At 42.5% G+C, this 288358-nt stretch overlaps 2 protein-coding genes and 1 pseudogene across 15 annotated transcripts; 2 read left to right on the top strand and 1 right to left on the bottom strand.

Moving 5' to 3' along the window:
• Positions 1 to 54511: 54511 nt before the first annotated feature.
• tnrc6c1 (trinucleotide repeat containing adaptor 6C1) lies at positions 54512 to 228489 on the top strand. Of its 14 annotated transcripts, none has more exons than XM_070857623.1 (25): positions 54512 to 54744; positions 55045 to 55092; positions 101682 to 101781; positions 101896 to 101917; positions 135906 to 136241; positions 160700 to 163339; positions 164542 to 164628; positions 171950 to 172156; positions 181272 to 181459; positions 181578 to 181658; positions 183602 to 183659; positions 191092 to 191258; positions 194136 to 194309; positions 196493 to 196633; positions 197911 to 198030; positions 200090 to 200173; positions 203095 to 203317; positions 205072 to 205239; positions 205935 to 206126; positions 208560 to 208709; positions 209992 to 210108; positions 218925 to 219125; positions 224912 to 224982; positions 226579 to 226718; positions 228065 to 228489. In XM_070857623.1, the coding sequence occupies exons 1-25, from the start codon at positions 54740 to 54742 to the stop codon at positions 228423 to 228425; spliced, it is 6081 nt and encodes a 2026-aa protein (XP_070713724.1). In that variant the 5' UTR covers positions 54512 to 54739; the 3' UTR covers positions 228426 to 228489. The 14 variants fall into 14 exon arrangements, with proteins under 14 accessions (XP_070713724.1, XP_070713726.1, XP_070713725.1 ...); XM_070857625.1 differs by having other exon boundaries at positions 194160 to 194309; XM_070857624.1 differs by having other exon boundaries at positions 191113 to 191258.
• A 19576-nt stretch (positions 228490 to 248065) lies between these two features.
• LOC139226215 (spermatogenesis-associated protein 24-like) lies at positions 248066 to 248629 on the top strand (annotated as a pseudogene).
• Positions 248630 to 261718: 13089 nt separating this feature from the next.
• rasd4 (rasd family member 4) lies at positions 261719 to 263121 on the bottom strand. The gene has a single exon (XM_070858194.1). It carries the CDS (start codon positions 262904 to 262906, stop codon positions 262280 to 262282), a length of 627 nt encoding a protein of 208 aa, XP_070714295.1. The 5' UTR covers positions 262907 to 263121; the 3' UTR covers positions 261719 to 262279.
• Positions 263122 to 288358: the final 25237 nt, after the last annotated feature.

Consider the following 288358-nt stretch of genomic DNA (forward strand, 5'->3'; position numbering starts at 1 on the left):
CCTCCACAACCTGGAGGAGGTGCTACGCAGACTGGACCGGGTAGGGCTGAGACTTAAAAAGGCGAATTGCGTCTTCCTAGCTCCAGAGGTAGCAGACGGGATCAGCCCTACTGCGTCCAAGACGGAAGCGATCCAGAGAGCACCCAGACCCCGTAACACGACGGAGCTGCATTTGTTCCTGGGGCTCCTGAACTATTTTGGTAACTTTCTTCCCAAATTGAGCACGCTGCTAGAGCTGCTACGTGTTCCTACGCAAAGGTCGCGAATGGGTCTGGGGGGGACAGCCAGGAAAGGGCTTTTAATAGAGCACGCAATTTGTTATGTTCCAACACTCTGTTACCACTATACGACCCATGTAAGAAACTTGTGTTAACGTGCGATGCGTCGTCCTATGGTGTCGGGTGTGTGTTGCAGCATGTCAATGTCAAGGGTCAGCTACAGCCGGTAGCTTATGCCTCCAGGAGTCTGTCCCAGGCAGAAAGGGGTTACAGGATGGTAGAAAAGGAGGCGCTCGCATGTGTGTATGCTGTAAAGAAAATGCACCAGTACCTGTTTGGCAGGAAATTTGAGCTAGAGACAGATCACATACCCCTAACGTCCCTTTTGGCCGACAACAAGGCCATAAATGTAAACACATCAGCCCGCATACAGAGGTGGGCACTCACGTTAGCCGCCTGTGACTATACAATTCAGCACAGACCGGGCACCGAAAACTGCGCCGATGCACTCAGCAGGCTCCCACTAGCCACCACTGAGGGGGCTACTGAGCATGCTGCTGAGATGGTCATGGCTGTTGAAGCTTTCGGAAGCGAAGGCTCACCCGTGACAGCCTGTCAGATTAAAGTCTGGACAAATAGAGACCCGCTATTGTCTCTAGTCAAGAAATGTGTCTTGAATGGGGACTGGGCAGCCACATACAGGGCATGCCCTGAGGAATTTAAACCATTTCACAGGCGCAGGGATGAACTCTCGATTCAGGCCGATTGCCTACTGTGGGGAAACCGCGTAGTCGTGCCCCAGATGGGCAGAGAGGTGTTCATCAGAGAACTCCACAATGAGCACCCAGGCATCGTCATGATGAAAGCAATTGCCAGGTCACACGTTTGGTGGCCAGGGATAGACGCAGATCTGGAACTTTGTGTTCGCAGGTGCAACATGTGTGCCTAGCTGGGCAATGCACCCAGGGAAGCCCCCCTTAGCCCCTGGCCATTGCCCGCCAAGCCTTGGTCACGCATCCATGTGGACTACACAGGTCCTTTCATGGGAAAAATGTTTTTGGTTGTAGTAGACGCCTACTCCAAATGGATCGAGTGTGTCATTTGAAATTCAAGTACAGCCTCTGCGACGGTAGAAAGTATACGGGCAATGTTCGCCGCCCACGGTCTACCGGACGTCTTGGTCAGCGACAATGGCCCGTGCTTCACAAGCACTGAATTCCAGGACTTCATGGCAGGCAATGGAATTAACCATGTCAGAATGGCACCGTTCAAGCCGGCCTCAAACGGCCAGGCAGAACGAGCAGTGCCGATAATCAAACAGGGGATGCTCAGAATCCAAGGGGGTTCCCTACAAACCCACTTATCACGCCTCCTGTTGGCCTATAGATCCCGACCACACTCGCTCACAGGGGTTCCACCCGCAGAGCTGCTAATGAAAAGGCGCTCAAAACCCGGCTATCCCTTATACACCCCACCATGAAAGAAATTGACGAGAGCAGGCGCCAGCCACAATATGACTACCATGACAGGAATGCGAGGACACGATGTATTGATGTAAATGATTCTGTTTTTGTCCTCAACTACGCTGCAGGGCCCAAATGGCTCGCGCAGGCACTGTGATTGCCAAAGAGGGAAATAGGATTCTGGTAGTTAAACTTACCAATGGTCAAATCTGCCGCAAACACGTGGATCAAACAAAAAGGAGGTTCAGCAACTCCATAGAAGAAGCAGAGGAAGAACACAATGTAGAGTTCATTCCACCACAAGTGACCGAACACCGGAACCAAAGGGAGGAGAGCCCAATCACTGTGGGCAGTCTGGATAGGCCTGAGGCACCGCAAACAGCAGACACTCAGGCCAGCGCCCAACAACCGGAGCCCCAACTCAGGTTCTACAAGAGAGCATAAACCACCAGAGAGACTCAACCTGTGATCCCAATAAGACTTTGGGGGGAGGTGATGTCATGTATTCAGCCAACATTGTAACCCATGTATAATCTGACCTAAGTTGTACACTGTGAGAACAATGACCACTAGGTGGGAGACACTCCTAACCTGGACCTTCAGGTATAAAAGGGGAAGCTCCACCCACCTTCATCACTTAAGTGCTAAGGAATAAAGGAAGGTCACAGACTGACCTCTCAAGCATGGGCCTCATGTGCATTTATACTGTGTAGAAATGGACGTATCAAGCACCCTTTTCAATGCCTCTATATTCTTTTTATAATATGGCGAACAGAACAGTAGTGGTCTAACCAAGGTTCCATATAGGTTTCGCATAACCTCTCTATTTTTCAATTCTATCTCTCCAGAAATAAACCCTAGTGCTTGTTTGTTTTTTCATCATCATCATAGGCAGTCTCTTGGAATCGAGGAAGACTTGCTTCCATTCTTAAAATGAGTTCTTAGGTGGCTTAGCAGTCCAATTCAAGAGCCACTGTCCCTGTCACAGGTGGGACAGATAGTCATTGAGGGTAAGGGAGGGTGGGACAGGTTTGCCGCATGCTCTTTCCGCTGCCTGTACTTGATTTCTGCATGCTTTCGGCAATGAGACTCGAGGCGCTCAGTGCCCTCCCGTTTGCACTTTCTCCACTTAGGGTGATCTTTGGCCAGGGACTCCCAGGTGTCAGTGGGGATGTTGCACTTTATCAGGGAGGCTTTGAGGGTGTCCTTGTAACGTTTCCTCTGACCACCTTTGGCTCATTTGCCGTGAAGGAGTTCCATGTAGAGCGCTTGCTTTGGGAGTCTTGTGTCCAGCATGCAGACAATGGGGCCAGCGCAGCGGAGCTGATCAAGTGTGGTCAGTGTGGGTTTTTTTACGCCTTATTAACCTGCATCGCTACTTTTAGTGATTTATGTTTTGACTCTACAGCGTGCATAGGTTCCCCGCCTGTAAAGCAGTGTGACTGACTGTTATGTCTGTAATGCACTTATGAATGACTCCATGAGGCAATGTGTTGTATTCAAACTGTAGTGACCTTGGTCCTTTATCGTAACTCCACTGTGAGGCACAAGCATGGGGGCAGCCTTTTATACTGGGCCCTGCACACCTATGCAGGTGACCCTCAAGTCTCCCACCGCAGTGCCCTCTGGTGGACAGCCTCTACCACAGGGGCAGGAAACCCTGGTCTCCACCAGTTGCACCCTCTGGTGGTGCCAGCACAGTATATACACAGTGTAAACCTTATTGACAGTACATCAGGTAACATCTCCATCTTATACAACTATACAGTGACTACACAGAGAGTATATCTATAGTCTGCATATATAACATGACTCTCCCCCAAGTCCTTTGTGCCGATTACCTTTGCACTATGTGCTATGGCTTAGCTCTCCCCAGACTTAAGTGCCAATAGCCCTTGCACCTTGGCTGTGCTTTGGCTTAGCTCTCTCCCTGTTAACCCCCAAGTCCTTTTGCCAAAACGTTGGGTAGTGGTTACCAGTTTGGATGGTTCGATGATGCAGTGGAGGTTCCAGTGGGTTCTGCGTGTGATCCAGGTATGTGTCCATGGCCACATATATTCAATTCCACCCACCCCCCCAACAGCGAGATCATGCAGCAGGCCCATTACATTAACATACAGGATCAGACACAGTGCAATTACAAAGAAAGGAAGTTACAGTTTGTATCGTGACACCTTGGTTCAGTGACTTCCATTCGTTATGTTTTGCGGTCGTGCGCCAGGATTGGGTAGATTGCATTCATGGCTCAGTCATGGTAAGTACTGAAGTAGCAGTACAGGTATGCGAGGACACAGGTTCCAGAGCAACCGGATGGGGTCCTAGTCGTCTGATAGCGGCGCTCCGCCCCCTGCTAACGGAGTGGGCTTGATTCACTCACCTAGCCAGGACTCGGCCTTTGCCATTGCCTAGTGGTGGGCAGAGCCACAGATGTGTGTGGCCTCCCTGTCCTCCTTTGAGGACTGCAGAATCTTCTGCCTGCTCTCTAACGGTGCTGGGAACCTGGCTGTTCCAGGTCACGTCTGGGGAACTAGTTGGTTCTGATCTTTCAATCCCGGACATGGCCGAGGTAACGACTAAGTCTTGGGGCTGCGCCGTCTCTACCCAGCTGGTGGGCAACGGCGGCTGACTGCGCGTATTGGCGCCGTTTTCGTTTCCAGGTCTGTGGCGAATAGTGTCATCGGGTGCCTGCAGCGTGGGATAGACCTGGGGCAGGGTGTAAGGATCAGTGCCTTCACCCTCCTGAGGTCGCTGGCCTATAACTTGTGGGGACACCTGGGGCAGAGCATCAGAATCAGTGCCTTTACCCTCCTGAATTCGCTTGCTTGGAACTTTTGGGGACAATCTATTCCCGACATCTCGCAACAACATTTTGTTCTTTACATTAGGACTGGTACCTGTGATGTCCTTACACACGACTATAAATTCACACGAGGCACATTCTGCAGACAAGGTCACTCTGTGACCTGAACCTTTATTCACAGGACCAAGAAGTGATGACCCTGCGTGGGACCTCCCTTTATATACCTGGATGACCAGGTGAGATGTGTCTTCCACAAGTTCACCCCCTGTGGTCAAGGTGTGCATTTCTTAGATGTAAACAGTATGCAGTGTTGTTATGAAGGTTACAGTTACATGAAGGTTACATACATGACATCACCTCCCCCCCCCCCCCCCCAACATCTTATGGGGTCAAAGATTAAGTCTTTCAGGCGGTCGACGCTCTCTCGTGGAGCGCCGCAGTTGGGGCTCTGGTTGTTGAGCCTTGGCATGAGTCTCTGTCACCTGTGGTGATTCCGACTTGTCCGGGCTGGCCGCAGAGACTGTGCATGCTGCTGAATGTTCTTGTTGCTCGTTCACTGGCGGTGGTGTGGGCGACATCTCATGATCTTCCTCAGGTTCCTCAGTGTCCATGCTGAACCTTTTTTTACTTGGTCCAGATGCTTGCGGCATATCTGTCCATTGTTAAGTCTGACCACTATGACCCTATTCCCCTCTTTGCCAATTACAGTACCCTCAAGCCACTTGGGCTCCAAAGCGTGATTAAGAACGATTACAGGGTCATCGATTTCTATACATCTCCCCTTTGAGTTATGGTCATGGCACTCATTTTGGGACTGGTGCCTGCCCTCAACAATGTCTGACAGGACAGGATGAATGAGGGACAGCCGAGTTTTAAGTGTTCGCTTCATTAGTAGTTCCGCGGGCAGGACTCCCGTGAGGGAATGCGGTCGGGACCTATAGGCCAGCAGGGGGCGCGATAGGCAGCATTGAAGGGAGGGACCTTGAATCCAGAGCATGCCCTGTTTTGTGATTTGGACCGCACGTTCCGCCTAGCCATTGGAAGCCGGCTTGAACGGTGCCGTCCTGACATGTTTGATGCCATTACTTGACAAGAACTCCCGGAATTCATAGCTAGTGAAACACGGGCCGTTGTCGCTAACCAGGATGTCCGGCAAGCCGTGGGTCGCAAAAACCGCACGCAGACTCTCCACAGTGGTGGATGTCGTGCACGAATTAAAAATGATGCACTCGATCCATTTCGAGTATGCATCAACAACAATGAGGAACATTTTTCCCATGAACGGGCCTGCGTAGTCTACATGAATACGTGACCATGGCCTGGTGGGCCAGGGCCACGGGCTAAGTGGGGCCTCCCTGGGGGCATTGCCCAGCTGGGCACATGTCGTGCACCTGCGAACACAGTGTTCCAAGTCTGAGTCAATTCCCAGCCACCATACATGTGACCGGGCAATGGCCTTCATTAGCACGATGCCTGGGTGCTCGCTGTGGAGTTCCCTGATGAATGCTTCCCTTCCATTTTGGGGCATGACTACCCGGCTGCCCCATAGCAGGCAGTCAGCTTGGAAGGAGAACTCATCTATCCGTCTGTGAAACGGTCTGACCTCCTCGGGCCATGCTCCGTGTGCGGGCGCCCAAGCCCCAGTCAGGACACATTTCTTAATCAAGGATAGGAGGGGATCTCTGTTGGTCCAGATTTTGATCTGGCGGGCTGTGATGGGGGAGCCTGCACTGTCAAAGGCATCGACTGCCATGACCATCTCAGCGCTTTGCTCCGCTGCCCCCTCAGTGGTGGCCAGTGGAAGCCTGCTACACGCGTCAGTGCAATTTTCGGTGCCTGGCTGGTGCCATATGTGTAGTCATACGCAGCCAGCGTGAGAGCCCATCGCTGTATGTGAGCTGACGGATTGGCATTGACAGCTTTGCTGTCGGACAACAGGGATGTTAACGGCTTGTGGTCCGTTTCTGACTCAAATCTTCTGCCAAAAAGGTATTGCTGCATCTTTTTCACCCCATAGACACATGCGAGTGCTTCCTTTTCAACCATCCCATATCCCCGTTCTGCTTGGGAGAGCGACCTGGATGCATAAGCCACAGGTTGCAGTTGGTCTCATCATTACTCTGCTGCAACACGGATCCAACCCCATAGAATGATGCATCACATGTCAAAACCAATTTCTTACAGGGGTTGTACAGAGTCAACAGCTTATTAGAACAAAGCAGGTTCTGCGCCGGATTGAAAGCCCGTTCCTGACAGTCCCCCCAAAACCTTACGCAGGAATGAACGCAACTCCGATGTGTTGCCGGGCCTGGGCACACGACGAATCGCCTCAGTTTTGGATTCAGTCGGCTGGATCCCGTCTGCGGCAACCCTCCTGCCCAAAAACTCGACCTCTGGGGCCAAAAACACACACTTGGACTTCTTTAGTCGCAGACCTACCCAGTCCAGTCGGCGTAGCACCTCCTCCAGGTTGTGGAGGTGTTCCTCGGTGCCTCGACCCGTGATAAGGATGTCGTCCTGAAATACGATTGTTCCAGGGATGGATTTGAGCAGACTTTCCATGTTCCTTTGAAAGATAGCGGCTGCTGAACGAATGCAGCACCTGTTGTAGACAAACAGCCCCTTGTGCGTGGTGATGGTGGTCAGTAGCTTGGATTCTTCGGCCAGTTCCTGGGTCATGTAGACTGAAGTGAGGTCCAACTTGGTGAACAGCTTGCCACCTGCCAGCGTGGCAAAGAGATCCTCCGTTCTCGGAAGCGGGTATTGGTCTTGACGTGACACTCGGTTGATAGTGGCCTTGTAGTCGCCACAACCGAGCCATCCGTTTTTAGGACAGGGACGATGGGGCTTGCCCAGTCGCTGAATTCAACGGGCGAAATTATGCCCTCTCTTAGCAACCTGTCCAACTCACTCTCAATTTTCTCCCGCATCATATACGGCACAGCTCTGGCTTTGTGGTGCACTGGTCTGGCATCCGTGGTGATGCGTATCACTACTTTGGTACTTTTGAAAGTCGCGACACCAGGTTGAAATAGTGACACAAATTTCTGTAGGACCTGTGAGCATGAACTTGGCTCCACAAATGAAATGGCGTGCACATCCCCCCATTTCCAGTTCATCTGGCTTAGCCAGCTCCTCCCCAAAAGCACGGGACCATTTCCCGGGACAATCCAGAGTGGCAGCCGGTTCTCTGATCCATTATGTGTGACCACCAACATTGCACTGCCTAGCACTGGGATGATCTCTTTGGTGTACGTCCGTAGTTGCGTGTCAATGCGTTCTAGTTTGGGTCTGCTAGCTCTGAGTGGCCATAGTTTCTCGAATTGTTGGACACTCATAAGTGACTGGCTGGCCCCTGTGTCCAGCTTCATGCGTAACGAGATGCCTTTTAATAGGACTTTCATCATCATAGGTGGTGTTTTGGTATATGAGCTGTGGATGTTTGCCACATGAACCCGCTGAACGTCCGCGTCCATTGCTTTGTCCCAAGCATCAACCTGCCTTGCAGACCCCTCTTCCGGTTCATCTGCCTCGTAAATTAGCCTCGCTGCGGGCTTCCTGCACATTCTGGTGAAATGTCCACTGAAGTTACAATTTCTACAGATAAATTGTTGAAACCTACAGGTTTTTGCAGCATGTCTTGCCCCTGCACCTCCAGCATGAGCTGAGATTGTTCTGAACAAAAGGGCTATTACCAGGCATTCCTCTCTGATTGTCTCTTTGATTACTCTTGAGCACTCTGTTTGTGGGTGTTAGTGGCCCCATCCCGGGAAGCATGGTCCACCATGATGGCGAAAATGTCTGTTCAACCTGCCATTGTCTCTGTTGAGGACCCACCCTAGAGTCTGTTGCTGCCTGGTTGGTGTTGAATTGCCCTTGCCTGCCTGCGGGGTTCTGAGTCGCGTTTACTGCATCTCCAAGCCAGTCCTTTGTGACAAAGCTCTGCTGGACCCTCTCAACGAAATCTTCCCAGTCCTCACCAACACATTACCGTTCCTCTGTGCTACCGGTGGCCATTCTCGTGAGTCGTTGATTCCCGTTTCTCGTCGTCAAATGTGATGTCCTTATACACTACTATAAATTCACACGAGGCACATTCTGCAGACAAGGTCACTCTGTGACCTGAACCTTTATTCACAGGACCAAGAAGTGATGACCCTGCGTGGGACCTCCCTTTAAATACCTGGATGACCAGGTGAGGAGTGTCTCCCACAAGTTCACCCCCTATGGTCAAGGTGTGCATTTCTTAGGTGTATACAGTATGCAGTGTTGTTATGAAGGTTACAGTTACATGAAGGTTACATACATGACAGTAACGACATCTCGCAACAACATTTTGTTCACAATCTTAATCGGTTCATTTCACTGATTGCCGTGCATACAATGTCTCTTTAAGTTCAGTTGGTTGCAGGTCTCCTTTAAGAGAACCTTGCTGGCTTTACCCCAATCAAATCCTTTGTTAGTCACCACGTGTTGGTCCCTCACGTGATATGGCCGCGGTCATTTTTTTTTTCAGCTACGCTGCACCTCGCTGCAGCAGGGATGCCATCTTGCCTCTGTTCTCGAGGTAAACTGCCTTGATCCTCCTCCCACGATTCTGCCACAAAAGCTGGAAGAGTGCCTGTGAATTCAATCTTACCCCCCCCCCACAGGAGTCTTGCCACTGAAACCGGGAAGGTACTTTTAGGTCGTTCCGGTCGGATCATTGCCATGCAGTCGTGATGGATGGTCTGTGCCTCAGGTGCTGTGCTGGTCTGTTCTCTGGTGCCTGGCCCAAGCGAAGATGAGGTTTTGCTCTGCCTCTGAGCACGGGGGATATCGATTGCTGGAGTGAAGAGGTCTTCCCATTTCCACTGGATCTTCCCCATCCACCTTCTACCGAGTAACGTAGGACCATCACCTGCAACAATCCACAGAGGTACCTTTTGCACCACGCCATTATGGATTACACTTACATCCGCACTACCAAGGACTGGGATTGGCTCGTTTGTGTCGGTGCGCAACTTTTCCTGTACTGGAACCAGCTCGGGTTATTTTTCGTTCCATAGCCTCTCAAAGGGATCCTGGTTCATCACTGACTGGCTCGCTCCCGTGTCCACTTCCATGAAGACTGGAACGCCATTTATCTCGACTTCCATCTTCACTGGAGGACAACCGGTGATGCAGGTATACATTCCATACACTTCTTCTTGGGGCTGAGCTGCCTCTCTGGTCAAATCATCATACTCCCCGCTGGATTCAAAGTCATCTACCGACTCCTCTGCTAGACGGTGAGTCGTATTTTTTTTACACATACGCTGGAGGTGGCCCTTCGTGTTACAGGCTTTGCATACATACTCGGCAAACCGACACTGGTGAGCCCTATGGTTTCCTCTGCAACGCCAGCATGGTGTTACTCGATTAACACCCCTCGGCGGACTCTGAGTTCTGGAACCCTGAGGTCTGTGCTCTCTGCCCTGGGCAGAGCCACATTCTAGTCTTGCCTGTGAAAGGCACCATTCTGTGTACAGTACTTGCCGGGTTTGAGTCCACAGGATGAATAGTTTGCTGCAGGTCGAGGTCACGAACGCCTGACTGATGATGATGGCTTTCTGCAAGTTGACTGTGGTGCCAGCAGATAACAACTTGTGAAGGAGGCCTTCGTGGCCAATTCCCACAATGAAGATGTCTCGCAATGCTTCGTCGAGGTGCGTGCCGAAATCACACAGGGCCGCAAGTCTCCTGAGGTCGGCAGCATATTTTGCATTCTCCTGGCCCTCAGGTCTGCGGTGAGTGTAGAATCTGTGCCTGGCCGTGAGAATGCTCTGTTTTGGTTTTAGTTGGTCGCGAATTAGTTCAGTCAGCTCATCGTATGTCTTATCCTTGGCCTTCATGGGTGCCAGCAAATCCCTGACGAGGCGGTAAACCTCGGGCCCACAACTGGTCAGCAGTATAGCCTTGCGCTTCTCTGCCAATGTGTCTGTCTCCCCTGCCAGGTCGTTTGCCACGAAATATTGCTCGAGTCTTTCCGTGAAGGCATCCCAAACATCACCCTCTGCGAAGTCTTTTACTGTGCCAAAGGTAGCCATAATCGTGTGAAATTCTGTATTCTCGTCGCCAGTTGTTATGTCTGTAATGCACTTCTGAATGACTCCACGAGGCAATGTGTTGTACTCAAACTGTAGTGACCTTGGTCCTTTATTTATAACTCCACCGTGAGGCACGAACATGGTGGGCATCCTTTTATACTGCGCCCTACACACCTATGCAGGTGACCCTCAGGTCTTCCACCGCAGTGCCCTCTGGTGGACAGCCTCTGCCACAGGGGCAGGAAACCCCGGTCTCCACCAGTTGCATCCTCTCGTGGTGCCAGCATAGTATATACACAGTGTAAATCTTATTGACAGTACATCAGGTAAACAAGTCTCCATCTTATGCAACTATACAGTGACTACACAGAGAGTATATCTATAGTCTGCATATATAACACTGACAAGCTTGGCTTCTAGTTGGGTGGGGAGCACTCTGGAGGAGGCCGCAGCTACAGAGTAATTCGCCTGCCGCTGCTAGTGGAGTGCGGGGGATGGGAGGGGATCTGATTCCCGACCCTGGAATGGGGGATCCAATCCTTGACCCTGAGGGGGCGGAGTTTGGAGGGCCAGGGGGAGGCACTTACCTTCTCCCTGAAGCTGTCCTCGATTCCCTTCAGCTACAGAGTTTCTTCCTGAGGCCTTGGAAACCCAATCGGCCAGGGTTAAATCAGAGACTGCCTGCCTCATTAAAATATTTAATTGGCCAGCCCGCCTTCCTTTAATCGAAGGGGAGGGGCGTTGAAGTGCATCAGCGCTACATGGAACATCTGCATAGCCCTTCCCTCAGTGCCTTGGTAACCGCCCCCAAAGGAAGTGGAGTGCGTGAGATTGCGCTCCGCTTCCGTTGAGGGGCGGGACTTCTGTGCCTGGCCCCAGATGGTTACCGTCCCCAAATGGGGCGCAGGGCAATTTCGCCCCATATATTCCTGTATGTAGTTTTAATCTTTGTTATTAAAAAATATTAATTTGTGGAATGTGGGCATCACTGGCAAAGCTGGCAATTACTGCCCATCTCTGGTTGCCACAATTAAGTGGCTTACTCGGCCCCTCAAATGGCAATTGATTCAATCATTCTGGTGTGGGACTGGAGTCGCATATCGGCCAGACTGGGTAAGAATGACAGATTTCTTTCCCTAAAGAAAATCAATGATTCAGTTGGGTTTTTACAACTAGCTTCATGGTCACTTTTTCTGATACCAACTTTTTATTTCCAGGTTCTCAAACTGCCAAGATGGGATTTGAACTCACATCCTCTAGATTAGTCCAGACCTCTGGATATTCCAGTGACAAAACCATGACATTGCCATACCCGCAATTGGGTTAACACTTGTGTGAAAATAAACATGGTGCACAATTCTGGTGATGATAAAAGCAAGCGCAGAAAGCCCTCACTTATTTCAAGTGGGAGCTTGCAAATGAAATGGAAATGATACAGAAGGGCATAATACAACAACAACTTGCATTTATATAGTGCCTTTAACATAGTAAAATGTTCCATAATGTCTTGCTCATCATTCTTTTGTTCCAATGCTGGGCGTATGCCAATTTGCAAGAACACCCATTAAAAGATGTTCTACATTACTAAGCTGCGCCTTTGGATCTTAATTTCCTTAAAGGGGCAGCCAGCAACTTCCATTTTTAATTTAAATGTTATTTTTTGCAGTAAGTTTCAAGCTTCCTTGTGTACACGTCATGGAGATTTTTAAGCTCAGTTTGCATTTCCTTTTACACACAATGGATACTGTCTTCAGAATACAAATCTATATTTATTATTTGGAAGAAGATAAGGAGGAATTTTTAAATGCCAGGAAAACAAAGCTACATTTCAGGGAGGGCTCCTGTCCACCATTACCCTGCAAACTGAATATATCAACCACAGTGCAATTATCACAAACTTGCAGGGAGCAATACATGCAATGACTCAGATTCATTTGGCAGTTAAGGCCCAGTTGTGGTTCGTGTTCCGGGGGGACCTCCAGTCAGACCTGAAGGGAAACATAGCATTGCCAGTGAAGGCCACAGCAGCCGTGATCATTTTTGCCTCGGGCATTTTCCAGGCTGCCAGCAGGAACATCAGCAACAACAGTCAGTCTGCAGTGTGCAGGTGCATCAAGCAGATGCCTTGTTTGCAAGAGTAAGCAATCACATTCTTTTCCCATGGGTAACATAGAACAACAGGAGAGAGCTGTACGATTTTTCCAAATGGCAAGATTCCCTTGCTCCTGCAAACAGGAGTGGCCCATACATGACCTGCAAGGGCTTCTGCTTAATTAGTGTTCAGCTTGTGCATGACCATCCACACAGGATAATGCCGGTAAATACACAAACTCCGACAGCAGCCACAATGCCTTTAATTTACGGTAACCCACCATGCCCCCGTTATTTGCTGATAACCAAAAGCGTCAAAAGTTGAATCCATAGAAACTTGCTAAAGCATTGAATCATGATCCTTCTGTAGCATAGAAACATAGAAAATAGGTGCAGGAATAGGCCATTCGAGCCTGCACTGCCATTCAATATCATGGCTGATCATTCCCTCAGTACCCCTTTCCTGCTTTCTCTCCATAGCCCTTGATCTCTTTAGCCGTAAGGGCCATATCTAACTCCCTCTTGAATATATCCAATGAACTGCCATCAACAATTCTCTGCAGCAGGGAATTCCACAGGTTAACAACTCTCTGAGTGAAGAAGTTTCTCCTCATCTCAGACCTAAATGGCCTAGCCCTTATCCTAAGCCTATGTCCCCTGGTTCTGGACTTCCCCAACATCGGGAACATTCTTCCCGCATCTAATCTGTCCAGTCCCGTCAGAATCTTATACGTTTCTATGAGATCCCCTCTCGTCCTTCTAAACTCCAGTGAATAAAGGCCCAGTTGATCCAGTCTCTCCTCATATGTCAGTCCAGCCATCCCTGGAATCAGTCTGGTGAACCTTCGCTGCACTCCCTCAATAGCAAGAACGTCCTTCCTCAGATTGGGTGACCAAAAATGAACACAATATTCCAGGTGAGGCCTCACCAAGGCCCTGTACAACTGCAGTAAGACCTCCCTGCTCTTATACTCAAATCCCCTAGCTATGAAAGCCAACATACCATTTGCCTTCTTCGCCGCCTGCTGTACCTGCATGCCAACTTTCAATGACTGATGAACCATGACGCCCAGGTCTCATTGCACCTCCCCTTTTCCTAATCTGCCGCCATTCAGATAATATTCTGCCTTCGTGTTTTTGCCCCCAAAATGGATAACCTCACATTTATCCACATTATACTGCATCTGCCATGCATTTGCCCACTCACCTAACCTGTCCAAGTCACCCTGCAGCCTCTTAGCGTCCTCCTCACAGCTACACCGCCACCCAGTTTAATGTCATCTGCAAACTTGGAGATATTACACTCAATTCCTTCATCTAAATCGTTAATGTAAAGAGCTGGGGTCCCAGCACTGAGCCCTGCGGCATGCCACTAGTCACTGCCTGCCATTCTGAAAAGGACCCATTTATCCCGACTGTCTGCTTCCTGTCTGCTAACCAGTTCTCTATCCACGTCAGTACATTACCCCCAATACCATGTGCTTTGATTTTGCACATGGATCTCTTGTGCGGGACCTTGTCAAAAGCCTTTTGAAAGTCCAAATACACCACAGCCACTGGTTCTCCCTTGTCCACTCTGCTAGTTACATCCTCAAAAAAGTCCAGAAGATTTGTCAAGCATGATTTCCCTTTCATAAATCCATGCTGACTTGGACCGATCCTGACACTGCTTTCCAAATGCGCTGCTATTTCATCCTTAATGATTGATTCCAACATTTTCCCCACTACTGATGTCAGGCTAACCGGTCTATAATTACCTGTTTTCTCTCTCCCTCCTTTTTAAAAAAGTGGTGTTACATTAGCTACCCTCCAGTCCATAGGAACTGATTCAGAGTCGATAGACTGTTGGAAAATGATCACCATGCATCACTATTTCTAGGGCCACTTCCTTAAGTACTCTGGGATGCAGACCATCAGGCCCCAGGGATTTATCGGCCTTCAATCCCATCAATTTCCCTAACACAATTTCTCACCTAATAAGGATATCCTTCAGTTTCCTCCTTCTCACTAGACCCTCGGTCCCCTAGTACATCCAGAAGGTTATTTGTGTCTTCCTTCGTGAAGACAAAATCAAAGTATTTGTTCAATTGGTCTGCCATTTCTTTGTTACCCATTATAAATTCACCTGAATCCGACTGCAAGGGATCTATGTTTGTCTTCACTAATCTTTTTCTCTTCACATATTTATAGAAGCTTTTGCAGTCAGCTTTTATGTTCCCTGCAAGCTTCCTCTTGTACTCTATTTCCCCCCTCTTCATTAAACCCTTAGTCCTCCTTTGTTAAATTCTAAATTTCTCCCAGTCCTCAGGTTTGTTGCTTTTTCTAGCCAATTTATATGCCTCTTCCTTAGTTTTAACACTATCCTTAATTTCCCTTGTTAGGCACAGTTGAGCCACCTTCCCTGTTTTATTTTTACTCCAGACAGGGATGTACAATTGCTGAAGTTCATCCATGTGATCTTTAAATGTTTGCCATTGCTTATCCACCGTCAACCCTTTTAGTATCCTTTGCCAGTCTAGTCTAGCCAATTCACGCCTCATACCGTCAAATTTAACTTTTCTTAAGTTCAGGACCCTAGTTTCCGAATTAACTGTGTCACTCTCCATCTTAATGAAGAATTCTACCATATTATGGTCACTTCCCCAAGGAGCCTCGCACAACAAGATTGCTAATTAGACTCATTACACATCACCCAGTCTAGGATGGCCAGCTCTCTAGTTGGTTCCTCGACATAACCATCTGTAATACTCTCCAGGAAATCCTCCTCCACCGCATTGCTACCAGTTTGGTTAGCCCAATCAATGTGTAGATTAAAGTCGCCCATGATAACTGCTGTACCTTTATTGCACCCATCCCTTATTTCTTTGATGCTGTCCCCAACCTCACTACTACTGTTTGGTGGTCTGTACACAACTCCCACTAGCGTTTTCTGCCCTTTGGTATTCCACAGCTCCACCCATACCGATTCCACATCGTCCAGGCTGATGTCCCTCCTTACTATTGCATTAATTTCCTCTTTAACCAGCTACGCCATCCCGCCTCCTGTCTATCCTTCCTGAATGTTGAATACCCCTGGATGTTGAGTTCCCAGCCTTGGTCACCCTGGAGCCATGTCTCCGTGATGCCTATGACATCATATCCGTTAACTGCTATCTGCGCAGTTAATTCATCCACCTTATTCCGAATACTCCTCGCATTGAGGCACAGAGCCTTCAGGCTTGTCTTTTTAACACACTTTGCTCCTTTAGAATTTTGCTGTAATGTGGCCCTTTTTGTTTTTTGCCTTGGGTTTCTCTGCCCTCCACTTTTACTATTATTCTTTCTATATTTTGCTTCTACATCCCTTTTATTTCCCTCTGTCTCCCTGCATAGGTTCCCATCCCCCTGCCATGTTAGTTTAACTCCTCCCCAACAGCACTAGCAAACACTCCCCCTTGGACATTGGTTCCGGTCCTGCCCAGGTGCAGACCGTCCGGTTTGTACTGGTCCCACCTCCCCCAGAACCGGTTCTAATGTCCCAGGAATTTGAATCCCTCCCTGCTGCACCATTCCTCAAGCCCCGTATTCATCTGAGCTATCCTGCGATTCCTACTCTGACTAGCACATGGCACTGGTAGCAATCCTGAGATTACGACTTTTGAGGTCCTACTTTTTAATTTAGCTCCTAGCTCCCTAAATTCCTCTTGTAGGACCTCATTTGTGGAGCACAGGTGAAAGGAGGTACATTCCTCTACCAGAACCATCATTGAACACATTATAAGCATGTCCAAGCAACAATTCTGATGCCTTGATAGGTCGGGGGCATCCTCTGGTACAACCCAGCTTCCAAAGTAATCACAGTCTTCTACATTTTTCCTAGCTTCACTATTCAACTAGGTATCTGTTATGTCTATAAAGTACTTATGATTGACTCCATGAGGCAATGTGTTGTACTCAAACTGTAGTGACCTTGAGTGCTCCACAAGCATGGTGTGCAGCCTTTTATACAGGGCCCTGCCACCAAGGCAAGAAACCCCCAGTCTCCACCCATTGCATCCTTTAGTGGTGCCAGCATGTATGTACACAGTGTAAACCTTATTGATAGTACATCAGGTAAACAAGTCTCCATCTTATGCAATCACGCAGTGACTACACGTAGAGTACATCCATAATCTACATATACAACCTCACTCTTCTCCAAGTCCTTTGTGCCAATTATCTTTGCATTATGTGCTCTGGCTTAGCTCTCCCCAGAGTTAAGTACCAATAGCCCTTGCACCTTGGCTCTGCTTTGGCTTGGCTCTCTCCCTATTAACCCCCAAGTCCTTTTGCCACAACGTTGGGTAGTGCTTATCCGATAGGATGGTTCGATAATGCAGTGGAGGTTCCAGTGGATTCTGGGTGTGATCCATGTGTGTGTCCATGGCTACATACATACATTCCACCTCCCACCGCCCCCCCCACCCAGCGAGCTGATGCAGCTGGCCTGTTGCACTGCGTCTGACCCTGTATGTTAATGTAAGTACAAAGAAAGGAAGAAAACATTTTTTTTTTAACAGTTTGTACCATGACACCTTGGTTCAGTGAATTATATTCGTTACGTTTTACGGTCGTGCGCCAGGATTGGGTAGATCGCATTCATGGTTCAGTCATGGTCAGTACTGAGGTAGCAGTATAGGTGTGTGAGGACACCAGTTCCAGAACAACTGGACGGGGTCCTAGTCGGCTAATGGCGGCGCTGCGCCCCCTGCTAATGGGGTGGGCTTGGTTCGCTCACCTTGCCAGGACTCAGGGTCTTGCCGTTGCCTTGTGGTGGGCAGAGCCACAGATGTTTGTGGCCTCCCTGTCCTCCTTTAAGGGCTGCAGAGTCTTCTCCCTGCTCTCTCACGGTGTTGGGAACCTGGCTATTCCGTTTGGGGAACTCGTTGGTTCTGACCTTTCGCTCCCGGACATTGCCGAGGTAGCGACTGGGTCTAGGGGCTGCGCCGTCTCCACCCGGGGGGTGGGCAACGGTGGCCGACTGCACATATTGGCGCCGTTTCCGTTTCCAGGTCTGTGGCGAATGGTGCCATCGGGTGCCTATAGTGTGGGATAGACCTGGGGTAGGGTGTCAGGATCAGTGCTTTCACCCTCATGAGGTCGCTGGCCTATAACTTGTGGGGACACCTGGGGCAGGGCATCAGGATCAATGCCTTTAGCCTCTCGAATTCACTCGCTTGCTTCTCTTGGAGACACTCTATTCCTGACATCTCGCAACAGCATTTTGTTCTTTACAGTACCGACATCTCGCAACATCTTGTTCACAATCTTAATCGGTTTGTTACATTGATTGCCATGCATACAATGTCTCTTTAAATTCAGTTGGTTGCAGGGCTCCTTTAAGAGAACGCTGCTGGCTTTACCCCAATCAAATCCTTTGTTGGACACCATATGTTGGTCCCTCAGCATTGCACCTCGTGATATTGCCGTAGCCATCTTTTTTTCAGCTACGCTGCCCCTCGCTGCAGCAAGAACACCATCTTGCCTAGATCCTGAGGTTGACTGCCTTGATCCTTCTCTCCCGCGATTCTGCCACAAACGCTGGAAGGGTAACTGTGAATTCAATCTTCCTCCCCAGGAGTCCTGCTACTGGAGCTGGGAATGTATTTTTAGATCATTCCGGTCGGATCATTGTCACGCAGTCATGATGGATGGTCTGTGCCTCAGGTGCTGCGCTGGTCTGTTCTCTGGTGCCTGGCCCAAGTGAAGATGAGGTTTTGCTCTGCCTCTGAGCATGGGGGACATCGATTGCTGGAGTGAAGAGGTCTTCCCATTTCCACTGGATCTTCCCCATCCACCTTCTTCCGAGTAGCGTTGGACCATCATCTGCAATAATCCACAGAGGTAAAACTTGTGGTGCACCACGCCATTATGGATTACACTTAGCTCCGCACTACCAAGGACTGGGATCGGCTCCTTGGTGTAGGTGCACAACTTTTCCTGCACTGGAATCAACTCGGGTCATTTTTTGTTCCATAGCCTCTCAAAGGCATCCTGGCTCATCACTGACTAGCTCACTCCCATGCCCACTTCCATGAAGACTGGAACACCGTTTATTTCGACTTCCATCTTCACTGGAGGACAATCGGTGGTGCAGGTATACATACCATACACTTCTTGGGGCTGAGCTGCCTCTCTGGCCAAATCATCATATTCCCCGCTGGATTCAAAGTCATCTACCAACTCCTCTGCTAGACAGTGAGTCATATTGCTTTTACACATGCGCTGGGGGTGCCCTTCGTGTTACAGGCTTTGCATACATACTCAGCAAACCGACACTGGTGAGCCCTGTGGTTTCCTCCGCAACGCCAGCTTGGTGCTACTCGATTAGCTCCACTCGGCGGACTCTGAGTTCTGGAACCCTGAGGTCTGTGCTTCCTGTCGTGGGCAGAGCCACGTTCTACAGTCTTGCCTGTGAAAGGCACCATTTTGTGTACAGTACTTGCCGGGTTTGAGTCCACAGGATGAATGATTTGCTTGGTGATGCAGGTAGAGCTCATGAACGCCTGACTGATGCCGATGGCTTTCTGCAGGTTGACTGTGGTATCAGCAGATAATAGCTTGTGAAGGAGGCCATTTCCTATAATGAAGATGTCTCCCAATGCTTCGGTGAGGTGCGTGCCGTAAGTCTCCTGAGGTCAGCAGCATATTTTGCAATCTCCTGGCCCTCAGGTCTGCGGTGAGTGTAGAATCTGTGCCAGGCCGTGAGGATGCTCTCTTTTGGTTTAAGTTGGTCGCGAATTAGTTCAGTCAGCTCATTGTATGTCTTATCCTTCGCCTTCGTGGGTACCAGCAAGTCCCTGGCGAGGCGGTAGACCTCGGGTCCACAACTGGTCAGTAGTATAGCCTTGCGCTTCTCCACCAATGTGTCCGTCTCCCCTGCCAGGTCGTTTGCCACAAAATATTACTTGAACCTTTCCATGAAGGCATCCCAATCATCATCCTCTGCAAAGTCTTTTAGTGTGCCAAAAGGTAGCCATAATTGCGTGAAAGTCCTTATTCTGATCACCAGTTGTTATGTCTATAATGTACTTATGAATGACTCCACGAGACAATGTGTTGTACTCAAACTGTAGTGACCTTGGTCCTTTATTCCAAACTCCAGAGTGGTTCACAAGCATGGTGTGCAGCCTTTTATACAGGGCCCTGCCATCAGGGCAGGAAACTCTCTGCCTCCACCAGTTGCACCCTCTAGTGGTGCCAGCATGTATGTACACAGTGTAAACCTTATTGATGGTAAGCCAGTCTCCATCTTATACAATCACACAGTGACTACACATAGAGTACATCCATAGTCTGCATATACAACAATACCCATGTCCATTAGCCAAAGCAAGAACTCTCTGAAGTGCAACTACAAACACCTTTGGCCATTGCAAGAGCCATTGGGCAGTTTCCTGTACAGGAGACTTTTTCTTAATCATCTTTTTTACAGTCTGGAATAAATCATCATTCTCAACATTTGCACTGCCATCCCACTTAACTGCCAACCAGCCACTCCTCTTTTCTGCATTAGTCTCTTTTATAGCCATATAAATGAAACTGTCTGCACACGTTGCAACTCCAGTGCCACCATATTTTATTATTCAAAATGTATGTCTCTCTGTATCTGGTGCCTGTTGCCACTGTGGTTTCCGTATGGTCTGTGTGTAACATGTTACACCACCTAATCTTGTGTTTCTTGCTGTAGCCCCTGTGGCTGAACCCTTTGAGGCAGCTGACAGCTGTGTATTTGTGAGAGCCAAAGAGCAGGTGAAACTACTCCAAAAAATATTTTAAGAAATCAAAAACACATCATTCAAAATGGAAAACGATGGCGTGAACAGGTATGATGCAAAGTACATTAAGATTAATTTTCTTTTGGCTGTAGGAAAATTGGGGTTCCACTTATGTCTGAAATTCAGCCCAACCTCACAGACACTATACGGCCTCGATTTCAGCCCGCCTCTCCCCCCGGACAGTAGAACGTCGGGTTTGGGGGTGGGGCTTAAAATATTTCGATTGAGTAACCCGATACCATTCCCGCCCGTTTAAAATTTAACAAACAGAAATCAGGCCATCGATGAGGTTCCTGTAAAACGGCAGCAGGGGGCCTAATTGACATTCAAAAGTCACAGCCTGGTGACATCATTATGATTTAAATTTGACAGTGAAGGGAGGGGGCGGGCACAAAATGAGATTCCCAGCGGCAGGCCTGAGGTGGGAGGTGCCAACTGGCTACAGTAAGTGTTATATATGTAAACCTGTAAATACCTTGTTTAACCACCAGAGGGCTCATCCCCTGGAGTCCCAAGGGATCCCACAATCCCTTGGGAGCACCTGTACTTAAGGAGGCCTCACAGGCTGAAGAGGCACTCTGGAGTCCTGTAATAAAGGACTATGGTCACACCTTACTTTGAGCTCACAGTGTCTGGTCAGACTTTTTATTTAATACATAACAACTAGCGACGAGATACAGATGACGAACCCCACCGCAACGATGCAGAGAACAGTGGGCATCCTGGAGAAATTTTCGGAGGGAGATGATTGGGAAACCTTCATGGAGCGACTGACCAATACTTCATGGCCAACGAGCTGGAAGGAGAAGCGAACGCTGCCAAACGAAGGGCGATCCTCCTCACCGTTTGTGGTGCACCAATGTTTGGCCTCATGAAAAATCTGCTTGCTCCAGCAAAACCCACAGAGAAATCATATGATGATTTGTGCACACTGGTCTGGGAGCATCTAAACCAGAAGGAAAGCGTTATGATGACGAGGTACCGGTTCTACACGTACAAGAGGTCTGAAGGCCAGGAAGTGATGAGCTATGTCGCCGAGCTAAGACGCCTTGCAGGACATTGCGAATTTGAAGGACATTTGGAGCACATGCTCAGGGACTTCTTTGCACTTGGCATTGGCCATGAAGGAATACTTCGCAAACTTTTGACTGTAGTGACCCAACCTTGAGTAAAGCCATAGCGATAGCCCAGGCGTTCATCGCCACCAGTGACAATACCAAACAAATCTCTCAGCACACGAGTGCTGCTACAAGTGCTGTGAACAAAGTAATGTTGTTTTCGAATCATAACACACAGGGCAGGTCTCACATGCCTGCAGCTGCACGTCAGCAAATGTCTGAGTCCACCATCAAGGGTGGAGAATGCAAGGCCATTAACATCTTGTTGGCGCTGCAGGGGTGATCATCATTTCCATTCATGTCGCTTCAAAGGATACGTTTGCAAGGGCTGTGGAACAATGGGACAGCTCCAACGTATGTGCAGGCGAGATGCAAACCTTGCTAATCCTGCAAACAACCATGTTGCAGAGGAGGACAGATCCACGGTGGATCACGATGAACCAGAGCCTCAGACCGAGGAGGCAAAGGTATATGGGGTGCACACATTTACCACAAAATATCCCCCGATAATGCTGAAGGTTGAATTAAATGGACTCCTGGTGTCAATGGAGCTGGACACAGGTGCAAGCCAGTCCATTATGAGTAAAAGACTTTTGATAAATTGTGGTGCAGCAAGGCCTCAAGGCCAGTCCGGACTCCCATTCGTGCTAAACTGAGAATATACACTAAGGAACTGATTCCCATAATCGGCAGTGCTACCGTAAAGGTCTCCTACGATGGAGCGGTGCACAAGTTACCACTCTAGGTGGTGCCGGGCGATGGCCCCACGCAGCTCGGCAGGAGCTGGCTGGGGAAGATACGCTGGAACTGGGACGACGCCGAGCACTCTCGTCTGTCGATGACACTTCATGTGCCCAGGTCCTAAACAAGTTCCCCTCGCTGTTTGAAGCAGGCATCGGGAAGTTCCAAGGAGCAAAAGTGCAGATGCACCTGATTCCGGGGGCGCGATCCATCCATCACAAGGAGGGAGCGGTACCGTACATGATGAGAGAGAGGGTGGAGATCGAGCTGGACCGGCTGCATCATTTCGCCGATCATATTCAACGAGTGGGCCCGTCCGATTGTTCCGGCCCTCAAGGAAGGCGGCACCGTCAGAATCTGTGGTGATTACAAAGTAACTATCAATCGTTTCTCCCTGCAGGATCAATACCCACTACCAAAGGCATGACCTATTTGCGATGCTGGCGGGAGGAAAAATGTTCATGAAGCTGGACTTGACCTCGGCCTACATGACGCAGGAGCTGGAGGAATCATCGAAGGGTCTCACCTGTATCAAAACGTACAAAGGCCTCTTCATTTACAACAGGTGTCCATTTGGGATTTGATCAGCCGCGGTGATATTCCAGAGAAACATGGAAAGCTTACTGAAGTCGGTCCCGCGCACGGTGGTCTTCCAGGACGACATCTTGGTTACAGATCGGGACACAGTCAAGCATCTGCAGAACCTGAAGGAGGTTCTTAGTCAGCTTAATTGCATGGGGCTCAGGTTAAAATGCTCTAAGTGCATTTTACTGGCACCTGAAGTAGAGTTCCTGGGGAGAAGAATCGCGGCGGACGGCATCAGGCCCACCGATTCGAAGACAGAGGCAATGAAGAACGCACCGAGACCACAGAATGTGACGGAGCTGCGGTCGTTTCCAGGACTCCTGAACTACTTTGATAACTTCTTACCGGGTCTTAGCACACCGTTAGAACCACTGCACTCTTTACTGCATAAAGGAGATGAATGGGTATGGGGTAAAAGCTAGAAAACTGTTATGCTTGTTGTATCCTTACACACTACAGCAAATCAACACGAGGCACATACTGGAGACATACTCTGTGACCTGTACCTTTATTCACAGGACCAAGGAGTGATGACCCTGCGTGGGACCTCCCTTTATACACCTGGATGACCAGGTGAGGAGTGTCTCCCACAAGTTCACCCCCTGTGGTCAAGGTGTGCATTTCTCAGGTGTATACAGTGTACAGTGTTGTTACATAAAGGTTACAGTTATGTGAAGGTTACAAACATGACAATGCTCAAACAAATTGCTTGTGTTGTATGATCCATGTAAGCGTTTGGTACTAGCAGGTGATGCGTCGTCATACGGTGTTGGGTGTGTATTGCAACAAGCTAATGAATCTGGGAAATTGCAGCCGGTTGCTTATGCATCCAGAAGTCTGTCTAAGGCTGAGAGAGCCTACAGCATGATTGAAAAAGAAGCATTAGCGTGTGTTTATGGGGTAAAGAAAATGTATCAATATCTGTTTGGGCTCAAATTTGAATTGGAAACCGATCATAAGCCACTGATACCCTTCTTTTCTGAAAGCAAGGGGATAAATACGAATGCATTGGCCCGCATCCAGAGATGGGCGCTCACATTGTCCGCATACAACTACACCATCCGCCACAGGCCAGGCATAGAAAACTGTGCCGATGCTCTCAGTAGGCTGCCATTGCCCACCACGGGTGGAAGCTGGCACATCCCGCAGATTTAGTTATGGCAATGGAAGCATTCAAGAGTGAGCAATCACCTGTTACTGCCCGACAGATTAGAACCTGGATGAGCCAGGACCCCTTACTGTCCTTCGTAAAAAATTGTGCGCTCCACGGAATTTGGTCTAGTGTCCCGTTAGAAATGCAGGAAGAAATAAAGCCGTACCAGCAGCGCAACAATGAAATGTCTATACAGGCAGACCTCCTTCTTTGGGGTAATCGGGTAGTGGTCCCGAAAAAGGGCAGGGACACTTTCATTAGTGATCTCCACAGCACCCACCCAGGCATTGTAATGATGAAAACGATAACCAGATCCCACATGTGATGGCCCGGTATCGATGCAGACTTAAGAGTCCTGCGGTCATAAATGTAACACATTCACAGTTAAGCAATGCACCCAGGGAGGCGGCACTATGTTTATGGTCTTGCCCTTCCAAACCATGGTCCAGGGTCCATGTAGACTATGCAGGCCTGTTCTTGGGAAAAATGTTCCTAGTGGTTGTTGATGCATACTCCAAATGGATTGAATGTGAGATAATGTCGTCAAGCATGTCCGCCTCCACCATTGAAAGCCTATGGGCCATGTTTGCCACGCACGGCCTGCCTGATGCCCTTGTGAATGACAATAGGCTGTGCTTCACCAGTGCCGAGTTCAAAGAGTTCATGACCTGTAATGGGATCAAGCATGTCACATCTGCCCTGTTTAAACCAGCGTCCAATGGTCAGGCAGAAAGAGCGGTGCAAACAATCAAGCAGAGCTTGAAGAGGATAATTGAAGGCTCACTGCAGACTCGCCTATCCCGTGTCCTGCTTAATTACCGCACAAGATCCCACTCGCTCACTGGGGTTCCCCCTGTTGAACTGCTCATGAAAAGGGCACTGAAGACAAGGCTCTCGTTCGTCCACTCTGATCTACACGAACAGGTAGAGAGTAGGCAGCTTCAACAGAATACATATCATGATTGCGCAAATGTGTCACGCAAAATCAAGATTAATGATCCTATATTTGTGTTGAACTATGGACAAGATCCCAAGTGGCTTCCCAGCATTGTCGTGGCCAAAGAGGGGAGTAGGGTGTTTCTGGTCAAACTTTCAAATGGACTCACCTACAGGAAACACTTGGACCAAACCAAACTCAGATTCACGGACTATCCAGAGCAACCCACAATAGACTCTACTTTTTTTGACCTTCCAACACACACACCAGTGGCAAATGACCCAGCGGTTGATCACAAAGCAGCTCAGCAGGTCTCACCGTGCCAGGCAGCCCAGAAAGGCCAGCTGCACAACAGCCCAGCGAGGGCCCAACAAACGGCTCACCAAAACCAGCATTTGCACCGAGACGATCAACCAGGGAAAGGAAGGCCCCAGATCGACTCACATTGTAAATAGTTACACTATTGACTTTGGGGGCGGGGGAATATTGTTATATATGTAAATCTGTAAATACCTTGTTTAACCACCAGAGGGCTCATCCCCTGGAGTCCCAAGGGATCCCACAATCCCTTGGGAGCATCTGTACTTAAGGAGGCCTCACAGGCTGGAGAGGCACTCTGGAGACCTGTATAAAGGACTACAGTCACACCTTACTTTGAGCTCACAGTATCTGGTCAGACTCTTTCTTCAATACATAACAGTAAGGGCTGAAGTTCAGCTCCTTTTAGCACTCCTTGTGGGGCTCCCCACAGGCCTCACAAGTAAGCCTTCAGTCTCTCCCAGCCCGGATGATGGCCCCATTGTTCTCTCTGCTCCTCCAGATGGCCTGATCATGACCATGTTGTTCTTGCTGCAATTGTGCATGCTCCTGCAATGCTAGGCTGACCTGCAGAGCTTGGTGGATTTGGCCAGGATATAATGAGGCCCATGCGCATTACCACAGTGGCCTCAAAAAAAAATTGAGCCCCATTGAATCTAGAGCTCAGTGCTGCTGGTGTTTGAGCCAACCTGTATGATTCTATGTTGCATGCATGCTACCTGCAAGGGACCACTGCCCAATATTACCATCAGGGAATCAGGCATCATGTTCATTCTGCATGATGCACTAAATTTTTTATGCAGTAAAAGATTGAAGCCTTGAAAAAATTGCTGAGCTCGAGACTAAATATGATGCAGTGAGATAATTTGGGTGTATATTTTGAGCATGAAGCTCACCCAAAGAAAGAGAGGAATAAATAAATTGTGACCAATGCACTTACCAATACCCATGGTAATACCAGCGGACACTTAATGCATTTGTATTACATTCCTCTATTTGCTATTTTAATATAGGCATTAACCTATTTATTTTAAATGGGCATTATGCTGCATGCACCTTGTAAAATATGTATTATGAGAGTAATAAAGAAAAACATTTCAATCAAAACCATCACTACAAAGGTGAAGGACTCTAATTTGTCCCATGTGGCAAATTTTTGATCTCAGTAGTGTCGTCAAGTGGAAGACAGTTGCTTCTGGGAAAGGAGTGGAACGTAAATTGTCCTGAAGCACTCTTGTACCCTTCCAAGTGGCCCAATGTCAAAAGCACCAAAAACTCAATTGGTTGAGGCTTGGGAGCAGATTGCCTGCTCACCCTTTCAGCTCTGGAAAGGTGCATAATATGGAGGGAGCTTAAAAAAAAGAATTAAAGTAAATGATGACAAAAAGGTCAATGGAAACTGCACTGCTTTTAATCCAGAAAGTTAAAACATTTTTTAGTTTGAGCTATGTATACAGTGCAATTTCTGTCTGCTGTTGTGTATCTGTGTGGGCTTAGGAAAGGTTTATTGTACAAAAATACCCATTAAATATAATGCATACACAATTGCAATTGACAGTTTCCCTAGTGTAAGTCATGCGGTGTGCACCTGCAAATTATCTGAACGCAACTGCATGTCTCGATTCGATTAATTTCAACAAGACAGGGGAAGGATCTGGTGAAAATAATGTAAGTCTGAAGACAAAAGCAATAGGAGATGAGCATAAAGGTCAGACGAAGGTAAGGAACAAGGGTAACATAAACGGTCAGAGAACAAATACAGTTATTACACAGAAATATAAAAGGATGTTGAAAATAAAGTAAAAGGAACTACTAATGACAAATTAAACTGCCTGTACAGTAATTTACACAAAAGTCTGAAGACAAAAGAAATCAGAGATGAGTGTAAAGGTCAGACCAAGGTATGGAACAAGGGTAACATAAACAGTCAGGGAACAAATACAGTTATTACACAGAAGTATAAAAGGACTGTTGAAAATAAAGTAGAAGGAACTACTAAAGACAAATTAAATTGCCTGTACAGCAATTTACACAGCATTCAAAATAAAACGGGAACTGGAGGGCAATAATCTGTAGCGAGGAACCAGATGTAGTTGGAATAACTGAAACACGGCTATATAAAGAAGAGGACCGGCAACTAAATATTGCAGGTTATAACATAATCAGAAAATACAGGGAACGAAGTGGGTGGGAGCTATATTAATTACCGATAACATAATGGCAATAGAAAAAAGGAACATAACTAACAGAAGTTTAGAAACAGGATCCATATGGATTGAAATAAAAGATAAGGAGCACGAAATTCATCGACATCCCACCCACCAACTGGCCAAAAATGCAACTTTGGTGAAAAAAAACACCTACATAACACCAACATACTGCTCGGCGGAAGAATCATCATTGACATACCGCTGAGCGGTATGCATACCGTCCACCGTGTAGAATCGCCTGCATCCCGCCCAAAAAGTCCGATTTTCATGGCATACCACCGGAGCTGCATACCGCCATGAAAATGTTAAGTGGGCGGGAATGGGCGGAGTGCTCAGAGCCGCCATTTTAAAATCGAGAACTGTCAGCTAAAGCAGCATCTCTGTATTTCTGAGGCGAACAGTGACTTTACAGTGCAATTTACAGTGGAAAAGGTATTTTTATTGGTCCTGAGTAAATTAGTAAGATCAAAGGCATTTTAGTTATATTTCTTTCATTGAAAAATATTCTGGAGATTTAAAAATGGGGTCTGTACGATCTCAGCCTGTATTGCTGACTACCTGCCGAATGGAGGATCCAGATGTGAGAAGGTTTATTGAGCAGAGTTATCAGGGTGTAAAGGAGGATGTCGCAGACTGATGAAGAGAAAGAGGCCTTACCCGCAAAGGATTTTCAGGGAGAAGCGCTCATACTTGGACCTGACCGATCGCCTGTCATGTATTCAACCAGCATTGTAACCCATGTATAAACTGACCTAAGTTGTACACCGTGAGAACACTGACCACTAGGTGGGAGACACTCCTAACCTGGACCTTCAGGTATAAAAGGGGAAGCTCCACCCACCTTCATCACTTGAGTGCTAAGGAATAAAGGACAGGTCACAGACTGACCTCCTCTCAAGCATGGGCCTCGTGTGCATTTATACTGTATAGGAAGGACGTAACAATGGCGACAAGAAACTAGGATTTAAACCACGCGAGCATGGCCACGAGCAGAACAGACGAGAGGTACTGTGTTAAGGAATGGTTGGGACAGAGATTCAACATTGTTAAAGCAGCACACAGTTCTCCAGGCAGACAAGGGCAGTCAGGCATGCCCCAACATGTAGTCGAACCCAGAGGGGGAGTTCGACAGAGACAATGGCAAGCTGAACAGCGATTCACGCCATTGCAAGGGACAATGCAGCCAGTAATGGGGCCATCAACATCTGTTAATGGTACACTCAAGGACAATAACAGGGGCAGTCAGGGACGATTGACTGGCAAGGGACCATTTGTTTCAAACCGCAGCTCATGCTGGAGGCGTGGAGGCACACACTCAGCCGGAGTTTGTAGAGATGAGCAAAATACCTGCAGAAATTGCAGAAATGGACACTGGGGGAAATCGCTGGAAGCTGAAGTTCAGCGAGTTCATGTGGAGTACGTATACAGTTCATACACCAGGACGCCACCGATAATGATGAAAGTGCTCCTCAATGGCATCCCAGTATCAATGGAGTTAGACACGGGTGCCAGCCAGTCCCTGATGCGTATCAAACAGTTCGAAAAGTTGTAGGCATCCAAGGCCAGGAGGCCAAAATTATCGCCAATTGACGCACAGCTACGGACTTACACAAAGCAGATCATTCTGGTGCTAGGCAGCGCCACGGTAGTCGTGACCCACAAAGATTCGGAGAACAGGTTGCCACTCTGGATTGTCCCAGGGGACGGTCCCGCACTACTGGGAGGAGTTGGCTTGCGGTCATGAACTGGAAATGGAGCGATGTCAATTTCCTCTGTGGAGCGAGTATCATGCTCACAGATCCTGGACAAATTTGACTCATTATTTCAACCCAGCATTGGCACTTTCATGGGGGCCAAGGTAGTGATTCACATAAACCCGGACGCCAGGCCAGTACACCACAAGGCCAGAGCGGTGCTGTACGTGATGCGGGAAAAGATAGAAGGCGAATTGGACTGCCTGCTGAGGGAAGGCATCATCTCGCCAGTCGAATTCAGTGACTGGGCGAGCCCGATTGTGCCAGTGCTCAAGGCGGATGGGTCGGTCAGGATATGCGATTACAAGGCCACCATCAATCGGGTATCACTCCAAGACCAGTACCCGCTACCGAGAGCGGAGGACCACTTTGCGACGCTATCCGGTGGCAAACCTTTTTCAAAATTGGACCTGACCTCAGCTTACATGACCCAGGAGCTGGCGAGTGAGTCGAAGAAGCTGACCACCATCACGACACACAAGGGGTTGTTTGAGTACAACAGATGTCCATTCGGGATTCGCTCGGCCGCCGCGATCTTCCAACGAAATATGGAAAGCCGCCTCAAGTTGATTCCAGGGACGGTGGTTTTTCAGGACGACATCCACATCACGGGTTACGATAATGAAGAACACCTCCACAACCTGGAGGAGGTGCTGCGCAGACTTTACCGGGTAGGGCTGAGACTTAAAAAGGCGAATTGCGTCTTCCTAGCTCCAGAGGTAGCAGACGGGATCAGCCCTACTGCGTCCAAGACGGAAGCGATCCAGAGAGCACCCAGACCCCGTAACATGACGGAGCTGCGTTTGTTCCTGGGGCTCCTGAACTATTTTGGTAACTTTCTTCCCAAATTGAGCATGCTGCTAGAGCTGCTACATGTTCCTACGCAAAGGTCGCGAATGGGTCTGGGGGGACAGCCAGGAAAGGGTTTTTAATAGAGCACGCAATTTGTTATGTTCCAACACTCTGTTACCACTATACGACCCATGTAAGAAACTTGTGTTAACGTGCGATGCGTCGTCCTATGGTGTCGGGTGTGTGTTGCAGCATGTCAATGTCAAGGGTCAGCTACAGCCGGTAGCTTATGCCTCCAGGAGTCTGTGCCAGGCAGAAAGGGGTTACGGGATGGTAGAAAAGGAGGCACTCGCATGTGTGTATGCTGTAAAGAAAATGCACCAGTACCTGTTTGGCAGGAAATTTGAGCTGGAGACAGATCACAAACCCCTAACGTCCCTTTTGGCCGACAACAAGGCCATAAATGCAAACGCATCGGCCCGCATACAGAGGTGGGCACTCACGTTAGCCGCCTATGACTACACAATTCGGCACAGACCGGGCACCGAAAACTGCGCCGATGCACTCAGCAGGCTCACACTAGCCACCACTGAGGGGGCTACCGAGCATGCTGCTGAGATGGTCATGGCTGTTGAAGCTTTCGGAAGCGAAGGCTCACCCGTGACAGCCCGTCAGATTAAAGTCTGGACAAATAGAGACCCGCTATTGTCTCTAGTCAAAAAATGTGTCCTGAATGGGGACTGGGCAGCCACGTACAGGGCATGCCCTGAGAAATTTGAACCATTTCACAGGCGCAAGGATGAACTCTCGATTCAGGCCGATTGCCTACTGTGGGGAAACCGCGTAGTCATGCCCCAGATGGGCAGAGAGGTGTTCATCAGAGAACTCCACAATGGGCACCGTCACGATGAAGGCAATTGCCAGGTCACACGTTTGGTGGCCAGGGATAGACGCAGATCTGGAACTTTGTGTTCGCAGGTGCAACACGTGTGCCCAGCTAGGCAATGCGCCCAGGGAAGCCCCCCTTAGCCCCTGGCCATGGCCCGCCAAGCCTTGGTCATGCATCTATGTGGACTACGCAGGTCCTTTCATGGGGAAAATGTTTTTGGTTGTAGTAGACGCCTACTCCAAATGGATCGAGTGTGACATTTTAAATTCAAGCACATCCTCTGCCACGGTAGAAAGTTGACGGGCAATGTTCGCCGCCCACGGTCTACCGAACATCTTGGTCAGCGACAATGGCCCGTGCTTCACAAGCACTGAATTCCAGGACTTCATGGCAGGCAATGGAATTAACCATGTTAGAACGGCAGCGTTCAAGCCGGCCTCAAACGACCAGGCAGAACGAGCAGTGCAGATAATCAAACAGGGGATGCTCAGAATCCAAGGGGGTTCCCTACAAACCCGCTTATCACACCTCCTGTTGGCCTATAGATCCCGACCACACTCGCTCACAGGGGTTCTACCCGCAGAGCTGCTAATGAAAAGGCGCTCAAAACCCGGTTGTCCCTTATACACCCCACCATGAAAGAAATTGTCGAGAGCAGGCGGCAGTCACAATGCGACTACCAAGACAGGAATGCGAGGGTGCGATGTATTGATGTAAATGATCCTGTTTTTGTCCTCAACTACGCTGCAGGGCCCAAATGGCTCGCAGGCACTGTGGTTGCCAAAGAGGGAAATAGGATTCTAGTCGTTAAACTTACCAATGGACAAATCTGCCACAAACATGTGGATCAAACAAAAAGGTTCAGCAACCCCATAGAAGAAGCAGAGGAAGAACACAATGTAGAGTTCATTCCACCACAAGTGACCGAACACTGGAACCAAAGGGAGGAGAGCCCAGTCACTGTGGGCAGTCTGGATAGGCCTGAGACACCGCAAACAGCAGACACTTAGGCCAGCGCCCAACAACCGGAGCCCCAACTCAGGCGCTCTACAGGAGAGCGTAAACCACCAGAGAGACTCAACCTGTGATCCCAATAAGACTTTGGGGGGGAGGTGATGTCATGTATTCAACCAGCATTGTAACCCATGTATAAACTGACCTAAGTTGTACACCGTGAGAACACTGACCACTAGGTGGGAGACACTCCTAACCTGGACCTTCAGGTATAAAAGGGGAAGCTCCACCCACCTTCATCACTTGAGTGCTAAGGAATAAAGGACAGGTCACAGACTGACCTCCTCTCAAGCATGGGCCTCGTGTGCATTTATACTGTATAGTAAGGACGTATCATCGCCAGTGTGTTCGAAGGATGCGCTTCAATGAGATTTGCCAGCTCATTAAGGCAGACCTGCAGCCCAGTACCACCAACATTAACGCACTCTCTGTCGAGATGAAGGTGACTGCAGCACTTTCCTTTAATGCATGTGGCTCTTCTCAGGCATCAGCTGGGGACATATGCTGTATTTCTCAGCATGCTACTAAACGGTGCATTCAACAGATAACGGAAGCAGAGTATGCACGCCGGATGGAATTTATAAACTTCCCAATGACCAGGGAGGCAGAGTGACAGGGCTTTGGGATTTGCAGGCATTGCCGGCTTCCCCAAGGTGCAGGGTGCTGTTGACTATACCCATATTGTCCTGCAAGCACCATTACAGGAGGCAGAGGTGTACCGAAACCGTAAGGGATTTCACTCCCTCAATGTGCAGCTCCTACGCGACCGTACACAGCGCATGATGGCAGTGAATGTCTACTTTCCAGGGAGCATCCATGATGCGTACATCTTGCGTGAGAGCACTATGTCTGACCTGTTAAAGTCTGAGCCACAAGGTAAATGCTGGATGCTGGGGGACAAAGGATACGGCCTCGCCACCTGGCTCTTGACCCCCCCTGTGGAACCCTCAGACAGAAGCCGAGCAATGATATAATAAGAGCCATATAGCCACACGTAATATTATCAAAAAGACAATTGGAGTGCTGAAGCAGTGCTTTGATGCTTGGACCACTCGGGCGGCAGGCTGCAATATCACCCTGAGCAGGTTGCTCAGTTCACAGTGGTGTGCTGCATGTTGCATAATTTAGCAATCATGCGGGGACAGGGATTGCCACAGGGGACTGCGGGACCACCTGGGGAGAGTGCAGAAGATGGAGGAGGAAGAGGAGGAAAATGAGGGGGAGAAGGATGAGGAGAAGTTTCCAGATGAACCCATGGTGCCCCCACCGCCCCACCCGCCCCAACACCACAGCAGAGGGCACTGCAGAATTGTTACGTCAGCAGCTCATAAATGAACGCTTTGCTTGAGCTGCTTTTTGGGACCCTGATGACTGTTACCCCAAAAGTTTGACACTGTACAGGAGTGCTTAAATTCAATTCAAACGTTTACGTAAAAATGTAAAAAATATACAACAATTTTAAAACGTTGTAAAACTTATAACTACAAAACAACTGTAACAACCTTAAGAAAGCTTTAACAACTTGAATAAACTTTTAAAAATCAAACATGAATTATTAAATGAACAAGTTCAAGAAAAGACCCTTTACTGTCTTTGACCACGACTTTGTGTTACACCACCCTTGGGACTATTCCCCCCCTTTCTTACTCATGCCCTTCCCTTTCCCACTGCCTCATGACCTCTCCGTGGTGTTACCAAGCCGGCGTGCATCACCGCACCCAGAGTGCTGATGCTGTCGTTGGGGGTCAGACATTGAGGCGCAATAAATGGGGCCTCAGGAGAAGCTCGTTGTTATATATGTAAACTTGTATTTACTCTGTACAGCCACCAAAGGGCTTATCCCCGGGAGTCCCAAGGGATCCCATAATCCCTTGGGAGCACAGGTATTTAAGGAGGCTTCACAGGTTGGAGAGGCACTCTGGAGACCTGCAATAAAAGACTACGGTCACGCTTTACTTTGAGCTCACAGTGTTCAGTCTGACTCTTTCTCCGTACACAACAACTGGCGACGAGATACAGATAGCCAACCCAAAGATTCAGAGAACAGTGGGCATCCTGGAGAAATTCTTGGAGGGAGATGATTGGGAAACTTTTGTGGAGCGACTCGACCAATACTTCATGGCCAACAAGCTAGATGGGGAAGAGAGCGCTGCCAAACGAAGGGCGATCCTCCTCACTGTCTGTGGGGCACCAACGTATGGCCTCATGAAGAATCTGCTCACTCCAGCGAAACTCATGGAGAAATCGTACGATGATTTGTGCACACTGTCCGAGAGCATTTGAACCCGAAGGAAAGCATTCTGATGGCGAGGTACCGGTTCTACACCTACAAAAGATCTGAAGGCCAGGAAGTGGCGAGTTATGTCACTGAGCTAAGACACCTTGCAGGACATTGCGAATTTGAAGGACATTTGGAGCACACGCTCAGAGACTTTTTCGTACTTGGCATTGGCCACGAAACCATACTTTGTAAACTTTTGACTGTAGAGACCCCAACCTTGAGTAAGGCCATAGCGATAGCCCAGGCGTTCATTGCCACCAGTGACTATATGAAACAAATCTCTCAGCACACAATTGCTGCTACAAGTATTGTGAACAAAGTGATGTTGTTTTCGAATCGTAACATACAGGGCAGGTCACACATATCTGCAGCTATATGTCCGCAGATGTCTCAGGGTCCACCGTCAAGGGTGATGAATGCAAGGCCATTAACACCTTGTTGGCGCTGCGGGGGTGATCATCGTTTCCATTCATGCTGATTCAAAGCGTACGTTTGCAAGGGTTGTGGAACAATGGGACATCTCCAACGAGTGGGCAGGCGAGCTGCAAAGCCTGTTAAACCTGCAAAACACCATGTTGCAGAGGAGGACAGAACCATAGAGGATCATGACGAACCACAGCCTCAGATCGAGGAGGCAGAAGTGCATGGGGTGCACACATTCACCACAAATTGTCCCCCGATAATGCTGAATGTTGAACTAAATGGACTCCCGGTGTCAATGGAGCTGGACACGGGCTCGAGCCAGTCCATTATGGGCAAAAAGACTTTCGAAAGGTTGCGGTGCAACAAGGCCTCAAGGCCAGTCTTAACTCCAATTCGCATGAAACTAAGAACTTACACAAAAGAACTGATTCCTGTAATCGACAGTGCTACCGTAAAGGTCTCCGACGATGGAGCGGTGCACAAGCTACCACTCTGGGTGGTACCGGGCGATGGTCCCACGCTGCTCGGCAGGAGCTGGCTGAGAAAGATACGCTGGAACTGGGACGATGTTCCAGCGCTATCGCCCACTAACGACACTTCATTCACAACAAATTTCCTTCGCTGTTCAAACCAAACATTGGGAAATTCCAAGGAGAAAAAGTGCAGATCCACCTAATTCCGGGGGCGCGACCCATCCATCTCAAGGTGAGAGCAGTACCGTACATCGAGCTAGACCGGCTGCAAAGAGATGGCATCATTTCACCGATCGAGTTCAACGAGTGGGCAAGTCCGATCGTCCCAGTCCTCAAGGGAGACGGCACCATCAGAATCTGTGGCAATTACAAAGTAACGATCAATCGTTTCTCCCTGCAGGACCAATACCCACTACCAAATACTGACGACCTCTTTGCAACCTCTTGGCGGGAGGAAAGACGTTCACGAAGCTGGATCTGACTTCAGCCTATATGACGCAGGAACTGGAGGAATCATCGAAGGCCCTCACCTGCATCAACACGCACAAAGGTCTTTTTGTTTATAACAGATGCCCGTTTGGAATCCGATCAGCGGCGGTGATATTCCAGAGAAACATGGAAAGTTTACTGAAGTCGGTCCCGCACACCGTGGTCTTCCAGGACGACATCTTGGTCACAGGTCAGAACACAGTCGAGCACTTGCAGAACCTGGAGGAGGTTCTTGGTTGACTCAACTGCGTGGGGCTCAGGTTAAAACACTCAAAGTGCGTTTTACTGGTGCTTGAAGTGGAGTTCTTGGGAAGGAGGATTGCGGCGGACGGCATCAGGCCCACCAACGCGAAGACGGAAGCAATCGAGAACACACCGAGGCCACAGAACGTGACGGAGCTGTGTTCGTTTCTGGGACTCTTGAACTACTTTGGTAACTTTTTACCGGGTCTCAGCACGCTATTAGAACTACTGCATGCCTTACTATGAAAAAGGAGCGAATGGGTTTGGGGCAAAAGCCAAGAAAATGCCTTTATAAAAGTGAGAAAATTGTTATGCTCAAACAAATTGCTTGTGTTGTATGATCCATGTAAGCGTTTGGTACTAGCATGTGATGCATCATCAAATGGCGTCGGGTGTGTATTGCAACAAGCTAATGATTTCGGGAAACTGCAACCAGTTGCTTATTGTAATGTCTGTAAGCTTGTAATGCTTGTAGCTCCACACTGTGGATGTGGACATATTGTGTACTGCAACTGTATAGTTAATCATTAAACAGAACAGGCTTTCCGGAGAGTTCCGAGAGAGCAGCCTGCATCTTAGGAAGCTGTGTATGCTGTGCTCTGTGAAGATATCACATTTGGCGACTGAGGATGAGATTTTCGGATGTTTAAAGCTTAAATTTTGTTGGTGAAGGATTCAGCCAGCCGACAGAAGACTTTGGAAGTTTCTGTCTTTGGAAAAAAAAGCTACAAAATCTGAGGTAAAAAAACAGCACATGGTGTGAACAGCTAGAGATTAAAAATGGCAGGTGTAATCGGGTATTTGGGTGAATATCGACATGACCAGGAACGTTTTAAAGCATATGTGGATCGGCTAGAAATGTATTTCACCGCAAATAACATAATCGAAGTTCCAGACAATGCAGTCCAGAACCGGGCTTTGTTGGAACGTAAGAAAGTGATTTTCTTATCAGTGGCAGGTCCGGCATTATACAAAACCCTTGTAAATCTGCTTGTGCCCGACGGGCCAAAGGACACAACGCTTAAAGAGATTTTAACAAAGCTGGAGCAGCACTATAACCCCAAACCATTAGAAATTGCTGAAAGCTATTGTTTCGGGATTTGGAATCAAAAGACGGATGAAAGTATCGTTGATTACATCATAGCATTAAAATAGCTATCGATGCACTGTAATTTTGGAAACTTTCAAAACCGAGCATTACGGGATCGTTTTGTTTGTGGGGTGAAAAATGATGCGATCAGAAGGAAGTTATTGATGACCGATGACTTAACTTTTGAGAATGCTTGTCAGACAGCGAGGTCGATGAGCATGGCTGAACAATATTCCCGAGAATTAAAATAATGATTACGGTCGTCAGTCAACCGAGGTAAATCATTTGCAGGTTCAAAGTAAAAGACGGTCATGGCCGAAAGTCTCAGAAACTGGAAATTTTACCAGAGCGTCGAAGTCATGCTATAGGTGCCTGGGACAACACATTGCTCAAGTTTGTCCATACGTGAAGGCAGAGTGTTTCTTCTGCAGAAAGACTGGGCATCTTGCGAAGGCATGCCAACTGAAGGGGAACCAGTTTTTAAAGCTATGAGTCCAGCGTTCAAAGCTATGAGTAGAAATCCAAAGAAACCTCATAGCATGGAAGAACAACAACAGGACGAGGAGATGTTAGAGTTACATGTCATCAGGAGCACGAATTTAACAGACAGCGATTTGGAAAGCATCAAAATCCACATAGATGTTGCGGGATTCAAGATACCAATGGAAATTGACACGGGTGCATCCATGAGTGTAGTACCGGAATCACTGTACCGCGACAAATTGCGTGATTTCCAAGTGGAGAAATCCAAGATTAAGCTGCGAGGCTACTTGGGAGAGAAAATTCCTGTGGTAGGCCATATCACCATACCAGTAAAATATAAAGATCAATTTCAGAACTTGCCTCTAATAGTAGTGAAAGGAGACAAGTCTGCCTTACTAGGAAGAAATTGGTTGAGCTCACTGAAGTTGGATTGGAGTAAGATTTTCTGTGTGGAAGCGAGATTTTCATCAACGGATGAGGTTATCAAGCAGTATCCGAAGGTGTTCTGCGAAACGGGCAGTCCGATCCAAGGCTTCAAGGCGAGTGTCAGGGTACTGAAGGACGCTAGATTGGTTTACTACAAGCCACGTTCCATACCATATGCACTCAAGGAGAAAGTTGAGCAAGAACTCAAAAGACTAGAGATTGTGAACATTATTTGTAAGATAGAGCAATGTAATTGGGCTACACCCATTGTTGTTGTACCTAAGTCTGATGGTAAAGTAAGATTGTGTGGTGATTATAAGGTAACCATAAACCAGGTTCTAGAGGATAATGTCCCCAATACATTGCCGAATATAGAAGATTTGTTCACAACACTGACAGGTGGTGAGATCTTCTCAAAACTGGATCTTACGAATGCCTACTTACAGCTTGAACTAGATGAGGAGTCCAAGTCATGTTTGACTATAAATACTCATCTAGGCCTATATCAGTTTAATAGGCTACCGTTTGGAGTGTCTTCCGCCCCTGCCATATTCCAAGAGGCGATGAACCAGATTTTGCAAGGTATTGAAGGGGTAGTATGTTATTTGGATGACATACTAATTGCAGCACCAAATAGGCAAATTCATAATAAAATATTGAATGAAGTCCTCAAATGGCTAGAGAAGCACAGAGTACGAGTGTCTGCTCGTAAGTGTGAGTTATTTAAAAACCCAGTGGAGTACTTAGGGTACAGAGTAGACAAAGATGGTAGACATCCAACCATAGAAAAATTGGATGCAATTAGAAATGCACCCACTCCCAGGAATGTCACTGAACTTCGTCGTTCTTGGGTCTTTTGAACTATTATGGGAAGTTCCTGCGAAATTTGGCTACAGTATTACATCCACTGAATGAACTTTTGAAAAAACAGGTCCAGTGGAAGTGGTCAAAATAATGCGAAACAGCATTCAAGGAGTGTAAAAACAAATTGGTCGAGAGCACCATGTTAGTTCACTGTGACATATCTAAGGAGATTAAACTAGCATGTGATGCCTCACCATATGGAGTTGGGGCAGTAATCTCTCATGTATTAAGTAGTGGGGAGGAGAGACCAATTGCTTTTGCTTCACGCACTCTCAGTGCCAGTGAGAAAAATTATGTGCAAATTGAAAGGGAAGCTTTGGCATTAATTTTTGGGGTCAAGAAGTTTCACAAATATTTGTATGGTCGTAAATTTACCATCGTTACGGACCATAAGCCCCTAACAGCAATCCTCCATCCAAAGTCCCCAGTTCCAACATTAGCTGCAGCCCGAATGCAGAGATCAGCTTTAATTTTGTCAGCATATACATATGATATTGAATGCAGACGATCAGCTAATCACAGTAATGCTGATGCAATGTCTAGATTGCCTTCCCCATCACAGGTTACACCCGATTGGGAAGAAGTGTTTTATTTTTCATACATTGATGAACTGCCAGTCACAGCTGAAGAGATTGGTAGAGCAACCAACCGTAACCCAGTGATGTCAAAGGTGTATGAGTATAGTGCAAATGAAAATCAAGGAAATTCCATGGAGGAAAATGTTCCTCAGGATGAGCCTCAAATGAGTGTAAAATCAACACCATGTTTGGAAGGTTCTATTCGAGAGCGAAGGTATCCTCTTCGAAACAGGAAACAAATGATAAAGTTAAATTTGTAAATATGTATAAAAATGAAAGTTATTTATGATGTTTGTTATGATGGCTTTTTCATTAAGGAGGGAGGAGTGAAATGTCTGTAAGCTTGTAATGCTTGTAGCTCCACACTGTGGATGTGGACGTATTGTGTACTGCAACTGTATAGTTAATCATTAAAAAGAACAGGCTTTCCGGAGAGTTCCGAGGGAGCAGCCTGCATCTTAGGAAGCTGTGTGTGCTGTGCTCTGTGAAGATATCACACTTATGCATCCAGGAGTCTGTCTAAGGCTGAGAGAGCCTACAGCATGATTGAGAAAGAAGCGTTTGCGTGTGTGTATGGGGTAAAGAAAATGCACCAAACCTATTTGGGCTAAAATTCAAATTGGAAACTGACCATAAGCCACTTATATCCCTGTTGTCCGAGAGTAAAGGGATGAATACCAATGCATCGGCCCGCATCCAGAGAGGGGCGCTCATGTTGTCCGCATACAACTACGCCATCCACACAGAAAACTGTGCCGATGCTCTCAGTAGGCTGCCATTACCCACCACAGGGGTGGAAATGGCGCAGCCTGCAGATCTAGCCATGGTTATGGAAGCATTTGAGAGTGAGCAATCACCTGTCACTGCCGGGCAGATCAAAACCTGGACAAGTCAGGACCCCTTATTATCTCTAGTCAAAAGCTGTGTGCTTCACAGGAGCTGGTCCAGTGTCCCAGTGGAAATGCTGAGATAAAGCTGTTCCAGCGGCGCAAAGATGAAATGTCTATACAGGCAGACTGCTTTCTGTAGGGCAATCGAGTAGTGGTCCCCAAGAAGGGCAGAGACACCTTCATCAATGACCTCCACAATACCCACCCAAGCATCGTAATGATGAAAGCGATAGCCAGATCCCACGTGAGGTGGCCTGGTATCGATGCGGACTTAAGAGTCCTGCGTTCACAGATGTAATATATGCTCGCAGTTAAGCAATGTACCCAGGGAGGCTCTGCTAAGTTTATGGTCATGGCCCTCCAAACCCGTGGCCTAGGCTACAAGTCAACTATGCAGGCCCGTTCTTGGGTAAAATGTTCCTTGTAGTTGTAGACGCGTACTCCAAGTGGATTGAATGTGAGATAATGTCGGCTAGTACGTCCGCTGCCACCACTGAAAGCCTGCGGGCCATGTTTGTCACTTACGGCTTACCCGATGTCCTGGTGAGCGTCAACAGGCCATGTTTTACCAGTGATGAGTTCAAAGAATTCATAAACCCGTAACGGGATCAAACATGTCACATCTGCCCTGTTTAAACCAGCATCCAATGGTCAGACAGAGAGAGCAGTGCAAATCATCAAGCAAGGCTTGAAGATGGTAACTGAAGGCTCACTGCAGACTCGCCTATCCCGAGTCCTGCTTAGCTACCGCACGAGACCCCACTCACTCACTGGGATCCCACCTGCTGAACTGCTCATGAAAAGAGCACTTAAGACAAGGCTCTCGTTAGTTCACCCTGATCTACATGTAGAGAGCAGGTGGCTTCAACAAAGTGCATACCATGATAGAGTAAATGTGTCACGCGAGATTGAAATCAATGATCCTGTATTTGTATTAAATTATGGACAAGGTCCCAAGTGGCCAAAGAGGGGAGCAGGATGTTTCGGGTCAAACTTTCAAATGGACTCATTCACTGGAAACACTTGGACCAAATCAAACTCAGATTCATGGACTATCCTGAGCAACTCACCTTGGACCCTACCTTTTTTGACCCCCCAACATACACACCAGTGGTAACCGGCACCACGGTTGACCACGAAGCAGAACCCATCATCCACAGCAGTCCAGCCGAGCCCAATACACCAGGCAGCCCAGCAAGACCAGCTGCACAGCAGCTCAGCGATTGCCCAACAAATGATTCAACAACACCAGCTTTCACACCGAGACGATCAACCAGGGCAAGAAGGCCCCAGATCGACTAACATTGTAAATAGTTACACTATTGACTTTGCCGGGGTGGGGGTGGGGGTGAGGGGTGGCGGGAGTGTTGTTATATGTGTAAACTTGTATTTACTCTGCACAGCCACCAGAGGGCTCATCCCCGGGAGTCCCAAGGGATCCCATAATTCCTTGGGAGCACAGGTGTTTAAGGAGGCTTCACAGGTTGGAGTGGCACTCTGGAGACCTGCACTAAAAGACTAAGGTCACACTTTACTTTGAGCTCACAGTGTTCAGTCTGATTCTTTCTCCATACACAACACTCGTGATGTGGAACTCACGGCTTCAGGGCTGGAAGATGTTGTCAGCTCCCCACCCTCAGGTGCTGTCGACCTGACTACTATGGCACGGGGGGACTCTGCACCATGTCCCGATCCCATCGATTGCCGCGTGGCTTCAACGGAATAGGCGGTTCGCTCCATCGCAGTGATCATATACGACATATTCTCCGACTGCCGCTCTGATAGAGCCGCGATGTTTGCAGCTATATTAACCATGGCCTTGAGCAGCTCTCGACCTATGTCGATGCTGGCCTGTGACAGATGCACCATGTCCTGGTACATGCCTGTCGTGCAGCAACTGACCTTTTCTGCTATGGCAAAGGCGCTGCAACACTGGGGGTACCTTGCTGCGCACCGCTTAGTCACGCAGAATCAGAGGAGCCATGGGGGAATCCCATGAATGCAGACTCCGTGGTGGAGGATGTTCCAGCTGGCCCACATGGAATTGGTGTATCCTCCTCTGTCTCTACCCCCGCTTCCACTGGCTCCAGGATCAGCAGCTCTTCCTCTTCAACATCTCTGCCAGTGGTGAAGTCGAGAGAGGGCTGTGTGACGCCAGAGCTGGAAGCAGTGGGTCTCTCGTATGGTCTCTCTGTGGAGGTGTGGTCTGAATCGTCTGAGTCTGGAAGTATAAAACATTTCAAAATGCTTCGCACCAGGGGAGGGGTCAGGGTTACATGAGTTTATAGTCATAGGCAATCCCTCAAAGCGAGGATGACTTGCTTCCACGTTAAAAAGGAATGAGTTCACAGGTGTTTCAATGAAGGACCTAATATTCCAGATCCCGAACTACATCTTGGAGGGTGGAAGATGCCTGTGCTTGTATCTTTTTTAATGTGTGGTGGCCGTTGCACACCAGCCACCACACAGGCTTGACAGAGCTAGGTCTTGGTCCAGTGGCAAGGATTAACCAAGACGACTGGCGGCCAGCTCTGCTGCACAGACCGGGCACGTGCACACATAGAGCAGTGTGGGCTGGCTCATGCTGCCCCTGGGCCCTCGCCTCTTCTGGGCCACAGATTCACGCCTCTCCTGGGCCCTGGTCACTTCCTTCTATAATCTCTTGCCGCTCCTTCGCCCCTCCTGCTGTCCCTGCCCGCACTGCAATGAGCGACCTGACTTCACAGCCGTCACCCTCCTGCAGTGGTATGCCGCCGCATGCTGCTCCCTCTGATGGCCCCGGCCTGCTGATGGTCTTGCGATTTCCGGGCCAGGCCACCGCACTGCTGCTCCCATACGAGAGTGACTTAGTCTTACTTACATGTCCACCACTGCTGCATTATTGCATTACATATCACAGACAGACAATACATATATGCATTGCGTTACATGTCCCCAACATTGCAGTACGTCACGAGGCCAACATTATAGTGCAATAAACTTACATTACATGACATGACATGACCGCAACACAGATCGGGGATTATATTCAACTTACCATCCTGTGTGATTGGGTCAGCTCCAATGCCGGCGGTGGCATGGTTGCTATCCCCAACCAGGGACAGGGCATGGATCTCTATTTCTGTCAATGGCTCTTGGGTTGTGGGTCCTCCCACTCTCCCCATATCCTATTGAATTCCTTTGTGGTGGGGGCTTTCCACGACCCCCTCTGTAATATTCTCGAGAAGGACAGGTAACTCCATCTTGTCGAAGGCGGACGCCCTCAACCTCCCGTCCTTTTCGACATTCCTGCACTTCGACTTTTTTTTTAACGTCTCCATTATATTTATGTTATAATTTTTGCTTTGTAAAATATGTCTTATTGTTCAAACTGTATAATTATTATGTCATGAATATTTTTTAACTCTGCAATTTATTAAACCAAGGAACCCTCGACTAGCTTGCTGCTCCTTCTCACTTTCTCTCCCTCGACTTCAACTCACTGCGCATGCACGGGTGACCCCTGACCCCCGAAATCGTGGGTAAAAAGCTTCTATGAAAAAAACGGGGGAACAAAATTGCGCATGCGCAGTTTATTGTCACACCGTCCATCGACAAGTCGATCTGGATCGACTAATATGTTACCTACCGCCCGCTACACACCGCTCGCATACCGCCAAAAAAAATTGACCAATTTTGTCCTCTTCAGTCTCGGCGGTATGGCAGTGGTTTGAAACGATGCACCGCCGGCATACTGCCGAGAAATGGGCGGACCTTATATATATTGACCAATTTCTGGCCCCTGGGATCAAACACATTCATAGTGGAAAGGAGGTGGACGAAGAAAAATGTAAGCAAATATGTGAAACAAGTAAAGATCATAGGGCTAGAAATTCAATTTATTTGCACCTCCCGTTAGCGCCCCCGCTATTGTTCGCGCTGCTGCTTTGTTTCTTCGTGGGGTCCTGGCCGCGATCGCGCAGACCGGCACTCTTCTTGAGTGCTGAGCTGATCGCGTGGCACCCCTTCTCCATGGTGGTCCCGGTAGGTCCCTTTTCCCCTTGCAGAACTTGATTTAGTGCTCTACTTCCTTCCGGGGGCGGTAACCCTAATCTTTTGAGAGGAACGAAACTTCTGCGCCTGGCGCTACGTTTTGCAGCTCCCAACTGTTACCACCCCCAAACGGGGTGATAATGAATTTCACCCCCATAGAATCATGGTAGATTTTAACTACCCCCAAAGAAACTGGTAAGAAGAATTAGCAAAAGTGGTACAGGAAATGTAGCTTTTACAATGTGTGCAAGACTCCTTTCTTACCCAGTGTGTAAAAAGTCCAACAAGAGAAGGAACACTAATACAAAAGCAAAATACTGCGGATGCTGGAATCTGAAATAAAAACAGAAAATGCTGGAAATCTCAGCTGGTCAGGCAGCATCTGTGGAGAGAAACTGAGTTAATGTTTGGGTCTGTGACCCTTCATCACAGAAGGAACACTGCTGGATCTAGTAATGGAAAATGGACCAGAACAAATAAGAGAAGTATGTGTAGGGGGACATCTAGGCAATAGCGGCCACAACATAATATGGTTTAAGATAAAGATTGAAAAGGACATAAGATAAAGACCAAAGTAATAAATTGGAAAAATGCTGACTTTGAAGAGGTTGAGAATATGGAACTGAGAAAATAGAAATAAGTAGAAACCCCGTTTTTTTCACAGCCAAATATAGTTTAGGCACAGTAATAAGAGGAAAATTAATCTTAATGTACTTTGGATCATACCTGTTAGCTCCACAGTTTTCCATTTTAAATAACGTGTTTTTGATTTATTAAAATATTTTTGTATTAGTTTCTCCTGCTCCTTGCTTTTCTTCTGGCTTGTATTTAGAAATGTTTTTTATTGCCTGCAGTTATGAATGCAATTTCTAAACTTGTAGCTGAGATGAGTAATGTGTTATAAATCATGCTATACATCACAACAATGATAGTTGTGTTGTAATGTATCCAGTACAGCTGATAAACTCCTAATTTTGTAAAGAATGCTTGCATAGAGAAACCACTTGTTTATTGTAACAATTAGTCGCAACAATAAATTTAATTATGACTTTCACCTGGATTAGAATTCCACCTGTTACCAATCACAAATGTTATTTTATTCCACCCCAGTGCAGTGCCGAGGGAGCGCTGCACTGTCGGAGGTGCCGTCTTTCGGATGTGATAAACCGAGGTCCCGTCAGCCCTTTCAGGTCGATGCAAAAGATCCCATGGCACTATTTCGAAGAAGAGCAGGGGAGTTATCCCCGGTGTCTGAACGATAAATATTGGCCAGATCAACATAACAAAAAGAGATTATCTGATCATTATCACATTGCAGTTTGTGAGAGTTGCTGCGCGCCAATTGGCTGCCGCATTTCCCACATTACAACAGTGATTACACTTTAAAAGTACTTAATTGGTTGTAAAGCGCTTTGAGACATCCGGTGGTCATGAAAGGTGCTATATAAATGCAAGTCCTTCTTTCTTCTTCATGAGCTCAGATGTAATTTTTGTACCAAGTAAATAGGAGTAGTCTTTAATTCACAAAGAGAACAACATGAATGTAAATATAGACATAGAAACATAGAAAATAGGTGCAGGAGTAGGCCATTCGGCCCTTCGAGCCTGCACCACCATTCAATGAGTTCATGGCTGAACATGCAATCTCAGTACCCCATTCCTGCTTTCTCGCCATACCCCTTGATTCCCCCTATTAGTAAGGACTATATCTAACTCCTTTTTGAATATATTTAGTGAATTGGCCTCAACAACTTTCTGTGGTAGAGAATTCCACAGGTTCACCACTCTCTGAGTGAAGAGGTTTCTCCTCATCTCGGTCCTAAATGGCTTACCCCTTATCCTTAGACTGTGACCCCTGGTTCTGGACTTCCCCAACATTGGGAACATTCTTCCTGCATCTAACCTGTATAAACCCGTCAGAATTTTAAACGTTTCTATGAGATCCCCTCTCATTCTTCTGAACTCCAGTGAATACAAGCCCAGTTGATCCAGTCTTTCTTGATATGTCAGTCCCGCCATCCCGGGAATCAGTCTGGTGAACCTTCGCTGCACTCCCTCAATCGCAAGAATGTCCTTCCTCAAGTTAGGAGACCAAAACTGTACACAATACTCCAGGTGTGGCCTCACCAAGGCCCTGTACAACTGTAGCAACACCTCCCTGCCCCTGTACTCAAATCCCCTCGCTATGAAGGCCAACATGCCATTTGCTTTCTTAACCGCCTGCTGTACCTGCATGCCAACCTTCAATGACTGATGTACCATGACACCCAGGTCTCATTGCACCTCCCCTTTTCCTAATCTGTCACCATTCAGATAATAGTCTGTCTCTCTGTTTTTACCACCAAAGTGGATAACCTCACATTTATCCACATTATACTTCATAGAAAATGCCATCTGCATAGAAAATGTAATAAATTGGCAGGGATTCTTAAGAAGTACTTTGCATCAGTTTTTATAAAAGAGAAAGATACTGGTGTAGGTGAATTCTGAATTGGTTAAAAGCAAGATGAGAGATATAATAATTAAAAGGAAAATATTAAAGAAGTTAGTTAAAATATAAGGAGGATAAATTTGTGGGACCTTATTGGATACATTCAAGGATCTGAGGGGAAATGGAGGAAGAAAAAAGGTAGAAATTATGGGGGCAATTTAGTAATGACTAAATATCTAGAAGAAGATAAAATAATTAAAACCGAGTTGAGAAGGAATTTCTTCTCCCAGAGGGTTGTGAATCTGTGGAATTCTCTGCCCAAGGAAGCAGTTGAGGCTAGCTCATTGAATGTATTCAAATCACAGATAGATAGATTTTTAACCAATAAGGGAATTAAGGATTACGGTGAGCGGGCGGGTAAGTGGAGCTGAGTCCACGGCCAGATCAGCCATGATCTTGTTGAATGGCGGAGCAGGCTTGAGGGGCTAGATGGCCTACTCCTGTTCCTAATTCTTATGTTCTTATGTAAGCAACACAGATTTCAGAAAGGAAGATTAGACTTGACAGAGTTCTTCGAGGAGGTGACGAACTTGGTGGAATGGGGAAATGCAGTGGATGGGGTGTACATGGACTTTCAAAAAGCTTTTGACAAGGTACTACACAGGAAACTATTAGAGAAATCTGGATTAAACAATTGGTTAGCAGGGAGGAAATACAGAGGAAGCTGCGGGCAGATACTGATAACTTTTAATAAGATGGTGGAATGGGCAAAATGGAGTAGATGAAAATCATATTGAAGTAGTCCTGATTCTTCTGATGTATTCTCAATAGAACTTACAATATTATAATATTCAACATTACAAATGCAAAGTTTATGGACATTATAGCCCAATAACAATCCTTGTGCCTCAATGGTTAGGCCTGAGGTGCACAGAATATTGATCCTTGGGCCTCAGTATTATTGATCTGTGGACGCCTAATGGGTATTCCCAGGCAGCTTGCCAGAGAAGAGAACTTGAAGATCGGACCACTGTGACGTCAGCACTGGAAAGTATTTAAAAGGGGGCAATCGGAACAGCGGGCTATCGGGAAGGGTAGGTAGGCAGCGATCAGGGCAGGTAGTGGCTGGTATCGAAGAGAATTGCAGCGCTGATCTGGGGAGGATATGGGCGGTGGCTGGCAACACTCCTATTCCTTCTGACTCCACATTCGGGGAAGTATATTTTAAACACTTACCTTGTTGGTTGTAGCCTGCAGCAGTTCCTTTCAGGACTGCCCATTAGACTGCATGTAATCTTGGATTTCCTGATCGCAGCCAACCCAATATTGCAGAGGTAGCCTACATCAATATAGCGGTCAGTGCACTTCTGGCTCGTAATGAGCATGCGATTCCAGCCTGCTATATTGAAGACTTAGACGCCCATTTAGCAGCCCGAGAAATGAGAGTGGCACCATCCAATTTCAAGGCCCATCAGTGAAAAATCAATTTCTAACTTTAGTTCAGCCTTTAAGGAAAATTGCTCATGAGACGCAAAAGCTTTCCCAAAGGAGAAGCAGGCAGCAAAGTCAGAGGCCAAGTCACCCTAGGCCACTCTTGTGCATGTCTTAGTAGCTGATTAGAGGACAATGTTGGCAGGAGCCTGGAAGCAAACAGATTCACACCCTTTGACCAGTGAGTGATGTGTGGCGTGATGGGGAAAGAATTAATGAAAGCAAAATATCATTCTTAAAACTGCTAGAAATTCAGTAATTAAAGGGTTAAAATGGCATAGCATTTCACTGTCATTTTCATTACAGATAAACTAGATTTCATTAAAAGACAAGTCCTTGCACTATAAAGCCTTTTCTCAGCAAAGTCTCTTTGAAAGGATATCAGACTTGTTTATCATCTATCTTGCGATTATGTTTCATTGCCATTTACTTGTTTTGAAGAAGTTAAATGTGTTGTGTTTAATTTAGCCCCTGTTTTAAGGTTAACAAAACAGTAGTTTCCTTTTTAAGAAACTAATTTCAGATTATAGTGTATGGTAGTGGTTTGGCATTACGATGTAATATAACAAGACTTTCATATGGCAACAGGGTCGGTAATGTAAAGGTGAAAAGAATTCATTGCAGGTAAATGCAGTTCATATGCCAATTTGCAGCTATTACAAAGCTGAATTGTTTCAACAAAAAAAGAAATATGTTCAGCAAAGTCAAATAAGGGAGCTCTTCAATGACGTATGTGCTTAGAATATAAAGAAAAGCATTTCATGCATGCCACAGTTCAGTTTTTCACAAAGGAAAAAGGGGGTTGTACAACGGCTGCTCATATTGCAAGAACATTGTCACTGACAGGGTAGCAGCATAGAAATTATTTCAGTTCTTTTCTGAGCAAGAGCTAAGGTATTATAGCTGCTGTTCCCCTAAAACATCATGGGTAGAAATGTTTAATCAGAAATAAAATGTTACTTAAAATTAAATTAATATCATGTTTAAAAGGAATTTACAGATTTTCTGCTCCTTTTTACTTTAACCAATAGCGCTGTACCAGTTACAGTTGCTGCAATAAAGGTATTATGTTTTAGTTAGCTGACTAACAGATAACAATTTATATCACAAATTGTGAGGATCATATTGATCTCTTTGTCAAGTTAGACAAGAAGAAAATGGAACGTTGTTATCGTTCAACTATAATCAGACTACGTTGTCTTAGAAAAATGGCTTCTACCCACGCCAGACCTGTGGCAGCTGATGCCCTATATGAACTATTTGTCTATTTAAAGTTCAACATTAAAATGGCTGCATTCCAAAATATTGTGCTTCTAGATCATTTTGTTGTAAAGATATTTCATTTTTTAATCGGCTACAATATTTGGCAAGCTTGTCTATGTTTACAAACAGTGCCATCGTTGTCAATCACACTGATATCATTTATGAGATGTTAGGTTCTGGCTCTATCACTGGTGGAGAAACAAAGGAACCAGCACTGCAGTGTTGACGTTGCCGTGATAAGTAGAGCTGCTGTGCTGTTTGTAGACAAAGCCACTCACTGCAAAATACTGAGCTACGATATAAAAAAATCATGCTTTGAGTTTAGTAATGAACTTTAAAGTTGAAGTTGGTTAATTATATGGTACTTCTGCTTTAAATAAAATGTCTTATTTATGCTCCCTTTCTTCAGTCTTAATACACTTTAAATTATTTCATCTGCGACGTCAGATACAATTTGTGCCAGCCCGGAATACTGAAATGCTATTGTTTGGAACATGCTTAAGGCAGTAGCGAAAACATAAACTGAAAAATGTTATTGAATTCTTCATTGATGATTGAATTTGAATACATTTAAAACTGGAATATTGACAAAACATTAAATTATAACAGCTCTGAAATTCACTAAAATGTTGAACTAAAGAATTACTTTCATTCTGAAAGATTATTTTATTAGTGAGTTCTTTAGTCAAGCTCTTATTTTGTACCATTGTATGCAGCTTGTTCCTGGAGTCTGACATGTACAGTTCATTATTTATTCATTTTTTGGACTCTAGATAGATGGAGTGTAACACTGGAACAAGAATTGTGTTCCTTTTGGAGAAAGCTTTGATGAATTTGTGCTCTACATCTATCTTGGTTTGCCAAATGACAAATACAGTGGCCTCTGGGGGTTCATGCAGCCCACCCCCATCTGAGCATTCTGCTGCTTGCATACCATTTAATGTTTGTTGCAAAGCAAGCACACAAATCCACATTTTGCAGTTATTGATTTTAGTGCTTGTTCATTAGTTGCAGAGGGAACAGAAGCTACATTGGTAATCTATAATAGATAGGGATAGTCATGTGAGAGGTGCAGGCTATCGTTCAAACATTAGAGGGCTTTATCTTATCAAATAGGCAGTAACCAACTTGTCTGCATTACATTGGCATTGCTGTGTGCCACCTCTTATTTCTGCTAGACAGTTGTTTTCTATTTATGAATGTGTTGGTCTCCGTGGAATCCCTGCAGTGTCCTCAGAAGAATTAGAAATGAGTTCAACTAATGCATTTACCCAGCACAATTGAACACAACAAACAATACCTAGCTCCTGCAAGCTACATGGTTGCCTAATTTAGAAATATTATATGGATCCAGATATCATCTAACCTTGTTCGACTGGAGAACTCCTTGAGGTTTCTTCGCTTTAATTTGTTGAAACTGAATGGTAACAGTGTAGTCATTAGTGTCAATTGGTGATATATCTGAGTAAAAATGATAAATTAATTTCAAATCAGTACATTTTTCTCTAGCTTTATCTCTTCAGGTAAGAAATATTGTGCTATATAGATACTTTATGAGACTTTTAAGTCTCAGCAAATCAGTGAAAATATGATATACAGTAACTTGCAGTTTATTTTAAGTGTGCATTCTTAGTGTTATAAATTTGCATTTTTCAATCGTAAGTTCCTTCAATTGTATTTAAAAACATTGTTTATTTAGAATGAGAATATATATACTTTTTGAAATCTGCTATTACTGATATTGAATTTTGATAATTTGAGTTTGTCTCTTCCTCCAATACAGGTGAGTTTTATTGTAGGCTTTTATTAATTAATTTTCCCATTATTCAGTCTTTCATCCTACCCTCTTTTTAGGTCTTAGTGTGTCTTGCACTATTCTGATGAAAAGGACAGACAGCTTGTCACTAACTGTGTATCAGTACCACTCTTAAAACACCTGGCAGACAATCATGCTCCATCTTTTGTTTCTTTATTGTGAGAAAGTCATTAGCTTGCATTTGATTCTTTCTACTGATGGTGTTCCCAAAATTCGTGAATTTACTGTGTGGGAATTGGAAACATGAACCACCACTCCAAGGAATAGCTAGGTGGAGCACAAATGCATTATACTACCATGCCAGAGCTGCAGCTTATTTTGAAAGTTGTCTCATGAGCTTGGAATCTGGCTTGCTTTTCTTTGCCTACATTGACATCTTCAAAACAAAAAATTAGAAGATCATGTTAAATTGCTGCTTTTTCACTTGATCCTTTTTTGTATATCTTCCCAGCGACATTTAATTACTTATTGTAAAAAGCTGAATGATTTTACCTCAGCCAGCAAATAGAATACAATGATTATTTACACAATAAAAAAGGTGTCTATATCAAGAGTTTATGATGTCCATAATTATTTTTAACATTGTGTTTAAAACATATTAAAAACGCCAATAGGTACATCTTTGAGCTAAGTTTGCAATTAGATCCAAATGAATACAAATATCTGTTTCTGTTTAAAAGTTTATTTTTTTAAATTGTTCTAAACCACTAACAATATTTTGAATCATCTTTGTATTTAAATTGACAAGTAATTGTGCCAGCAGTAGGTGGAGTTTACACACACAGGTTCTCGGAGAACAACAATCCAGATTCTAAAATTCACATTCTCAGAGAGTGTACATTAGGTCTTACCATGCTGTGCTAGCTATTCACAGTGCTGCACAGTGGCTCAATGGGAATGTAATTTTATTTGTAATTAAATATCTTCTCTCTTTCATGCAGATATCTAAAATGGTTTCCATTATAGTAAAATCCAACAAAATGTCACTAGCTCATAAAACAATCACATTTGTAAGATGCTTTTGTACATAGTACACTTTCATCTTTACACTTTTGATGGCCCGAAGCTAAAAGGAGGGACGTTATTATTAAAAAGCACTTTTTTTTAAGGTTAAGGGGGGAAAAAAGTTACCAAAGTCTATTTCATAATTTAAATAAAGCATAAAAAGTAATTAAAGCACTTTTACCAGTTAAAATACACAGCTATATATTTAATGGAGAAAGTATCTTTAAGTGTAACGATAACATAAACCACTTACTTCCATAACTATACCACATATTTATATTTAAAGTGACTTCTTTCTTTTCGGATAAATCCTCAGCAGAAGGTCTCCTCTGTACAGCCTAGAGCGACATTTCAATCAAGAAGTGAAGCAGATGCACTTCACTGATGTTAGTCAAGGGGATCCTCTGGGAAGATTGTCCACTAGCCAGCATTGATTTTAGCATACCTTGTCCACTTACAGACTGCTTGGAAGACTTAAAAAAAACAGTTACCCACTGAGATTTTATAATGAATTCAATAAATCTCAGCTGGGACAAAATTGAAAAAAATATTATTTTTCAAGCACTTTACAAATAAACTCTTGTGAAAATCAATGGTGACAAACAGACATATTCTGTGAGGATCCCCTACCTGCTCCAGGTAACTTCATTCCAAAGTCAATAAGAAAGTTGCTAGCCTGGTGGCACAGTGCAAATCAGATCTGTTGGTTCACATCTGTGACTCTCACATGGTGCATTTGTGTTGGGGGCAGGGGTGGTGATGAGCAAGAGAGCAAAAATTTACAAAGACAGTAATCTTGGGCTGTTTTGGAGCACCTTTTAGCAGTCAATTCAAGATTCTTATTAGCAGAAGGCTTGGAGGTGGTCAAGTGCTTACTCTGTCAGGGAGTAAGTCATGATATGGGTAGAGCTAAAATTAGTTTCAAAAATTTAAGTTAAGGCTCTACATTGGCACGGTGAGTTTATTCTGTGAGTGGCTGAGTCAAACAGAGCAGAAAGATTCCAGATCCTTGGCATGTGCTCAATTATTTGATCTCAGCCAGGATAGTGTAATCAGGGTGCTACAATTAGCCTCAGCACTTATGGGTTAGGGAGGGCTTAGGTTTTGGCTCCTGATCGCTATCCAGCAATCTCTGCTGAATAGTGCACACGTCTGATCATGGTGTTGAGCTTGCCTATGCTGCCCCTGCGATTGAATAGTCTGCTCACATTGACTGCCAATGTTCACATGCATAATGATCACCTTCACTGTGTGAAGTACTGGAGTATGATTAAGACCTACAGAACCATACCCAAGGAAGGAGTCAATGTCTTCCAGAGAGGAGATCAGGTTCTCTTTAAAAACTTGAATTAACAATTCAATCGAATCAAATAACTATTATCACTACTTTGTGGAGTCTTTTTGCCTAAGCTCTTGGAACATCTCATTACAGAAACTCCACTCATATTGTCTGGCACTTTGATCACAGGTTTTGCTGTAAATATCTTTTCTTTTTAAATCAACAAAGGAAATCTGCAAAATGAAATGTGTTAGTTTATTGTTTTGAAAGATAAAGTACAAAGTATTTTACAAATCCAAATGCAGGCAATCAGAGGAGAATGGAATGGAAGCTGTATTTCCGAATAATATTTACTGCTGCTGCACAGTGGAGTGCCAATTCAACTGTAATATATTTGATTTTGATTGGGTTATTTCACTAGGTCAAATTAGATAAGCTCTGTACCTATTAAGCAGATGAAGTCGAGCTGTATCAGATCGTGTACAATTGACAATTACGAGGTCATTTGTATATGTTGAGGACAGGCTTGTTTGTGGCTGGCTTTTATAGATGATTGGGCAGACCGGTTGCCGGAGCAACAAGCGAGGACGGGGAGGTGGTCACGTGACGCGGCGGTCGCTCACCGGATTGGTTGGATCTGGCAGCCGCAATGACATTTCAGGCGGGCCTCCAAGAAAGCGATCTGTTTATGAAAGTTTTATTGCGTTGTTTTTGTTGCCCCCCCAGCTGTTTACCCGTGTCATTATGGCGGTTCCCCTCCCCCTTCCTCGGTTTAGGGAATGGTCGGCAAGTCTGAAAATCCCACCTGCCTGAAGACATCTACTCTCTGCCCAGTCGAGGATTTCTTTTTTTGAGGGGCAAAAAAGTTGAGGGGGGGTTGTGTTGCGATCATGTGATGCGCTGGCACCGAAGTGATAGGTCAGAGCGGTTGCCGTGGTAACACGGAGAGGCGGGACGGTTGGGCGCGAGGAGGAAAGGGGGGGGCGGGTGTTTAGTTGTGATCACATGTCAGCCAGACAGGGTCAGAGGTCGTTTCCTCAGCGAGATTAGCCTTCTCTTGTCAGTTATAACAAAATGGCTGCTGAAGCACCGTTATCAACAATTTACTGACCGGGGGAGAGAGCGAGCGAGCGAGAGAAAGTAGCTCAACTTTTCCCTCCCCCTCCCCCCCACCCCTCTGACGTTGTTTTGTCTTGGCTGTTGGATATTTCTCCTTCTATTTGCACTTTAAATTGATGAGGTTTGTAGCTGTGTACTGTGCCGTTGCTAGGGCTGATTGTGTGTGTTCTATCTGGGGGGTGTGTGGGGGTGCGAGTGTGGGTTTGAGGTAGGCGTGCGGCGTTGTTGTTGTTGCTGCTGCTGCTTCCTTTCCCCGTGTGTTTGTGTACAACCCGCCGCCGCTTCCCGTCGCCTGAGCGATCCTGGCTGCAGCTGTCAGCCGGTGTGCGTGTCTTCAGAGTCTGGCTGTTGGACGGTCTGCCACATTGATGGGTCTTTAAAAAGGCTTTTCTTCCCCCCCCCCCCCCCCCGATCCTTTCAGAGAACCCGAGTTTAAAGCTGCCAAAGAGCCTCAGGAAGAAATTAAAAGGTAAGCAAGCTGATTGCGTTTTGCCTTTTCTTTTTAATGTTGAGAGTGGCGCACGTTAGATCTCGCAAGGCGTTAGCGATGGATTGAATTGAAGGTAATTTTTTGGAGAACTGTCAGCGCAAAGTTAAGTAAATCGGCATGAAATGGCAAAGCCTGCCGGCTGGGTTTCGGCCGGCCAGAGGGAGGAAGAGATCAGTGAGTGCATCCAGGGTTGGAGTCTTCCTTCTCCCTTCGCAAAACTGGACTTGAGAATCGCTCAGTCCATTGCGGCAAGATTTAAAATCGAGTGATTAAAAAAAGCGTTTTTCAATCCCAGTATAGTTGGATGAAATGACACCAGCAGCACCGCAATGAGATGCCGGAGCTTGTTTGCAAATTTATAAGCGACTGCAGCATGAAATTAAAGTCTGAGACATTTTGATTAAGATAGTTCACATTGGAAATGCGTTTTCTTTTCTTGTTAAAGGAATTTTCTGTGGATTCGTAGTGGTTCAGGAGTAATTGTTATTTCTGTTCTCTTGCGTGGTGCTGAGCTCAAGTGTTGACTGGTTTCTGTTGTAGTGCCAAAGCGCTGGCATTTTTGGATCGCTGCCCACGTTGTCTCGCTCTGCACGCAGCTCCATACTGTACTTTATCATCTTGATGGCTTCGGAGGTGGAATGTGCCTTTGAGAACAGCTGCGGTGTAGTGGCTTGTTACAGTCTTGAATGTCTATATTTTCTGATTTAGAATAGAATAAATGATTTAAAAATATATATACAGCGTGTTTTAATCCTTTTTGAGGGCCAAAAGGTTTTTAAGTTTCTGAAGCGTTCGTTTATTTGCTTGTAGTAATATTTGGCGCTCATAATTATGAATACAAAAACCCACAGCGAGGTCAATGTAAATGTGGGTAGGACTTGTCTATGTTCTGTACCAGAACGTTTTTGTAGGTAGTGCAGAAACATGGCATTTGTATAATGTGTTTAAATACCCATCTTCGGAATTTTTTTCGTGTGTAGGTTTTTGGAAGATTTAAAAAATCTTTTTTGTGAATCTTTGTAGCAACTTATATTTGGCAACAACGTGCATTTGGCACCAATCATTTTTACAAACGTCATAGATATTGCCCGATATGTAGGAAGTGTTCCAAAAGTGAATGCATTCCAGAGACCTCTAATTTCGCATTGAGATTTATATATTGTGTAGATTAAGTAAACCATTTTTAAAATGTCAACTTTTAGTACTTAATATCATTCCAAAAATATTGTAAATGTAGGAAGTATAGTAGATGTGTTTTGTGAAATCTGCCAAAAATCCAAATAAGCTGATACGATTTCCTGAAATAATGCCACACTTTCCTGCAGAATTATAGTAAATAATGAGAGGTTTAAGGAAGTTGGCCATTTCCCACAAATATATTTAATTAATGTTTGGTATAAGTACGGATTATACCAAACAATGGTATTTGGTATAATATTTAGGCACAGCAATCAGAAAAAGAAGGGCAAACTGTCACATTCCTTATGAAATCGAATGTTATGCCTAGAAATTGAACCCACCGGCTTGGATATACTGTAAAATGCTTTGTGTTCAAGAATTTAGTGTGGATGAAAATTATACATAAAATGTTTCCTTGCCGGATCAGTGAGCAGTTGAGCTATACAGATTAGGAATGTTCCAAGTTCAGTACCCACTCTGCACTGAGTTAACTGATCTCTTGGGTTGGTACAATATGCCTCAGCGCTCTTGGGTAATAGAAAGGAAATTTGGCCAGGGTTCCCAATTCTGATTGCGATCTGCAGGTGTAGATTTGAGGATTAGGTTCGGCTGTATGACGCGACTGGTCAAATAGCTTGACAACATTCACCGTTAAGTAATGACCAAGTAATTAAGTGAGATGCAGGAGGGTGCCTCGTGGCTATGCAACAGTAATCCAGCAAGGAGTCAATATCTAAAGAAATGAAGACATTAAAATTATACTCAGTTGGGTCATACTTACTGACATCACATTAAAAACCAACCTCTATGCTGGAGAAGGTAACTAAAAATATCGCGCCTGTCTCTCCCTTTTAATATGCCTTGAGTTTATTTTTAAAAGTATATCACCTACCAAGAATAATTCCTTTTTTTATAGGAGAACCTTGGGTCCTTGCTCAGTCCCTTTCTTTGAAGTGAGATACTTTTTATAGTGTTGGACCTTCATGAAGCACATACAGTTTTATTGAATATTTGTAGTTTCACCATCATTGTTGCATTTTGTTGGTTAGTTGTGAGCACACCAACAAAATGCCATTAGTAGCATTTTAAGAATCTATAACATCTTTGGTGGTCTATAAAACTTGGTATTTCTTAAAGAAATGGAAATTTAGTGTTTGGTATTCCTCCTCCTGTATTCTATTGACTGGCTTAAATATTCATCTTGTGATTAAGAATGTGTTGATGCCTGTTACTAAATTAATGTCCTGATCTGGCTTGAGTAATGTTAAACTCAATTTACTACCATTAATTTTAATTATTATAGATGTCAGTTCTGGGCAGGAATTCATGGATTAACTTGGAAACTAAATATTGTTAATTACAGTGCAATTAAAATACTAATTGAGAGTTAAAATGCTGTACGGCCATTGACTGGTTAATTATTGGGTTCTAGAATCCTCTTTGTACCAAAAATCTTGTCAAATTTAATAATTTTACAGGCATTCATGAATCAATATGGCTCAATATAATTACCTGAAGTTAGATAATTAAAATAATACTATTGCATCAAATGTTCTCAAAGTAAGTGCTGTGCAACATTAGCTGAACAGAAATAATGTACAGTTTGAATTAGAACTGAAAACACGTAAAATCTCTTTGTACCTATGGAAATTCAGAAGGAGCACTATAAACAAATAATTTAATAAAGACAATCTGGCCTCTAGCCATGTGTTTGTGACTTCATTGGTCTGAAACAGAACCTGAATGACAGGTGAAATGGGTACTTGGGAGTTAGTATTCACACGCATGATTTAATATTACTAATGAACCATTGTAGGTATGTGATATCTTCTGTCCAAAGTTTTTGAGGACCTTTCACTGTGAAAGTCTTGGCATTGTTGGAGGGGGATGGGAGAGTAGAGTTTTCTCCATAGATATGGGGAAAAGGTTATAGGACCAAATTATTATTCTAAATTCCATAATTTATATTCTGTACCAAACTTTTCTTTGGGGACCCTCCCTGCAAATGCAGACACCCTTGAGACCCTTGTCCTAACTTTCTAAAGATGATATATCACTGCTCAAATCAAAGAGTGCTATTGTTAAAGAAAACATGTGTTTTTATTTAATTACATATAGCGACAGATTATCAGTAAATCAACAAACGCAAAAAGAATTGAATGCAGAATTCTCTAGACATTGTGCTGGAGGTGCACAGCATCTCTAACCCCAGATCGATAGCAACATGACATTGCAAATCCTTGGAATGGCCTGAGCCTGAAAACCTAAATTGACATGAAGAAAAGGTACCATTTGATGCCATAGCTGCTCTAAACTTCCTTCTAACAGTTACTGCTTTACTATCCCACAGTCAGAAACCAGTTTATGGTAATTTTTTTTTGTTTTTAAAAAAAGTCAGTTAGTAGACCTGTTTCAGGGAATGTTTAATTCAGCTGGAGCTATACCATTATTGTAACACAGACTAATGCTATTGCCAATTAAGCTCTTGGCTAAAAAAGTAAAGTTTGCTTTCTGAGCATTATCATCCAATAGTATTTCTTGAAGTGGAACAAAGAAGCATAATTTTATAAAAATGAGAAAAAGTGAATTTTTTTTGCAGTCTTGTTTTACTCAAATCTGGTCCAATGTGTTCAGAATGCTGATTTATCTGCTGTCAAGAATGTATTGGCAATACTATTTGTGATAAAGTCTTCATTACAAAGATGGCAGTGGCACAGCTTTACTGTGAGATTATGTATTTACCCTCTAGGTCTTTTTTAATATCTTTTTATATACAGAATACACAGTGGGATACCAACTTTATTACTCTCGGGAAGCCCTACGCGCAGTAACCTGTGAGTTACTGGGTTTGTCTCACTTACATGTAATTAACTTGATATTTTACTTTACTTGCTATTTAACTATTTACAGTGCCAAATGTAATCCATATAGAAGAGGGTTTACAGCTATAATTAGTTGTCACTACAGATGGTTACACACATCTTAGGGCATTGAAAAAGCAAAATTCTTTACAACCCAGACTAGAATTAGGTTCTCCAGAATTTCTGATTTTTGTTAATTATTAAACTAGCTCATTTGTTCAGCAGATATACTGTAGCTAATTGAAAGCAGTAAATTTTCAACATGAATCTCTTAACCAGGCTATTTACTGGAAGATGTGCCTATCGCCACAAAGCTAGTGCATTATTATCATGTAGCAAACTGAAGTGATCAGAGTGAAAAATAATTTTTGATGTGAATAGCTAAGTTATAAAGAATTCTTCCTTGCAGTCTTTTGTATCAGACTTTTAAACAAAGGCCAGTTCAAGAGGTATGTAAAAGATCTCTGGGCAACTTTTTGAAGAAGAGCAAGCAGTTCTCCAGGTGTCTTGGCCAACCTTCGTCCCTCAACCAACGGCACCGAAATAGACAAACTGGTCATATCTCTTTAGTCTTCATGGGACATTGTTGTGTGCAAATTGGCTGCTGTGTTTGCCGACAAAATCAATAATGTCTGTCGTTCAAAAATGTAATTTGTTGACTTTGAAGCATTTTGGGACATCATGAGGACATGAAAGGTGCTTTGTAAATGGAAGTCTTTAAGATGTAGAGAATAACTGAGCCTGAATTAAAGTGGAATTGAGGAGCCTTGCGGCATTTTCACTCTGTGTTAATCTAGGGTTTCATTGGGGTGCAGTGAAGTTTTGTTGATATTAGGGATTCAAGAATTATATTCCAAATTCAGGGTTGCTCACTCAATTTCTCCTTGTAGAGAGTTGTATTTTCCTTGCTGGTTGCTGCCATGACTAATAAGAACATAAGAAATAGGAGCAGGAGTAGGCCATATGGCCCCTCGAGCCTGCTCCGCCACTTAATACGATCGTGGCTAATCCGATCATGGACTCAGGTCTCTGCCCGCTCTCCATAACCCCTTATTTCCTTATCGTTTAAGAAACTGTCTATTGCTGTCTTAAATTTATTCAATGTCCTAACTTGCACAGCTCTCTGAGGCAGCGAATTCCACAGATCCACAACCCTCTGAGAGAAGAAATTTCTCCTCATCTCAGAATAAGGGGCCACCCATTTAAAACTAAGATTAGGCCCTCTAGTTCTAGTCTCCCCTATTAGCGGAAACATCCTCTCTGCATCCACCTTGTCAAGACCCCTCATAATCTTATACATTTCGATAAGATCACCTCTCATTCATCTGAACTCCAATGAGTAGAGGCCCAACCTACTCAATCTTTCCTCATCGGGAATCAACCTTGTGAACCTTCTCTGAACTGCCTCCAAAGCAAGTAAATATGGAAACCAAAACTGCACGCAGTATTCCAGGTGTGGCCTCACCAATACCCTGTATAGCTGGAGCAAGACTTCCCTGCTTTTATACTCCATCCCCTTTGCAATAAAGGCCAAAATACCATTGGCCTTCCTGATCACTTGCTGTACATGCATATTATCCTTTTGTGTTTAGAAACATAGAAACATAGAAAATAGGTGCAGGAGCAGGCCATTCAGCCCTTCTAGCCTGAACCGCCATTCAATGAGTTCATGGCTGAACATGAAACTTCAGTACCCACTTCCTGCTTTCACGCCATACCCCTTGATCCCCCGAGTAGTAAGGACTTCATCTAACTCCCTTTTGAATATATTTAGTGAATTGGCCTCAACTACTTTCTGTGGTAGAGAATTCCACAGGTTCACCACTCTCTGGGTGAAGAAGTTTCTCCTTATCTCGGTCCTAAATGGCTTACCCCTTATCCTTAGACTGTGACCCCTGGTTCTGGACTTCCCCAACATTGGGAACATTCTTCCTGCATCCAACCTGTCCAAACCCGTCAGAATTTTAAACGTTTCTATGAGGTCCCCTCTCACTCTTCTGAACTCCAGTGAATACAAGCCCAGTTGATCCAATCTTTCTTGATAGGTCAGTCCCACCATCCCGGGAATCTGTCTGGTGAATCTTCGCTGCACTCCCTCAATAGCAAGAATGTCCTTCCTCAAGTTAGGAGACCAAAACTGTACACAATACTCCAGGTGTGGCCTCACCAAGGCCCTGTACAACTGTAGCAACACCTCCCTGCCCCTGTACTCAAATCCCCTCGCTATGAAGGCCAACATGCCATTTGCTTTCTTAACCGCCTGCTGTACCTGCATGCCAACCTTCAATGACTGATGTACCATGACACCCAGGTCTCGTTGCACCTTCCCTTTTCCTAATCTGTCACCATTCAGATAATAGTCTGTCTCTCTCTTTTTACCACCAAAGTGGATAACCTCACATTTATCCACATTATACTTCATCTGCCACGCATTTGCCCACTCACCTAACCTATCCAAGTCACTCTGCAGCCTTATAGCTTCCTCCTCGCAGCTCACACTGCCACCCAACTTAGTGTCATCCGCAAATTTGGAGATACTACATTTAATCCCCTCGTCTAAATCATTAATGTACAATGTAAACAGCTGGGGCCCCAGCACAGAACCCTGCGGTACCCCACTAGTCACTGCCTGCCATTCCGAAAAGTACCCATTTACTCCTACTCTTTGCTTCCTGTCTGACAACCAGTTCTCAATCCACGTCAGCACACTACCCCCAATCCCATGTGCTTTAACTTTGCACATTAATCTCCTGTGTGGGACCTTGTCGAAAGCCTTCTGAAAGTCCAAATATACCACATCAACTGGTACTCCTTTGTCCACTTTATTGGAAACATCCTCAAAAAATTCCAGAAGATTTGTCAAGCATGATTTCCCTTTCACAAATCCATGCTGACTTGGACCTATCATGTCACCATTTTCCAAATGCGCTGCTATGACATCCTTAATAATTGATTCCATCATTTTACCCACTACTGAGGTCAGGCTGACCGGTCTATAATTCCCTGCTTTCTCTCTCCCTCCTTTTTTAAAAAGTGGGGTTACATTGGCTACCCTCCACTCGATAGGAACTGATCCAGAGTCAATGGAATGTTGGAAAATGACTGTCAATGCATCCGCTATTTCCAAGGCCACCTCCTTAAGTACTCTGGGATGCAGTCCATCAGGCCCTGGGGATTTATCGGCCTTCAATCCCATCAATTTCCCCAACACAATTTCCCGACTAATAAAGATTTCCCTCAGTTCCTCCTCCTTAATAGACCCTCTGACCACTTTTATATCCGGAAGGTTGTTTGTGTCCTCCTTAGTGAATACTGAACCAAAGTACTTGTTCAATTGGTCTGCCATTTCTTTGTTTCATGCACAAGTACCCCCAGGTCCTGCTGTACTGCAGCACTTTGCAATCTTTCTCCATTTATATAATAACTTGCTCTTGATTTTTTTCTGCTAAAGTGCATGACCTCACACTTTCCAACATTATACTCCATCTGCCAAATTTCTGCCCACTCACTCAGCCTATCTATGTCCTTTTGCAGATTTTTTGTGTTCTCCTCACACATTGCTTTTCCTCCAATCTTTGTATTGTTGGGAAACCTGGCTATGTTACACTCAATCTCTTCCTACAAGTTGTTAATATAGATTTGTAAATAGTTGGGGGTCCCAGCACTGATCCCTGCGGCACCCCACTGGTTACTGATTGCCAACCCGAGAATGAACCATTTATCCCGATTCTCGGTTCTCTGTTAGTTAGTCATGCTAATATATCACCCCCAACCCTGTGAACTTTTATCTTGTGCAGTAACCTTTTATGTGGCAGCTTGTCAAATGCCTTCTGGAAGCCCAAATACATCACATCCACTGGTTCCCCTTTATCCACCCTGTTCGTTACATACTCAAAGAATATCTGGTCCTACATTGGCCACGTTATCATGATAATCCTTTAATGACTGCAATTTGAAGATGCAGAACCTTTTAAAATGTGTTTATACCTGCTTTACATAGATGCTTAATTTTTGGTGTACACGTTTATCCATAATTAGTAATGCAAAGGTAGAAAACTTGAGTGGGTATTCCTTTTTCATGCACACATTTAGCTCGACACTATGGGCTTTTTTATTGTTGATTTTTAGCAGGGATTGGGGGCATGAAAGAGTACTTATTTGAAATTTTGTCTTATAACTCTCCTGTGAAGCGCCTTGGGACATTTAACTATTTTAAAGGCGCTATAAAGTTGATGTTGTTGAAGCTTCCTCAAACTCTTGATGCATATTGCATGAAATGATCCCTTGTCCAAGTTACTCTGCTGCTGATGTTGCTGTTTCCAGATGATGCAGCCTGTGCACAAAATCTGCAATGATTCCTTTAGTGTCTCTCTTATTTTCCTCTTACTTTGATTCAAATGTGACTGCTGTAATGCTTTTGATAAATTGATAGGTTCGAGGTGGGATGGAAAGATGGAAAGTTATAGAATCGGAGCCTTGATTTAATGTCTTTAATGATTTGATTTGATTTAATTTTGAACGATAAGGGAGTCGTGGGTTATGGGGAGCAGGCAGGGAAGTGGAGTTGAGGCCAAGATCAGCCATGATCTTATTTAATGGCAGGACAGGCTTGAGGGGCCAAATGGCCTGCTCCTATTTCTTATGTTCTTATGTTAATATATCATAGAAACATAGAAAAATAGGTGCAGGAGTAGGCCATTCGGCCCTTCGATCCTGTACCGCCATTCAATAAGATCATGGCTGATTATTCCTTCAGTACCCCTTTCCTGCTTTCTCTCCATACCCCTTGATCCCCTTCACCGTAAGAGCCATATCTAACTCCCTCTTGAATATATCCAGTGAACTGGCATCAACAACTCTGCGGCAGGGAATTCCACAGGTGAGCCAACTCTGAGTGAAGAAGTTTCTCCTCATCTCAGTCCTAAATGGCCTACCCCTTATCCTAAGACTATGTCCCCTGGTTCTGGACTTCCCCAACATCGGGAACATTCTTCCTGCATCTAACCTGTCCAATCCCATCAGAATCTTATATGTTTCTATGAGATCCCCTCTCATCCTTCTAAACTTCAGTGAATAAAGGCCCAGTTGATCCAGTCTCTCCTCATATGACAGCCCAGCCATCTCTGGAATCAGTCTGGTGAACCTTCGCTGCACTCCCTCAATAACAAGAACGTCCTTCCTCAGACTAGGAGACCAAAACTGAACACAATAGTCCAGGTGAGGCCTCACTATAAGGCCCTGTACAACTGCAGTAAGACTTCCCTGCTCCTATACTCAAATCCCCTAGCTATGAAGGCCAACATACCATTTGCCTTCTTCACTGCCTGCTGTACCTGCGTGCCCACTTTCAGTGATTGATGAACCATGACACCCAGGTCTCATTGCACCTCCCCTTCTCCTAGTCTGCCATCATTCAGATAATATTCTGCCTTTGTGTTTTTGCCCCCAAAATGGATAACCTCACATTTATCCACATTATACTGCATTTGTCATGCATTTGCCCACTCACCTAACCTGTCCAACACCCTGCAGCCTCTTAGCATCCTCCTCACAGCTGACACCGCCACCCAGTTTAGTGTCATCTGCAAACTTGGAGATATTACACTCTATTCCTTCATTCAAATCGTTAATGTCTATTGTAAAGAGCTGGGGTCCCAGCACTGAGCCCTGCGGCACTCCACTAGTCACTGCCTGCCATTCTGAAAAGGACCCGTTTATCCCGACTCTCTGCTTCCTGTCTGCCAACCTGTTCCCTATCCACGTCAGTATATTACCCCCAATACCATGTGCTTTGACTTTTCACAACAATCTCTTGTGCGGTACCTTGTCAAAAGCCTTCTGGAAGTCCAAATACACCACATCCACTGGTTCTCCATTTGAAAGGTAGCCTCTCCGACGATTCAACACTTCCTCAGAACTGCACTAGATAGTGTGCTGAAGTCTTGGGGGTGTGACATGGTCCAACAAACATCTGACTCGACACTAGAGTGCTATCAGATGAGCCAAACTGAAACTTAAGGCTCATTGAGAACAATCCTGTCAGTGAGATTTATTCATTAAGTAAAATGAAGGGGATTTTTTTCATTTTTAAAGGGGGAATAAGTTCATTTTCTTACCACTTTCCCAGTATTTCTGTCCTTTGATTTAATGTGCTCTTTGTATTTATGTACAAGTTGAACCTCCCTTATCCAGAACCAACCCTCGTCCAGAACCAACTCTCGTCCAGAACCATTCTTGGCCACCGGGTGGCACTTGCGCAGAGCTCCGACATGAACAAGTTGAACTTCTTTGCTGCCGACTCCCGCAATCGTTGGCCTGACCCCGCGATCCTCCGCTCCCCCCGCCCCCCCTCCCTCCACAACAATCTCTTTGCCGCACTCCCAGCTCCAAGCCAGCCAGCCAGCCCCTATATCCACTTGCTCAGTATCTGTAACATCCAATTTAACGTGACCACCCTCATCCAGAAAAATCCCTTATCCAGAACAGGCCAGGTCCCGAGGGTGTTGGATAAGGGAGGTTCAACCTGTAGTGCCTTGTAATGTTGCAAAATGTCCCAAAGTGATTCACAGTTGGGGATTAGATTAGACCTGAGTCAGAGGAGAGGTGACCAGGTGGCAGGTTTTCAGTAGGATTTTCAGGTTGGAGCGATCAAGAGATTTAGGAAGAAAGGTCCTGAGTCTAAAGGCAAAATGGATGAAAGTTCTGCTTCCCTAATGTTAGGACACAGGGAGTTCTCAGTAGACTAGGGTTGGAAGAGCAGAGGCTGTGTTGGGGCAAGCCCATTTGAATGTATGAAGTGTAAGCTCTGGTTTAAGTCCGAGTGGTAACAGTTCCTTTATTTATGAACAAAAATGGAAGCAGTTGACCTAGTTTTCAGTTTTGTTCTGAAGATGTGGGTAGGAGACGAGCGAGATCATGTTTGTTGCCCATTTCTAGTTACCCTGAGAAAATGATGTTAGTCTGCCGCCTTAAACTACTATTGTCATTGTGGTGATGGTGCTCCCATGACGGTGTTTGGTAGGAAAATTTAGTAATTTGACTTGGGCCTAATTAGATAATGTATGAGTTTAAATCCATATGGCCAGTGGTTTGGTGACTGTTTCTCTGTGTATAGGCACACAGTAAATTCTTGCTGAGATGGAATGGTAAATGTGGTATAATCTGATTACATCATGGCCACTATTGAGATGTCAAATTTTCCACCCTTGAGTTATCTATTAATTGTTCAACTCCCATCACAGTTGATGGTGCTGTAACCATGTACATACTAATTGGTTCAGTATTATACACTGGTTTGGCTCAGTTGGTAACACTCTTTACTCTGTGTCAGAAGGTTATGCCATTGAACTCCACATCAGTATGTCAGTGTATAATCTGCAGCAGAAACGAGCATTGCTTTCAACTAATAATACCAAAATAAAACTCTATTCATTTCATTGCCATTTGTAGGATGTTGATGACACAGAATGGTTGCTATATTTGCCCACACAACAAACATTGCATTCCAAAAGTAATTCATTGTGCCATGAGGCATTTCCATGTCAAATACTGTGCATATTATTTTGGAATATAAAATTATATTCTGAAAATGAAACCCTTTATCTGCTCAGTGAATAAGCACTAATACCTATCAGATCATGAGCTTTATGACAACTCTTTACTGAGCTTAAAATGGGTTTGTGCTGTTTTATGTGCTAATTACTGGTTTAAATTTTCATGCTATGACCCACCTTTTCCTCTTCTGGAATTTATCTTGTTACAAATGAAAACAACCTCTATTATGGATCACTTCAGATTATATGGGGATTTAATGTATGAATCCAATAATTATGGGTAGAGCGACTTACTTTAGAGCCATAATTGAATAGTTAAAAACTGGAATAGTTACTGCATGAAGTATGTTCATTGCAAAAGTAATTCAGAAAAACACAGTTTGTTTTAACTTGTGTGTTTACAAAGCTAGAATCATCACTGTGTGGTCAAAATATGGACTGACAGTATGGTGGGAATTGGAGGATTTGGAAAGCGTCCTGTTTTTTTAATTTACTCTCATTCTCCCCCTCGCCCTCCCCAAAACCCTTTTGAATCATCCTGTTCTCTGGATGTGCTACAGATCTGGCACAGCTACAAGTAAAAATTAGTCCACCTGTTGGTTCAACTTCTGGTGCAAGTTTGCAGGAGAAAATGCAGCAGAAGCCCGATAAAAGCATACAATAGTCTACCATCCACCAGGAGCTTCCAATTTTCCTTAAGTTGGGCTATCGACAGGTAGACTTTATGGTCACTTTCCAGACCAAGTGACACCCAGTATTCTGCTTAAGCAACTATCCTCTTCACTGGGATGGAAAACTGCAGGACCCTTGGATAGCTCATCATTTTCCTGGCAAGCGCAATTTTTTTTAATGCCTTTTCTCTGATCGAATGCATCATTTACAGGCTTGGGTGGAGGAGATAATGGTAATTCTCACAGAAATCTTAAAATTTGCAGCACAGAAGGCACCCATTCAGTCCATTGTTCTTGTCTAGCTCTTCAACTGGAGTTGTCTACTTTAATCTTCCCTGTATCCTCTTTTATTACTTTCAAATACTCATCCAACGAGTTCCCTTTTTAAATGATAGTATTCTTCTCCTAGTTGGGAGTAGCAATAGCTGATCAAGCATTCCATGCTCTCAAAAATCCTCTCTGAAAAAATTCTGCAAATCTGCCCATTTTTTTTCCCTCCTAACTCTATGCCCCCTTGTTACCGATTCGTCAACCAGTGGAAACTATTTATCCCCCTAAACCTATTTTGAAAATTTCTATATGTTCCCCTTTTGATCTTTATCCAATAGGGGGTGATTTTTAAATTTTTCCACCCTTTTCAATTGTAACAACCCCACCACCCCCCATTTCTGATATAATTGAAGTGAATCTTCACTGTGCTCCTTCCATGGCTCTAATATTCTTCGTATAATGGAATGCGGAGAGCTACATGCAATAACCCGTCTTACATAGAATATACAGCACAGAAACAGGCCATTCGACCCAACCAGTTATGCTCCACTTGAGCCTCCTATCCTTCCTCATCTAGCTCTATTAGCATAACCCTCTATTCCCTTCTCCCTCATGTGCTTATCTAGCCTCCCCTTAAGTGCATCTATACAATTCACCTCAAGCACTCCCTGTGGTAGCGAGTTCCACATTCTCACCACTCAGGATAAAGAAGCTTCTTCTGAATTCTCTATTTGATTTCTTGATGACCATCTTCTATTGATGGCCTTTAGTTTTGCTCTTCCCCACAAGTGGAAACACTCTCCCTGTGTCTACTCTTTGTTAATTTTAAAAGACCCCTATTGGGTCACTCCTCAGCCTTCTCTTTTCAAGAGAAAATAGACCCAGCTTGTTGATCCTTTCCTCCAAGGTTATACTGATCCGGAAAGGATGAACAGGCAGGGTCTCTTTTATACAATACTCCGTCTTGTGGAAATTCAGAATAATTTACTTGATTTAAAAAAAAAAAATTATTTAGTGCTCCTATGTGTGAATCCTGAAATCCCACTTGTTTTTTTATGGCCTTTCTACTTGCATTTCCACCGTTTAAAGGTCCCTGTATCTGCATTTCCAGATCTCTCTGCTGCTCCCCTGTGCTTAGTCATAATAATTATTTAGTGGTATACTTACTTTCACTTCTATTTCCCAACATGCACTGCTTCACATTTCTCTGCATTAAACTGAATCTGTCACCTCTGTGCCCACTCTATTAACGGATGGTCTTTTGCATTCTTCTTTACAGTTTGCTTAGTCTCAATTTGGTAACCACATACTTCTCCTTTTTATGCCATTATCCAAATTATTTAATGGAAAGTTCCCAGGAAAGATTCTTTAGGCTCATTCTATCCACATCCTGTCAATCTGCAAAACATCTGTTTATCCCTACTCTACAATCTGTTCCCTAGCCACCTTTCTACCCATGCAACTACATTGACCTGGTACACACTATAATATCTCCACTCAAGTAACCTCCACAAATTCGGATTGTTGATTTAAATCGGGCTCACTTAATTTAATTTGCATAAATTGTCTTTGCGCAACAATACAAAATAGTGAACATATTATTATGCTCCTTCCTTCAGTGGCTTGTCTGCTCAACTTAAAATATGTGCTTTAATTCAGGTAGCAAATCTTTATCATTACAAATTTGTGTCTTGTCTGATCTCATGGGTACAATGATGCTTGTCAATGCTGTAAACCATCCAAGCGTCTTGTATTTAGGGCCCAATATTTAACTACAATAGTGTCATTGCGGGATGCAACCATAGGGTCTGAACTGGATATTGTGTCTTTCACAAGTGCCAACATGTATGCCTGTCCAAAGATTTTGAAGATAAACCGAGAAAATACGTGGATAAGGCAACACCAGATGCACATTAGTAAGTTGCTTTATTTCACAGACATGCAAGTGAACATACAGAGCAACAATTATGATCAGGCACACTTGATTTGATTTAATCTGTAAAAATTGTCTTTGCGCGACAAAACAAAGTAGTGAACATATTATGCTTCTACCTTCAGTGGGTTGTCTTGCCCAGCTTAAAGTAACTTCTAACTACCCTACCATCCTAAGTTTCTGAGTCTGGATAAAATCCTGCCCCAGCAAAAGTTTGACTCTGTGTGTCTCTGTCCCAATTTTATCTCCGTGTTCACAACCAAAAGATTGGCTCTATGCTCGACAACTCCTGCTTGAGTGGGATTGGGGGCTTCCCAACAAAACAGGAATAAGAAGTTTATTGATTTACCTGGGCAGGCTAATGAATTGCTTATTTGTTTCTGGTCTTTGGGGAAACCGCTTCAATCCCCAGTTCATTAGCATTTTAACTACCTTTTGTGTGTTGTAGGAACAGTGGCCTGTAAAATTGTCTGGAAGGGTTGCCTTCAAGTTTCATGTTGAAAATACCCTGTAACCTCACTGATAATGCCCTTACATTATAGAGTTCAGCTGTTGAACAGAGTGCTCAGAAGTAAATTGTTAATACAGGGTTTTAAGGGTCCCTTTGTTAAAAATAAAGCTGTAAGGTAAGGGGAGGATTGTAAAAGTGGAGCCGACCTATATGGAGAACAGTGCTTCCGTACTGACTTGTTGGGGATGATTGAGACAAAAAGGGGCAAGCCCTTCTTACACATGGGTCACTGACTTAGTAGAAGTGGCTGTCTTTCTTGGTCTCATCTAATCAGCAGATGACTTGTATTTCCTCTCTTCTTCTGCAAGAACATTTCCCCAGCAGGTGTAAGAGCTATACATAGCATCAGAATTTAGAAGCTAAATTATGGCTACACCAGCCTATTATAGGCAGGACGTCACTTAATTGTCAGTAGTCTTGAGATAGTGAAAGGTGAGAGGGAAGTCATGTGTGAAAGTTAGGTGCAGTCAGAACCAAAGTTCAAAGTTAAACAGATAGTCCTGCCATGAAGGAACTCATTGGCTCAGCAGTCCAAAAGCTAATGACTACGACTCAAGGAAAGAAGGAGATTAACTCAACCATGATGCTCGTGAGGATGAGGTTGTGCTAGCTCTGAACATTGTTAATCACACATGTAGACTTGAGTTATTTGATAGACTGGCTATTCAAAGCTATTCACTTGTCAGCTGTTTTAAGGAATTAGTCTTTGAGTAATCTCACCAATTTATAACCTCAGACTCTGGTCATTGCTATCGTTGATATTCAGCACCTGTTAGCACTGACTTATGGTGACGTGTAATGTCTGTAATACTACTTGTTTTGTTAAGTTTAACTATCCATTAATGATTTCTACTCAACTAGGTAACTGATTATAATTTTGCATGTCTATTAAGTGTTTATGTACCCAACTTTAACTAAGTTGTGCTTTCTAACCAATAAATAGTGTTTGGTGCATAAATTGTGGTCTGCCTTCTTGATGATTTGGCAAGAAAGAGTTAATTCACTCACTCGGCTGCTTGAGGGTGATCTCATCAAGAGTTAGTAAATTACTTTGTTAGTTTGGCTAGTTTACGACAATTTGGTGAACCAACTCTGGTATCATTTATCCCTAAACCTATGCTGGGAGGTAAAACTCCTCCAGATGCTTCCTTAAGGGAATTAAGGATCCGTCTAGTTCCTCGGCATATATTTGTCAGAATGTCAAAGCCAATTTTCTTAGTGCTTTATGAAACTTGTGTGAATATACTTTGATTTAATAACCTGACATTTAAATGCAACTCTTTTCCAAACCCTTTTTGTGAAAAAGATAGTCAAAAATATTGAAATGTGATGGGCACGTTATCAAATGTCTAATGTAAATCCATATGTACAATATTCACCATAATCTCTTCATCTATACAGGGCAATTTGCTCAAAAATGAAATAGTTAAACCTGGCTTGATCTTGATTATCATAGTATCATTCCAAGCGTTCACTAATTTTATCCTGTACTATAGGCTCCAGAAATTTGTTACCAACTGAGATAAGACTGACCTATAATTTCCTGACATTTTTTTAACTGGTGTTTACATTTACCATCTCCTAGTTTTTGGTACAATTCCCATTTCCATTGGAAATTATGGTTAGCGCTTCAGCTCTACCCATGCCAGTCTCCTTCGGTGTTTTGGGATCCACACTATTTGGGATTAGTTATTTTTCTATATTTAGTGCCATTAGACAAACTGGTTCTGGCTTCTTGATGGATTGATCTGCTAGCCCTGACTGTAGGAGACATTTTCTGAATCCCATATAAGCAAAATTATTGATCTAGCTGAAAGTCAGGTCTGGTGCATGACCCACTGGGTGCTCTCTTGACAACATGGCCTCTGATAGCCATTTGCTATCATTCTAGTAGTCAGTAATGATCCCGTTCTCCCCTCCAGAACCAAGTCCTGCTCACCTCCGTCCTGGCGGTCCATAAACACCTAAAATTTAGAATTCTTATCTGCGTGTTCAAATCCTTTAATAACCATACCACTCCCTATCTCTGCAACCTACTCTAGCCCTGCAACCCTTCTGGAATTCTGCATTCTTCCAACTCTAACCTCTTGTGCATTGTCCCACTCCTTTCGTTTCAGCATTGGCTGCCATGTCTTCAGCCATTAAGCCCTGAGCTCTGGAATTCCCTTGCTAAATCTCACCACCTCTCTCTTGTCCTTTAAGATCCTTCTTAAAAACGATCTTTTTAACCAGGCTTTTAGAGTCTCTTCTTAATATCTCTCTCTTTGACTGTGTCAATTTTTATCATTATCTTTCTGTGAAGCACTTTGAGATGTTTTGCTACATTAAAGGAGCTATATAAATGAAAGTTGTTCTGGAGAACCAATTCTTTTTGAAGACACATTATGGGTGAGTTTCCAAGTTGTCCTCTCTTCCAGTGTGAAGCATGTCTGCCATAGCACATAGTAGAAATTTGGATGTGCACTGCCTACAATTTTCTGACCATTATAATACAGTAGTTGGAAAATCTTGGGTAGCATGCATCTGAATTTCTGAAATGTTTCCTGGTAGGCAAGGCTTCCAGTCACAGACATGTTAGTTTACCCCCATAATATCAAATGGAACTGGCAAAAACACGACTTCAATCTTTGGAGACGTGATTCACTGCTTTCAGACGCTGTCAGTTGAGGGCTTTAGCATTAACTGTGGCTATTGAAGTCTGCCGTCATCAGTTAGTGGGTGTATCATGGGAGAATATCGAGGAGGTTCATAGAGGGGGATAAATGTTGTGACCCTTCATCCTTTAAGTTGCATTAGTATGAATCTCAACAAATTCTCATCTGAGCCATTTGAATCTTTTACGTTATTATCCTGACTCTTGTCCACGAGTTTTACATGCTGATGCATCATTTGGATGCCCATAATTGCCCTCGCATGCCTCACCATCTCATTCGTCCCAAGTTAGTTTCTGGCTTCCTTTCGGAAGCAACAGTACCAAGGTTTTGTTCACCTGAAACTTTCATAGTTTCCCTCAGTTATAATATGGTTGATATTTGTGGGGCTTTAATCTACTACAGGTACAGGATGAAAAATGTTTTTTTTTAATAGGATGTGGGCATCGCTGGCAAGGCCAGCATTTATTGCCCATCCCTAATTGCCCTCGAGAAGGTGGTGGTGAGTTGCCGCCTTGAACTGCTGCAATCCATGTGGTGAAGGTATTCCTATAGTGCTGTCGCGGAGGGAGTTCCACGATTTTGACCCAGCGACGGTGAAGGAACGGCAATATATATCCAATTCAGGATGGTGTGCAACTTGGAGGGGAACTTGCAGCTGATGGTGTTCCCATGCGGCGGCTGCCCTTGTACTTCTAGGTAGTAGAGGTCAAGGGTTTGGGAGGTGCTGTCGAAGAAGCCTTGAGTTGCTGCAGTGCATCTTGCAGATGGTACATGCTGCAGCCACGGTGCTTTGGTAATGGAGGAAGTGAATGGCACCCCATCTACCACCTTAAACAATCAAGCGGGCTGCTGTGTCTTGTATGGTGTCAAGCATCTTGAGTGTCGTTGGAGCTGTATTCATCCAGGCAAGTGGAGAGTATTCCATTACTCTCCTGACTTGTGCCTTGTAGATAGTGGAAAGGTTTTGGGGAGTCAGGAGGTGAGACATAAGTTGCAGAATACCCAGCCTCAGACCTGCTTTTATGGCCACATTATTTATATGGCTGGTCCAGTTAAGTTTCTGGTCAGTGGTGACGCCAAGGATGTTGGTGAGGAATGCGGCGATGGTAATGCCCGTGAATGTCAAGGTGCGGTGGTTAGACTCTTGCTTGTTGGAGATCGTCATTGCCTGGCACTTGTTTGGTGCGAATGTTACTTGCCACTTATCAGCCCAAGCCTGAATGTCGTCTCGGTCTTGCTGCATGTGGGCACGGACGGCATAATTATCTGGGGAGTTGCGAATGGCACTGAACATTGAGCTGTCATCAGCGAACATCCCCACTTTGATACCTCGGGAGCCTACTATCAGCAAAGGGTAGACATCGATGACGAGATCCAACACCGCCTCCAGTGTTCCAGCGCAGCCTTCGGTCGCCTGAGGAAGAGTGTTTGAAGACCAGGACCTCAAATCTGGCACCAAACTTATGGTCTGCAGGGCAGTAGTGATACCCGCCCTCCTATATGGCTGAGACGTGGACCATATACAGCAGACATCTCAAGCGCTGGAGAAGTACCACCAACGCTGCCTCCGCAAGATCCTGCTATTCCACTGGGAGAATAGACTCACCATGTTAATGTTCTCACTCATCCCCAGCATCGAAGCACTGACCACGCTCGACCAGCTCTGTTGGGCAGGCCCCATCTTCCGCATACACGACACTAGACTTCCTAAGCAAGCGCTCAACTCGGAACTCCTACATGGTAAGCGAGCCCCAGGTGGGCAGAGCAAACGTTTCAAGGACACCCTCAAAGCCTCCTTGATCAAGTGCAACATCCCCACTGATACCTGGGAATCCCTGGCCCAAGACCGTTCAAAATGGAGGAAGAGCATCTGGGAGGGCATTGAGCACCTCTAGTCTCGTCACCGAGAGCATGCAGAAATCAAGCACAGACAGCGGAAGGAGCGTGCTGCAAACCTGACTCCCCACCCACCCTTTCCTTCAACCAGTGTCTGCCCCACATGTGACAGAGACTGTAATTTCCCCATTGGACTGCACAGTCACCTGAGAACTCACTTTGAGTGGAAGCATGTCTTCCTTGGTTTCGAGGGACTGCTAGGCTGATTTATGATGGAAGGAAGGTCATTGATGAAGCAGCTGAAGATGGTTGGGCCTAGGACATTGCCTTGGGGATCTCCTGCAGCGATGTTCTGGGGCTGTGATGATTGACCACCAACCAGCACAACCATCTTCCTTTTGTGCTAGGTATGACTCCAGCCAGTGGAGAGTTTTTCCTCTGATTCCCATTGACTTCAGTTTTACTAGGGCTCCTTGATGCCACACTTGGTCAAATGCTGCCTTGATGTCAAGGGTAGTCTGGAATTCAGCTCTTTTTCCATGTTTGGCCCAAGGCTGTAATGAGATCTGGAGCCGAGTGGTCCTGGTGGAACCCAAACTGAGCATCGGTAAGCAGGTTATTGGTGAGTAAATACCGCTTGATAGCACTGTTGACAACATCTTCCATCACTTTTCTGATAATTGAGAATAGATCGATGGGCGGTAATTGACCGGATTGGATTTGTCCTTTTTGTGGACAGGGCATATCTGGGCCGTTTTCCACATTGTCGAATAGATGCCAGTGTTGTAGCGGTGCAGGAACAGCTTGGCTAGAGGCGTGGCTAGTTCTGGAGCATAAGTCTTCAACGAAGCAGTCGGGATGTTGTCAGGGTCCATAACCTTTGCTGTATCCAGTGTGCTCAGCTGTTTCTTGATATGTGGAGTGAATCGAATTGGCTGAAGACTGGCTTCTGTAATGGTGGAGACCTCTGGAGGAGGCCAATATGGATCATCCACTCGGCACTTCTGGCTGACGATGGTTGCAAACGCATCAGCCTTGTCTTTTGCACTCGTGCTGAACTCCTCCATCATTGAGGATGGGGATATTCATGGAGCCTCCTCCTTCGTTAATTGTTTAATGGATCAGCACCATTCACGGCTGGATGTGGCAGGACTGCAAAGTTTTGATCTGATCTGTTGATTGTGGGATCGCTTAGCCCTATCTATAGAATGTTGCTTCCACTGTTTAGCATGCATGTAGTCCTGTGTTGCAGCTTCTCCAGGTTGGCATCTCATTTTTAGGTATGCCTGGTGCTTCTGCTGGCATGCCCTTCTACTCTCATTATTGAACCAGGGTTGGTCCCCTGGCTTGATGGTAATGGTAGAGTGAGAGATATGCTGGGCCATGAGGTGACAGATTGTGCTGGAAAACAATTCTGCAGCTGAAGGCCCACAGCGCCTCATGGATGCTCAGTTTGTCACTTCTCATGGTTATTTTCATCTCTGATCTTAGGGAAGCAGATGTTTGTGAACTGGGTCATGCAATATATCTCATTATATTGTTTCCTGGGCAGGAGCCACCAGGGAAAGTTAACATTTGTCTCAGTAGAAGGCCAGTACATCATGCACAAGATTGCCTGGTGCAGCTACATTAAAGTTGTTACCTGGAGCAGTTTCCATACTTAAAACATTATTGCTCTCACATTTCTGCTAAGGAGGATTATCTTTTTGGCATTGTACTACTCCAAATTGGCCTGAAGATGTAGATTCTTGGAAACCTGCTTTCAGTGTTGGTGCTATGTTTACTTGTATGCAGGTTTTCAAATGTATCTATTCATAGTAATGAATCTATGTAATGCTCATTGTTTTTCTTTAAGGTAACCAAATGTTTATTTTAATATATATATCATTTTTAAAATCCTGTTTATATCTCTCTTCCTGGTTTAATGTTCCACTTTCAACACTGATTATTGTTGATTTCTCATTAGTTAGTCATGTGCATTAAAATGAGACTGGAATATTCAAGTTGTTATCTGATATTTCAGTAATGAGGAAGCAGCCAATGAGCCAGGTGATTGAGAGTCAATCTTCTTGTTGCTTCCCCAACCTGTCTGGCCATATCTTTGCCCTTTGATAATTATATGTGAAAGCTGAACTTTATTCACAGAACAAGAATCATCTGCCATTTTCTCTTTTCTACCCAGAAAAAGCTGGCCGAGCATTCCTGTTAACATTGATGGTTGAGGTGAAGATATAGATTATGAATTTCACAGACATCCTAATGCTCGACATATGTATTATATGCAGCCTTCAGATTAGAGATATCTGTAATTAACTGAATTAACCGTGAAAATTGTTCCATTGGGGAAATCTTTGACTTGTGCAATATTTAATTATCATTGCGCTACACCACTGTTCTGATGCATATAATCCTGTTCCATTTTCAGTCAATATGTGTATATTTTCCTTGCATTAATACGTTTATATGATCACATTGTAGCTTATTAAATATGCATTTCATTCTTATTTCTGTATTGCTGGAAGTTATAACGTAGTTTTACTGGATCTACAAATTTTGCAAAATGACAGAATAGTTTCTGTTTTTACTCTTCACTCTAATTTGATTTGAGAAAATTGATAGACAATGGAGTCAACATTCGGTACTGCCATTTTGGAGGCAGTGACGCCGCCTGAACGGTGATTTTACCGCCAGGTGGTTATCACCGCCTCAAACTGCCAAATTCAGTTTTACCACCCAAAGATGAGAGAGCAGCGCTAAAAGTGGCATTGCACACTCATTCTCGGACGCCAACAGAGCGGTAGTTCAGGAGGCCGACTGAAATTCCCGACGAGTTGAAAAAACTGGGGGGTTAAAAGTTTCCGGAAACTTCTCTGACCAACACCCATACTTCCCCACTGGTGCCATTAATACATAAATGCTGAAAAAATTACAGTTAACAACTTACCTTGATCTCTGGACGATACCACCCAGGATCCCCGATGTACCGACAGCTTTTCCAGGCTGTACAAACGCCTGCCGGTAAGGCCATCGTACTCGCCTAATTTCGCAGCGGTGGCGCCAATGGGGCGTTGCAATGACATCACCACGTGAGTGGTGGTAGAGTGCGCAGCAGCACCTCTTGGCGTCGCCCCCACCGGCCAACTAAATTTCTCGTGAGCTAAGGAACCTGCTCCCCGTCAGTGGTGAGTCTTTAGCCACCCATTAGCCACCCCTCTCTGGTGCGAACGGGTGGCATTGCAAACGGAATTTTGACCCCAATATCTTTCACGACTGTGGATTATTACTTACTGTGGTATTTTGTATTCTAGATCATACAGCTGCTCTGTTGACTTTTTTTTGCTGGTCATCAATGTCTATACAGAACTCTTCCTATTTCAGGTACCTAAGCCGCAATTATATACCTGCCTGCCCGATAGGAAAGGTGGACAGGCAGAGTTAAAATAGCAGTGGAGTACTTACTGCTACTTTTGAGAATTTAGAAGTGTCTGAGGCATCCATCGCAACCAGGTGAGGGCCTCATAAATATGGTAAAGTCATGGTCTTGTGATCTAATTAGGACCCTGATGTGATTTGAATGTGGATTGTGCAAGTCACACACCGTACTGAACACGCCAGTGAAACCTGGTAGCAAATAGGAGTGGGACCAGAAGTGGCCTTGGAATGCAAGTATTTTTAATTTTTGAGCTTCCTTGTGGGCCAGGAGGAGCAGGTGAGCTCGTCTTGGACCCGCAAGGAAACTGTGGGCCTTCCCTACCCTGGCTCGCCCCTCCACCGACCCCCTCCCCTGACCATTTCTCTTAGTGCTCGGGAATGTTCACTTGGGTCCCTGGCTGTGGCCTCCTGCCGTTCGCAATCCCACCAGCCACCTAGTGATTTGTGCCAGGTTAGGGCAATAGTTCGACTCGCCCTGACTCTGCATGCCACACTCTCACCCGGAGGTAAAATGAAGGCTCTCTTGTCAGCATCAAGCATTCTCAGGCCAGGTATATCACAGCCATGTCAAGCTCCTTCATACTCTGCCCTAGCAACATGCATTAGCCCAACCTCAGGAACAAGCCCATGACTTGTTTTCAATTTCACACAACAGCCGTCTGAGATTGCCAATTAGTGCCGAATTGTGCAGTTTTGTGTTGTAGGCCCATGCTCAGTGGGAACTTGATACTGGCCAAACTAATTCCGCGTCGGACCCTTGCAGCCAGCAGAGGAGACTTTAAGCCCAGCAGTTAGGGATGGCATTGAACCCAGCTGCCAGATTTGAAGGGTCAATGTCTAATCCACTGTGCCACCTCTGTTCCCTGCATGCTTTTTAAAAACCTCTTGGGCTGAATTTTATTATTCAGGAGTGCAGTGTTTGAATTAACATACAGTGCCTTGAGTTATTAATTAACCTATCCAGTGGGTCAAAGTGTCATTTTGCACTGTTGATTAAATATTTGAGGGCATTTTAATGCCTTTGCATTGACATGGTAGAATTTTATAGGCAAGCTATGTTGACATAGACTCTAGTGCTTATGAAATATTGAAGATCTATTTCCAAAATATTTGGAAGGAATACTAGGGTTGTCCATATTGGCACCAATTCTGTTTTGTTGTAGCTACTCTTAGCCCTGTCATTGTAGTCTTCCAATCCGTGCCATGATTTAATTGGGTGTCTGTTATTTGCTGGCTTTCCTCAACCAAATGCTTCCAGATCTGCAATATTGATAATCATTTATGTAATTTTAATCTTTTTTGTTCTCTTGCCCTTCCTTCTCCAACGTTTGCCTATAATCATATTCCTTCGTCATCTTCACCATGTATCCTCTCTTCCCAGCCACATGTTTATAAAAAAACTGACCAAATAATTATTTGTGGCAACAGCCATCTGGTCATGTGGTTGAAAAACAGGGAATCTCTCCTATACCATTGCCCAGTTGTTCAAAAACACAATAACTTACAACCAGCACCATTCAATCAGCTGCTTTTTAACTCCTGATCCTGCTCAGGTTCTTGTGTCTCATTATTCTGTTTAACTTGGCCCTTAAAACATAACTTAGAGCCCCAGACGCATTTGTTTGAATCTCCAACGCAAACATCATAGATACTGTCCCCTATTGTTTCCTCATGAGCTATATAATGGGCATCTGCTTTCTATAATCTAGAGGACCTAAACAGAGCAGCTTGCATATCTGCAGTCTTAATATTCTAGATACTTTGGCAAAGAGACATGTCTGTCAAAAGGCTGACTCCCCTTCCAAGTACCCAACAACAGGTTGGTGAGGGCGCGAGAGCTCTCCCTTACTGCAAATACTCTCCTTTTTGCCACAATCCACCTCACAGATTGGTCCTCTATCTTGCACCTGGGCCAGGAAAACTTCTTGCATTGCACGCCCAAGGGTTCTGAACCATGAAGAACTCCAAACAACCGATATGAATCAACATTTAAGGCTTATGGGTTAGAGTTTCCTCATATTTTGCATGCTTAACGCCCACTTAACGTCCATTTTACTGCTGAAATGACGTATAACGCCCAAATATCTCCCATTTAGCCATAAAATGGAAACTGACGGGCATTTTTCGGAAACTTATCGGCGAGCGTTACTTTCCCCATCTGCGTAACGCCGGGAAAAAATATTACCGCCGGCCCATTTTTTTTGTCATAAAGAGCACATTTGCCAAAACTAGCAGCCATGAGATCACATAGCATCACTTTCACCACATCGCGCACAATGGGCGGGCAGTATTATTGAATCTCGGCATTAATTCCGTGCGGAAAGTAACGCTGGGCGATATTATGGGCATTGATTTCTCCCATTCTGGTGATTCCGCCCCAAAAAAGTGGGCGGGCGTTATTATATTTTCCCGGCATTATGCACATGAGGAAAGTAACGCTCACTGATAAGTTTCCGAAAAATGCCTGTCAGTTTCCATTTTGTGGCCATATGGGCGTTATATGTCATTTCAGCGGTAAACTGGACGTTAAGTGGGTGTTAAGCATGCAAAAAATGAGGAAACTCTAGCCCATAAGTCTTAAATGTTGATTCATCGCTCGTCCAAAAGACCGCCCGCAAAAAGTGTTCTGAACTAAAGCCAGCGGTGTGGCTGCGATTTTTAAAATCGCAGGTCATTTCATTCAAAAGGCTGCTGTGCATCAACCTCGGGGGAGTTCGGATGTACTCTGGAGGCCATTGGAGTTGATGTGCACATCTGTACATGCATCGTGACCATACTGTGACCGATTGGAATTTAATAGGTGTCTTCGTCGGGACATTCATTGTTTGTGACCAATCAGTGGAAAACAGAGCTGTTGCAATGGGGCCTGTCCTTTCTCACCTTCTCTTGATGACCAATTACATGCTGCAGACTCGAGATGGCCAAAGGTATGCTCCACAGCATTATGTACCCAATGTAAGACGTGCCAGACTGATGAGGAGGACCAGACGTTACACCCTCCGCAAGTACAGGGAGAAGCAGTCTTACCTCGACTTGCCTGATACCACCTGACTTCGGAGACTGAGCTTCCACAGAGGTTATCACTGTGATATGCCAGCTCGTAAGGGGAGATCTGCAGCACCATCAGTACTGCACTGTCTGCGAGGTCAAAGTCACCACGGCACTATCGTTCTACGCATCGGGTTCTTTTCGGGCCTCAGCTGGCGGTCTGTCTCAGCATGCCACACATTGCTGCATTAGACAGGTCACTGTATGCACGCAGGAGGGACTTGATCAGCTTCCCTATAACCAGGGAGGCACAGAGTGAGAGGGCTCCAGGATTCTCCAGAATTGCAAACTTCCCCAAGGTGCGGGCACCTTTTCAGGATGCAGAGGTTTTCAAGAACCGCAAGGGATTCCATTCCCTGAATGTCCAACTCGTTGTTGACCACCAGAAAATTATAAGGCAGTGAATGCTCAATTTCCGGGCAGCATCTATGATGCTCACAACCTGCATGAGAGCGCTGTATCTGACTTGTTTAGACTGCGTGGCCTCCGGCATGCGAGCGCCATCGGAGCAGGCCAGGAAGCGGAAGGAGCAGCGTGACGGCCTGGCCCAGCAGTCTGCGCGGCCCCTGACCTGCGAGCACCATCGGAGCAGGCTAGGGAGCGGAAGGAGCAGCGTGGCGGCACCACTCCAGGGAGCAGCACGTGCTGCAGCAGGAGAGCAACGGCAGTGAAAAGGGACGTCACCAAGGTCCAGGTTGGTGATTGGAGCATGGGCAGGTGCAGCAGGAGTGGCGAGGTCGGGGCGAAGGAGCGGCGAGAGATTGCAGAGGGATGTGATCGGGGCCCAGGAGAGGCACGAGTTCGGGGCTCAGAAGAGGCGAGGGCCCAGGGGCAGCATGGGCCAGCCCACACTGCAATATGTGTGTGCACTAGGTCTGTGCAGCAGAGCTGGTCTCCAGTCGTCTTGGTTAATACTTGCTACTGGACCAAGACCGAGCTCTGTCAAGCCCGTGTGGTGGCTCATGTGCAACGGCCACCACGTGTTTAAAAAAATCCATGCACTGGCATCTTCCACCCTTCAAGATTTAGTCCGGACCTGGAATTTTTGGTCCATCATTGAAACACCTGTGAACTTTTTGATGTGGAAGCAAGTCATCCTCGATTTGAGGGACTGCCTATGATGATGATGACTTGTTTAACAATCAGCCACAAGGTCAATGCTGGATGCTTGATGACAAAGGATATATCCTCACCACCTGGCTGATGGACAACCCGCCCCACGTGACACCCACACCAAAGCCGAGAGACGACACGAGAGCCACCGAGCCACTTGCAGTATCGTGGAGAAAACCATTGGAGTGCTTAAGCAATGCTTTAGATGCCTGGACCACTCGGGAGGCGAGCTCCAATATCACCCTGAGCAGGTAGCTCAATTCGTGGTGGTGTGCTCCATGAGAGGAAGAGGAGAATGAGGAGGCGGACGCTGACATCGGCCCACACAATCAGGCTGACATTGAAGCCATGCTCCCGCCCCCCTGTAATCTGCATGAAGGGGCCCGTGGTGGCATGATAGCTGCAAGAGCCTTATGTCAGGAGCATATCAATGAGCACTTTGGTGTTATTTATAAGGCTGACACACTGCTGGGTGTGCAGGTCATACATCAATGGTGGGCATCACCTTGATGACAGTTAAGTTTAAGTTGATTGAAGTTAAGTGTAATTATACTCTTTAATAAGGAGTCACCAGTGTGCAATGGTGCAGCTATCTGAGCCAATGCGCAACAAGGTTTTGTTAGGTAAAAAACATTTAAATCGAACAGTGTCTGAAATCATCAGTATTTCTGTAAACTCTCTTCCCCCCCCCCCCCCCCCCGCCTCTCCTCCCCACCTCTGCCCCTTCCCCTTCCCCTCCTGACTCCAAGCTGCCTGGCCGAGCAGCCCCTCAGGCAATGCTTCATTGGTTGGGGGGGGGGGCGGGGGGAAATGACGGCCGAACCACTGTTTGGACCGATATGGGAGAGGACTGTCCCAAGGTGGGAACATGCTCCGAGCCAGAAGCAAGATGGTGCTTCTGGCTCTCGTGTGGTTGGCAATGGGGGTGCGGCACCTTTGGGTGCAGTGCTGTGCCCTGGGACTACTGGGAGCCCTCTGCCACCAGTGTTCCTGGCGACCAGCTCCAGGGCCTCCACCATCCCTTCCATGTTATATTTTATTTGTTGGAAAAAACTCGGTGCCAACTATGTTCTTGGTGCTTAGTAGGCTATTTGCTGCTGGTGGGAAAAAAAAACTTGAATCTCCCTCGTGCCTCCCACAACAGCCAAACAAGCACACACCACAGCCACACACACCTTCAGTCCCTCAGCTCCTTCCCCCTCTATCTCTATCTCTCTCTCTCTCTCTCTCCCTCCTCCTCTTCTGTGCATGTCATGATGACCTTTGACCTCCTGAGTCGCAGGAATCGAGTGTTACCATGCCAGGTAGAAGATCAGCGAGATTTAACGCTCCTGCCCATTTCATATCGCTCGTGCTAACGCCCAATTTTAAAAAACGGAGACTAGGTGCTTTGAGAATGGGAGAGAAGCAGACGATCTGAAAACCCATTTTTAGCGCCCACGCCGGAAATAACGCCCATTTTTGGGTGATATGCACAAAAGTGTAAAATCTAGCCCATAGTTTCTTTATTTTCTCCAATAGTACCATTTGAGATCCCTTCATGAGCCATGAAAGTCCATATTAATTACACTTGGAGCATCCACTCTAGTTTTCCCCCCGAAGATAATGATGCAGTAGTCCATGCTGGTCAGGTTAGGCAAGCTTAGTAAAACAGCTAGCCAAGCCTGGGCCAGGAAATAAGAGGCTGAAGCCAAGGGCTACAGAATAAAAATGTGGCTCGATACTATTTGATCAATAATGTATTAATCATTAACAGATCAATCACTACAGTTTATTATAAAATTACTTTGCAACAACTTCTTGTATATATTTTTTTAAATCTGTAAACACACATACTAAAGAAACCTCTTGTATTGTGTGTTTTCATTTACTTCATTGTTACTATGGTACAGGTTCGACTTCCGGAATCCAGAATGTTCCGATATCCGGACTCCTCCGCCTTGGCGAACCGACTTCGCACTCCCCGACTTCACGTGGCCCGACCCCGCCCCAACCTCGTGCCGCCCGACCTCGGCCTGCACGACTTCGCGTGACCTGACTTCACCCTGGCCCCCCTCCCTCCCACCTCAGCTGCCCGACCCCACCTACCTCGGGCCAGACAAGGAACTCCTCCACGGTGGCGGGCTCCCCCCGATCAGGTCCTCTTCGGCGGGACCCGCGCGAACACTCGCCGAGCACCCCACCCCCGCACCCCCCCTTTCTGACGTTCCGAAATCCGGAAATACCCGAACCTGGGCTCAGGTGTTTCCGGATTAGTGACGTCAGAAAGACGTCCAAAATCCGGCAAAATGCAAAATCCGGAACAGCCTCTGTTACGAGGGTTCTGGATTCAGGGTGCTGCACCTGTAGTGTCTTTTCAAAATTATAAAACAGCCATATTGTACCAATGCTTTATGATGCAGTTCAATGCTCAGCGCCGAGCTTACGGCACACATCCCACCGGAGGCAACTCGGCCTTTACAGTAGAGCCTGGTCTCCAATCGTCTTGGACCCCCTTGCCACTGGACCAAGACCTTGCTCTGCTAAGCCTGTGTGGTAGCCGGTGTGCAATGGCCACCCCACGGTAAAAGAACTCGTGCACAGGCATCTTCCATTGAGGAGTGAACAAAGATGGAATCATGAATGTTGCAAATGAGGAATTTTTTTGGGGGGTGGGAGGGGCGAGATGTGAGCGGGTTGTGATTTTTGAATTTATTTTAGCTCATTTAACAACGAGATTTAAAATGACTCACAGCGAAGAAGAAGAAATCACAGGTTTGCAAATATTTCTTGCTATGAACAGCTATTGACAACAAGGTCAATTTCAAGCCCTGTTTGACAAAACACTTTCTCGAACTATTTAGTCTTTCAGATTAGGGATTACATATAATTAAGATTAGTGATAGAAAGGACAAGAGCCATGTGATAAAATATATTAATAGAAATACAGAAAATGACCACTTTTTTTTGTCAACCGGTTATTTAACACACAAGACAACCTATCGTGGTGTCTCCAATTCAAGCTACTGATCACCTATATTTTTCTTCCAAAATGGAGTGCACACTCACCCTTTTAGGGACACATCCCACTTAACATATCCAGAGAGCTTAAGGATCGATCATTAGAGCCGAGGCTCAGGGAATCTAGTCTAGTCTAGCTTAAACCAGTTAAAGTAATGCATGGCATTGGTAATCTTTCCACTGAATGTTCAGTCCTATCCTTTAGGGCTCTTGTCTCCAACATTATCTGGGCACAGTCTTGGCTCAGTGGTAGCACCCCGTGCCAACCTGCCCATTAGGGCTTTAGTTTCCAACATTATCTGAATGCAGCATTGGCACAGTTGTAGCATTCTTGCCTCTGTCAGAAGGTTGTGGGTTCAAATTACTCCGCCATGACTTGAGCACATAATTTAGGCTGACTCTTCAGTGCCGTACTGAGTGAGTGCTGTAATGGCAGAAGAGCCATATTTCAGATGAGATGTTAAACCGAGGTTCTATCTGTCCTCTCAGATAGGTGTAAATGATCCCATGGCATTAAGCAAAAAGGAGTACGAGAGTTCTCCTCGTGGCACAACATTTATCCCTCGACCAACATCAATAAAAAGTTTAATTGATCATTTATCTCATTGCTGTTTGTGGGAACATGCTGTGCACAAATTGGTTGTTCCTACATTACAACAATAACTGCACTTCAAAAGTACTTGCTTGGTTGTTAAGTGCTTTGCGCTGTTCTGATATTGTGAAAGGTGCTACAAAATAAGTTTGTTCTTTAAAAGCAAGTAGGAATAATCCTTGGCACAGTGACAAGTGTACTCTCTCTGAGATTCTATTGGTGAGCAAAGTTGATTCCTTGATGTATCAACAATGTCCTGGAATACTACAGACCTGTGTAGATAGAGATAAGGAGCCCAAGTTTCCACATGATTTGCCCCTGATTTTTAGGAGCAACTGGTGGAGAACGGACTATCTTAGAATTCGCAATTCTCCACATTTTTTATTCTGCAGTTCTAGTCAGGTAGAACAGTTCTACTTTGGAACAGAATTTTTTCTTCAAAAGGGGGCGTGTCCGGCCACTGACACCTGATTTGAAAGTTTCCACAGTGAAAATGTACTCCAAACTAAAGTAGAATGGAGCAAGTGAAGATTTTTGTAGAACTGAAAAAACCTGTTCTACACATTAAAAAATCAGGCGCAGGTTACAAATTAGGCGTCCAGAACGAGGTGGGGGGGGGGAGGGAGGGAGGAAGGGAGGGAAGGGAACTCATTAAATTCTACAATCAATCCTTATTTATACTTATACAAATATTATACAAATAAATCCAACCTGAATAAACATTTATAAGCAAAGAAAAGATTAAATAAACCATCTTCCTACCTGTGAAAGTGCTTCAGCCAGGGAGAATGCTGCAGGACAGAGGAACTTCAAGCTCTGGGGAAAATAAATGGAACCTAGAAGTGAGGGACCTTTTGTTTTATTGTGCCATCACCATTGGTTTTCTCCTCCTTCTCACTTACCTCATCCATGCACCTTACAGATTTTGAGAGATCAGTTAAGTTAAACAGCTTTTATCTGGTCATCCATTAATTTTAGTCATAAAAGTAGTTTCACTACTTCAGGCATTTTATCATCGAAAACCAAGTCGATACTTGATGGAGATAGACAGGAGCCGTTATGCCTTCTGAAATGTCTGCGCTTGTCAGAATTGGGGATGGGGGGCCCATAGGTTCTGCCAACCTGCACATAAGTTCTCTGGACTTGGGTAAGTGGGATGCGTGGCTATTGACATGGGGGCAGGGGGTGGAGGGGAGAGAGGAAAGAGAATGTGCACTGCATATTGAGCAAACAGAAACCCCAAGGGTGAATGTCGATTTCTCACTTGCTTGTTTGGTTTGGAGAAAGAGATGATGCCTAGGCTGACTCAAAACCTCAATTTGCTTTCACCCAGAAACCCTGTCGGCAGCTGTGGAACCACGCCCTGCTTTATAGAACCATTGGGCCCAAGTTACCACACGCACCTAGAACGGCGCAGTCCCGAACTGGACGCCCGTTTTTCGCGCCACAAAGTGCGCCTAAAAAAATCCTCCGTATTCTCCACCTCCCTGCAGGTCCTCCGGCCCTTGGCGCGGCGCAGCGCAGCACAGCACGAGCTGTAGGGGGGCGGAGCCAGGTCCCTGCGCTGAAAACAGTGCCGGGACCTCTGCACATGCGCGCTACAGTGGGCACGCAAGTGCAGTAGCTCCAGGCGCCGAACTGTGTGGGAGGGGGCTTGAAGCACGCAGCCCCGAGCCCTGGCCGAATGGCCTCACTGGGGCTGCGTGAATAAGGCCCCTCCCACGGCCAGCTCCTGCTTCCCGCCCCCCCCCCCCCGCCTCCGGACCAGACCCGACACCCGCTCTCCCCCCTCCCCCCCCCCCCCCCCCCCGCCTCCGGACCAGACCCGACACCCACTCCTGTTCCTGCTCCCCGACTGGACCCGACCCGACCCGCGCTCCTGTTCCCGCTCCCCGACTGGACCCGACCCGCGCTCCTGTTCCCGTTCCCCGACTGGACCCGACCCGACCCGCGCTCCTGTTCCCGCTCCCCGCCCCCCCGACTGGACCCGACTCGACCCGCGCTCCCGACCCGACCCCCCCCCCCCCCCACCACTGGACCCGACCCGACTCCCGTTCCCGGACTGGATCCGACCTGACCTCTCTTCCCCCCCCCCCCTCCCTGCCTCTCTCTCCTCCCTCCCCTTCTCTCTCTCTCTCTCTCTCTCTCTCTCTCTCTCTCTCTCTCTCTCTCTCTCTCTCTCTCTCTCTCTCTCTCCCTTTCCCCCCCTCCCGACCCGACCCGAACCTCCCCAACCCAACGCCACCTACCTGTAAATCTGGTGCTGGGGACGGGCCCTGCCCGAAGTCTCAGGCCGGCCCGTTCAGCCTTCGGTCCCGAAAGGTATGCCTGAAGCACTTTCACACAGGTAGGAAGATGGTTTATTTAATCTTTTCTTTGCTTATAAATGTTTATTCAGGTTGGATTTATTTGTATAAGTATAAATAAGGATTTATTATAGAATTTAATGACTTCCCTCCCCCCCCCCCCCCCCACCTCATTCTGGACGCCTAATTTGTAACCTGCGCCTGATTTTTTAATGTGTAGAACAGGTTTTTTCAGTTCTACAAAAATCTTCACTTGCTCCATTCTACTTTAGTTTGGAGTATGTTTTCACTGTGGTAACTTTCAAATCAGGCATCAGTGGCCGGACACGCCCCCTTTTGAAGAAAAAATTCTGTTCCAAAGTAGAACTGTTCTACCTGACTAGAACTGCAGAAAAAAAAATGTGGAGAATTGCGATTTCTAAGATAGTCCGTTCTCCACCAGTTGCTCCTAAAAATCAGGCACAAATCATGTGGAAACTTGGGCCCATTGAAGCCATCATGTTTATGCTGAACTATCACACTGCCCAGCTGTCTCCATGTTTCTCTTTTTTTTGCGTCAAATACTTTTTCCCTAAAAGATACAATGGTCTGATCCGCAACTATTACCTGTGCAAAAGTATTCCAGTGGAAATAATCCTCAAATTTCTCTTTATAATTATAGTTTCCCATCCCTGGCATCATTCTAGTGGATCTCCACTATGTTTTCTGTTGCTTTAATGCTCTTTCTGGAATGGGGTGCAGAGCGCTCTAACTGTTGCCTAAGCTTTGCCTTGTACAAATTTGTCATATCATCTTTACTTCTGTACTCTACAGCTAATTTATCAAATCCAAACACTAGTTAAATGGTTTTATTTACCTGCACTTGCACTTTCAGGCAATTAAATATTTGACTATCTTCATTTACAGATATGTCTTTCCATTGAGTTTATACTCCCCACCATAATGTAATGTCATACTTTGCTATATAAAATTCCTTTACCATCTGTCTTCCAAATGTTACCACCTGTCTTCCCATTCTATTATGCATGTGTTCCTGAAGTCCTTTACTGTCATTCTCGCTGTTTGCCAGACTATCTCCATTTGTGTAACAATTTCAGGTAAGTTGCAAGGGGGAGAGATGGAGTTTGATTTAAAATGAGCAAATCTAACTATCAAGAATGGGTAATAGAAAATGCTAGATAATTCAGGCAAGTAGTGTTAAATTCACGAATGGAGTTTTCTTTGCACCAAATTCGATAGCAGTCCAATGAGGAACATTTTTTACTGAATTACCGAGCAGGAAATCTTCATGTTCTTGATAAATGCATTTTGTAATGAAAATGTTTGTTTATGACAGTAAAAATCTGAAATGTTCCTCAGAAATGCCACTGTTTTTGGCATATTGTGGATAGATGAAATTAATTTGGTCTGCACTGACCATAGAACAATACAGTCAAACCTGCCTTTGTGTTCCAATGAATCCTCAAAGATTGCTGTCCCGTAACTTTAGTGTAAAACTAGTATATTTATTGTATAATGTTTGGTTATTTGGCCTTGGTCAATGAAATACAGGGTACAGCAGTAAATGGGGGCTGACATAGTTTGCCATTGGGTAGCACTGTGCAGCCTTTTGACTTTTCAGTTCTTGGTCCTTCACATTTTACTGAAAATTATCCTTTCTGTGATGCATTCTGAACAGTTTTGGCCGGTCTCAACTTCGGCTCAGTAGGCCTCTGCAAGATGAAGCAACCCTTGGAGATCTTACTTGGAGACCATAAAGATTGCAGGTGTGGGAGGGTGGTGTTTTAACATAGTTAAGTTGCATTGTTAAAGTAGATGAAGGTTTAGGCTGATGCTGACAATAGGAGCAAGAATTGTAAAATGCCATCCAGCATATCCCTTGCTCAATGAATATGCTTTAATGGTAGATGGGAGAAATTTGAACCTTTTTTTAAAAACTTATTTCTCCTATTTAAATTGTGTACCAAACTGTACCATTCACCTATTTACTAGCCACCGTGTTTTTTTCAGTGTAAAATAATTATTTTGGCTACCAGAAACTCTCAAAAGTAAAGTTTAAAAAGATAACTTAAATGAACTTTTCATCTATATCAAACGAAATGATAAGTGAAAAGCCATTCAAAGTGGTTTGTCCTAGAAAGTTAAAGGCATTCTGTCTTTGCATAATGCAAGCGGATAACTTCTCAGTCAAATTTTACATACAGAAAATGATGATCCGGATTTTGTGGTGGTAATGAAGGCAAAACTGTCAGCGTTCGCTGTCATTACCTCTCTGAAACTGACAGCAACTTCAGGATTTAGTGCATCCAGAAATCCTGAAGTTGCAGTCTGTCATTCACTGCTCCGCCACAGGTTGCGCTGTGGAACTCCCCAGAATTGAAGTCACATACAAGGACGAAAACGTACCCTATTACGCTGTAATATTGCTGTTAAAACCTCCTGTTGAAAGAGGTGCAACTGGGTTTTAACCGATTATTGAGCAGACAGTACGTTTTCTATCACTGAAAATGAATTTTTATATTTGGAATGTCAATTTTGTTCGATTAATATGGTTAAGAATTACAAGGTTTTTGAATTATTTTTAAGTTTGATATTTCAGCTTCTACCTTAATCCTATGTGTCTGTCCCAATGTTTATTTTGCTCTCTCTAAAACTTATAAAACGTAAATTAGAATGTCTGCATTTAACTTCCTGGTTTGCTATCTGAGAATTCTTCAAAGTGATTGGCTGCTTAGCCATCTTGATGACATCACTGTTGCTGGATGCTGGAGATTCACTTGATTTAGTGCCAGATTCAAACAAAGGGCAGAAGAGCTGAAATCCAAGCCACAACGATCGCTAGATTTTTGAAGGCAGCTTTCTTTGAAGTCAGCACGAGTGCCGTCACTTCGATGCTGACTGCAACTTCCGGAATAAAATTTAGATCTCGCATAGCTGTCCAACTGTTGGTGTGACTTTTTATAGCACATGATAAGAAATACTTGAGACTTGAGTTAAATGTTTCTTTTTTTTTTAAACATCTCTCGACAACAGTACTTTGTGTATTTAAGCATTTTTAATACACATTTTAAATTGAGAACATTTTAAATTCAGGACTTTTGTATTAAAAACGCCAAACCTCAGTCCAAATTTTAATAGTGAGCGAGAGAAGCACAAGAGGACAGAAAAAAACCCAAAGAGTTAAGGGGAGAGATGCACAAGAGAATGGACAGAAACTGCAACATGAAGACATCCGAGAGCAGCAACAGGGTGATCATATTCTCCAATATCTTCATGTGCAACACCATAAGAAATTGACTGCTAATATTACATCTGTGCATAACTCCAGTCAACTTTTTCCATGATGAATTCCTGTGTCTATGGTTGGAATGGAAACTGCCTATGCAAACTTGACACACTGTAATTTATCCTCTCACCAGTGGATGTGCTTCCATTGATAAGAGGGTTTAATTATAATGTGCTAAGTTTACACACACAATTTTCATTATAAATGTAGACATAGAAATTTATATAATGGAAATCTAAAAATAAGGACATAATGTATGTTTAAGATGGTGACTGAACTAAATCTGCAACAGTGTCCGCTATGGTCAGTGAGTCGCACACTCGCCTCAGCCAGAAAATTGTAGGTTCAAGTCCCATTTCAGGGACTTGAGAACATAAATCTAGGCTGACACGCCAATGCAGTGCTGCACTGTCGGAGGGTACCATCTTTCGGATGAGACCTTAAACCGAGGCCCCGCCTGCGCTCTCAAGTGGATGTAAAAGATCCCACGGCACTATTTCGAAGAAGAACAGGGGAGTTATTCCCGGTGTCCTGACCAATATTTATCCTTGAATCAGCATAACAAAAAAACAGTTAATCTGGTCATTATCAAATTGCTGTTTATGGGAGCTTGTTGTTCGCAAATTGGCTGTAAAGCACTTCGAGATGTCCGGTGGTTGTGAAAGGTGCTATATAAATCCAAGTCTTTTTTTGCATGCCTTGATCCAATTATCCCCTGCCTTTTAAGCCAGCTTCCCATGAAGACTGCACTTAGTCTTGACTCCCCATGTGAAATGCTATGGAAGATTGACTAGTTGAAGGTAATCTTGGTTAGCATTTGAGATCAATGTCCATATACTCTCATTTATTTTTATAAATGTTGCTTGCCTGCTCCTATAGTGCTATTCCTTTACCATATGTTAAAACAAATGAAGAAAAAGCAGGAGAGAGTAAAATTTCAATTCTTTGAATATGTAGCAAGTTTTATTGGGAGACATAACATGAATGTTAAAAAAGGTAAGAAGTATTTTCACATTGTGATTGTCAAAGTACCCATTTTGAGGTGTTCAGGTTGTGAATTTCGAGACAGGCTAAGCAATTCAGTTCAAGTTGGTTGTGAGGAAACCACATTCTGTTCATGTTTCTGCATTTTACTGCAGCTCTGCTTGCAAACTTCAAATTGGTTTTCACATCACTGTTGCCCTATATCCCTTCCCTCGGACATCTTTTAACCTTGTCGCAGAAATGCAGCAGATCATGCAATAGACAATTTTGAACTTTGATTTCCCTGCTAGCCATTTACTGGAAAGGCTCTTTTTATAAGGTACATGTGTAAGGTTATATCTGAGTTATTATTGGAAGGAAATGATTATATATTTCAAGCAATGGAAATTACATAGGCACAAACCCAGAGTGGAATGTCCTACCATTGATGAATCATTCTGATTATTGCGTTAGATTGCTTGAAAGGACATTTTCTGTGTCACTACCAGGGATATTTTCTCTTTCCGACTCCCCATAACCTTGATTGTGGTTAAGGGATTGAAAAAAAATATGAGGAGCATGAATTCTGGGTTTTCATCAGAGAACAGAAGTGCAGTGAATGAGTTTTGTTTTACAGTAGTTTCTGGAATTCATCATCCACATTGTTGTCAAAGTCAACTTTTTTTTCCCCCTTCATTATTTTTTCACTTGAGGAATGGAACGCCCATACCATTAGCTATAAAAATGAAATTTAAAAATTCACATTGGGTTGGTAGTTTAAAGCTAGAAACAAGCAACCTGCTTGCCCCAGATATATACAGGTACAACATCTGGAATCCTCAGGACTAAGTCCGTGCCGGATTTTGGGTTTTTCCGATTTCAGACAAGAAAATCAATAGGTTATCTGAAATCCAGAATCCTCAACCGAATCCGTACCAGATTTTGAGCGGCGAGGTCCGAAATCTGGCAAAACCTGAAACCCGGCAAGGATTTGGTCGAGCATTCCGGAATTCAGACTAGTGATTTTCTTGTCTGAAATCCAGAGATAGTGGATGCATTGGTTGTAATCTACCAAAATTCCCTGGATTCTGGGGAGGCCACAGCTGATTGAAAAACTGCAAATGTAACATCCCTATTTAAAAAAAAAAGGAGGCAGACAGAAAACAGTTAGCCTAACATCTGTCGTTGTAAAATGCTGGAGTCCATTATTAAGGAAGCGGTAGCAGGACATTTGGAAAAGCATAATTCAGTCAAGCAGAGTCAGCATGGTTTTATGAAAGGAGAAATCATGTTTGACAAATTTGCTGGAGTTCTTTGAGGATGTAACGAGCAGGGTGGATACATAAGAAATAGGAGCAGGAGTAAGCCATACAGCCCCTCCAGCCTGCTCCTCCATTTAATATGATCATAGCTGATCCGATCATGGACTCGGGTTCACTTCCCTGCCCGCTCCCCATAACCCCTTAATCCTTTATCGGTTAAGAAACTGTCTATCTCTGTCTTAAATTTATAAAATGTCCTAGCTTCCACAGCGAATTCCACAGATTTATAAGCCTCTGAGAGAAGAAATGCCTCCTCATCTCTGTTTTAAATGGGCGGTCCCTTAGTCTAAGATCATGCCCTCTAGTTCTAGTCTCCCTCATCAGTGGAAACATCCTCTCTGCATCCACCTTGTCAAGCCGCCTCATAATTGTATATGTTTCGATAAGATCACCTCTCATTCTTCTGAATTCCAATGAGTAGAGGCCCAACCTCCTCAACCTTTCCTCATAAGTCAACCCCCTCATCTCCAGAATCAACCTAGTGAACCTTCTCTGAACTGCCTCCAAAACAAGTATATCCTTTCGTAAATATGGAAACCAAAACTGTAACATAGAAACATAGAACATAGAAAATAGGTGCAGGAGTAGGCCATTCGGCCCTTCTAGCCTGCACCGCCATTCAATGAGTTCATGGCTGAACATGCAACTTCAGTACCCCATTCCTGCTTTCTCACCATACCCCTTGATTCCCCTAGTAGTAAGGACTTCATCTAACTCCTTTTTGAATATATTTAGTGAATTGGCCTCAACAACTTTCTGTGGTAGAGAATTCCACAGGTTCACCACTCTCTGGGTGAAGAAATTCCTCCTCATCTCGGTCCTAAATGGCTTCCCCCTTATCCTTAGACTGTTTCCCCTGGTTCTGGACTTCCCCAACATTGGGAACATTCTTCCTGCATCTAACCTGTCTAACCCCGTCAGAATTTTAAACGTTTCTATGAGGTCCCCTCTCATTCTTCTGAACTTCAGTGAATACAAGCCCAGTTGATCCAGTCTTTCTTGATATGTCAGTCCCGCCATCCCGGGAATCAGTCTGGTGAACCTTCGCTGCACTCCCTCAATAGCAAGAATGTCCTTCCTCAGGTTAGGAGACCAAAACTGTACACAATACTCCAGGTGTGGCCTCACCAAGGCCCTGTACAATTGTAGCAACACCTCCCTGCCCCTGTACTCAAATCCCCTCGCTATGAAGGCCAACATGCCATTTGCTTTCTTAACCGCATGCTGTACCTGCATACCAACCTTCAATGACTGATGTACCATGACACCCAGGTCTCTTTGCACCTCCCCTTTTCCTAATCTGTCACCATTCAGATAATCGTCTGTCTCTCTGTTTTTACCACCAAAGTGGATAACCTCACATTTATCCACATTATACTTCATCTGCCATGCATTTGCCCACTCACCTAACCTATCCAAGTCGCTCTGCAGCCTCATAGCATCCTCCTCGCAGCTCACACTGCCACCCAACTTAGTGTCATCCGCAAATTTGAAGATACTACATTTAATCCCCTCGTCTAAATCATTAATGTACAGTGTAAACAGCTGGGGCCCCAGCACAGAACCTTGCGGTACCCCACTAGTCACTGCCTGCCATTCTGAAAAGTCCCCATTTACTCCTACTCTTTGCTTCCTGTCTGACAACCAGTTCTCAATCCATGTCAGCACACTACCCCCAATCCCATGTGCTTTAACTTGGCACATTAATCTCTTGTGTGGGACCTTGTCGAAAGCCTTCTGAAAGTCCAAATATACCACATCAACTGGTTCTCCCTTGTCCACTCTACTGGAAACATCCTCAAAAAATTCCAGAAGATTTGTCAAGCATGATTTCCCTTTCACAAATCCATGCTGACTTGGACCTATCATATTACCTCTTTCCAAATGCACTACTATGACATCCTTAATAATTGATTCCATTATTTTACCCACTACCGATGTCAGGCTGACCGGTCTATAATAACCTGTTTTCTCTCTCCCTTTTTAAAAAAGTGGGGTTACATTGGCTACCCTCCACTCGATAGGAACTGATCCAGAGTCAATGGAATGTTGGAAAATGACTGTCAATGCATCCACTATTTCCAAGGCCACCTCCTTAAGTACTCTGGGATGCAGTCCATCAGGCCCTGGGGATTTATCGGCCTTCAATCCCATCAATTTCCCCAACACAATTTCCCGACTAATAAGGATTTCCCTCAGTTCCTCCTCCTTACTAGACCCTCCGACCCCTTTTATATCCAGAAGGTTGTTTGTGTCCTCCTCAATGAATACTGAACCAAAGTACTTGTTCAATTGGTCCGCCATTTCTTTGTTCGCCGTTATGACTTCCCCTGATTCTGACTGCAGGGGACCTACGTTTGTCTTTACTAACCTTTTTCTCTTTACATATCTATAGAAACTTTTGCAATCCGTCTTCATGTTCCCTGCAAGCTTCTTCTCGTACTCCATTTTCCCTGCCCTAATCAAACCCTTTGTCCTCCTCTGCTGAGTTCTAAATTTCTCCCAGTCCCCGGGTTCGCTGCTATTTCTGGCCAATTTGTATGCCACTTCCTTGGCTTTAATGCTATCCCTGATTTCCCTTGATAGCCACGGTTGAGCCACCTTCCCTTTTTTATTTTTACGCCAGACAGGAATGTACAATTGTTGTAGTTCATCCATGCGGTCTCTAAATGTCTGCCATTGCCCATCCACAGTCAACCCCTTCAGTATCATTCGCCAATCTATCCTAGCCAATTCACGCCTCATACCTTCAAAGTTATCCTTCTTTAAGTTCTGGACCATGGTCTCTGAATTAACTGTTTCATTCTCCATCCTAATGCAGAATTGCACCATATTATGGTCACTCTTCCCCAAGGGGCCTCGCACAACGAGATTGCTAATTAATCCTCTCTCATTGCACAACACCCAGTCTAAGATGGCCTCCCCCCTAGTTGGTTCCTCGACATATTGGTCTAAAAAACCATCCCTTATGCAATCCAGGAAATCCTCCTCCACCGTATTGCTTCCAGTTTGGTTAACCCAATCTATGTGCATATTAAAGTCACCCATTATAACTGCTGCACCTTTATTGCACGCACCCCTAATTTCATGTTTGATGCCCTCCCCAACATCACTAGTACTGTTTGGAGGTCTGTACACAACTCCCACTAACGTTTTTTGCCCTTTGGTATTCTGCAGCTCTACCCATATAGAGTCCACATCATCCAAGCTAATGTCCTTCCGAACTATTGCCTTAATTTGCTCCTTAACCAGCAATGCTACCCCACCTCCTTTTCCTTTTATTCTATCTTTCCTGAATGTTGAATACCCCTGGATGTTGAGTTCCCAGCCCTGATCATCCTGGAGCCACGTCTCCGTAATCCCAATCACATCATATTTGTACGCAGTATTCCAAGTGTGGCCTCACCAATACCCTGTAGAACTGTAGAAAGACTTCCCTGCTTTTATACTCCATCCCCTTTGCAATAAAGGCCAAGATTCCATTGGCCTTCCTGATCACTTGCTGTTCCTGCATACAAACCTTTTGTTTTTCATGCACAAGTACCCCCTGGTCCCGCGGTACTGCAGCCCTTTGCAATTTTTCTTTATTTAAATAATAACTTGCTCTTTGATTTTTTTTCTGCCAAAGTGCATGACCTCACACTTTCCAACATTATACTCCATCTGTCAAATTTTTGCCCACTCACTTAGCCTGTCTGTGTTCTTTTGCAGATTTTTTGTATCCTCCTCATACATTGCTTTTCCTCCCATCTTTGTATCGTCAGCAAACTTGACTACGTTACACTTGATCATTTCTTCCAAGTCGTTAATATAGATTGTAAATAGTTGGGGTCTCAGCACTGATCCCTGCGGCACCCCACTAGTTACTGATTGCCAACCTGAGAATGAACCGTTTATCCCGACTCTCTGTGGATAAGGAGGAGCTGGTGGATGTGCTGTATTTAGATTTCCAGAAGGCATTCGATAAGATGTCACGTAAAAGGTTACTTTACAAGATAAAAGTTCATGAGGTTGGGGGCAATATATTAGCATGAATAGAGGATTGGCTAACTAACAGAAAACAGAGTCGGGATGAATGGGTCATTTTCCGGTTGGCAAAAAGTAACTAGTGGGGTGCCAAGCTTGCTGATGGTACAAAGATAGATGGGAAAGCAAATTGTGAGGAGGACACAAAAAATCTGCAAAGGGATATAGACAGGCTGAGTGGGCAAAATCGAAAAGCAAATTATTATTTAAATGGAGAGAAATTGCAAAGTGCTGCAGTGCAGAGGGACCTGGGGGTCTTTGTGCATGAAGCACAGTTAGTATGCAGGTACAGCAAGTAATCAGGAAGGCAAATGGAATGTTAGCCTTTATTGAAAGGGGGCATGGAGTATAATAGCAGAGAAGTCTTGCTACAATTGTACAGGGTATTGGTGAGGCCACACCGAGAGTACTGCGTATAGTTTTGGTCTCCGTATTTAGGGAAGGATATACTTTCACTGGAGGCAGTTCAGAGAATGTTCACTAGGTTGATTCCGGAGATGAGGGGGTTGACTTCTGAAGATAGGTTGAGTAGGTTGGGCCTATACTCATTGGAGTTCAAAAGGATGAGGTGATCTTATCGAAACACATAAGATAATGACGGGGCTCGACAAGGAGGATGCAGAGAGGATATTTCCACTCCGGGGAAACTAGAGCTAGGGAGCATAGTCTCAGAATAAGGTGTTGCCCATTTAGATCTGAAATGAGGAGAAATTTCTTCTGAGGGTTGTAAATCTGTGGAATTCTCTGTCCCAGAGAGCTGTGAAGGCTGGGTCTTTGAATATATTTAAGGCGGAGATAGACAGGTTTTTGAGCGATAAGGGAATAAAGGGTTATGGGGAGCGGGCAGGGAAAGTGGTTCTGAGTCCATGATCAGATCAGCCATGATATTAAATGGCGGAGCAGGCTCGAATAGCCTGCTCCTCCTATTTCTTATGTGCTTATAACCCTCGACTGAATCCGTGCCGGATTTCGCATTTTGCTGAATTTTGGTCCTCGCCGATTCACGCTGGCCTTCTGTCGCTCGCCGATTCACGCAGTTAATTATTTGCATCACTGACCCCACCAACGCCATTCTACAATTGTCTAAATGGCTGTGCCAATCGCAGTGGTATTAATTCAGCAAACTCAATTTTGCCATGGATTTTAATGGGAAGGGAGTTATGATTAGCTGTTCAACTATTTCAGCAAGGGTTTTTGTGGAATGGGCAATAGTCTGAGGAAATGATGGCATGGTGTAAGTATTGACATAAGTCACTCATCCCATAATTTCCTGGAATTACTGTACCATAACTGTCCAGAATTTGCTGGGACGTGGCATCTCGCAGCGTGCCCCGTTAGACCTTTTCCCTCACCCTTGCTCGCAAATAATTTGCGCCATAAACTGCTGGAAGTGCGAGCCGATAATGACACGGCGAGCCCAAAGGACAACTGGGACCTTGTTGAATAATTGGACTAATAGTCTGTGTCTCTTCCTCGCCACAAATTGCTGGACGATTCACACACTAATAATGGTGTGTACATTAAACTTGCTGTTATTTTGTGAGCAAATTCTGGCCCATAAATGTCATACTCTGTAGATAAGCCATTACTGTGGCACAAATGTCATCCCCATGATCTTTTGCAGGAACATTTTTTTAATATCCAGCAACCAAAACAAAAAGTACATTGTGAAGAAAGTAGAGTGCTCCAGTTTACTTGATAATTCAAATTAAACAATGTAATGCAGCAAAGTGGGAATTTTAATGCTAAAAACAATTTGAATTATCATCATTTGAATTAAATGGAGTAGTCTGCAGTAAGTTAACAAATACTGAAAACGTCAAAAAATTCATGACCTTGAGGACCTCGTAAGTTTCAAAGACCGCAGTTTGAAAACCCAAGGGTTATATTACCGTAACCTCAAGTGGAATGTTTATTGGATCACGATCTGTTACTATTTAGTCACAAAGGGTCTGAAATGTGCACCTTTTGTGCAGAGACAGCAAAATACATTTGAGTCCCTGTTTGTGTGCCTCTCTCTGCATGTGTGTCAGTGAGAGAAAATGCTAACCCTCCATAAAGAATACGATTTGGTATGTTGAGCATTAATAATAATTTTGAGTTTTGGGGATTTGAAAAACTATAGATGAATCATTGACCTGCAAAAGTCTATTGTCCTGTGGATTATGCACTTAATAGTTAAAGTATGGAATAATATTCCAAGTAATTTGCTCCTTTTAATTTTCAGTTATCCTGTATCCAACTTAATATCCATCTGTGTGTCTCAATTTAAATGGTTATCGACAAAAACGTGCCAAAAATAACAAGTCTCAATCTTCTTGAGTGATCTGTTAATTGCGTTGTATTTCCTGTCCATGTTTGTTGTCTGTTTACAAACATAACAATGAACGTCTTTGACTACAGCTCCCAGCATGTAAAGCAAACTGCTGTCAATAATGACATCGCATTGGTATAAAGGATTTATGGTTTTTTTGTTTCTCAAGAAAATACATTCACATACTTCATGAAGTTATTAGACCTATAACTGTATAATCATGCATATATTTTATGAAACAATTATATAATGAAGTGTATATTCGTATTTTTATGTCATTGTACACTTAAGTGTACATTTCCTTATACGTTTCATGAAAGTGTACATTCCTGTACATATTTTATGAAATCCCAGCATATACTGACTGCATACTGCTTCCTGGAGGCATGCATTAGCACATCCAGTCTGTTTGGTCTGACTGTGCTTGCACTGAAAATAGTGTGACGTGGGCTTGAGGCAGTTTTTCATCTTGGGTGCTTGGGATTGGGGAAAGGAGTCCTGATGGTCCTGTCAGTTGTGGTTGATGCTTCTTCTGATCAGTTTGCTGTGCTGGAGGAGGGAGGATGGAAGAGCAGCAGTATGTGTTGCATGAGTCTCCAGGAATAGACCCTCGACTGCTTGGTAATTCCCCAGCCTCAAGTGGAGGCCGCATGGAGAGGGGGTGCATCTTTTTGTGTGGGTTTTTTTAAAAAAATACTGCTGTCTTTTTTTTTTAAATTGCAGATCTTTTCAATTACTGCAAAATAGAATATTGTTGATAACACTATAATATAACTTCTTGCACATTGAAGGTTTCCTTGAGCATTTCTGTAGCAGATTACAGAAATGTTACTGAATAAAGTATGGTTAGAATTAATAGTAAATGAAACATTGGAAATGAGAATGCAGATACTTAAAGGTGTAACACATTTTGTTTTTTGTAGTCGTATAGAACAAATGACTCAGTGATCAGATAACTGATGTAGAAAATGAAAATTAATGTCAAAGGAAGCCTCATTATGCTATCTAGTTACATATAGCACAGAAACAGGGGTGTTTATGCTCCACATAAGCCTCCTCTAATTTTATATACTTCTCGCCCTACCAACATGTCTGTCTATTCCTTTCTATTACATGTACTTGTCCAGCTTCCCCTTAAATGCATCTATGCTATTCGCCTCGACCACTTCATGTGGTAGCAAGTTCCACATCCTCAGCACTCTCTTGTCTAAAGAAGTTGCTCCTGAATCCTTTATCAGATTTATTAGTGACTATCTTATATTTATGGTCCTTAGTTTTGGACTTTCCATGAGAATTTTAGACTGAAACAAAAACTTTTTCCAGTGTTGAAATAAATAACAAACTTCAAAATTGGGTCACCATGCCAGATAATTTTGAGCATTAATCAGAAGGAAAATGAATTGCCTCAATGTTGAACTGTTTGTATGTTTGTAGTGTTGAAATTTCTGGAAGTGTCTGGCAATTACAATTTTAAAAGTAACACATTACAGTTAGAACAGTGTTTTATAAAGTTAGATATGTGATATATCGATTAGTGACATTTTTAATATGTGAGCTGCAATAGTTGTAACTCTGGCACTACAACGTTTTGATTCGGGAATTCTGTTTTTCAAGTTTTGCTCTTAACTTTTTGCTTGCAAGTTTTTAAATGCTCAATTTTTCAATTTTCCAAATGTTTTTGTCTGTTTAATGAAATAGTGAGAGAGAACAAGAAACTAAAGAAGAGGACCATTTGATGGAAGAAAAGAAAAAGAAAAAGCAAGAAGAGAAGAAAAAGAAGGAAGCTGCTCAGAAAAAGGTGGGGTATTTCACATTGGTCATCTTTGCTTATACTTAATAGAAAACCTGCTTTTCTGGTGATAAGTAGTTAAATGAACCAAGTTCTATAAGCTTTTTTTGCTTTTTCTTTCAGGCTGCTGAACATAAAACCAAAGGTTAGTTATTATTTACTCCTAATTCTTCTTTTTCGAGATAAACTTGTCTGTAAACTCCATTCTGTGTCATTTTCCTCTAATCTGATCAATCATGGTGTATAACATTATCTCTGACTTTTTGAAAGTAGTAGATATATCTAATTGTCCTTTGATCAAAGGTACTTGCTCAATTAAAATGGACTATTTTCTGTTTCATTTAATGAAGAGCAATATAATGAAGGTTTTTTTATCTAAAGTTTTCCTCATTAGTTCTGTTTTCATCTCATCTGTTTTATGAAATAGTGAACCTAGTAATACCCAGTATACTACAAAACTGCTTCCTATTGAACTGGCCCACTTGTGGTTGAGTCTAATCAACAAATGTGCAATTAGTGCATAATCTCAATTGCTAAAACACATTGCTGACTTGTTTGGGCAAGCTGAGCTCTCAACCTGCGTATGGCCTACCGAAAATGGCAGACCCAACCCAAGTGCTGTGGTGGCAGCTGTTTACACTTGCTGCTGTTGGTATATTGTGCCAAGAGGCAAATCTGCTCCTAGTGGAAGTTTTGATATCTCTGAGCACTGGTATCACCTTGTTTACAGGGTTGCTTCCAAGGGCAAGACATAAATATATAGATTTCATGAAAGTGTACATTCCCATATGTATTTTATGAAATCACAGCATATCTTGACTGCATAAATGGGATATCAAATATTCAGCTTGTGTTTTTGACAGCAAAAATATAAATGTGAGGCAAAAGAACTCGAGTAAACCTCACGGGGAACAAGACTTCAAAGTGATTTATTTCAAAAGTGCATTGCTGTTCTTTGGTCTTTGCAGATCTGCACAAAACAATTTAACAGTTGACATCTATATGACCTATTTGGTGTCCCCAATACTGGCCTTGTGATTTAGAAACACTTGAAAGCATGCATAGCATTTTAACAAAAAAAATGAAGTTGGAGATAGGCCTGATGTAAAATCAGGCTTTTGTGAGCTCCAGGCAATGGATATTAATGTTGGGAATGGAATACTACTGAATTTCCCAATCTCAACCACTCAATGCAGGCATAGTACAACCCGCTACAGATCAAATCTCTCTCTTCTAATCTGATCCAATAATATGCTTTATCCCTAGCCTCAGAAAAATATGTCCTATTGCAGAAAAGAATATCATTCTCATTTCCTGCAGAGGCCGTCCTTGTGCGCTTCTGACTGAGATTCCCAATTCGTGCTAAGCTGCACAGCTTTGTGTTGTCAGCCCACAGCCATAAGAGTTTAGATGAGGCTGCCCAAAATCCTCCAATCGGGACCCCAAATTAACTGAAGAATGGTGATTTCATCCCATTTATTTGGGCTGGATTGGACCCAGGTCCAGAGGTAAACCGAACATGCAACCTAATCCACTGCACCACCTAGTCCTCAGAGTTTGTTGTTTTTAAAATTTAATGTTGCGGAATTCCAATACAAATAGGTAACTTGTGGAGCGAGAAACAGAGTTAACCTTTCAGGTCAATGGCCTTTCCTCAGAACTGGAAATGTTACAGATGTAATAAGTTTTAAGCAAGTATGGAGATCGGGAAAGGGGAGGGAAGGAAAGAACAAAAGGGAAGGTCTGTGATGGCATGGATGGTAGAAGTGACTAAATGACAAAAGGGATGATGGTGCTAGGCAAAAGGGGATGGTCATGGGACAGTAAAGAAACAAAAGATGGGTCTGGAGGACCAGTAAATGGCAGCAGCAGAATCATTACCAGCACCTGCTGTCCAAAGAAATGGGAGCAGTGGTTATGATCTAAAATTGTTGAACTCATCCGGAAGGCTTAAAGTGCTAATGGAAAGTTGAGGTGCTGTACCTCAAGCTTCTATGGAGCTTCATGTCAGAGGCAGTGGACAGAGCGGTCGGAGTGTGGCGGTAAATTAAAATGTCAAGCAACCGGAAGCTCAGGATCACAATTACAGATTGAACGGAGATGTTCAGCAAAGCAATCACCCAATATGCGCTTGGTCTCCCTATTGTAGAGGAGACCGCAACATGAGCAACAAATACAGTTTAAAGTACAAGTAAATCACTGTTTCACCTGGAAGGCGTGTTTAGGGCCTTGGAAGATGAAAAGGGAGGAAGTGAAAGAGCAGTTGTTGCATCTCCTGTGCTTGCATGGAAAGATGCCATGGGAAGGGGAGCGGGTTTTGGGGGTGATGGAAGAGTGGACCAGGATGTTGTGGATGGAACAGTCCCTTCGGAAAACTGAAAGGGGAGGGGAAGATGTGTTTGATGGCGGCATCGTGCTGGAGATAGCTGAGGATGGTGCACCCCACCAGCCTCCACATTCAACAGAAGTTGAGGACAAGGAGGACCCTATCATGGTTCTGGAAGGGAGGTGGAAGTGCAGGAAATAGGACGGACATGGTCGAGGACCTTGCTAATCATGGTGGAGAGAAATGCTCAGTTGAGGAAAAAGGAAGACTTACCGAAAGCACTGATTGGAAAGTGGCATCATCAGAACAGATGCGACAAAGATGGCGAATCTGGGAGAATGGAATAGAGTCCTTACAGGAAGCAGGGTGGGAAGAAGTATAATTAAGATAGCTGTGGGATTCAGTGGACATGCAGTAGATATTGGTTGGCAGCCTATTCCCAGAAATGAAGATCAAGAAGTTAAGCGAGGGAATAGTCTGAGATGGACCATGTGAAGACGAGGAAGGGGTGGAAATTTGAAGCAAAGTTGATAAAATTGTCTAGTTCAGGGCAAGAGCAAGAAGTGGCATCAATGAATAGTCATCAATGTACCAGAAAAAGAGGTGCGGGAGGGATGTGAATAGGACTGGAACAAAGAATGTTCCACATATCCCACACACACTTTATTTTAGTTTTGGTTTTGAATGCTTTAACTAGAAGTTGCCTTTTTTAAATATTTGTTGAGCACTGGGTATCTTCAGTTTTAAATATTTCTAAACACAGCTTATCCTTGCAGAATTCTTTTTTTATCAACATATGGCAGATTCTATAATTTAGTGTCCAGGGAGTATTTTAATTCATATTTGAATCAAGTATGAATATGTGACTATTAATGAAAAATAGGGAAAAAAAATCATACTCTTGCTACAATAAAAGGGCTTTTGTTAATGGAAGATGGATTAGTAGTTAAAAAGTTCACTTGCAAGTGAGATACTTAATAGGACTTAATTGGTTTGACATGAGGAGGCTGAGAGATGATAATTGAAATGTCCAAAGGTTCTAAACAAAACAAACATTAATCCTCCTGGGGATTAAAAAGAAGAGTTGCTGCTGGTGTTAGACAAGCTTGCCAATGAGTGCAGAGGTGATTTAAAGTAGTACACTAAATTTAAGTGAAACAAAATAGCTGCTGAATAATGCTATCTGGGCAGAGCTTACTAATGATTTTGGAAGGACAAAATAAACTTATCTGGTTAGAGGCAACCATAGAATGCATTTTGCACACGTAAGGTTGCTGTCCTTTCCAGTGGAAGAAGCTGGCTTATTTGGTTTGTGTTGAGCACAAGAGCAGTGTAAGGCCGTATATGTCACCAGATTTTTCCTACTTGGCGTCATTATGGTTCTTTCCCCAACAAAAGTCATCAATTATGATTGTTGCAAAATTAATGATTTGCCAATGATTGTTGTGAAACAATAGGTTATGAATTGTTAATTGAAGAAATGTTACCTTGTTTGTGCTGCCAGATTTACAGAATAGTGTGCCAAGTATCTGACACATAGCTATAAAAAGATAAATTAACGCTCTCTTGACTTCAATCTAGTGGAAAATCTGGGCTGTGTTCAGAGCAAAGAAATCTGTTTTTATTACTGTGGTGTCATTGGTGTTTCTTCAATGATATTGCATGTCACACATAATAGAATAGACTTACGAGATCAGCTTGAGGATTTAAAAAAAAATGATTTGCTTTTAACTTTGTATGTTATCTTGATCTCAAAAAAGTCTGGGCAGCAAACAACTCTTTTTTTTTTTCCAGTGCATTGAAACATTGAAATACTGCATTTGAATTCAGCCCATATTAATGAATGGTTTCCCTCTCTGTGAATTATTGGAAATGTTTACTAATCTTTTTGTTTTGTGTCTCCGATTCCCTTTCACTTCAATCTTTTCTTTACACCTGCATCCCTTCAGTGACCTGAATTGATAGTGTTTACCTTTCTCCTGCATAGTGCAATTTGTTAATCCCATAGCAGTTTGAGCCAACTGGTCTTTAAACAGGTCTTTATATCAATAACTGATTTCTGTACTATATTTATAATGTACGAATTAACAATTCATCTAAGTTTTACTCATGCTGACTGGCTTCTTGGCTCCTAATTGATGGTGTTTTGCAACTGACCAATGAACTTGCCATATTTCTTTTTATATTTTGTTCACTAATCCGAGCAATTTTTTTCCTTTGCGAACATCCTTGTTTGACCGTCCCTGTCTACCTTTCTGGTAATTTCAGTTAACTTAGTTGCAGTCCTTTTGTTTAAATAAATAAATGTATGAAGTATCTTGATGATGTGGATGCCATTTGAAATCTAACCTCCTAATTGTTCAGATAAGTTACACAATAAAACTCACTGGCCTAGAAATTTGGCAGGTTTGCACCCGTTTATCGCCATGGCGAAGCTGAAAAAGCAATTTAGTTTAGCACCAAACGAGCGGCCCAAAATTTAGCACCCGGGCGGAAAATTTGTCAACGGTTTTGCGATGGCGCTAAAAATTATCGCCCGCCCGTTTTTTTTGCTGTTTTTATGACTTCAATCGGCATGCAACGCTGCACGATCACCAGGGGCAGAAAATTCGCCGATATTGCCATTTTTACCGCCCGCCCAAAAACACACCCGAAAAAATAAAGTCTTACCAGGTCGGTTCCAGGGAGCACTCGGCGCTAACAGCGCCATCTTGAAAAACGAAGCAGAAGCTCAGTGCATCAAAGGATTGGAGGGAAGGTTGCATTTTACACAGTGAGCTTTGTGTGAGTTCATAGTTTATTTTTAAGGAAATTTACAAGAATGGGGGCTATAATCACTGCCATTATTCCTGGCAGCATTCTATGCAGCATCGAGCTGGAAGAAGGCTTATTCAAGAGCATTTTAAGCATAATCGAAGAGTTCGCAGGCATATGGGGAGGAAGCCTTACCCCCCCCCCAACGAGTTTACAAGGAACAGCGCTCATACCTCCAGCTGTCTGAGGCATGGTGCGTTCGATGGCTGTGCTTCCGAAAAGAGGTGGTCACGGAGATATGCCAACTGATAAAGGTGGACCTCTAGCCAACCAGTGGGAATAGGACTGCACTGCCCGTCAGGATGAAGGTGACTGCGGCACTTGCCTTCTATACCTCCGGCTCTTTTCAGGCAGCAGCCAGGGACATATGCTCCATCTCACAGTAAGCTACACATCACCGCATTCGCCAGGTGACTACTGCACTGTACGCACGCAGGATGGACTTTATAAAAAATTCCCAATGACCAAGGAGGCACAAAATGAGAGGGCTATGAGTTTTGCACGAATTGCTGGCTTCCCCAAGGTTCAGGCTGCCATTGACTGTACGCACATCGCCCTGCGAGCACCTTTAGAGGATCCAGAGGTTGACTGAAACCGAAAGGGATTCCACTCCCTGAACGTGCAGATCGTCGGCGACCATACTCAGCGCATCATGGCAGTAAATGCCCAATTTCCAGGGAGCATCCATGATGCTTTCATCTTGCTGTTCGAGTGTCAGCCACAAAGCCAGAGCTGGATTCTGGGGGACAAAGGTTACGGCCTCGCCACCTGGCTCATGACCACACCAGCCAAGCATCGCTATAATGACAGTCATATAGCCACACGCAACATCGTTGAAAAGACAATTGAAGTGCTCAAGCAATGCTTCCCATGCCTGGGACACGATGGAGGCTGCCTGCAATACTCCCTTCAGCAGGTCTCTGAGTTCATTGTGGTGTGCTGCATGCTACACAACTTAACCATCATGAGGGGATAGGATTTGCCACTGGGGACTGCAGGACCACCTCAGGAGAGAGGGGAAGGGGTGTGGCGGGGTGGGGGGTGGAGGGTGGAAGGAGGATGAGGAGCCTCGCGATGAACCCATGCAACCACCATCACCACAAGGGAAGCCTCATGGAGCTTTCACCACTGCAAAAGCCTTATGGCTGAAGCTCATTTCATCTTTTGCTTGAAGAATGAACAGCACGTTTCATCGTTGCCTGCCCACACTATCTCGCCATGTTGATTATTCCCCCTCTTATTCTGCAAATGAGACACTACTCAGGAATGGTTAAGGTGAACAAAAGAATTTATTAAACATACAGTAACTTGAATAAGATTTATTAAACATTGTAAACCTAATTTGGAAATTGGAATAACATTTATTAAGTTATAAAAGTTCACAATAATGTTTAACAAAATTGGGAAACTTTAAAAACTTTTATAAAATAGCAACAACAACAAAACAGCAAAGAAAGAACAACCCCTGCACTGAACATCTTTTACACACCCCCCCCAACCCCCCCTCCCTCACGTCATGACCGTACCCAAGGTGGTACCAAGACGTCGTGCAGCAACGTGGCCAGAGTCCTGCTGTAAAAGGGGGATAGGCAATAGAGATGCCATGTGTGGATCCCCTGGAGAAGCTCTGGGTATGGAAGGCCCGGCTTCTGAGTGGCAAGGCTATTCTTCGGCCTCACCACTCTCAGGTGATGTGGGTCTGGGTGCTGTAAGACTGGAGACTGCAGTGCCAAAGGTCGAGACCATCAATTGCGTAAGGCCATTGATCGCCTCGGTGCTTGCGGGAAAAGCACCCAAGACCGCCAGGAACTGTCAGAGAAGTTGGATGCTCTCCCTGGATAGGCCCACCATGTCTAGGTGTGCGTCTGCCTATCTGTCAGCAGACGGGCTTTGCCGACTGACCCTCCGGAGAGACAGCATATGGGATTCAACCCTGGGAGTGCATGGTTGCACGGCACTTAGAAACATAGAAACATAGAAAATGGGTGCAGGAGTCGGCCATTCGGCCCTTCTAGCCTGCACCGTCATTCAATGAGTTCATGGCTGAACATGCAACTTCAGTACCCCCTTCCTGGTTTCTTGCCATACCCCTTGATTCCCCCTAGTAGTAACGACTTCATTCTAACTCCCTCTTGAATATATTTAGTGAATTGGCCTCAACAACTTTCTGTGGTAGAGAATTCCACAGGTTCACCACTCTCTGGGTGAAGAAGTTTCTCCTCATCTCGGTCCTAAATGGCTTACCCCTTATCCTTAGACTGTGACCCCTGGTTCTGGACTTCCCCAACATTTGGAACATTCTTCCTGCATCTAACCTGTCTAAACCCATCAGAATTTTAAACGTTTCTATGAGGACCCCTCTCATTCTTCTGAACTCCAGTGAATACAAGCCCAGTTGATCCAGTCTTTCTTGATAGGTCAGTCCCACCATCACAGGAATCAGTCTGGTGAAACTTCGCTGCACTCTCTCAATAGCAAGAATGTCCTTCCTCAAGTTAGGAGACCAAAACTGCACACAATACTCCAGAGATGGCCTCACCTGTACAACTGTAGCAACACCTCCCTGCCCCTGTACTCAAATCCCCTCGCTATGAAGGCCAATATGCCATTTGCTTTCTTAACCGCCTGCTGTACCTGCATGCCAACCTTCAATGACTGATGTACCATGACACCCAGGTCTCGTTGCACCTCCCCTTTTCCTAATCTGTCACCATTCAGATAATAGTCTGTCTCTCTGTTTCTACCACCAAAGTGGATAACCTCACATTTATCCACATTATACTTCATCTGCCACGCATTTGCCCACTCACCGAACCTATCCAAGTCACTCTGCAGCCTCATAGCATCCTCCTCGCAGCTCACACTGCCACCCAACTTAGTGTCATCTGCAAATTTGAAGATACTACATTTAATCCCCTCGTCTAAATCATTAATGTACAGTGAAAACAGCTGGGGCCCCAGCACAGAACCTTGCGGTACCCCACTCGTCACGGCCTGCCATTCTGAAAAGTACCCATTTACTCCTACTCTTTGTGTCCTGTCTGACAACCAGTTCTCAATCCACGTCAGCACACTACCCCCAATCCCATGTGCTTTAACTTTGCACATTAATCTCTTGTGTGGGACCTTGTCGAAAGCCTTCTGAAAGTCCAAATATACCACATCAACTGGTTCTCCCTTGTCCACTCTACTGGAAACATCCTCAAAAAATTCCAGAAGATTTGTCAAGCATGATTTCCCTTTCACAAATCCATGCTGACTTGGACCTATCATGTCACCTCTTTCCAAATGCGCTGCTATGACATCCTTAATAATTGATTCCATCATTTTACCCACTACTGAGGTCAGGCTGACCGGTCTATAATTCCCTGTTTTCTCTCTCCCTCCTTTTTTAAAAAGTGGGGTTACATTGGCTACCCTCCACTCGATAGGAACTGATCCAGAGTCAATGGAATGTTGGAAAATGACTGTCAATACATTCGCTATTTCCAAGATCACCTCCTTAAGTACTCTTGGATGCAGTCCATCAGGCCCTGGGGATTTATCGGCCTTCAATCCCATCAATTTCCCCAACACAGTTTCCCGACTAATAAAGATTTCCCTCAGTTCCTCCTCCTTACGAGACCCTCTGACCCCTTTTATATCCGGAAGGTTGTTTGTGTCCTCCTTAGTGAATACCGAACCAAAGTACTTGTTCAATTGGTCTGCCATTTCTTTGTTCCCCGTTATGACTTCCCCTGATTTTGACTGCAGGGGACCTACGTTTGTCTTTACTAACCTTTTTCTCTTTACATATCTATAGAAACTTTTGCAATCCGTCTTCATGTTCCCTGCAAGCTTCTTCTCGTACTCCATTTTCCCTGCCCTAATCAAACCCTTTGTCCTCCCCTGCTGAGTTCTAAATTTCTCCCAGTCCCTGGGTTCGCTGCTATTTCTGGCCAATTTGTATGCCACTTCCTTGGCTTTAATACTATCCCTGATTTCCCTTGATAGCCACAGTTGAGCCACCTTCCCTTTTTTATTTTTACGCCAGACAGGTATGTACAATTGTTGTAGTTCATCCATGCGGTCTCTAAATGTCTGCCATTGCCCATTCACAGTCAACCCCTTCAGTATCATTCGCCAATCTATCCTAGCCAATTCACGCCTCATACCTTCAAAGTTACCCTTCTTTAAGTTCTGGACCATGGTCTCTGAATTAACCGTTTCATTCTCCATCCTAATGCAGAATTCCACCATATTATGGTCACTCTTCCCCAAGGGGCCTCGCACAACGAGATTGCTAATTAATCCTCTCTCATTACACAACACCCAGTCTAAGATGGCCTCCCCCCTAGTTGGTTCCTCGACATATTGGTCTCGAAAACCATCCCGTATGCACTCTAGGAAATCCTCCTCCACCGTATTGCTTCCAGTTTGGCTAGCCCAATCTATGTGCATATTAAAGTCACCCATTATAACTGCTGCACCTTTATTGCATGCACCCCTAATTTCCTGTTTGATGCCCTCCCCAACATCACTACTACTGTTTGGAGGTCTGTACACAACTCCCACTAACATTTTTTGCCCTTTGGTGTTCTGCAGCTCTACCCATATAGATTCCACATCATCCAAGCTTAATGTCTTTCCTAACTATTGCATTAATCTCCTCTTTAACCAGCAATGCTACCCCACCTCCTTTTCCTTTTATTCTATCCTTCCTGAATGTTGAATACCCCTGGATGTTGAGTTCCCAGCCCTGATCATCCTGGAGCCACGTCTCCGTAATCCCAATCACATCATATTTGTTAACATCTATTTGCACAGTTAATTCATCCACCTTATTACAGATACTCCTTGCATTAAGACACAAAGCCTTCAGGCTTGTTTTTTTAACACCCTTTGTCCTTTTAGAATTTTGCTGTACAGTGGCCCTTTTTGTTTTTCTTTGGTTTCTCTGCCCTCCACTTTTCCTCATCTCCTTTCTATCTTTTGCTTTTGTCTCCTTTTTGTTTTCCCTCTATCTCCCTGCATTGGTTCCCATCCCCCTGCCATATTAGTTTAACTCCTCCCCAACAGCACTAGCAAACACTCCCCCTAGGACATTGGTTCCGGTCCTGCCTAGGTGCAGACCGTCCGGTTTGTACTGGTCCCACCTCCCCCAGAACCGGTTCCAATGCCCCAGGAATTTGAATTGCTCTCTGCTGCACCACTGCTCAAGCCACGTATTCATCTGCGATTCCTACTCTGACTAGCACGTGGCACTGGTAGCAATCCTAAGATTACTACTTTCGAGGTCCTACTTTTTAATTTAGCTCCTATCTCCTTAAATTCATTTCGTAGGACCTCATCCCTTTTTTTACCTATGTCGTTGGTACCAATGTGCACCACGACAACTGGCTGTTCTCCCTCCCTTTTTAGAATGTCCTGCACCCGCTCCGAGACATCCTTGACCCTTGCACCAGGGAGGCAATATACCAACCTGGAGTCTCGGTTGCGGCCGCAGAAACGCCTATCTATTCCCCTCACAATTGAATCCCCTATCACTATCGCTCTCCCACTCTTTTTCCTGCCCTCCTGTGCAACAGAGCCAGCCACGGTGCCATGAACTTGGCTGCTGCTGCTCTCCCCTGATGAGTCATCTCCCTCAACAGCACTCAAAGCAGTGTATCTGTTTTGCAGGGGGATGACCACAGGGGACCCCTGCACTACCTTCCTTGTACTATTCTTCCTGCTGGTCTTCCATTCCTTAGCTGGCTGTGGATCCTTCTCCTGCGGTAAGACCAACTTGCTACACGTGCTACTCACGTTGTTCTCAGCATCGTGGATACTCCAGAGTGAATCCACCCTCAGCTCCAATTCCACAATGCGGTCAGTCAGGAGCTGGAGGCGTATACACTTCCCGCACACGTAGTTGTCAGGGACACCGGAAGTGTCCCTGAGTTCCCACATGGTACAGGAGGAGCATATCACGTGACCGAGCTCTCCTGCCATGACTTAACCCTTAGATACACTTAAATTGGCATCAACAATGTTAAAAGTTACTGACTGATATAAAAAAGAAAGAAAAAGAAAAGCTACTCACCAATCACCAGCCAATCACTTACCCCCTTGGCTGTGACATCACCTTTCTGTTTCTTTCTACTTTTTTGCACCCTCCCTGTAGCTGCACCGGCTCGCCTGTCGCTGACCCCGGACTCTCGTCTCTCCACGCACCACCCGACACCTCTCGTGGTTTTTTGTAGACCTGTCACTGACCCCGGACTTGCGTCTCTCCACGCACTTCCCGACGTCTCTTGCGGCCTTTTGTAGGCCTCTCGCCGACCCCGGACTCACGTCTCTGACTTGGACCTAGGGCCGCAGCTAAGAGGTGTCGATTGTATCGTTCTCTTTCTCCCCCCCCCCCCCCCCCCCAGGAATAGCTTCATCAGTTTCCTCCTCCTGTGGAAGTTCCTCGTCGTCAGTGTTTTTGTGGTCCCCCTCCACCACCCCCACATGATCGGCTGAGGTGGAGGCTTTCATTGACTCATTTGAAGGACCGGTGCTACTGCATTATATGTAGCCCGCAGACACTACATCATATTGCCCCAACCCTAGCCCACAGACACTACACCGCATCGCCTCAACCCAGCCTGGAGATTTTGCAGGACTGGCCCTCAGTTTCAAACAGGGGATTAGCACCCCCACCGTAGTTGATCATAGCTGCCACGCGCTCCTTCAGGTCCCTTAATGGCAGTGTCCAGGGTGGATCACCGCCTGTGCGCCACTGCTCCCGGCGGTTGGGTGACAATTTTCCTTGCAAAGATGACAATTGGAATGGTTAACCAGAGGGCCCTTCTGCTCTTGTGGCACACACAGATAGCCATCAAAGCACTTATACTATATTGTGTGCATTTAATACAATCCTCTGTTTAATGGTCCTGGTAGTTACACATGGTTCATGAGGAAGACTTCGAAGTGCAGAAACATATTTTAAGATTTAAAATTTTTTGTAAAAATTCAGCCGTGATTATCACTCAAAAGCGAGCGAAATCGCTAAAAGCCGAATTTCTAGCCCACTATCTGGATTAAATCTCAATTTAGGTTTTTAATTATCCCAGTAAACTTGAATGGCATTCTTCTGGACAGTTTTAAAAATTAGCTCTCAGGATGGCAAGGCTGCCATTATTGCTGATCCCTAGTTGCCCATAGGAGGTGTTGATGGGCCTTTTCCTTGAATCACTGCTGTCTTTGTGGTGACAGTAGTCCTACCATGATATTAGGTAGAAAATTCCAGGATGTTGACTCGGCAGCGAGGAAGAAAGGGTAAATATGTCCAACTCAGGATAGCGTGTGACTTGGACAGGAACTTTGAAGTGATGGTAATCCCACAAAATTTCTGCTTTCGTCTTCTTCATTGTAGAAGTCGCAGGGGAGGGAGGTGCTGTTGGAGAAACCTTAGTGAGTTGCTTCAGTGCATCCTGTCAAGAATGAAATAACTTGCATTCATATAGTGCCTTCAATGACGTCCCAAAACGCTTCTCAGCCAATGAAGTACTTTTTAAGTATAGTCAAGGTTGTAATGCAGATTGTACACACTGCATATGCAGTGCGCCGGTGGTTGAGGGGGTACTGATCAAATTAACTGCTCTATTATGGATGCTGTTGAGTTTTGAATGTTGTTGCTGCATCCATCCAGGTAAGTGATGGATATTCCAGCATAGCCCCAACTTGAGCCTTGTTGATGGTGGAAATTTAATTATATGCTTTTTTAAAAAAAAATCTGAAAATATTTGCATGCTGCACAGTGTGATTCAGTGAAAATGAACAAGTAATAATGGTTGGTTTGTGATGTCACATGTTAAACTAGGATACAAAATGGCAACCAGAAACCTTCATTCCATTGAAATGGTCGCGAATCAGTTATTTTACAGGCTAGCGGCAAGATGAATTAAAATTATCACATTCTCCATTTACTGTATTGGATGTTTGCAGAAGTGGTATTCAGTTAAGTGTTGGTTAATAAATTGCTCCATCATGTAATGCTTCCAAATAACGTAAAACAAATACTCGTTGTGGGGCAGTGTTAACTGACTTGCTCAGGATTTTAAGTTGTTTGTGAGAACTTTGCTATATAGTGCATTATGGGGAGAATTAGCAAATATTGCACTGTTGGCGTTTCTATTTGTAATTTCCTGAGCCTTCGATTTTGAATGACTTTCATCTATGTGCCTATCCCCTACTACAGGTGCAGTGTCCAAAATCCGGAGTTCCGGAATGATCCAGACTCGAGGACAACTCATGGCAGGGTCGTCCGGAATCCGTAAAATGTTCCGGAATCCGGACCGGACGACCCTGCCTGACCTCTGGGCTTTGCTGCTGCCCGACCTCTGGGCCTCGCCTCACCGCCGCTTGCCTGGCCGCCCTTACCTCGCGGCCTCCTTGCTGGCCCACGCGAACACCTTCTCGGCGGGGCCCGCCCAGTGTGGACTCCTCCTCAAAGGGCCCCGGATGGCACAAAGAGCTCCTCCCCCCCCACCTTTCTGATGTTCCGAAATCCGGAAATACCCGAACCTGGGCTTGGGTGTTTCCAGATTCATGACGTCAGAAAGACGTTCCAAAGTCTGAAAAAATGCAAAATCCGGAACGACTCGGTCCCGAGGGTTCCGGATTTGGGACGCTGCACCTGTACTGTCTTTGCCACTCAACTTGTACGCAAGTATGTGAACATTACCTATCTGACAAGTATTTGAAGTGCAAAGTTATTTAGCTTGCTGAATAACAATTGGAGCCAAGTGGGCTCTGACACCTTGTGGCAACGAGAGGTGACTGTTTCGTATGGATTTCTAATGCCGAAGCGAAAGGCAGGATTGTTTTGTAGTGTTGGTTGCTGTTATAGAAAGTAGTTTGTATTGTTAGATGCAGAAAGTTATTTTGTTAGAAATACACCAAATGATTCACAAGTTTTTAATAGAAGCTTGGCTGGCAATTTGCTCCCTAATTGAAGTAACAGTGCCTAGAAATATTCCAGACCTTTCTGGAATTTCTACTTGGCAGCCCTGCATCCTTGTAATTTTTAAACTGCTTTTTGGTATAATTTTAAAAGTGGTAAAGTATCAAATCTGTCATTTCCTTTTGCTTCTTCATGCCAAGACCAACAAAGCAGCTGTATTATTTTTAACTTGGGAATTGGGCAGCAGTCAGTTTTTCTAGATCTACAGTGCTTGAAGGCAGACTGTAAAATGACACCAGCTTCCACGTACCTATACGCCATTTTTTAATGAGGCCTTCTGAGGGAAGAGAACCAGAATGCTGTTTCCTGTGAGTGCTGTGTTGGCTCCCTTTTGAGATTTACACTGGGGCCTCCAACTCTGCTGAACTGACATCCCCCAGCAAGCTGCCAAAATAGCAGATAAAAGATCAGTCACAGTTACACTTGTTTCATAAATTACATAAGATGAAATTAGAAGTTTGGCTGAGTTGATCTAAATGGAACAAGACTGTAGAAGTGATCAGGATGCACTGTATTGACACTTGGCCAAACTACATGCTTTTGCGTATGCACTTAACAGCGATGGGAGGGACAGAACAGCCATTGCATGCCAGTTGCCTGAGCACTCTGATGCTTTAAGGGGGAAAAGGTCTTCAGTTGCATCTATATTTTAAAAAATCACTACGCAATTGAAGACTGATTCCTTTAAAGCATTAGAGAAAACAGTGACTGTTCTACACACTCATTTACTTCCTTTTACAGTATTTCTGCAGGAGAATAATACTGTAATGCATGATTCATGTAGAAAGTTTTTTTTATTGTGCATCCAAGTTGCTGAGATGAAGAGATAAGGTAATGAAGTCAAATAAGAGATTGTTGTCAAAACTGCACCTGCAATTTACTTTCAATCAGATCTGTTGCAGAGTTCACTTTTACCTCTCATTTCCTTGCAATGAACATGTGTTAGTTATATTTGTATGAATTGTTTTATTCAGAATACATTTTGCAGGAAATTGCCCCATTTCTAAATGTCTAAGAACCTCTTCTGGTTTTACAATTTTTAGCCAGACATGCACACAAAGTGCTGTCTTTGAATCTAGAAAAACAGGCTGACTTTTGAAGCGCTTTGTCTTTAAATCCAGGTTTACAGGGCTTAAATATGTTAATTATGTTTAAAGTAAACAGACCACACAAGTTTTGGATTTATTTTCACTCTCAAATGCGTGTGGTTGTAGAGAAGTTACTTTATTAGAATAGTAGCTTTGATTAAAAGCCTTGTTGGAGAAATGTATAAATACACAGAAGATATGCAATGGGTTGCTGTAATCTGAGGCTAATTAACTAGTGTGCATGTCATGAAGTAGTCGAAGACACCAGGGAATATCTTATTCTCCTGATGAGAATAACAGTATGCACGCGAAAGAAAAATGGATGAGTTTTTACAGTGTAGCATAGTGTGCAAAATAGTTGGGATGGATAAGTAGCATGTAAAGCATTGCATCACAATTTGCTGAAAATCAGTTTTATGCTGTACCGAAGTATACGCCATCTTTCCTTCCATCTCCAGGCAATTTATCTCCTTTATTTGTCTGACCTGAGACTTTTGAACGAAACAGACAGGCAGATGCACTGCCTTCTCTCAGGTACTTACTGATGTCCTTTATAGCTATTTGCTAGGTATTGCCCAAGTATAATTGTTTCTTTGAATTTTCCCTTCCTCCTGAACTGAGTTGTTAGAGCCCCTACTTGATTTGTCTGAAATCATACATTGAACTGAGAAGGACTCTAACCTACATCTGCTCCTGTTTCATGGTTCCAGATATTCGTCCTCTAATGTTCGGTGATACCAGCAAGTTTGAGATAGGGAGAAGGTGTTTTCATAATTAAATAAGGCATAGTTTTACCTTATTAGTTTGTGTACGATCATTTTTTATAACTTTCAGTGCAACCTGGAATCTGAAGTTGTATAATAATTGAGCTATAATGTACTTATTTAAGAAAAAAAATCAGTTGAAGATGTCAGAGTGGGGACATACAGCTGCTGTATTTTGGATTGTAAGTTAAGGTAAGTAAAGTTACTGGTCTGTAGATAATTTCAGGCACAGATTATTTACATTTTTTTTGTAATTTTTTGAGTTGAATTTAGACTAACCAGTTTCCTTCTGATTACTTACTGGAAAATTTTAGTATTTTGATTTCATAGATTTGTGGAAAGTAACTGTCATAAATTAATAACCTTGATTCATCAGCTGGTTATATCCCCATCAGAAATAGTTTTATAGATTTTGCTGCTTGTAAAGTATATGTGCGCACAAGTATAAAAGCTAATACAGTATATAAGGCAAAATCATTCATAAAATGAATAATTTGCAGTTTGAAATGGTAATTGATATCTGTACAGATTAGTGTCTAAAGCATTCCATAACACCTGCTGGGGACTCAGAGTAATTAATGCGAAAATACAAACTGTATCATAAAAGTATATCCGTTGAGAACTTCATTCATGTAATCGTGACACCAAACTTCATGTTTGCTAAAGAAGGTGGAGCTTTCACAAGGTTGCCACAGACAACAAATGGGATTGTAGTTTGTGATTTGTTTTGCTGCACAAAAGAAATGTGGTTTTCGTCCAGCTGATGAGGACAGTGGAAGACTTTGAGGCATGACCAATAACGTTGTTCTCTCAATGTTTGTGCCCAGGTCTGAGAGTTTGTTTTCGTCTTGTTTTAGGATTTGCAGTGATGCATTTTGTATTAATTGAGTTGCACTGAAAATGCTAGGGTCAGAGTTTTATGAGGGGAGTCATGGCTCTCTTAATTGTGCTGGAGTAAGGAGTAGTTTGTCGTTGGCACTTCAAAGTGAAAACAGATTCAAAAAAGTTTGTTTACTTTGCCATTGATCATAGAATCATAGAAATTTACAGCACAGAAAGGAGGCCATTCGGTCTTTGATGTGGGCACTGCATTTAGTTTTAAACACTTAAAATTGCAGAGACAGAGATATTTGAATCTTAGTTTTATAAAATTTGTATTTTTATATTAAGGATAATGCATTTATTTATTTTTATTGACTAAATGTGGCCTTTTAATTTAATTTTTTATTCTGCCCACTACTTGTTCAAAATTTACTCGTTCACCTTATCCAAAGGAAGGCATTCTTTTATCACATTCAAACTACTTCCACGTTGTCCATCATCATATCCTACTGAATGTTTTAGCACAATCCATAATCACCAGAATGGTTTTCAGCATGGCTGTTCCACTGGTGATCTTTATCTGTTACAAACCTTCAACTGTGCTCTTGAAATCTTTGGTGCATAATCGGCCATTGTTGTGGGCTTTGGAGCAACGCAAGCACTTCTGAACGAGTTGCCGCCAGTGTGCGGTGTATTTGCCCCTTCCTCTAATGAGTATTAACTTGGGCTCTTTCGGACTCTGCTCTCTTCTACTTGATTCCTTCATCATATCAATGACCTTGTCCAGTCATCATCCAATCCTATCCACTTTACATTAATCAAGTTTCTACAGATTGTATCCCTCAATGCTCATAACTTTGGGTCTTGTATTGCAGCAATGCCTAAAATACTAGATTTTGATCATCTCCATACTCTTGAAAGGAGCACTGAAACTATGAGCTAGGCCTTCAAAGATGTCGTTTCTTCATGGTTTTTCCTCTGTCTAACTATTGCCTCTTGCCATGAATGGCTGCACCCTTGGACCTTCCCCATGTATTGATAATCATGACCTTATTGTCTCTGCTGGTCTTAAGTGGGACTCTCATATGTGTTGCTAAGCTGTTTTCAAAAAGCCCAGTTTCCTCTTTGAGAAACATTGCACGTTTCCTTCCCTGAAGGGCGTTGTCGAACTTTTGGGTTTTTATGAGCTTTCAAGGCCAGTTTTACTAGTGCAAATTATAGATTTATTGAATTTATCTCTCAGCCTGCCATCGTTTGATTTCAATTCACCACCTCTGGGTGAGCTATAAAGTCTTTCATGCACTATCTTAAATACAACTTTTTTTATTTAAGCCTTGCTGTTCTCCGTACAGTACAGTAATTATGTTGGATTTTACAGCATGGAAACCGGCTATTTGGTCTAACAGGTCTGTGGTGGTCTTTATGATCGTCCTCCCACCCTACTTCATCTAACTCGAAAACAGATCCTTCTATTTATTTCTCCCTCATGTACTTAGATACTGGACTGGCAACGTACTTGTAAATTTCTGGCTGCAGGTTAGAAGAAACCAGCATAAAATAGCTACCTTTGTAGTTTTGGCACTTTGATATATTTGCATCGGATGCAACACTTCCTGTGCACAAACCTTAGTTACTGTTGCCAATATCTTTTGTCACACTTTTTATGTCAAAATTTATAATGTAAACAATTTGAAATAGAAAATGCCTATGTCAATATTGTTTTGATGTAGTTGCAGGCCTCTGGCCACTGGATGGCGGTCTGCTGGTTTCTCTGAATACTGACTGGAAATCTGAACACTGTCCAGTTGACCTTTAAATGTTTTAGTGCTGGAAGTTTTTTCAAAATAATCTTATGGCTGTCCAGTTCAGCCCTGCTACCCGCTTCCTGCCTGTTGTGGCAGCAAACCTTTAATAAAAATAATGCCTCCTTTTTTTTTTTAAAGTTTTTTTAACTGAAAGTTTTAAATGGCGGTCTTGCTGCTCCCTGATTAGTCCTTATGGTGGCCCCATTACTCGCAAGGGAAAAAAACTTGTGGTCACTATAATCTACCCTTCTCTGGCCTCCAGGTGTTGCATCCTTAAGTGTGGCTTTTGGTTGTCACTGCTGCCCCACTCCTGTGGCCTTGAACCCTACTCCTTCCGGCCACACACGTCTTAAGTATCTGTCTCATTTGACATGACTTGTTTTACATTCCATCTGGCTTCAGGTGCCCCTCTATCTTTAGCCTCCAATGTTAATTCTTCCCTCTCTCTAGCTTTGCAGTGTTAATTTCTCCCTCTCTAGCCTCCAATGTTGATCCTTTCCTCTGGCCACAAGCCCCAAACCCTGCAGTTGTTCTGCTTTAGGCCCGACTGATTTTATGGTTCCATTTGACCCCAATGTTACAAAGTCATTCGTCCTCTGTTGCTCCTGAGATATTGCATAAAACTTTCTGCCTTGCTCAAATTTTAATGCCACAGTAACCCCCTTTCCTGTAACCACTACTTCCAACCCAAAGGAAATAAGAAAGAGAGATACAGAAACAAAAGATGACAAAACTGGAACCAGAAGAGAATTTTACACATTCATTTGATTAATAATGAACTTTTCGGTTTACTTCCAGGTTAGCTGAAGATAGCAAATTCTAAGTTTATATACAACTGTGGTTTTAAACAAGTTTTCAGAGAAAATGTAAATGCAATAATTGGAATGTGATATGATTTCTGAAATATGGAAAATGTTTTTTTTAAATAACATTACTTTATAAAGAGGAACCAGTGGATGTGGTGTATTTGAATTTCCAGAAGGCATTCGATAAGGTGCCTCATAAAAGTTACTGCACAAGATGAAAGTTCACGGGGTTGGGGGTAATATATTAGCATGGATAGAGGATTGGCTGACTAACAGAAAACAGAGAGTCGAGATAAATGGGTAATTTTCTGGTTGGCAATCAGTAACTTGGCCACAGGAATCGGTGCTGGGGCCTCAACAATTTACAATCTATATTAATGACTTGGATGAAGGGACCGAGTGTAATGTAGCCAAGTTTGTTGATGATACAAAGATGAGTGGTAAAGCAAAATGTAAGGAGGTCACAAAAAATCTGCAAAGGGATATAGACATGCTAGGTGAGTGGGCAAAAGTTTGGCAAATGGAGTATAATGTGGGAAAGTGTGAGATTATGCACTTTGGCAGAAAAAATAAAAAAGCAAATTATTATTTAAATGGAGAAAAATTACAAATTGCTGCAATAAGTTGGACCTGGGCGTCCTTGTGCATGAAACACAAAGTTAGTATGCAGGTACAGCAAATAATCAGGAGGGCAAATGGAATGTTGGCCCTTATTGCAAGGCGGATAGAGTTGAAGCCCTGCTATAACTGTACAAGATACTGGTGAAGCCACACCTAGAGTACTGCGTACAGTTTTGGTCTCCTTATTTAAGGGGGGGATATACTTGCATTGGAGGCAGTTCAGAGAGGGTTCACTTGGTTGATTCCTGAGATGAAGGGGTTGACTTAAGAAGAAAGGTTGAGCAGGTTAGGCCTGTACTCATTGGACTTGAGAAGAATGAGAGGTGATCTTATTGAGACATATAAGATAATAAGGAGGCTCGACAGGGTAGATGCAGAGAGGATGTTTCCACTCATGGGGGAATCTAGAACCAGGGAGCATAGATTTTGAATTAGGGGTCACCCATTTAAAACTCAGATGAGGAGGAATTTCTTCTGAGGGTTGTAAATCTGTGGAATTCTCTGTTCCAAAGAGCTGTGGAGGCTGGGTCATTGAATATATTTAAGGTGGAGATAGACTGATTTTTGAGCGATAAGGGAGTAAAGGGTTATGGGGAGCGGGCGGGTAAGTGGAGCTGAGCTCATGATCAGATCAGCCATGATCTTATTGAATGGTGGAGCAGGCGCGAGGGGCCAAATGGCCTACTCCTGCTCCAATTTCTTGCGTTCTTATCTTGTAATAATTGCTAAAAGGACAGGGAGAAACATTTTATGACCACTATATGTATATTTTGCAAATAAAGACTTGATATTTTCAAGGTCAAAAATTGTTGTCACTCATCATTATAGTATGGTGTTTGTACAAGAAAAAGGATATTAAAACACTGGAGAAAGTGAGAAGATTTACAGGGATGTTACCAGAATTGAGAGGATGCTTCTATCAGAAAAGATTGAGCAGGCTGGGGCTCTTTTCTCATAAAAGACAAGGCTAGAAGAAGACTAGATATACATGTCTTTAAAATTATCTAGGGGTTCAATAGGGTGGATGTAGAGAAACTGTTTCAATATGTGGGTGAGTGTAGAACAAGGGGAATAAATATAAGATAACCACTAACTGATGAAATAAAGAATTTAGGAGGAATTTATTTTCACATACTGGTGAGAATGTGTATCTTGCAGGCATGTGGAGTGGATGTATTAGATAGAATTGATGCAATTAAGACAAAGCTTGATGCATCCATGAGGGAGAAATGAATTGAGGGATATGTGGTGGAGGGTGGAGGAATTGAGGTAATTAGAGTGGGAGGAGGCTCGTGTGGCGTATAAATCCTGGTATAGACCAGTTTGGACCAAATTGCCTGTTTCTGTGCTGTAAATGCTGTGTCATTATAAAGCCTGCTTAAAAACCATCAGTAACTGCATACCTACAATTGGGTGACTGTTGACCTTGCAAGAAATCAGTTGGCCAGTGTTCCTATCTGATCAAAAAAAACTAAAGCACAAGGGAAAGTTAGTTAAACATGAGGGAGAAAGGAATAGAAGGCTATGCTGCTAGAATTAGATGAAATGGGGTGGGAGGAGCCTCATATGGAACATTGGGCTCAATGTCCTGTTTCTGTGCTGTACATTCTGTGTAATTCTATGTAATTGGGAGAGACATATTGTCTATGCCAATGCATTTTATTGGATGGTTATGCAATGGAGGCCTGGGATCAGGTTATCAGTCTCTTTTCCCCCCCCACACCAATCCCTGCCCCACTACACTACGCACCCCCCACCCCTGTCCTACTACATTACACACCCCACTACGTACCCCCCCCCCCCATCCCTGCCCCACTACACGACACACCCCAGGTTAGAAAACAAATCAACCTTTTATCAAAAAAGTTTTTTTTTAAATGCATGACTTTCTATTTGCAAATGGTGAGTTTGTATACTGTATTTGTATAAAGCCATTTCTTAAATATTTCAATTGATCTGGAATTGCATTAGGACGTTGTAAATAATTAGCTTTTTCCCATTTAAAAAAAAAAATGATTATAGGCAGCAATCCAGATGATCATGTACAGCACTGAACACCTACAGGTTACTTTTGTATTGCTCCTATTAATGTAACAAAAAACCCTGAAGTGCTTCACAGTTTGTTAGATCTGAGTAGGAATAGGAAAAATTAGGGGCGTTTGCCAAAAGCTTGATGAAGGTTTTAAGGAGGTTTTTGACCATGGGAGAAAAATATAGTAAGCTATAAGGGTTAAAGGAGAAAGGAATGGGAGCAAGACAGCTCGGGTGCTGCCACCAATTGTGGAACAGAACGAGAGGTAATATGCAGCAGGCCTGAATTAGAAGAATAGAAGGTCCAATCAGGGATGTTGTGCTGGTGGAGTTGGCAGAGGTAGGGTGGAGGGATCTGTAGAGGGGGACTGGGATTTGATGACGGTTGGGGAAACCATTGGAAGTCAGCAAAGATAGTTAGGTTGACGAATGGGATTTTGTATGGATATACTGTGGAGGGTGGCATTCTGGATGATCCTGAGTTTGTAGGTTAGAGGTCACACTCAAATATTAAGAACTTCGGGCTAAAACTTCGCCGACCTTAAAACTTTTTTTGGTGAGATTTTGCCATTTTTGGTGAAAAACCAGTCGGTGTGAAATTCAGAGACGTCTTGCAGCGGCAGTTTTTAAGTACTGCTCGGGAGAGGACCGCCGTTGTGCAAGACTCGAAATATTGTTTTCGCAAAAAATTTGGCTCAGCATGCACCCGTATTTAGCGAGAAAAATACCGGCAGGTAAAGAGCTGTGTTGCAGCCCTTGGAGCAGCAGTAAGTATGAAGACCTGCAAAGAAGGTAAGTTAATGTGTTTATTAATTCTTTTTCAGCGATTCGATAGTCTTGTGAATGTTTTGTGATTCTTTATTTTTTGTGTTATGCAATTTATTTTTTGGTGTTTTCCCCCCTGAGGCCCCCCTCGCAGCGGTATCAGCCTCGGAGTAAAGTTGTAGAAAATTTGCGGTTTGCGCTACGATTTTTACCGCTGCTCAAATTGAAGCTTGAATTTTAGGCCTTGCCAAAAAACGAACTTCTAGCCCGTAGAATTTTAAGGAGGTCACCAGTATGTTGAAGAGCTTTTTACTGGTCATTCTTTTAAATTGTAGCTGCTAATTGGACAAAAAAAACTGAGGATCTGAGTGATTATTTACATCAGTCCAACTGGGGAGGGTTTAATTTCTAAATAATTGTTTTTCTTTCTCAAATCTTGTAAAACCTTCTTAAATATTTTGATGGCTCCCTTAGAGAGCTTTAATGGTAATTTCATGTTGATGAAGCTATTTTTTAACATTCTTCCCATCCTCGCCCCCAAACCAAATTATTTTTTTTTAATTCTTTTGAGAATTTGGTTGCAATTCAACTTTAAGCAATTTCACTACAACTATGCTGTAGTACTGTTGGGCTATAATTATGCCATAACTTGAATGCAGGATGATGAATGGTTAAGATAATTAGATCAGTGTCTGAGTTGAAAAGGTGCAATGAACAATTGTTCGAACAGCTTGTCCATCTGTTCAGATTTTAAAAAATCATTATTCAGTTACAGAGAGAGAGAGTTCATCGCCAGGGTAGCTGTTTGGATTAGTCTCTGGTCATCATATGATGTTCAGTCTCACTGGGAACAATTGGGGATTTGTCGGAAACTTTTTTTATTCAGCATATACATGAAATTATGATGATGCATTTTGGAATGGATTTGGACCAGAAAACAAAACATTTTTTGTTTTGCTTGATTGGCTTTAAATGGGACTTACTTGTGGCAGAAACTCTGAACAAATATTTTGTATCAGTCTTTACGGTAGAGGACACTAACAATATTCTGACAGTGGATAGTCATGGGGCTATGGGGGGGAGGAACTTCACACAATCACAATCACTAATGAGGTGGTTCTCAGTAAGATAATGGAACTAAAGGCAGATAAATCCCCTGGACCTAATGGCTTGCATCCTAGAGTCTTAAGAGAAGTAACGGCAGGGATTGTGGATACATTGGTTGTAATTTACCAAAATTCCCTGGATTCTGGGGAGGTCCGAGCAGATTGGAAAACTGCAAATGTAACACCCCTATTTAAAAAAGGCAGACAAAAAGCAGGAAACTATATCTTAACATCTGTGGTTGGGAAAATGTCGGAGTCCATTATTAAAGAAGCAGTAGCAGGACATTTGGAAAAGCAAAATTCGGTCAGGCAGAGTCGGCATGGATTTATGAAGGGGAAATCATGTTTGACAAATTTGCTGGAGTTCTTTCAGGATGTAACGAACAGGGTGGATGAAGGGGAACCGGTGGATGTGATGTATTTGGACTTCCAGAAGGCATTTGAAAAGGTGCCACATAAAAGGTTACTGCACAAGATAAAAGTAAATGGGGTTGGGGGGTAATATATTAGCATGGATAGAGGATTGGCTAACTAACAGAGAACAGAGAGTCGGAATAAATGGTTCATTCTCTGGTTGGCAACCAGTAACTAGTGGGATGCCGCAGGGATTAGTGCTGGGACCCCAACTATTTACAATCTATATTAACGACTTGGAAGAAGGGACTGAGTGTAACGTAGCCAAGTTTGCTGATGATACATACTGCTTTTCCTCCCAACTTTGTGAGGAGGACACAAAAAATCTGCAAAAGGACATAGACAGGCTAAGTGAGTGGACAAAAATGTGGCAGATGGAGTATAATGTTGGAAAGTGAGAGGTCATGCACTTTAGCAGAAAAAAAATCAAAGAGCAGGTTATTATTTAAATGGAGAGAGATTGCAAAGTGCCACAGTACAGAAGGACCTGGGGGTACTTGTGCATGAAACACAAAAGGATAGTATGCAGGTACAGCAAGTGATCAGGAAGGCCAATGGTATCTTGGCCTTTATTGCAAAGGGGATGGAGTATAAAAGCAGGGAAGTCTTGCTACAGTTATATAAGGTATCGGTGAGGCCACACCTGGAATACTGCATGCAGTTTTGGTTTCCATATTTACGAAAGGATATACTTGCTTTGGAGGCAGTTCAGAGAAGGTTCAGTGGGTTGATTTCGGGGATGAGGGGGTTGACTTATGAGGAAAGGTTCAGCAGGTTGGGCCTCTACTCATTGGAATTCAGAAGAATGAGAAGTGATCTTATCGAAACGTATAAGATTATGAGGGGACTTGACAAGGTGGATGTTTCCACTGATGGGGGAGACTAGAACTAGAGGGCATGATCTTAGAATAAAGGGGCGCCCATTTAAAACCGAGATGAGGAGAAATTTCTTCTGAGGATTGTAAATCTCGCTGCCTCAGAGAGCTGTGGAAGCTGGGACATTGAATAAATTTAAGACCGAAATAGACAGTTTCTTAAATGATAAGGGGATAAGGGGTTTTGGGGAGTGGGCGGGGAAATGGGGCCGAGTCCATGATCAGATCAGCCATGATCTTATTGAATGGCGGAGCAGGCTCGAGGGACTGTATGGTCTACTTCTGTTCCTATTTCTTATGTTCTTATGTACCCATCCATATTTGTGGCAATACAGTCTTCAAGTAACATTCGAATTGTTCAGTCTCCGTACTAAGGTGCATGTTTCCTCTATTTGACTAAATGCATCTATGCAAAATGTACTTCATTTTTGCTCTATTTCTCTATCCCTCCATCTATGGTAGTAACCTTTTTTTGGGAGGAATACAGTAATTAAGCCTGCTATGGCTGAGTGAGAGCTGCTATTAAACCTGGTAAGTGATCACTAAGCTAGATGGCTGGCTACAGCACCTCGTAAAAAAAAAAACAGGAAGGGACAGCAGAAGGCTTAAACTACCTGCATTCATTGCAAGTTTATGTTTGGTGGAAGTGAGGAGGAAAGTTAGTGTAACAATGCTACATGAGACATGTGAACTCTTGTAATTGAAGCTGACAATTAGTTTAAATTTAATTCCTGACGTTCTACCTCTCTCTTGGCTAACTAACTAGCCTAAACAAAATAGTTCAAGGCTATTTGTTGTGCAAGAACATGTACTTGAAAGCTGTTTCAGGCCACAACAGTCAAAATAGTATGTTTGTGAATGTGGGTAGGGCTAGGGCTGGTCAGTTAAATGAAAAGTGTGCATATTAAATTTGCAAAGTGTAAATAAAAAAATTCAGTAAATATTTGCAAATTTATCTTCCCAATTGGTTTATTTTGAAATTGGGGCTACTAGAAACGTTTGGTTCAGTGTTTTAAAAAATCAAAATGTCACTTCAATAATATAATTTATTTTCAATCCTTATCAAATTTGATATGGTTTTCATATATTTTTTGGAGAAATACTACGGATGAATGTATGTAGCTTTTCTCATTTGTTCAGCCTCTCATTAACTGTTGGTTAACGTGACTTTGAGGTGTCAGCCTAGATTATGGGTTCAAGTCTCTGGAGTGGGGCTTGAACCCACAACCTTCGAACTTGGAAGCGAGAGTGCTACCACTGAGCCAAGTCTGACACCTAAACTAAATAATTTCAAATCCCACCATGGCTGCTGGGGAATTTAAATTGAATTACATAAATCTGGAATTTTAAAAAGCTAGTATCAGTAATGGTGACCATGAAACTACCAGATTGTCATAAAACCCATCTCATTCACTAATGTCCTTTGATGATGATGATGATTAGGGAAGGCAATCTGCCGGCCTATATGTGACTCCAGACCCACATCAATGTGGTTGACTCTTAACTACCCTCTGAAATGGCCTAGCAAGCCACTCCTCTATTCAAGAAGGCGACTCACCACCATCTTCTCGATGGCGATTAAAGATGGGCATTAAATGCTGGCCTTGCCGGCAACGTCCACATCCCATGAATGAACGAATTTAAAAAATGCCTTTTGGAAATTTAGTTACAATGTTGTAGGATTTTCCACAGTCTACTTGGGATGCTGCTTCTTCAGTCATCGAGGAGGTTGATCAGGGGCAATCCAATTATGTATTAATGTTGGCTACTGTTTACTGCGTTGTTATACAGATAGTCCATGCCTTTGTTACCTCTAGACTTGACTACTCCAACATACTCCTGGCTAACCTCCCACATTCTCCCCTACGTAAACTTGGCACCCTGTGTCCTAACTCGCACCAACTCCTGCTCACCTATCATCACTCTGCTTGCTGATCTACATTGACTCCCGGTTAAGCAATGCCTCAATTTCAAAATTCTCTTTCCTTATGAATCCCTCCATGGCCTCGCCCTTTCCTATCTCTGTGATCTCCTTCAGCCTCACAATCCCCTGAAATGTCTGTTCTCAAATTCTGCCCTCTTGAGCATCCCTGATTATAACTGCTCAAACATTGGTGGCCATGCCTTCAGCTGCCCAGGCCTGAAGCTCTGGAGCTTCCTCTCTGCCTCTCTTTCTTTCCTCCTTTAAAATGCTCCTTAAAACCTACCTCTTTGACCAAGCTTTTGGTCATCTGCCGTAATTTCTTTTGTGGCAGATCAAATTTATTTGTTTTGTCTTATAACACTCCTGTGGAGCGCCTTGGGACGTCTTACTACGTTAAAGGTGCTAGATAAATACAAGTTGTTGGTGTTGTTGCAGTCACATTTATTCCTGATCAGTTCCATTATTTTACATAGAATGAAAGTGGGGCTAATGGGTATTCAATTGCCTGTGCTGATTTATCCCTTTTTGGATATAGGTACCATATTGGCCCGTATCCAATATATTGGTACTCCACACTGTACAGTGACTCCCATATAATGGTACCTCACAAATTACTTTCACAATCTCTTTCAACACACTGGGACAAATACCATCTGACCCCGGGGATTTGTTTCTTTTTAGCCTTTTCATCCTTTCCAGGACTTCAGTCTCATTTTATATATCTAAGTCATTGATTTTACTTTGGCTATCTCTCTTTAAGGAGAGCAAGTTCCTTTGTCAATACTTGGAGGAACTTTCATTTAAAATATTAACTATCTTGTGCTCATCCTCAGTTTTGATTCCGTTGCATCTTTTATGATTTGCATCTTTTCTCTGACTGTTCTTGCTGTTAAAATACTGATTTTTTTTTTTAATGTACTGTTTAGCCTCTGCTGCTCTCTTCTCCCCCCTCCCCCCCTTTACCCCTTTGATCATATTAATTTTTGTACAGATCCCAGGATTTGCAATATTTATTTTGACTACTTTTTGTATCCTTTTTCATTTGTTTATAAATCCATTTTGGGTCATACAAAAGCAAAATACTACAGATACTGGAAATCTGAAATAAAAACAGGAAATGCTGGAAATACTCAGCAGGTTAGACAGCATCTGTGGAGAGAGAGAGAGAATCAGAACTGGAAAAAGTAAGAGATGTAACAGGTTTTAAGCAAGCACATAAGCAGGGAAAGTAGGAGGCAAGGAAAGATCAAAAGGAGAAAGGTCTGTGATGGGGTTGGAAGACAGGAGAGATTAAATGACAAAAGGGATGATGGTGCAAGACGAAAGAAGATGGACAAGTAAAGAAACAAAAGATGGGTCTAGAGGAGGTGTAAATGGTCATGATTGTTTAGTCTTGGATTATTGTTTTTCAGCCTGTATTTATCCTGCAGGTTCAGCATTATTCCTTTAAAAAGGTTCCACTTCTCTTCGACAGAGGTTGATGAACAAATGCCACCAATTTGTTTGCTTTAGTTCCTAATTTCACTAAATTTAGCCCTTGTAAAGTTACATTCTTGGTCATGGATTTTTATGACTCCCAGGTAATAAATGTTATCATACTGTTGCTGGCCGCACCCCCCCCCCCCCCTCCCCAGGTGTGTTATGACTTCTATTTCCTGCATATCATCTGGGTCCTTTAGAAATACCAGTTCAAGATGAGCACTGCCTCTTGTTTTCTTGACATACTGGGTCATAAAACATTTGTGCATTACATTTACAATTCTGATTCTGAGACACTTGGGTTTTTCCAATTGATGTTTGGTTGATTGAAGTCCCCCATTAAAATAGCTTGCCTGTTCTCACCAACCGTTCCTATGTCTTTGCAAAACAATTTGTTCTCCTTTTGTCCTCGTGTTACCCTGGATATTTTCTCTTCAGCAGCAGGAAGGAAAGAAAAACAAATTTTCAGTGATGGCTGGTATTTCGTATGACTGGAATAGCTTATAATGGGATGTCTAGTTTGGTTAACCACTCGATGCCCCCTGAGATGCTGAGTGTAGAAATGAGGTGCCTCCCGCAATAGATCTTGGTGGGCAGATTGATGCCAGGTGTTCCATGATCTGGGACTCATGGCCACAGTTGCACTTCGGGTGTCCCTCATCTTCCACTTGTGGAGCAGGTGGCCGCTTCGTCCGTGCCCTGTGCGGATTGGGTTGAGCGCTGTCCACTGTCTTTGAGGGAGGTCGAAGCTAGGGACCTCTGCTGTTGTGTCAGTGTTGGTTCTTTATGCGTCCCACAATTCCGTCCATCTGGATAGTGGGTCGATAACCGTTGCATGAATATTGGCTGCCGTTTCCCAGAATGGCTATCATTGTTGTGCAGGAACTTGGGCCGCAGTTGGAGTGTTGTATCGTATTTTGGGCACCTTGCTATAAGAAGGAGGTAAAAGCAATGGAACATGTGCAGCATAGATTCATGGATTTTTTTTTCAAGCATGTGGGAATACAGTTTTGAAGGGACTTGAGAAATTAAAGCTCATTTCACTATAGCTGAGAATGTTAACTGGGGGCTTCATGGAGGTCTTTAGATTATGATGAGGTAAATAACCAATTGTGTTAGTGAGAAAGATGTTGATGGGGGCATTGATTTAAGATGATAAAAAGAATTGAAGGGAAGTTTAGAAAAGGTTTTGTTACACAAATGGTGGTTAGAATGTGAAATTCTTTGCCACAAGCCATTGTTGAAGCAGAGTCCGTAAATTATTTTAAAAATGAATTCGATAGTTACTTGAAGTAGAGGAATATTAAAGGTTATGGAGAGAAAATGACTTGTGTTGAGAAAAACACAGGCTCAAGCATGACCTTTTTCTATGCTGGAACATTCTAATTATTGCTAACCACTTTTGCTGATTTTAGTCAGCAAGTGGAAACAGCAGCACTTGCATCCTTGATTTTTTTTATTTTTGTGTTCATACCTGAACACAGCGGCTAACTGCCTCAGTAATAATACATTAGTCATTGACTAATTTTTACCTTGCTGTTGGCACTGTTTTCTTTCTTTGACATAATTGCAGGTTTGAAGTGGAACTATGGACTAGAAGGAATTTCTTTAAGCTATAATAAGCCACTTAGTTAAGATGAACTATAAATCAGAACTGCACTTAATAAAGCAGCTAATGCACAGCACTACTAACCTCAACAGCACAGTTGGCTTGTATGTGTACAGTACCTTCTGTATATTTGCAGGATAAGGATCCTCAGGTGTTGGATCATAAAACTGTGTGTTCCAGTGATTGGAATCCAATCAGTAGTTAATTGCTGTTTTCAAAGTAACTTGATAATTGTATATACCTGTAACAAAACCTAGCTGTTTTAAGGACATTTTTGGGTGCTCATTTTATGGTTTATGTGACCTCCAGCAATACGAACTCATCCCATCACCAGTCTTTCCATACTCCGATCAGTCATTTCCTGTGGACACAGATGTGTAGTTGCATCAATGTTTTAAAAAAAAGACTTGGATTTATATACTGCTTTATGTATTTCACTTGTGCATGCTGAAATTATTTCTAAGGGTACACCATTTCAAATCAGTTTTGATTCATGATTCTCTGCTGTTTTTTTCTTGAATTTTTAAGAAATTTCTCTCCATTCTCTTGTAGTTCTCTGTTCCTCCTCATATCTTTATCTATTTCCCTCTGATTTCCTCCGCTTGTTGATGCATCATACCTAGCTGCTCCAGATCCCGATCAACTACAATTGCAATGCAGCAAATGTATATAATTTCTAAATTTTTTAGAAAAAAAATCCCCATTTTGGCTGCCCCCAGATGCTGTTTCTTGATTATACCATTAATTTATGTGGTCTAAGTCTTAGATGATATAACAGTTGCTGTAAATTCTCCACTGTGATTGGCAGATAGGAACTGTGGCCCTATGAAATCAAACTGTTGAAGCTTTTCCTCAAAGCAGTTGAGGTCCTTTCCAGAAAAACGCCATCTAGTGGTTCTAAACACAAACTGGCAACACATGCACAAAGAGCAGGCAAATTCAGTTGAGCTTTGTGTTCTGGGCTCGAGCACTAGACTGACTGGGCTAATTTTTTGTTCTGTCAGATTAACTTTTTCCCCAAAGCAAAACATTGTAATGTTAGTACTGTATTTTTAGAAGAAAAAATTTTGCAGTTAGTTATTGTCTGACTAGCAGGTGGAAATGTAATTTATCACTTTATTTCCCCCTCTCCATTCAGGACTCTGTTTATAACTCCATGTAATTCCTATTTTAAATGTTTACTCCAGTGTTCGTGTGGTACAGAAGATTATTACCTAACCTAATGCATTAAATGCAATGGTAAATTTGTAATGTTTTAAGATTTATGGGACTCAAATTCATATAAATTTTTACTTTGTGTTCATCTTGTTTTGGAATTTCTTTTAAAAGCAGATGAAGTGCTGCACTTAAGTTAACATTTATATTATTTACAGCAGGGATCCTACTTTAGATAAGTTTGAATGTCTGTCAATTAAAATCCACTTTTTAAATTTTTTCAGCCCGATTTGGGTGGTGGGAGCACCATTTTAAATGTGGGTAACTGAACAGAATGAAGCTGAACTTTTGTGACTACTTATAAGGTAATTTGCAGGTAATCTGGAGGGATGCAGGACATGAGTGGGTTAGGAGATGCATTCCTCATTGACAAAAATAAAAAGCCTTGTTAAATACTTGTTCCTGTAGCAGGTAAAAGTAGATTAGAAACTTGTTTACAAAAATAGCATACATAGCTCCTTAAAACACCACCTAGCATTGAAAATGCAGCATTTAAACACAAGTAGCATTTTACTCAATGTTTAATAAATAGGTTTTTAGTGCATTATTGAATGGAAAAAGGTGGTTCTGTAATTGCTACATTCCTAGATTTTTGCGGTTTCTTGATTACTGTACTCTTAGCTTTCTAACCAATAGGGTTCCAGGCTCCTAGAGTATTTTGTGTAGTTCTGGTCAACCTGTGAGAAAGACATTGGAGAGGATGCAAGGCAACTAAATTGATAGCTTAGTTTAGGTGTCTGAGGTAAGAGGAGAGGCTGTAGAACTTGGGAATATTTACATTGGAGAAGAGCAGGCTTATCTTGTAGAAGTAAAGAAGATTCTAAAGGTGATAGACAAGATATGTTTGTTACACATTTCTGCAAGAAGGCACCTTAAACTAGAAGAGGAACTGTGAAAGACAGTTTAAATCTAATTACTTTGCACAGAGCGTGGTGTATTTATAGAATGAACTGCCAAGGGTGGCAATGGGGGCTCATTTGTATCAGCAAATTCAATAGAGTTGAATAAGACTAAAAGGAGAATAAGGAGAAACATTTGCTGAAGAGGTATGTGTGGTATTGTGGGATATGGTGTTTCCCAGTCATGGACCGCAGAAGCCTTTTAAAGTCCTACACAATCCACAGTTCTTTTGTAATGGTCATCTTCTGTGCTGTGAACTTCTAATGGTTGTATGTTTAGTGGGAATTAATGAAATTGCAATCAACACACTTAGGATGTTTTATCCTCAGTGACTTAACCCTTTTGGAAAAAGTAAGTGCTCATTTGGCAAGTTGTGTAACTTTGGTGATGACTGAAAATGTCAAGTTAATGGAAGGAATGTATGTCAATTTTGTATTTTATGCCCTGTCTATTGAATCAAAAATGGTTTTTATGGCTTTATTTACCTGTACTCTACTTTCAAGGAATTATGTATTTGAACTTCTAAGTCTTGGTTTAACCACACCCTTCATTGTCCTTCCTATTATTTGTGAAATGTAGTACTTCTCCACATCAAATTCTATTTGCCACCTGTATGTGTCCCCCCCTGAAGTCTTGCAGTCTCCCTCGCTGCAAACCAACCCCCTTACTTTTGTGTCAAAAGCAAATGTTGATATTGTTCCCTAGACTCCAGTTCATATAATCTCTATATACTGAGAACAAACATGGATCCATCACCTGTACCTGGAGTACTCTGCTTGTGACCTTCCTTCCATCTGAGTAACATTCATTAACTCGTAATTCATGTTTCCTGTCCAACAACTAGCTTTCTACCCATGCTTTTGCATTTGTCCTTTTGGCATAAACTTGAATTTTTGTAACCAGTCTCCTGTGAGACACGCTATTAAATGTCTTCAAACAAATCTGACTAGCATGTTTGCTGTATGCCTTTATTCACGTCTACCCAAGAACAGCAGCTATTATCAAGTTATTAATAATATAAATGCTGGAAAAACTCAGCAGGTCAGGCAGCGTCTGTAAAGAGAGGAACCAAGTTAACGTTTCAGGTCTGTGACCTTTTGTCAGAACTGGAAAATGTTAGATAGAACACGGTTTAAGGAAGTACAGAGGCAGAGAAAAGGACGAGGGAAGGAAAGGACAAAGGGGGTAGGTCTGTGATATGGAATGCAGGATTGATTTAAATGGCAAAAGGGGGGGTCAGGTAATGGGACATGTGAAGAAACAAAACCTCTCGACCCATTTTTTGTTTCTTTACTTGTCCCATTGCCACCCCCTTTTGCCGCGCACTATCATCCCTTTTAAATCCATGCCATTTAAATCACTCCTGCCTTCCATCCATCACAGACCTTCTGAATGGAAGGAACAGGGCTGATGGGCTGTATATGGCCTCTTGCTCCATGCTTTCTGTTGTGTTACTGTGTAATGTTAAATTGGCAGAAGGGAAATAGTGTTTTAATATACATATTTTATAATCATCTTGGGGGGGGAAAATCTGGAATTCTGATTCATCTATATTTGTTTCTTTAATTGATTAAAATCTGATGGATTTGCCAGCGGTATTTAATTGTAGCATATTTAAATATAATGATATGCCCTCAGGAGCTTCGAGCATGTGCAAGCTGCATTATTAAAGCTAAGACAAGTCATTAATGTGAAATTTTAGAAAAAATTAAAATGCAGAAAAATGTGAATTTTGTGTTTGTTTCTTTTTAAATTGCTATCAAATATGTGGTTTAAAATTAATTATATCTTTTGACAGTGCCAGAAACTACCAAGACCAGTCAAATCCAGCCACAGCCTGCCAATTCCTGCAACAGCACTTCCACTACCACTATTACCAACAGCAGTGGGAGCAATGGCAAGCGAGCTTCTACCAATTGTCAGCAACAGGCCTTGTCCCGTTACCCACCTCGTGAAGTGCCACCACGCTTCCGGCATCAAGAACAGAAGCAGCTATTGAAAAGGGGTCAGCCACTGCCACCTGGGACTGCCATCAGCAATAGTTTAGCACAAGGTACAGGGCAAGTGGCAGCAAACTCTTCTCAGCACAGCATTCAACAGCAGCAACTTCAACATCCCAGCAAAGGACAAACTGGTAAGAATACTCTTCAAACTGAACATATGAGAGAACAATTAAATTATTGAATTTAGTTCATTTAAACTTGGGGCTTTCAGGTGTTGATCTGCTGGTTGACAATAATATTTATTTACATTGTTTAAACATGGATTTCAAAATTTATAATTGAATTCTGGATGTGTTGTGTGTAGAACATTACATTTTGAATAGTGGTTAAAATGCATGAATGCACGGAATTAAACGCATCAGTATTTCCTTCTGCTTCCATCTCATTCTGAATGAGAGGAAAAATCAGATTGAAAATTTTAAAACAACCTAGCCAGGCCGCACAAGTTCTTCAGTTATATTAGTTACATAAGAACATAAGAAATAGGAGCAGGAGTAGGCCATATAGCCCCTCAAGCCTGCTCCGCCATTTAATACGATCATGGACTCGGGTCCACTTCCCTGCCCGCTCTCCATAACCCCTTATTCCCTTATCGTTTTAAGAAACTGTCTATTTCTGTCTTAAATTTATTTAATATCCCAGCTTCCACAGCTCTCTGAGGCAGCGAATTCCACAGTTCCACAATCCTCTGAGAGAAGAAATTTCTCCTCATCTCAGATTTAAATGGGCGGCCACTTACTATAAGATTATGCCCTCTAGTTCTAGACTCCCCTATCAGTGGAAACATCCTCTCTGCATCTACCTTCTCAAGACCCCTCATAATCTTTTATGTTTCGATAAGGTCACCTCTCATTCTTCTGAACTCCAATGAGTAAAGGCCCAACCTACTCAACCTTTCCTCATAAGTCAACCCGCTCATCTCTGGAATCAGCCTTATGAACCTTCTCTGAACTGCCTCTAAAGCAAGTATATCCTTTTGTAAATATGGAAATCAAAACTGCACGCAGTATTCCAGGTGTGCCCTCACCAATACCCTGTACAACTGTAGTAAGACTTCCCTGCTTTTATAGTTCCCTTCCCCCCCCCCCCCCCCCCCTGCAATAAAGGCCAAGATTCCTTTGGCCTTCCTGATCACTTGCTGTACCTGCTTACTATCCTTTTGTGTTTCATGCACAAGTACCCCCAGGCCCTGCTGTACTGCAGCACTTTGCAGTCTTTCTCCATTTAAATAATAACTTGCTCTTTGATTTTTTCCTGCCAAAGTGCATGACCTCACACTTTCCAACATTATACTCCATCTGCCAAATTTTTGCCCACTCACTTAGCCTGCCTTTTTGCAGATTTTTTGTATTCTCCTCACACATTGCTTTTCCTCCCACCTTTGTATCGTCAGCAAACTTGGCTCTTCCTCCAAGTCGTTAATATAGATTGTAAATAGTTGGGGTCCCAGCAATGATCCCTGCGGCACCCCACTGGTTACTGATTGCCAACCCGAGAATGAACCACTTATCCCTACTCTCTGTTTTCTGTTCATTAGCCAATCCTCTATCCATGCTAATATATTACGCCCAACCCGTGAACTTTTATCTTGTGCAGTAACCTTTTATGTGGTACCTTGTCAAATGCCTTCTGGAAGTCCAAATACACCGCATCCACTGGTTCCCCTTTATCCACCCTGTTCGTTACACCCTCAAAGAATTCTAGCAAATTTGTCAAACCTGACTTCCCCTTCATAAATCCATGCTGACTGTGCCTGACCGAAATTTGCTTTTCCAAATGTCCTGCTACTGCTTCTTTAATAATGGACTCCAACATCTTCCCAACCACAGATGTTAGACTAACTGGTCTATAGTTTCCTGCTTTTTGTCTGCCTCCTTTTTTAAATAGGGGTGTTACAGTTGATACTATATTAAGATTATTAGCTGTAATGTATTGAAATATTTGACATTTATGCTAGATCAACAGTATGAACACCTATAGAAGCTATCTGTTTCAATGAAATGAGGTCAACCTTCATATACAAACATCCTTTCATGATCTATGAATGATTTTATGAATTGAGCATGGTTCGCTCTGAGCATTCTTTCTTTCTTGTCCTTAATATTGAGAGCACAGATTACAAATGTGAATTATTCATTGTCCATTCCATACCACACTAGTTTAAAGGCACAATTTGAGTGGAAGTTAAATTTAGATCTGCAGAAGATACCATGGGATCTATTGTTCCTTGGTGGTTGAGAAACGTGAGCTGTTGCAGAGTAGTGTTCATTCCAAGCCATGTTGCAGCAACTGCAGTTGCTAAGCTCGAAAGATAATTGGTGTAAGAGCTGAAGGTAGCCAGTACAAAGTAAAAAAAACATACAAATAACATTGAACAAAGAATGAAAAAAGACTCTCATATACTTCAAATTTAAAAGAATATTTGCTGCTGTTAAAGTGGTTGAACCAAAATAGCTCAATTTGCTTGACAGGATATTGAGATATCTCTTGCATTGCGCAGGGAATTGCCAGGTGGTTGAAGGAATACCTGCAACATCGAGGCCTTGTAAATTAAGAATTAATCTGTGCCCTTTAATGTGGTTAATATTGGCAATGTTATAAAAATTGGACATTTTCTTGTAAGTTCAGTCAAAGTAGATAAGGAATTTATAACTTGACCTCACTCAACAAAATGATGTCCGAGCCTAACTCAATGTAATGTTTCTATAGCTACTCTTGTCTCCTGGCGTCTTGCTGGAGGAAGGAACTAAGCCATCACTTGAAACACAAGCATGCTGTGTGATTTTGTTCAAGCAAGAATCTGGCACTTTCTTTGGAATTTATTGTTGTGCAGTACAAAAAAAAGTGAATTTTGAAGTAATACTAAAATAACCTTTCAGAAATTGAAGCATCTGTGCATCTTTGTCAGATGCAATGGGGCATTAAACTGAGACCCAAGCTTCCCTCTCATGGATGTAAAAGATCCCATGGCACTGCCCAATGAAGAGGTGTCCTGGCTAGTGCATATCCCTCAAACACCATCACTTAAAAAACTGAATGTCTTGTTATTATCTCATTGTGGGATCTTGCTCTACATAAATTAGCTTCTGCATTTCCGGACATTACAAAAGTGATTGCACTTTAAAAGCGCTTCTAAAGCGCTTTGCAGTCAATGGAGATCCTACAGTCATGAAAGACACTATATAAATGCAAGTTCTTTCCTTGAGGGTTTAAAAAAACTTTGCTCGCCACTCTCCTGGGCTATCTTCTTGTGCTAGAATACTGAGAGCCAGGACTGCCGGCCAGACGTAAACAAACTTTGCGGGAGCGTGGGAAATCGGGACATCGCCCACGCAAAGCGGCAGTTCCGCAAACTAATGCCGAACCACGGATGTTTCCGGACCAGAGAGGTTCAACCTGTATTTAAATTTTAGAATAGATCCCCATGGTACTGTGTACTACATAGTTTAAGAAAAATCCACAAGTTGTCCAAATCGTCAGCTGTTACTTTGGGACACGATCACCATATTTATTGACCTTTCCGAAAGTGTGCGATAGTCTTTTCATCCTTTTCCATGCCCTGAACTGCATGTATGTTGAAACATTTCATCTTGTGTATAGAGCCACAGAAGTGTGTAGAATTAAAGGACGCCATTCAGCCCACGTGTCTGTTGCAATTTTGTGTTGGAGCAATCCAGAACTAATACCACTAACCTGCTTTCCCTATAACTCTGTACAGAATCATGTATGCTTAGAGCACAGAAGGAAAATATTATCCATTTGTTGTAAAGGTGAGTCTAAACTATTCCAGATTTATTAAATAAATTAGCCGTTTTCATTTATTTATTTTTTATTCATTCCTGGGATGTGGGAGTCGCTGCCAAGGCCAGCATTTACTGCCCATCCTTAATTGCCCTTGATAAAATGGTGGTGAGCTGCCTTGAACCGCTGCAGTCCATGTGGTGAAGAACGGGGAAACACTCATCAAGGACACCAAGGCAGTCGGGGCCCGCTGGAAGGAGCACCGAAGATCTCCTCAATCAAGACTCTGCCTTTGACTCGAATGTTCTCGACTCCATCCCGCACTATGCTACCCGCCACCACCTCAGTGAGACCCCAACACTGCACAAGGTAGAAAAAGCCATAAGACAGCTTAAAAACAACAAGGCTATGGGTGCGGATGGAATCACTGCTGAGGCATTGAAGTATGGCGGAGAGGCACTGCTGGCGCGAGTACCCGACCTCATCTCTCTCATCTGGAGGGAGGAGAGCATGCCGTGGGATCTGAGATGCAGTAATCGTGACCATCTTTAAAAAAGGGGACAAGTCCGACTGCGGCAACTACAGAGGAATCTCCCTGCTATCAGCCACTGGGAAAGTCATCGCTAGAGTCCTCCTCAACCGTCTTCTTCCATGGCCGAGGTGCTCATCCCGGAATCACATTGTGGATTTCGTCCCCTACGGGGCACACGGACATGATTTTTGCAGCACGACAGCTACAGGAAGAATGCAGGGATGCCCCCAAAAGTTCATCACCATCCTCCGTCTGCTACACGACGACATGCAGGCTGTAATCCTTACCAATGGATCCATCACGGACCCAATCCACGTCCGGACCGGGGTCAAACAGGGCTACGTCATCGCCCCAACCTTCTTCTCAATCTTTTTCGCCACCATGCTCCACCTCCCAGTCAGCAAGCTCCCCGTTGGAGTGGAACTAAACTACAGAACCAGTGGGAACCTGTTCACCCTACGCCGTCTCCAGGCCAAGTCCAAGACCACCCCAACCTCTGTCGTCGAGCTACGTCGTCTGCGCACATCGAGGCTGAACTCCAGGACATAGTCGACGTATTTACTGAGGTGTACGAAAGCATAGGCCTTAGGCTAAACCTCCGTAAGACAAAGGTCTCCACCAGCCTGTCCTCACCGCACAGCACTGACCCCCCCCCCCCCCCCCAGTCGTCAAGATCTACGGCGTGGCCCTGGACACCATGGACCACTTCCCATATCTCGGGAGCCTCCTTTCAACAAGAGCAGGCATCGACGACGACAACTAACACCGTCTCCAGTGCACCAGTGCGGCCTTCAGCCGCCTGAGGAAAAGAGTGTTTGAAGACCAGGCCCTCAACTGCCACCTAGCTCATGGTCTACGGGGCTGTAGTAATACCCGCCCTCCTGTATGGTTCAGAGACATGGACCATGTACAGCAGACACCTCACATCGCTGGAGTAATATCACCAACGATGTCTCCGCAAAATCCTACAAATCCCCTGGGAGGACAGGCGCACCAACATCAGCGGAATCATCCAGGCCAACATCTCCAGCATGAAGTACTGACCACACTCAATCAGCTCCGCTGGGCAGGCCACATAGTTCGCATGCCAGACACGAGATTCCCAAAACAAGTGCCCTACTTGGAGGTCCTTCACGGCAAACGAGCCAAAGGTGGGCAGCAGAAACGTTACAAGGACACCCTCAAAGCCTCTCTGATGAAGTGCGACATCCCCCCCCTGACACCTGGGAGTCCCTGGCCCAAGACCGCCCTAAATGGAGGAAGTGCATCCGAGAGGGCGCTGAGCACCTCTCGTCTCAACGCAGAGAGCATGCAGAAATCAAGCGCAAGCAGTGGAAAGAGCTATCTGTCCCACCTGTGACAGAGTCTGTGGCTGTCGTATTGGACTGTTCAGCCACCAAAGAACTCACTCCAGGAGTGGAAGCAAGTCTTCCTCGATTCCGAGGGACTGCCTATCATGATGATGAAAGTACTCCCACAGTGCTGTTTTCAGGATTTTGACCGAGACACCATGTGCAGATTCCAATATTCATCAAAATGTGTTCTAATTAAATCCCTTGAAAACCTGTGAAATGACTGCTTTGGTGGTCCATTAGAAGATGCCAACTCTTTCACTGCATTGTGTGACAAGGTAAAAGATGACTTTCATTGGTGCTTTGGCAAACAGCTGGTGCTTGGAGTAGGAGCTGATGCAAGGGAAATTGAAATAAGTAACTCGAGAATCAGGCTTCATATGTCCAGTTATGACGAGTGAACTGCGTAACAAGGAATTGCATCATAAGTCTAAAGCAGATTATTGGCTTAGTTAATTAACCATCTGCTCTTTTAAGGGGGCACAAAATAGACAGCATGCAGAAGTGTGCAGCTGTGTAATATGTGATTTTTGTTATTTATGTGAACCAAGTTATTAATGGGCTTACATTTATCTTTTCTGTAGTCTTTCTTTGAAGAGTTTTTTTTTTGCTGTTTTATTTTTTCATTTAAGTTTTCTGTACTTTTTTTTCACCCTTCACCTCACCTCCCCTCCCCTCCTGGACGTATAGGTTCCTTGTTAGGCCACAGTTTTCATGGTACAGATAGTCTTGTATTACTTTGGCCTTGCAGCCATTGAGCTTTGACAGTAAATGCTGGCAGGTCACGTGGCGGGGTGGTGGGGGGAGGAGAGGTGGAGGCGGGGGCAGGTATGCCATCACCATGGAGAGCAGTCCTGTGCTCAGCAGACATCTTAAGTGCACATTCAATAGATGTTGCTGGATACCGATCAGACATTTTTCTCCTCCTGAATGCCAGAGTACTGTTAACTGTATCATCCCTACTATTGCAGAGATCGATCCAGGCACCTTGCTGGTCTGCATGGCTCGGTGAACGTCCTGAGCTGTCAGTGATTCTTGCATCTGTTTATTTTTGATTGTGTTTTGCACGACTGATACAGCATCTCAAACGGCATTGTGGTTTAACAATGTCAGCCTTGGTTCTGTGGTAGCACTGTAGCCTCTGAGTCCAAAAGTTGTAGGTTCGAGCTCCACTGCAGAGACTTGAGCACATAAGTACCTCATTGGTTGGGAAGTCCTGAGAATGTGAAAGGTGCTATATATAAACACAAGTTTGTTCTTTAATGTACATGTCAAAGGGTCTCCTTTATATCCAGTGAGTGGTTGAACCATCCAAAAAGAAGATCCCAGTTTAAATTCTGTCAAAACCTGATAGAAAAGTTTTTTTTTTACTTTTTTCATTGTTCTTGTGCTGTAAAAGAGTGTGGTTATTCAGTTTACAGTTCTTGGTCTGCTAAATATTTTTCAAAAGTTTAATGATTTCATTTTAGTTTAAGATAACTTTTTGCTTTCAAAAGTTGCCAGTTTCTGCACTTCAAGCAAAATCTGTTTCTCTTTTTCATTCCTCTGAATTGGTGCTTCAGGTGAATAAGTTTGTCTGGTCATCGTTTGCATCTAAATGACTGTTTCAAGATCTTCTCTGAATATATTATCCTTCCTACTGTCCAGTTGTTTGTATTATTTTCTGACACCGGATGATGAGAGATACTTCCTTTTGATAGTATAGCTCCTATTTCAGGAAAGGGTGGGAATAGCCTATGACTGAGCAAGGCTAAACTTTCCTTGGCTGGACCTGGAGGAGCACTGGCACCACAAGGAAAGTGGGGGAGAAAATAAGCAAAAAAAAATGACCTGTTTGGACCTCTTCTGTCTCCAGCTCCCCTTTCTGCTAGCTTCACCTGGTGGGTGGGTGGGGTGGAAGGAAGGGAAGGAGAGGAGAGGAGAGAAGTTCAGGTGGAAATTATAGTATAAATAGTTCAAACAAATGAAAGGGAAAAGAGTAGAGCAACAGTCAGAAATTGTGCTTCAGCCACTAAAGGTAAAGGATAAACTAAAAGACATGAATTGATTAAACCACGAGACAGAACTAAGAAACATATGAATAAAACTTGTAAGGGATATTAAAATCAATACAAAGAATTTTTACAATTAGATTAAGAAAAAGAGGGTCGTCAGGAGCAATGTTGGCCCTTTAAAAACTAAAAATGGGTGATACTGTCAATAATGAAATGGCGGACATGTTGAATAATTACTTTGCGGCAGTATTTACAGTAGAAGAAAAGGATAACATGCCGGAAATCCCAAGGAAATTAATATTGAATTGGGGACAGGAACTCAATATAATTAACATAAGTAAAATAACAGTAATGAAGAAAATAATGGCACTAAGGAGTGACAAATCCCCATAACAGATGGTTTACATCCCAGGGATTTAAAGGAAGTCATTGAGCACATTGCAGATGCCCTAACTATAATCTTCCAAAGTTCTCTCGATTCAGGAACCGTTCCTTTAGATTGGAAAATTGTATATGTCACTATGCTATTTAAGATTGGCGAGAGTGGGGAACCAAGGAATTATAGACCAGTTAGTCTAACATCTGTTGTCCACAGTTGCTCGAGTCTATAGGGTGACTGAACATTTTGAAAATTTTTAGTTGATGAGAGAGCCAGCATGGATTTGTGAAAGGTAGGTCATGCCTGACAAACCCGAGTGAATGTTTTGAAGAGGTGACTAAAGTAGTGAACAGGGGAATTTCTATGGATGTAATTTATATGGATTTCCAGAAGGCATTTGATGAAGCCCCACATAAGAGACTGTTAACTAAGGTAGAAACCAACAGAATTGAGGGCAAATTATTGACCTGGTTAGAATACAAGGGGGTAGAAGTTATGCTACATCTGTACAAAACCCTGGTTAGAGCACAGCTGGTGTACTGTGAGCAGTCCTGGGCACCACACCTTAGGAAGGATATATTTACCTTGGAGTAAGTGCAGCATAGGTTTACCAGAATGATATCTGGATTTCAAGGGTTAAGTTATGAGGAGAAATTACACAAATAAGGGTTGTATTCCCTAGAATTTAGAAGGTTAAGGGATGATCTGATCGAAGTTTTCAAGATATTAAGGGGAACAGATAGGTAGATAGGGCAGATAGAAATAAACTATTTCTGCCTGTTGGAGTCTAGGACTGGGGGCATAGTTTAGAAATTAGAGCCAGACCTTTCAGAAGTGAAATTAGGAAGCACTTTTACACACAAAGGGTAGTAGAAATTTGGAACACTCTTTTTTGCAAATGACAATCAATGCTTGATCAATTGTTAATTTCAAATCTGAGATTGATGGCTTTTTGTTAACCAAAAGTATTAAGGGATATTGGCCAAAGGCGGGTATATGGAGTTAGGTTGCAGATCAGCCATGATCTCATTGAATGACGGAACATGCTCAATGGGCTGAATTGCCTATTCCTGTTCCTATGTTCTTCCTAACTTGAGGCAGTGGGATCGGTGTGGGATGTTATCTAGTAAGGAACCCAGCCAATTCTAATTGCCAGCCCACCTGGTTTCTGCTGGGCGGGTAGGGTTAAAATTGACTCTGTTGAGTTGCATCAACAGTGATGCTAGCTTGGAGAGCAGAGCTTTGTAGAATTCAGTTTCCAAACCATCAGATCCAGATCCTGTCCCACCCTTTTACTGCTTCCTTAATGCCATTGGCCTGAGTCAGGTGACCCTGCTTCCTTCTGTGCGATTTGACATTCTGAGGCGTACAGTGAGGCATAGGAATCTGCAAATGCATTGATTTCATTGAGGTCAGAAGTATGTGTGTTTATTTTTTTAATGCAACAGATTATCTATGTGATTGCTGTTGGTGTACTGAATTCTTTTCAGCTCAGGCATGTAATACTAGTATATACAAGCTTATAATAATGTTAGTGTGCAACAGTGTCACTGGACACGATGTATACTCCTACAAATAGGGATGGATCTTAGGAGTAGAGGGAAGTGAAGAGGCAGAGAGGTTTAGGGAGGGAATTCCAGAGCGTCGGACATAGGTGGCTGAATGCATGGCCACCAATAGTGGGGTGAAAGGTAAACTGATGAATGCACAAGGCTAGAGTTGGAGTAATGTAGAATTTTGGGTGAGGTTGTAGGACTGGAGAAAGTTATAGAGGGGTAGGGCCAAGGCCATGAAGGGATTGAAATACAATGATGAGAATTTTAAATTGGAGGCGATGGCCATCAATCAACAAAGACGGGTAATAGATGAGTTGGGATTTGATGAAGGACAGGGTATGCGTAGCAGAGTTTTGGATGCGCTGATATTTACAGGATGGTTGGTGGGTTGTTGGTTAAAGAACATTGGAATAGTCGAATCTGTGGATGACCGAGGCATGGATAAGGATTTCAGAATCAGATCGTCTGAAGCAGAGGCAGATGGTATGGAGGTGGAATTGAGCGGATATGGAATTGGAAGCTCAGCTCAAAGTTGAAAAAGATGCTGAGATTGTGAATGGGCTGGTTGAACCTGAGACAGTGGCTGGGGAGCGGAATGGAATTGATGGTATAGGTACAAAGTTTGTGGCGTATGACGAAGATGATGGCTTTGATCTTAATGTATAACTGGAGGAAATTGTGGCTCATCCAAAATTGGATGTTAGACAAGTAATCTGACAGCACAAAGGCGGTACAGGATCAAGACAGGTGGTAGAAAGATGGAGCTGGGTTTCGTCGAAACTGATTCCATGTTATTGGATGATATCACTATAGGCAGCATGTAAGTGAGAAAGAGAAGGGGACCAAGGATCAATCCCTTGGGGACTCCCGAGCTAAAGGTGTGGGGGTAAGCGGTGAAGCCATTGCTGCAGATGCTCTGGTTACAATTGGATAGGTAAAAGTGTAGTCCCACTCAGCAGGATAGCAGAGAAGAGACATTGGAGGAAGATTATGTTGTTGGCCATGTCAGAGGCTGAGTTTGGAGAAGGCACAAAGGAAGATAGAAGAAAAACTATAAAATGATGTGGGATGCTACTGAATCAGGAATTCTGAATTCATATTTGCTAAAGTCTATTTGTAATCTGTATGGATTTTAGCAAGGCTTTTGATAAAGTCCCACATGGCAGACTGGTCACGAAAGTAAAAGCCTATGGGATCCAAGGCAAAGTGGCAAGTTGGATCCAAAATTGGCACACAGGCAAGAAGCAAAGGGTAATGGACGATGGGTGTTTTTGTGACTGGAAGGCTGTTTCCAGTGGGTTCTGCAGGACTCAGTACTAGGTCCCTTGCTTTTTGTGATATATATCAATTATTTAGTCTTAAATGTAGGGGGTATGATTAAAAAGTTTGCAGATGATGCAAAAATTGGTCAAGTGGTTGATAAAGAAGAAGAAAGCTGTAGACTGCAGGAAGATATCAATGAACTGTTCAGGTGGACAGAACAGTGGCAAATGGAATTCACTCTGGAGAAGTATGAGATAATGCATTTGGGGAGGGCTAACAAGGCAAGGGAATACACAATAAATGGTAGGACACTGAAGTGTAGAGAAACAAAGGGACCTTGGAGCGCATGTCCACAGATTCCTGAAGGTAGCAGGACAGGTAGATAAGGTGGTTAAGAAGGCATACGGAATACTTGTCTTTATTAGCCAAGGCATAGAATACAAGAGCAGAGAGGTTATGCTTGAACTGTATAAAACACTAGTTAGGCCACAGCTAGAGTACTGCATGCAGTTCTGGTCACCACATTACAGGAAATATGTGATTGCATTAGAGAGGGTACAGAAGAGATTTATGAGGATGTTGCCTGGACTGGAGAATTTTAGCTATGAGGAAAGATTGGATAAGCTGGGGTTGTTTTCTTTGGAGCCGAGGAGGCTAAGGGAGATACCTTATTGAGGTGCATAAAATTATGAGGGGCCTAGATGGAGTGGATGGAAGGACATTGGCCCCAAGTTTCCATATGATTTTCTCCTGATTTTTAGGAGCAACTGGTGTAGAACGGAGTATCTTAGAAATCGGAATTCTCGTCATTTAGTTTGCTCCAGTTCTAGTCAGTTAGAACAGTTTCACTTTGGAACAGAATTTTTTTTTCAAAAGGGGGCATGTCCGGCCACTTACGCCTGATTTCAAAGTTTCGTGAGTGAAAACTTACTCCAAACTAACTTAGAATGGAGTAAGTGAAGATTTTTGTACGCTCAAAAAAAACCTTGTCTACACTTTAGAAAATCAGGCATAGGTTACAAATTAGGCGTGGGGGGGGCGGGGGTAGGGGGGGAAGGGAAGTCATTAAATTCTACAATCAATCCTTAGTTATACTTATACAAATATTATACAAATAAATCCAACCTGAATAAAAATTTATAAGAAAAGATTAAATAAACCATGTTCCTACCTGTGTGAAATAGCATCAGCCTTCGAGCTGCTGTTCTTCAGGCGGGCCTTTCATGTTGGAGACAGGCAGGGGTGTGGCGTCACTGTCTCGACGGCAGCGGCAGCAAGCTTCGAGCTGAGCTGCAGTGCTTGAGGCAGGCCTTCATTCTCTTCGTGGCTGGCCGCGAAGAAGCAGCACCGGACGGACCCGAGGCCATTCGGCCTTGAGATATCAGCGGCGTCAGTGGCTAGCCGGCAGCCGAAGAATCAATACCTGACACACGCAGCTCTTTATGGTACTTGAGGCCATTCGGCCACGCTTTAGGGGCGGCGTCAGTGGCTCAACGGCAGCCGAAGAGACAGCAGCAGCCTTCGAGCTGTGAGGGGGACTGAGGCCATTTGGACAGGGAGAGGCAGCCACATCGACAGTTTTATATTTAAATTTGCAGAATGGGTGCTGCATTGTCAACACCACGTATTATGCAATGGTTTGCCATCTTTGTTCTTGGTGGACGTTGATCCATTGCAAAGTTGAATTGGCACTCTTATTTCTCCAAACACACAGTCCTTAATTTGCATGCACCAATGCAGCACCGGTTCTGCAAGTTTAGCAGTGAAAAGCTGAACTCACTGATTTCAGCAGGTGATTTATTCAGCAGTGCTGCTAAAAGCACTCCCTCACACACAGAAATATCAAAAAAAATTTAATTACAAGCCTTTGCAGGGGTCCAAGAAACAAATCTTCACTTTTTCTGCAGTATTTTTTTAAATGGCCGAGTGCCAATGTTTGTGTGAGACTGCGCTTGCGCGCACGCTCCAACGCGCACACGCGGGGTTGCCGGCACCACGAAGGCTAATTTAAATTGTACCCGCTCCCAGCTACTTACAAAATCGGCGCGAGTGTTAGGCTCCACCCCCTGCTGCGAAGAGCACCCCCGCGCCAAGCAGACAGAATATCGGACTTTTTTTTAGGCGCAATTTTCGGCGCGAAAAACAGGCGCCCAGCTCGAAGGTGCGCCGTTTTTGCCGCGGGATGTAACTTGGGGCCCTAATTTCCCTTAACACCATTGTAAATATCTACAATTGTAATTAAGTGCTGTTCAGAGGGCAGTGTCATTTATTTAGAATTTTGTACATCAATCGGGGGCATAGATTTAAAGTAATTGGTCGGAGGTTTTATGGGGATTTTTTGTCACCCAGAGGGTGGTGGGGGTCTGGAACTCACTGCCTGGGAGGGTGGTAGAGGCAGAAACCCTCACCACATTTTAAAAGTATCTGGAAATGCACTTGAAGTGCTGTAGCCTACAAGTCTATGGATCAAGAGCTGGAAAGTGGAATTAGGCTGGATAGCTGTCGGCCGGCATGAACACGATGGGCCGAAATGACGACCTTCCGTGCTGTAAATTTCTATGATTACCACCCATCTATGATGGGCTCGGAATGGGGGAGGATGCCACTGTGTTGAGGTTTATACAAATAACCTGGAAAGTGCTGTGTTCCTCAAATTCCCACATGGGACATAAATGTGGTTCTGAGCAAATTTATGCCCAAGCTTTTTATTAGACTAAAGGTTACAAAAGGAAACAAATGGGTTAATGCACTAGTATAGTGCAGTATGCAATTTACAAAAACTAGAACTTGGAGCTCATGTTGTGGGCATTTAACGAGCCATCATTAAGGGTTTCTCTTGCAATGCAGCAACCTGGAACTGTGTATATGCTATTTACTAAGCATCGTCGTTTTGACAGTTCAGGCTGATGATTTTTTGGCGCTGCTTTGTTCCAGGTTGGCTGAAACCCACTGTCAATAATGCTTGTACAGCTTTGATGTGCTCCTCGTCACAAATCAGGCAAATGTTCAATTACCTACTTTAGCTGCGATATTTAAAAGCAGTTTAACATATACAACATGCTCTCAGCCTACCTTTCTCTTTCTGACCTGGATTAGTTTAGAGCTTTTTTTTTAAACTATTTTTCATTTGTGATTACCGGTATATCCAGATTTCCTGCTGCTGCCAAAACATTAAGAACTTGACTCATACAAGTTTTTGTATAGAAATAGCAGAGGGAGATCATGCGACTCCTATGCATACTATGTTCTCCAAGGGATGGTGTCCCATGTATTTTCCCCTCTGAATGAATGGTGGCATCCTATTTATGTGTCTAAAACAGTTCACATTGGAACTAAGCACTAAAAAGAAAACATTAATCATGAAGTCTATTATTTGAAAAATCTCAAGCACGTTATTGCTAAACGAATTTATTGTAAGGATGCCGAATATTTTAGCCTAAGTAACCAAGGTTTCCTCAATAAATCAGAGATTGATATAAGTATTTAAACATAGCAAGCATGAAACGATAAATTAAAAATATTTGACATTTTGCCAAATTTCAGCATAGAAGATAGCAGTTTCAATCAGGTTAGAAATCCTGGTAACTGATCTGGAACATAAACCTTTTTCCTATTGAAAACGTTACTTGGTGACCGAGCTCTCCTGCAATGTGGTGTTCCGCAAAAACAAACGTGTCTGATAGTTTACATAAATCTGTCAGAACATCATCACTTTCATTCTGTGTGTAATGTCTTAGTATATGACGGTTCCCACTCCTTTGGTACTGTCGCCCTCCCTTTCAAATGTACCGTCATCACCCCCTCAAAAATAAAACACACCCTTGACCCCTTTATCATAGTCATTACAGCACAGATGGCCATTCAGCCCATCGAGTCCATGCCGGCTCTCTGTAGAGCAATCAAGTCAGTCCCATTTCCCTGCTCTCTCTAGCCCTGCAAGTTTATTTCCCTCGTGCCTATCCAATTTCCTTTTGAAATCATTGATCATCTCTGCTTCCACCACTCTCGTAGGCAGCGAGTTCCAGGTCATTACCACTTGCTGTGTAAAGAAGTTCTTCCTCACATCCCCCCTCTATCTCTTGCCCAAAACCTTAAATCTGTGTCCCCTGGTCCTTGTACCGTCAGCTAATGGGAACAGCTTTTTTTGTCTACCTTATCTAAACCTGTCATAATCTTGTACATCTCTATCCAAATCTCCCCATAACCTCCTCTGCTCCAAGGAGAACAACCCCAGCTTCTTCAACCTAATCTTGTAGCTAAAATCCCTCATCCCTGTAACCATTTTGGTAAATCTCCTCTGCACCCTCTCAAAGAACTTCCTAAAGTGTGATGACCAGAACTGGACGCAATGCTCCAGTTGTGGCATAACCAGAGTTTTATCAAGGTTCAGCATAACTTTCCTGCTTTTGTACTCAATACCTCTATGAAGCCCAGGATCTCCTATGCATTTCTAACTACTTTCTCTGTCCTTCAAAGATCTATGCACATGAATCCCCCAGGTCCTTCTATCCCTGCATACTCTTTAGAACGATGTCATTTCTATATTGCCTCCCCTTATCCCTTCTGCCAAAATGCATCACCTCACATTTCTCTATATTAAATTCCATCTGCTATTATCTGCCCATTCTGCCAGCCTATCTATGTCCTGCTGCAGTCGATTGGTATCATCCTCACTGTTTGCCACACCTCCAAGTTTGGTATCATCAGCAATTTTTCCTAGCACTGACCTCTGGGAACACCACTATCCACCATCCTCCAGTCTGGAAAACTACCATTCATTAAGCTAATTTAGTTTCCAAGCTGACATGACCCTGCTATTCCACGAGCCTCAGTTTTGTTAACCAGCCTTTTATGAAGCACTTTGTCAGACGCCTTCCTAAAATCCATTTGGAAACATCCACTGCATTCCCTTCATCAACCATCTCTGTTACTTCATCAAAAAATTCAATTTGATTAGTCAAACACGATCTGCCTTTTTACAAATCCGTGCTGGCTCTGCTTACTTAAGTTAAACCTCTTCAAGTGCCTGTTCATATTTTCCCTGATTATTGTTTCTAAAACCTTACCCCACCACTGATGTTAAACTGACCGGCCTGTAGTTACTAGAAATGTCTTGCATCCTTAAACAAGGGTGTCACATTTACCACTTTCCAACCCTCTGGCACCTCCCCCGCATTTAGGCAAGATTGGAAGATTATGGCAAGCCATCTCCACCCGCACTTCCCTTAACAACCTGGGATGCAAGCCATCCAGACCAGGCAACCTATCCACTCTAAACATAGCCAGCCTTTTCAGTACATCCTGCCTATCAATTTTCAACATAATCCATTACCTCTACCATCTCCGCTTCTACCGATTATTGTCCTTGCAAACTACCACCCCACCACTAGCCTCCCTTCTCAAATCCTTGAATGTGTTGTCACGTCCCAAATCATGTCTCTCTTTCCCTCAAACTCCATGTTTGGCCCCCTCCAATCAGGTTTCCGTCCCAGTCATAGCACTAAAACGGCCTTCATCAAAGTCACAGGTATCATTTTCTGCAACTACAGTGCTCTATCCTTGTGTTGGAGGGGCGGGCCTGGGGGCTCTGTGCCTCGGTACGGGGAGTGTTCGGAGTGGGGTGGACGGGTTGACTGCGCAGATGGCGGTTGGTGGATGTGGTGTGGTTGGCATCGCGGGGGCATGGCTCCGGGGTGGCCGGGGCTGGTGGCTCGACATCCAGGGGTGTTCGGCATTTGGAAAGGATTCTGACGGGACGGGACGGGGCGGGTTGGGTGCGGGGGGAGTGTTCCCGGTGTTGGGTGGGTCCGGAGCCGGCGGGGGGGCACGGTCTTGGGATGGGGGGTGGGCTGTTTGGGGCTGGGGTGGGGAGAGACTTCTTCACTCGGGGAGTTGTTGGCCTGTGGGGTTTCCTGCTGCGGAGAGTTGTTGATGCCAGTTCATTGGATGTGTTCGGGAAGGAGTTGGATGTAGTCCTTGCGGCTGGGGGGGTCGGGGGGTATGGGGGGGGGGGGGGTTTCTGGGGTGGGTGATCAGCCATGACCTTGTTGAATGGCGGTGCAGGCTCGAAAGGCCAAATGGCCTACTCCTGCACCTATTTTCTATGTTTCAATGTTTCTATCCCTTCTTATCACTCTCAACCTGTCGGTAGTCTTTGACAGTTGATCACACCATCCTCCTCCATCGTCCAGCTGAGTGGAACTATCCTCGCCTAGTTCCACTCTTAGCTATCCAGTCATAGCCAGAGAATCTACTGCAATGACTGCTTTTCTTGTCTCTGCCTCATTACCTCTGGAGTCCCCAAAGGATCTATCCTTGACCTCAACTAAATCATCCGAAGACATAACGTCAGGTTTCATATGTACGATGATGACTCCCAGCTCTACCTCACTATCACCTCTCTTGACTCCTCCATTGCCTCTGTGTTGCCAGTCTGCTTGTCTGACCTCCAGTCCTTGATGTGCCAATGTCTCCTTTAATTGAACATTGGGAGGACGGAAGCTATTGTCTTCGACACCTTCCACAAACTGTGTTCTGTTCCCTGGTCAGCAGTTCTATCCCCCTTCCTTGCCATTGTCTCAGACTGTTTGCAAACTCAATGGCCTTGAACTGCACTCCTTATTCTCCATCACAAAAGCAGCCTAATTCCTCTTCCTTACCATCACCTGACTTTGCCCCTGTCTCAGCCCATCTGTTGCTGAAACTCTCAGCCATGCTTTGGTTACCTTCAGACTCAATTATTCCAATGCTCTTCTGGCCAGCCTCCCATCTCCAACCCTCCATAAACTTAGCAAAATCTCTGTTTTCCATACCCTAAACTGCACCAATTCCCGTTCACCCATTACCCCTGTGCTTGCTGACCTACATTAGCTCACGGTCCACTCGCACCTCGAGTTTAAAATTATCATCATGGTATTCAAATCCCTTCATGGCCTTGCCCCTTCCCATGTCTAACCTTTTCCAGCCCTATAACCCTCTAAGAATTCTGCGTTCCTCCGACTCTAGCCTGTTGTGCATCCCCCACTTCCTTCACCCGATCATTGGTGTCCGTGCCATCAGTCCTCTAAGCTCTGGAATTCCCTCCCTAAACCTCTCTGCCTCTCCACCTCTCTCCTTTTAATATGTTCTTTAAAACCCACATCTGACGAAGCTTTTAGTCACCTGTCCTAATATTTCCTTCTTTGACTGTCCAATCTTGTCTTATTTTACTCTTTTGAAATGCCTTGGGACATTTTACTAAGTTAAAGATGCGATGCAAATGCGAGTTGTTGTAAGGAACATTTTTGTTTGCATTACTGTACAAATTAATGAGGTGCTTCCATGCAGTTGATTGCATAAGTAATGAGAGTGTATCATATTTGACTCTGTAAATTCCAAAACAACGGAACATAATCCACAAATTATAGAAGAAAGGATTTTCAATGTTTTCTGAAACTATTCAGATGTGCTGCTTGTGTCTTGAGTGCACAAATTGTTTCAGTTTCTTCTGCACTACTGATTGATGTAGCAGCTGGGAGCTGCTCATAATTCTGCAGAACCTGATGGTGTCTAAAGCTTCAGGCTTAGTTTACACTGCAATCTGGATAACAAGGGCTGTGGCCTAGCAACCAAGTTGCACGTCTCTGCTCAGTGCTATTAAAGATAGGCAGCTATCCATGACCTTCAGTTCACCTTGGCAAGTCTACAACAAGATGAATTTTCCTGCCTGGGTCTGTCTTGCAGACAGTTATAATTTACAGTCATACAAGCAATAAAGGCATTTTGTTAGTCGAGCTGTTGTTCATACTACCCTGCATGGACATTGGCATATGTTGATGAGCTGTAGCTAAACCACGGTTCGTGCCTTTCCGTCCAGGGACTTCAGAATGTTAATGTGGGCGTGTTTTAGCAAGCACTAAATGTAGCAGATAAAATGTGTTTTGCAGTGGAATGTGCTCGTTTTTTAAAACTACATTTTCAAATAATAGACTTAATGATTAATGTTTTCTTTTGTAATGCTGAGATCTAATGTGGACTAGATTAGACAGTAAAGCTTGAAACTGGCATAAAGCCCATGTATGTATTCGTTCTATATTAACATTGGAGCTGTAATGGTATGCCAAACAACTATGCCTGATGTTTTTAAAAGGCAGACAACAGAAGCTTATTTGCATGCAGCCAACCAGTGAATGCGGTTGTTTTTTGGCTGACTTTCAAAAAACCGGCTAGTGCTAATTGCATTGCCAGAAGAAAATGTTTTGTGACAGTTAAAGAATTTAAAGAAAGGAAGATGGGTTTAATGTCATCAGTAATTAGATAATCAAGCTAGATTCTTTGTCGCTGATATCTTAATATTGAATCCCACCTCGGAAGGGCATTTCCAAGCAGGGGAGGGCTGAACAAGTGCAGGTTGTCAGCAGCGTACACTACACAGAGTAGTTTTTCTGGCATGTAGACAGGATGAGGCTTAAACAGTACACAGCCGACATATTGAAACAGAGAGCACAGGCGAGCGTAGTTGCAGACATGAAGGCAGCTTTGCACAAAATGTAGCGTTTCCTAGGATGGTTGGGCGTCACCTTCAGTCAGGTATTTTTCACAGGAGTCCCATGTAGAGCAGAAAAATGCCAAATAATTGCTGCTTTGTTCTCTGAATGTATTGCATTATATTAGAAAGCTGCTGCATACAATCTGAAGTAGTTGGCTGGTGAAACTGAGAAAATGGCGTCCTAACACTTGGCTGTTTGTTAAAGGGATACTGCATCTTGCATAAACACAGTAATAAAGTCAATTCACAAATGTTTTTGCTTAAATAGTGCTTCTCATTTTTCAAATTTGCTTATTGCTTACTGTCTCGTGAAAAGCTTTAATTGACAATCTGTGGCAAGTCTGCCAATCAGCTTCACTGTCCTTTTAGTCTTGGACAATAATGCATCTTTTTAAACTAACCAAAGCAGCTAAGGGACATACAAATTTGATATTTTGCTATTCTTTTGAGATTGCTGGAACAATGATTATAGTGATGTATTGGACTATATGGAAATTGTATAAACCTTTATACATAGTGGTTGACATTCAATTTTGGTATGAATGGTGTTGGTTAGGTCTCGTGATTTTTATAAAATAATGCAAGTTTTTAGCATTACTTTTCAATAACATCAATTCTGATTAGTGGTCATGCTAATGAAGCTGTGCAATTTTTTTATGATCTGCATCAAATGATGAATAATATAGTTAATTAGAAAAAGCTATAGTTTTCTTGCAACATGTAATTAGGAAAATGCTTTAACTTGTTTTCTCAACTTTCTCGTAAATATTTATGAATTTGAATATATTTTGATGCTATCCTGTGAAAGAAAAGCATGTCTTGTAACCAAACAAGTCCTTTGATGTTGATTTATATAAAGCACAAGGTCGCAGACTCAATTCCTGGTTTTTGCTTAGTTAACTGATTGTAGCTGCAGCACTGCAATTGGAGTCAGTATACCTGAGCTATGGACAAAAAAAAGTCCAGTGCCCACTGATCATTATCCAGTAATCCATGCTGGAAAATGAGTGCATGTATGTATGTGTGTAGCGAACATGGAGTGAAACTTAATTGTGATCTCCCCAACAGTTGAATAACCTTCTTTGTGTGCACTTGAAATATGGCCATTTGTGTGTAGTGCCAGAAATCTACCTCTGCCCTTGAATCTGCACTCTAGCCTCTGCCTTTGGCAGAGGAAAGGAGACGGTAGAGAAAATTGAAAGGATATGAAGGGGAAGAGAAGCAAACCCTGCGCCCTGATTTAAACTCTGGGCGAGAGGGACCACTCCACAGCCAACGCCACCCGGGACCAAAGGGAACGGTCAGCTGCAATGGGACTGGGATGGGTCTGGGTCAATCACGAGTGGCGAAGGAGGAAGGAAAGCTCGGATGGGGAGGCCTGCTTCTACTGGGCCACAAGAAGCCTTAACTTTTTTTTAGTGCACTTACTTGGATCACTCCTGGCTGATTGCCATCAAAATTTGCTGGCAATTTGAGTCATACAGGCCTTTTAATCCCACGAGTTACAATGGTGTGCGCCTCTGATGACTTAATCAGATCATGATATAGCCATTTAAATTGGGCCCCCCTGTTCCTTTCTGCACCAGATTTCAGATAAGTTAAGATGGTGGAGGGCAGGAACACAGTACGAACTTCTTCCCCCTCACCCCCACCCTACTATCCGCATTCCCTGTCCACACTGTTCCCATTGGGTGGGGGTGAGGTGGTGGCATTTGGTTAAACTATTTGCTTTTGTTTTTGTTCACCATTCAGGGACATCCAGTTGGAGCAGTGAAAGGGGTTAATTTTGGCTTCTCTGCTTTGCTGTTGTGACATAGTTTACTGAATTAGTACAGTATCTGTTTCTCTTGAGGAGCAGCTGCTTTTTCCACTTTTGGAATGTTCTGCCTTGTTTTGGAGGGCTTGCTCTTAACCTCTGGGAATAATTTATAGCACTGAAGAAATGACCTCGCTAGGGCTGCTTCAATGAGAATTGTTTTTGATAGCCTATAATATTTGAGCCGTCACATCTGTTTAGCTTAATTCTGTTTTCTTTTGATATCTGTTCAAAGCTTAAATGTTCTAAACAGCCAATCCTGTATTACATTTCCACATGGAAGAATGGATTTAAAACTACTTCAAAGTCATGTAAATTAGCAGTGTTATTATGGTGCTGCTACCTTATTACAATGGCCTCAGTAATTGGTTTTAGCACTTTATCTGTGTAAACGTGTAATTTAATTTAAGTGTCCAAATATCCAAATGATCAATACTTTTTTGAAATGCGGTCTGTACTTACAAAGCAGTGCTTTGTCCTGGCACTGTCCATCTGGGTGCTTTCACTGATGTATGGTTTGTCAGTGGGCAGACAGTCTTGCTCATTTTTTTCCTCTATAAATTGCTGTGGTTACGCTCTAGTGATTTATTGCATTAGGATGCAGAAATGGAAACTGATCCAGTAGGTGAGGGTAGGCCTAAGATTCTATTGAGCTTTTCAATTCCTGATTTAAAAAAAAAATTATTGAAGCTGCACTGTTGTGCATTGTCTTTGACGTAAAACCAGTCACATTTTTTCCTTTCTAAATGGGATTGGGGGTGGCTTTGCTTTTCTTCCCAGTCACATATTGCCAAGAAGGCTTTCATATAACTATCTTCCAGGGTATTTCTCAGTGCTGCTTTGCTTTTCAATCAGACTGGGAAGTGTACAAGACTGACATGTATAGCTTGCAAGATATTAGGCTGCTGCTTTACATAATGTATTGCCCGCAAGATTTAAAGTTACCTATATGCTTAAATGATCTCGATCACAATTTCTAATTGGAAATGACTGATCTGAGTGTGGGTGAAGTAATTAGTAATTTATTAAACCTTGTGAACAGGAATGAGGTTGAGAAAACACATCTGGATGTCTGCTATGGACCTCCAGGTTAGGAGAATGTATTCAATCAAGAACTTGAATTAAATAAGAGCAATGTAGTCAGGGTCAGATGCAGTTATTATGGGTGATGGAAATTTAGCACTTCGAGGTTGGAATTTATTTAAATGATGAAATAGGAGTGAGTGAAAACATGATCCTTCACAATATTGGATGGTCAAGGACCTCCATACAAGCAGGGGCCCTATTGGACCAGATACTAAGTAAAAAGGTGGTTGAGCACATCTGAATCTGAGACAACTTGGCAATGGTGACCACAAAGTGGTGGAGGTTAATGTCCGGTTTCATAGGCAGTCCCTCTGAATCGAGGAAGACTTGCTTGCACTCCTGAAGTGAGTTGTTTTGTAGCTGAGCAGCGCAATACGAGAGCCACAATCTCTGTCACAGGTGGGACAGATAGTCGTTGAGGGAAGGGGTGGGTGGGACTGGTTTTTCGCACGCTCTTTCCGCTGCCTGCGCTTGATTTCTGCAAGCTCTCGGCGTTGAGGCTCGAGGTGCTCAGCACCCTCCCGGATGCACTTTCTCCACTTGGGGCAGTCTTTGGCCAGGGACTCCCAGGTGTCCGTGGGAATGTCGCACTTTATCAGGGAAGCTTTGAGAGTGTCCTTGTAACGTTTCCGCTGCCCACCTTGACTCATTTGCCGTGAAGGAGCTCTGCTTGCTTGATGGAAGAGTGGGATAGAAACTTTCAACAACTTGCATTTAAATCACGCCTTTAACATAGAACAACACCCCAAGGCACTTCACAAAACCATAATCGGACAAAAATTAATATCGAGCCAAACAAGGAGATATGAGCTGGGGGTGACAAAAACTAGGTTAAAAAGATGTGTTTTAAGGAGAGCCATAAAAGAGGAAATTGAGAGATTGAGGGAGGGAATTCCAGAGCTTGGAACCTAGACGGTTGAAGGCACAGCTGCCAATCGTAGGTTGAAGGGGGATGCAGGATGCATAGAAGCCAGAATTAAAAGCACGCAGAGTTTTTTGGAGGGTTGATGGAGATTTCAGAGATAGGGAGGGGCGAAGCCATAAAGGGAGAGGTTTCAACAAGGGATGAGAATTTTAAATTTAAGGCATTGAGGGACTATGAGCCAATGTTGGTCAGTGTGCACATGATCATGGGTGTGAAGGACTTGGTTGAAGGCAGGAGAGTTTGGATGAGCTGAATTTTAGAGAATGGACGATGGTAGTTTGGCCAGGAGAGCATTGGAATAGTCAGGCTTTAAAGTGACAAAAGCATGGAAGAGGGCTTCAGCAGCAGACTGGTTGAGGCAAGGGTGAAGATTGGTGATCTTACAGAGGGCGGGGGGGGGGGGGGGGGGGTCTTTGTGATGGAGAGGATATAAAAGCAAAGAAAGACTTATATTTGTACATGAGCTTCTGATGGGGATTCAGTCCCTCAATTTGGGGTCAGATAGGACACCAGATCGTGAATAGTCTAACTGGGAAGGCAGGTGTAAATGTGGCAAGGGTACAGAGAATGTGGTGGGCATGAAGACAATTGTTTTTGTCTTTCCAATGTTTAACTGGAGTAAATTGCAGCTCATCCAGGACTGGATGTTGCACAAGCAGTCTGACAGCAAAGAGGTGGTGGAGAGGTAGAGCAGGAAGTCGTCAATGTACATGAGGAAACTCACTCCATGTGTTTCGATAATGTCACCAAGAGGCAGTATGTGGATGAGGAAGAGGAACAATCCTAGGATAGACTTTTGGGGCCCTAAATGTAACAGTTCAACTTTAGCGGGTTTTGAAGGCTGAACTAAGGAAATTGGACTTGCCAGCACTATTGGAAGGGAAAAGCATGTACGGAAAGGGTTATGCCTGCAATTCTTCACGTTGAGTTGTTGATCTTAATCATGTGAAGGCCACATGCTTCCCCAGAAGGGCAAAGGGAATAGCTGAGACTGTCCATTCAAGTTATTCTTGCACATCTCCCGATAGCCTCTTTTGTACAGAATTTTTTGATGACCAGTACTAACAAACACAATCATTGTTTTGCAGTTGCAGATGTTTCAGAATTTTGGGGATTTCACATTAAATGCTTGGAGTACCAAAAAAATGTTTTCCTTGATCATTTTTAACAGACTTTTATAAGACTGATAAGTAATCAGAGCTGCAATTTACTGAGTTTTACTTTTTTTTAAATGTTAGCTAGGTTTGTATGCTTTCAACTTGTGAATTAAACTTTTGTCAGAACGAATAGATGTAATACAGTTTGCAAATTGTTTATAAGTTTTTATATGACCTGATCTGAAGTTGCATCATGTGCCTCGTTTGTTTTAATCGATTGATGCAAGATATTTCTTACACTTCTGCTTTGGTCTTTTCCAGATCTCAGCCACAGTGGTCTGGGAGCTCATTATGAAAATTCCCACTGGGGACAACCCCCTTTTAGAAGTGAACCAAACAGCATCTGGGATAAAGTGATAATAGACGGAAGTGACAAAGAGGCTTGGCCTTCCATTTCTGGAAACGAGACTGAAACTGCCTCAGAATGCACAGACACTGACTCTGCCTCAAACTGTGGCTCAGATAATAGTAGCATGGCTACAGGGAGTGCACCAGGCAACTTCAATGGACAAAACAAAAATTGCAATAATGGTGGTAATGGAGCACTTGTCCAAAGCAGTTCAAACCAGAGTGCCATTGGAGGTGGAGCAAATGGTGGAAATGGAAATTCATCCAGGGTGTGGGCTGTTGCCCCAGGGTCTGCCCCTGGTATAGGTCACTGCTCTGCTACCAGTGGAAGTGGAAAGATGGATAGCATCGTAAGTGTAAATCCAAACTGTTGGGGCACTTCTACATCTACTGCTGGCATTAACCTGAATCTTAATCCCAATGCCAACCCAGCTGCTTGGCCTGTAGTTGGGCAGGAAATTCAAGGAACTGGAGGAGGAGGAAACGCTTCAAATATTTGTAGTCCAAGTAATCCCATTGATCAGAATCTTGGTAACCCTAATAATGGTCCGACAGGTACATTGAATACCTGGGGAAATTTGCTGCAGCAGGAGAGCACAGATACACAAACGTCCACTTCACAGAATGTGTCTTTCAGCATACAACCTCAGAACCTTAACACTGATGGACCAAATAACACTAACCCCATAAACTCTTCACCAAACCCTATCAATGCAATGCAAGCAAATGGACTGCCTAACGTTTCTGTACCAGGAGGCTGGGCAATGACTGTAGGCATGGGTGCAATAAACCCATCCCATCTTCAAAACCTTCCTGGTGCTAGTGGGTCATCTGCAGTTTCTCAACTCAATGGAGGTAATGGCGAAGGAATGAACAATCCTTCATGCAACTCAGTGTGGGGAGTCCCACACACTAATCCTACAGCCACCAACGGTAACTCGGGGTTTAGTCAGGGGAATGGAGACACTGTGAATTCTGCATTAAGTTTAAGTGCTAAACAAACATTAGCAAACAATTCCAATAGTGCTGTACAAAAGGATGTTGGAAGCAATGCTTGGGACTCCGGTCCCCCAACCAGTCCTGGGGTACTGCCATGGACAAGGGCTGGTACCATTGGGGGCTTGCACTCTGGTCCCAGTAGCATTGGAGCTTGGGGTAATACACCATCCAACAGGAACACTAGCAATGGTGTAAATGGAGAATGGGGCAAACCCTCTAACCAGCATTCCAGTAATGAAGCAAATGGCAATGGGAAAGGATCATGTGGATGGGAGGGCCTTTGTGTTAGCAGCCAAACTCCTGTTTTGCAGCAATGTAATGAACAAATTAACTCTTGGGCCAAACCTTCTGAATCAGGTACCACTGGTAGTGAGGGGAGTAATGAAAGTGGCGGTAGCCATCATGAAGAAAGCACTGGAAGAAATACAGCGAGGCATGGTAGTAGCCGACGAAAGACTGATAAAGGGATGATTGAACAACAAGGGCTGGTCCAGAGTGTTGTATCAAAGCCAGATCATGATCCGAGAGTCTTGTGTAATACTGGATGGGGACAGACACCAGTAAAGCAGAACATTTCCTGGGAAATTCAAGAATCCCCTAGGTCTGAGCGAAAAAATGACAATGGAACTGAAGCCTGGGGTTCAGCTGCTGCCCAGTCTTCAAACTCAGGGGGGAGAAGTGATGGGTCCAGCATGAGCAGTACTAATACCTCTTCAGTATCTGGGTGGGGAAATCCTCCACCAACGGTCATGTCTAATAACACAGGTTGGGGAGACAAAGTATCTAATGGCCAAGGGGGATGGGGGGATTCTGCTAATTCTACTGCTGTTGCTGCTGCTGCTGCCAAAAGTGGCCATTCCTGGGGTGGGGTTTCTAATCAGGAGGAGAAGCCACCAACTTGGGCCGACTCTCAGAAAGCCAAGCCTCAAAATTGGAGTGAAGGACAGAAAACTAACCAAGGCTGGACATCAGGAGGAGGGGGAATAGTAGGGAGTGGTGGAGGAGGGGGAGACTGGACTGATTCTGCTGCAGAACCTTTAGGTGAGGGGAAAAAAAATGGATCTAGTTGGGATAATGAAAACAACCGAACTGGACCTAATTGGAATGAAACTACCAGATCACAGACTAGTGGATGGGGTAATGGTACCAACAGCAAGCCAAGTCCAAGTACAGGCTGGGGAGAGCCTTCAAAATCGAATGCACCACAGAACTGGGGAAATAAACCTCAAGATAATAATGTTGGCACCTGGGGAGGGACTACTTCTGTTAAACCGTCTAATTCGGGTTGGGTTGGTGGGCCTTTGCCTGCAAAACAGAAGGAGAGTGAGCCCACTGGCTGGGAAGAGCCTTCCCCACCATCTATTCGCCGCAAAATAGAGATCGATGATGGTACCTCAGCTTGGGGAGACCCGACCAATTATAAGAAGACTGTAAACATGTGGGATAGAAACAATCCTGTGAATCATAGCAGTAACAACACCGTGGCTGAACAGCAACCACCTCAGCCTCATCAGTCAAGTGCCACGCAAAACCGATCTCCACTACTTGGTCCAGGTAGGAATCACAAAAATTTCAGTTTTCTTTTAGAAACATGAGATTTAAGTTGACCTGTGTGATGGAAATTGTTATTTTTAAGATCTGAAATGTACCTCCTTTCCTGACACTGGAAGTATAAATACAGGATGCACCCAGTATCCAATGTATTTGAGTTATGGCCTAAATGCTTACCTATGGAATGCTAAAAGTAAATGTTGTCCCCATCTTAAATCCTTTCCAGCCCTGTTCCTTATTTTTTCTGACTAGCAAAGAGGGAAGGCAAGTGACTTGTTCCAAATGCTTTCTATTCTGTTAACAACCAATAGCAGATGTATTGGAGCAGCACAAATTGTCTCACCCACTTCTCTGTGACTGACATACAATATATGTACAATATATTGGGACAATGTTATTAATTGCTCTCCCAGATTGGAGTTTTAGACATTGAGCTTGCATCCCCAACGATTTATTTCCATTAATTAATTAATCCCCATTAAATTGTGGGGAGTGTGCACTGGAATTCTCAATTTAACTTCCCGACTGGTAAAGCTTGGGACCAGAGTACACGCTTATAAAACTACACCTAATATTACTATAATTATAGTTATTGCTGAGATACATAGCTAATTGGGTGCGAATAATATGATCTATGTGCACAGTAACCTTCTATACAGCATCAAATGGATAAAGTATAGCTACTTGGTTTCTTTCCCTCAATGCTTCAATTGAGGTCAGGTACCCACTGTGTGTTTGTTTTAAAAACTGTGCTTATTACAGTCAATTGAGTTGCTCCAATACATCTGCTATTGATTGATTACAGAACAGAAAACACTTGGAACAAGTCCCTTCGCCTGCCCTCTCTGCCTAGAGCAGTGCATTACAGGAGGATAATTTAAATGGCCCTATGTGTGGAGTTTGCTGAATTTTGGTCAGAAGCAGCAGAAATGTTAGGGGGCTTCTGGCCAGCAGACCAGTGTATATATAAACTGAGATTCATATATGGGAAAAGAAAGAAGTTTGACAGCAGATCAACCAAAAAAATTGCAAACTTGGCTTGCAGTATCTAGATTAGTGATAGTCAAACCAGGACCTATATTGTTTCCATGTATAGCACTCCTGGACCAGTCATTCCAAAAAAAACATTAAACTTAGCATTGGGGCTGTTCCACACCACCAGGCTACCCATCTGTGTAGATTCATTATAAAAATTGTCATTACAGGTACAACGTCTCAAATCCGGCAACCTCGGGACCAAGACCGTGCCGATTTTCGGATTTTTCCGGATTTCAGACAAGAAAATCGAGAGCGTACGTATGCTACCGAGTCAGACAAAGTACTAATGGTGGCATGGGTCAGGCCGGGTCGAGGGTCATTCGGCAAGGCTCGGACCGATCGCATGCCATTTAAAACATAATGGCGAAGCCGATAACTAGTCCGGCCCGCCGGTTTTTGGACAATAATTCCGGATTTTATTTTACTGAATATCAAATGGGATTTTCTTGAATATGTCCGGTTTTCAGACAGTTCCGATTTTCGGACAGCCGGATTTGAGACGTTGTACCTGTATAAAACTTAATGCTCCTGCTTCTTATGGTACATTTGTGAAATTGTAAATTTCCTTGAATACTTCAAATGATACCTGTATTTCTATGTACTAATTTTAAACAACCCCATAAAGTGTTTGTCTTGCAGCAATGCGAAAGTGACAGTATAACTCGTGAGGGGGGGGAGGGGTCTGTTAGACTACATTACATGAACTTGATGCGTGAGCTATGCCACTTGGAATTTGTGTCCTACAGATATTGAGAAACTGTATATTTTCATTTTCTTGGTCTTGTTTTTTCTCCAATGCGTGGTCATTTAATAATGTTGAAGGTTAATTCCTGTAACAAAAAGTGTTTTAAGTTTAGCAGTTGCTTTCTATGCGAAGAAAACTGTAGCAATTATCCATTTTTCCCCTGCAACTATATTAACAATTTCAAAATATGTGAGTTGTTACTGTGTTCTAGAGATACATATGCACATGTTACAAGATAATTGATGATTAGGTGATCTGGAGATATGAGCTTTGATTTCAAAAAATAATTTATAATCATGGGTTACATATTGCATTTTTAGGCATATGAACAAAATGTCCTAGGATGCGAGTGTCCATTTCTAATGAGTTTACATTTGATAAAATGAGAAACCTAGACTGTTGATCTTTTCATGCCTTACAAGAATACTGATCAAAGTAATTGAAATACATATTTTAGATAGTAGAAATGACAGTTTGCAAGCACTGTTAATTTCCTTTATCGAGCTAGTATAGTATGTTTAACATTTCAGGTGGCTCTAAATCTTGACTTTGGATTCATATATATTTTTCCTCTTATTCCATCCTTTTTTTTTCCTTCTGTTGGCACACTTGCTCCTTGAGCTTGGTCAGCAATATGGGTTTGGCAACAAGCCTCAACCAAATTCAGGTTTGGTCCAAAGGTGACTCTTGAGGAATGAACTTCAGTATGATTGACTTGTCATGCCTGTGTTCATCCTTTTTCTTCTCGCACCTACTTTTATTATCTGGCAAATGTCCCAGCAAAAGTATGAATTTCAACATCACTACCAACATCACTAGCTACTCAGCTAGTTATAGTTTCAGAATCATTTTGATAAGTGGGAATCAAAGTTGAACAGATAATGGTTAATCCTAGTAAGACCAGATTGTAGTGCCATCGAAACTATGCAATAATATTCTCATTTACACCACCAAATTTTTGTATATATTCTTCGCTGGTAGGTTTATTCAATAGTATTCTTGCCTAATTGTGTTCCATTCATCAAAATTGTTAGTTTAAGTTCCGGAAACATTTATAGAATTCAAAAGTTAAAGATGTTTTGGGGGATATTTTAATATAAGAGTACAATTGAGGGTTTCAAATGAGCTAACATAAGTAAAATTTGAGCCCACAAGTCTCAAAGTCCCCTCAGTATCTGATTATTTTGTTAATTAAGATTCTGAATGATTTACATGGGACATAGAATTTACTCTACATTATGTGATGAGTCATAGGATGTCTTTGTGGCTGTTATGTGGTTTCTAGTTCTGATGCAGCGTCATGTAAACCTGTTTCATGTGGCTTTTAAAAACATTTTGAAACTTACCCCATAAGGAAATACCCTTTGAAGAAGTGCAGCCCTTGTGCATATTTTTGATAGCAAGGTTGTATAATCACATCATTGATGGGAGAAATGCTGGGAAATTTTGTAATGCTGTGTAGTATATATTGTATCGCTGAAGTCTGAGAAGAATTGGCTTTTACAGTTAATATCTCCATATCATAATTGAGTAGTATCTTATCGTGCATTATATGCTGCTATTTAACAAGTTGCATTAGCATTATGTTAATAGTGGAGTTTTGCTATGAGACAATGTATATTAATTCCAAACTGTTGTAGTCCCCTAAAATTGTTTCAAGTGAGAAGATTGTTAGTATTAACTCCGCCTTCATAGAATCATAGAATGGTTACAGCACAGGAGGAGGCCATTCGACCCATCAATCCCGTGCCGGCTCTCTGCAAGAGCACTTCAACAAGTGCCACTTACCTGCCTTTTTCCCCGTAGCCCAGCAATTTTTTTCCTTCAGGTACTTACCCAATTCCCTTTTGAAAGCCACGATTGAATCTGCCTCCACCACCCTTTCAGGCAGTGCATTCCAGATCATAACCACTTACTGCATTAAAAAAGTTTTTCGTCATATCACCTTTGGTTCTTCTGCCAATCACATAAAATCTGTGTCCTCTGGTTCTCGACCCTGCCGAGAGTGGGAATAGTTTCTTTCTATGTCTAGACCCCTCATGATCTTGAACACCTCTTATCAAATCTCCTCTCAGCCCTCCCTGTTCTAAGGAGAACAATCCCAGCTTCTCCAGTCAATCCCCATAACTGAAGAATCTCATCATTGGAACTATCCTTATCTTTTCTGCACTCTCTCTAAGGGCTTCACATCCTTCCTAAAGTGCGGTGCCCAGAATTGGACACACTACTCCAGATCAGCCCAAACCAATGTTTTATAAAGGTTCATCATAACTTCCTTGCTTTTGAACTCTATGCCTCTATATTTATAAAACCCAGGATCCTGTATGCTTTTTTTTTTTTAAACCGCTTTCTCAATCTGTCTTGCCTCCTTCAATGATTTGTGCACATGTACCCCGAGGTCTTTCTATTCCTGCACCCCCTTTAGAATTGTACCCATTCTTTTATATTGCCTCTCCTTGTTCTTCCTATTAAAATGTATCACTTTGCACTTCTCTACGTTAAATTTTATCCAGTATGTGTCCGCCCATTCCATCTATGTCCTCTTGAAGTCTTATCCCTATCCTCTTCACTGTTCATTATGCTTCCAAGTTTTGTATCATCTGCACATTTTGAAATTTTACCCAAGTCCACGTAATTAATATACATCAAGAAAAGCAGCGGTCCTAGTACCGACCCCTACGGAATACCATTGTATGCTTCCACCAGTCCGAAAACAACTGTTCACTGCTCGCTGTTTCTTGTTACTTAGCCAATTTCGTATCCATGCTGCCACTGTCCCTTTTATTCCACGGGCTTTAACTTTGCTGGCAAGCCGATTATGTGGCACTTTTATCAAACGCCTTTTGGAAGTCCATGCACACCATATCAACCACATTGCCGTCATCAATCGTCTCTGTTACCTCATCAAAAATTCAATCAAGTTAGTGAAACACAATTTGCCTTTAACAAATCCGTGATGGCTTTCCTTAATTAATCCACACTTGTCGAAGTGACTGTTAATTTTGTCCCCGATTATCGTTTCTGAAAGCTACCTGAGGTTAAACTGAATGGCCTGTAGTTGCTGGGTTTATTCTTGCATCCATTTTTGAACAAGGGTGTAACATTTTCAATTCTCCAGTCCTCTTGAAAAAGATTAATGATTTAGTTCATTGGTCACTTTATTTTACCTTTCATGCTATATAATAATTTAATAATGTAATTCCAGTGACAAAATGCAATAACAATAATTAGTAATTTTGTGGACAAATTTCTAATGCTTACAGTCTGTGATTAACAAGTAGTGTGCTTAATGTTAACTATTTGCATATTATTTGCTCAGTTACTGCTGAATATTTAGCTCTTTGATTTGTATACGCTAACATCTAGACTTGTGCACTTATTACCAATTTTAAAGAAAGCAACGTTAATGGAGGCAGAGCATGTTGCCTGAATTGGCGTTCAGGTTACTCGCTTCCTGTAAATAAATATACCTTTTTTTTTTTAATCACTTTTTTAACAATTTTATGCAAGGCAACTAGGCATTTTGAAACTGGAGGACCTATTTACTTGCCAAGGTTATTTTAATCCAGTGTATTAAAATAATTTTTTTAGATGTTAAAAGAAGGGTGAGGAACAAAAAGGCCTGTCGAAAATAGGACTTAATATCAAGAGTTATAGCACAATCTGTTTACAATATCTTGAGATAAAAAGAATGTTAACTGAATTATGGAAAACACTAAGATCTAAAATAAAACAATGATTTCTATATTATGGAATGGTGCCTACCTTGCTTAATTGCAACCTGCAACCGGCTATTGCTTTATTCCAAATGACAAATCATAAAAGTTGATGGATTAACTATGTGCTCATCCTACTACTAAACATTCACTGCAGAGATTAACTATTTTTTCTACTGGTTCAGGTTCCACTAATGAGCATTTCATTGTTCTGAAACAAATATTTTCTCTTGCAGTGGAACAAAATTCTGTTCTTTTGCAGTGTTGTATTTGGCCAATATTTAAGCACATTGTGCTTTTATCTTTCAGAAAGAAATAGTCTTCCTGAAAATCTACTGTTCATTATCTATGCGTCATCATAATCATATTTCCCTCCATCTAATATTGCTGCTTTTTTTCCTAAGTTAAAAGTTTGAATTTATGGAAAATGGCCAAAGGAAGCATGAGTTCTCAATGTGATTTATTTAAGCGGTATTTTTGAATGAAGATCAAGTGTCCTTGAGTTATCTGCTTAGTTCAAGCTATCCATTTTCTTTTGGATAATGATAATACGACACCTTATGCTCTTTAAATTCTAGTTTTATATGTAAAAAATAGTTTATTTATAACTAAAACATTTAGAAATATTGCATTGCAACCTTTTCACTGAGATTTTTGAGGATGAAACAATGAAATGCAGACTAAATGTGAGCAGTCTCCTTCATCTGGCTAGTTTCCAGGAATATTAGTGATGTGTATAGCATGTGGCGTTATGCTAGTCTGCATATCTGCAGTGGGACAGTACATTAATACATTGACTAATGACATGCAGTGCCCTTTCAAAATCACTTCCATGAAAACTAGAGCAAGTGCTAGGACAGCTGTTACCTTTTGAAAGATTTGAGGGGTTACGGTAAAATATAATGGCTATTTAATTTTAAAAACAGTAAACTAACATAAACAAGCATCAAAAATGAAAAAATAATGGCCAAATATATGGTAAATACAATAAAATACAATGGGAAAGGAATGACTAATCTACAAATAAATAAATACAATGAAAGAAAATTCAGATGAGTATGTCTGATAATTTATGAGGCAGGCCAAATGCAAGAAGAAACACAAAAATACAGCACAACAAAATGGAGGCATTCATGTTCAAATAAATACTTTGCCCCCTGGTGGTTGCTCACTGCTTGTTTGAATGTGCTATAGTAACGTGTTATAATTTTGTTTAATGTAAATATCTATGTTGTGAACTTCAGAAGTCAGGAATATATAACTTAAATTCAAAGTTGAATAGAGACTATATTTTAAAATTAATTTGATTCTCTAGTCTTCAAATCTGAATACATCATTTCATGTGTTCAATTCTGTTGTACTAAAATCAAAAATGCAGTATAGCTGCACAGACCATTGTCAAGTTAAGTTTTTGGAATACTAAAAAAAATGATGTCCATTTTCAGAGATTCAAGTGTTAACGATAACTTGTGTTAAGTCCCTTTTGGGCACTATATGTACTCCATTTGGAAGAAAACTATTTGTCTAACATTATACTAGACAATATTTGTTTGGAATTCAGTTTAGAGCACTAATGCAGAGTTGAGATCCTACAATATTACAACTCTAAACTCATTTGGACTAATTATGTTTAGGATTTGTCAAAGATCCAACTATTCTTTTAAATTTATATATATCCAGGGATCAAACAAAAAAAGATTCTTTTTCGGTACAGGTTAAACCTCCCTTATCCGGGACTCCTTATCCGGCACCACCCCTTGTCTGGCACCATTCCTGGCCACCGGGTGGCGCATGCGCAAAACTCCGACATGAACAAATTGAACTCCTTCCTCACTGCCGACTCTCGCAATCGCTGGCCTGGCCTCACGATCCACTGCCGCCCCCCCCCCCCCCCCCCCCCCACGACCTCTGCTGCACTCCTAGCCCCAAGCCAGCCAGCCCCAATATCACCTTGCTCAGTACCTATACCATCCAATTTAACATGACCTCCCCTCGTCCGACAAAATCCCTTATATCCAGCACAGGCCAGGCCCCGAGGGCTCTGGATAAGAGAGGTTCAACCTGTATAGCGTTTTCAGCCAGCAATTACTTCAGTCAATTACTTCTCTTAGAGATGTGATGGATAATTGACAAAAGTGCTAATAATTTAAAACTAAATGCTGCAATGTTTGTGCATTGCACTACAAACTGGGAAGACTTAGTATTGGAGCCCAGGCAAGGCTGCAATTCACACTTCACCTTCAAACTGCAAATTTCACTAGAATGATACCAGGGCTTAGAAAGTTAATTTATGTGGACAGGTTGCATAAATTGGCTTATATTCCTGCGAGTATAGAGGATTGTGTGCTGATCTGATCGAGGTGTTGAAAATGTTAAAAGGATTTAATAAGGTGGATATAGAGAAACAATTTCCTCAGATTGGGTAATCAAGAATGAGAGGACATAATCTTAAAATTGGAGCTAAGCCATTTAGAAAGGAAATTAGGAAACACTATATTTCACACGAGGAGCAGTCCCCAAAAATGTGGAGCTATGTCTGGTAAATGGAGTTGAGGTACAGATCAGCCATAATCTAATTGAATGACTGAGCAGACTAGAGGGGATGAATGGCCTACACCTATTCCTAAACTGCATTTTCTCACTCCAGATAGCAAGTTAACGTTATCATCCACAGTGCCAACTGGATGAGAGTTGCCAGGGTAACAAGAAAAATTTAAAAATCAACAAGAGCAGCGTGTTTGAATATAATTCAGCACTTGTTCCTGACTAGTCAGAACATTTGAGAGGACAAAAATAGGAGGCAAATTGGGGCAAAATACATAAAAGTGGAAGCAAAAACTGTCCTGAGAATCAAGGATTTTAAGTGGTTGGAAATCAGGCGTTCAACTTTGTCACCTTCAGTTATCTGAACCACCAGACTAACCAACATTTTCACATGTTTAAACTAAATAATAAATTCAATGGATATACAAGTTGTTCGAGATTATGTGTTGTATTCGTCAAAGCCATTGCTTTAATTAATGGTTACACAGTCAGAAATCAAATGGGGGAGAACTTTTGGCCAATGTACACACTATTTGGATTCATGAGATGAGGCCATTAATATTTTCACAGGCTGGGGAGAAACACTCAGTGTTCCTACGAAGACTGAGAATTCTTGGGGCGAGCCTCCTTCTCCATCTACCACGGTCGATAATGGGACTTCAGCATGGGGCAAACCTCCCAACAGCAATTCAGCTTGGGGAGATAATACTGCAGAGTCGACGGGGAATTATGGAAGAGGGAATGCTCCAGCTGCTATCCCGACAATGTGCAAACCAGGTAACAAAATATAAGAGCAGGTTTTTTTTTGTAGGAGTATGTCAATTGCTGTAGTCAGATGCTTAAGTGCTTATGCACTAACTTTTTACACTTTACCAGGATAAAGTTGCTATTGAAATGAGCAGTATTTTGATGGTGTTTCTCCATGAGGACAATGGATTCAGACAATATTGATATCGTCCATAATCAGGGTTTGTGAAATGAATATTGCAAATGGATGCGAGTAGGGTTTGAGTATTACAATATATACATAAGAACATAAAAAATAGGAACAGGAGTAGGCCATTCGGCCTTTCGAGCCTGCTCTGCCATTCAATAAGATCATGGCTGATCTGATCATGGACTCTTCCCCGCCCGCTCCATAACTCCTTATCCCCTTATCGTTTAAGAAACTGTCTATTGCTGTCTTAAATTTATTCAATGTCCTAGCTTCCACAGCTCTCTGAGGCAGCGAATTCCACAGATTTACAACAATCAGAGAAGAAATTTCTCCTCATCTCTGATTTAAATGGGCGGCCCCTTATTCTAAGATCATGCCCTCTAGTTCTAGTCTCCCCATCAGTGGAAACATCCTTTCTGCATCTACCTTGTCAAGCCCTCTCATAATCTTATATGTTTCGACAAGATCACCTTTCATTCTTCTGAATTCCAATGAGTAGAGGCCCAACTTACTCAACCTTTCCTCATAAGTCAACCCTCTCATCCCCAGAATCAACCTAGTGAACCTTCTCTGAACTGCCTCCAAAGCAAGTATATCCTTTTCATAAATATGGAAACCAACACTACACGCGCTATTCCAGGTGAGGCCTCACCAATACCTTTATATAGCTGTAGCAAGACTTCCCTGCTTTTATACTTCATCTCCTTCGCAATGAAGGCCAAGATACTTGCTGTACCTGCATACTATCCTTTTGTGTTTTCATGCACAAGTACCCCCAAGTCCTGCTGTACTGTGGCACTTTGCAATCTTTCTCCATTTAAATAATAACTTGTTCTTTGATTTTTTTTCTGCCAAAGTGCATGACCTCACACTTTCCAACATTATACTCCATCTGCCAAATTTTTGCCCACTCACTCAGCCTGTCTGTCCTTTTGCAGATTTTTTTGTGTGTCCTCCTCACACGTTGCTTTTCCTCCCATCTTTGTATCATCAGCAAACCTGGCTATGTTACACTCAGTCCCTTCTTCCAAGTCATTAATATAGATTGTAAATAGTTGGCGTCCCAGCGCTGATCCTTGCGGCACCCCACTAGTTACTGGTTGCCAACCATAGAATGAACCATTTATCCTGACTCTCTCTCCTCTGTTAGTTAGCCAATCCTCTATCCATGCTAATATATTACCCCCCAACCCCGTGAACTTTTATCTTGTGCAGTAACCTTTTATGTGGCATCTTGTCAAATGCCTTTTGGAAGTCCAAATACACCACATCCACTGGCTCCCCTTTATCCACCCTGTTCGTTACATCCTCAAAGAATTCCAGCAAATTTGTCAAACATGACTTCCACTTCATAAATCCATGCTGACTGTGCCTGACCGAATTTTGCTTTTCCAAATGTCCTGCTACTGCTTCTTTAATAATGGACTCCAACATTTTCCCAACCACAGATGTTAGGCTAACTGGTCTATAATTTCCTGCTTTTTGTCTGCCTCCTTTTTTAAATAGTGGCGTTATATTTGCAATTTCCAATCTGCTGGGTCCTCCCCAGAATCCAGGGAATTTTGGTAAATTACAACCAATGCATCCAAGATCCCTGCCCCTACTTCTCGACCCTAGGATGCAAGCCATCGGGTCCAGGGGATTTATCTGCCTTAGGCCCATTATCTCACTGCGTACCACCTCCTTAATGATTGTGTTAAGCCTCCTCCCTATAGCCCCTAGACTATCCACTGTTGGAATATTGTTAGTGTACCGTACTCTACCGTAAAGACTGATACAAAATATTTTTTCCAGAGTTTCTGCCATCTCCATGTTCCCCATTACTAATTCCCCGGTCTCGTCCTCTAAGGGACCAACATTTACTTTAGCCACTCTTTTCCTTTTTATATACCGAGGAAGAAACTCTTGCTATCTGTTTTCATATTTTGTGCTAGTTTACTTTCATAGTCTATCTTCCCTTTCTTAATAATTTTTTTAGTCGTTCTTTGCTGGTTTTTAAAAGCTTCCCAATCTTCTGTCCTCCTACTAGTTTTGGCCACTTTGTATGCCCTTGTTTTTAATTGGATAGAAACATAGAAAATAGGTGTAGGAGTAGGCCATTCGGCCCTTCGAGCCTGCACCACCATTCAATAAGATCATGGCTGATCATGCAACTTCAGTACCCCATTCCTGCTTGATCCCTTTAGCTGTAAGGGCCACATCTAACTCCCTCTTGAATATATCCAACGAACTGGCATCAACAACTCTCTGAGGTAGAGCATTCCACAGGTTAACCACTCTCTGAGTGAAAAAGTTTCTCCTCATCTCAGTCCTAAATGGCTTACCCCTTATCCTTAGACTGTGACCCCTGGTTCTGGACTTCCCCAACATCGGGAACATTCTTCCTGCATCTAACCTGTCCAATCCCGTCAGAATTTTATCTGTTTCTATGAGATTCCCTCTGATGGAGGTGTGTAAGAAAATGGACTCTGAAAACTCCTCTCTTGTATTCCTAATAAGTTGCAAATATGATTTTCCTTTTCCTGGCATCCCCACGATGTTGAAATATGGCTGATCATCTTCTAACGTTCTTTCTTAGAACCTCCAAACTTTGGATTTCGATCCCTCCGTTACCGTTCCTTTCTTCTCTGAAAACTGCAAACAAAGTCTCATTGGATAAAATGTCAGTGTAAAACATTTTCAGAAAGCATTTTAAGCAATTGTGGGAACCTGGTAGCCAAATATTACAATCACAGGGTAAGATACTCTCATTAGAAAATAGCAGCTGTGATGTGTCAGACAGTGTGACACCTTTAACATGGAAAATGTCCATCACAGCATCACCTACAGGAGTAACAGGTACTGTAGGATTTTAATGAAATGCACACTCCATGACGGGGGTGGGGGGGCTGGATTTTAGCACCCCCACAAATGGTGGAAGAGGTTTGGGGGAGGTATTAAAATTTCAAAAATCCCAAACCTGACCAGCGCAGGTCTTCCTGCCTGACAACATGCCAGCCTTCCAATTTGGCTAGCTACCGGCCTGGAAACGGAGAAAAATAATTTAAATGAGGCTCTGCTGTTAAATTCAGCATAAGAACGTAAGAAACAGGAACAGGAGGCCATTCAGCCCTTCGAGGCTGCTCCGCCATTCAATAAGATCATGGCATCATGGCTGATCTTCTATCTCAACTTCACCTTTCTGCACTATCCCCAAATGCCTTGGTTTCCTTAGTATCCAAAAATCTAACAATCTCTGTCTTGAATAGACTTGATAACTGAGCATCCACAGCTCTCTGGGGTAGCGAATTCCAAAGATTCCCAAACCTTTGAGTGATGAAATTTCTCCTTATCTCCGATACCATCCTTTATTTCTGTAGTTAGCCACGGATGGCTATCTTTTCTCTTGCGCCCTTTCCTCCTTACTGGAATATATTTTTCTTGAGAGTTATGAAATATCTCCTTAAATGTACATCACTGTTCATCAACCATCCTACACTTTAATCTATTTCCCAGTCCACTTTACCCAACTCTGCCCTCATACCTTCATAGTCTCCTTTATTTAAGCTTAGTACGCTGGTTAGAGATCCAACTTTCTCACCCTCCATCTGAATTTGAAATTCAATCAAGCTATGATCACTCATTCTGAGGGGATCCTTTACGAGGAGATTGTTTATTAATCCTATCTCATTACACAGGACCAGATGTAAGATAGTCTGCCCCCTGGTTGGTTCCGTTACATACTGCTTGTTCTCCATTATAATCCTACAAGATTTAAATTTATGGGAGTAAACTAAATTTTGCAAGTTGTCAATTTAATTGAACATCAAAATCCAGATATTGGTTTGAATTTGGTGAGATTAATTCAGGTGCCTACTGTTCTCTGCAGGAAATGTTCTTCAGTCTCTTGTGTGAATCAGCTGAGTTGGTGAAATGGCCACTTTCAAGAATCTTTCAACCCTAGTTGGCATGTGACAATTTTTTTTAATCAGTTAAAAAGGTTCTGAGGGCTTCATTTATTCTAAGCGAGAAAGATGTTAAATACAGAGCAGCAGTATTGGGAAAAATAAAATTGTTATAAATAAAGATTCACATGGTTTGATAATGCATCCCAATATGAGAGAGGCAAAGTTTGATCATTATTAACTATGATAAGTGAGACATTGTGGCAGGTTTAACAAAAAATATATACCTGGGAATAAACTAGATCAAGAAAAATGTAAATGGAAACAGGGTGGTTTTGTTGTGTAGAATGCTGAATATTTGCAATATTTCATTGGGACTTTCATTTTTCTGAATGCTTGATTTGAAAAATTTGGATGAGAAGTTAAACCGAGGCCCCGTCTGCCCCCTCAGGTGGACGTATAGGATTCCATGGCACTATTTCGAAGAAGAACAGGAGAGTTATCCCCAGTGTCCTGGCCAATATTTATCCCTCAATCAACATCACAAAACAGATTATCTGGTCATTATCACATTGCTGTTTGTGGGAGTTTGCTGTGCGCAAGTTGGCTGCCGTGTTTCGCACATTACAACATTGACTACACTCCAAAAGTACTTCATAAGAACATAAGAAAGAGGAGCTAGGAGTAAGCCATTTAGCTCCTCGAGCCTGCTCTGCCATTTAATAAGATCATGACTGATCTGATCTTAGGCTCAGCTCTACTTCCCTGCTGGCTCCCCATAACCCTTGACTCCCTTATCGTTCAAAAATCTGTCTACCTCCACCTTAAATATATTCAATGACCAAACCTCCACAGCTCTCTAAAGCAGAGAATTCCACAGATTTATGACCATCTGAGAGAAGAAATTCCTCCTCATCTCAGTTCTAAATGGACGACCCCTTATTCTAAAACTATGCCCCCTAGTTCTAGATTCCCCCACGAGTAGAAGCATCCTCTCTGCATCTACTTTGTCGAGCTCCCTCAGTATCTTATATGTTTCAATAAGATCACCTTTCATTATAGGCCCAACCTGCTCAACCTTTCTTCATAAGTCAATCCATTCATCACAGGAATCAAGTGAACATTTTCTGAACTGCCGCCAATGCAAGCATATCCCTCCTTAACTAAGGAGATCAAAACTGTACGCTGTGGCTTCACCAATACCCAATTGTAGCAGGACTTCTTTATTGCAAAGGGAATGGAGTATAGAAACAAAGGCCAACATTCCATTTCCGGCGATCTGAAAACCCATTTTTAGCGCCCACGCCGGAAATAACGCCCATTTTTGGGCGATATGCACAAAAGTGGAAAATTTAACCCCAAGTGTGGCCTCACCAATACCCTGTACAGTTGTAGCAGGACTTCCCTGCTTTTATACTTCATCCCCCTTGCAATAAAGTTAATTGGCTGAAACACTTTGAAATGTCCAGTGGTTGTGAAAGACGCTATATAAATACAAGTCTTTCTTTCATTTTCTAAGATCATTGTAAATGTCATTTTCATTAACTGGGTCTCAAATTTATCTTGTGCATTAGAATTGAAAATGGTGTGATCTTCAGAATTAAAGCTTATTTTGAAATGTGTATCATTGCAAAAGTGTCAGGGAAAGAACAGTACTGTTAGAAATATTGTAACTCATAATTTTAGACTGAATTGTTTTAGATTTCTAAACCACCACAATTACTAAACACAATAGAAACAGAACATTAATAAGAAAGTTTCATTCAATTTAAAATGTTACCATTTAACTGGTGAACAGGTTGGAGAAATGTTCAAAGCTCAAAATATATTTTCACTCATTTGTGTGCTGTTATGGCTGCATACCCTTGATTGTTTTCAATGGGAAAAGGAGTGAGGCACTGGGAAAGTAAGACACACAATTGAATTTATTTTTATTCAAGAACAGACTAAAAGTACATCAACCAAGTTTTTAAAATGCTGAGGGTATTGGGTAGTATAGATCTAAGCAGATTGTTCAACCTGGACTGTGAGCACAGTAGTGGAGAACACAAGAGCAACCTTAACATCACAAACGAGTTTAGAAAGCAATCTCCTCTTAGATTCGTGGATATATAGAATTCACTCCCAGTAAAATTCTGTCAATTAACACTTGTTCAAATAAAAATAATCTTTAGGGCTGGAATTGAAGGTTGCAAGAATAAGTGGTAATCAAATACGATATTAAATCCAATAGTTTCAAAATTCCTGGTTCCATGGAAATGTGATGCTAACCAATGCACCCAGTCAGGAGTTAAACAAGTAGAATGTAAGGTTAGACAGATATTGTCGAGTATCGCTGGATATAATTGTAAAGGGATGGAGTTTTTTTCTCTCCCATTTACCTCTAGAAGGTGGTGGTGGGGCACCCTGAATCGTGATTGTTTTTTCTTCCATTTCAGAGTGTGTTAGGAGTCAAACAGGTAGGACTGGTGGTACGTGTAGGTCAGACACTGTAGGGGTGTCAAGTTCCTTTCTTTGAGGGACATTAGTGTATCAACTAGGTTTTTATAATTACCAGCTTTCGTGATTTTTTTTTGATATTAAATCACAAATTGTTGAATTCAGTTTCACAACTTGCCATGATGGTATTTGAATGCTCAACCTCTGGGTTGCTAGTCCAATCCAATCCTTTTCCCACTAGGTTACTGTACACTTACTATGTAGGATAATAACTACAAAATCTTTCATCAGGAAATTAAATAGGTTGGGTAAGATTAGCAACACAGAGATTGTACATTGTGGAAGGCATAAGCTCAATGTATGATTTATTTTTGTTTCTATCTGCTCTTTGATACAGTTATGGTAATCTACACTTAACACCATTAATGTCATTTGAAAAGGAGAATTTGATGAAACATATAGGGCCCAAATTTGGCCCACCCGTTTTTTTTGGCACACTCACGTGAGATGCGCCGATTTCCTAGGATCAAAACGGTGCCAAAAAGATGTCCTCAGATTCTAGCCCCTCTGTCGACCCTCCCGGGGCTTGGTGCGGCGCAGCGAGTCCATTGGGGAGGCGGAGCTAGGGCCCTGCACCGAAGAGTGCCGGCAGCTGTCCGCATGCGCAGTAGAGCGTTTGCACATGCGCAGTAGCTCCTCCCATGATGATGATGATGCGTGCTGCAGCATGGGACCCGATGAGTCCCGGGCCGAGTGGCCTGCCGCACAGGCTGGCCCGCTGCCTTCCCGCGCTGAGGCTACAAGAAACAGGTTGGTGTGGCGAGACTTTTGATCGGGGGGTGGCGGAGCGGCGGGGGGGGTTTGATTTGGGGGGGGGGCGGGGAAGAGAGGAGGAGAATAGGGTAATTTTGATGAGCTTACTCGAGACTTTCCTTAACCCTGTTGATGAAAATATTTTCCTACGAACAGGAGGTACTTCTATTTTTTATTTGGATATCTTGAAAAAATTATGTAAATATGTTTTGTCTCTTTACTACTTTTATTTTTGTAGTATAAGCTTCCATGAATGCTTCTGTTGTATAGTAAATTAACTTTGTGAAGTTTCAGTCCTGTACAGCTGTTTGATCCTATTCACATTCTTTAGTCAAGTCATTATGTGCCTACCTGTGCTGATTTCTTAACTCTCCGCGAGGATTTTCTGTGCGGCCACAAGTGGCCACATACGCAGGCCTAAGACCAACTATTCGTTGTCCAAACTGTCTTAAATGGCCAAAACGGGTGTAGGTGGCTGCTAACATCCCCTTTTGAACAAAACAAAACTAAACTTTAAAAAAATCCTAATTAACTCGCTTACACTGGCACAAATTGAATGTGCAAAATGGGGATTTTTGAGATACTCCAGAAAAATCAAGTTGCTCCAAAAAAAAACAGAGCAACTCCTGAGCAATTTTGGGCCCATGGGGCCTAAAATTCCGGTTGGAGGCTTCCTTCGGACGAACGCCACAGACCTGACATTTTTTAACGAAAATACCTGGTGGTCCCGGAGACGCCTTCGATTCCAGTCGGAGGCCTTCATTCCATGCGTAGTGTATGGCAAGGTGACTTCCCCGTACATACGAAAAAGATGGAGTTACGTGGGCCTGGACGACCAATCACTAGATAGTATTCTCATTGATAATAATGTGAACTCTGTTTTTCAATTATTATCAATGAGAATAAACCCCTAAAACAAGAAACGCAACATAATAAATAAAAAAGACACCTCACATATTTAACATGAATTGAAATTGAAGTAAATGTTTAAGAAAAAATATAGTTTTTGGAAAAAATGTTTGTGTTTTAATAGGGTTTAAAATAAACTTACCTTGATGGACAGGGTTTTTACTATAAAAATGTGTATTTAAATTACATTTTTATATGTTTTAAAACTCTTACGCTGGTAAAAAGTAGGCTTTGCGCCTGCATTCACCAGGCATAAGAGTTTCAAGGACATTCGCTGAGCATGAGTTCGGCAAATAGCCCAATCTCGGCCGTGCGAATGTCCTTCTCCCGGTGATGTGGAGGATCTGTCCAGAGAAATCTTGACAGATCGGAAATCCGGCTTTTGTGAGGCCTCGCTGGTTCCGTCCGCACTTTGTACGGACCCAACGAGGTCGGAATTTTAGCCCCATTGTCCTTGCCAGTTTATTTAAGAATTTGAAGAATTCATTCTGAAAAGTCTCCTATTTCCACATTTTACAAAACACTTGTTAATAATAAAAGATGAATTTAGCTTTTGCCTAAGCATGTTGTAAATGGTCACAGGAAATTTATGGAAAAGTTTAAATAAAATGTTAACTTCCAGAATTACAAGGGCTAGTGGATTATGATAGTTCTTGCAAAGTGCATATATAAACATCGTTCTATTTATGTAGTAGTGGTTAATTGTACTGTGTCTTAGTACTGCAGTGACATCACTCTCAAACTGGTAGAGGTAATTAAAACTGCGAAACAGAATTTTGCAGAATTAAGCTTTTCTTTGAACTCCCATAGTGTGGCAGGGATGTTTAAGTACAAATAGGTTGCAAGCTTACTTCAAAAAATAGCAATTGATGTGCACGATTTGAAATTTTGTTTAACTTTTATTATTCAGCCTCCAAATCTATGCAAGAAGGTTGGGTCAGCGGTGGAGATGAAATTGGTCTCAATAGTAGCCATCATCCTAACTGGGAAGAGGATGAGGGGGAGATGGGAATGTGGAATAATGCAGTTTCTCAGGAGAGCAACTCTTCCTGTAATTCCTCAGCCTGGGGCAATGCCAACAAGAAAGTGCATCAAAAGGTACTTCTTTTTTGGATTCAGGTGATTTGCAAAAATACATGTTTTGTACTAGTGGTGGGGGCAAAGAGTTTGATTACTGTTGGTGGTAATGTTAAGATATTTGCTTCCCATTTTTTAGGGCATGAAAGCATCCAATAAGCAAGAGGAGACTTGGCTTATGAACCGCCTGATAAAACAATTGACTGATATGGGCTTCCCTGTAAGTATCGTTTTGTTAAACTCCAGTGCCAATGTCTGGTTGAGTTTAGAAAGCAGCCTTTTTTTTAAAAAATGTTTTGCGAAGGCATAGTGGAACTCTGAGCACGTGTAAGAATGCATGCACAGAGGTCTTTTGTGACTCAGTTGAAATTTCAAGTGGGTAGTATAAGTCGGATTGTACCAGTGAGGAACCCCTCTCTGCAGCTACCGATCACCGCAGGCTTGGGTAACTGCCAGTAGGCACCACTTCCAGTAGATTGTGGATTATGAATTTGGTGGGAGTTTCTGTTAAATGGAACACTGGTATAAAATGCTGATCGGAAAGCGAACTAGCGATTATTGTAGATAAATGTATTAAACAGTCAACACAGTTCTTTTCTGCATTGAAAAAGGCAAACCAGAGAATACTTTGAGATGATCGAATAATAACATTTACAAAATTATGGAAGGGTTGATGAGATGGTACAGGCAAATTGTTCACTGTGGTGAAAGATGAAATACCATGACACAAAAGTTAAAATTAGTAAGTTATGACTGGAAAGAAGCGCGAATCATCTCTTTTAGACAGAAAGTGATAGATTTGTGGATTTAGTTGTCAGGAAAGAACAGTGAAACTAAGAGTATAAATGGAGTCAAAACAATTTGATCAGTTTCTGGAGAGACAACAAGCAGAAACAGTGATGGTTGATGGTGAGGTTTATGTAAGGTCAGATACATTTGTTAATGATCCTATCCTGTTTCTTTAAATTTTCTTGCCTTTTTCAGTTGAAAACTGGAAATTCTTGATTTCACTAATTCTGAGGAAGAAAATTCTTGCAGGATGAAATGAGAAGCAGAAAATAAATTCTTACTGTCTCCATCTGTGCCACAGCATTGTATCAAATCCATTCCTACCTTTTTGAAGAATAACTTTTCATACTGCCTACATTACTTAATTTTGTAGAACTGGGTGTACCACAAATGTTGGTCAGATGGATACTCATGCAGATTCTTCAGTAACCCATTCTGTTTGAAATATTCTATATGATTGCAGTCTAGAAACTGAACACAGCAAAAACTTAGGAGCACTTCAAAAATAAAACTTAATGTGCTAGAAATTCGGTTCTCAGCAATAACTGTATTTTTTTCGCCAAAATTACCGTTATCGCATCACTATCGCTGAGGCCTTAAATTCAAGGTTTAATTTGCGCAGCGGTAAAAATTGCCGTTGCACGAGGATTCGTGGCACAAACCACGAATTTCAGCAATTTTAGTCCAAGGCCGATAGCGCTGCGAGTTGGGCCGAGGGACGGCGAAAAAACACCTAAAAATAAATTGGATAAAACGAAACAAAAAAAAAATACAAAACATTTACAAGACACTTACCTAGTGAATCGTTGCAAAAGAATGAAAAAAATAAAAACTTTAACTTTATTTTTATTGCGAGTCTTCATATACTGTTCCAATAGCTGCAATGCAACTTTTTCCCTAACAGTCTTTTTCGCGCAAATTACGGTTGCGCACAGAGCCAGATTTTTGGCGAAAGCGATATTTCGCGTCTTGCACAGTGGCGCTCCTCTCTCCAGAGGTATTTGAAAACCTCTGCCGCAAAATGTCTCCGAATTTTCCGCTGACCAGGTTTTCGCCAAAAAAGGTGAAATAGTTCCAAAAACTTGGTCACAAAATCGCCGAATTTCTAGCCCTACGTCTTGGTCAGACTGTAACCAAACAGACTGAATCCCAATAACCGTTACAAGGGTTGGATTGAGAAATGCTGTAGGTATATACAGAACAAATGCTTTTCATTGGAAGTAATCTTTTTAGTAAACAAATCAAACTTTCTGATTACTGTTACAGCTTCTTGAAGTATGTTGTCCCCAATAATCAGTAACTTTGCTGTGAACTAGTTTTATTTTTGACACCTATTTTACAAACAATTAAGTATGGCATATATTAAATTTACAGAGGGAACCAGCAGAAGAAGCTCTGAAAAGTAATAACCTGAATCTTGATCAGGCTATGGGTAAGTACAAGAGAAGAGTACTGAAGTGGACTAAATTTTGTTCTTTTGGAGACTTCTAAAGCATAATAAGCGGAGTTCACTGGACACCCCACTTTCTGCTTAAATGTAACATCTGTTATGCTGGTTTTGGGCCTTGTTGCTAGGTCTTTGGCTCCAGTCCCGAGAGAGCCTTGCTACCCCCTTTTTAAACAAAAAATACATATAACAAAATTTTAAATACCAATTATGGTGTCTATGGGTTTTATTTCCCCTCAGTCTTGTTTCCTCACTGACTCCAGTGCCCAGACTTGTTCCCCTGCTTTATAAAAATGGCCATAATAGCAGCCTTGCACCTTGGTGGCCAACCTAATTTTTTTCAATAATAGAAAATAAAACAACAATTATGGCAGCCTTGGGTGTCCGCTGCCAGGTCTGCGGCTCCCTGATCTCTCTCCCCTGCTGCCTGGCTAATGGCTGCCCTGGCCTTTAATGGCTTTGCTCTCCTAATCACTGCTTAGTTCCAAGGTGCTCCCACTACCTCGTCACTTGGGGAGGGTGGCGGTGGGGGGAAGAGAAGAGAGAGAAAGAACCTGGGTGAATTATTTGGTGGTCTGGTTGTGTGTTTAAAAGTTGTTCTCCATTTTCTACTTGGTTCTAAGACGAGCCCAATTTTCCACTCTCCACTCTAGACCTTATGGAGGTCCCAGTTGGCCTTCAGGCCCAATGGCAACTGTCCTCCTTGTTTAGTTGGAGCTTATGACAGTCCCGCATCCTCCTGACGACTACGTGTGCGGGAAGTGTATCCGCCTCCAGCTCCTGACGGTCCGCGTTGCGGAATTGGAGCTGAGGGTGGATTTACTCTGGAGCATCCACGATGCTGAGAATGACGTGAATAGCACGTGTAGAGAGTTGGTCTTACCGCAGGTGAAGGGTCCACAGCCAGCTAGGGAATGGAAGACCAGCAGAAAGAGCAGTGCAAGGAAGTTGGGGCATGTAGTCCCCCCCTGCGGTCATCCCCCTGCAAAACAGATACACCGTTTTGAGTACTGTTGAGGGGGATGACTCATTAGGGGAGGGCAGCAGCAGCAAAGTTCATGGCACCGTGGCTGGCTCTGCTGCACAGGAGGGCAGGAAAGAGAGTGGGAGAGCGATAGTGATAGGGGATTTGACTGTAAGGGGAATAGATAGGCGTTTCTGCGGCCGCAACCAAGACTCCAGGATGGTATGTTGCCTCCCTGGTGCAAGGGTCAAGGATGTCTCGGAGCGGGTGCAGAACATTCTGAAAAGGGAGGGTGAACAACCAGTTGTCGTGGTGCACATTGGTACCAACGATATAGGTAAAAAAAGGGATGAGGTCCTACGAGACGAATTTAAGGAGCTAGGAGCTAAATTAAAACGTAGTACCTCAAAAGTAGTAATCTCGGGATTGCTACCAGTGCCACGAGCTAGTCAGAGTAGGAATCGCAGGATAGCTCAGATGAATACGTGGCTTGAGCGGTGGTGCAGCAGGGAGGGATTCAAATTCCTGGGGCATTGGAACCGGTTCTGGGGGAGGTGGGACCAGTACAAACCGGACGGTCTGCACCTAGGCAGGACCGGAACCAATGTCCTAGGGGGAGTGTTTGCTAGTGCTGTTGGGGAGGAGTTAAACTAATATGGCAGGGGATGGGAACCAATGCAGGGAGACAGAGGGAAACAAAAAGGAGACAAAAGCAAAAGACAGAAAGGAGATGAGTAAAAGTGGAGGGCAGAGAAACCTAAGGCAAAAAACAAAAAGGGTCACTGAATATAAAGGGGCTGCAGGAGGGGTCAAAACTAAAAATCATGGTTTTAAAAACTAGTATTAAAACACTCTACCTCAACGCATGCAGCATTCGAAATAAAGTAAATGAGTTGATGGCACAAATCATTACAAATGGGTATGATTTGGTGGCCATTACAGAAACGTTGCAGGGTGGCCAAGACTGGGAATTAAACATACAGGGGTATCTGACAATTCGGAAAGATAGACAAGAAGGGAAAGGAGGTGGGGTAGCTCTGTTAATAAAGGATGATATCAGGGCAGTTGTGAGACGATATTGGTTCTAATGAACAAAATGTTGAATAATTGTGGGTGGAGATTAGAGATAATAAGGGGAAAAAGTCACTGGTGGGCGTAGTTTATAGGCCCCCAAATAATAACTTCACGATGGGGCGGGCAATAATCAAGGGAATAATGGAGGCATGTGAAAAAGGAACGGCAGTAATCTTGGGGGATTTTAACCTACATATCGATTGGTCAAATCAAATCGCACGAGGTAGCCTGGAGGAGGAATTCATAGAATGCATACGGGATTGTTTCTTAGAACAGTATGTTACAGAACCTACAAGGGAGCAAGCTATCTTAGATCTGGTCCTGTGTAATGAGACAGGAATAATAAACAATCTCCTAATAAAAGATCCTCTCGGAATGAGTGATCACAGTATGGTTGAATTTGTAATACAGATTGAGGGTGAGGAAGTAGTGTCTCAAACGAGCATACTATGCTTAAACAAAGGGGACTACAGTGGGATGAGGGCAGAGTTGGCTAAAGTAGACTGGAAACAAAGACTAAACGGTGGCACAATTGAGGAACAGTGGAGGACTTTTAAGGAGCTCTTTCATAGTGCTCAACAAAAATATATTCCAGTGAAAAAGAAGGGCGGTAAGAGAAGGGATAACCAGCCGTGGATAACCAAGAAAATAAAGGAGAGTATCAAATTAAAAACCAATGCGTATAAGGTGGCCAAGGTTAGTGGGAAACTAGAAGATTGGGAAAATTTTAAACGACAGCAAAGAATGACTAAGAAAGCAATAAAGAAAGGAAAGATAGATTACGAAAGTAAACTTGCGCAAAACATAAAAACGGATAGTAAAAGCTTTTACAGATATATAAAACGGAAGAGAGTGACTAAAGTAAATGTTGGTCCCTTAGAAGATGAGAAGGGGGATTTAATAATGGGAAATGTGGAAATGGCTGAGACTTTATGCAATTATTTTGCTTCGGTCTTCACAGTGGAAGACACAAAAACCATGCCAAAAATTGCTGGTCACAGGAATGTGGGAAGGGAGGACCTTAAGACAATCACTAGGGGGGTAGTGCTGGACAGGCTAATGGGACTCAAGGTAGACAAGTCCCCTGGTCCTGATGAAATGCATCCCAGGGTATTAAAAGAGATGGCGGAAGTTATAGCAGATGCATTCGTTATAACCTACCAAAATTCTCTGGACTCTGGGGAGGTACCTGCGGATTGGAAAGCAGCTAATGTAACGCCTCTGTTTAAAAAAAGGGGGCAGACAAAAGGCAGGTAACTATAGGCCGGTTAGTTTAACATCTGTAGTGGGGAAAATGCTTGAAGCTATCATTAAGGAAGAAATAGCGGGACATCTAGATAGGAATAGTGCAATCAAGCAGACGCAACATGGATTCATGAAGGGGAAATCATGTTTAACTAATTTACTGGAATTCTTTGAGGATATAACTAGCATGGTGGATAGAGGTGTACCGATGGATGTGGTGTATTTCGATTTCCAAAAGGCAGTCGATAAGGTGCCACACAAAAGGTTACTGCAGAAGATAAAGGTACGCGGAGTCATAGGAAATGTATTAGCATGGATCGAGAATTGGCTGGCTAACAGAAAGCAGAGAGTCGGGATAAATGGGTTCTTTTCGGGTTGGAAATCGGTGGTTAGTGGTGTGCCACAGGGATCGGTGCTGGGACCACAACTGTTTACAATATACATAGATGACCTGGAAGAGGGGACAGAGTGTAGTGTAACAAAATTTGCAGATGACACAAAGATTAGTGGGAAAGCGGGTTGTGTCGAGGACACAGAGAGGCTGCAAAGAGATTTAGATAGGTTAAGCGAATGGGCTAAGGTTTGGCAGATGGAATACAATGTCGGAAAGTGTGAGGTCATCCACCTTGGGGGGGAAAAAAAACAGTAAAAGGGAATATTATTTGAATGGGGAGAAATTACAACATGCTGCGGTGCAGAGGGACCTGGGGGTCCTTGTGCATGAATCCCAAAAAGTTAGTTTGCAGGTGCAGCAGGTAATCAGGAAGGCGAATGGAATGTTGGCCTTCATTGCGAGAGGGATGGAGTACAAAAGCAGGGAAGTCCTGCTGCAACTGTATAGGGTATTGGTGAGGCCGCACCTGGAGTACTGCGTGCAGTTTTGGTCACCTTACTTAAGGAAGGATATACTAGCTTTGGAGGGGGTACAGAGACGATTCACTAGGCTGATTCCGGAGATGAGGGGGTTACCTTATGATGATGGATTGAGTAGACTGGGTCTTTACTGGTTGGAGTTCAGAAGGATAAGGGGTGATCTTATAGAAACATTTAAAATAATGAAAGGGATAGACATGATAGAGGCAGAGAGGTTGTTTCCACTGGTCGGGGAGACTAGAACTAGGGGGCACAGCCTCAAAATACGGGGGAACCAATTTAAAACTGAGTTGAGAAGGAATTTCTTCTCCCAGAGGGTTGTGAATCTGTGGAATTCTCTGCCCAAGGAAGCAGTTGAGGCTAGCTCATTGAATGTATTCAAGTCACAGATAGATAGATTTTTAACCAATAAGGGAATTAAGGGTTATGGGGAGCGGGCGGGTAAGTGGAGCTGAGTCCATGCCCAGATCAGCCATGATCTTGTTGAATGGCTGAGCAGGCTCGAGGGGCTAGATGGCCTACTCCTGTTCCTAATTCTTATGTTCTTATGTTCTGAACCTTTCCCAATTTCACATTTTCCATTACCCATTAGAGAACAAAACACCTTTTTAGTTCAAATTTGTTCCCTATTTAGCATATCGCACATATTTCTTATGGTGGCAGAAACTGTCAACATTCAAGATTAGATTGGTTAGATTGATGACGGTAAAGAGATATGGGAACAGCACAGGACTATTTGCTTGTGTTAAGAATAAATGCTGACACAAACTGGTTGGGCCGGATGGCCTGATTCTTTGCTGTAACCTCTGTATTTCTATGTCCTCTGACCTGGTCACTGTTCATGGCTTACTCCATTCAATCACACTAAGCCTTTTCCTGCTTAAAAGTTTCAGTTCAGCCTACAGCTCCTTCTGGAGCTGCTCCTTTGCTAGTCCTTTTTTTTTTAAATAATTAAAATGTGACCCTCCTGGGCTCAGCTGCCTGTTGTGGCCCTTCAAGAATAATGTAAAAATGCAGTCCAGTTGGGCTCGGGTTATGAAAAAAAAATTAAATTTGTGGCCCTGTATGTCGCACTATTTCCATCCCACTGTATGTCGCACTTGAATTTTCATATTTGGCTTGAATTTACTATTTATTGCACTGAGCTGTAATTGAGTCCTCCAATCTGCATCTCCAACTATGGTACTATTCCAGTCCATTTTCTTTGTTGTGATTGGATGATTCCCTGTTATGTGACTCGTAGGTTGTTCTTTCCTCAGATTATTTTTTTAAATGCTCGTCCCATCAGAAACTTCAGAAGTACCAGATTATTTTTTAATTTATGGATCCTTTTTTTTTTCCTTAACAAATTTATCTCAAATAAAAACAGAAGCTGAAAATTGAAAATAAGTCTGAGGCTGCCTGACCCACCGACTGAAAAGTAAATAAATAAATGGCACAATTTAATTTATATCCTGGCTATATATGGTTCCCTTTTATTCATTTATCTGTAAATATTTAATTAAACTAGGTTCTCAATCCCCTGAAGCCAACATGTCCATAAAATAATTGGAACTACCTCAATCACCCTCTTCATTACTCGAATTCCCTTAATACTCAATACTCCATACTTGCTCCACCCATCAATTACTCACTATCCTTCATTAATGTACCCTAGACTCAACTATCTCCTTCCATCCAGAAATCTTCAATATTTCTCAATAGTCAACTGCTCTGCAACATCTCTCTTCCCCAACCCACTTAAATACTCCCGCACATATACATCATGGGATTATATATTTTTATTAATTTGTTGTGTAGAGTTGGTACTGCGTGCCTTATTTGTAGTGCCAGTTTAGTTGCAACTTGGTTAGGTTTTGAAAAACGAACTCAAGCCATAGTCAGGTTGCACTTAATGTACATCTGTATTTCCCACTTGATGTTAAGGTTATAAAATGCAGAAGCTGATAGAAGACAAAAATGGAGTTAATGTTGAACAGAATTTTGGCAATGGTGTATGAGTGAATAAATGGAAGAAGGGTTGATATATTTGCTAGCAAGTATCAATTTGTCTCAATTGGTAGCATACTCTTCAATAGGTCAGATGGTTATGCATTCAAGTCTCATGCCAAAAGTTTGAGCTTATAAATTCGGTTGCCACTCCACTACATTCCTGGAAAGTGCTGCATTATACTTTACATGAGATGTTAAAACAAAGTCCTATTTGACTTTGGCTTCGGAAGATGTTAAAGATCCCATGGCAAAAAAAAACTTGCATTTATATAGCATCTTTCATTACCTCAGGATGTCCCAAAGCACTTTACAACCAATGACATACTTTTCATTGTGGAGCAGAATGTTTTCCTGATAATTTAACCATCTCCAAACAAGGTGGCATATGCCTTAATTTTTCCAACAAGGCTCTTATGATGCAGTTTATCAAATGCTTTCTGAAAATCTATAAATACAACACGCAGTGCATTTTTAAAATCTATACTCTTTACGATTCTTCAAAACATTTAATTAAATTAATCCAGTTTCGCCTTTACTTTAATCCATACTAATTGCCCTTGATTAGTCAATGAATTTCCAATTGATTGCTAATTTCCACCCATTGTACGAATTCGAGAAGTTTACTTAATACTTAATTGGTCCATAATTTTGCAGTTTACCCTTTTTCTCTTTCTTGACTAGGGTTGTAACATTTGCCACCTCTAAGTCCTTGGGCAAAATACCCATTTATAAAGATTTTTGGAAAAATAGAGTTTGTGTCTCCCCAACCTTGCGCAGTGTTCCAGAATGCATACCATACTAGACCTGATAGCTTTTATGCTTGGGGTTTTACGAACTTTAAATACAATTTTCTTTTGAATGTTTATCTTTAGTACTGTACTAGTAGTTATTCGGCATCTTTCCTAGGCACTTCTACAGTTCCATTTTCACCTTCCTCTTTTTAAAAAAAAAAAAATTGTGACCTCCTGAAGTATCAGGTTATCTCTTTACTCTGTTACAAGATGCCCTCTTTCCTCTCTCGATTTTTTTTTTTCTCCTTTAGGCCTGGGAGATTTTCTGAGCATTGCTCTACATAAAGCTCACGAGATGTCCTGATATAAATTGGGATGTCACCTTCCAAGTGCTGCCTACTTTGTGACCTTCTGTGCTAGTTTCTTCTTTGTATATATCTGTTATTTTACCTACAGTCACCAGGCTATGTCTTTAGTTGAAGTTAATGTTTGTCTTCTCTGTTTTTTTTTTTCCTTTTCCTTTTTGTTTTATGTTAAGATGGATTTTCCCCTTTTCCAGGTGCTCTGTTGGAAAAAAAAGTGGAGATGGACAAACGTGGAATGGGAATGTCAGATTACAATGGAATCGTTTCTAAACCACTTGGCTGCCGACCACCTTCTATCTCCAAAGAGTCTTCCATGGATCGCCCCACCTTTTTTGACAAGGTTTGTTACAACTAAGTGACAGAATTAGAGCAAAAAATACTTGTGTCCTGATTGTGAATTCCCTATACCAGTGAACAAAAACACTTTTTTAAAAAAATTGTCAACTCAAGGAGTGCTGATCGCATTTTCATGCAATGTTTTGTTGTACTCAGCAGCAAAAATGCTACTAGAAAATGCTTGCACTTCATGGCAATTCAAGCAATATTCAGGTCTCAGAAATCTGTGCATTAATCTGATGGGGGAAAAAAACAAGTTTACTTTCGGAAATAAAAAGGTAAAGTTTTAAATTGGTTTTTTTTTTTAAAGAGATATCAATCAAAGTGGGAAGAATCCAATGGCTGTTTTTTTTCCCGAGTTATATTTTCATCTATGCTTAATGTGTTGTTTTGTACTGACATCCTGCAGTCAAATGTGGTGTGAAAATTGAACTTTAAAAAAAAAAACCAAAGTGACTTTAACTATTTACAGCTTGAGGTATTTCTGCTTGGTGCAGAGTCAATATTTTTCTGCTCTGGTTTTGAAAATGTGAAAGTCTCATATCGTTGGTCTGTGAACTGACAAATATCCTCTTATAACAGCGTTTCAGATTATTGCTGCAAAAGCTCCCAACATATTACTGACCTGTTGGAGACTTAGGGCTAGAATTTCGGCTTTGCGTCAGTGTTTTTTTGGGCGGAAAAAAAACATGATGACTCCGCTATGATTTTGAGGCAGAAGATTCGGGGGGAAATCCGCCTGGCGGAAAAAAAGGGCGTTGCACAAATATTTGTGGCGTAAACCGCGAATTTTCTGCAACTTTTCTCCGAGGCCGATACCGCTGCAAGTTGGGCCGAGGGAGAGGAGAAAACACATACAATATTTTTCCAAAAGATTAAAAATCACTAAACATTCACAAGACCCTTTTCTAGCGAATCGCTGCAAAAGAATTAAAAAGAAATGTTAACTTACCTTTTTTGCAGGTTTCCATACCTACTGCCATTTCCAAGGGCTGCGCCGACAGGTTTTTCCTCTGTGTTTTTTTTACCCTATCTACGGATCACCGCTGTAGCCAAACTTGGGTGAAAGCGCTTTTTCCAGTCTTGCACGCTGGCAGTCTGCTCCCCAGCTGTATTTCAAAACCGCTGGCGGAAGACTTCAGGGAATTTCCCGCCGCACCGTTTTCTGTCCAAAACGGTGAAATACCACCGAAAACACGGCGGAAGGTTGCTGATTTTCCAGCCCATAGATTTATTTTGCTACTTTGTGAACCACTTGCTACAGTTAAAATATTTACATGACCCCAGTAAATTTGAATGTTGAATACTTGAGATTGTTCATTGCTGCTGTTTTCTTGGCTAAAGAGAGAGCCCTGTGTTTGTCAAAGTGGCAGTTATATGGTTAATATGTTTACTGAGGAATGTAGTGAGGACTGGATTAAGCTGTTGAATACCTGTATTGTAAAATGGGGTGGCTAACAATTTTATGGTGACCACATTATAGTGATATTGATATTCTTTCCATGTTAGGCACATTATGTATCTGTTTCTGTCATGTAAGCTATGAAAGCTTTTAAGAATGATTTCAGTTCAGGAATCTGAAACATGCACAAGTCAAAGCCTTAGGGATATCATTAGAAGCTGTCAGTGCGATTCTACTGCATACTATATTTAGGACTTAAATCATCATCATCTCATTTGTTTGTCAATAAAGCTACACAGCTTTCACATATATATTGGGGTGTTATTTGGTACCTCGTACTCGTGCTCTATTTGTTACGTTTTCTCATTTATTGATTTTAATTAAGTTTTGCTTGATTGCAATTCCATATAGGTTTTGAAGAATGTGCTTTACTTCCTCTGATTTTTGGCATTTAATATATCAACCTTGGTTTTCAATGCAGTAATATTTGGATATGTAGCATTTTTACTATTGGCCCTAATTGCTTCCTCCATTACTTGGCATCTGTTCCCTTGCCTATTACTGTTTATTTTTTCACCTTTTCTTTAAAGTGCCATGGGATGTTTTCTACATTGAAAGTGCAATATAAATGCAAGTTGTTAGTTGCAAAACATGCTTTTTAACAAATTTACTGGTTGTTTTGCTAATGCTTTGAAAGAAATCCATTAGATTTTATGTATAATCATCACTGTATTCATTAACATAATGAATTTCATCAGCACATAGCAACTACAGAAATGTTTGGTTAGTGAACCATCTCAATGCCATTCAAGCAAGCTTATGTCAAGCTAGCCAAAGGAGAATATTTACGGCTGTGCAGATGTCTAATGACTAGAACATTTTGACTTCCCAATAGGATAGTTTGAATGTTACAGGAGCAATTTTATGAATTTTCTTTTTTTGTATAATAATCATCTTGCCGACATTTAGTTTTCAGCCACTGAATTTGCAAGACCATACCAAAAAACCTTGCCCAAGGATATGATATAATTGATTTTCTATTTAAATATGAAGCTAATGTATATAACCAAACTTATTGAAATCAGAGCTGTGATCTGCTGTGACTCTTAAATATTGACATCTGTACTTTTGAGTTTGAACATAATGTGTATGTTGTTGTGAAATGGTGGTGAATATCCTGTCACTGCTCTTCTGTCTTGCCTGCAGCTTGTTTGTTTAATCTTGCAGTAACTGCTGTTTTTAATCTTTGCACGTTCATCTTTAGCATACAAAAGATTTAGTCATGCACCTTAACCCTGTTTTTCTTGTTTGTTTCTTTCTCTCTGTCTCTCCCCACCCCCATTTTGTCTTTCAAACACACATTCCCATCATCCTTTTTAACCCAATTTTTTTAAACTATGGAATCCCTCTTATGTGCTTGCTTTGACCTCCATCCCACTTCCCTGGTAACGCTGCTGTGCCTTGGTTGGCACTGCATAGCTCACCCTATCTTTTTCCAATCAGGATGGCGGCCTAGTGGAAGAGTCCCCTACTTCACCATTTTTGCCTTCACCAAGCCTGAAGCTCGCCCTTTCAAACAGTGCACACCCTAATCAGGCCCTTGGTGCCATTGCCTCGGGGCTGGGCATGCAAAACTTGAATTCTTCTAGACAGGTAAGGTTGGCCATTCATGAATTATTACTTTAAGCCACTCGGTATTAAAACAACAAACTTCGTTGAGGGAGAACTGGTTTTGTTGCGAGCAAATATTAAGAAATCCACCTGCCATTTTTGTGATGGCTACATGCAAATCTTTTCTAACTCAACATGATTTGTTTACTCTTGCAGTAAACTTGCAATTTGTTCATTTTTAAGATGCTTGTTCTTTCCCCCCCCCCCCCACCTCCCTCCCATTTTCCTCTTCAGATGTAACACATCATGCCCAGCACACAGGAAAACAAACAGTCCACTACTTCCCTTTCCTCTGACTGTCTCATTCAATTACTTTGTTTTTTGGTTTAACAAAATCCTGTTTTCAGACTTTTGCTTGGAAAATGGTTCCAAAGCAAGCTGGGGAGAGTGAATATATATATAATATTACGGAGCGAAATGCATACCATCTCTTTGCTGTGATAGTCTTTGAATTTCTGACAGGTACCTTTTTGAAGCCCTCGAGATCTGTTACATTTAAAGAAGCAGTCAATTCTTAGACACTACCTGCAGATCGGGTCAATATAAATGCATTTTTCGCCATACAGCAGGGAACACACAACGGAATTCTCTATTCAAGTTTCTGTTGTATTATCAAAATGCTTTAGTTCATTTGTTCATAAATTTAAAAAAACATATCACTCACTTTTTAAGCAACTAGCTATTTTAAAGTTAAATCTATTATTTCAAAAGTGAAGCTTGTTGAGCATTTAGTATTTCACTCATTATTTCACTTCTCTCGCTGAAATCCATAAGAAGTAGTGGCTATAGACAAGAAGACTAGATTGGCCTTACAATATCACCTTGAGAAGCTATTTCAAGTGACGGGCTTGCAAAATTCTGTACTAACCTTTGAAAAATCTATCAATTCAAAATATTTGCAAAATTGTCTAGCTTAAGCTTGTTCTAATATTTCCAAAATGATTTGCTGATGAGGTCATGGAGTTGTGTAAAGCCCTTTCAGAAAATCGGTTTGTGAATATCACAACACTTTTACTTATGTGCATCTTTGAATTTTGCACACTAAAATTAAGCCACTTCCTTGACTTTTTTTTGTCCCTTTTATGGCCTGTAACACCAACATAATTTGTTTGCAATTGTTTGGATTCTTTAGCTTATGTCGAGCTGTGTATTTGAATAATTCTGATTAACTTCTGATTTAAAGTCATTGCTGGTAAAATTACTTTTTTTAAATTGGAATTAGCAGCACTACTGCTTGGCTAATAAGTTAAAAGCACTTATCACAACATAACTATATAACATTGCTAAATGCCCACAAATTTGACCTCTTTTCCCCCCACCCCCCCCCCCCTCCTGTCCCCTCTCCACCCTCTCCAACATCAGTAATCCAAGATAATTTGTCATCTTCTGTGAGGCTCGATTTATATTGTGTGTTTAGTAACTGTTTGCAGCACAACAATACCAAATGCCAGTCTTGTACAAATCATTGGAAATCACTTGAAAGGATGAACTAGAATCCTTATGCTGTACATCAGCTACCTTATAACTGCACCCAGTGCACGTAAACTTTTCAAACTTTATTTTTAGAACTCGCTTACTGTACTGCTTTTAAATTTCTATTCAGAAGAACTGACTACCCCTTCAGCTCTTTTCAATCTTTGAAAAAGCACCGTGTGTTTGTGTGCATGTGTGTATTTTTAAGTAAGAATGGAGTTTGACTTTCTCTAGTTCAGTCAGGTAGTAGAACCATAACTGTATGCTCACATGGTTGTCAAAAATGCCCCTGATGCTTCACCACTGGATGCATTATTACTGACATTAATTTAGCACACGCATCAATGTTGGACAAGGTTCCCTCAAGATTAGTCACATGTATTTAAATCATTTCAAAAAATCATACAAATGAACAGGATGTTAGTTTTTTTTTTGTCAAGTTTCATGTATGCTGCTTGTAACACTGAATTAAATATGTTAACTTAAAGGGTTGAAGTTACAAGTCATGAAATCACAATATTTTTGGAGTTATAAAATGAATGACCTTTCTGTTTACATCCTTTTTTCTCTTGGTAAAGTTCAGCTGAAATGCTTCTGTAAACCTTCAGATAGATAGATATTGAAACCAAGTTGTACAATTGTCTCCTGTTTGCAATTGTCTGATAAACAGGCATTCTTCTCTCAATTTTCAGAGTGGCAATCTAGGTATGTTTGGCAATAGCGGAGCAGCACAAGCCAGGACCATGCAGCAGCAACAGCAGCCGCCAGTGCAACCTCTTAACTCATCCCAGCCTAGTCTTCGTGCTCAAGTGCCTCAGTTTCTATCCCCTCAGGTACGTAAAGTTATACACCATAATCAATCAGCTGAAGTACTCAATTCATATCTGCCACTATCTGTAAATTCATTAGGACCTCTATGTCAGGCTAATTTGAATGCCCTGGGGACAAAATGTATTGTGCACATAGCTATAGAATTTTGTACCTCAACACCAATATATAATTTATTTCAATTCCTTCTTTCTTTCATTTATTTCTGAAGTAATGAATGAATAAAGCTGGCTTTGAAGCATATCAATTGCTTCACAATGGAAGTCATTAAAATTTTATTGCTACATTTTATCTTTTATCTTTCAAAGTTAATGGGCTCAATTTTCCCCAGTGATTTGTGCTGGGTTTTTTTGGAGCAGGCTGCTCTTTTTGACCTAAGTTGGGAAAAACCACAGTTTCCCCAATCAGTTTGCACCAGTGTAACTCAGTTAGTTACAATTTTTTTAGGTCAGTTTTTTTTTCCGCCAAAGGGGGTGTAACCAGCCACCTGTGCCACTTCTGGCCATTTCGGGAAGTTTGGCCAGCTGAGAGTTACTCCAGTTCTTCTTAGGCCAGCGTTTGTGGCCTCTCCAGAAAAACCTTCCGGAGAGTTAAGGAAATTGACGCAGGTATGGAAATCGGCGCAGCAGATGCCTGGACACGCTAAAAGAATTGAAAAATACATAGCAGCAACTTACCTCCAACCCTGCCCGAAGGGCTTGCCGGTCCGGTCCCCTTCTCCTCATCCGGTCCCATTCTCGGTCCCCGGTTCACAGAGAGAGAGGAGGGGGTTGGAGGTAAGTTGATGCCATGTGTTTTTCATGTGTTGGGAGCTGGCTGTATGCTGAACTTTGCAGCCTCAGCTCACATTGTGTCCCTGGTTACCATGGCAGCCTGATCTTTTTGGCGCAGATCAAGGCTCCACCCCCAAAACTAAAGGTTGGGTTATACCACGCCAAAATGAAGAAATCCAATGGGGAAACTTAGAATATTTTTTTTTGCCGTACTTAGGCCCCAAAAAATCGGGCGTAACTCTTCAAGTACGCCAAAAAAATGCTTTGGGGAAAATTGAGCCCATTGAAACTGAAATATTTGGGTTGTGCCATAGATCTGAAATAGTATCCTCTGTAGCACTGTGCCGTAGATATCTGAAACAAGATTTTAGAAGCTACAAAAATGGTTTTAAAGACAGTCCAAAAAATGAAACTTGTAATTAAGTAATTATTGGCGTTCAAGTAATACCATTAAAAATGTAAAACTCTGGATAAATAAGTGTTTACTCAAGTATTTTTCTGTATTAAAGGTTCAAGCACAGCTCTTGCAGTTTGCAGCAAAAAACATGGGTCTCAACCCTGCACTATTAGCCTCGCCAATTAATCCTCAGCATATGACTATGTTAAACCAACTCTATCAGCTGCAGCTGGTAAGTATTCTTGTTACAGTCACTGTCCTGAATTGGAATCTTTAACAACTGTAATAATTTATGTAATCAGAAATTCATCTAAACACCAATTCTGTATTTTAATTTTTGGGTTCTGCAAGATCAATTCAGCTTTCAAAATCTAAGTTTTCCATCATATAGCTATACAAATGGATTCTGTGCACATTAAAAAGTAGGAGCAGGAGTAGGCCATAAGACCCCTCGAGCCTGCTCTGCTGTCATTCAATAAGATCATGGCTGATCTTCAACCTCAACTCCACTTTCCTGCTCAATCTCCACATCCCTTGATTCTCCTATCGTCCAAAAATCTATCTATCTCAGCCTTGAACATACTCAACGACTCAGCAGCCACAGCTCTTTTGGGTAGAGAATTCCAAAGATTCACAACTCTGAATGAAGAAATTCCTCCTCATCTCAGTCTTAAATTGTCAACCTCTTATCCTGAGACTCTGCCCCCTAGTTCTAGATTCTCCTGCCAGGGGGAAAAAACTCTCAGCATCTACTCTTATCAATCCTCCTCAGAATGTCATGTTTCATTGAGTTCACCTCTTATTTTTCTTAACTCCAGAGTGTATAGGCTCAATCCCTCCTCATAAGACAACCCTCTCATCCCAGGAATCAATCTAGTGAACCTTTGTTGCACCCCCTCTAAGGCAAGTATATTCTTCCTCAGATAAGGAAACCAAAACTGCACAGGCATGGTCTCACCAAAGCCCTGTACAATTGTAGCAAGACATCCTTACTCTTGTACTCCAACCCACTTGCAATAAAGGCCAACATGCCATTTGCCTTCCATTTTGATTACTGTAGCTGCATATTAACTCTGCATAAATCTGAACAGCAACATTTAATAGTTTCTCACCATTTAAAAAATATTGTATTTCTATTATTCTGAATAACCTCACATTTTCCCACATTATACTCCTGTCTGCCACCTATTGCCCACTCACTTAACCTGTCTATATCCTTTTGCAAGCTCTTTGTGTCATCCTCACAGCTTATTTTCCCACCTAGCTTTGTATCATCAGTAAACATTACACTTGGATCCTTCAGCTAAGTCATTAATATAAATTGCAAATAGCTGAGGCCCAAGCACTGATCCTTGTGGTACCCCACTAGTTGCAGCCTGCCAATCTGAAAAAGACCCGTTTATCCCTATTCTCTGTTTTCTGTCTGTTAATCAATTGTCCAGCCATGCTAACTAATACCCCCAACTCCATGAGCACGTATCCTGTGCAACAATTTTTTATGTGGCACCTTATCGAATGCCTTTTGGACACCTTATCTTTATTTTGTTAATCATACCTAGTTTGTACCCCCTTTATGGCCTCCCTACCCATCATACTGCTTTCCATCAGTCAAAAAGAAAAACCGTCTGAACTGCAGACTTCCCCATGGCTAGTGCCAATGTAACTCTGTGATTGGCAAACAGGGCATACACTTTAATTGCCACAATAAGTTCTGATATTTTTCATAATTTCAACCCTTTTATTTCCTGAGATGGAGCAGATTTGTCTGCTACTTGCATAGCAGAGCTTTGGAAAAATTTGCCCATTCAAGGGAGTTGAATTGAAGTATCAGTAAGCATGGGAATCTATTCTACTAGTTCTAGTTGAATCACTGCTATTTATTGAAACTGAATATGCCATTATTAGGTGTGTTTTTTTTTAAATCATGACATTGTATGAAAAATAAGTTGGTGCAGAAATTATACTGGAATCTTTGAAAAATCAATGTGAAGAAATTGACTTATTCAGTATCCTTATCACAAAGAAAACTATAATAATTAAATCAGTTTTTGCCAAAAATAAATCTGAGGTTGGCTTGAGTGAATCAGACATTCAGCAAGAATTCAGGAGAGGAAAAGCAAAGAAGCAATTTCCATAGAAACTTGGTCAAAATCAAACTTAAAAGAATGATTTGCATTTTTATCAGATGTATCAGAATCATTCATATTGCATTGTTGAAATACTTTCAGAAACTCACTGGCCCCTCGCTTTTAAGGTATAACTCATTTTCATCTTCCATTTTGTCCATGCAGGCCTACCAGCGTTTACTCTTCCAGCAGCAGATGTTACAGGCCCAACGTAATGTTTCTGGAACCATTCGACAACAAGAGCAGCAAGTATGTACAGCAAACTGGTAGCTTCTTACCGAACTTCAAGACATTCCGTAGTCCTACAGCAATAATGAAAGGAAACTGATCGATTTTATTTAGTATAAGCTAGCCTACAGATAAATATGTGCAATTAGTGACTGGAAAATAAATATGTATTTTCTACACATTCCTGATAATCTAATGACTGATTTTTGAAGTCACTAAATTATCTTTGTTAACTTCAAATTTCTCCCCCATTTCTAATAGTAATCAGTCTGCTCCTCTTCACTGTTTCATCAGCACAAAGAACAGTAGCCAGCTGATGGTATAGCTCAGTCAGGTGGTGATGCACCTTGCCAAGGAATGGTTGAACAAACGTTTGTGTTTATCTGCTTGGTTCCAAACCTTTCAATGGATCTTTTACATAAATCTGTGGAATCACATGGAAAAGACGGTGTTGAAAATAAATCCTCACCCAAATGGTATTACTTCCTTCTTTGTACCCAGAAGAAGGCGGCTCATCTGGAAATGTGGCTTAAAGAAGAAACCTGTAGGAAATACAACATCAGACTTCGTAATTGCAAACAGAGAAGGATTCTACTATCTATTCAACTATCTATCTATGTGTTAAGTTACAAATTAAAGGTTTCAGCCTATGGCGCATACTAGAGCTGTAAAAATGTAATCGTCAAGTAATTCTTAGGAAGCATTTGAGTCCTTTATTTGCTCATTCTTGAACTGCTTGCAATATTGTATTTCTTTTCAACTGATCAGAAGCAATTTTATGCACCAACAACTTCAGGTTATCTCATACACAAATATTGGCCTGGATTTTGCTGTAACAATAATGGCGAGGCTAACCGTGCTCGCCGTTATTACAGGGTAAATCTGCCAGCAACCTCTGGCGTCTGCACATGCGCAGTTAAATGTGGAAATCCAGAAGTTGCTGTCACAGATACCCTGCTCCTCCACAGGGTGCGCAGTTGCCATCCTCGCTGATAGACTTGGCACTGCAATCACTGTAATGGCATGAACTTAGAGTAATTATCCACTAGACTCGTACTGAAAACAGCTGAAAAAGTTAGGGCTCGTGCATTCAGGAGTAAGTGACTTTCCAACTGTGTAAAAAGTGATGATTACTACATCAACAACAAATTTTATTTATAAAGCACCTTTAACGTAGTAAAATGTCCCAAGGCGCTTCACAGCAGCGTTCTAAGACAAAACAGATAAATTTGACACCAAGCCACATAAGAAGAAATTACAGCAGATGGCCAAAAGCTTGGTTAAAGTTTTAGGTTTCAAGGAGCGTCTTAAAGGAGGAAAGAGAGGCGGAGAGGTTTCGGGAGGGAGTTCCAGAGCTTAATGAACAACCAGGTTGAAGAGCCTCCCTGTTTCTTGACCTGCTCACATGCCACAGATCCCCTGTAGAGGGCGCCGCACTGGATCAGACACAGGATTAACAGAAATCTCCACTGACAAGCCTGCAAAAATCTCGAGGCAACTGTCAGCGAGGTGAACGGCGAAAGCCATTCCTTTGCCGCTAAGAGGAAAATCCGGCCCAGTATAACTGAAAAATGTTGGATTTTTTAAAATGGATAATTATGAACCTTCCAGAAAACTAAATAAATATATAGCTACTTATTAAACATTCAGATCAGATCACTGTGTGGCAGGAATTGATTTTTTCAATAGATCTGCTAAGACATTCCACATGTACAAATGGTTTGAGCAATTAACTAGTTTCTTTGTTAATTGCAATTTTTTCTTGTTTTGGGGGGTTTTAGTTGGCATTGCTGACCGATACTAGATAACTGGCTGAATATCGTGTTCAGTTTTTAAAAAAAAACACCCGAAACAGTAAAAACAAGTAATCCTAGAATTAAAGGCTATATTCCAACTTAAAAGTGCTATGTCCCCTGGTCAGATCTCCCCTTTAGCACATGATATGCACCAAATTCAGTTGGCAATATTTCATCTAAACATTTGGGGATATGGGGCCACAATAACTGAATCAACTCTTTCAATACCTGTTTCTTGCAAGCGTAATAAAAAGCATTTCTTGCAATATGGCTTTTACATTCTCTTGTTTCAATAAATTGTACTCCGGAAGTATTACAAATACTCCATACTTTTTTTTTGGCTCATTTCTAAATCGCACATTAAAACAAAAATCAAAGAGAAGGACCCCCAGCTGCTTTCAAGTGCCTCAACTCACTTTCTTGTTTATTTTCTTTGACGGTTTTAATAACTTAATTTCCAAAGGTTTCAAATAATAGTTAGTTTATTTGTTTTCTTTTCTATACATATTTTTATCTGAAACCTTTTGATCTGTTATTAAAAGGCATTTTGGCTTCATTGACCTTATGTACAGTGCTATTGGAACCTAAATTTTGGGGTCTTATTTGGGAAGGTTCTGCCCGAAATGTCTGATCCCAAACTCCCTCTGTTTTAAAACAATGGCAAGAGGTGGTTATGAAACATCGATTATAGATACAGGCATCTCAGTTTATAATATTTGCGATTATACTAGTGGATCTTTTCTAGCTTTGCCCATGGAAAGTTAGGACACAGTAAATTTGCCTCCAAATGCATTTGCGATGCTGTTGGTGTAGGTATACGGACAGGCTGCTTCTCAGTCTTGTGATGCTCCATCTAGTGGTCGAGGTGTGCAACTGCAGTTGTGCCCCGTCATAAAATGGAGATGCCTAAATAAGGAATGTGTGACCAACCTAGCAAATTTAATATAGATAAGTCAATAGAATATACTTCCCTTTAAGTAAAAACAGCGACTCCGTATTAAGTGTGTTTGTGTTTTATTAGTTTGCTATGCTTAAAACTGAACAATATGTCAGGAGTAAGTCGGTGCTCTTTGGAAGTGAATTGGGGCTTCTGCTCAAACCTAGTATTGGCACCATTTCTCAATACTTTGTTTTCTTTATTGACAGGTTGCACGTACAATCAACAACATGCAGCAGCAGATCCAACAACACCAGCGGCAGCTGACCCAGGCCTTGCTTATGAAACAGCAACCACCACATCCACCATTGCACCCATCTGCAGGCAAAGTAACCATTGATAATCTGAGTCATCATCCACCTCCCAGCCTTTCAGACCTGCAGACCAAAGAGCAGCAAACTTCACCTAATTCTTTCCCTGGATATTCCTTGGGTAAGTACATTGCTAGAAGAATAATTAGTACCTTAACTTTACTAGAATTCCTTTTTCTTTGGAAAAATACAATATTGATGCAATGTCTTAGGTTGATTCTGGAGATGACTTCTGAAGATTGGTTGAGTAGGTTGGACCTATACTCATTGGGTTTCAGAAGAATGAGAGGTGATCTTATAAAAACATATAAGATAATGAGGGGGCTTGTCCAGGAGGATGCAGAGAGGATATTTCCACTCATAGGGAAACAAAAACTAGGGGGCATAGTCTCAGAAAAAGGGACCGTCCATTTAAAATTGAGATGAGGAGGAATTTCTTCTCTGGGAGTTGCAAACCTGTGGAATTCTCTGCCCCAGAGAGCTGTGGAGGCTGGGTCATTGAATATATTTAAGGCAGAGATACAGATTTTTGAGCAATAAGGGATTAAGAGATTATGGGGAGCGGGCAGGGAAGTGGAACTGAGTCCATGATCAGATCAGCCATGATATTAAATGGCGGAGCAGGCTGGAGGGGCCAAATGACCTACTCCTGCTCCTATTTCTTATGTTCTTATTTCTGCTACCAGCCATTATTGCCCTTTCTGAAAACTAGATCAGTGTTTTCACAAAGCAATGGAGACATCTAGTAACAATAACAGTACTTCACACATGTTTTTGTGGGAATAGAGATTTTAATTATTGCATAATAGCAAATATGTTCTTTTGCTAATATTTGTAACTGGAGGTATTTTTAAACATGGTGTACAACCATCAACGATTGTGGTCAAGACACATGAAATCACCCTATCATTAAGATGTCAGAAAGAGTCATATCTACAAGTGTAAGTTATGGTCTTTCCTACAAATGAAAACATCTGATATTCATTAGTAAAAGGTTATTTTGTCACTAAAAGTGAAGGATCTTGCAGAGTGCTTTTGTTGTCTGCCAACTGTAAAGTTACTTTAAAGGCAGCAACATACTGAGGTTTTAAGAAAATCAAATTTTTTTTTTTTAAGTTTTCCAAAACTTTTGATACTGGACTATTTAAAAAGTGGTCTAAAATATCTGAAATTGCACAATTTGTAAACATGGTGCTTTTTAAAAAAAAAAAAAAAAAGTTTATAATGTTTTCACTTTTCCTGCCCTTAATAGCCCATGTGTTAATTTTATTTGTGGGTTACGAAGAGTATAAGGACTGGTCTTTATGTAGGAATGAAACTTGGAAAGAGTCCTAAATGAGTTGTACCGTTCAATTAATATTCTGAGGTTGTATTTTGGTCAAAGAAAAAATTCAGAACTTCTTGGAGGCTCAACTCTGGTTGACTCTTTCAGTTGATTGGATCAGGAAGAGTCCATGATGAGGCGATGTGTGTGGAGGGAAGCATTATAATAGGCTGAGTGACCTTTACTGCTGCTGTACTTCATTTTAGAATCATAGAATGGTTACAGCACGAAAGGAGGCCATTCGGCCTGTTGAGCCCATGCCAGCTCTCTGCAAAAGCACCTCGGCTAGTTCCACTTCCCTGCCCTTTCCCTGTAGCCCTGCAATTTTTTTTCTTTCAGGTACTTATCCAACTCCCTTTTGAAAGTCGTGATTGAGTCTGCCTCCACCACCCTTTCAGGCAGGGCATTCCAGGACCTAACCACTTGCTGTGTTTAAAAAAAAGTTTGATTCTTTTGCAAATCACCTTAAATCTGTGTCTTCTGATTGTCAATACTTCTGCCAGTGAGAACAGTTTCTCTTCTCAAAGTTTTAATGTGCCTTTCACTTACAGCTGGATTGATCCCGAATATGAATGTAAGCAACATGGAGCTAAGTAGTAGTTTATCCATGAAGGATCCAGCTCAAGCCCAATCTCGATTGAGGCAGTGGACCCACCCAAACTCTATGGAAAATTTAAGCAGCAATTCTTTATCGCTGGACCAGAACCAGAGCAAGCATGGTAAGAGCCCTAAAGGGCAGAGTACTTGCAGGCCAAAATACTTCATTGGTCAGTTCCTTTTAAAATCTTTCAGTATCCCAATAGTCTTGTCTGGAAAATACAAGAATGTCACTTAATGCCCATTACAGACTTCACGAAAATAGGCTCAGTTGCACTTTGCGTATCCATCTCTTAATAGGCTCTCCTATCTATATATACACATTTAAAATGCTGAAAACGTGCTACATGATTATTTAAAAGCATGAATAAAACAAGCCATCAGTTTTGGCAAACTGATGATTCAATGCCAGCATCAACACAACAGCTCACTTTCTTGTCTCGCACATTCAGCTAAAACAGGGCGGACTTGAAAGCATGCAATGATGTATTTTAACCCTTTGAGTACTGAATTTTCTTTACAAATCTCAATTGGGACAGTAGACCACAGAACATTTCTTCAGTTGTGATATTTTCAAAGTAAACTGTGATAAATTGTTTTACTTTTATTTTTGCCTACGAAATTTGTTTAGTTCTGGGAGTTTTAATACTGTAATAAAAGAAGCAATAGATCATCAAACTCTCATTCTGAATTACATCAGCGTTTAATAAACTAACTGGGTCTAATTTAACTACTGTTGAGATTCAGAGTCAGGTCCATAGCAAAATGTTTTTATATCCATGACCTTGCCTTTCTGTCCCACTTGACACATATTCAGGTGCTATCCCTGGAGGTCTCAATATTGGTCCAACAAGCAAGCCCTCCCTTGAGGACTCCTACAGTCCATATGATCTGATAACCAGCAATGAGTCACCAGCCAGTCCACCGGTACCAGTCAGTGATAGCTGGACACGTGCCAAATCCCCTGCCGATAAGATCTCAAATGGCTCCAACATTAACTGGCCACCAGGTAAACCCCAAAGACTGGCAAAAAGAAAATAGGTGTTAAGAATGTTGTGTTTAACTGAGACCTGTATATTTATTACACATTGAGAGAAATTAGTAAATTGAAAACAGCTGCCAACTGCATCAAACAAGATTTGCAAACTTAGTGCACACATTACCTAATAATGTAAGTGAAAGATGTCATTCAGTGGACCCCCTTTAATAACTTTGGGATTAACCTACGCCACAGCAGCTTAAATGCACAACAAGAATTTTTGTATGGAATTCTAACAACATAGCTGCACTACATCAGAGAAGTTGGTTTAGTGATAGTCTAACATTTTGGTTCTGGTCTTAATAGATGTAGCTGATGTTGTCTCCTGCATTCCAGTGCATGCCATCATATCACAACATAATTACACATATTAAAAAAATCCCTGTACCTACCTACTGGCATGAGTCCAGCCATTAGCTGGGGCATATTTCCACAGAGAGCAAGCTGGATATAATGTGCACAACCAAGTTATGTTTTCCACATGCTTCATTTTTCTCATTAAGTTGACATGCAGTTGCACCTGTTGCGGCACAGGCATTGTGACATTTTCAGTTTGAGCAAACTGAACCAAGGTGTGCAGTAAGCATAACCTAGTAAGCATGTGCAGAGCAGTGTTATTTTAGGCACTAGCCTGGTAAATTTAATATCAGCTTTGGATTTTATTTTTAGTAAAGTGATCTTATGAAATACACTTTACCTGAATGCCCCATTTTATTATTTAAATGCAGTTTCAGCCTAGATCATTTTATCCTGATCAACTTTGCCTTCGCAAAAGCAGTACTAATAAGCAGCTTTTTCAGTCCTGCAGTATGGAGTTTTCTGTCATTTTGAATACCAAAGTTTATCTTACTTGATGCATAAAAGGGAATCTCAAAGAAAATAAGCTATTTCCTTAGTGTTTTTTTAAAAAAAAACACAACTCTAATGTTTGTAACCTTGATATTTGAAATATAATATGGTACAGGACCACCTCACACATGGTTGTGTTGTGCACGTAAGGATGGTGTTACTACTTCAGAAGGCCACTGTGATTGAGCATCATTTTGAAATGCAACTATTGTATAAGTTAGTCTTCAGGATGATTAAAAGACTGACTTATTTTCAATATCAATATATTGAATATACCTGCATAGTTAGCATTGTTAATGGCTACAGCAGTTAAATATTGCATCAAGGTTGTATCATATAGAGGGCCATTATATAGGGGTGTCAGCAATGGTGCACTTCTAACTTGGAAAGTGTTCTCAAATTATCATTTCTTTTTCGTGAGTAAAAATGAGAGCTCCACTGTGACCATGCAGTGTTTTAATTATATGCACAACTGCTTGGAGAAAACATTGTGGTAGAAAAGCACAAAATTAGTAATGTGTGGGCTGGTCTTTTATTTTGTAGTAAACAATATGATAATTTTACAACTTATTTCTGGATGAGATATTTCATTGCCACACATTAAACAGAAAAAATTGGTAATACATTCCAGTAATTAAATGTAAAAATTCAAAATGTTTTTGTCCAATAAGATTGTACCAGCATTTCTCTCAAAAGACAGTACTGCTAGAACAGTAGCTGTATGAAACGTTGGATCCATAATATCAGAAAAATGTACCACCATCTATTATCTCTAATATTATGCCAGACAACTGTTCAGGCCCTAAATAAAAATGTATATTTTTAACTGTTTTATCATGTGTAAAATTATGAAGGAATAATTTGACAGCCTTATTCAAAAGAATAACTATTACTTTGTTTTGTATGTATAACTAGTCAGAACTATATTACATAGTATTTCAAAATGAGATTATTGGGCTACTCACCCGGCTTAACCGGTTTACATAGTGACTTCATGAGCAGCTGAGCAATACAAGCTAGGACAGCCGCAGGTTCAATCCCCGGTCTACGTTGAGTTAGCTGATCTCAGCTGGGGTGGCAGTTATCTTCAGTTCTCCTGTTCAAGGATTGGGAAATCAGCAGGAGCTCTTTCTCCTGATCACTATCCAGTGATCCCTGCTGGTTGTAACTCTTTATATGGACATTAGGGGGTGGGGAGGGGACAGAATCAGGCTTGGCTTTGATGCCCTCTGCGTTTAAATGACCTGTTGACATTCACCGTCAAGGCTCATGTAAATAACAGTCACTTGGTTGAAGTGCCGAAGGGTAGCAGGCGGCTTTTAGACCATACCCCCAGCAAGGAGCCAGCGCCTTCAGGAAGTGCGGGAATAAAAAAAAAAAATCAGTAAACACAAATATTAGATTGTCAAATCAATTTTATTAGCGTAGCATTTCATTTCTTTTTTAAACTTTGGACAAAATTTCTCTATAATTAAACAATAGTTTTAATATGTATGACTACAAAACTACTAATAGTGATTTACTGTTCTACTGCCTACTTCCTAACTACTAAAGAGTTTCGTCCTGGGGAGCCATGGAAAGGACTACAGAATATCGACCCTGAGACTGACCCTAATGTTACACCTGGAAGTGTCCCCAGTGGACCTTCCATTAATACTACTATCCGGGATGTGGATCGCTACCTGCTCAGGGACAGGAGTGGAGGTAAGACAGAATAGGGTTGAAGTGTGGTACACAAAGCAGACTATCCAAATTAAAATAATTTGCACAAGGAAACTATCTTTTGTATCCCTTAAGAAAAAAATTGTAAAACAAATGTTTTATTTATAGGGAAAGAAGTCTAAGTGCACAACATAAGTGTACATCAAACAGTTCCTTTTTTTCTGAAATTTGTTTACTTTTGAAATGTAAATATTTCAGTTGGCCATTTTATTAAACCAGGTTTGAAAACTATAAAATGTATCTGGTCGTAGTTGGTAAATGCACTTTGAAGGTTGACTCCATTGTGCTGAAGTAATCTGCATACAAATGGATTTATGTCTAAAATGTGTTCATGTATAAGGATATCACTAATTTTCAAATGTGCTGAAGAAACTGGAGCTTTAAGTTTGCCTGTGTGAAAACCTGTACACAACACCATGAAGCACAGCATTGGAGCTCCTCGGTCATATGACTACTTAGCTATACCTATGGATTCTAGATTTATTTGTGCTACATGGCAGGAAAGTGGAGTTGAGGTAGAAGATCAACCATAATCTTATTTAATGGCAGAGCAGGCTCGAGGGGGCATATGGCCTACTCCTGCTCCTATTTCTTGTGTTCTTTGATGAGATACGTATAAAACCATTCATGTTGCAGGAATACATAAATGCTTGGTCTCGGAGGCTGTTACAATAAGGTTGCCTGTCCCTTACACACACTGTTACTCTTGCTACCCCGACTCTGTGCTGTTCTGCCTTGTTCCTTGCTCAGTTTTGTATTATTTCCATATGGTGACAATGTCTTGAGTTGGCCTTTACTACTCTCTTGCTCTTTTCCTTTGTGCAGAATTCTTTGTATCTTCGTCTACACAGAAAATTTCAAAGAGCAACAACTAATTCTGAATAGCTGAGTATTTCCTACAAACCAGAATACATTAGGAATTGATTTTTCAATTCTTTTACATAGGTCTTTGACAGGTAGGCATTGCAGGTTTTCGGTAGCAGTTTAGAGAAATAGAATGGATTGAGTAGTTTATGATACTATTCTGCATTTTCACAAACACGAAAGAGATGTGGCTGAATTCAAATATCCTTAAAGCTTTGCATTCCTAGGAATTGAGAGAATTGAATTTTAGACAATGATATGTGATCATTGAAAATCATCCTTCTCCATTCCTTTGTTTTTCTCAAGCCTTTCACTGCATAATACAACAAACGGTAATCATTTTAAGATTTAATTTAAGTCATTTTCCATTTCCTTAGTTGCTTTTTTGCTGTTTATACAGGATCATCCCCAACATCATCTCAGAATGCCACGCTGCCTTCATCTAGTGCCTGGTCCTTCAGTGCCTCTGGCTACACTAGCTCTTTCAGCAGCTCTACATCTGCACCTAATACTGCAGGTAGGGGTCCTTCTGCTTCCATGCTGACCATACTATAGTTCCTAATAAGAAAAAATCAGGATTGTAACAGTCTAAAAATGGGTTAAAAAAGCAGAAATTGGTTTGCTGATTCATACAGAAAATGGGCCTATAAAATGCCTGGTGGAATTTAATAGAACAGCAAATGGACAATTTTGCATACTGTGGATTCATTTAATTGGTTCTTTAAAAATATTCCTCATATTTTGTGTGATTGGGAGCTGTTTAATTTCCTCTTTCTTCCTGTCCACATCATGAACATAGTGTTTATGGAGAGGCCAGTGCAGAGCATTAAAAATTCTAATTTATCTAAATTCTTCTAAATTACTGTTTTGATTTAAGGTAACATTGTTCTTGACATTTGTCAAACGTATTATGGATTGTTTTCCTCCCGTTGGATGCTTGCATGCTTTTTTCCTTTTCTCTTCAGAATACAGTAATCGATGCCAGAGTATGGTTCTACAGACCCTCTGGTATCTTGCTGAAAGTGACCCTTTTCATTTGTAAATCTAAATAATAATAAGAAACTCCTAATTAAAATTGTGAACTGCACTTTCTACTTCTAAACCTATTTGGTCCTATATGCTCGTTTACTGAAATGCAGATAAATACTTTCAGAGACCGATCATAGCTACCAAATTTGCAAGCAGCCTTTTTATTCCATTCATTAATCACATAGCAATTGTCACTTTGCTATTCTTCACATATTCATAAAGGAAATTAATTTTAATTCCAGGGTTAGAAACCTATTTAGTTTAGAATCTGACCATCTTGAAACTTTTGCAACCAAGAGACAAAGGGCTGGATTTTACCAACCTCGGTGGTCTGTGGCAGGCAAGGTCAGTGGTGGCAGCTCCCTGTCCAAAATGATTTTCCCTTGCTTGGGCTTGTTAAGCCCGACCAGCATGTTTGCCGGCCAATTGAAGAAAGCAGATCTTATGATGTCATTTGATGACACGTCATCAGTCGATTTCCTTAAAGGGACCATGCACAAATTTATTTTGACATTTGTGCCGTCAGTGATCTACAGCATTGAGGTGCTGCAAACACTGCATAGAGGTGCAGGGCAGCACCCAGGCTCTCCCGTGGCATACAGAGGAAGTCACAGCATGCAGGGAGGTTGTCTTCCCTTTCATTGTGCGGAAGAGACCTCCCTTGGAGACCAACCATGCCTAGTTGCACATGACACAGGAGGACACGAGCCGGGATGTTGTCAGGAGGACCAGGCTGCAGTGGTGCAAACCTTTCAATGATCTCAGTAGATCACAAAACATTACTGCAAAGCCACACTCAACCTTATCCTGCTGTGCCACTCATCAAATCCCTATCACTCTGCCTTCCCTACCCTACTGCACATCCTTACTCACTTGAACTTACCTTGCAACTCCACCCATCCCTCTCTATCTACATTATCACTTCCCCATCTTACTAGCCACTCCTCACACTCGCCCTCATCCTAGTCCAATCATACCAACTAACAAGACGCAAGGGTAGCCACTTGGGTGTTTTATGCAGTGTTCATGTAAAGTTTCTGTTAATGAGGTAAAAAACATTGAGACCTTTATTTTGAACACTGTTCTTGGATAGATCTGTATGTATCTTTGGAAGTGACTTACTGAGTTGCAGTGAATGGTAAGACATAACAGTACCCCCTGCAATGATGATGAGTGTGAAAGGAATGGCTTGGGCATTGTAGGGATGCTTTATGGGGTTGGTGTGGGGTAAGTAAGTCTGACCATGGTGAGGCCATCCCTGGCGTCCCGGGCAGCAATGCAGTCGGGTGCTGATGACCTGCGACCTGTGCAGCATCAGTTGATTGCGGAGAAGGTTGGTAGTGTTGGTGTGCCTGGTGCTGCTGGTGTTGGGGCTGATCGTGGTGGGATTCTGAGGACCACGGTGAGATAGTTTCAAGGGTACTGATGCTGATGTAATAGATGGTAGGTGAACTTGAGATGACAGAAGCAATCTGTCAGTGGTGAGAGTTATTCCAATGGGGTGACATTGGAAAGAGAATTTGCTGCAAACACTTGCAACCTGCATAAAACTCCATCTGTCTTCCAAATGCAGTAAGCAACAACTTCTGAGCTTGGAAGTGAACAGCTTTGTGATGGGAGCTTTTCTAGCAACATTTCCAGCTATCAAGTAATAAGATGACTCCATGGCCAGTTCTGACGAAGGGTCACTGGCCTGAAATGTAAATGCAAATAGGTTAGCAGAGTGGGCAGACAGGTAGCAGATGCAATTCAATGCAGAGAAATGTAAAATATTACATTTTGGGAAAGAGAACAGTGAAAGCAAGTATACCATAAGCAGTAAGATTCTTAACAGTAGAGGAATGGAAAGATTTCAGCATTTTGATACATAAATTGTTAACCGTGGCAGTCAGGATGAGACAGCAAAGCGGCATGAATATAAAACTGAAGAAGTTCTGTTAAATTTGTGTAAGCTATTTGTTAGGCCACAATTGGCACATTGCATCCAGATCTGGTCACCCCATTATTGGAAGGATACTTGAGCCATAGAAAGGCTACAGTGAAGATTCACTGGCATTTCTTAGTAATGAGAGTTTATCGATATGAAGAAAGGCTGCAAACATTGGAACTGTTATTACGAGCTAGAGAAAGTTTGGGGATGGTGGAATCGAATAGAGTTTTGAAAATTATGAGGTTTTGAGATGGTAAATATAAAGATTGCTTTCACTGGTTGACAAATCATTAACAAAGGGGGCTTAGATTCAGGATTTAACTAAAAAACAAAGATTGAGTAAACTGGGCCTCTTCTAAAATAGAGACCAAGAAGAAACATGATGGCAGTCCTTTAAAATTATGAAGAGATTCAATGGGATGGCTTTAGTGAAACTGTTTCCACTTGTGGGTGAGTCCAGAGCAAGGGCCATAAATATATGATAGCACTAATTAATCAAATACAATATTTCGGAGCAATTTCTTTACACAGAGGTTGGTGAGAATGTGGAACTCACTGCAATGTAGAGTGGTTGAAGCAGTTAGCATTGATGCATTTAAGAGGAAACTTGATGCAGACATGAGGGAGAAAGGAATGGAGCGATACGGGGACGGGGTGGGAGGAGGCTCATCTGGAATGTCAACACCGGCTTAGACCAGTTGGGCTGAATGGCCTGTTTCTGTGCTGTCGATTCATTGTAAGGCTATTGCAGCATGGGATGCTTTAGTGCAAATGGGTATTATAGATGCAGAGACTATAACATCATTTCAATGAAATTTGGATAAGTATTTGAAAAGGTGATGAGGGCATAAGCACAATGAAGTCAAATGGCTTCCTCCTGTGCTGTAATGTCAGATTCTGTGTGTTAAATTAATTCCTTGCATTAATCTTTGCTCATAAACATTGTGGACAAATACCAGATCTAGTCATTTTAACTTGGTGATCTGTGACATATGGAGAAGAGGCAAGTAAACATATTTATCGAAAAAAAACTTGAGGAATTAACTGGTGTTTTTTCAGCCTGGTAATGTTTTTTGCCAAGTCAGCCACATATGAAGAATGGCTGCGTAGGTGTCAGGTGGTATTTCTGCTGGTTTGTATTTCCTCTGAGGCTTAACACAATAACAAATCTTTACATTGATGCACTGAAACAAATAAATATAGAAATTATTTTGGGGAAATGAATATATTTTTGTCAATGCAGCCCCTATCCCTTTTCTCTCTGTGCTTTCCTCCCCCAGCCACTCACAGCTCTTTACAACCTGATGTTCTCCAATGCACATTTGCTCTCGCGCATTTTCCATCTCATCATATGCTTGCTGTCTTCCTCTCGCAGGCTTGAGCTCCCTCTCTCATTCTTATTCCCCTCAAACTCTCACCCCCATCTTGTGCTTCTTGTATGCTTTTGCACTTGAGCTGTTGTTCTTTTGCGCTGCTCATTCTTTTTCATGTGCGTGTATGTTCTCTCTTGTCTCTAGGAATGTGGAACAGACTCCAAACAAAATCAGTTAAATCATTGTGATTTGTTCAGATTGAATAGCTTATGTTGTAAGGCTAAAGTTTTTCTGGAGTTAGACTGAACTATTTGAGGGTCAAGGATAATATTTGTAGAACCTTCCATTGGAATATTAAGTTGGGTAGAGCACATACAAGAGCAAATTGTTGATTTGTGAAAGGAAGGCATTGGAATGCACCAAAGCCCCGGCTACATTTTGAAGGGCATATAAGGGCCAATTCTATGAAATTGTGCTCATTGTCGATAGAAACATAGAAAATAGGTGCAGGGGTAGGCCATTCGGCCCTCCGAGCCTGCACCGCCATTCAATAAGATCATGGCTGATCATTCCTTCAGTACTCCTTTCCTGCTTTCTCTCCATACCCCTTGATCCCCTTAGCCATAAGGGCCATATCTAACTCCCTCTTAAATATATCCAATGAACATCAACAACTCTCTGCGACAGGGAATTCCACAGGTTAACAACTCTCTGAGTGATGAAGTTTCTCCTCATCTCAGTCCTAAATGGCCTACCCCTTATCCTAAGACTATGTCCCCTGGTTCTGGACTTCCCCAACATCGGGAACATTCTTCCCGCATCTAACCTGTCCAGTCCTGTCAGAATCTTATACGTTTCTATGAGATCCCCTCTTATCCTTCTAAACTCCAGTGAATAAAGGCCCAGTTGATCCAGTCTCTCCTCATATGACAGTCCAGCCATCTCTGGAATCAGTCTGGTGAACTTTCGCTGCACTCCCTCAATAGCAAGAACGTCCTTCCTCAGATTAGGAGACCAAAACTGAACACAATATTCCAGGTGAGGCCTCACGAAGGCCCTGAACAATTGCAGTAAGACCCACCTGCTCCGATATTCAAATCCCCTAGCACTGAAGGCCAACATACCATTTGCCTTATTTACCGCCTGCTATACCTGCATGTCCACTTTGTGACTGATGAACCATGACACCCAGGTCTCGTTGCACCTCCCCTTTTCTTAATCTGCCATTCAGATAATATTCTGCCTTTGTATTTTTGCCCCCAAAATGGATAACCTCACATTTATCCACATTACACTGCATCTGCCATGCATTTGCCCACTCACCTAACCTGTCCAAGTCACCCTGCAGCCTCTTAGCGTCCTCCTCACAGCTCACACCGCCACCCAGTTTAGTGTCATCCGCAAACTTGGAGATATTACACTCAATTCCTTCATCTAAATCGTTAATGTATATTGTAAAGAGCTGGGGTCCCAGCACTGAGCCCTGCGGCACTCCACTAGTCACTGCCTGCCATTCTGAAAAGGACCCGTTTATCCCGACTCTCTGCTTCCTGTCTGCCAACCAATTTTCTATCCACATCAGTACATTACCCCCAATACCATGCGCTTTGATTTTGCACACCAATCTCTTGTGCGGGATCTTGTCAAAAGCCTTTTGAAAGTCCAAATATATCACATCCACTGGTTCTCCCTTGTCCACTCTGCTAGTTACATTCTCAAAAAACTCCAGAAGATTCGTCAAGCATGATTTCCCTTTCGTAAATCTATGCTGACTTGGTCCGATCCTGTCACTGCTTTCCAAATGCGCTGCTATTTCATCCTTAATGATTGATTCCAACATTTTCCCCACTACTGATGTCAGGCTAACTGGTCTACAATTACCCGTTTTCTCTCACCCTCCTTTTTTTAAAAAGTGGTGTTACATTAGCTACCCTCCAGTCCATAGGAACGGATCCAGAGTCGATAGACTGTTGAAAAATGATCACCAATGCATCCACTATTTTGAGGGCCACTTCCTTAAGTACTTTGGGATGCAGACTATCAGGCCCCGGGGATTTATCGGCCTTCAATCCCATCAATTTCCCTAACACAATTTCCTGCCTAATAAGGATATCCTTCAATTCCTCCTTCTCACTAGATCCACTGTCCCCATTCGGAAGGTTATTTGTGTCTTCCTTCGTGGTGACCGAACCGAAGTATTTGTTCATTTGGTCTGCCATTTCTTTGTTCCCCATTATAAATTCACCTGAATCCGACTGCAAGGGACCTACGTTTGTCTTCACTAATCATTTTCTCTTCACACATTTATAGAAGCTTTTGCAGTCAGTTTTTATGTTTCCTGCTAGCTTCCTCTCGTACTCGATTTTCCCCCTCTTAATTAAACCCTTAGTAGTCCTCTGTTGAATTCTAAATTTCTCCCAGTCCTCAGGTTTTTTTTTTTAGCCAATTTATATGCCTCTTCCTTGGCTTTAACGCTATCCTTAATTTCCCTTGTTAGCCAAAGTTGAGCCACCTTCCCCGTTTTATTTTTACTCCAGACAGGGATGTACAATTGCTGAAGTTCATCCATGTGATCTTTAAATGTTTATCATTGCTTATCCACTGTCAACCCTTTAAGAATCCTTTGCCAGTCTATTCTAGCCAATTCACGCCTCATACCGTCGAAGTTACCTTTCTTTAAGTTCAGGACCCTAGTTTCCGAATTTACTTTGTCACTCTCCATCTTAATAAGGAATTCTATCATATTATGGTCACTCTTCCCCAAGGGGCCTCGCACAACAAAATTGCTAATTAGTCCTTCTCATTATACATCACCCAGTCTAGGATGGCCAGCTCTCTGGTTGGTTCCTCGACATATTGGTCCAGAAAACCATCCGTAATACACTCCAGGAAATCCTCCTCCACTGCATTGCTACCAGTTAGGTTAGTCCAATAAATATGTAGATAAAAGTCGCCCATGATCACCTTTATTGCACGCCTCCATTATTTCTTCTTTGATTCCGTCCCCAACCTCATTACTACTATTTGGTGGCCTGTACACAACTCCCACTAGCGTTTTCTGCCCTTTGGTATTCCGTAGCTCCACCCATACTGATTCCACATCATCCAAACTAATGTCCTTCCTGACAATTGCATTAATTTCATCTTTAACCAGCAACTCCACCCTGCTTCCTTTTCCTTTCTGTCTATGCTTCCTAAATGTTGAATACCCTGGATGTTGAGTTCCCAGCCTTGGTCCCCCTGGAGCCATGTCTCCGTGATGTTAATCACATCGTCTCCATTAACTGCTATCTATGCAGTTAATTCAGCCACCTTATTCCGAATACTCCTCGCATTGAGGCACAGAGACTTCAGGCTTGTCTTTTTAACACACTTTGCCTCTTTAGAATTTTGCTGTAATGTGGCCCTTTTTGTTTTTTGCCTTGGGTTTCTCTGCCCTCCACTTTGACTATTCTTCTTTCTATCTTTTGCTTCTGACTCCATTTTATTTCCCTTTGTCTCCCTGCATAGGTTCCCATCCCCCTGCCATATTAGTTTAACTCCTCCCCAACAGCACGAGCAAACACTCCCCCTCGGACATTGGTTCCGGTCCTGTCTAGGTGCAGACCGTCCGGTTTGTACTGGTCCCACCTCTCCCAGAACCGGTTCCAATGCCCCAGGAATTTGAATCCCTCCCTTATGCACCACTGCTCAAGCCACGTATTCATCTAAGCTATCCTGCGATTCCTACTCTGACTAGCACGTGGCACTGGTAACAATCCTGAGATCACTACTTTTGAGGTCCTACTTTTTAATTTAACTCCTAGCTCCCTAAATTCATCTCGTAGGACCTCATCCTGTTTTTACCTATATCGTTGGTACCTATATGCACCACGACCATGATAGCTTCGTCCACAGGAGTACATTTTGGAGATTTGGCTGCAAGCTGTCTAAAAATGCGTGTGTGAATTCCTGGTATACACTCATTGCCGATGTGGCTCCAAACTGAGCACCTGATTGTGTAAAATCAGCCCCATCATGTTTTCAGATGTGGTTATGAGTAGCTATGCTCGGTGTGTACAGTTGTCTACTTTTCACCCTCATTGTTTTGTACAGTTTTCAGAAAGTCTCATGGAATCAGAGAATATAGCATTTTAAGAGACCTTGAAACACTATAATTTGTACCAAGAAATCTGGGTGTTTTCATGAAATGTGTTGCAGTTCACTGGCTTTTCTCCAAGGTTTACAGGGAGAAATAGTGCCGCAAAATAATGCATTCTCTTGTAAAGATTGGCAGAAAAGTTTGAGCTGGTCCATTATTCAGGTAAATCTTCATTTTGGACCATTTGGATTTAGTGACCAGAGTTGTTAATTTGAAGACATGGGAACAACTTGGAAGTATGCATATGTACCCTTTTCCAAGGGGCCTTTGTCTGTGGAGACTTCGCTTGTGTGCCAGCCTATATTCTAGCATTTTGATTCAGACAATCTTTATTTTTTGTGGAAAGTTGAATAAATCTGAAAACTTCTTCCTCACTCAATTTAACTTGCCCAGAAATATCTCCTGATATATGCAGCAACATATTAATTTAAGCATTCCACATCATAAAGTTTCTCAGGATGACACATTGTTGATGGAAAAGTGGACAAGTCTGAATTTTTACATTGGTTCAATGATGATATCTGCCCTATTAGCGATAATGGGAGTTTGAGTCTTTGAATTGATCACCTGCAAAAGCCACACTAAACTACCAGCTGCTTTTTGAACACTTTGGATTACAGTAACATTCTGTGATGTATATCAGAATATGTTCTGTGGTTATGTATATTTCTTCTTCTTCTTCAATAAAAATATGCAGACAAAGCTTGTGCTGAAGGAGCTTTGTATTTTGAGATTGAAAAGGACTTTTGGTGCTCAAAGGGTAAATGAATGTAAAGATGCTCTAAAATAAGGGCAATAGTATTTACAAATGTAGAACTCCAAATGTTTTGAAGAGGTGATGTACCTGAAATTGAAATAAATAAGTTTGATTAACCTGATGCTCTTTGTCTAAGGAGGAATATATTTTTCTTGTATTTCAGCTAAACTGACAGACAAATCCACTTGGTCACCTGGACCCATTGCTCAAAGTCAAGCATCACTATCGCATGAATTGTGGAAAGTGCCGCTAGGATCCAAAAACACTCGGCCTCCGCCAGGTCTGACGAACACCAAGCCATCACCGTCCTGGGGTGTCAGTTCACTAGGACTCGTCTCAAGCTGGCCAAGCTCTTATTCCTCTAGTAAGATCTAACTTATTGCATTGTCCTCTGCTTCAGGCAATTGAAAGATGCCCGATATATGAGTTTGCAGATTCCTGCTGCATTTGACTTAAGCTTTTGGATGCTAAGATTTTCATAATGAATGATGTGTTGGTTTGGGATTAATTGGCTCTCCATTGTAATTGCATTATCATTTGAAACAATTGTGAGCATGAGAAAATAGAGGATTGGTGTTTTCCACGAAATAGAAATACACAGCCAGAAAATGTCCTAAATACTATTACATGTATTTTCAGTTTATTTGATGGACTGGGGATCCCACATTATAATTTGGGGTAATTTTCCGAGTACAATGCTGAGAGCAATGAATCTGTCCTGCCACCAGTGTGTACTCGGGAAAATTTGCGCTATTGCATCACCTCTCCTATTATTATTCTTAAAGCTCTTCCTGCTTTAAATGTTAATCTCTCTGCTCTGTGTGTGGATAACTGAAGCTTTCTGATTTAGCAAATGAAATCAAATTTGTAGAAAAAAATAATCTTTATAAGCCCCATTAGCAAAGGAAGTTTACTTTGGAGCTGACCTCCCCGAATGCCAGCAATAAAATTATCTCGCTATTCTGTCCTCCTTTCACCATTCATTCAGAACTATCTGTGACAGTTTTTATTTTAATGGTTCAAGTTTTCTCTTGGTTAAAGAATAAACAGTATTGATCAATTATATTATTTTAATAAATTTAATTAACAATCCCAATCTTTTATGAACTTTTGTTAGAAATAAGAACATAAGATCATAAGAATTAGGAACAGGAGTAGGCCATCTAGCCCCTCGAGCCTGCTCCACCATTCAATAAGATCATGGCTGATCTGGCCGTGGACTCAGCTCCACTTACCCGCCCGCTCCCCGTAACCCTTAATTTCCCTTATTGGTTAAAAATCTATCTATCTGTGACTTGAATACATTCAATGAGCTAGCCTCAACTGCTTCCTTGGGCAGAGAATTCCACAGATTCACAACCCTCTGGGAGAAGAAATTCCTTCTCAACTCGGTTTTAAATTGGCTCCCCCGTATTTTGAGGCTGTGCCCCCTAGTTCTAGTCTCCCCGACCAGTGGAAACAACCTCTCCGCTCTATCTTGTCTATCCCTTTCATGATTTTAAATGTTTCTATAAGATCACCCCTCATCCTTCTGAATTCCAGCGAGTAAAGACCCAGTCTACTCAATCTATCATCATAAGGTAACCCCCTCATCTCCGGAATCAGCCTAGTGAATCGTGTCTGTACCCCCTCCAAAGCCAGTATATCCTTCCTTAAGTAAGGTGACCAAAACTGCACGCAGTACTCCAGGTGCGGCCTTACCAATACCCTATACAGTTGCAGCAGGACCTCCCTGCTTTTGTACTCCATCCCTCTCGCAATGAAGGCCAACATTCCATCCGCCTTCCTGATTACCTGCTGCACCTGCAAACTAACTTTTTGGGATTCATGCACAAGTTTCATGCACAAGGACCCCCAGGTCCCTCTGCACCTCAGCATGTTGTAATTTCTCCCCATTCAAATAATATTCCCTTTTACTGTTTTTTTTATCCCCAAGGTGGATGACCTCACACTTTCCGACATTGTATTCCATCTGCCAAACCTTAGCCCATTCGCTTAACCTATCTAAATCTCTTTGCAGCCTCTCTCTGTCCTCTACACAACCCGCTTTCCCACTAATCTTTGTGTCATCTGCAAATTTTGTTACACTACACTCTGTCCCCTCTTCCAGGTCATCTATGTATATTGTAAACAGTTGAGGTCCCAGCACCGATCCCTGTGGCACACCACTAACCACTGATTTCCAACCAGAAAAGGACCCATTTATCCCGACTCTCTGCTTTCTATTCGCCAGCCAATTCTCTATCCATGCTAATAAATTTCCTCTGACTCTGCGTACCTCTATCTTCTGCAGTAACCTTTTGTGTGGCACCTTATCGAATGCCTTTTGGAAATCTAAATACACCACATCCATCGGTACACCTCTATCCACCATGCTCATTATATCCTCAAAGAATTCCAGTAAACTAGTTAAACATGATTTCCCCTTCATGAATCCATGCTGCGTCTGCTTGATTGCGCTATTCCTATCTAGATGTCCCGCTATTTCTTCCTTAATGATAGTTTCAAGCATTTTCCCCACTACAGATGTTAAACTAACCGGCCTATAGTTACCTGCCTTTTGTCTGCCCCCTTTTTTAAACAGAGGCATTACATTAGCTGCTTTCCAATCCGCTGGTACCTCCCCAGAGTCCAGAGAATTTTGGTAGATTATAACGAATGCATCTGCTATAACTTCCACCATCTCTTTTAATACCCTGGGATGCATTTCATCAGGACCAGGGGACTTATCAACCTTGAGTCCCATTAGCCTGTCCAGCACTACTCCCCTAGTGATAGTGATTGTCTCAAGGTCCTCCCTTCCCACATTCCTATGACCAGCAATTTTTGGCATGGTTTTTGTGTCTTCCACTGTGAAGACCGAAGCAAAATAATTGTTTAAGGTCTCAGCCATTTCCACATTTCCCATCATTACAACCCCTTCTCATCTTCTAAGGGACCAACATTTACTTTAGTCACTCTTTTCCATTTTTTCTATCTGTAAAAGCTTTTACTATCTGTTTTTATGTTTTGCGCAAGTTTACCTTCGTAATCTATCTTTCCTTTCTTTATTGCTTTCTTAGTCATTCTTTGCTGTCGTTTAAAATTTTCCCAATCTTCTATTTTCCCACTAACCTTGGCCACCTTATACGCATTGGTCTTTGATTTGATACTCTCCTTTATTTCCTTGGTTATCCACGGCTGGTTATCCCTTCTCTTACCACCCTTCTTTTTCACTGGAATATATTTTTGTTGCGCACTATGAAAGAGCTCCTTAAAAGTCCTCCCACTGTTCCTCAATTGTGCCACCGTTTAGTCTTTGTTTCCAGTCTACTTTAGCCAACTCTGCCCTCATCCCACTGTAGTCCCCCTTGTTTAAGCATAGTATGCTCGTTTCTGACACAACTTCCTCGCCCTCAATCTGTATTACAAATTCAACCATACTGTGATCACTCATTCCGAGAGGATCTTTTACTAGGAGATCGTTTATTTTTCCTGTCTCATTACACAGGACCAGATCTAAGATCGCTTGCTCCCTTGTAGGTTCTGAAACAATCCCTTATGCATTCTATGAATTCCTTCTCCAGGCTACCCCGTGCGATTTGAGTTGACCAATCGATATGTAGGTTAAAATCCCCCATGACTACTGCCGTTCCTTTTTCACATGCCTCCATTATTCCCTTGATTATTGCCCGCCCCACCGTGAAGTTATTATTTGGGGGCCTATAAACTACGCCCACCAGTGACTTTTTCCCCTTACTATCTCTAATCTCCACCCACAATGATTCAACGTTTTGTTTATTAGAGCCAATATCGTCTCTCACAACTGCCCTGATATCATCCTTTATTAACAGAGCTACCCCACCTCCTTTCCCTTCTTGTCTATCTTTCCGAATCGTCAGGTACCCCTGTATGTTTAATTCCCAGTCTTGGCCATCCTGCAACCATGTTTCTGTAATGGCCACCAAATCATACCCATTTGTGCCGTCAACTCACTTACTTTATTTCGAATGCTGCGTGCATTTAGGTAGAGTGTTTTAATCCTGGTTTTTAAACCATGATTGTTAGTTTTGACCCCTCCTGCAGCCCCTTTATATTCAGTGGCCCTTTTTGGTTTTTGCCTTGGGTTTCTCTGCCCTCCACTTTTACTCATCTCCTTTCTGTCTTTTGCTTTTGTCTCCTTTTTGTTTCCCTCTGTCTCCCTGCATTGGTTCCCATCCCCCTGCCATATTAGTTTAACTCCTCCCCAACAGCACTAGCAAACACTCCCCCTCGAACATTGGTTCCGGTCCTGCCCAGGTGCAGACCGTCCGGTTTGTAATTGTCCCACCTCCCCCAGAACCTGTTCCAATGCCCCAGGAATTTGAATCCCTCCCTGCTGCACCACTGCTCAAGCCACGTATTCATCTGAGCTATCCTGCGATTCCTACTCTGACTAGCACGTGGCACTGGTAGCAATCCCGAGATTACTACTTTTGAGGTCCTACTTTTTAATTTAGCTCCGAGCTCCTTAAATTCGTCTCGTAGGACCTCATCCCTTTTTTTACCTATGTCATTGGTACCAATGTGCACCACGACAACTGACTGTTCTCCCTCCCTTTTTAGAATGTCCTGCACCCGCTCCGAGACATCCTTGACCCTTGCACCAGGGAGGCAACATACCATCCTGGAGTCTCGGTTGCGGCCGCAGTAACGCCTATCTATTCCCCTCACAATCGAATCACCTATCACTCGCTCTCCCACTCTTTTTCCTGCCCTCCTGTGCAGCAGAGCCAGCCACGGTGCCATGAACTTGGCTGCTGCTGCCCTCCCCTGATGAATAAATAACCTCTATGGCTATCTCTGGTCACTTTAAATAATCAGGTTCGAGTGCAAACCAATATGATGGGTATATTGTGTTTAATCAGAGTTTAAGATGGAATAGAACACATTAGTTATACAGCAAAAACATATGACTGTGGCAAGAAGCTTATTCTGATTCCGATCAGACAAACGGTTGACACACGTGAGCAATTCGGTCCTTCCTTTTGTCTTGGACTTCTTTCCTCGCCCGCCTGCCCTCTCCTGCCCGCACGCGCACTCTCTCTCTCTCTCTCTTTCCCCGCCCGCCCTCTCTCTCGCTCTCTCGCTCTCCTTTCCCTGCCCGCCCTTTTCTCTCTCTCCTCTCTCTCTCTCTCTCTCTCTCTCTCTCTCTCTCTCTCTTTGCCCTCCCTCCCTCTCTCTCTCTCTCTCTCTTCCGTCTGAGTACAAGCTTCCGGGAGGTCATTTTTAACCTATTTTTAGGGTGGGCCTGAACTGGAATATTGATGAGACCTTTTGACCTATGGAGGTTCCCCAAAAAACTTGCTATCCAATATCGTATTGTGTTCTTTGTCTTGATTCTTGTTTCAAGAACCCGTCTTAAAGATGGCTTATGATTTTGGCCACATGTCTTCATTTATACCTTCTCGAAGTTGCTTTTTTGTGGAATTCCTTTAATCTCTCTCTTTCCCTATTCTCTCTGGTACAATCAATGCAAAGCCTAAACCTCTACCCATTGAATTTACGATGCCCAAAGCAGAGCTTTCTCACTCTAACCGGTCGTTAACTTTTTTACGACATAGCAAACAGCCTGTGTTACCATTAATTCCTACAAACTTCTTTCCATTCTAAGTTTTTCTATACAAATTGTCTTAAAGATACATAAACAAACTGAAGCTTTAACTTGAAAACAATGGTTGTCATAGTGCAGAATGATATAACATCTCAGCAGGGTACCAAACCATTAGCATTGCTAAGCATTCTGAATAGACAATTCATTCTAAACAACGATTTAAAATACAGCATTCATATCAGTTTTATACATTTTTAGGCATCTTTAGTTTCTAACACTTTTATGCAGCTAAATTAGTATGCATTAACAGTGCTGTTACTCGTACTTCAGTTCCATATTTGATTACCTTTACTAACCTGTTGAACAAAGAACTGAAAGAAGCATTACATTCCCATTCATAAGATGAAATGCCAACTTGCTCCATGACACTATCAGATGTAAAAAAAAACATCCAAATGGAATTGGGTCTTTAAGAAGAATGGTGTATCTTTTCCATTCTGATACATGAAATATAAATAAATTACTATTGTTTCAGAACATAAATGAAAAGGATAATAACATTATCTTTTGCCTATTAGATTCTGCTTGGAGCACTGACAGCTCTGGAAGGAACAATAGCTGGCTGGTTCTCCGAAACCTCACACCCCAGGTAACAAGCAAATCTTGGGAAACAGTAGCGTTCATTTATTGTAATGTGAAAGCAACCTCAGCCTTGCCAGTGCCATTGGCTGCAAGTGAGTTTGAACATCAGTACATCTGAAATTTCCAAATTTGATCTCTCTGAATTGAAAAAATGTAGTCTTGTATACATAGGTTTACAGACTGCAAATTTAACCTCGCTGAGCATTAAACTTCTAGAATTTTAATTAGCATCCAATGAACCCTCAAACTATTCCAATAAATGTGTAACCTGTAATAGCATTAGAATTTCATCTGATTTTCAAGTTGTTGAGAAAACCTATTTCAAATTGTGTTTTTGAAAGGTTAGGCTGAGGTTCCAGTTACATCTAATAGCTTTCACAATTTGAAATTTTGCAAAATTAGAAGAAAATAAATAGGTGTTCATCCATTTTGTGTAATATGTATTACACACATTGAAAAATCAAAATACTACATGAACACACAATATTGTGCTAGTTAAAAAGATGCAAAACTCTACTGGTGAAGTACTTTTTAAAATTGCATTTCCCCTTACAGCAATGGCTCAATGGTAGCACACTCTCCTCATGAGTCAAAAGATTGTGGGTTCAAGTCCCACTTCAGCACAAAATCTAGACTGATACTCCACTGCAGTGCTGAGGGAGTGCTGCACTGTTGGCAGTGCTGTCTTTTGGATGAGGTGAAAAGCCAAAGCCCTGTCCGGCCATCCTCTCGGGTGGATGTGAAAGATCCCATGGCGCTATTTTGAAGAAGAGTAGGGACGTTCTCTCTGGTGTCCTGGTCAATAGTTATCCCTCAGCCCACATCATTAAAAGAAGGAAACACAAAGTTAGCCCCTCTCTCACTTTATATCACAGTCTGGTGGTCAGTGCATTTTTATGGCTCCTTCAAAAATTAAGGCATAGCATCCTCTATGACATCACTCATCATTTAACATTCTTTACACAGCATTAGAGTACAGGCTTGCTCAATTTAGTTCTGAGAAAATTACATGCTTCGTACATAGATGGGACTGTTGGCAGTGCTTCTCCTGATCTCCCACCTTCTGTAAAGCCTGAGAATCTGCCCCATTGCACCAGTTTGCATTTCTTCCCCCTCCATCACCCCCCCCCCTCCAGGTAAAAGCTTTGTGTTCCCTGCTTCATAGACTGCTGAGTGGGACAAGGTCTTCAGTTGCTCCACAGGATTAAGTTACATGAGATTGTTTTGTAATTTTTTTTCCATTTTCAAGAGCATTCTGTTTTCCATGAACCAGAAATACAAATGGCTTGCCTTGTAGAGTTGTCTTTCTTCAAATGATGTGAATAGTCACCCAACCATTCGCTCAGATTCTACAAGGTATAGAGTTTGGGGAGTTAAGAAGCTTACTAGTTAGTCAGTTTCAGTTTAGCTAAAGATTAAAATGAATTGGCACAATGTTGCAGGCCTTGGATGTTTGTAAGGGATGAATGCCATACAAGGCAAGTAATTTATTTGTTTATAAATGTAGTGTGTGCCAACCACAATTGTAAAATTATGGACACTTACTGTCTACATTAACATTTGAAAATAATGCAAGTAATGATGGTTCACTCTTTTGCTACAGATTGATGGTTCAACTTTGCGGACTTTATGCATGCAGCATGGTCCCTTGATAACATTCCATCTGAATTTGACCCAAGGAAATGCTGTGGTTCGCTACAGCTCCAAGGAAGAAGCAGCTAAGGCCCAGAAGTCTCTGCACATGTAAGCTTCCTATATGACTCTAGCTAAAGATTTTCCCATAATTTAACATTGCTTCGGTGTCCATTAGGAACCCTCATTATAGCAATAGATCACTGAATTGACACAAGCCTCTTTCTGTTTTCCTGATCTTTGGATAAAGGAAGAATAAACGCTCTCGGATTGTTCCTACAGCTGTTCCTCAGACTAGCCCCTCATCCACACTGATCTTGTGAATTTACTTTTCACTCTCCATGGCTCCTCTCCGGTCCGGGTATACTGGATCCATTGGTGGCCAATACACACCTCCACGTGGACTCATGGATTGACCTCTGCTGGCTCATGGTCGACTCGCCACTACTTTTCAGCCCTCTGTTTCCACTGGGCAACCTCAAGCAATACACCCTCTTATAATCTGCTCCTCAAACAGCTCTCTTTTATTAAATCCCTCTCCCCAAATATCTCTGAACCTGGACATTGGTTCGTCAATGTACAAGCTGATTCTGCCCTGTCTTGGTGAGCCAGGTATCTGAAACAGAATCCATTCTTGTATTTTAAAAAAAATCTCTGAACCAAACTACTGAGCAATCTACATCTGTAAAATTTCTGTTTTCCAGTACGAAGTACAACAATCTCTTCCTCCTTTTCCCCTCCCCCCACCAACCTATTGGGACACACTTAGCCAAGTCCAGGGAGGTTACGGACTAAGAGATGTCCCCTGATTCCCATCGCCACTACTCTTTGATCCTAATGCAGCTGCCAGACTTGGGACTGACCAAAAAAATTACTTTGAATTCAATGATGAATTATATCTTCAAATTAAGGGCACAGCCATGAACAAAATATTTGCTCCAGCTTAACAGACACATACATGGCAGACTAGGAAAACAGCAGATTTGAAACCCAAGCTACTGATGGGTTATTACAAATACTTGGACAACATACCAGTAATTTGGACATATATGGAAACAGAATTAGAAGAATGTAACATTCTCTGCAACTACTACCTGTCACAATGCACAGGGAAAGCATCAATGTACTCGATGCAATAGTATTTAAATTGTCCCAAGAAAGCAAGTCACAAATTAGCAATAAAGGTATATTTTAAAGAAATTAAAACACATATACACAAACAAAGTTACCATCCCAAATTGCAGTGCAAGCTTTACAATAGCTACAACAGTTCTTGGTATTTTCTGTGTGTTAAAGGTTCCAGTTTGGACACCAAATTTTTATTGAATAGCAGTATATTATGTGAATGTAAAACCTTTCAGTAAATTAAAAAAAAAACAAGAATAATGCCATTCAGAGTACACATTTAGCGAAGTCTGTTTGTTAGCTGTCTAATGTTTGACTCTTCCTTTGTCCAGGTGCGTTCTGGGAAACACTACCATCCTCGCTGAGTTTGCCAGTGATGAGGAAGTTAACCGTTTCTTTGCACAAGGTCAATCACTGGCACAGACCTCGAGCTGGCAGTCTAACACAGGAACCAATCAGAGCCGACTTGGGTCAAGCACCAACTCTCACGGATTGGTCCGTAATGATCTAGGCCACTGGAATACTACAAGCCTGAGTGGGAAAGGAGCCAATGACCTCCTGTGGAGTGGCGTCCCCCAATACTCCAGCAGCCTATGGGGGCCTCCTAACAGTGATGACACCAGAGTAATCGGCAGCCCTACGCCTATAAACACCTTACTCCCTGGTGACCTTCTCAGTGGAGAATCTATGTAGGGAAAACCGATGATCTTGTGGAGCTAACAATCAGCACTAAACAACCCAATTTCGGACATCATTTTGACCCTTGATCTACAACCTCTTTTGGTTGGTTAGGGGAGGGTGGGCAGGGAAGTGGGAGGGATGGGGAGGGGCATGGAAAATCTACTTTTGTGAGCCTGGGTTTAGTATGCACATTACCCTTGCTTTCATTGTTTCGTTTGATCCCAAAAACATATCAACACAAATACTTGAATCAAGCAGGCCAATAATGAAATGTGAAAACCGTCTAATTTACACTTCCGAGATGTTGTCATCACAAATAGGCTCAAACAAAAAAGTTTATTGTGTATGTATGTGTGATGGTGCAGATGTTGTGCATCTATGTGTGTGAGTGTGTATGAAATCAGTGTGTTTTTGTTTCTTTATACAGTATATGCTTTTATTTGCTTGTCGGTCAAATTATTAGCTTCTAACTTTGCACTGAGTGTCTGCAGCCCCTCCAGCTAATCTTACAAAGGGGGCCAGCAGCAATTCATGTGTAAATGTTTACTCAAGGACGCTCTTAAACAGTGTGTGCTCTGGAGATGATGTGTATACCTACCTTTAGTGGCTTTTTTGTGGACTAATGCAAGAGAATTATTACAGGAGTATTGCACCAGTTTTCTTTCAGAGTATAAAATTTGAAAAAAAAATCTAAAAAAAAAAAATGCTCTAGTTGAACTGTGGCCATAGCTACACAATAGAGTGGACCCATCCTGCAAGCAGGCATGGGAAGCACTTGGACTGGATATTTTTGTGACTGATTTGGAGGTGCCTATGTTTGGTATCCTCCTGTTTACAAACTTTTCAGAACTTAAAAAAAGGAAAAAAAAGATGAAAAAAGGACAATTACTCTTCCATCGAAACCTATTTTCAGAATGAAGATGTGCTACTTCAGAACTCTGGGAATGAACAGTGTTGTATTTTTTTGGCCATTGTTGTGTATTTTTTCCTTCGTAAATTTTTGCTCACTTTCTTGCACACAGTGGATGATGTCTCAGGAAGGCCTGAATTTTCTGGGGAGCTACTCCACGCCATTTCATGTATTTTAACCCAACTTCTAGCACTGAAGAAAAGAAGAAAATACCTGTTTATTCTGTAGCAGTTACTTATTTACCAAATAATGGACACAACAATGTTTGAAGAGTGCTTTATGAAATGCTTTATGTTTTAAAAAGAAATCAATGCTTTTGATTGTGTTAAAGACAATTGACTAACGTACTATAAAGTATGTTACTGTATAAACTCCTTGTCCCAGCCTGCTTGGATCAGGTAACTTGTGCATTATCTTTGGATAGGTTTTTATTGGTTTTATCAAGCTGTTTTTGGCAAGAAAAAAAAAGCTGGTTTAAAGAGGATCATGAACTATGCACAAATGGGTTCAAGACTTTGTTTTTTCTGAGTTTTAGTAGAGTGTATTTACTTGTTTCTTCTCAGAAGGTATTTACATCTCATTGCCATTATGTATATTCCAAGCCGAAAATAGTCTTGAGTTGTAGAAAAAGCCTGACGTTAAAAAGATTTGGGGGGTGGGGGGGGAAGAGGGAGTGAAGGTCTGTGTTTATTTCATTTTTGCCTTTGAATTACAAATGTTGGTAATCCAAGATTTTTTTAGAAAAGTTGGTGGCTTTTAACATTTTCTCCTCATAGAATGTGATATTAAAAAATAAATATGCACAGAAAATTGCTTTCTTGAACTATTGGGCTTCTTGAGAACTATTAATTGCAGTTTTCCCCCTGGCAGTTGAACAAGATCATTAATGCATTATTTGTTTGAAATGAAGGATGTTTTTATTCACTTACACTGAGCAGATCCAGAAGGCTCAGTGCATTGTGGTGAAGCTGCTTTCCTGCTCTATTCATTGTTTACTATGAAATTAGCAGATTACCATGGTGCATTGCACTAAGTGGATAAACTCAGTTGACTGATGAGGTAGCCCCATCAGATCTACAAAGATGTTGCTCTGTAAAAGTGGCTCTGAAACATTAAATGTTGAAAGCTTAATAAACTGCATCAGAAACAAACCTCTTAAAGCAATTCTACGAAAGCTTGTAAAAGTTTTTTTTCAAAAATATTTTATTGCCGTGTTGTATATCTTTTGGCGAGATTCCCTAATTAAACTAATCAGTGAACCATTCCATGAGTTTGACAACCTGGTCTGGTACCAGTGAATGTGTTTGTGTATATTTGTTGGCAATTTATAACCACCCACTGGCTCGTCAGGTGCTGCCTACACAAAATCCCGTGAGTACAAGAAATTATTTAATTTGTAATTAAAAAATGAGACCAGCATTCCAAATTGGTGTAGTCACATTTGAAAAGTAATTGCTGTACTGCTTAATCCTGAGTTGCTATTGGAAGTCTTAAGAGTTTTGTCTGCACCTCCTTTTTGGGGTAAATATGGTGGCAGTTTGTTTCAGGTTTCAGTACACATTGTGAAATTTGACTATCCTAGGCTGCCAAATGAATCTTGGAGGTTTGCTCACCTCTAACCTTGTATTGAAGAATGAGATTGCTGTACTGTATGAATGACAGGCTTTTGTATATAATCTACTAGGGTTCAAATTCAGTTATGTCAAAGCACTGTTGTAATCTGAAACATAAACAAAGTTGCTCACTTTTAAGTAGTTTCAGAGCCCAATGGAAGTGTTCAATGTGGGGTGAGATATCCAATGTCAATGCCACCTCCAGCACTAAGAGGAATTTGTGTTTTTGTTAAAAAGTGGAACTTTTTTTTAAACTGTCCAAGCTTTATTTTGTTGAGATAGCAAAGCACAATTAGCCACATTAAATGCAAAATAAAAACAAAAATTTAAAGGCGCAAGGATTTTTCAGGTGAAACATTTAAATGTGATGCATTTGAAATTAAAGCTTGATTTGGATTAACCACCATAGGTAAACAAGTTTGATCCATTTGTTTACTTTAATGGAGTCTCTTCCCTTTATCATGTTTCTTTGTACCAGAACAAGGGACAGAACTGACAAGCCCAAGCATTAAAAAAAATTGTGGCAAGCATTGTGTGCATACTTTGTGCATCAGCTATTCATCCAAATCAAGTTTTCACCTTGTAATGTTTAAAACACATTTTCGTTTTTGCTGGTACAGTATGTATTATTGAGTCAACAATGAATAAAAGATTATGCCTCCATTTGTCTCTTCTCTTCAAAATATATGCTTTTACTTGACATCGTTCAGCTATTAACTCCTGTAAGTTAAGCATTGGATTTTACAGCAGGAATTTTTTCTGACACAGAAAACTGGAAATGAACACTTGTTTTGCACTGGAGATTCATCCAGATCTATAGACTTCTAACAATGATGGGTATTTATAAATACAGTACAAACCCAAAATACATTTCATGAGTTGCACTGAAAGAATAGAAATATATTTAGTTTGGCCTGTTGGTCAAATAAGTTTCTACTATCTAGACTTGAAACAAATGCATTTTAAATCTTATTAAAGCAATCAGATGAGAGCAGACAAGGTGCATATTAATGACATTGTAGATCAATGCAGGTTTGAAAGGAAAGTTACAACCTGATGCAAATTGATAATACCCTGTTCTCAATATGATTATTGCCATTAAATAGAATGTGATGGGCAGTGGTGTACGTTACATTCTACATATGTGTTTGGCAACGTGGTACCAGTGTGAAAGTTTGCTATTCTGAAAATATTTCATGGAAATGGTGTCACATCTAATAGATAAAGAAGCATTCTTTGATTAGTTCTGGTAGTGAAATAGGGGAAGGAACTGATGATCGAAGAATTCGGAAATAACAACTGCAACTTAGGTTCAACATGACAATATAAAAAGATAATGAAAGATAAGTGTGTTAGACTGAAAAAGTGAAAAGTTCAATCAGATAAAAGATAACTTCAGCAAACAGGTGGATTAACAGTGAGGAATCTTCAAATATGAGATGAATAGAGTACAAAATAAATACATTCTTAGAACACAAAAAACAGATGTATGAAAGTATAGAGTTCTACAGAAAATGATTAAAAAGTAAACAAACTTAAAAGGGAAACCGATGATAAAGCTTGTGCTTAAAATGCTGAAGAAAATCATGAATATAGAAAGTGTGTTGGGTAGATGAAAAGAGAGATTCGAAGAGAATATAGAAAGTTCAGAGGAGAAGTGAAAAAGGAAATAAGAGGGGCAAAGAGAATATGAGAATAGACTGGCAACTAACATCAAAACTCTTCCATGGCATGCAAATAGTAAACAGACAGTAAGAGTAGGGGTGGGGCCAACTAGGGACCAAAAAGGAGACCTACACATGGAGGCAGAGGGCATGGCTGAGATACTAAATGAGCACTTTTCATCTGTCTTTACCAAGGAAGATGCTGCAGCCAAAGTCATAGTTAAAAAGGATGTAGTTGAGATACTGGATGGGATACAGATTGATAGAGGAGATACTAGAAAGGCTGGCTGTAATTAAAGTAGATAAGTCACCAGGACTGGATGGGATGCATCCTAGGATACTGAGGGATGCAAGTGTGAAAATTGTGGAGGTACTGGCCATGATCCCCCAATTCTCCTTGGATACGGGGATGGTGTCAGAGAACTGGAGAATTGCAAATGTTGCACCCTTGTTCAAAAAAGGGTGTAAGGATAAACCCAGCAACTACAGACCAGTCAGTTTAACCTCAGTAGTGTGGATTAATTAAGGAAGGCAAATGTTTAATTTTTTAATTGAGTTTTTTGATGAGGTAACAGCGAGGAGTGATGAGGGCAATGCGGTTGATGTGGTGTACATGGACTTCCAAAAGGCGTTTGATCAAGTGCCATATAATAGGCTTGCCAGCAAAGTTGAAGCTCGGGGAATAAAAGGGACAGTGGCAGCATGGATACGAAATTGGCTCAGTGACCGGAAACAGAGTAGTGAATAGTTATTTTTCAAACTGGAGGAAGGTATATTGTGGTGTTCCCCAGGGGCTGGTACAAGGATCACTGCTTTATTTGATATAAATGACTTGGACTTGGGTGTACAGGGCACAATGTCAAAATTTGCAGATGACACAAAACTTGGAAGTATAGTGAAAAGTGAAGAGGATAGTGATAGACTTCAAGAGGACATAGGCAGATAGAATGGGTGGACACGTGGCAGTTGAAATTTTACATTGAAAAGTGCATAGTGATATATTTTGGTTGGAAGAATGAAGAGTGGTAATCTAAATTGAAGGATACAATTATAAAGGAGGTGCATGAACAGAGAGACCTGGAGTTATATGTGCACAAATTGTTGAAGGTGGCAGAGCAGGTTGAGAAAGCGGTTTTTTAAAAAAAAGCATGTGGGATCCTTGGCTTTATAAATAGAGGCATAGAGTATAAAACCAAGCAAGTTACGATGAACTTTTATAAAACCCTGGTTTGGCCTCAACTGAAGTATTGTGTCCAATTCTGGGCACCGTACTTTAGGAAGGTTGTGAAGGCCTTGGAGAGGGTGCAGAAAATATTTACAAGAATGGTTCTCGAGATGAGGGACTTCAGTTACATGGATAGACTGGAAAAGCTGGGGTTGCTCTCCTTAGAGCAGAGACGGTTGAGAGGAGATTTGTTATACATGTTCAAAATCATGAGGGGTCTAGAGGAGTAGATCGAGATAAATTTTTCCTATTGGCAGAAGGGTCGAGAACCAGAGGACACAAATCTACGGTGATGACAGAAGAACCAAGGGCAACATGAGGAAAAACTATTTTACGAAGCGAGCGGTTATAATCTGCAATGCACTGCCTGAAAGGGTGATGGAGGTAGATTCAATTGTGGCTTTCAAAAGGGAATTGGATAAATACCTGAAGGAAAAAAAATTGCAGGGCTACGAGGAAAGGGCGGGAAGTGGGACTAGCTGAAGTGCTCTTGCAGAGAGCCGGCACAGGCTCGACAGGCTGAATGGCTTCCTTCTGTGCTGTAACCATTCTATGATTATGTAAGAACTAAAAGAGAATATGAAAACCTTGCAGATAATATGAAAGGAAATAGGGGGTTTAAAATTAGGGTAGGACTACTTGGAGATGAAGGGGAAATCTAGTTGTGGAGTATGAATCTGGTAGTTATTAAATATTTTTTCAGGTTTTTACAAATGATAGTGGAAGTGAGAACATGGTGTATTTGAGGTGATGTAGACCAATTGTTAAAGATCACTAGAAAAGGAATTGGTTCTGAATTAAAATTAACAGCAATCAGTGGATAAGTCATCGCCCTTTTGTCAGCTGCCCGAGGCTGTTGAAGGACTGCAATTTTTCAATCCCCCCCTAGATATGCAAATAATGTTGGGGAGTGGAGGGTAGCTAATGTGGTATATCTGTTCAAGACAGGAGAAAAATATAAATCTTAATTATAAACCAGTTCTAATGTGAATTGTAAGGAAACTCTTGAGAATCCATAATTTGAGATCAAATTAATAAGCAATTAAAGATGCATGAGGCGAGTAAAGAAAGTCAGCATATATTTATTAACGGTGAGTCATGTTTCACCAGTTTAGTAGAGTTTTTTGAACAAATAACTGATTACATAGATGAAGAGAATGCAGTAGATGCAATTTATATGGTTATTTAGAAGGTGTCTCATGAGATGTATTACAAAAAAATTTAGACATGGCACAAGAGGAAATGTAGCTGCAGGATAGAATGTTCATTGAACAGGCAACAAAGGGATAGTATCATTGGGAGTTGCTTGGATGGGGGTACAGTTGGAATTGGTGTACCTCGGGTCAATGCTGGTCTACTTTTGTTCTTGACGTAGATACACGATTTGGATTTGGGCATGATACAGAAGTAGGAGGTTTAAGAAACAGCAAGGAAGATTGCAAAAGATTGCATCTTCACTCAAGTAATGCTACAGCATGTGCTTCTACTCTGTTATCTCAAAATGTCCATCAAAAATCACTTTGTATAGGTGCCTTTGCTTGGTAACATCCCAAACAGTTTGGGAGTTTGCTCATCAATTACTATGTAACAATTATATTGATCTTTCTATTTCAAAATATCAAACTATTAAAGGCAGGGAAAGGATGCATCAAAATGTGTCTGTTATACTGAGAATATATTTCTTTGGCTTCCAGCAGTTCTTGCTCAGTTATTTTGCAAAATTATTAAGAAACACTTGAGGACACATTTCAGCAGCTTTATTCAGGTAAAATGTATTGTTTTTTTAAAAGGCCACTTTTATGTGTTTGTATGATTTTTTTAAAAAGTGTACAAAATAAAAAACCTGTTACAGCTTATATGCTACAAAAATTATTTAAGCTTGGGAATAGTGATTGTCTGCCTTTATGTTAATAGTTCAATTTTCAAAATCATCATCAGTTGAACTTTGAACCCAATTAATTATCTCATCAGTGACTTGTTGACATAAAAACAATTGTTGATGACTTATACTGCGAGTGTGAAAGACAGATCGAGAAAGACAGCATTTTTTCTCCTATTTTTCTTAAATTGAATTTTGAAAGCAAACAAAGCCTCAAAAGTAAAATGCTCCTGGCCGATGTATTCTCCAATTTAACAGGAACAATGCATCAGGCGATCTGTTAATTCTACATAGACTAATTATTACTAAGGATGGGTATTAATATTGTGTTCTATAATTTACATGTATTTTATTTGTAAAAATGTGGTCTGTCTATGCAACATTGTATGTTCTATTAGTTCCATACATTTACACACTCATTATAAACCCGAATTAAATTAAATGTAATTGGATGCTGTCAGCAAGTAGACTAGGAAACAAATTAAATTATTACACATTTACGGACCATGTTTGAGAAACAATACAAATTGTTACACTGCAAATGTTATCTTTCAATGCTAATAAGCATGTAAATAGTAAACAATTAGTTAAGTATAAGTCATTAAGACACAAATAAAAACAGTTTCAATCTGTCTAAACAAATGCTGAGAGAAACCAAGCCATCTTCTCAGTGAAGAGAAAAATACAATGCATCATTAACACAGTGATTAATCTATCAAATACTGCACCAGTTTACATGGACAAGTTTACATCTCGATTAAATATAGAGGCTCGTCCTTGCTTTTTATATAAAAAAAAGACTGGTTATGGATTTTGAAAGTAAATGTTTCTTCTGTAGAATAGCTGGCATGGAGAAGTAAAATTGAAGCTGCCTATATTTAGCTTGTAAAGCTGTGCAGTCTGGCTGCAATTACTTTGTCATGCTACGGCATGGTGATGATGCCATGACATAGGTGTTAATTGACAAAAGATTTGCTCCAATAAATTCAGAGCACCTGGAACAGTTAATTCTGGCTGGGGAAGTGGTGAAATGGCTACAGCAAGCTGAGTTACTTTATGTGAACAGTGGAGAAAAAAATCTGACATCTTCCACTTCTGACCATTAGTTTTTTCCTCCAGTGTTAAATTGCACTTTACCTACACTTATAGGCCCTTGAAATAAGATGCTTAATACCAGTGATTTGAGCTGAATACCAGTTGAGGTATGAAGCTGACAACATTTTTTAAAATGAGGCAAGCATTTCCCATATAAGCCATTGGCCCGTAATTTGCGGTCGCTGGCAATGCGATGGCGATCACCGCTGACCTCTAAGAAAGCAGCTCACAGTGATCTTGTGATCTCTGTGACAGAAACTTTCAGTTTCTCTATGTAATTGATTGTAGCACTGTCAATAGGGGATTCCAAGCACGATGCAGTTGTGACATCATCAAGATGTCTAAGCAGCCAATCACATTGAAGAATTTTCAGACAGGAAATGAAAAGCACTGATTATCTGCACTTTTTAAAACTGTTACAGAGTGAAATAAAGATTGGCACATACACATGGGGTTATGGTAGAAACTGAACAAACTTCAAAAAAATAATTTTAAAATCTAGTAATTTTTTATCATGGAGAAATTTAACATTCCAAAAATATAAAATTAGTTTTTCAGAGCCAGCAATGTTTGGCAGTCAATATGCTGTTAAAACCCCAGTTACATGTATTCCAACAAGGCTTAACATTTAATGGGGTGTTTAACAGTATATTAGCATGGAAAAGCTCACTATTTTGTCAATTCCACTGATTGGTGGGGTGGGGGAGAGAGGCCACAGTACAGCCAGTGTCGGAGCAGTGAATGACTGACCACAACTTCAGCATTTTCGCGTTTAGATGTGCATGCACTAAATCCTGAAGTTACAGTCAGTTTCAGAGGGATAATGGTGAACGCTGACAGTTCACCATCATTACCCACTGCAAAATCTCTGCCAATATACTCGAGAACAAGTTTTTAAAAAAATAAGATACTATTATGAATAATTTTCAATGAATATTAATTGGTATTTGTAGAGTCCTTAAGTAAAAAATTATATTCCTATGTTAACTATTTGCATAATTTTATTTTTTGCCTTGATTATTAGTCCTCATAGATTTCATCAGCGCATTTATTAGTACATATATTCAATTCTTAAGAGGCTGCTGATGCGGTTTCAAATCTCTCTCAAGTACAGTACTGCCACTGTTCCTATTACTTAAAAAGGCAGATTTACTTGAAAATCCTTTGCTTGTTGGGATTATTTTTCAAGTTTAGTTTGATTCAATATTATCAGCTTCATAAATAAATGAATGTACAAATAGCAGTTCAATAAATGGGTCTGGGAATTCATGTGTAAGTGACTATTGTGTATCGTGGCAGCTACTGGTATACTGATCAGCTCTGCCACATTTAGGTCAGATATCATTGATTATTACTAATTCTGTTTCACCTTTGATTCATAAGCTAGTCGCTCTTCCACTGTTCAGTCTGGAGTGTATCTGTGGACTCTCGCAGCTCAATGTCAAGGGAATCAGGAAATTAAAATTAACAGGATTATTCCACAATAACTTCAGTGCACTCTGAGATTTAAAAGTTAAATATTCAAGATGCGGAACATTTGAGATGCAATTTAATGAGTCTTAGTGATGCGACTATCAAGGGAATTTTTAAAAAAGCATTTCACTGTCAAAAGAGGATGAAATTACACAGTAATTTAATGGAAAAAAAATTAGCTGTAGAACCTGCAGATACACATAGACAAAGTAATGAACGTAATCCCCCAACTGGGAAATGCTCATTAGAGGAACAACTACAGCATCTATGAAGTGATTTTTTTTTACGTAAATAGATGTTAAGTCATTTAATTAAACAACCATCTCATTATAAAACAACTGTCTGAACAAATATCTATATACAGGGTACAGGTTTTACAAAATGCTGACTTTATATTGAATTTATGCAAATGAGCTTTAACCCTTTGAGGCGGGGTGAGTTTGGACATCAATATTTAAATGCTATCTCCTTAGCTTGCAACTTTTAGAAATGTTCCCTAATTTTGTACATTCTTCTAACTTTGCTTTACACTGATCATTTTATACAGACTAAGTCATTACCATTGTCAGTTGTTAAAATCTCTTTTTTAAACTGTGAAAGGGTTATGATCCACACACACAATTGCTCATACATGTCAAAATGTTGTAAGAACATAAGAATTAGGAACAGGAGTAAGCCATCTAGCCCCTCAAGCCTGCTCCGCCATTCAAAAAGATCATGGTTGATCTGGCCGTGGATTCAGCTCCACTTGCCCGCCCGCTCCCCATAACCCTTAATTCCCTAATTGGTTAAAAATCTATCTATTTGTGATTTGAATACATTCAATGGGCTACCCTCAACTGCTTCCTTGGGCAGAGAATGCCACAGATTCACAACCCTCTGGGAGAAGAAATTCCTTCTCAACTCGGTTTTAAATTGGCGCCCCTGTATTTTGAGGCTGTGCCCCCTAGTTCTAGTCTCCCCGAGCAGTGGAAACAACCTCTCTGCCTCGATCTTGTCTATCCCTTTCATTATTTTAAATGTTTCTATAAGATCACCCCTCATCCTTCTGAACTCCAATGAGTAAAGACCCAGTCTACTCAATCTATCATCATAAGGTAACCCCCTCATCTCCAGAATCAGCCGAGTGAATCGTCTCTGTACTCCCTCCAAGGCTAGTATATCCTTCCTTAAGTAAGGTGACCAAAACTGCACGCAGTACTCCAGGTGCGGCCTCACCAATACCCTGTACAGTTGCAACAGGACCTCCCTGCTTTTGTACTCCATCCCTCTTGCAATGAAGGCCAACATTCCATTCGCCTTCCTGATTACCTGCTGCACCTGCAAACTAACTTTTTGGGATTCATGCACAAGGACCCCCAGGTCCCTCTGCACCACAGCATGTTGCAATTTCTCTCCATTCAAATAATAATCCCTTTTACTGTGTTTTTTTTCCAAGGTGGATGACCCATTTATCCCGATTCTCTGCTTTCTGTTAGCCAGCCAATTCTCGATCCATGCTAATACATTTCCTCTGACTCCACGTACCTTTATCTTCTGCAGTAACCTTTTGTGTGGCACCTTATCGAATGCCTTTTGGAAATCTAAATACACCACATCCATCGGTACACCTCTATCCACCATGCTCGTTATATCCTCAAAGAATTCCAGTAAATTAGTTAAACATGATTTCCCCTTCATGAATCCATGTTGCGTCTGCTTGATTGCACTATTCCTATCTAGATGTCCTGCTATTTCTTCCTTAATGATAGCCTCAAGCATTTTCCCCACTACAGATGTTAAACTAACCGGCCTATAGTTACCTGCCTTTTGTCTGCCCCCTTTTTTAAACAGAGGTGTTACATTAGCTGCTTTCCAATCCGCTGGTACCTCCCCAGAATCCAGAGAATTTTGGTAGATTATAACAAATGCATCTGCTATAACTTCCGTCATCTCTTTTAATACCCTGGGATGCATTTCATCAGGACCAGGGGACTTGTCTATCTTCAGTCCCATTAACCTGTCCAACACTACCCCCCTAGTGATAGTGATTGTCTCAAGGTCCTCCCTTCCCACATTCCCATGACCAGCAATTTTTGGCATGGTTTTTGTGTCTTCCACTGTGAAGATCGACGCAAAATAATTGTTTAAGGTCTCAGCCATTTCCACATTTCCCATTATTAAATCCCCCTTCTCATCTTCTAAGGGACCAACATTTACTTTAGTCACTCTCTTCCGTTTTATATATTGGTAAAAGCTTTTACTATCTGTTTTGTACAATAGCTTAAGCCTTTTATTTTGTTCAGACTGCAATTTACCGATTCGGGTACAAATTCAGTAATGGCCAAACATAACATATACTTGATACCAACTCTATACCAAACAAACTCTATCCAAGTACTTCAGATGGGAATGACATCTAGTCATGACCGTATTGAAACTGTATAAAAGAATAAATCACTGTGTGGTGTCAGAAATACAGCCCATGATCTAAGAAAAGCAAGTGCAATTTGAAGGCTTGACATTGTGTATCTTGATTGATTACGAGTAATGACTCAGATTACATGTAGCACTACTCTATGAAGACTGCTCCACATGCTGATATTTTTTGTATTTGCTGAGGCTTAATCAGGTGGCTGTTCTATACATGTGAAGTGATAGAAGATCAGGCAATATGTTTTCCCTTTAAAACTTTTCTTGTATAAAAAGGCTGCTATAGAAAAAAATGCAAAGTAATTGTAGCTAGAAACATGGGCATCAGAAAGTATAATTTTAAGACTGTTGTCCTGGGAATGTGCTTCAGTGTTGTATGATTCTATGAATGTCAAATTCTTAATCATTTTTTTGTAACTTAAGACTAGATATTCATAACTTTTGGCTTACATTACCATGAGCAACAACTCCATGATTGAAAATGATTCGACTACAAAGCAACAGATGTTAGTATTAAAGGAATAATTTTTCTTTGGCTGTGCTTTATGTAATTTTCATCACCACTTGACACTGTCAAAAAGGGACAGTTAATACTAAATGTACTGAATGCAAAAAAATTAGAATGCAATTTTTCAGTTCTGCCAGATGGCCTGACACTGATCACAAATAATGTATGTTGTTATTGCCAGAGATCATCTTCCTGACCATCTGTTACCTGATGGGCTTCTCTCCATCTATTGGGGGTTTCAGTTCTTGCAATACAAGTAATTGAATTATTTTGTTTGCCACTTCATGATTCAGGACAGCTGCCAAATGTACAGTGCTTCAGGCTGAGTTCACAGATATTAAACCAGTTAGCATAACTGAAAAAATAAGCACTGTCCATTCAACAACAGGTTTATTCTGGGTAACAATGAAAGAAACATTATGGTAGATTCTGTTAAGCATTCTGGATTGCTGCCGGTGTACTGTACAAAGTGAGTGGTAGTCATGTTGAATAATAATACCATCAGGTCAAATAATAGATGGAAGAAACTCTATTCTCCATACAGTACCCAGGGGAATTCTTTATTGCTAATCAATCATAATTTAAATTAAATAATTACTATGAACAGCAATGAAGTTGATCTGTCCAGCTTCACTATAGAAATGAATGTATCCTGCTGTGAATCTCCCCCTTTCTTGTAGCTCCAAAGCTATCCTGTATACATAGAGCCACTATAGAATTGAGTGCTGATAGAGCCAGTTCTTGCAAACGGCAGATAGTGCCATTGGATCTTTTCCAGCTACCTGAATATTTAATTCAAAATAATGGTACCTCCAACAATGGAGTCGGCTTGAACGCATGACCTTCTGAGTCAAATGCAAGAGTGTTATCACTGAGTCAATTGACATTTTGCACAAAAGGGCCATTTCCTTTTCGTTGTAACCTCCTATCACTCCCACCTTTTGAAATAAACTATATCTGCAACTAAAAGACTGCAAGATTGTTGCAAACTAAAAACTTCATAAAAGTAATTCACACTCAAGTCACATTGTAGTCCTACATTAAAAATACACCATCTCTGATTGAGGGAATGAGTGGGAGACACGGGTCAACTGTTGTCATTCTATAACTGACTGCTAGGAAGTGCAGAATGACGCTTATGATGTTGGCCCTTCTCCCTATAAAGATTTGCTGGCCATTTATCTCATTGTTTGTGAGAGCTTGCAGTGTACAAATTGGCTCCCACATTTGCCTAAACAACAACAGTAACTACACTTCAAAATAATTAATTGCTCTGAGAAGGTGAAAAGTACTATATAAATGCAAGTTTGGTCTCTATCACATAACTGAACAAAATATATCTTCATGATGATGTACAGGAGTCAAAAGTTTAACCTACAGCATTAACAAGAGAGACCATTGTGTTCATCGAGTTGAAAGATATGGTAGCGAATGAACAATTTCTACTTTTGGCTTTTAGAGCTACTTGATAATTGTAGCATCAATTTCGGCAAATTATAGATTGTTATGGGCTGCAAATCTGTCGCTCTCCTCTGGGCTCAAATTTTGCTTTTTAAAAACACGGCATTTCACTCTAACATTGACACACTTAAAGGTAAATGTGTGGAAATGAATCAAAAAATACATACGGAATAACAGAAACTACAGTTTTTGGAACAACACATCCATTACTGCTTGCAAAACATCCAAATCATCATGCACAACGAAGCTACTCCATCATGAGTGTAAGAATACGTACTTCACTTCATATTTTGTTATTGATAAATAATGTTCAAAGATCAGGAAAGAGGCCCACAAAAATATGAGAAAAATAAGGAAAAGAAAAACTGCTGTAAATGGAGTAGATCTGAAATTTCCTTCAATTACTCACATTTGTATATTACTTTAAAATATGAAGGATGCCCTGTACAAATAAAAATGTTTGGTCTATCAATTGTTTAGCTAAAATAACTTCAAGATACACTGCATGGAAATTGAGTTTGCACCACTGGCCCCATCTTACCTGAGATACTGTGATCAAAATAGTAGGCTAGTTAAATGCTGGCAACTAAAAATTGCTAACTTGGGTGATAGTAATTGACTAGTAATTACAACTGAAGATTGATTCACACATGATCTCACTTAAAACTGCTTCAGTTTAAATGCACATTTTAATGGTCATTTTTTAACACTTGTAACTTGGGAAATTCCACTTGAACTGTGCTGCAATCTCATCAGGGCCAAAAAAAGAACCGTTTATATCAGAGTCATATCATTGAGATGACCTCTGACTTTTTCAAAATTGTATTTATCTTTGTTTCTTTCATCTTTCTCTCCTGCTGTTGTCCCTCCATGCTGGCAAGAAGGTGGCCAGATACCATGTCTGTGGACATCTTCCTGGAAGATTTGCTTTAAGTTGGAACTTCCTTCCTGTGTGGAAGTGGCTGCTATAATGCCTCTGCTGCTGGGGCTGAGATCTGAAATCCCAAAAGTCAATAGCACAGAACAGTGGTATTAACGCATGATTACATTTCCTGATATTTTTTTTATTAACATCAGTTGCGAGCAGAGAAATGGGTCAGGTTTGTATTAGCCAGATTTATTATATTGTGGTTTGACTACTTTTAACTTTAGTGTTGGCTGTTGCAAATTGCAGATCTGCAATAGATATTTGAACAAGTTCAGCATCACCATCACCATAAGTGGCCACCATGTCCCTAAGAGAAAGTACCTTTACTGCCTAATATCTATTTAAACAATGATGTGACCTGGGAACTATTTCAATAAGTCTTCTCATTATGTACATTGCAATCTGTGATCTGCCACATGTGTTCTCCGATCTTTTGGAAGCACTTGAGTCTGACAAGGCCAATTGTAAACCAACAGACTGGATTATTTTTACTTGAAATATATGAATGAACAGAACATAGTTTTTCCAATGAAATTTGATCAATTCCTTATTTGCTGCTCCTAATAGCAAAATAAATTATGCAACTTACTTACTTTACGCCTGAGGAAGCGAGTGTTTGAAGACCAGGACCTCAAATCTGGCACCAAGCTTATGGTCTACAGGGCAGTAGTGGTACCTGCCCTCCTATATGGCTCAGGGATGTAGACCATATACAGTAGACACCTCAAAGTGCTGGAGAAGTACCACCAGCGCTGCCTCAGCAAGATTCACTGGGAGGTTAGACGCACCATCCTCAGTGTTCTCGATCAGGCCAACCTCCCAAGCATCGAAGCACTGACCACACTCAACCAGCTCTGTTGGGCGGGCCACATCGTCCACATGCCCAACGCGAGACTCCCAAAGCAAGCTCTCTATTCGGAACTCCTACATAACAAGCAAGCCCGAGGTGGGCAGAGGAAACGTTTCAAGGACACCTTCAAAGACTCCTTGATTAAAGTGCAATATCTTCACTGTCACCTGGGAATCCCTGGCCCAAGACCACCGTAAATGGAGGAAGAGCACCTCGTGTCTCGTTGCCAAGAGCATGCATAAATCAAACACAGACAGCGGCAGGAGCATGCAGCAACCCAGATTACCCATCCACCCTTTCCTTCAACCACAGTCTGTCCCACCTGTGACACAGACTGTAATTCCTGTATTGGACTGTACAGTCATCTGAGAACTCACTTTTAGAGTGGAAGCAAGTCTTCCTTGATTTTGAGGGACTGCCTATGATGATAATGAGCTTACTTTAAAAGTCTGCTATCTCTGAACTGACTAACCTTAGAAAATTAGATTTCTGTGTCTAATTCTGAGTGTGCCAGACTCAACACTAACCTAGACTGCCTTATCCAGAGAAGAAAAAAAGATAAGTTTGATATATGACCCCTCGCTCCATTCTGTGATGCCAATCAAAGTTGTCATCTTGAATGAGAACCACCACCTCCCATCCCTGTCCCACACCCCACTTGATATTTAACTACATCCCCTGCTGGATACTTTTTTGAATGAAACTCATTCTACCATTAAAGTTGAAAACATCTTTAATATGTGTTTAGTGACTCTCCATTGTCTTAAATTCTGAGATAGTTGATTCATCTGGTATTGCAACTAATTTGTCTAAACAACTGCTCAGCTAGTTTATGACTTTGTGAATTTAAATTCAAAGCAGTCTTATAATATAAATTAAACCAAAATCTCTTCAAGGCACCAGGCCAATTAAGTAAAAAAAAAAAGCTAAATCTTACAAAATTGCCATCTTTCTTTAAAAATGATTAATATTCCAACAGTAAAGGAGAGAAGAATTGGCACAAACAGGTGTATGTCTCAGTAACTTTCATTCTGTTTTTTGAGTAGTATGAAGGTTTAAATAAAGACCTGATCCTGCCATTACCACAATTGCGTGTGAGTGTAATCTGACGTTTAAAGCAACAAAACGAGAAAGAACAAGAAAGCAGTCCAACAACAAGCAGCCAGTCTGTACGCAAGGATTGGACCAATCGAGGGGGAAGGAGCAAAATTTCCAGAAAATTCCAGTACATGTTCTATAATTACTTTTTGTCAGTGGTTAAACAATGGCCAGATCCACATTATCATTATTGCGGGTGTGTATATTGTCAACATGTATACTTTATTATATTTATAAGAATCATTTAATTCAGTTCCTCATCAGTAACATCTGGGCTGTGATTCTGATCAGCTGATTAGCATCCTAACAGAATCAAAAATTAATGAGTTTGTATGAACTCTCTTAATGAAACAGCATCCACTTGTATTAACTATAGATAAAGTGTCTATTTGGAACAAAATGAAGAGTGTTTTCACTGTCAACAGACTGTAGTTGTAATTGTTATGTTGGTTTATTGAACAATACCTTTTGAACCTTGAGCTAAAAATGGTAGTTTTGCTGCAGTGTTCATTTGTCAGGCTTAATTTTAACAACATTGGCATTTTTCATCTCATTTTAAGCCGAAAGAAGTTCCCTAGTAGTTGTGTTCAAATTGTTTTCAATTGAATTGTAAAATATTTATTGATAGAGAGTTATCACCCAGAGTTGATGGTTTGAAGGCAGCAGCTGCATTTCTTCACATGAAAATATCGTGCAAAATACAGGCATCATTGGGAACTTTTTAAAAATAATAATTTGAGTACTTATTCCTTTCCATCTTTATAACCATGAGTTTAAACAATGTGTAATGGAATACGCTGGTTATGTTACTTCCAGCAAGTACTATGAATTATCACTCAATAAACTTGTAGTGATCACATAATTCTTCAGTGTGACTATCATTCCCCATCACTGGCACAAACTTCAGCTCAGCTGTAGAGGAGAGGATTTGTGCTTTCCCACTGATAGCTCTGAACTTCTACTCAGTCGGGTGGGGAGGAGCAGGGAAGATGATCGGAGTCAGCAAAAAGCTACATGAGGAATTAATATGAAGACATGGCAGCAATGGTCACTAGGGGCAGGAAGATAATGGTGATCAGACCAGGGGAGGCAGAGATATATTTGGGGACAGTCACGAAGGGACCAAGAGAAATGGAAAACGGGTCACTGAAGATCAAAATCCTTGTGAGAGGTAATCAACATGTTAAGACAGGCAGAGATCAGGCCAGGGTGGCTAAGATGCTGCAAACAGAGGCTGAGACAAGCAAACTGAGAGAATAATTGGCCTAGAAATTGGATCTCACCCGAATTGGTACTGGATTGGATGTATTTGTGGTGGTGAATGGCATGGTTGGAGTGGATGATGCAGAGCACTCAGGCCCTGGAGACAGACCAGGTGTTAGCCTCTGGAAACTAGGATCAGAAGAGAAATCTATGTCTTAATGATAGCAGAAGACACCCCTTGGAATGGAGCTCACATGCCAAGGTAATGGCCCAGGTTTTGCCGTCGGCTGCAAATGAACAGCGGCAGCAATTCATTACACTTGCTGATGGACTTTCTATGGGCTTTTGCACTGGAACTTGCTTTGATTCAAAAGCCATTTTGGCACTGGGCCCTCTACAGGGGATCTGGGACTTGTATGAACAGGGCACGCAGCTATGCATTTCCTTAACCAATCAGATTGAAGAATAGTTATTGATCATTGTAGAGTCTGAACCAGGAAATGTTGATTAAGAATGTTTAATGCAATGCCAAATCATGTACAGAAAGTGAAATAAAGAGAGGGAAAGAAAGATGGGATTAAGAGAGAGAGAAAAAGTTTGTTTTAATTATTTACAATTTTTTTCAAATCTCTAACAATAATTAAAAGCTAAAGGAATGTGACTCCATACTTGTAAAGGTTAATTTTCAGTGCCAGAGAGGTTGTTTGGCAGTAATTAAGACTTATCACGCTGTTTAAAAAAGGGCGAGGCTTGTGGAGGAGCAGGGCAACTCAGACAGCAACTTCCTGATTTCAGCATTTAACTGCCCATTTGCAGTCGACGGAAGTTGCTGTCTAATTTGCATATTAATAACTGTGAGCGCTGATAGCCTCGCCATTATTTCTACCGAAACATCTGAGTCATTGTGTGTTATGCTGCTGCAGTAGTGCGTGGCATACTAATATCAATGAATAGATGTGGGAAATAGAATAATAAGCAGGGGATGGTACCAGAATGAGTCTGGGAAGGCCTCCAATCTTCCCCTCCCTCAATGCCTCTGTGGTCACAGAATTTGAATTGTTTACTCCTCATAATAAATCAATAGCCGATAGTTGCAAGTTTCCCACTTCTCTACCTTTGTTCCTGTCTATTGTGTGCCATCTTTTCCAGTTGGCAGATACAAGATGTACATGTATTGGAATTTGGAAGAGCACTGACAGCTTGGCTTGTAGCAATGAAGGAATTATCTTTGTTTTGTTGAGTATATTTTCCAATCAGTAGTGCCTGATTTTGGGACATCAAGTGGGTAGGGCAGAGTGGTTTGAAGGGGAACGGGAAGGGATGGAGTTAGAGGATGGGGCTAGCAGTGGGACGTAGTGTGGTTTATGAACCACTGCAGGAAATTGTCCTGGCTCAGCAGTGAATAATCAAAGATTCAGCTAAATGATCAAACCGAGGGAAGATGACTCAGTAAGCAGACAGGAATTTGAAGAAGTTGTGAGGGAGTAGAAGAATGAAAAATTTGAAGATGCTGAAACCAAAGCTTTACTAAAAAAAAGTCTAAAAAATTGCAGTTTGCACTCGGGGGTTGGGGGGGGGGGGTTGCGGTGAGGTAGAGGTTCTAATGAAACATCTAGAGTGGGGGGGGGGGGGGAAGGCTTTTGAAAATACATTAAAAATAAGGTACTGAAGGAGTCAGCCAAAAATAACAAGCTCATAAGTGGGATTGAGAATCTGATTTTTTTTAAAACATGATATTTTGAATACCAAAAAAGATTAGATTGAATAATTTGTTCATTTACTTACAAAGAAGAAAGAAGCATTGAAGCAAAAGGTCACTGACTTAGAAGTACGGAAACAGCAAGATGTTTACATAGCCATGTGTACTGGAAGAAAAAGCGGAGGAAAATGTATTTAAAGCACATCCATGCCTCTAAGTAGACTTGAAAATAAACTTAAATATGTCATCAAATGTTGGATCAGCAACTGACTACATTTTGGGTTATGTGGTGAACGTTATGCCAAGCTCAGAATGTAGTTGCCCTAGCAGTGTAAAGAAAGGGTTAATCGGACTAATGAGGGCTGCAAGCGTAATGCTTCTATTGATTTGTCTTCATATTGTGGTAGAGTTTAGTCTTTAGCCTTTAATTCTTTCTATCTCAAAATAGTTACAAATAGAGAGCAATTAAGAATGACCCATGCAACATTGGCAGATTCTGAAATGTGGTAACCACCTGCTTAATCCCAAAAAATAATCAAAGACTTGAGTAAGGAAGGGTTACTAACTTCAGCAGTACAGACGCAACCCAGGCAGAAAAGCTAATTTTGTACCAAAGAAGGATTTCATTCATTAGAAGAAAGGCCTTGAAACCTTGCTTAAGATAAATCCGTGTCTATGAAAGACCACAGCCTGGAATGTTAGGGAGTATGCGTTCTGCAGTCAAGTTAAGGGAGTTAGAAACAGATGTTTTTAAAGGTTGAGTTATTTTCACCCATGTCAATCATTGTAGCACAGATCTGCAGCTGCAAGAACAGAACATAATCAAATCAGTATTGCATGATGCATAATCACATATTTTGATGTAACCATGTCAGTAGAATTGCCACGTTGAAATATATAAAAAGTGACAGTTTGTAACCAGGTTTAGGATTTGAAAAGGTTTGATCAACCTATATGCTGAAATCAAAACTGTAACATTTGTAGTGTCCCTAACTTTTAAGTGTTCTTTTAAGTATATGTTTAAGTACTATTGCATGTGTACTGTGTGCTTAATAAATCTACGATGCTTGACCTCAACATTTCAAGAACTTTATTGATTTTTGAGGAATAGATAGCACATCTAATCATAAATAAAATCCATCCTCGAATGGCAGTATCCAGTATAGTAATGCAGCAGCCAACAAAATAGCAAATAGATTGTCCATAGCACAGCTTGTTGTAGTGTTAGATTTCACGTTCATGGTCCTAGTGACTTGAGGTACAGTTTTTGTTAAAGCAATGAAAATAAGGTTTGTACAAATTGGGAATCTATATTATTCCATTCACATGTGAAAGCTTATCATGTGTGTTGTGTTTAACTATATTTGTGTCCTGTTCAAGAAGACCTGATAGAGCCTTAGCAGTGCTCTCTCATGAACTTAGTGTTTAGAAGCATGTTTGCTGACAATGCCATTTGCAACACTGACATTTGTCTCAATACTGAAACATGCAAAAACGATGTGGTCTCCTCTACATTGGGGAGATCAAACACAGATTGGGTGACCGCTTTGCAGAGAACACCTTTGTTCAATCCGTAAGCGTGACTCTGAGCTTCCGGTCACCTGTCACTTTAATTCTCCACTCCACTCCCACTCTGACCTTTCCGTCCTTGGCCTCCTATGCTGTTCCAATGAAGCTCAACGAAAGCTCGAGGAACAGCACCTCAATCGTTCATTTAGGCACTTTACAGCCTTTCGGACTCAACATCGAGTTCAACAATTTCAGATCATAACCTCGGCCCAAATTTTTTTTTGTTTCCTCTTTTTTTTTAAACAAACCCCCCCCCTCCCCCCTTTTCTTCTCTTTCCCGTGGCAGCTGTTGATGATTCTGCCACTCACACCCCATCTAGATTCATCTTTTGTTTCTTAGCTTGTACCATTACCATCTCATTTTTGCCCATTGACCCTTTTGTCTCTTAAATCTCTTCTGCCTTCCACCCTATCACAGACTTTCCCTTTTGTTCTTTCCTCACCTTCCCCCTTTCACGGTCTCTGCACTTCCTTAAGAATTTGTTGCATCTCGAACTTTTCCAGTTCTGACGAAGGGTCACAGACCTGAAACATTAACTCTGTTTCTCTCCACGATGCTGCCTGATCTGCTGAGATTTCCAGCATTTTCTGTTTTTATTATGGGAGATTTAAATCGTTTGGTGCATCAAAAAAATGGACTTATGTATCAACCAACATCACTAAAACAGCTTAGCTAGTCATTTATTACACTGCTGTTTATGGGACGTTGCTGTGTACAAATTGGCTGCAGCATTATCCATACCCATCATCATCATCATAGGTAGTCCCTCGTATCGAGGATGACTTGCTTCCACGCCAAAAGGGATCAAAGCTTTCAAACTTCATTTTTCAAATATTTTTCTCTCGCCTCGGAGTCAGAAGATCGTGAGGTCAGGAGCCAATCCAGGACTTGAGCACATAATCTAGGCCAATACTTCAGGGTAGTGCAACATTGTCAGAGGTGTTGTTTTACAAATGGGACCTTAAACCAGGAATGTCCTCTCGGTGGCCTTTGAGATTCCAGGGCATTAATCAAAAAAGACCAGGGGAGATCTCCCAGCCAATAATTATCCCTCAACAAACATCACCAACAACAGGTCATTCATGTCACTGTTACCTGTGGGATCTTACTGTGCACACATTGGTTGCCGAGTTAGCTTACAAAACAACACTACAAAAATAATTAATTGGCTGTAAGGCATTTTGGGACATATTGAGGACATTGAAGGCAACATATAAATGGAAGTTATTTGTGTTCTTTCTTTACCCACTTCACTTTTCAAAGCTATTATGCAATCTCCTTTCACCACGTCCTGACATCCCACGGTAGGGAAACAAAACTGCCCCTTTATTTTTTTTTGATGATCTTAAATTTATGCACTTTGAACAATTTTTCCTCCATCTACCTCATCAAAACTCTTCATAATTTTGAGCACCTACTACAGGTAGAGTGTGCAAAATATGGAAACCGCAGGACCGAGGCTGTTCCGGATTTTGGGTATTTCCAGATTTTGGAATGTCTTTCCGACGTCCCGAATCCGGAAGCGCCCAGGGCGAGGTACATAAGAACATAAGAAATAGGAGCAGGAGTAGGCCACCTGGCCCCTCAAGCCTGCTCCGCCATTTAATAAGATCATGGCTGATCTGATCATGGACACAGCTCCACTTCCCTGCCCGCTCCCCATAACCCTTTATTCTCTCATCACTCAAAAACCTGTCTATCTCCACCTTAAATATATTCATTGACACAGCCTCCACGCTCTCTGGGGCAGAGAATTCCATAGATTTGCAACCCTCTGAGAAGAAATTCCTCCTCATCTCAATTTTAAATGGGTGGCCCCTTATTCTGAGACTATGTCCCCTAGTTTTAGTTTCCCCTGTGAGTGGAAATATCCTCTCTGCATCCATCTTGTCGAGCCCCCTCATTATCTTATGTTTCGATAAGATCACCTCTCATTCTTTTGAACTCCAATGTGTATAGGCCCAATCTACTCAACCTATCCTCATAAGTCAAACCCCTCATCTCTGGAATCAATCTAGTGGACCTTCTTTGAACAGCCTCCAATGCAAGTATATCCTTCCTTAAATTCAGAGAACAAAACTGTACGCAGTACTCCAAGTGTGGCCTCACCAATACCCTGTACAGTTTAGCAGGACTTCGCTGCTTTTATACTCTATCCCCCTTGCAATAAAGGCCAACATTCCATTTTGCTTCCTGATTACTTGCTGTACCTGCAAATAAACTTTCTGTGTTTCATGCACAAGAACCCCCAGGTCCCTCTCTACTGCAGCACTTTGCAATTTTTCTCCATTTAAATTAGAATTTGCTTTTCTATTTTTTCTGCCAAAGTGGATAACCTCACATTTTCCCACGTTATACTCCATCTGCCAAATTTTTGCCCACTCACTTAGCCTGTCTACATCGCTTTGCAAATTTTTTGTGTCCTCTTCACAATTTGCTTTCCCACCCATCTTTGTATCATCAGCAGACTTGGTTACTCATAACAGTGGTCATACATCAAAAGTAATTCATTGAATGTGAAGTGCTGTGGGACAGATTGAGGTTTTGAAAAGCACTATATAATTGAACGTTCATTCATTGTTTCTTATTACTGATTCAAAAATTTATGAAGATCAGACGGAACTCCTGCCATTTCGCGCATCATGTGTATTTTGAGTGCTAAATTAAAAGGGCAGGAAATTCTCAGTGGAATTATAATATTTAAATGAAGTTGTGATTGTCATTTTGAAATGTACACAATTTTCCAACATTGGCACCTGCATTAATTCAAGTTATTTCTGCATCATTTTTCCTGCGTTTTTCTGTTGGTGGTTAGGCTTTCAGGAGCCTCTGTGACAATGTATTATTGCTTTCCCCCCACACCCTCATCCCAATGACTGTGGTAGTGTTACAGTGGGTTTCTCTATGGAAATCCCCCTTTATACGTCTTGGAGAAAGAAGAGCACCAAAGAAGAATGCTAGTCAGGTCAGCAGCAGCAGAAACGAGCTATACCAGAGCTCCACTCTACTTACCTGCCAGTACTCCCTCACCACAATCTATACAAATTCCTTTATTCGAAAAACAGTGTCTACAAAAGCAAGCATGACAAAGGTTTACCACATGCTTCAACCAGACCTGCAGCCCAAATCCTGCACGTATTTGGCACTGCTGGTCGCTCTCAAAAACACAATTGCCGAACTTTTATTTTTCAGGATCATTTCCAGCTTTCACTGGGGAAATCAGCAACATGAGGCAATCAGCTGTCCATCGATGTCGTGGTTATTCAAGAAAGCAATTTAATCTCCTTCCTCATGTACATCCACCAGCAGCATAAGAAGGCTCTGCAATTTTACACGGTGGCAGGCTTCCAAAATGTCGAAGGGGTTACTGATTGTACTTGTGGCCCTATGTGGTTTCTTGTAAAATACCACTACCTTTGTGAATAGGAAAGGGCTCCACTCTAAAAGATGTACGGCTTGTTTGTGACCATCAGCACCAGATTATTCAAGCAATTGCTCACTTAACATGCCTGTAATCTGTATGCAAAGTAATGAAATGAGCTGACTTCGCCAAATGACCCATGCTACTCTTGCGCCATGCACATGATGTGCAGCTATTCAACCAAAAGGACCACATAATTGGCTCCATAATGACTTTCTGTGCTTTCCGAAGAGGAACAAATGTAATAGAGTCTAGATTCTTTAAGGTGTTGGTATCATGGAAGTGGTGGGATTTTAGATTTATGCTGCATTTATGTATAGTGGAAGCAGCCCTAACTCCAGTGGCAGTACTTAGTGAAAAGGTGGCAAACAGAAAACGGTCTAAAGAGATGGCTTCTCTCTGAGCTGCATGCACAGCAGCTGTCAGGTGCCATTAGTATGGCAATTTTTCGGCCGGCTTTGTGGTTGTTAGATATGATTGACTTTCCGCTCACATTACAAGTGAGGTTTCTTTAAAGCTATGGTCACCAACACTTTTAGGTTTAAGGATACTGAGCTGAAGTATGTGCACAAATAACCAACAGGACACTGAAAACAAAATGATCCCAGCGGGACTTTATGCATAAAACAATAACTGACCTAAATAGTACTGACAACCACTAGCACAATGGAAATAGCTTTGATCAAAACCCTGATAAATGTGGTTTTATAAAGTCTTTACATTCATGAAAATGGCCATTGCTCACAGCTTCTTGACAGTAGAAAATTGATTGTGGTTTCCATAAACGACCTCTCAATACTGACCCACTTACAAATGGTAACTGACTTCTGCACTCAGTAATGGATGTGACCTAAAACAGCAGCATGTTATAAGCATGTGATAGCACCTAAATACTAAGCACTTACAATGAACATTCATAATAAATGACCTGGCAAGCAAAAAAAAAAATGACCTGAAAAGAAGCATATCATTAACAATTTGCCCAATGCATGATAGTATAGTAAAGTATTGTTTTCAAGAGTGACACTAAGCATGCCCTGCAGGCGTCTATTCTTTCTCCTGTCCTCTCTTAAATAAACAACACATTAAAAAATTAGCATTTGCTACCCCTTCTGAAAACAGTTGTAGTTTAAAAGATTGGTTTTTTTAAATTCGATTGTCCATTCCCAGTTAAACCATGAGTGAGAGATTGAATAACAGACAATTCAAGCTGACATTTGAATCCACTAGTCATGCATGTGTGGATTTTGTTAACTCTCAGCCAGGCAACAACACTGCCTCACAAATGTAGCTCACCACCTCCATGGACATTTGTGTCCTCCTGCAGTAATTGCATACCTTTTTTTTCATTCAAAAGCACTCCCTTTACAAAACACCAACAGCTCCCTTACTTTGTTTTTTTCCCCCATCAAGCCATGAAAGCAATGTTCATCATCAATGAAATAAAAATCTTTACGGTTCATGTGGCACAGAAAATGATCTGCCTCCTGTCTACATGTCAGTCAATGGGTATGAATATCCAGAGTCACTTTTTTTCAAGTTTGCCTATTTATTGTGACATACTGGTTTTGAACGTTGACTTTTCACCTGTAGAGATTCGATTGAGTCGATGGAGATGGGTTGAAAATCTTCCCTTTCGCGACTGACAAGGTGCCTAAGTGTGATGTTTTGGGGTTTTTGCAACCCAATTCCTTGTGGAAATAAATCTTCAGCATAAACCTGCTTAGTTTGGCACCAGATTGATAAAGAAGCTCCTAAAGCCATGTGTATAGAATGGCAATGATTGTTATAATAGAAGATTGTTTTCTCAGTCTGAGATTGAAGTGTATTGTTAGGGGAGTATAGAGTATAGAGGGAGCTTTATTTTGCACTTTAGCTGAAATTGAAATCTGCTTATACCGGTAGCCTTGATTTTTAATCCTGTAATGTATATTTTCTTACAAACAATGACTTTGGTAATAGGCCAAAATTTGTACTTTGTCATATTTGTATCAAAACAGTAATTTTCCACCTATTTTAATCATTGCTGTCAAATATTCCCTTGATGATAAAATGGTTCATATTTGCCAATAATGAAACAGAAATAACTACAAAAAAAATCAATTTATTTTTAATAGCATCTTACTTCTTGACTTATAAGGCTGAATCTTAACCCCAAAATCAGATGGGTTGGTTCAGGTGAGATGTTCATTTCAAAATCTCAAAGCCGACCCCAACCCGCCCATTTCCAGGTTTAATGGAGGTGGGACAAGGAGCAGGCAGCCAACATGCTTCCAGGAGGTGGGTTGTCTAATTAAACATTTTAATAAGGCTGGCAGCCTCTGATTGAACCTGATTTGCAGGTTTAACCCTGGCCGGCCGAGTTTTCCAGGTTTCGGGAAACCCGGCTGCTGAAAGGAAGTTTTAGGGAGAAGGTGAGTGCTTCCCCCCCCCCCCAACCACCCTAACTCCCCCCTCCTCCAAACCCCCCCACCACCAGCACTATGGATTGGGGATTGGACCCCCTCCCCATGCTCACACTAACAGGCGACTTACCCGCGGCCTCCTCTAGAGCGCTCCCCGCCTGATTGGAAGCCTAGCCTGTCAATCAGGCTGACTTCCAGGTGGGGAACCTGCCAACCAAAACTACGCATGCTGTGGAGTCAAAACTTACGGGTTTCCCGACAGAAACCCCCCCCCACCCACTCTGCCTACTCAGCCCACCCCTGTCAAGATCGGAGCAATACTATACACTTTGTTTGTTGTAAGGACAAGAGCAGCAATGATTCTTCTGAGTTCCATACCATCATAACTTGGGCATATATAACGATTCCTTCATTGTCACTGGACAAAATTCCTGGAATTTCCATTGTGCATTCTCCATTAGAACAAGATCTGCAGAAGTTAAGTAACAGGCACACCACTATCATCTCAGGGCAACTAGGAATGGGCAATGCATGTAACCTTGCTAGCATCACCCACATCCTGACGACAAATGGCAGTATTAACATGAAACTATTCGTACAACCAAAAGTTGTATTCCCAAATGTAGCAGAGGGATATTGCCTTCACTCCTTGATTGGAACCATAATTTTCCTGTTTGCAGAACAGGTTGCACTGTGACTGACCACGGCTTAACACTAACGAAAGAAATCCTGCAATAATATTGGGAGCTTGCTAAGAATGGACCAAGATTTGTCAAATGTTACATCCTTTTTATATCAGAGTTTTTGGAATTTGTAACATTGAACACATGCACTATGATGTTAAGCTGGGAGATGGTATATCGCAGTCTATTATGCCAAATCTTGTCAAAAGCCTTTTTCCACCTCTGGAAACACTGCCAATGTGGAATATTTCTTGGTAAAGGCTTGGAGAATGTTCTCTCACAGTCATTAGATAGTTGTCACTGGTGGTGTTTTTTCTCCCGAACCACTTGGCTTGAGTTGAAGAAATCCATTTCCTTATGTTAATCTTGATCTTTTATGTGATGACTCTCTCTAGCAGTTTTACAACACAGCTGAGTAGGCTGATAGGGCAGTATTTGTTGGTGTCACTCATGTCTTTGCCTAGTTTGTGGACCTCATCCATGCCTTTGTTACCTCTAGACTTGACTATTCCAATGCACTCCTGGCTGGACTCCCACATTCTACCCTACGTAAACTAGAGCTGATCCAAAACTCGGCTGCCGGTGTCCTAACTCGCACCAAGTCCCACTCACCCATTACCCTTGTGCTTCCTGACCTACATTGGCTTCTGGTTAAGCAACGCCTCAATTTCAAAATTCTCATCCATATCTCTGTAATCTCCTCCAGCCCCACAATGCCCCGAGATGTCTGCGCTCCTCTAATTCTGCCCTCTTGATCATCCATGATTATAATCGCTCAACCATCGGTGGCCGTGCCTTCCGTTGCCTAGGCCCCAAGCTCTGGAATTCCCTGCCTAAACCTCTCCGCCTCTCTACCTCTCTTTCCTCCTTCATGATGCTCCTTAAAACATACCTCTTTGACCAAGCTTTTGATCACTTGTACTAATTTTTATTTATGCGGCTTGGTATCAAATTTTTATCTCCGTACTCCTGTGAAGTGCCTTAGGACGTTTCACTACATTAAAGGCACTATATACATACAAGTTGTTGTTGTTTTGAGACCACAGCTGATTTCCAACATCTCTGCAAGTCGCTCAGCACTAGTAACTTGGTGACGACCTCAGCTGTCTTGGCCATCAGCTTGTTGGATGTCTCGCTGGGCATGTTTAGTGATGCCATCCTCCCCTGGGGCTTTCTCTCACATGCTCAAAGTTCAGCAGCAATAATACTCTGAGCTAAGGCAGTTACATTGTTCTTTGGCACATTATTTTCTCTATCACTTGCAGTCGCAGTGCTGAGAGGTTGGATAAATTCAGGTTGTGTATGGCTGGAATGGTCCACATCCTTTTCTCAGCTACTGATGAATTCCTTGTGAGTGGGTTTGGTGTGAACCATGCAGAGATGATCTTTGAAGAACTTGGCTTTCTCAGAGTCTTGTCTCTGCACTGTAGCCCAGAGTATGTAGAGTCAGCATGTTTCTAAACATAGAAACATAGAAAATAGGTGCAGGAGTAGGCCATTCGGCCCTTCTAGCCTGCACCGCCATTCAATGAGTTCATGGCTGAACATTCAACTTCAGTACCCCATTCCTGCTTTCTCGCCATCCCCCTTGATCCCCCTAGTAGTAAGGACCTCATCTAACTCCTTTTTGAATATATTTAGTGAATTGGCCTCAACAACTTTCTGTGGTAGAGAATTCCACAGGTTCACCACTCTCTGGGTGAAGAAGTTCCTCCGCATCTCGGTCCTAAATGGCTTACCCCTTATCCTTAGACTGTGACCTCTGGTTCTGGACTTCCCCAACATTGGGAACATTCTTCCTGCATCTAACCTGTCTAACCCCGTCAGAATTTTAAATGTTTCTATGAGGTCCCCTCTCATTCTTCTGAACTCCAGTGAATACAAGCCCAGTTGATCCAGTCTTTCTTGATAGGTCAGTCCCGCCATCCCGGGAATCAGTCTGGTGAACCTTCGCTGCACTCCCTCAATAGCAAGAATGTCCTTCCTCAGGTTAGGAGACCAAAACTGTACACAATACTCCAGGTGTGGCCTCACCAATGCCCTGTACAACTGTAGCAACACCTCCCTGCCCCTGTACTCAAATCCCCTTGCTATGAAGGCCAACATGCCATTTGCTTTCTTAACCGCCTGCTGCACCTGCATGCCAACCTTCAATGACTGATGTACCATGACACCCAGGTCTCTTTGCACCTCCCCTTTTCCTAATCTGTCACCATTCAGATAATAGTCTGTCTCTCTGTTTTTACCACCAAAGTGGATAACCTCACATTTATCCACATTATACTTCATCTGCCATGCATTTGCCCACTCACCTAACCTATCCAAGTCGCTCTGCAGCCTCACAGCATCCTCCTCGCAGCTCACACTGCCACCCAACTTAGTGTCATCGCAAATTTGGAGATACTACATTTAATCCCCTCATCTAAATCATTAATGTACATTGTAAACAGCTGGGGCCCCAGCACAGAACCTTGCGGTACCCCACTAGTCACTGCCTGCCATTCTGAAAAGTACCCATTTACTCCTACTCTTTGCTTCCTGTCTGACAACCAGTTCTCAATCCATGTCAGTACACTACCCCCAATCCCATGTGCTCTAACTTTGCACATCAATCTCTTGTGTGGGACCTTGTCGAACGCCTTCTGAAAGTCCAAATATACCACATCAACTGGTTCTCCCTTATCCACTCTACTGGAAACATCCTCAAAAAATTCCAGAAGATTTGTCAAGCATGATTTCCCTTTCACAAATCCATGCTGACTTGGACCTATCATGTCACCTCTTTCCAAATGCACTGCTATGACATCCTTAATAATTGATTCCATCATTTATAGAACATCTTCTCAGGATGTGCCCAAGTACTTTAGAACCACTGGATTACTTGTAAAGCACAACTACTGTTGCTATGTGGGCAAATACAGTAGCCAATTTGTGCATAGCCTGGTACCACAAACAGCAAAAGAATGAATAACCAGTTAATCTGTTTTAGCTGGTGTTGTTGAATGAGCAATGCTGGTTATGGCGAAGTCCCTGCTGTTCTTTGATAAGTGCCATGGGATCTTTTCTGTTCACCTACATGATTTCCCCCTCTTGTGTTTTTCACAAAAAAAGTATTTAACTATTAAATGACCTTGACAAACATGACCTGTCATAGCACTGAAGATCAGCTAAGAATTTAAATTTATAATCCAAAATAAATTAATTTGGCTATTTCTGGCTAATTCACCGATACCTGAATTGTGTTCAGTTCTGATTGTTGTCACTTCAAGGTGTCTAGTATATACGTGAATGGTACAAAGATAACATTACACGGGTAAAATTTCCATCGATGTTGGTTTCCTGTCATCCCGGTAGGGCAAGGAGAGCAGCTACTGTCTGGGTTATTTTGTAGCTTAAAATGTTTTAAACCTGGTTATGGACGGCATCTGCTCTTTCGGTGATCTGGTTGTAGTTTGCTTCTGGAAATCAATGCCCTTTAGAGGCTTAGCTGTTGGCAGTATTAGACGGGTGTTCTTCGCCTCACCGAGTAATTTAATTTTGGGGTTGTCAATCATTCATCCGTCACGGAAATTCACACTCTGGAACTGTGCAATCATGTGGTTCGCGCATTGCTCCCTGAAATCGGGCTGCTTATCAATAATTTTCTTAAACGAATATCAAAACTTAATACAATATTTCATATTTATTTGTTTGGAAAAATCTAAGCAAATAAAATGCCAAAAGGGGGCGCTATAAAAACAGATTCCACTTCATTACATTAAAAAATCAGTGCAAACCATTGATATTCCGCTAGGTGGTACAGAGATGACCTTATTCGGAAATTAAATAAGAGTAAAGGGGCAGGCTACTACATGACGTTGGATAATGGAAGGGGAGAGGCTGAAGACGATATGCTTTTTCCGTGCAGAAATAAACGTTGTACAGATCTCCCACCTCTCGTAACAGATTGAAGTTGACAAGCCCAGCGTCCTGAATGTGGTGCAGTGTATGTGTGTGCACATCACCATAAGTTGGACCAAAAGTCCAACTGAGTGTCTGAATTATCTTCTCGGCGGTAATGTGTGCTCGTTTACTTTACCGATTGTTCGAGTTCAGCGTGTGCATCCGTTGGAGTCCCGATTCCAGTATTGTATACCAAGTTCCCAGTAGCTTTGCCATGTTTCACTCTGACATGCCTGATGTAACCGACGGGCTGGCTGAGCGAATGGGAACTGATCCCCAACTTCTCCAACTTTTGCCCACTCCTGCCTTGGGACAGTGGGCATTTATTTGCACGGTAACAGTGACACTAACGCATTCTGCGGCGACATTCTAGTGGAATTGTGATTAGTAGAGGATGATGTAGCTCGAGTTAAATGTGGAAACAGACTACGCTGTTTTTTTAAATAGAATATGCATCTCCAGAATAAGCTGAACTTTAGGTGACTGAAATAGTCTCAGAATAAGGAGCCGACTATTTAAAACTGAGATGAGGAGGAATTTCTTCTCTCAGGGTCCCGAATCTGTGGAATTCTCTGCCCCAGAGAGCTGTGGAGGCTGGGTCATTGAATATATTTAAGGGGGAGATAGATTTTTGAGTGTTAAGGGAGTAAAGGGATATGCGGAGTGGAGCTGAGTCCATGATCAGATCAGCCATGATCTTATTGAATGGTGGAGCAGGCTCGAGGGGCCAAATGGCCTACTTCTGCTCCTATTTCTTATGAAATCCTTCCACTTTCACCGCTGATCGCAGTCTGAGTCTGCACAATCTCCTTTGGCGAGTTTTGTTCAGTTTTATGTTAACCTGTATAGTTTATTAAAACTATAGACAAGTGGATTATTTTCAGGAACGTCTGGTCAAATCAGTGCTGGTTTATTATCCCCACATTACAGGATTTAAATCCCAACCATCCTGGAGGCTTATTTTCGGTGGAGCTTTGGAAATTTCGGATTCATTTTCCAGGTACCTCCCGCCCCTCTATATCTCCGAATGCCTCTCAATTAGCCTTCGGTCACTGCAACCGTCTTTGAGTTTTATTGATGATGTGTTTTCAGAAGAGGACTTCAGTTGTCACACCAACATACTAAATTTGAAGCACGGTGTGTTTCAATTGTGCGGTCACAGGATGTCAAGTTGTACTGGGGGAACCCCATGTCACCACCGCAGGAAAAAAGGCTAATGCGCCGAATGCAAGTGGACTACATTAATCAGAGGCAGCAAACTGTCCGGGATAAAAGTCTTTATTTATTATAGCTTTTATAAAATAAATACAAAAGAATATGCATTCTGAGTAACAGTGTAACATCAAGATCTGATAATATGAAAGTGCAAATAAATGTTAAGCCCCCATTAGCAAATGATGGTGCTGATTTGAACTCTGTAAACAAAGCTTTCAGGCTGTACGGTCAATCTATATTTGAAACAACTAGTGGTTAGATCAATGCAGATACAACTGATAGGCTGACATATACTTGCTATGGGGTTTACCGTAATGCATACATCAATTGTTCCGCTTACTGAATAAACATCAGCATCTTTATTAAAAATCAAAATTCAGCGCAATTAATAGTAACAGAAATAAATCGATTGCTTTAGATGTGCCACGGATGCCCCCCTCCTTCAGTTTTTCTTAGCACCGTAAAAAGTTCAGTTGCACAATTTGCTGCAGTTTGGAGACTGTGTTCTTTCCCACACAGGTCCCGTGTGACTGGTTCAGAAACTGGTGAGGGTTAACGGTCTCTTTGATCGGATCAATCGAAGGGGCCAGTCCGTTGAGCGGGACTTTGGCTTTAGGAGATGCTGCAGCTGTTGGTTTTGTTCATGGGGGGCCGGGCATTGTTCTCTGTTGGGAAAGTTTCGCGCCTTCTCCTCAGGGCTGGGCTCAGGCGGCTCGGCAGGTTGGCCTGCTGCAGGAGTTCTCGGAAAACTTCCACAACATTGGCGTTGTCCTTGGCCGAGGACTCGAGGTAACGGTTGTTCCACTCCAGCTCCACCAGTGACATGATATCCTCGCTGGACACTTGCTTGTCACTCAGGTTGTCGGTCTTGTTGCCTATCACCACGATCGGAGTGTATTTATCTTCCTTGATGTCGAGGATCTCATCCCGGAGGCTTTTCACAGTTTCGAAGGATTCGGCGTTGTCGATGGCGTAGACCAGGGCGAAGGCATCGCTGCTCTGGATGGACAGCTTCCTCATGGCCGGGAACGAGTAGCTGCCGCTGGTGTCCATGATCTCGATTTTGATCTTCATCGTCCCCACCTCGTACTCCTTGCTGTGCAGCTCGTCCACTGTCCTCTTGTACTTCGCCTCGAAGGTATCGAGTAAAAATCTCCGGATTAGCGAGGTCTTGCCCACGCCAGCTGCCCCGAGGAACACCAAGCGAACATGGTTCTTTTCTTTCACAGCCAGAGACATAATTGTGTCCGTTTTTTCTTCTTCTGACTTTTGCAAACTCTTCAACTTGATGTCCCGGGAGAATGGCTGAGATTTTTCCCCCCCTCCGTGTGTGATGTAGATGAAATGTTTCAGGGGGGTTTCTGTGCCTCGCTGTGTCTGAATACAAGAAGCAGCGCCTGCACACAAGCTAAGTTTCAAGCAGCGACCCTCGAACACCCACACCTCTGGCTCGGAGTGCTTGCCTCAGAGTCTCGGTCCGCCCGCTCTGCCTTTATCAACCATCCTGCCACCGTGACGCTGGCCACTGCCAGCCCTGCTCCAATCAGAGTGTCACAGGCAAATTAGCAGCAGTTGCTCAGCAGCAGAGTTCGCTGGCAGAGTCGCCGTGACATAGTTGCTGCAGTGTGCATGGACATTGATTTCGGTGCGTGCTCCTTGCAGTGTGCAATTATCTCATAGAACATGATACAGAATCTACGAGGCGGTAACAGGTGCCATAGTTTCATAAAACATGAAAAGGAAGCTTAATAAGTTCAACAATGTCATCTCAACCTGGCTACTGGTTCTGGACTGTGTTTCAAATGCGATTTGAATCTAATTCAGTGGCACAGGTGTGTGTTCTATGGCAAAAAGCTGAGGCCCCAGTACAGACCCCTGAGAAATACCATTGTCACAATCCACCTTGCTTTCCCTTTATTCCTGCCCTCTGTCTCCTACCTCCCAACCAATTACTAACCCCAAACAAAAGCAAAATACTGTGGATGCTGGAATCTGAAATAAAAACAGAAAATGCTGGAAATCTCAGCGGGTCAGGCAGCATCTGGAGAGAAAAGCAGAGTTAACGTTTGGGGTCGACGAACCTTCATCAGACTGGAGAGTGTCTAACCCATGTCCTCCAATTCTAAGCACTCTCATTTTTGCCAAGAATAATTTGTGCAAAACTGTATCAAATGCCTTCTTAAGGTCCATATTGACAACATTCCCCTGTCCACCTCAAAAAATCTACTGGATTAGGCACAAATGGCCTACCCTTCACAAATCCATGCTGACTCTTTCAGCTCATACTTGTTCAAATGCTCAGTTACTCTGACCCTGATTATAGATTGCAGTAACTTCCTGACAATGTTAAACTGACAGGTCTGTAGTTTGCTGGTTTCCCCCTCCTTCCTGTTTTAATTAATGGAGTGGCATTAGCAACATTCCAATCGAAAGGCACAATTCCAGAGTTTGGAGAGCTTTGTAAAATTATAACCAATGCAATTTCCCCACATTCTTTTAATACCATGGGGTGGAAACCATCAGATCATGGGGCATTGTCTATCTTAAGTCCTGTTATTTACTCCATCACCATTTTTCAACTTACATTAAATCCATTCAATTCCTCCCCTTGACTTATTTTTTAGGTTCCCTTGTCCTCTTCCCCCACTATGAAAATGGGTACAAAGTATTCATTTAAAAAGTTTCCTATTTCCTTATTATCCATTATCCAGTGTCAGCTGTGGCTCAGTGGGTAGCACACTCACCTCTGTGTTAGAAGATTGTGGGTTCAAGTCCCACTCCAGGAACTTGAGCACAAAAATCTAAGCTGACATGCCAGTGCAGTGCTGAGGGAGTGCCACACTTTTGGAGGTGCCGTCTTTCAGATGAGGCATTAAACTGAGGCCCCCGTCTGCTCTCTCAAATGGATATAAAAGATCCCATGGCACTATTTCGAAGAAGAGCAGGGGAGCTATCTCCGGTGACCTGGCCAATATTTATCCCTTAACATAACAAAATCAGATTACCTAATCATTATCACATTGCTGTTTGTGGGAGCTTGCCGTGTGCAAATTGGCTGCCGTGTTTCCCATATTACAACAGTGAATACACTCCAAAAGTACTTCATTGGCTGTAAAGTGCTTTGAGACATCCAGTGATCGTGAAAGGTGCTATATAAATGCAAGTCTTTTAATATAATATCACCTGTATCTGTCTTTAATGGACTCACTTTTTTTTTTAGAGAAATTGGGATTGTTCTCCTTAGAGCAGAGAAGTTAAAGGGGAGATTTAATAGAGGTGTTCAAAATTCTGAAGGGTTTTGATGGAGTAAATAGGAAAAATAGGCAGAAGGGTCGGCAACCAGAGAACAGATAGTTAAGGTAATTGACAAAAGAACCAGAAGGGTTATGAGGAGAAATATTTACATACAGTGAGGTATTATAATCTGAAAACATGGTGGAAGCAAATTCAATAGTAACTTTCAAAAGGGAACTGGATATATACTTGAGAAGGAAAAATCTGCAAGGCTATGGGAAAAGAACAGGGGAGTGGAACTAATTGGATAGCTCTTTCAAAGATCTGTCACAGACACAAATGGCCTCCACTGTACTATATGATTCTATGATCTCTTAATATATTTATAAAAATTTTTATTGTTAGCTTTGGTATCTCTTTCAAGTTTTTAGTCATACTCTCTTTTTCACTTACCTTAAATTGACTGAGCCCAATTATGTCTTGTTTCAAGGGCGAAAAGGTGTTATTCAGTGAGGAGTAAATTGTCTAAGAATTTTTTCCCCCCCATATATTTGTAAGGGGGTGCAGAAGGAGAAAAACTATTTCCTCAATGTTTTTCAGAACATATCACTCAGAAAGTAATGACTGAAGATATTTGCAAACCTTTCTAGTTTTATTTTCTCATTTTCTGTCCCGTTTTTATATATTTTATAGAACTCGCCCCTTCCTCTTTCAGCTGAAGCAGTGAAACAATAGACTAACTTGCAATGGGACCTGCTATTCCAGTATATTTTGGTCCAACTGTCAAACTTTGTTTCCTGTGTTAATGTTGTTTTAATAGTATTGCTAAACGTGTATTTAAAAAATAAATAGAATTTTGTTCAACTAAAATGCTTCATGGTAACTTGGCATATATTTGGATGATAATACTGAGCACAGAATAAAATATTACAAACAATTGTGCAGATCTTTGAAACCATGGAAAGTAGGGTAGCAATAAAAGACAAATGTAGCCCTCTGTTCGACTAGAGCCTCTAAATCTTTAGTATAGTTAGCTGAGGAAGAGAGACTTAGGGGCTGAAATTGGCCCCCTCTTTAAGCAGTAATGAGTTGGTAATGCCTTTCCGACCGGAGGCAGGCAGATGGGCCAACCCATCTGAAATTGCCCCGGGCCGGGGACAGTGAAAATGAGTTTCCACCGCGCCCCGTGTTCCCGCCCTGTCAGGCACGAGCTGACGCTTTACCGCCCAGCGGCGACCCCTTTCTTCCCCGCGAGGAAAATTGCCCTGCAGGAGCGGAACTGCCACCCATCGGTGCCCCAAACAGCTTTTCCCGGCAGGAAGCTGCCAGTGGCGTGTCCACCCTTAAAGGGGAGGGTGCAGCGCCGTGGCCAAATTTAATTTTAATTGTCGGCCTACTCTGAAGTCGGTTCAACAGTCGTGCCCACGGGTTCGGCTGGGCTGCCCATTAACCTCTCTTGGGTGCCAGGCTGCTGGCCCGGCCGAAGCCCTCCCTGGTGGGCCAGTGGGTGCCACGAAACTCGCAGCGGCCCTCCCCTTTAATTGAAGGGGAGGGACATTGCTATACATCAGCGTGGCGCTGATGTCGCCGTCCGCCTTCCACCCCACTCCCGACGCATTTGGACCTCTCAGCCGTACCAACAATTTTTTAAAAAAGAGGGCAATTTTGATTGATTCTCTGCCCCATCGATTCGGGCGAAGAATCATCACTTGCCCTGAATTATCCACCCCATTTGGGGCAGAGGGCAATATTGGTCCCATATTATTTTATCACCATCCTGCTTATACCATAATTTTATTTTCTACAGCCTGTGGTTCATTTCTTCCAGAAGTGCAAAGTGTGATTCAGTTAAATAATGGCTATTTTTTCTTTTGTGAAAATGATGTGCTGCACCTAACGAATAGTGACAACTACACTATCTGTAAAACATGTATTTCCACAGACAAGGACAGTCTCAAGTTCAGTTCAGGTCTGTGATGAATTTGCTGACCTTAGCTTTGGTGATGGTTGGGACACTGCAATTCGTGTCAGCCTGCCTTGGCTAGTGAGGGGGCGGGAATGGAGAGGCGTTGAAAATCAGCTGCTGGTCATTATATAGTCAGCCCCAGTGAAAAGTGCCTGCATGTGGTCTTTGGGCAAGGACAGCACTGTGCTCATTTGTGGTGCCCTTCCCCACAGTTTAATTATCTTCCGAGGTTTGTGGTCTTTGTTCGTGCATGATGATTGGCCACTTGGCCATGTCAGCACCCGTGCAGTCAGACTAACCTTCGGGGAAGGACAGGAAGAAAAGGAGGAGCACATTAAGCAGAAAGCAGCATAAATAAACAAATGAGCAGGTTGTAGCTCTCTCTCTAATCTATTGTGTGTAGTGATCAAGCTCTTTAGTTCACAAGCTACAATAATGAGCCATTCTGGATCAATGTGTAGGAAGTTCAGATACTGGCAGAAGAGAAGCTTATCTTCCTTTCATCAGTGACAATTTGTACAGGTCACCAGGAACAGATTGATCAGTATATGAATTCTTTATTACTCACTACTTAAGCACAATTCATTCATGACACAGATCTACGTGGTGCTCAAAAGCACACAACTCATTAATTTGCACCTTTGCTTTGCTATATGTTTGTTGAGAGAGATGAAGAGCCTACTCGCCCTTGCTGCTCTTGAGGTTAATGAACCTCTTCCTACACTGAACCCAGAGATGTTGCTGGCACTGACTCTCTCATCCATCTCTGTACAGATCTGCTGGATACTTGCTCTGGGGTGCTCCTTCAGGTGCTGAGAAACAGTACCTCCCTCCTTGCCCTGACCTCCTCCACCAAGACTTCCAGGGAGGCATTAGAAAAGCTATGGGCAGCATTCTGACTCTTTGGGGGGAATTTTAACCGAAACAAAATAGGTGGGTTAGGATCGTGGGGGTTGTTAAATTGTTAAAAATCGGAATCCCAACCTGAACCGCCTCCAACCCGCCCACTTCTGGTTGTAACGGAGGCGAGACGGAATGGGGGCGGGCAGCCAATCCGCTTCCAGGAATAGGGATGTCAATTTAAATATTTTAATGAGGCTGGAAACCTCTTTTACCTCCATTTTGTTTTTAACTGTAGCTAGTTGGATTTTACACACCTCATAAAACCCGGCAGTTACATCAAGGCGAGGACTGCTGTATCCAGGAGTTAAGTGTCTTTAGTGTCTTTATATTTAACGCCTGGATCCAGGGTCACTGCCTAATCCAGCCCTCCCACGATTGGAGATCCCCCCACGAGGCCTTCGATTGCCTTCCCAGACCCCCTCCCTCACTGATGATGCTGAGGCAGACCCAGATCTTCCCTACCTCCGCTCCCCCCCCACCCCCCCGCCGCCCAAGCAATCCTCCGGTGTCCGACCACAACCCTCCCTTCACCACACCTCCCCCTACCCTCCTCTCCCCCAATCATTCAGAGGCCAGCCACAATAATCTGGTGGCCACAATCTCCCCTTTACCATCCCCCCCCCCCCCCACCCCTGATCATCCGGCCCCGATCCTCTCTTCGCCGCCCTCTAATATTCGGCCCGACACTGCCACCCCCCACTCCCCGCTCCTCTTAACGGCCTGACCCGACCCCCTGATCTTCTGCCCGACTCCCGATCATCTCACGTGATCCCTCCATTCCTCCTCTCTGCGGTCTCGTGCCACAGCCCCACCTGCCCACAGCCAGACAGCCGCTCAATCTGGCTGGCTGTGGGTGGGCAACCGAGGCCAGTTAAAGTCGGCAGAGCCTGCGGGAAACCCCGGCCTCCTGGTTTTCCAGACCACCTCGGAGCCCCCTGCCCCCAACCCATCTTCCCCGTGAAAGTCCGGCCCTTTATTACCCACAGAATTGTCTCCATAATGTGGCAGAAAATCTGGCATTAGAGAATGCAACCTCGCTTTAAAGGTGCATTCCCGCTTTAAGTAGCTCTCGGCTTGCTAGAAATTGTGTCCATCAATCGTATGGGGGAATATCGCTCGTCCTGACCCCTTCTGCCCTGAGTTAAATACAGACTCATTTCAAACATTAAAGGAGCGAAACTAATAAAGCTTTAAGTATAATCACTATAGCCATATCTTATCAAACAGGACAATAATTGGGCTGCCATTTGCTTGGAGAAGGAATTGAATTCCTTTCATCAATATTGGAATAATTTCAGTTTACAAGTACAAAAGTCAGAAAGATGCAATGCAATTGTACATTAATTTTTACTAAATTTAAGATAAGATTTGCATTGATATAATCCTCAATCATCTGTCTCAGAAACATCTTGAATCACTTCCTGTGCAATTAATTACTTTAAAGTTCAGTCATTGTTATGTAGCAAAAGGTGGGAGCCAAATTACATCATGGGCCTGAAATCCTGGATCTGGGCCTCCCGCGGGCTCTCGCCTGAAAATAAGAAAAAAGATCGGCACCTACCTTTTGCTGCTGCACCCTCCAGTGATTCCGGTCAGAGGCCTCCTCTTCCTGCGCATCGGAGCGCGTTCACGTCTTGGCGATGCGGAGGGAGAAGCTGGAATCACATGGTACTAGACAGCCAATCAAGGTACAGTATTCTCATTCATAATAATGGAAACTCCATAAGTAGGAGTTCTCATTATTATGAATGAGAACCCCTCGCCCAACACCCAAATACAAATAAAAAAACGCCTCACCTATTTAACATTAATTTAAATTAAAGTTAATGAAATGTGCTAGAAAATTAAAAAAAATATATTTTATATAATATTTTATAATTAGGGTTTAAAATAAACTTACCTTAGTGGACAGGGTTTTTAACATAAAAATGTGTTTTTAAATTTTGTTTTTTATATGTATTAAAACTCTTACGCTGGTAAAAGTAGGCTAAGTGCAAGAGTTTGAAGGATATTCGCTGGACAAAAGATGGGCAAATAGTGCAATCTCGCCCATGCGAATGTCCTTCTCCCGAAGATGCGGAAGATCTGTCAAGCTGACAGATCGTAAAAGCCAGCTTTTGCGATGCTTTCCCGAGTCCGTACTCATTCTGTACGGTCCCGGTGAGGCCACAATTTCAGGTTCAATATTTTATTAAATAATTTTGAAATGAATATTGGATGTGAAAAATTCAAAGGAGGGAAACCAAGTGTCTGAAGCTAACATTTAAGCCTATTGAATTTTAAAATTAAACATCTTTTGCAGTTTGTAAAATAGATGTGTTGACCTCGATATTTCTCTCCCGCTCTGCCCAAGTGTTGGCCCGGTCGAGTCCCCCCAAAGTCCACTCCTCCTAAAATGAAGTGAGCCGTCTGTGCTTCTTGGTTCAGTTCATTAGCATAGCCCTGACATGCCCCTTGCAACGTGCCTCCCCCTGACAGGGTCTCCACCCATCCGAGAGTGGACCTGAATTAAAGCAATGACAACCGTGAGGCGCCAACTCAAAAACAACCAAAAAAAAATCAAAGAGTGCTCACAGGAGAGCAAGTAGGTGATTGGTAAGTGAGTATTACAGCTTTTTGCTCTCTACGTTAGGGAAGGGGGTTAAATTCAGAGCTGAGACACTAAATTGCTAGTACTTATTAAATTAACAACTTAAACTAGATAAAATAATCAAACGATAAAACTAAAATATCAATTGGATAAAAGCTTGAACTATTTAATTAATAAAACAAGGTGAGAGATGGCAGGGCAGGTGGTGTGTTGTCACCGCAGCATGTGGGAGTTAGTGGAGAGCATTGCGATCCCGAGCAACCACACCTGCAGTAAGTGTCTGCAACTCAAGGAACTTTGGCTCAGAGTTGTTGAGCTGGAGTGTGAACTGCAGACATTGCGATGCATCAGGGACGGGGAGAGTTACCTGGACCACTTTGCTCCAGGAGGCAGTGACACCCTTTAGGTTAAGTAGTACTTTAGAGTTATTCAATGTTCAGGGACAGGAGGATGTGACTGCGAGTCAGGAAGGTACAGGGACCCAGGATATAGTAATAGAGGAGCCTCAGCCCTTGTTCAATGGATACAAGGTACTTGCTGTACCTGTATGGATGACAAGGACTGCAGGGAGGATGGGCAAACTGACCACAGCATCGTGGGGCCCATCCAAGTGGGGGGGAGAAAGAAGGAATGTTGTAGTGATAGGAAGCATTATAGTCAAGGGGATAGATACTGTTCTCTGCAGCCATAGAAACATAGAAACATAGAAAATAGGTGCAGGAGTAGGCCATTCGGCCCTTCTAGCCTGCACCGCCATTCAATGAGTTCATGGCTGAACATTCAACTTCAGTACCCCATTCCTGCTTTCTCGCCATACCCCTTGATCCCCCTAGTAGTAAGGACCTCATCTAACTCCTTTTTGAATATATTTAGTGAATTGGCCTCAACAACTTTCTGTGGTAGAGAATTCCACAGGTTCACCACTCTCTGGGTGAAGAAGTTCCTCCGCATCTCGGTCCTAAATGGCTTACCCCTTATCCTTAGACTGTGACCTCTGGTTCTGGACTTCCCCAACATTGGGAACATTTTTCCTGCATCTAACCTGTCTAACCCCGTCAGAATTTTAAACGTTTCTATGAGGTCCCCTCTCATTCTTCTGAACTCCAGTGAATACAAGCCCAGTTGATCCAGTCTTTCTTGATAGGTCAGTCCCGCCATCCCGGGAATCAGTCTGGTGAACCTTCGCTGCACTCCCTCAATAGCAAGAATGTCCTTCCTCAGGTTAGGAGACCAAAACTGTACACAATACTCCAGGTGTGGCCTCACCAATGCCCTGTACAACTGTAGCAACACCTCCCTGCCCCTGTACTCAAATCCCCTTGCTATGAAGGCCAACATGCCATTTGCTTTCTTAACCGCCTGCTGCACCTGCATGCCAACCTTCAATGACTGATGTACCATGACACCCAGGTCTCTTTGCACCTCCCCTTTTCCTAATCTGTCACCATTCAGATAATAGTCTGTCTCTCTGTTTTTACCACCAAAGTGGATAACCTCACATTTATCCACATTATACTTCATCTGCCATGCATTTGCCCACTCACCTAACCTATCCAAGTCGCTCTGCAGCCTCACAGCATCCTCCTCGCAGCTCACACTGCCACCCAACTTAGTGTCATCCGCAAATTTGGAGATACTACATTTAATCCCCTCATCTAAATCATTAATGTATAGTGTAAACAGCTGGGGCCCCAGCACAGAACCTTGCGGTACCCCAATAGTCATTGCCTGCCATTCTGAAAAGTACCCATTTACTCCTACTCTTTGCTTCCTGTCTGACAACCAGTTCTCAATCCATGTCAGTACACTACCCCCAATCCCATGTGCTCTAACTTTGCACATCAATCTCTTGTGTGGGACCTTGTCGAACGCCTTCTGAAAGTCCAAATATACCACATCAACTGGTTCTCCCTTGTCCACTTTACTGGAAACATCCTCAAAAAATTCCAGAAGATTTGTCAAGCATGATTTCCCTTTCACAAATCCATGCTGACTTGGACCTATCATGTCACCTCTTTCCAAATGCACTGTTATGACATCCTTAATAATTGATTCCATCATTTTACCCACTACCGATGTCAGGCTGACCGGTCTATAATTCCCATGAAAGAGAGTCCCGAAGGCCGTGTTGCCTGCTCAGTGCCAGGGTTAAGGATATCTCTGCACGGCTGGAGAAGAACTTGGAGGGGGAGGTCCAGTTGTCGTGGTCCATGTAGTAACCAACCATATAGGTAGAACTAAGAATGAAGTTCTGCTGATGAAGTTTGAGGAACTAGGGTCTAAATGAATAAGCCAGACCTCAAGGGTAATAATCTCTGGATTACTTCTTGAGCCACATGTAAATTGGCATAGGGACAAGCAGGTCATAGAATTAAATGTGTGGCTCAAAGATTGATGTGGGAAGAAGGGGTTTCATTTCAAGGGGCACTGGCATCAGCACTGGGGAAAGAGGGAGCTGTTCCGTCGGGATGGGCTCCACTTAAACTGGGCTCAGACCAGCGTACTGGTGAATTGAATAATCAGGGCGATAGATAGGGCTTTAAACTAAAAAAGGGTGAGGAGGGGTCAGATGAGGGCACATTTAGAAATCTAAATGGAAAGGTCAAGGCAATAGAGCAATGTAGCGATTTGAATAAAAATAAGCAGTGTGTGATAGGAGAGTTTAACGGTAGCAGTGCAGCAGAGAATAAGGTCAAAGCAGAGAATAACGGTGACACATTTAAATTAAAGGCTCTTTATCTGAATGCACAAAGCATTCATCACAAGGTAGATGAATTAGTGGCACAAATAGAGATAAATGGGTTTGATCTAATAGCCATTACAGAGACATGGTTGCAAGGTGACCAAGGTTGGGAACTAAATGTTCCAGGGGGGTACTTGACATTTTGAAAAGACAGGCAGAATGAAAAAAAGGAGGCGGGGGGGGGAGTAGTCCTGATACTAAAGGATGACATAAGGACAGTAGAGAGAAAGGATCTCGGCTCGGAAGGTCAGGAAGCAGAATCAGTATGGGTGGGGATAAGGAATAACAAGGGGCAGAAAACATGGGAGTTGTATATAGGCTATTTTTGGACAGAATATTAATCAAGAAATAGTAGGAGCTTGTAACAAAGGTAATGCAATAATCGTGGGGGATTTTAATCTTCATATAGACTGGACAAATCAAATTGGCAAAGGTAGTCTGGAGGACAAGTTCAGGGAATGCATTCGGGACAGTTTCCTAGTACAATATGTCATGGAACCAACCAGGGAACAGGTTATTTTAGATCTTGTATTGTATAATGAGACAGGGCTAATTAGAAATCTCATAGTAAAGGAACCTCTTGGGGCAGAGTGATCATAATATGACAGAATTTCACGTTAAGTTTGAGAGTGACTTGCCTAAGTCAAAAACTACAGTCTTAAACTTAAATATAGCCAATTATATAGGTATGTGGGCGAGTAGGCTAAGATAGATTGGAAAAATAGATTAAAAGGTATGGCGGTAGATAAGCAGTGGCAAGCAATTAAAGAAATATTTAATAATTCTCAACAAAAATACATTCCATTGAGAAACAAAAACTCCATGGGAAAAGTGATACATCCATGACTAACTAAAGAAGTTAAGGATAGCATTAGACTGAAAGAAGAAGCTTATAGTGTTGCGAAGAATAATAGTAAGCCTACTCTTAGTCGGTGGCAATTTCAGCCCCATGGTCTCCTTATCTAAGGAAGGATGTACTGGCCATAGAGGCAATGCAATGAAGGTTCACTAGATTGGTTCCTGGGATGAGAGGGCTGTCTTATGATGAGAGTTTAGATGAATGAGAGGTGATCTCATTGAAACATACAAGATTCTGAAGGGGATTGACAGGGCAGATGTTGAGATGTTGTTTCCCCTGGTTGGTGTGTCTAGAACTAGGGAGCATAGTCTCAGGATAAGGGCTAGGCCATTTAAGACTGAGATGAGGAGGATGTTCTTCACTCAGAGGTTGTGAATATTTCGAATTCTCTGCTTCAGAGAGCTGTGGATGCTGAGCCTTTGAGTATATTCAAGGCTGAGATCGCTAGATTCTTAGAGTCTAAGGGAATCAAGGGATATGGAGATCGGGCGGGAAAGTGGAGTTGAGGTCGATGATCAGCCATGATCTTATTGAATGATGAGCAGGCTCGAGGTGCTGTATGGCCTACTCCTGCTCCTATTTCTTATGAATTGTGAGAGGAAATGCAGCAATTGCTGCAGGCCCAAGAGGAATAGTGACTGCCAGCTGTGCTACCTTTCAAAAACATTATCCAGAAGACTTCAAGCCTCAATAATTTTCTTGCAGGCCCAATAAAAATGGTAGCATGTGTTTCTGCCTCTGTGGCCTTGCTGCTTGCCGCGCTCAGATCCTTTGATCTGAACACAGCTGGTTGTAGGGCCTAATACCCACTTCATCTAATACTCTGCCAAATGAGTGCTTGCCCATTAAAGAGAGAGGAAGGTGAGGCAGAGAGTTGCAGCTGGTTCCCTTCCACCTCATTTGTAATGCTTGCCCCACTTGTGCCTGACTCATTTGCAAGCACTGCACTCTCTCTTTGGGAGAATCACCACAAATCCCAACACAACACAGAGACCCAAGGGAGCTCTGTCCCATTTGCTTCTGCTTTGCATCCAGATACTGAGTGTCCCTAGAGTGCAAAGAAGAGGAAAATCAGGGCCATATTATGGTTGGATATGAGTGTGTAACAGGACAGAAATTTAAAGAGTCATTCAGATGACATCTAAACAATGAAACTAATCTATTATCATCTACCTTCACCATAGAATATCTAATTATGTATAAGTTAAAGCATGTAATGAAAGGAAAACACTGCTAATGATTATTAAAAAAGGTCAAACTATATGGATTAGAGAATATTGTGATGCAATTTCTGCAGATTAATATAACTGTGATTCACAAGACAGTATCATTAGTTTGCAATGTTACAGGGGAATTAAACCTGGTATATATTAATGATTATAAATGATACATTTGCAATTTGAGCATTGCAAAACAAACAATGTTAAGCATTTGAAGACCATTCCCTTATTTATTGCATTCTTTAAAGATTAGAACAAAGTAATTTTTTATTATGGTGATGAAATACTGTTGTCAATTAAAGTAGATTTGAATGGTTAACAAAGGGTACAACTGCTTTTATGACAATGCAAAGGGACATCAGTACGATGTGCAGGAGATTATTATTTTATCTAAGAAGCTCCATCCTTAAAATTGTAATTTAAATGTGTAATCAAATTGATTTTGGTACTATCATTAGTATTTTGATTAGATACCTTACAAAATCATTTTGCAGACTGGATTTTCTGCACTGTTTCTGGTATAGGCAGCAATCTGGTACATTTTTTATTGTCCTTTTTTCTTTCTCTGTAATAGGTTGCCTAGGTTACACCGGCCTTCAGAATCTAAATTTGAGCATTGCAAAACAAACAATGTTAAGCATTTGAAGACCATTCCCTTACTTAATGCATTCTTTAAATATTAGAACAAAGTAATTTTTTACTATGGTGATGAAATACTGTTGTCAATTAAAGTAGATTTGAATGGATAACAAAGGGTACAACTGCTTTTATGACAATGCAAAGGGACATCAGTACGATGTGCAGGAGATTGTTATTTTATCTGAGAAGCTCCATCCTTAAAATTGTAATTTAAATGTATAATCTGCTTTATAATCGCAGTGCCATAGAAATGCATTGCATTCATGGCTACAGTATTTTTCAAATATATTTTAGAGTTTTAAAATTATAATATATATATATATATATTATATTTTAAACTGTGTCACTTTTCTCTGCAACATTGACCCAGAATTTACTGGGAAAATAATAGCGTTATCAGTGTGTAAGTAACTCAGCAATTTGTGGCGAGTAAGAGTGAGTTGCCAATCGCCTTGAATTGCCGGACGATTTGCGGCGCTCCACTGTTAACCTCACGAAAATGGCAGCTCACCATCAAGCTCCCCGTGAGTTTCAAGTAATTGCTGCATTTGTGCTGTTAAAAAAGAATTAAACTCGCCGCAGAAAGTTAGGGCCGGTACTTAATGACATGAGGACCCTTTTAACAACGAGATTTATGTTCCTGCAATGCCACTCAACCTCTTCGTCCGAGAAAGGGAGCAATTGAAACTGTGGAGTCGCATTCCAGCAGGTAGTAAATTGTACCGAGAGGGTTTTAAAATTTACATTTTTACATTTTTTTTCTTGCTTTTCCTTTCTGTCTCTTTTTCTCTCTCTCTCAATGCAATCTTTTTCTCTCTATTTCCCTTTCTGTATCTAATTTGACTCTAATTCATCCTATTTTCCTCACCGCCATTTTCTTCATGGCCATTCCACTGTTTCTTTTTACATCTTAAATCTCATTGGCTAAGGAGATACACTGTTGGTCCCATCATTCACCAAGATCCCAGAGGCTCTGTTGTCCTCGCCATGTCGTTATCAGCTTGCACTGCCAGCAATTTGTGGCACAAACATCTTCGAGCTGAAGGGTGTGGAAAGAAAGCTGGCAAATGGGGCACATGCTCCGCTCCAGCACATTCTGGGCCATTAAGATTATCATGAAAGTTATTGCAAAGTAAGTACATTATTTTTATGTCTCGCACTGTTCTGTTGACTGCAATGGAAATCAACCACTTCAAATTATTTAAACAGCAATGTTTGTGGCTACCCAGGGTAATAATTTTTTTTAACAGTAGCTACATAATAAACTGCATTCTAAATATAAGGGGGAATAGCCATTAGCTGTCGCAGAGGTGGAAAACTGACGGTATCGTGACAAAACGGAGAGGAAAATCGGGAAGCGTGTATGATGGGTGGCTGATCTGATACCGCCAGTCTTCAGCTCCTGCTGAAGTTTAAAGCTACCCCCAGAGATTTATTTTTCTTTAATATTGAAAATACAAGTCTAGATATTGGTGTTTGCGACATTAGCAAGCGAATGCTTAATGTATTCATATGGTAGTCCTCCCCCCACTATTTAACGCAGGCATTGACCTGTTTATTTTAGGTGGGCTGCACCTCCACTAAAATAACAGGCAGTCGAATGAAAGAGGGACTCTTCCTAACAACTGGAAGGAAGCCATTGCCCAAGGTCATCAGGCCCATGTGGAGGGAAGTGGCAGGAGAGATGTCGGCCAGCAGTGTCGTTCAATGAACCCTCACACAGTGCTGGAAGAAATTCAGTGACCTAATTTGAGTGGTCAAGGTGAGTACATGCTTCCACACCTCCTACATACCAGCCTCTGAACCTCTGTCTGTGCACACTGAGCAAACCACCATTCCCCCACCAAACATGTGCAGCTACTCAAACTCACATCCTCATCACACGCCTTGCCTACATTCACAGCTATTCAACATCAGCAAGCATATCTCCCAGACACATAGCTGGATTCTGACTCGCACACATTCCTTTCTTTTGCAGGCCAAGATGGGCTAAATTGGAGGAAGCAGCGGAGGACAAACAGGTGAACCTCAGCTCCAGCAGCTGTCCAACCTGGAGGAGCGAGTGCTGCGGCTCATTGGGCAGCAGGTGGTGGGCGCCGTAGCCGTCGGCAATGTTGACCCTGCTGGGGGCTACAACGGTATCTTTATCCCCTCTCCTTTTCCCATCCCACTTCCCCCTCACACCAGAAGGCCTTATCACTTTCCAGCTCCTGATAATATCTGCCTTCCTTGCTCCATTCATGGCCCACTGCCCTCACATTAACGTGAGTCTTGTGCCTTTTATGCTTTTAGATAATCAGCAAGCAGATGACCAGCCTGTCCCTGAGCCCCCCAATGATAGTGAAGATGGAGAAAAGGAGGAGGACCCAAGCATCACGTCACTGCATGTCTCACCCGCAGGCACCACCTCAGAGACTGGCACAATGCATTCGTTAGAGGTTAGCTTAGTAGAGGTGTCTGCATTGGGTGATGCACCGGGGCTTAGTGGGCTGCAGCAAGGCCAAGGAGAAAGGGTATCTTGAGGGCCAGCTCCCCAAAGGGAGAGTTTGTGCGCAGATTCTGCTGCACAGGACTCAGATGAGGACCTCGATGGGGAGGTATTCACAGAAGGGCGATGGCCAAACATTCCAAGATGATAGGTGCAACGGCAAAGGTGCCCAAGAGCCTCTCGACAATGGTAAGGTGCATGGAGGAGTCCATCTCCAACATGCACAGAGCTCTGCATGCATCATGGAGCCCATCAGTTCCAGTCTGCAGACAATAGTGGACTCTCAGAGAGACTGTGGGGACCCAGACCTAATGACTGTGTCATCGGCGATGTGGCAGCACAGGCGTAAGCAACTCAACATTAGTCTCAGACTGCTCTCATGCAGTCTAAGCTGGATGCAACACAAGCTCTGACTGCTGCCATTGTCACTGGTGCCACCACAGTACACCAGGGATCTCACGGTGTCACAGCAGGTCACCAATCTGTGCACCAGCCGATTTGTAGGGTTGCTGAGGTGCTGCCCCAGGGGCGTGGCAGTGGGTCAGTGGAACAGAAACTTGCTGTCTTCTCTCAGGATGACAGCATTCCTGATCCCACCACTACTACTCCGCCATTGCACAAGTAGCTGCCTTTCATCCAGCCATCCCAGACTGCTGCTGTCCAGCCTGAGGTGGTGCAGTCTACAGCCAGGCCTTCCAGGCCCAGAACTGGTGAAGGGCATCCTGAAAGGCCATCTGTAGTCTCTGGCATTGAAACCCAGCAGCCTTCCACCAGACCTGTTGCAGCCACTGGGGAGACACTATGTAGGATGTCTCCACAAGATCCTACAAATACCCTGGGAGGACAGATGTGCCAACATTAGCGTCCTCGACCAGGCCAACATTCCCAACATTGAAGCACTGACCATACTTGATCAGCTCCACTGGGCAGGCCACATTGTTCGCATGCCAGACATGAGACTCCCAAAGCAACGCTCTACTTGGAACTCCTTCACGGCAAATGAGTCAAAGGTGGGCAGAGGAAACATTACAAGGACACCCTCAAAGCCTCCCTGATAAAGTGCAACATCCCCACAGATGCCTGGGTGTCGCTGGCCAAAGACCGCCCTAAGTGGAGGAAGTGCATCCAGGAGGGCGCTGAGCACCTCGAGTCTCATCGCGAGAGCATGCAGAAATCAAGCGCAGGCAGTGGAAACAACGTGCAGCAAACCAGACTCCCCACCCACCCTTTCCCTCAGCAACTATCTGTCCTACCTGTGACAGCGACTGTGGTCCTCGTATTGGACTGTTCAGCCACCTAAGGACTCATTTTTAGAGAGGAAGTCTTGCTCGATTCTGAGGGACTGCCTACGATGATGACTATGTAGGAGCAATAGATTAGGAAAAGGCAGTGTTAGTAAGGGTTTGCACAAGGGTGATTAGTACATTTTGTTGCAGATATGTGTGTAAGAATAAAAGTGTTTAGTAATGACAAAATTGATTCTGTATATGTTAAAAAATGAGATTGTATGAAAAGACAGTTTTGAAAGAGACAAAATGTAAGCTCACAGACTTCCAGCATGTTCTGTTTGTATATTGTCTTCTGGCTGGACAGAGATTAAAGGAACAAAGGATTGGAAAGTCATTAACCTAATCAAGGAATGGCACTGGGCCCTCCAGACAGACACATGTATGAGGAGAAGCCAATTAGGAACGGCCCTGGAACCAAGATACAATCCTGAGACTTCCTGAGAAACAATGGCCTTAAAGGGTATAATAAGCCAAGCAAAAGATTGCTGGCTCTCTCTTCTCTCCTGAGCACACGGCAAACAGTCCTCTCAAGACCAGCCCAAACAGCAGGCCATGTGTTCAGCCAGCCAGCCAGAGGAAAGTGAAGTATATCTTTTTATAATCTATTGTAACTAAGTCGCTCCATAGGATAGCTGACGACTGCTGATAGATGTGCATGTGTGTGTGTTTAATAAACTATTCCAAATTGTTTTAAAAGAATCAGTCTTACTGTCAATTTAATGCCAGAGATTTAGAAATCTTACAAACCGGGGGTTCATCCGGGATCTGGCGAGACAGCTTTTGATTATTCTTTTGAACAATTGGAAATTTTGGGAGTTACGATTCTAATCTATGTTGCAAAGTATAAACTATAAATGGTTAAACGGATTGGGAGAAGTTGCATCTGAAGGAACAGTCGTCTCGATAGTTGGAACTATTTAAGTGGAGACCCACCAGTAGTTAAATTCAAAAGACACAGGGTGAAGGGATCGGACATGAACAGAAAGCCAAAAAAAAAAATGTTGAGATAGTTTATCAGGAGAAGTTGTCCAAAATGGTACCCATAAAGGACATAGAAGAGTTACAGGCACAGGCACCATACTTCATGGGAGTTTGGGGACTTGGGGCTCCAGAAAGTAGATCAAGGAGAGCTAAGGCCAAAATGGGCAAACGGTCTCTTGGCATTCAGCGCATTTTATCGTGCCCGGAGAGATGAGGAATTAATGAGGCAGGAGGCCAAAGTGATCCAAGATTTAAAAGAACTACAAGTAAAAGAGATTCAGAGTGTGAAAGAAGAAAGGGCAAAAGAGATACAGGATTTAAAAGAATTGCAAGTAAAGAGATTCAACCAAAAGAAAAAGAGATTGAAGGTATAAAACAACAAAAGGAAGAAGGCCTCCAACTTGTGAAGCAGTTAAAAGAGGGAGAAATACAGCATCTAGACAAGAAATTGGTCAATTAAACCACAGTATTAGGCAATTCAAAAGAGGGGCCGAACAGGCAGCTTCATTGCTACAACAACAAAGCCTCTCAAATTTAAATGCCATAGCAGCCGTCATTGAAGCAAATGAAAACAAATTAGAATTTAAAAAAATATAAATTGGAAAACTTGTGGCTCCAGCAAGTGATAGAAGATGATAGGGGGCATTAATGGGAATAATTAAGAAGCCACATAGGGAGGCAGACCACTCCCAGTGTCAATTAGAAATAGCGAGGCTAAAAGTAAGTTAGGGGAGCAGTAGGTCCTGGTATCCGCAGTAACACGGGGAGCCATAACAGAGACAGAAGGGGACAAGAAGGAGACAGATTGGGAAGAGGAAGGCAGTCACTATAATCCCCAGGGTGGTGGTGTAGGATGGGATATCTTGGAAACACAAGAGCCAATCATAGCCATAGTAACCACTTCTTTACAACGTAATACACATGGTCACATCACCAGTAACCATACTGACTTACGGCCCATATCTGGTACTGACGCCACGGCGTGTAGCCACGAGTTGGGGCCCATTAATGATGGGGGCAACCCACTGGAAGTTAATAGGAGGTGGGCAAATTTCAGGAGGGGTCACCTCAAGTTGGAAGAGAGAGACTTAACATGAGTCCTCCTCTTGGCCTGTTCCATTTCCTTAAAAGATAATCTGCCAGACGCAGTCCACCAGCTTGGCACAATGGCCGATGCACTCATGACCGAGATCCTAAACCATTTAGGGATCCAAAACTTGAACCTAGTGGCTCTGTTTAATCAGACCAAGCAGCGCCCAGAAGAGACCCTTAGAGCCTTCAATAACCGCCTGTACGATATCCATCAACCTAACCAGAATCAGGCACCCACAAATGCTACAGTAGGAAAGAATCAGGAACAATTTAAATCGATGTTCCTGACACAATTCCACTCTTTAGTTAAAACCACCCTGGGCATAGCCATGAGGCCCACCAATCAGTGGACAGATATAGAGACCAGCGCTCAAATAGCCTGGGAGATGGTAAAAGACCAGTTAAAGGTGAAGTCACCACCCAGTGCAAATAAACCAGTATCAACGGTGGAGGGATCTCGAAACTACCCCTTTAAGGGACAGTGCTTTAATTGTAAGAAGGTAGGGCACCTAGCAAAAGATTGCAGCAGACCCAGACCGGCACCGAACCATGATGCAATGCCTAGATACCTCCCGAGGGACGACCCAAACCCTCTGGGGTGGAACAACAATTGGCTCAGTTAGTAACCCTTCTAAAGAAGGATGAATCCAAGCCCTCTGGGACAGATCAACGATTGGACCAGTTGATAATCCTCATACAAACCCAAACTGCCACAGGGAGGATGCAGAATCATTTACCGGTGCACACAATCGCCGATGCACACTCATTAGAGAGACCCATTCCAGGATCGACCCTATAACTGGGTTCAGCCCCCAGAGATTGGTCGGAAGTGGGGTTCCGACATGATGGTAGTGAGAGATCAGTAGTCCTTGTTGTCTTAAAAGTGGGAGGCAGCAGATTATGCTGATCGATACTGGCTCAGCCGTTACCATCATCCACACCCCATTCCCTGAACGCCATGCAGCGATGGGCAAGGGTTGTATGACCCTTAAAGGGTTTAACAGTGATACAACCACCGCGTATACAGGGAAGGCCACTGAACTTCAGTTGGGAGACCTCACCTTTAAGGTCCCAGCGCTGATGCTGATGACCACCCCCGACGGAAGGGGAATTGTCGGAACTGATGTGTTGGATCAGTATGGCGCGGTGGTAGATTATAATCAGGACTATGTTTGGATGGGATTGAGAGATAAGGCAGGAGTGATAGAAATTTCAGATGCTCACTCGGTTTTTGCTATTAAAAAGCCATCTGAGTATGACCCTCCGGGAAGCGAAAATGAAGCTGTGGCAAAACTAATTCAGGAACACCTAGCGGTGTTTGCCAAGCATGACTGTGGAAAAATGGCAGGTGAAGAATCTATTGAGGGACCCCCCCCCCCACTCATTCACTAAACAGTACCCCATCCCAATTGAGTGTCACCCTTACATCTGAGACACCATAAAATCCCTAGGACAGGCACTTTCACAACCAATTCACCCACATGGCCAGTTAAAAAGCCTGATAACAGCTGGCGACTTACTATTGATTACAGAAAGTTACATTCTGTAACACCAGCCTGCTTACCGGTAGTAAGAGAAACTCCCACCATATTATCTCAAATTCCTGCTGGTTCTAAGTACTTCTCGGCCCTCGACATCGCCAATGGATTCTGGAGTATCCCTGTTAAGAGGGAAATTTTCAGATCAGAGCTACACCTGGACATGCCTGCCTCAGGGGTTCCACAATGCCCCCACGATATTCCTCAAAAGAATGGCTGCAATTTTAAAAGATTTGTACCGCCCTACCTTCTTGCTGCAGTACGTAGACAACCAACTGCTGGCAACCGACAGTATTGAGGAGCATCTGTCCCTTTTGCATGACCTTTTGACATTGTTGGCTCAGACGGGACTAAAGGTGAATCCCCGTAAGGCTCAATTAGTAAAAGAACGGGTCACCTTTCTAGGAGTGTCCATTTCTCCAGAGGGATCATCCCCCGACTCTCACAAGGTGGAGATAATACAGCAACTGCCATTACCCATTTCCAAAACAGCCCTATGATCATTCTTGGGTCTGGTGGGGTACCAAAGGAACTTTATCCCAGGCTTTGCAGAGTGTGCAAAGCCCCTGTATGATTTAATAAAACTGCAGGGTGATGACATACACCCGGCATGGGCTGATACTCACACCCAGTCCGTGGCTAAATTAAAAACTGCAGTGATACAGGCCGCATGTCTGATCCCTCCTGACCCCACGCAGCCCTTCCATTTGGAGGTCGGGGCCACAGAACAAAGCCTCACTGCAGTTCTGTGCCAAACGCGAGCTGATCGACTACAGCCAATTGCATATGCTTCCCGAATCCTGCAGGGGGCAGAAAAGACGTATCCCGCGTGCAAGCGCCACTTACTGGCCGTCTTCTGGTCAGTACATCACTTTACCTTTATTACTCGGTTATAGGCTACAATCCTGCACAGCGGACACACACTTCTGAAACTACTGATGAAATCTGGAGATTCGCTAGTTTCCTTGCAGCGCCTCAGCAAATGGACATTGAAATTTATGGAAAGAGACATTGATACCATTTCCAAATCCACCACCTTGTTGCCACAATTTCTGATCTGTGAGGGGAACCCGCATGACTGTCCATTACCCCTGATTAACTTTGAGACCCATCCTGTGCAGAAAGAGCCCCATACAGGGTGCCCCAGATGTCAACATCAATGGGTCCTCATATCACATTGAAGGATTCCCTCACACCGGGTATGCTGTGGTATTGCCAGAAAGAACCATCCAGCGAAGACGCAACAGCCAGTCTTCACAATATGCAGAAATCGGCACACTTCAAACTGCTGTGAAGGAAACCTCAGATAGACCCGTGAATATTTGGTCCGATAGTACCTATGCTATAAACACCATGCTCTCTTGCCCCTATACCACAAAAATGATTATCGTACGATAGACGGTAAGGCCTTGGTCCATGGGCCCTGGTTACGCCTGCTCTGGTCATACCTTAAACAGCGATCCCAGCTCTGCTTCATAGGAAAGGTAGCAGCCCATAGAAAAGAGGGTCCACATAGTGAGGGAAATTCCAGAGCAGACAGTGCTGCCAAGGACACTGCGATTGATGGGGAGATAGAGGATATAGTTGTTGAGCCCTGCAATGCTGTTAGCAAGGCCTCCCCAACAGATCACCTCGATTTAAAATCCCTGCAGCAGCAATACTGGTCATGCTGTTGTAAGCGCCTGGCACAAGGAAGGCAGACCCCTTCCTCAACCAACAGCCTGGGCTCCCAATACCATACTAGCCACTGCCCCTGACTCAGATGAGCAGTTGCTGATGTTCAAAAGAAAGCCAAACACCTGCCCAGTGGTGTGTGTTCCACCAGAGGTGGGTCAGGAACTGCTCTCCCTCTTTAACTCACACCCCACAGCAGGGCACTATTCGGCCCTGGTAACCTTCTATAAGGTAGCATCCACAGCTTGGTGGCCTTCCATGAGGGAAACAATCAACCAATACATGGCACAATGCCTACCATGCCTGCAACACAATCCTCCCGCATGGACTAACCGAGCCTTGCTTTAAAGCGCACCCCCACCTCAAGGGCCATGGACTCACCTCCAGATAGACTTCATTGGGCCACTTCCACAGGCATAAGGCAATTTTCAGCATGCCCTAGTGGTGGTGGATCAATTCACTAAATGGATCGAAGCATTCCCCCCTGCCACTCCAACACCACAATCACAGCAGCCAAAACACTATTGAATCATGTGTTTTGTAGGTGGGGAGTACCAGTACAAGTGGACTGCGATCAAGGTTCACACTTTACCGGTAAAATTTTTACCCACCTGCAGGAAACGTTGGGAATAAAACACAAATTACATATTGCTCACCATCTCTAGTCGTCCAGAGGGGTTGAAAGGGGGAACAGGACCCTCAAATTAATGTTAAAATAATTGTGCGCGGACCACCCCATTCAATGGGCTAACATGCTGCCAATGTGCTTAATGGCAATGAGGTCCACAACTTATAGAACAACAGGGGTCTCCCCATATCAGGCCATGATGGAGAGGCTCATGAGAACACCAGGCCAGCTAACACTGACAGGGATGTGTCCCCTGACAACGAAACCATGTAGTTCCAAGTGGCTGGAACAAGTGGTAGATCACACCGATCAGATCAATCGATTTGTGGCCACCAAATTGGGGAAGTCAAAAAGACAAATTGAAAGATATTTTGACAAGAAAGTGCGTCCCGTTGAATATGAGGTGGGAGACTCAGTGATGATTCCAAATTATGGGAAAAAGAAGCTGCCTTTGAGCCCAGGTGATGGGGACCACATAAGATTATAGACCGATTGAACCCCGCGGTTTATTTGATTCAATTACCGGGGGAAAAGGGCGTTAAGTACAAGAAGTGGTTTCACATTAATCAGTTAAAAATTGCCAAAGAGTAAATACTGCACTGATCTTGTTTCCCACAGACCATGTTACGGATCCTCATGATTGTCAGGACGACACTGACCACGACCGAAGCCGAGGGAAGATGGAGAAGCGGGAGCTGCAGCATGACTCACAAACATCATCAATGTGTTTTGAGAAGCAATGGTGCACTGAAGATACGGGAAGGAGAGAGTCTCCGCTGGAGGTGTTACTATACTATAGTAAATCCCCAACGTGTGACATACACCTTACGAGGTGGGGACCGAGTCAGGCCATCCACTTTCCTCTCTCTCTAAGTTTAAAACTCATTATACAGCAGTCATCCACCTCACAGAAACATAAACAGCAGAGCTATCAGAACCCTCTCATGTTTATGATATGTGAGCCCTGAGGAGATAAACCATATGAGGAGTCAATAAGGATATTTTCCCCCCACAAGGTGGGGTGTTTGTAAGAATAAAAGTGTTTAGTAATGACAAAATTGATTCTGTATATATAAATGTTAAAAAATGAGATTGTATAAAAAGACAGTTTTGAAAGAGACAAAATGGAAGCTCACAGACTTCCAGCATGTTCTGTTTGTATATTGTCTTCTGGTCGGACAGAGCCAAAAGGAACAAAGGATTGGAAAGCCATTAACTTAATCAAGGAATGGCACTGGGCCCTCCAGACAGACACATATATGAGGAGAAACCAATCAGGAACGGCTCTTGAACCAAGATCCAATCCTGGGACTTCCTGAGAAACAATGGCCTTAAGGGGTATAATAAGCCAAGCAAAAGATTGCTGGCTCTCTCTTCTCTCCTGAGCACACGGCAATCCGTCCTCTCAAGACCAGCCCAAACAGCAGGCCATGTGCTCAGCCAGCCAGCCAGAGGAAAGTGAAGTATACCTTTTTATAATCTGTTGTAACTAAGTCGATCCGTAGGATAGCTGACGACTGCTGATAGATGTGCATGTGTGTGTGTGTTTAATAAACTATTCCAAATTGTTTTAAAAGAATCAGTCTTGCTGTCAATTTAATGCCAGAGATTTAGAAATCTTACATGTGGTTAATGTTTTTGGATACATTTATTAATGGAATGTTGCACATTTGGAGGTGTCTCTCATTTCAGTATGGAATGACAAATTGATGTAATGATGGGGACATGCTGGGCAACTGGGAAGTGGCCTGCAAATAATTGGAACCGAAGTTGTTGTGTAGGAGGCCTTCGTGGCCGATTCCAATGACAAATATGTCTCTTAGTGCTTCATTAAGGTGGTCGCCAAACTCACACGGTGCAGCTAGTCTTCTTAAGTGTGCACCATACTCGTCTCCGTCCAGGTCGTTGGCTATAAAGAAGTGTTCCAATCTTTCCACAAAAGCGTCCCAATCTTCCCCCTCTGTAAATTGCTGAAAGTTGCTGAGGTTAGACATGTTGAGCGTGTAGTTCGTGATCTCGTATTCCCGTCGCCAGTTGTGGGGTAGTGGGCAGGGCTACAAGACTGGGTGGGCTCCTTGTCCACCAATGGAGATGAGGGTCAGGTCATCCCAGGGTTTGCCAGGGAAGCTGGAGGGTATTGGCCTCATGCTTCTGGTGTTGGCCCTGGTGGCCAGGGGCTGTAGGGCTGGCCTGGTGCAGGTTGCCATTGGTGGTGGCTGGGCTGCCCATTGACCACTGTCTCTGTAGTGGGTCTGCTCCCACTGCCTGTGTGTGTGTCCTGCAAGGGGCATCGCATTCGTTCCAAAGGTCCAGGCTACATGGTCAGGTAGCCTGCTGGACCTGGGGGATCTCCCACAGGGGGATTCCATTGGCATCAGCATGGTCTCTGTAGGACCCAATGTCCTTTGGCAGTGTCCTACATGACACCTTGGCTCTGATCACACATAGTCGAGTCTGCATTATACATTCTAGCATTTGCATCTCTTTTGGGTGTCCTGCTTTCAACAGACATGGTTACGTTATTCACAATCTCTATCATTACTGTTACACGTAATAAACTTGTTCTTAACCTTACTGACACCTGCATTCATCTCATTAGTCACATTAGTTAAACCAGCATCACAATTCATGGTTACATTGCATACATTTTCATACTTGCACCCTTTAATTGCATCTTTAACTTTAAAGTCCGTGTACTCAAATAATTGGAACTTCCCCTTTAAATTTTTTCCTTTAAGGGAGCCTTCAAATCCGATTGGCCGCTCGATGTCATATGATGCTCCTCCATGTTGACTCGTGGCATGGAGGAGGCCATTTTGATTACAGGTCTGCTGCTTGTGGTGCTGC

The sequence above is a fragment of the Pristiophorus japonicus genome, chromosome 16, assembly GCF_044704955.1.
Source record: "Pristiophorus japonicus isolate sPriJap1 chromosome 16, sPriJap1.hap1, whole genome shotgun sequence".
Classification (NCBI taxonomy): Eukaryota; Metazoa; Chordata; class Chondrichthyes; family Pristiophoridae; genus Pristiophorus; species Pristiophorus japonicus.

Coding starts and splice junctions, on each gene's coding strand:
- rasd4 (XM_070858194.1), bottom strand. CDS start 262,906: ATGTCTCTGGCTGTGAAAGAAAAGAACCATGTTCGCTTGGTGTTCCTC.
- tnrc6c1 (XM_070857623.1), top strand. Junction 136,242..160,699: donor TCCCAGCAAAGGACAAACTG/GTAAGAATACTC, acceptor GGTCTTTTCCAG/ATCTCAGCCACAGTGGTCTG. Junction 205,240..205,934: donor CCAGAACCAGAGCAAGCATG/GTAAGAGCCCTA, acceptor ACACATATTCAG/GTGCTATCCCTGGAGGTCTC.